Source organism: Crinia signifera, chromosome 1, assembly GCF_055691185.1.
Source record: "Crinia signifera chromosome 1, ASM5569118v1, whole genome shotgun sequence".
In the NCBI taxonomy this organism is placed as follows: Eukaryota; Metazoa; Chordata; class Amphibia; order Anura; family Myobatrachidae; genus Crinia; species Crinia signifera.
In genome coordinates, this window is record NC_139217.1 from 144,666,692 (window position 1) to 144,892,357 (window position 225,666).

At 44.1% G+C, this 225,666-nt stretch overlaps 2 protein-coding genes and 1 long non-coding RNA gene across 4 annotated transcripts; 2 read left to right on the forward strand and 1 right to left on the reverse strand.

Annotated features, from left to right (window-relative positions):
* Positions 1-11,734: 11,734 nt before the first annotated feature.
* Positions 11,735-120,257, forward strand: SEC24D (SEC24 homolog D, COPII component). 2 transcript variants are annotated; one of them, XM_083174461.1, is made up of 23 exons: positions 11,735-11,888; positions 31,492-31,678; positions 37,584-37,689; positions 37,768-37,910; positions 44,281-44,526; positions 45,636-45,787; positions 49,286-49,397; positions 50,271-50,398; positions 64,868-65,006; positions 81,582-81,697; positions 84,773-84,897; positions 93,814-94,005; positions 95,861-95,954; positions 102,390-102,506; positions 103,989-104,159; positions 107,119-107,215; positions 111,340-111,485; positions 112,029-112,167; positions 112,285-112,403; positions 113,633-113,812; positions 114,161-114,352; positions 115,130-115,219; positions 119,484-120,257. In XM_083174461.1, exons 2-23 carry the CDS (start codon positions 31,534-31,536, stop codon positions 119,622-119,624), a joined length of 3,090 nt encoding a protein of 1,029 aa, XP_083030587.1. In that variant the 5' UTR covers positions 11,735-11,888; positions 31,492-31,533; the 3' UTR covers positions 119,625-120,257. The 2 variants fall into 2 exon arrangements, with proteins under 2 accessions (XP_083030587.1, XP_083030588.1); XM_083174462.1 differs by having other exon boundaries at positions 37,768-37,901.
* A 2,645-nt stretch (positions 120,258-122,902) lies between these two features.
* Positions 122,903-149,774, reverse strand: METTL14 (methyltransferase 14, N6-adenosine-methyltransferase non-catalytic subunit). The gene is made up of 12 exons (XM_083174463.1): positions 149,572-149,774; positions 149,228-149,467; positions 146,508-146,596; positions 145,027-145,114; positions 138,588-138,668; positions 130,103-130,190; positions 129,659-129,749; positions 128,436-128,577; positions 126,476-126,568; positions 125,343-125,459; positions 124,763-124,973; positions 122,903-123,332 (listed from the first exon to the last, which is right to left on the reverse strand). Exons 2-12 carry the CDS (start codon positions 149,291-149,293, stop codon positions 123,028-123,030), a joined length of 1,371 nt encoding a protein of 456 aa, XP_083030589.1. The 5' UTR covers positions 149,294-149,467; positions 149,572-149,774; the 3' UTR covers positions 122,903-123,027.
* A 59,816-nt stretch (positions 149,775-209,590) lies between these two features.
* On the forward strand, positions 209,591-211,080 carry LOC146026613 (uncharacterized). The gene is made up of 3 exons (XR_014454499.1): positions 209,591-209,713; positions 210,749-210,861; positions 211,025-211,080. It is a non-coding gene; the product is annotated as an uncharacterized LOC146026613 (long non-coding RNA).
* Positions 211,081-225,666: the final 14,586 nt, after the last annotated feature.

Below are 225,666 nucleotides of genomic sequence, written 5' to 3' on the forward strand. Positions count from 1 at the left end.
ACAGTACACACCATTATGCCCAGTACACATTATAGAACACACCGATATGCCCAGTACACATTATAGAACACATCAATATGCCCAGTACACATTATAGCACACACTTTTATGACAAGTATATATTATAGCACATAAGTGCTGCTTACCTACATGCTTGTTGCTAGGGGTTATATGCTCCTTGCAGGGGTTACATGCTGGGGGGCATTTTATGCTGGTTGACACAGGGTAGAGGGTGTTTTATGCTGGTTGCCATGAGGTGGGAAGGGGGTTTGCATTTAAGGTTCGTTGCCACAGTGGAGGGGGGGGGGGGGGGCATTTTTTGCTTTTTGCCATGGAGGGGGGAGGGGGGGTCATTGCCCAAGGGCTGGAAAAGCGACCTGCTGCTCAGCAGAGTAGGTGAGCGGGCTATCAGCGCGGCGGGGGACTGGATGTGGCTGGAATAGCTGACACGCTGCTCTGAGTTGTTTTAGCCACATCCAGTCCCCTGTCATCCTGACACCTACTCTGCTGAGAGCGTCTGTTACAGCCGCATCCCATCCTGTCCCCCCCGCGCTTTCAGCAGCGTATTGGACTTACATGGCGGGGGGCGGCCCGGGGGACGCACAGTGACTCTCAAATTGCAGGGCGCGTGGCTTTAGGGTGCGCAGCGGCAGCAACCTGTAAAATGTACAGTGATTGGCTGCCAGGCGGCCACTGTACAATGATTGGGTCCCGGCGGCCGCTGCAGTGATTGGTTCGCAGCGGCTCACGCTGGCGTCTCAGTCACAGGTACAGAATCTGCACAGCGCGTCCTCGGGGAACCCCTTTAGTTTTGACAGCTGAGTCCTCGGGGACTGTTTTAGGGTAAAATACGCGCTATAGCGCGTTTTGGAGAACCCTGTATATATATATATATATATATATATATATATATATATATATATATATAAATAGACATTGTTGGGGCTCTGCACACACTAAATTAACTGATAATAAATAGTGGAGATTTGGTTCATGAATTGATCAATGCATTTAAGCCTGCAGCCCCCTTCAAGGGACCCTACTTTTCTGCAGGTCCTAACACTATCGCTGAAAATGGCTACAATACACATAGCTATCACATCAATGTTTGATTCCAGGCATGCTATCTGGTCTGAAGCTCACAGCACACTTTGCTTTTATAGGTGAGCAGCTACCAACACACCTGTCACTAATCATCAGGGAAATGGTTAAGATAAGCTATGGAATCTTAGTTAAAGCAGGGTGCATGAGAGAATGTGACCACAATAAGACTAATTAAAAAAATGAATCTAATAAACAATATATACACTTAACATCGTCACTCACCTTTCTTAGTTTTGGGGTGCCCTATGGCTTGTGACCACATTGTTTAAACAGACATTGTAGGTGTTGCACGCCGCCGCCCGGGAATCCCTGCACCCGGACGGACGGCGGGTGCAGCGTCATCTGACGCGGCGGATGCAGCATCATCTGACGCGGTGGGGGACGTTGCCGGGCAGCGTCCCAAGCCTCACTCTGAGGCTAAGCGTCGGGGTGTTGCTAGGCAACGTCCCCGAACTTCCGCCCGGCAGCCTGGAGCGCGCGCGCCTGACGTTAGTCAGGCGTCGCGAATTTTGAATAAATAGCCAGCGTCTGCTGGGCACAGACGCCGGTTATAGCTTATTGCTTCCCAAAGCATATTGCTGTTGTCCTCCGGTCCCCTAGGTCCTTGGTCCTAGATTCCCTGGCTGTGGTCCTCTGCTTCAGCCTTCCTGGTTTCCCAGCTTGCCTGTCCGTTTCTCCAGCGGTGATTATTTCCTGTCTCCCCCTGGACTCCTCAGCTGTATTCCATCTTCAGCCTGTGAGCCTGCATCGGACCCACAGTCTCCATCTTCCGTGGGTCACGTAAGTGCTCCAGTGGAGCCCTGGTCTTTTCCTTCCTTGGTTCACTGGCCCTCCGTGGCTTTGCCCCTCCGTGGGATTATTTTTGGTAATCCCTCTTTTTGTCTCTTTATCCCCTTTTTCAGTATATGTTCCCTTGCCCCTGTCTGTCGTTAGTATTCAGTTTATGCAGGAGTGGCGCTTCTTCCTCCAGATCCCTGCTTTGGGAGTCACGGTCCCTCTGGTGTGTTTATTGGGGACTCCCGTCCTTTAGCTGGTGTCTGCGACTCGGTCTCGCTCCCGTCTTGGCCTGGTGCCGGCAGTTAGTGGCCTTTTTCCCAGTTAGGTCCATTAGTTAGTTGGTCCTCTTGGGATTCCCCGTGGCGATCGCTTACCCCTTGTCATCACATAAGACCTGGCTGCATCGGGGTCGGAGCGGGCATAACTCGCTCCTTCGGACGCGGCGGCCCCAGGTGAAGCCTAGCTCCGCAGGGGTTTGCCATCTGCCTCGGGGACTCAACAGAGTGAGTGTAGTACCCGCTGTGGCCGTCCTAACCGGCGGTCCCGGCTACGGGCTCACGCCTGATCACCTCGTCTTCTGGAACCAGCTATTGTCTCCAGCGCCCAGGCCAGGACACCGTAACATTATAACCGGCCTGAATAAGACAGATTTCCTTTGTCAGATACTTTGTGGGGTGATCAATTTTGTTATCTTGTATCATGAGTACCACTCCCCAGACTTTTTCTGATCAGCTTCAAGGGCTTACTCAGAATTATCCTTGAAAGTAGCTTCCCAAGAGCAAAGGATGCGGCCTCCAGAGTCAGGGGGTTCAGACCCCAAAATGAACTTACCAGATCGGTTCTCTGGGGATCGCAAAACTTTTTTTAATTTTCGAGAGAGCTGCAAGTTGTATTTTCGGCTCAAACCACGCTCCTTCACGTCCGAGGCTCAGCGTATTGGACTTGTAATATCATTGCTCCAGGGTGACCCCCAGACCTGGGCCTTTGGACTGCCTTCGGACAGCCCAGCTCTGTCCTCGTTAGACAGTTTCTTTAGTTCGCTTGGATTATTGTATGATGATCCCGACCGTGAAGCCTCAGCAGAGACTCATCTTAGGGCCCTCAAGCAAGGGAAAGACCCAGCTGAGGCTTATTGTACTGAGTTCCGCCGATGGGCAAATGATTGCGGATGGAACGATCCTGCATTACGCAGTCAATTTCGTTGCGGTCTGGCTGACGAAATCAAAGTTTGCCTCATTCAATACCCGGCACCTAAAACTCTGGACAAATTAATGGAATTAGCCATTAAAATTGACCGTCGCCTCTGTGAGCGGATGTCGGAACGGGGCTCGCTCACTCGGGTGGTTCCCTATGTTCCGGTGACCCCTGAGGAAAGCGAGGAGCCTATGCAACTCGGGGCAGCTCGCATTTCCCCGGAAGAAAGGGCTCGCCGACTGAGCCCAGGTCTTTGTTTATACTGTGGCTGTAAGGGTCACATTTTGAGAAATTGTCCCAATAGGCCAGTAAAAGGTCAGGCCAAGTGAACGAAGAGAGGGTTCACTTTGGCCTCCAGCTGTTTTCCTCTCTAGATTCATTATTAATCCCAGGGCATATTTCTTTTCAGGGATGTAATTTTTCAGGGTCTGTGTTTATCGACAGTGGCGCGGCCGGTAATTTCCTGGATTCTGCCCTCGCCCAGAGTTTGGGGATTCCTCAACTCCAGCTTCCTATCCCCATTACCCTACGGGGCTTAGATGGTGGGGTACTATCTAATGGGGCCGTCACATGTCAGACTCCGCCCGTACGGTTGACCATTGGTCTTTTTCACCAGGAGGAGATCACCTTCCTGTTAACCTCATGTCCTTCGGTACCCATCGTGTTGGGTTTCCCCTGGTTGAAAAGACACAATCCTATTATTGATTGGCGCCTTGGGGAGATTACCCAGTGGAACCCCAATTGTCAACAGAAGTGCCTTCATATTTCACTCCCTGTAAAATCCACCTCTTTAGCAGGGGTTCCCGTTCCTTACCAGGATTTTTCAGATGTTTTTTCTAAGGGTAAGGCCGACAGTTTGCCTCCACACCGGCCATACGACTGTGCCATCCAGTTAGTCCCCAACGCGCCATTGCCCAAGTGCAGACTTTATGCATTGTCTCTCCCGGAGACAAAGGCTATGGATGAGTACATCCAAGAAAGTCTGTCCAAGGGGTTTATTCGGCCCTCTAAATCTCCGCTCAGTGCCGGCTTCTTTTTTGTGGAAAAAAAAGATGGTTCTTTGAGGCCTTGCATAGACTTCCGTGCCCTCAATAAAATTACAGTGAAAAACACCTATCCACTTCCTTTAATTATGGTTCTGTTCGATCAACTACGATCCGCTACCATTTTTTTCTAAAATAGATCTAAGGGGGGCTTATAACCTCATAAGAATCCAGGAAGGGGACGAATGGAAAACGGCGTTCAGTACTCAGACGGGGCACTATGAGTACCTGGTAATGCCGTTCGGTCTCTCCAATGCCCCAGACGTTTTTCAGGATTTCATTAACGATGTCCTTCGGGAATTCTTGGGCAAATTCGTAGTTGTCTATTTAGACGATATTTAAATTTTTTCCCAAGACTTGGACTCACATAGGGCACAAGTGCGCCAGGTGCTGCAGAAATTGCGGGAAAACCAGTTATTCATGAAACTTGACAAATGCAAATTTGAGGTGACCCAGGTATCTTTTTTGGGATATATAATCTCTTCTCAAGGGTTCCAAATGGACCCCAAGAAATTACAAGCCATTTTAGATTGGGTTCGACTCACCAATTTAAAAGCAGTCCAGCGATTCCTTGGGTTCGCCAATTATTATAGGCGTTTCATTCATGCCTTTTCTTCTATTGTGGCACCCTTGGTGGCTCTGACCAAAAAAGGGGCGGATCCATAGGCGTGGAGTCCTCAGGTAGAACAGGCTTTTAAGACCTTGAAGCAGGCCTTCATTTCGGCTCCAATTCTTAAACACCCCAACCCTGATCTGCCTTTTGTGGTAGAAGTCAACGTCTCCGAAGTAGGGGCCGGGGCGGTTCTCTCTCAGAGAGATCCGGAGTCTTTACAATTTCACCCCTGTGCCTACATGTCCAGAAAATTTTCTCAGGCAGAGTCCAATTATGATGTGGGCAACAGGGAATTACTCGCCATCAAGTGGGCCTTTGACGAATGGCGACAGTGGCTGGAGGGAGCTGTTAATCAGATTCTTGTCTTAACTGATCATAAGAACCTGCAATACATTGAGTCAGCCAAAAGACTGAACGCTCGCCAAGCCCGGTGGGCTCTCTTCTTTATGAGGTTTAATTTCATTATTTCTTATATTCCTGGATCAAAAAACATCAGGGCAGACGCTCTTTCCAGATGTTTCATTCCTCAACAGGAGAGTGGAATCAAGTCAGGGCCCAGCGTTCCTACTTCCTGTATTCATGCCGGAGTGAGTCAGACCTTGGAGGGTCTTCTCCGGCAAGCTCAGGGGCAAGCTCCAGCCCAAACTCCGGAGAATAGATTGTTCGTTCCCCCTTCATTAAGACGCAGAGTTTTGGCAGAATGCCATGATTCCAAGATTTCTGGTCACCCAGGAGTATATAAGACTCTTGCTCTGTTATCCCGTGTGGTCTGGTGGCCGGGGATGGCCAGCAACAACAAGGACTTTGTGTTGTCTTGTCCGGAGTGTGCCCGACATAAGGTTCCACGTGCTCGACCATTGGGAGAATTGTTGCCCCTGTCCGTTCCAGGCAGGCCTTGGTCCCATTTGGCCATGGATTTTATTGTGGGCCTCCAGTCTCATCTCACTGTCAAGTCATTTGGGTTGTCGTCGATAGATTTTCTAAGATGGCACACTTCGTGGCCTTAAGACAGTTACCCTCGGCTAAAGAACTGGCCACGCTATTCCTTCAGCACATTTTTCGTTTGCACGGATTTCTCAGTGATATCGTGTCCGACCGGGGTCCACAGTTTGTGGCACAGTTTTGGAGAATGTTCTGTGCAGCCCTAAAGGTAAAGATCAGCCTCACTTCTGCGTTTCATCCACAGGCCAATGGACAAACAGAGCGTCTTAATCAGTCTCTCAAACAGTATTTGAGGGTCTTTGTTTCCAAACTGCAAAATGATTGGGTCAGTTTCCTGCCGTTAGCCGAGTTTGCGTATAATAACGCACATCATTCGGCCTCTAAGACGTTGCCCTTTTGTGCAGTTTACGGATTCCATCCACGGGCTAATTCTTTGGGACCTGATGCCCCTGGGTCTTCTTCAGCAGCTGCCTCTCGACTCAGAGTCATATGGAAGAAAGTCCTCTTGGCCCTTAAAGAAGCCTCTTTCAGAGAGAAGGTATTTTCTGACAAGTCCAGACGGCCTTGCCCTTTCAAGGTTGGTGACTGGGTGTGGCTATCCACCCGTAATATAAAGCTTCACCAACCTTCGGCGAGGTTGGGGCCTCGTTTCATTGGTCCTTTTCGGATTGTCAGGAGGGTTAATCCGGTAGCATTCCGTCTTGCTCTACCTAAGTCCCTCAAAATTTCGAGTACCTTCCATGCTTCACTTCTTAAGCCTGTGGTTTTTTCACAAAAATTTCCTCGCACAATTAGGAGTGGCTCTGCCCCAGTGATGGTGCAGGGGCAACAGGAATTCCGTGTGGAAAAAAATCCTCGATTCCAGACTAGTGAGAGGTTCCTTGCAGTTTCTGGTACACTGAAGAGAGGTCCTGGGTTTCCGATGGAGACTTGCATTCGCCCAACCTAAGAAGGGTCTTTTTTCAACAATTCCCAGATAAACCTGGTGGGAAAGGGTTGTTAACCCTTCCTCAAGGGGGGGGTACTGTTGCACGCCACCGTCCGGGAATCCCTGCACCCGGACGGACGGCGGGTGCAGCGTCATCTGACCTGTCACTAATCATCAGGGAAATGGTTAAGATAAGCTATGGAATCTTAGTTAAAGCAGGGTGCATGAGAGAATGTGACCACAATAAGACTAATTAAAAAAATGAATCTAATAAACAATATATACACTTAACATCGTCACTCACCTTTCCTAGTTTTGGGGTGCCCTATGGCTTGTGACCACATTGTTTAAACAGACAATGTAGGTGTTGCACGCCGCCGCCCGGGAATCCCTGCACCCGGACGGACGGCGGGTGCAGCGTCATCTGACGCGGCGGATGCAGCGTTATCTGACGCGGTGGGGGACGTTGTTGGGCAGCGTCCCAAGCCTCACTCTGAGGCTAAGCGTCGGGGCGTTGCTAGGCAACGTCCCCGAACTTCCGCCCGGCGGCCTGGAGCGCGCGCGCCTGACGTTAGTCAGGCGTCGCGAATTTTGAATAAATAGCCGGCGTCTGCTGGGCACAGACGCCGGTTATAGCTTATTGCTTCCCAAAGCATATTGCTGTTGTCCTCCGGTCCCCTAGGTCCTTGGTCCTAGATTCCCTGGCTGTGGTCCTCTGCTTCAGCCTTCCTGGTTTCCCAGCTTGCCTGTCCGTTTCTCCAGCGGTGATTATTTCCTGTCTCCCCCTGGACTCCTCAGCTGTATTCCATCTTCAGCCTGTGAGCCTGCATCGGACCCACAGTCTCCATCTTCCGTGGGTCACGTAAGTGCTCCAGTGGAGCCCTGGTCTTTTCCTTCCTTGGTTCACTGGCCCTCCGTGGCTTTGCCCCTCCGTGGGATTATTTTTGGTAATCCCTCTTTTTGTCTCTTTATCCCCTTTTGTCGGTATATGTTCCCTTGCCCCTGTCTGTCGTTAGTATTCAGTTTAGGCAGGAGTGTCGCTTCTTCCTCCAGATCCCTGCTTTGGGAGTCACGGTCCCTCTGGTGTGTTTATTGGGGACTCCCGTCCTTCAGCTGGTGTCTGCGACTCGGTCTCGCTCCCGTCTTGGCCTGGTGCCGGCAGTTAGGGGCCTTTTTCCCAGTTAGGTCCATTAGTTAGTTGGTCCTCTTGGGATTCCCCGTGGCGATCGCTTACCCCTTGTCATCACATAAGACCTGGCTGCATCGGGGTCGGAGCGGGCATAACTCGCTCCTTCAGACGCGGCGGCCCCAGGTGAAGCCTAGCTCCGCAGGGGTTTGCCATCTGCCTCGGGGACTCAACAGAGTGAGTGTAGTACCCGCTGTGGCCGTCCTAACCGGCGGTCCCGGCTACGGGCTCACTCCTGATCACCTCGTCTTCTGGAACCAGCTATTGTCTCCAGCGCCCAGGCCAGGGCACCGTAACAGTAGGGGCTCTGCACACACTAAATTAACTGATAATAAATAGTGGAGATTTGGTTCATGAATTGATCAATGCATTTAAGCCTGCAGCCCCCTTCACGGGACCCCACTTTTCTGCAGGTCCTAACACTATCGCTGAAAATGGCTACAATACACATACTGTAGCTATCACATCAATGTTTGATTCCAGGCATGCTATCTGGTCTGAAGCTCACAGCACACTTTGCTTTTATAGGTGAGCAGCTACCAACACACCTGTCACTAATCATCTAGGGAAATGGTTAACATAAGGTATGGAATCTTAGTTAAAGCAGGGTGCATGAGAGAATGTGACCACAATAAGACTAATTTAAAAAATTTATCTAATAAACAATATATACACTTAACATCGGAACTCACCTTTCCTAGTTTTGGGGTGCCCTATGGCTTGTGACCACATTGTTTAAACAGACATTGTAGGGGCTCTGCACACACTAAATTAACTGATAATAAATAGTGGAGATTTGGTTCATGAATGCATTTAAGCCTGCAGCCCCCAGGGCTGTAGCCATTTTCAGCGATAGTGTTAGGACCTGCAGAAAAGTGGGGTCCCGTGAAGGGGGCTGCAGGCTTAAATGCATTGATCAATTCATAAACCAAATCTCCACTATTAATTATCAGTTAATTTAGTGTGTGTAGAGCGTATATATATATATATATATATATATAGTCCTCCAATGAAAGGCACTCCAATTGCAGATAAAAACTTTTTAGTAAATGGATGTCACCGAATACATTGTATTTTCGGGGTCAGCGCCCCTTCCTCAAGGTACAATCCAAAACTGGAAGCAGCAGAGTAACCAGTTTCCAGTTTTGGATTGTACCTTGAGGAAGGGGCGCTGACCCCGAAAATACAATGTATTCGGTGACATCCATTTACTAAAAAGTTTTTATCTGCAATTGGAGTGCCTTTCATTGGAGGACTGTTTGTATTATTTTAAGTGCACCCAAGCCAGTTGACCCCGAGACCCCTGAGTGCCGGCATACAGTAGGATATATATATATATATAAAAATGTCTCTTTCCAATGCACTCACAGTAAATCCTTGTAATTTTTGCTGGGGTGCTACGTGCAGATGCTAGAACGGCTTGTATGAGAGTCCAAGAACAAGGCACTCACCAGACTTTCCAAATGCAAAGGTACTTTTTATTCCTTAAAATGACTGCATAATTCCACGTATACAGCGGAGCAGAGCGGGTACCAGCAGCCGGGAGCAGCGCGTCTTGAAGTGAAGATGCCTGGGTGGACGCCAGAGGACAGGTGAGTAGGATTTCCTTCCCCAGGTACCCCTTTGGATTACTACGGATCCAGGACCCTGGACTCTTCAGCCCTGGAGCCCCGGACCAGACCCGGAACCAAGCCACCGGACCGGACCCTGGGACCTACCTACGGGATTAAGATAGGTAAGTATCAGTGTGTTTGTGTAATGTATGTATTAATTTTTTATTTTTCTAAAGTGTCAGTGTGTATTTATTTAACTATTTTTTTTACTGTAAAACTACAAGACCCAGCGGGCCCTTTAATGCCCCGCATGCTGGGACTTGTGGTTCTCCAAGTCCCAGCTTGCGGGGAAGGCTTGCTGGGACTCATAGACTTACCTGACCAGGCTGAAGCCTGGTGCTGTCCTCGATGCCCCTGGGCGGTGGGCATCGAGCTGATCTTTGTGTAAAAATAGTTTTTATTCTATTTTTTTTACACAATGATCAGCCCGGTGGCCACCGCACAGGGCCACCGGGGACAGCACCAGACTTCAGCCTGGTCAGGTAAGTCCTGGAGGGGGGGGACCCCTTTATTGGGGTGGGTCCCCACTCCCCCAGGCCAGGCTGACCGGTCAGAGGGCTGAATGCTTTGGCCGCGGGACCTTATATAATAAGTGTCCCCCGGCTGTGGCATTACCCTGCTGGCTGGTTTGGCCTGGGGCTGGTTCTTAAAATAAGGGGGACCCCTGGTACTTTTGTCCCCCGTATTTTGGGAACCAGCCCCGGACCTGGAGCCTGGGGCTTATTTTAAAAAATCAGCGAAGCCCTATTTGTCGGGTTTCCTGATTTTTTAATACCAGCCCCGGCTCTTTCTGCCTGGTGCTGGTTACGGCTGTGGGGGGGACCCCACGCCGTTTTTTTTTTTAGTTCACCCTGCCAGAGATGCTGCAGCTATGGAACGCCCACATGCTTGTTCCAGCTTTGGCAGTATAGTCGCAAGGACGTCAGCATATCAGTCGAACGTGCGTACACACTGCACTTTTGTACCGATATGAAGCCGTCCTGTCGGATGAAAATTAAACAGCAAAGAACCGTCGACCGACCGAGTATGGACGGTCAAGACAGTTTTTTGCCGTTTATCGCTCGTAAGGGACAGCGTACACACATATACAATTGAACGAAAGAACGGCCGGACAATTGTATATATGTGTACTCAGCTTTACCTCCCAGGACAGGACACTACAAGCTCTGGAATGCAGTTTGATGAATGGATCCTGTCCAACCGGCGTTCCGGTTTTTTACTTTACTACTGTATGGGTACGTTACCAGTGTGGCAATGTAACCCCTCAGCTGAACCAATTTAATTTTTTTATAAATATACATGGTACCAAATAACCACCATGATGGGTGGTTGGCTTATGGCCAAGTACTGTGCAAATGCCCCAGTCTATGCCAGGCATCCTCTCTGTCACTTCTCTATGACATAGTTTGGTACTTGTGAGTTATCCGGGCTGCCGATTTTTTGATTGTATGCCTTAAGATAAGGCATACAATCAGATGCGATGCGATATCGCATCGCATCGCATGCGACCATCGGATGCGATGACCCGATTTTTCCATAGGAATCAATGTTAAAATGATTCCTATGGAAAAAGGGGTCCTTTTCATACCCCTACTATCCAAGTGGGCATGGAGTTGGATATAAACCTGTGGCGAGCGTAGCGAGCCACCGAGCCCGAAGCGTGGCGAGCGAAGCGAGCCCCGCGAGGGGACGGTATTCCGTGTCCCCTCGCGGGGCTCGCTACGCTCGCCACGCTTCGGGCTCGGTGGCTCGCTACGCTCGCCACAGGTTTATATCCAACTCCATGCCCACTTGGATAGTAGGGGTATGAAAAGGACCCCTTTTTCCCATTGAATTCCATGTTAAAATGGACTCAGTCCATTTTAACATTGATTCCTATGGAAAAATCGGGTCATCGCATCGCATCGCATCCGATGGTCGCATGCGATGCGATGCGATGTCCCGATCCGACCCGATTTAAAAATCGGACGCCCGGATAACTCATAAGTACCCATAGTTTTATAATGGTGTAAAAAAAACTTTTCATCACAGAGAAGCCCCTTCCCACCTAAGCAAAGATGTCACCAAGCACAGAAGCTTCTACATAGAAATGCTGCAGCACAGAGGCCATGCATTCTCCTCATCACACAGCAACCCGGCCGGTAATTGACTGTGGCCAGTGACCGGCGTTCCGGGATTATTACTGTACGTCGTACGACACCTCCGATTCCTGCTGCTGCTGTATCCATTGGTGACGTGGTGCGCGCTCCCGTGCTGGTGGATGGGAAGCACCGAACGGGAGCGAGCTCGCTGCCAAGCAGCGACAGTCTAGCAGATGCGCGCACCCCGGCGGAGTAGCGAGAGTCATTCTATCGTCGGGTGCGCGCCCCAGCTGTGGCTGCTGCTGTCTGACGTGGCAGAGCTCGCTCCCCTGTGCCGCCGGCTCCGCTGCTGCAAGTTCCCTACAAGTAGGATCGTGGTACCGGCAGGGACGTCACTGCCAGCTCAGGTAACCCACTGACCGGCTCCCACTGTGTGAAGGGCAGGCTGCTGCAATCAGACTAGCGGGATGTTAAGTGTGAGATGTGTAGCTGGTGAGGCTGGGCAGGGTGCTGGGGGCAGAGGTGGCACAGGTGCTGTTACTGTGTGTATGCGGGACACGTGTCATATGTCAGCAGAAATAATAACAGAAATAGAAGGACAGAAGGATCATAGTTTAGTGATAAGAATTATTGTGTAAAGGGTCTAATAATAGTAGTTGTGTTTCAGCCCAATATGGATTTCTCATGTGTGTGTCTGTTATGCCATACCTGTTTTTCATTAAATATGTCACAATTTGAGTAGTTAAATATTTTGCTGTGTAGGTTAAAAAGGATGAACATATGGGGCAGAAAATTAGATTAGTGCCATCCATGTAGTCTAGTATAGGGAGTACTAGAGCACTTTTTTTTTAGTTTTGTTAAAGTTTAAGCAAAGTTTGGTTTACTTTGTGAAAATAAATAACATCAGTCTCTCTCCGTATACACATACACACTGTATACACAGTGAGATATTTACTGGCATTTAACTTGAAAGGAATGTACAAGATAGCAAATGGAGCCAGAGTATACTTATGTCCACAATGAGACAACGGTATCCTTCCCTGATGCCCTCATACCAATCAGTATCCAATGAAAAGGCCACACTCATGGGACCTTTAAACATAACCTGTGTCACTTGTCCAATGTTTCAGTCGGTAGGTACTGTACAGTGTACACGGCACTTAATTATAAGATATAGACAAGAGGGTAGTGAGAACCCTTGTGTATCTTTCAGCTTGCATTGTGATATATAATTATTAGTACGATTTCCAAAAAGCACCAAAATTAGCTCCTGAGGTGGTGCTACCTCGTCATTTTCCCAATTATGATAGTACGTACTTGATGAATTTGCATTTGATAGCACAATTAGTACACAAATAAAATGCACGTCAAAAGAAGATGAGCTACAGTATGCATGCTGTACATGGGATCTGATTCAGACCTGATCGCTGCTGTGTGAATTCGCACAGCGGATGATTATTGATAGACTGCGCATGCATCTGGGCCACAATGCCCGTGTGCAACACCATTCACCGATGTAATCCTACTACACTTTTGAGTGCTAGCTGTTCCCAAGGAGTGACAGGAAGCCGGCATTTGGGGCTGGTAACGGGCCGTTTCATTGAATGACAGAAAAAATGCAGACGTACCTAGGAAAAACGCAGGCGTGCCCAAGCATTTAAGGGAAGGTGTGTGACATCAGCACCGGCAACAATCAGCCTGTTCCCATTGCAGCCACCAAGGAAGTCCTGGGATACTCAAAGCATGCACACACAGGGAAAATCATTCGATGGTGAATGGATTCGGAAATATTTGCATGGCTGTGACTAGATTCACTCTGGCAGAGCGGTGTTAACTGATTGCTGGCTGTTGGCAGCCCTGCGATCAGGTCTGAATCAGGCCCATGGTTTAAAACCGTGCTGATAAAAATGTTAGTTGCATAATTTACTTTTTCTTTTTTGTATTTGATTCGGTATTTTTCAGTTAAAATACCAAATGTATGTTTGTATGCAAGTTCATTTTTGCAGTTGTTGACTTTTAGCAATGCACATGCTCTGTAGCTGTGCGTACATATGTACAAGCAAGTCGTAGCATCTCGGCCCGAACTCCGCTTGGGACCAAGTTGGCGCAATAGGGTGTTTGCATGGGGGCTACGTTTCGTGAGGGAATATAGATAGAATTGCAGGTATACTGAGTTGTGTGTACACAGAGATCTGTCAGATTTCAGACAGACCACTTGCACTGACTAATGCCAGCTATTTGTACAAGCAGATGTACAAGCAGTAGCTTACTGCTAATGGGTGAGACTAGTAGCATCAGTACCATATTGTTATATAAGTAACCCAGAGTGAAAGTGAAAGCTCTCTGTGGTATTCAGATTTGCATCATCTGCCAGAATCTATGTCTCATACTGACGATAGCCAATAAGGATGAAATATCAACACACAATCTGAAGTAATGGAGCTGCATCTGGCTAAATGCATTTAAGGCGCTGACTGCTTTTGGACAACCATAACCTCATAGTGACTTCTTTCACATGTAACAAGTAAAGGCCCATACACACTGGGTGCTTTTGAGCTGAAAGCCACTGAAACTTGGTGTTTTGAGTGGCTTTCAGCTCAAAGCCACCCAGTGTGTACGGCCCGGTGATGAGCAGTGATCGGCGATGCATGCTCTCGCATCACCTCGCTGACATCGTCGGGTAGGGGGAAAGTTGTTCAGTGTGTATGCACTGAGCGGCCTTCTCCCCAGGGTTGACAGCTGTTATCGCTGTCCATACATGTGTGTATGGACCTTAAGGGATCCCTCTCTCCATACTTCCTTATTAGCTAACACCAGTGGTCACCAGAAGCTCAATTGAAATGTGTGGTCAGCATAGCAGACTTGGTGAAAGATACAGTATAGCTTCCAGAGATTTTGTGTAAGTCGTTGGAAATGAAAATCTCCTAGTGTGTATCCTTCCAGTCCTCTTACAGCTGTGCTGAAATGTGCTTCTCTGTGTGTCCTAGTAACACACTTACTAGATTTGTGTTTCTGGGCATACAGAGGGGTGTGGATCATTAGGTCGACCACTGAAGGTGGACAGGTCTTTGGTCGACATCGTTATAAGGTCGACACAAGCATTAAGTCGAGATTGAGACGGTCGACAGTCAAAAAGTCAACATGGGTTTTTCACGTGTTTTTTTCCCTCGTATGTCGACACAGTCGACATTCGAGTCCTTCCTCTGTTTGTCACATGGCAAAGGGGTCAGATTTAAGGAAGGTTGTTCAAAAGTGTACAATCATTGTTTAATACAATACAAATTCATTAGAGAAGTCTTTTAAGAAGACACACAGGGGAATCCTGGGAAAGTACATATAGAGTTGTATTCAATGCCATGGCGAGGGGGGTTTGTACAGGGAGGATGACTTATTTTCGGTGAGGAAAAGCCATCCCCTTAAACGGCGAGGTTCGGCGAGTCCACTGAATTTTGTGGCGAGCCCCGCCGTTTTAATGGACACACTCGCCATTTTCTCCTCGCTGAAAAGAACCAGCGAGGTGGAAACCGCGAGTGAAGGGGAGGGAGTTGAATACTCTGACGGAGAGCTATCGGCACTGCTTGCTGTCATAGGTTGCCATCAGAGCATTGAATACCACCCATAGTAGAAAGAAGAAGTTGGACAAATGCAGTTGATTTCAGCCTTGATCCTCATTGCACGTTTTCTAGGTCACCCAGCATGTGCACAGGTGCACGCATTACTCATTGACACATTTTAAAAGATCCACAGATGGAGCTAATTATTTCAGCAGACCTGCAAAACGTGCATTGTTGGGGGTTCTGAGGACCGAGGTTGAGAACCACTGGGCTAGAGGAAGCAAGGATATAGTCAATAGTAGCCTATGCCATGTGTGTTGGATGCAGACTAGAGGAAATTGAAGAAGTATGCAGTAAGTTGCATTGTTTGTGTGTGGTGTAGTGCAGTGTGCTTTGCTATCTTACTTTAATATGCTCCTGTTTAGTTGTTAAGCTTGTCACTTTTTTAGTGTCACACAGAATTAACAGAAAGAAGAGAACTTACAGGCGTTCACCCTATGCCCTAAGCACTGCTAATCATAATACAGGTTGAGTATCCCTTATCCGAAATGCTCGGGACCACAAGTATTTTGGATAAGGGATTTTTACGGGGTACTTGTTTCCTAGCACGGCCACACCGATTTACATCGGGGTGGTCGTGTCGGAAAAATCGTGTCGATCGCATCGCATGCGATTTGGTCGCATGCGATGCGACCGACCGATTTTAGACCCGATTTTTTCATTGAATGAAATGTAAATCGGGTCCCTGGGACCCGATTTTACATTGGTTTCAATGTAAAATATTCCCAACCCCCTCAAATTTGACGGCGTACACCCCACCCCATGATAGACGCCAACCCGAAGCGTGGCGAGCGCAGCGAGCCCGCGAGGGGCGGCGGTGCGCGTCCTCCGACCTTTTCATTCCTCTACTATCCACGTCGGCGTGGAGTTGAGAATAGAATAGTGTGGCGAGCGCAGCGAGCCACCGAGCCCGAAGCGTGGCGAGCGCAGCGAGCCCTGCGAGGGGACGCGTATACCTGTGAAGTTATACGCGACCCCTCGCGGGGCTCGCTGCGCTCGCCACGCTTCGGGCTCGGTGGCTCGCTGCGCTCGCCACACTATTCTATTCTCAACTCCACGCCGACGTGGATAGTAGGGGAATGAAAAGGTCGGAGGACGCGCACCGCCGCCCCTCGCGGGCTCGCTGCGCTCGCCACGCTTCGGGTTGGCGTCTATCGTGGGGTGACGACGGGGACATCTATAATGTGAAATGGGTCATATTGGCCCATTTCACATTTTTCACATTTTTTCAAGATTTCAATGTTAAAAAATATTTTAACATTGAAGCCTATGGAAAAATCGGGGGCATCGCGTCGGGACCAATGTTAATGGTCCCGACCGACGCGATGCCCCCGATATTTTACCTTTCCCGACACGATTTCAATGTTAAAATATTTTTTAACATTGAAGCCTATGGAAATATCGGGGGCATCGCGTCGGTCGTGTCGGGACCATTGTTAATGGTCCCGACCGACGCGATGCCCCCGATATTGTGTCCTAGCCGGCAAAATGGACCTGATTTCAAAGGAAATCGGGTCCATCTTATGGATCGTGTACCTTAACTTAAAGGTACACGATCCATAAGATTGTGGCCGTGCTAGGAAACAAGTACCTTTTACGGTTATTGGATTTTTTTGTTACATACTTACCTGGTCCCCCCAATGGTCCCGTGATGTCCTCCGGTGTCCTTGGTGGCCCCTGGCATACATTGCAGCTTTCAGGATCTTCTTCAGCGGTCCCATTGGTGCATTGCACGAGTTTGCAGGCTCACCGGTGATGTCACCGGCGTGCCCACGCAATGCACTCCTGGGACCGCTGAAGATGCCAAAGAAGATCCTGTAGGCTGCCGTGGACATCGGGGGACTTGTTAAGTATGAATAAAGGGGCGGGGGAAAGGAAATCCGAAATATTCAAAAAAAAAACACTACAGTATATTTGGAATTAGAATGTGCAGCCTAGCCCACCCATCCAGTGTGTGAGTGATAGTGTCCTGTCATCCTGGCTGCTTCTTCATATGTCAGTGAATTCATTATCCTAATAATTCTAATTGTATCCATCCCCTCAGAACAGTGCTCTGTTTAGCTGATTGTTTTATTTCAGACCAGTGAAACGTCACACAGTAGATGATATTTTGAATGATGTATTCGAATCTGAAGGATCAGGACTTTTTACATCATCCAGTGTGGACGCACTATTGTGCACTCCCGTGACTCAGTTGTTCAGTCTTCAGGTTGGATGTGCAGGTAGCTCAATCTGATGATATCGCCGAATGCAGCATGGCCGCCTCTGTCATTCCATCACTCCCTGCATCAGCAAGTATATATGCACTTGTTGATGCCGGGTCTCCGTTGCATCCCTGTAACCTGCAATGTCATAACCTGCTGTCATTTATTCATTATTTTTCTACAGTTTTTATACAGTGGATATTGCAGAAATGGATTTGGAGTTGTACCTATTTTTACATACAAAATTGGGTTCTCATAACCAGAGCCACTCACAATTTTGAACACATTCACTCCTGCCTGTCAGCTGCCTTGGAGTACATTGAATGCATACAATTATGGCAGGTATTCAATGCCGGTGCGAGCGGCCGGCGAGGGGGTTAAACTTTTTTTGAGGAGGGTCTCTGACGTCAGCACTGACAACTTCATAATAATGTTAAGGTGAGTTAGTTTGTTGTAGTGAGTGCTGGGCCCCCTGTGTTTGTATATACTGTATATATATATATATATATATATATATATATATATATATATATATATATATATATATAAAATCACATGGAAAGCCTTTGTTTGTCCCTCTGCACCTTACTATGTAGGAGAACTCACAGTCCCAGTGCTGATTGAAAACCCTCCCATGGCTATGCTGCTGCTGTCCTCCATGGGCCTGAGAAGCATATGGTGTGCTCCACTAAGCAGAGCTCAGCACAAGCCTCTCTGCCTCTGACCTCTTGTGCAAAGTCTCATGGGACTTATTCAACTCCCAGTTATGCACTGCAAACTTGTACAGTCAGTGTGCCTTAGCTCCCGATGCTCAGTACCATTAATCATTGTCACATTGGCAGATAGGTGAAGCTGCAGCACTACCCCACTCCCATGCACAAAACCTTTAGCTAAGAAACAAAAAAAATGATTTTTTTTTTTAAAATACACGCCTACCACAGGAAGCCCCTAGATAGAGGGGGGCCCAGGGGCACTGACCCCCTGTGCCCCCCCCCCCCTTAATCCGGCCCTGATTTGCCAGGGTGGCGTCACAGGGACCCAGTAATCTGCGAGCTTCACAGTTTACCGAGTCAATTAGAATCACCTACTATGTGTGTGTTTTATCTTTGTTGGTTGTCATTTTTATTTTGGTTGTGGTGTTTTTGTACAAAATTCTTAGACAGCTTCATGGCAGTCTTTTTAGAAATGTGCAGGAAGTATAAAGCACACAAAAACTAATACCCTGGGGGTTAGGAAATAGCTGACACATCTTCTGTTGTGTCATATCAGTTGCAGAGTATGATTGTGGTGTATTGCAGAAAATGTTTGTAGCAGTTTCACAATGCTTTCACTTTTAAGAAGCACTGACAACTCCTCTGCCCTCCATTCTGTGACTGTGCCACCGCTGACATCTCCTCTGCCCTCCATGCTGTGACTGTGCCACCGCTGACATCTCCTTTGCCCTCCATGCTGTGACTGTGCCACTGCTGACAACTCCTCTGCCCTCCATTCTGTGACTGTGCCACTGCTGACATCTCCTCTGCCCTCCATGCTGTGACTGTGCCACCGCTGACATCTCCTCTGCCCTCCATGCTGTGACTGTGCCACTGTTGACATCTCCTCTGCCCTCCATGCTGTGACTGTGCCACCGCTGACATCTCCTCTGCCCTCCATGCTGTGACTGTGCCACTGTTGACATCTCCTCTGCCCTCCATGCTGTGACTGTGCCACCGCTGACATCTCCTCTGCCCTCCATGCTGTGACTGTGCCACTGTTGACATCTCCTCTGCCCTCCATGCTGTGACTGTGCCACTGCTGACAACTCCTCTGCCCTCCATTCTGTGACTGTGCCACTGCTGACATCTCCTCTGCCCTCCATGCTGTGACTGTGCCACCATTGACATCTCCTCTGCCCTCCATGCTGTGACTGTGCCACTGTTGACATCTCCTCTGCCCTCCATGCTGTGACTGTGCCACCGCTGACATCTCCTCTGCCCTCCATGCTGTGACTGTGTCACCACTGACATCTCCTCTGCCCAATATGCCGTCACTGTGCCACCACTGACATTTCCTCTGCCATCCATGTGTCACTGTGTCACAGCTGACATCTCCTCTGTCCTCTATGCCAGCGGTTCCTGCCTTTTTTTCTCTCTCGTACCCCCTGATTAGGCTTTTTATTTATGAGTATCCTTCCTCTCAATTTGAAATATACAGAGTACTTACGAGTGGAGTGGAAGTGAGCAGTATGCGTGTCCTTAAAAGTGTCCTTATATAAAGGAGTAGAGGAGTAGTGTGCGGACAGGAATCATTTCCCTCTGTGTCTGGTTGCTGGCTGTGCACGGTCTTCGTGGTTTCCGCTAACACCTGTAGGATTAATGCCGCTGCTTCTTCCACCATGTCAGCTGATGTCTGAGGGCAGCGTGGGTAACTCCCAGTGGATTGATGGTCACGAGGGACACTGATGATGCTGCAGACGGAACCGGAAGTGATGCAGAGTGGTTTGTCTCTATGGCAATGAGAGATGTTTTCCGCCATTTGGAGACTTCTTTTTCTTCTTATGCCATTACCAATATTATTTTCAGGTACAGATGGAGCCACTGTCATCTATCCATATAATAGGATTAAGTGAGTAAATGCATTACTCTGCTAATCCCCTACTGTATTGTTCTATGTATTGTATTGCAGCTGAGAACAATAGGATAGCCATCGCGAGAACAATAGGATAGCCATGGCTAGGAAGATAGATGAGATGGGCTCCTACTGTACCCCCAACTGGTCTGCAGAGTACCCCCAGTGGTACTAGTACTCCATGTTGGGAACCACTGTACTATGCTGTCACTGTGCCATGCTGACATCCCTTCTACCATTTACATGTTGCCTGTTTACATCCTGCTATCTAGCCACCACCCACTTGCTTGCACCTCTTGTAATCTGTCTGTCTCCCCTTCCTACTAGATTGTAAGCTCCTCCGAGCAGGGCCCTCTTCCCTCCTGTTGGGATTCAATTCAATTCTTGATTTTGCAAACCGTAATGCCCATTACATGTTATACCACACACCATGATGCCCATTACATGCTATACAGGGAAACCAGGGACAGTGCTCGCCAAAAATGTAAACCATAATGCCTGTTACATGTCACACACTGTGATGCCCATTATACATATACCACACACGGTGATACCCATTATACATATGCCACACACCGTGATACCCATTATACATTTGCCACACACCATTATACATATGCCATACACCGTGATGCCCATTAAACATATGCCACACACCGTGATTCTCATTATAGATATGCCACACAAATAGATGCCCATTATAGATATGCCATACACAGAGATGCCCATTATAAATATGCCGCACACTGTGACGTCCCTTATACATATGCCACACACCGTGTTGCTCATTACACATATGCCACACATTGTGATGCCCATTACAGATATGCCACACACCGTGATGCCCATTACAGATATGCCACACACCATGATGCCCATTACAGATATGCCACACACCGTGATGCCCAATATATATATATACTGCACACTGTGATGCCCATTATACATATGCCACACACAGTGATGCCCATTATACATATGCTACACAGAGATGCTCATTATACAAATGCCACACACAGATGCCCATTAGATATGCCACACACAGATGCCCATTATATATATGCCACAGAGATGACCATTACAGACATGCCACACACCAAGATGCCCATTATACATATGCCACAAACCATGATGCCCAGTATACATATGCCACACATTGTGATTTTATATTGCAAAAATAAAATGGAAAGTGTGCAGGATTATTAGCAGAGCCAGTACCTTGAACTTCAAGCAGCACCTCTTCCCCAGCTCAGCCTCTGTTTATCAAAGTTTTCAGACTTTCAACTTCCACTAACAGCACTGAATGTGCCTGTGGAGTGTGGAGGTCAGTGCCAGTGTAATTATTCTGGCAGGTCAGGCAGGTGGGGCGGGAGAGCATGCGTCTCAGGCGAATGAATGTGCAGTGCGCACTGCACAGTGACGTGTTGTGACGAGTCAGAGGTGGAGGGGCGGGACTGACATGGCAGATCAGAGCCGGGCCGGATTGTATAGTCCGGGGCAGCCACCCGTCTGGACTCCGGACGCCGGTCTCAATTACCGGACTGTCCGGAGAAATCCCGGACGGGTGGTAGCCCTATCAATGCCCCATGGCGAGCTGTGCAGGCTCGCTGAATTACAGCGAGGATTCCCCCAGAACATAGAAAACAAGTCACTCTCACTGCAGAAACCCAATCGCTGGTTGACCTAATCCAGTACTCTGTATGTGAACTACTGTACATCATAATGCATCTTAACTGAACTTAGACAAGAACATGCAGCAGTTGTTTCGCGTAATAAAAATTATTTAATTCCTTGGAAATTGTCTTGGGCACATTAGCCTTTAAATGTCAAAGAGCTGGAATAAAAAGTGGCATAACTTGTTTTTGCTTCTAGGAGGTATAACATAAACATCTATCTTGTTAACAAACAGAACAATGTTACCATACTGTATGACTCTAATAGTGTGTACACACAGGGCGATATGGCTTCCGATGTTGCCGATATAGTGAACATCGGAAGCCATATCACATGCAGATCGCATGCTTTTTTAGGGCTTGTGAGCCCGATGCGCTGCCGATGCGTGCTCTCGTGTGAGTGCAAGTCGGCGGTCAGATAGAGAGGGCGGGCAAGACTATATAGTGCAGATCTGCGCTATATAGTCTAAATTGTGCCACTGCATGCCGTGCGATGCGAGTCCTGATGCGATCTGATCGCATCGGGACTCGCATATCGTGGCAAAGCTACCGTGTGTACACACCATAAAATGAATTAAAAGCACTTTTCTTATCATAGAATGTGTAAAGCATAAATCCCCTGTCTTATAGAGGATACGCATGGTGAGATAGTCTATATTTTTCTATTCAATTCTTCTTATAGAAGCAAAATTGAATTGAAATCAAATAGAAATTGAATGCACATCGAATGCTTTTATTAGCATTTGATGCAGATTCGATCCCAATGCGCGCTCTTGTGTAATGGAAACCGAATAGAAAAAAGGGTACTTGTTTCCTAGCATGGCGCCCACAATAATGATCTTATGGCATCGGGTCTATCTGATCGGGTTGCATCGCATCGCGAGGGGAGGCAGTACGCATCCTCCGACCTTTTCATACCCCCACTTTCCACGTCAGCGTGGAGTTGATTCTATATAGTGTGGCGAGCGGACGTAGATGACTTCACATGTATTCTGTGTCCCCTCGCGGGGCGCGCTGCGCTCGCCACCCTTCAGGCTCGGTGGCTCGCTGCGCTCGCCACTCTATATTGAAAATCAACTCCACGCTGACGTGGATAGTGGGGGTATGAAAAGGTCGGAGGAGGCGTACCACCGCCCCTCACGGGCTCGCTGTGCTCGCCACGCTTCGGGTTGCCGTTCATAGTGTGGGTGTCGTAAACAATGGGGGTGCATTTCAAATATTAATCACCCATCAGGGTGGGTGTACAATTAAAAATCGGGTCTGGGGGTCCATTTAACATACTAATTAGCCATCAGGGTGCCTTTACAATGCAAAATCGGGTCTTGACGCATCGCATGCCATTGTAATGGCATGCGATGCGACGTGATGTTAAAATTGTACAGAATTGTACAGAAAACCCTGATATCGGCTCTGATCGGGTCCCATCGCATACCTTAACTTAATGGTATGCGATAGACCCGACGGGCGCCGTTCTAGGAAACAAGTACCGAAAAAAGTCTTGGCAGACAAGACTATCTAGTGGTAATCTAATAGTGCATAGTGCAAATCTAATGTAGATAGTGCAAATCTAATAGTGGATACACATGGTGCGATTTTGCTTTCGATTCGATCCGATTCCATTAGGATCGAATTGGGATGGAATGAAACTGTACGCAAAATGCATTCAATTTGACTATATAGTACAGATCTGTACTATAGTCTTCCCTGCCAAGCCTATTTTTTTATTAGATTTACACTACACGGGAGCGTGCATCGGGATCAAATATGCATCGAATGCTGCTGAAAGCATTCAATGTGCATTTAGTTTCGATTCCGAATAGAAAAATTGTGCATATCTCACCGTGTGTACACGCTAAAATGTGTTCACTACTGAATTCGATTCGATCCAGATTTGATTTCAATTTCCTGCCTGAAGGATCAGGAACACTGTGAGATTGAATCCAAATCTAATAGTGCAAAAAGAATGCAAAGCAAATGTACATTGCACAGTAAATCAAATCGAAAATAGTGAAAATCAAAAAGGAGTAGAAAAAACTTCAGAACAGGTCGAATAAGCCAAATCTAATCAAAATCGAATCGAAAACGGAATCGAAACCGTGTGTATGCACTATTACTTTCAACTGTTTGTGGTCACAACTGTGTTGTTGAGCATAAAGTCACAAGGGCAATTACTTTTCACTCCTCTGTTCCAATAAACTTTTCACAGATTCCTTGATGTGGGTATGTCTCAAATGACAGTGTAATGCAGTGGTTCCCAAACTGTGTGCCTAGGCTCCCTGGGGTGCCTCGGGACACTTGCAGGGGTGCCTCTGGTTGGTCATCCAGGACCAATTCAAATTATTTATGATCAATTATTTCTGCACAAAACCAGTGCTGGTGGCTGCCAATCATAAAATGTGTACAATCAGAAGCAAATCCTGTCCTTTACCACATAACTGAACCTAAGAAGCACATATAAACAGAATCTACTTAATTTGATATATTTTTTTGGGGGCCTACGGGTGCCTTGGAAAAATTCTGATACTCTAGGGTGCCGTGATTAGAAAAAGATTGGGAACCCCTGGTGTAATGGTTAGAATTACAGCCTCATAGCACTGAGGGTCATGGGTTTGCCCTAACTGCAGAGTTTTTTATTCTCCCCATGCTTGCATGTGTTTCCTCCGGGTACTCCAGTTTCCTCCCACAATCCAAAAATATAATGGTAGGCTAATTGGCTCCCAACAAAATTAACCATAGAATGTCTGTGCTCCACTGGGGCAGGGACTGATGTGACTGATGTGAATGTTCAAATATTCTCTGTAAAGCGCTGCGGAATATGTATGCGCTATAGAAGAAACTGTTAATAATAATAATAATAATAATAATAATAATAATACACGGGGTGGGTATCCCAAAACCAAAATATTCCAAAAACCGTAGGTTTTAATAATACTTTTTTTTTTTTAAGTTAACCCGCCCCACCTTTATTTATACTCAACTCATCCCCAAGTGTCCATGGGACTCTTCTTCAGCGGCATCCCCAGTCCCAAAGTGACGCAATGCATCCTTGGGACCGCGGATGCCGCTGAAGAGGAATCGGATGGCCGCAGTGGATGCCGAGTCCCTGAATGTTCAAATATTCTCTGTAAAGCGCTGTTGAATATGTGTGCGCTATATACTGTAAATGATACGTGACCCGGTAGATCAGGTGCGATAGAAAAATTGAACACCATCCTATGGGGAAATTGACTAAGGCGAATATGCCTATTTTAGGTGTATTTGTAGGCAGTCATATGCAAATACGACTGACTACACGTATTATCACCATTTAGTATGCCGAAAATAGGACATTTCGTATTCGTATTTACAAATACGAATGTATACGCCATTGACAGAATCCGAGTAGGAATCACCATTCATTGAAATGGTGATTCCGAATTTACTAAGCGGCCGTATGTAAAATACGGCTGCTAATTGCCGTTATACTGCCTCTAATTGCTGCCAAAATACGCCTGGAAAAATACAACTCATTTTCCAGGAGTATTTGGCTTTAGCCTGCGTGGATCAGTAAGTCCGTGCAGGCTGCAATTTAAAAAAAATAGAAGAGATAAGTTCAAAAAAGGGCGTGGGGTCCTGTAACTAGCTCCAGGCTCAAAGAGACGGTCCTGGTTTTAAAAATTCATGGAACAATTTAAGTAGGGGTTCCCCTGAATTTTTAAACCAGCACCAGGCTCAAAAATTTTGTTGGAAGCCAATCAGTATATTTTTGGATTGTGGAAGGAAACCAGAGTAAACCCACCTAAGCATGGGGAGAATATACAAGCTAATGCTAACCATTACACCATCCGTGCTGCAGCAAATGAAATTGTGACTAAACCATCAAAACATGTTTAAGAGTATAATGAATTTCTATATTGCCTTTTCTTGAGTGTTTAATCAGAAAATTATTCAAAAGAATCTTCATACACATGGCTATTATTCTGTTCCACCCACCCTTTCCATATGGGTTGGGATTGTTTGGTCTACAACAACTAGGTGGACAAGCATTAGGTCGACACCACTAGGTCGACAGGCAGCAAGTTCGACATGGGTTTAGGTCGACATGGGTGTAGGTCGACAGGGCATTAGGTCAACACAAGCATTAGGTCGACATGGGCAAGGTCAACAGCTAAAAGGTCGGGTTTTTCACAATTTTTTTTACCCGAATGTCGACATGGACACAGTTTGAAGTGCTTCGCTCGCGATGCTTCGGGCACGGTGACTCGCTGCGCTCTGCACACTATTTTATTCTCCCACCACGCCCTAGTGGATGGTAGGGCATGAAATACCGCCTGTCGGGACATGTCGGCTCAAAAAAGCCCATGTCGACCTAATGCTTGTGTCGACCCAATGACCTGTCGACCTTCACCCATGTCGACATAGACCCATGTTGACCTTGCTGCCTGTCAACCTAGTGGTGTCGACCCAATGCTTGTCGACCTAGTTGCTGTAGACCTAATGTCTGTATCCCGTCCATATATTCTAAATGCATAACAAATTGTTATTATGCAAAAATGAAATACTGTCTATTTGTACAATGTGCTTCTGTAAAATTGATCCCTTTAGTTTTGTTCAGTCCGGCTAGAAATCCGCATATTGGCAACAGTAAAAACTTCATAACATCAAAGACCAACCTATTGTACTACAGGTTGAGTATCCCCTAAGGTGCGTACACACGGAGCAATATGATCGCTGGCAATATATTGCTCAGTGTCCCATTTTCATCAGCGACCAGAGATGGACGCTGATGAAAATGACACACTGCCGGGAGAAAAGGCAGGGGAAGTCGCTGGTCGGAGGAGCATGCTCCTCCGACTAGTGACCATTAGGGGGCTGCAAACGGGAGCGCGCACCCAGCGAGTTATTGCCAGTGCAAACTCCAATGCCCGTGTGTACGCAGCTTCATCCAAATATCCGTTATCCAAATTATTCCTCCGAAAACCATACATTCCAGAAAGTGAAAAAAAAAGTTTCACTTTTTTTGCTAAAAACCTACTGGGGAGACCTGTAACAGCACTACTGAGGAAATTATATATAACTGGCACTAAATATCTGCAAGGAAATTGATTCAGAAAGTGAGAGATTTGGTGAGAAATCTCCAGTTTTTTTTAAAGAAGCAATCATTTACACTGCAAAATCAAACTGGTTTTGCAGTGTAAATGATTGCCGCTTTAAAAAAACCTGGAGATTTCTCACCAAATCTCTCACTTTCTGAATCTCTCATCCTATTAAATCTCACCCAGTATCTGAGATTGTACACAAACTTTGTTTCATGTTTTGAAACCTTGTTTTTATGCACAAATAAAATATATTTGTGTTATTCATGTGTTTGATGTGTTTATACAATATAAATGCAAGATACCTCAAACTACATCATTGAATTATAAAAATATTCTGAAATACGAAATAATCCGTTATCCAAAATTCTTCTGGACCTGAGCATTTTGGATAAGTGCTACTCAACCTGTATCACTCTAGTATCACCGGCTTCTTGAATTGACTTTTGTAGACCTATCTATCAGAATTACCTTTGAAAAATATTTTCTATTGCCTGCTCAACTACAAAAAAAATCTTTGCCAGAGCACTTGTGAGATGGACAACTTCCCAGCAGTGCTGTCTGGCAGTGGTAAGAAGATACCATTATTTTTGACCCTCGTGTGCCCCGTTCCGATGGAGCCCTCCACCACCCTCTGCAGCTCCACCAATGCCCCCTCAGCTGCCCACAGCTCCCCCCGATCCCTGCCCATCACCCTGAAGTGTCCCCTTCAGATGGAGCGCCTTTTCACTGGCGATCGACAGCTAAGGGAATCTGGCGATTTCCAGCACTGGCTGAGAGGCACTCCATCTGTATGTGAGCTTATAACTCCAGTTATCTACATTAGTGGCACCTGGATGGCAAATATAGTGGTCTCATTGAAGCACAGGATGATTCTCTGTCTACTGTGGGAGAATGCTTTCAAAACCTGACATCTACTAAGGTAGGAAGTGATGGTATTGGAAGCAAAATACTTGAGGAGCAGTGCCATTGTCACGCCTGTGGTCTAGCTCTGGCTAGAAGTAACCACAGCCATAGGGGCTAATTCGAGGGAAACCTGGATGCCTTGAAAAGGCGGCTGTGTATTACCTTGGACACCGTTTCCACAACGGAGGAATAAATAATAACTGGTATTTATTCTGCATGCTGATGAAGGAACAGCAGCGGCAGTTGGCAGAACTTGGTAAATGGTACCACAATCGGAAACAGAATATCACATGCAAAGTCATGGGCACACTGTTTGAGCAATGACGAAGTTGAGCAATGGAGACGCAGTGTGAGTACACTGATGAAGTCCTGAATTAGTGATTGAAGTTCCAATGCACCAGTTCCAATAGGCACTAGAGACAGTTGGTGCAGTGTAGGAACACTGATGAAGTCCCAGTAAATAATACAGTGGCTCAGATGGAGACAAATGAGGTGATACTGACCACTGTGAGCTTGGAAGATACAGATGCACTGAAGGTAATGGTGATAAAGGATTGATGCTGTAGTACAGGGGTGTCAAACTCAAATTCATCGGGGGTCGCATCAGCAGTTTGGTCACCCTCAAAGGGCCGGTCCCCCAAAAAGTACAAATGACAGAAAACTTGTACAAGGTGTACTTTAAAGCAGTATGAAACAGGACATGCATATAACAATAATGCGATAACAAAAATGGTGGGCCATCAAACACAGAGCTATGCTGCAGAAATTTAATTCCACATCCAGTACTAATTATATTGAGGTGCAGGGTTCAGTGGTAGACAGGGACAGAAGGTACAGAGCTCCCTTAGGGATGCTAGAGGAGGTGACACCATTTTGGTAAAGACATTTTAATGTGGGCTAGCAAGATAGACACGCAGTGACTAGAGGAGAGCATGGCCTGGTGTGTAAATGTCACCCTCAGTGACAGAGATCCCCACGTACAGCGACCAGCCCGAGCTATACACTACTAACCTATTTCAGTCAGCCGCCTCGCACACACGGTTATCGCTACTACCAGCAGTCCAGCACGGATCGCCAGCTGCGTGACGTCCCAGTCACCAACCCTGCAGCTCCGGCGAGCGAGTACGCTCGGGGTGGGGGGTGGGTGAGAGGAGGTGGCCTAGGCAGGAGCTGGGACACACTGCCCCTGCGTGCCATCTACTCGCGCGGGCCACATGACGAGGTCTGGCGGGCCGGATTTGGCCCGCAGGCCTTGTGTTTGACACCCGTGCTGTGGTATATCGATGGTGGAGCACCATTGGTGACCAATTGTCACCGTAGGATAGCTATGAGGCTAGTGGGAGACTCAGGAGACCAGCTGCAACTGATGGAGAGCTGAATTCGAATGATGATTATCCAATGTTGGACCGATGGTGACCAATTGTCACTGGAGATTACCCGTGAAGCTAATGGGGAGCTCAAGAGGTCGGCTGAAACAGATGGAGAGTTAAATTAAAATGATGACAAAGATCATATAACTCAAACGGCGCCATAAGAAAAATGACTGGTTAACTGTCTGTAATTACAATATACAGTGATGAGAACAAAAAATATACTTCCATTATATTGTGTGTTGTTGTATCCTGTTTTAGAATGATTTCTTCAACCGTGTCCAACTCAATCGGAGCACATATACAGGAGGAGAGAAAGGCTTATAATGGTGAAGCCAGTTTTAATACATAAAAACCATACAATATACACTTATAAATTCTAAAATGATTTTCCAAGGTAATCCAGGAGGTAGGAGCAAAACAAAACAATTACCAGCAATACAGAACTTGTTTTAAGAATTTCTAAAGTTTTGAATAGTCACCAGTCCTATGCCCGGTTGAAAGGACTGGAGCCTGTGATACCGCTGGAATGGAGCTCGTTCCTGGATCCTAACTGGTCTCGGTTGGGGGTGCCACAAGTCTGGCTCCAGTCCTTTCACCTGGGCTCTGTGTGTATGCACTTGCCGATGCTGGCTCCCTGCCAGGTCCTCCCTGCCGCTTCAATGTTGCTGGGTACACACACTGAGTTTTTTGGGGGGTTTTCTACATGCGATGTAGATTCGATCCCAATGCATGCTCCCATGCAGTGTAAATCGAATAGAAAAATAGTCTTGGCAGCCAAAACTATATAGTGGAAACCTAATAGTAGATAGTGCAAATCTAATGTGTTCACTGCAGCATTCGATTTGAGCAGCATCCCCTGCCTGAAGCCAGTGTTGATCTAATAACAATTCGAATGCACATCGAATGGAAGATCGACTAGAAAATAGTGGAAATGGAAAATGAGTAGAAAAACTTCAGAGCAGGTGAAATAGACCATATCTAATAGAAATCTAATACGGAACCGAACCGTGTGTACACACTAACTGTGAGCATGGCCCTCCTTCCCATCTAGCAGATGGAAGCAGAATAGTCTAATGATTAGAATCCAGTAGTTGTGTAATGTTAAAGTCATAGTATATGATCTCTGTGGTCTATTGTTCATGTTGCCTGATGCTGTGTGATGAGCAGCCTGACAAGTTCCTGCAGTGACTGGTACTTGTGATTCATCAGTAGGAGGCCACCTCCTCTCGCTGTCACACTCTGCATCATTATCCTATTTGTCAATGTTAGTAGTGATAGTGCTGACTGTGGGCTAGACCTGGAAAACAAGCAGAACTGTTGCACTGCCAGAAAGTGTCCAAAGCTCAGGCTTCTGCCACGTCTCCCTCTAGAGCACACACTGCCCTCCCTTTCCTTCATGTTGTAGGCATACTGTAACAAAGGCATAGCGATTGCTGCATTGCTCCAACCTCAGCATATTATGCATTGCTTTTACACAAGACAACACCACTGTATGTTTAGATTTGGTATTGTTCATTATGGGCATTTTCTGCCACTGTGTTAAGATGTAATTTATACAGAGGTTAATCTGAACTACAGAAATAACATTACTCAATCTCACTGATATACGGCCCTCATAAGGGAAACCATCACGTGTGCACAGGGTTGGAGCTGTATATGTGTTTCCTATCTTTTGTAGTCTGTTAGAAGACTGTGGCCTACTGAAATTCTCCTTATTACTATACATTATGGCCCTTATTCTGGTTCACCCGCATGTGGTTTTGTCCATTTGAGAAGGAATTTGCCTTTGCGAGTGAACCAGAATAAGGGCCTATATGTGGGTTTACACTCATGATACAGTTAATGTAAGACACTGAATACAGTGGAATGAAATCTCCTTACAGTGCATGCTTCTTCCATATGGTATGTGTCTTCTCTGATGCGCTTTGATTTCCATTCCTGGTTAAAGGTTACTTTTAAGATGACGACCTAGTATGTTGTGTCGTTATGGTTACAGTTGTGTCAGTATTTTTTGATAGCCAGTTTTTGTTTGTTTGTATAGATGTATGTATGATTGACAGACCATCGATCGCATGATAATAAAATTATACACAAATTGCTTGCTCAGTATGTGGTTACATTGGGAGTTGCTGGGTTGGCTAAGCGTGAGAGGCAAATTGCATTTTGGGCACTTTTAAATGACTTTACTCCTCCTTATTACTTATTTCTCCTCCTGTGCAGTAATGCCCATTCTGATTGTGTTTCCTGCAGCTTCTGAAAATACCTTATCCATCAACTAAAGTTCCTTCTCATTCCTAAACTACAATGTGTTTTACCTGCTGTGTTTAATTATACATGGTTCTGGGTGGCTGGAGTTGTAATCCATATGCACACTATTTACAACTATTTAAACATGCTTGGGATAGGCATATGAATATCCTTACAAAGAAATAAGGATTAAAAAGGGTTGAGTTTACCTGAAGGTAAAAAAAAGGGCAGACTAGATGGGCCAAATGGTTCTTATCTGCCGTCAAATTCTATGTTTCTATGTTTCTAACTCTGCATTCTCTCTGCTCTAGATCGTTTGAGATTCTGCCATTGCTAATGAAAGTGTCATCAGAATGAGTCAGCAAGGCTACGTGGCACCTTCTCAATACTCCCAACCTGGATTGGGAGGCTATCCTCCCGGCTATGGAACACCTGCCATGTCACCTAACTATGGACATTGTGCCGGGCCAAATGCTGGATCTCCTCCACCACAAATAGGTCTGTATTGTAACATTAGGTGGATAAATAGCATTTGTTGTTCAGTGTACCAGAAACATTACTGCTGACATTTACTTTTTTGGAGGCCCTTTTCTTGAGCTTAATAAATGCATATCTCACCTTGCTCCATATACGGTCTTGCTGGGTGCTGGTTTTCCCAAATACTACATTGTTTTCTTCAAGGCCTAACTTTTGGGCAACTTTTACTCAAATATCACCCCTTGTTTCAAGAAAAAAAAAGCTGTCCTTCACTATGGTTGTACCTGTTTCCTCTAGAACAGTGTAAGAGAGCTGTTTATTACTTCAAAGTCTTGCAGTAACGGTTGCCATGTTATAGTGGTTGCATAGTTAAGGCAGACTACGATAGAGACTACAGTCTGTACCAACTCATCAAACCCCAAAGAGTAAGCTTTTCCGAGGTTGGCTACTCAATAGCTAAAACTAAATTCTAGATCACATTAACCATTGCATTTAATTTTTGCATGTTAAATTACTCAAAACAGTGTCATGGTGCATTGTAGTCACATGGAAATGTGTGCCAATATTTCAGTGGACAATGTAGCCAAAATTGGCCACATTGAATAGGTGTGTGCCAGTATTCCCAACTGTTGGAAATATCAGCACACATTGAATACCCCCTTAAATGCATTTTCCTCTAAACAGATACAAAAAGATGCCCTGTGCAAGCAGACACTCACAAAATATTGTGCGCCGAGAGGCGCTGCTTGCCTTGACTGCAACAATAATGTACAGTATAAGGACATATTTGTACATCTGTTATGGCATTACTGGGGAATCCAATCATGGGATCCCAAACAGCTTCTGCTGCCCAAATTCCCTGTGATCTCCTGCACCAAATCTTGTCTATTAACAGGATTCCCACAATGGGGGAGATGTACTAAGCTTTGAAAAGTGATAAAATGGAGGATGATAAACCACCAGCCAATCAGTTCTCAACTGCCATGTCACAGGCTGTGTTTGAAAAATGACAGGTATGAGCTTATAGGCTGGTGGTTTATCACTCTCCATTTTATCACTTTTCAAGCTTAGTACATCTGGCCCACTGAGTGACTGTCTACCCAAGCTCTGTGGTAATATCCACGTGTGGCACAGTTCCATATGTCTATCAATGAAGTAGGAGGGGACAAACCAGCTGGTGGGAAAGGAGTGAGTGATGTGCTTAGTAGTATATAAAGCACAGCACTTCCTCCTGCTAGTAACAGAAATAAAAGGTTAATGGAATCGGAGGGGCGATTCAGTTAGATGCAGCCATTTACTGAATGTGTAAAAAAAAGGGGTAGCCTGGGGCTTTAAAAGCCAGACCTATTCCAAACCGGGTCAGCGGCGGTGTAAATGGGTCACCTTTACACAGGACTTCTATCCAGGTCCTGACTTGGGTAGTACACAGCTAGGACCTGGGTAGAGGGCAGTGTAAATGGGTATGCCGGGTCATCCGGGTCGGCCCCCATTTACTTCAATGAGGGGCGTTCGCAGGTTGGATGCCGCACAACCGGACAATGGCTGGGGGGACTACACAGAGGCTGGAGCTTACCTTGCTGCTGGGCTGTCCCCAGCACGGCGATCGGCGGTGCCGGCGGGGATGACCTCGGTCCCGGCGCTTGGAAATGATGTAATCTCCAAGCGCCGCCGCAGTGTAAATGGGGTAAATACCGGATCCAGGGATTTTTGTTGTAAAAGGGGTATTAGAGACCCTTAACCCATAGAATCCAGGCTCCAGACCTATGGGTTAACAAGGCCATGGCACCTGCGGACAGGCAATTTACCAGGGATTTTGTCAGTTAACTGCAGCCTGTGGGCTAATTGAATAACCACCTGCTTCAATTAGCCCTGCAAGAAATTACCGTCGCTAATTAACTTTTCCCCTAGACAGTAGTCGCTGTAGGGATAAAAACGGGATTGAGAGTAGACAGTACTATTTGGAAGAGAGTCTGATACCCCTTTCACACTGCAGCTCTAAAATGGTATATTGCCGATTTTTTAACCTTTTAAAATGGCTAGAGCTGCAGTGTGAAAGCACCAGTTTTAAATTACCAGTTCAAGAAAAATTCACTTGGCACTCAAAGGATTAAAGATATCAAGTGTCGCCACAGTCCGACATTAGGTGGAAAATGGGGCTGTGTTCAGGGATTTTGCTTTGCCTGTCTAAAGCAGGCGAAACAATATCCCAGATATTCCCACAATCTAAAGTCAGCAGAGATAATTTGTGGAAATGAAATGTTGGGAAGTACAAATGAGCCTATTCATTATGCTAATTATCAGAGTTGGGGCATCCCATCTTTGCAGGTGTTGAAACAGTGATTGCTTTGGTGCGAACACATCTAATCCGAAAATCAGAGGGATCTGAATGGATCCCTCTTTGCGACTGGGCCTGCTTCCAATAGGTAAGAAGTGGGGGTGTGGGAACATCTAAGGATGGTGAATGTTCCTGCAGTCAAGCTTAGAAATGATGTATTTTCAGAGCTTGTTGAATTTAGGTCCCCATACTAGTGTATGTGGACGGTGGGACAGATTGGTACTGATAGATGCTTCAGTGCTCAGTTTTACCTAGGGACTGCAGGGCTGCGTCCCACCTTCCAGTAAGAATATGCCACAACCAGTGATTCTGAAGTGATTGCAGTAGCTTCTCATTGGAAGCAGAATCTGCTAATCACAAGGCATGCTGGATTGGAATTGGCAGATACAGCTTCCAGTGGCAAGCCTTTCTGCCAGCTCTAATGTGCTTTTACACTGGAGCCATTGCAGACCCTGGAGTGCTCATGTGCAAGTTGGAATGCCAGACGTAATTTGCGTCTTGGGGCTGATGCAGACCCTAGAAGCTACAGGGGAGAAGGAGGGTTGGGGTGCTCATGTGCAAGTTTGCATTCCAGCCGTAATGTTCTTCTAGTGTCTGCAGCCGATGCTGTCCCTTAAAACCAGTACGCATACGTGAGTGTGTGGGGTTTTCTCCCCTTCTTTACCTACATTGACTGTGGTTTGTTCGCACTTGCAAGCCTGTTTTTTTTTTTTTCACCTTCTTTTGTAGAAATTAAAAGAATTTGATCTCACTGTATAAACTCCAATGTGTGTAAATTGATTCTTCTCTAGGATATTATTCCAGTAATAACTCTGACAGTACATCAGATAAATTTGACGTATATTTTTTATCTTATAAACATGTATTGTTTTATATTAGAATTCAGAAATGTTGAAATCTGGGGTGAGTTATAATGTATTCAGAATTCATAAATCAGGGTATATTGCGCTCTACCTGATATATGTGCGTGGTGCTGCTTGTCCTAGGGGTTTGTCCAGAACTGGACAAATGGTATAATTTTAAACAGGATGGTGGATAGCGCACTCTGTGATTGTTTGCAGTGTTGGTCAGTTGAGGGGTAGGGGAGAGGGGAAGGGGGGGGTTGACGTCACAAGCGGTGCGCTGAGAGACACCGGGTCCGACAGACCGGCATCTCGGAGCACACGCTGTCAGCGGGAAATCCATCCACAGCAGACGCCGCACTGATTCCGGCACAGACTCCAGGAGAGCTTTTGGACGGCACAGTACATCCACCAGGAAAGAGGTAAGAAGCAAGGTGCGGTACGCCGCGACTTGCTTATCTTTCTCCCTTCCAGGACTTCCGCACGCCTGTACCAACTGCACACCCATTTATTCAGGAGACTCCAGGAGACATAAGTCAAATTGGATTTATGGTTTAAAGGCACCTGTTGGTGTCCTGATCCCCACAGGGCTCCTGACCAGCATACACCATCAGCATTTGGTACTACCGCAGCACACAGAGACAGCTTATCACCCGCACCCAAACTGCACCCCTATGAGGAGACATAGGTCCTATTAGGAAGTATGGTAGAAGGGAACCTGTTGGTATCCCTATTACCCCTAGGGCTCCAAATAGGGACAGTTAGGTGATTCCCTAAACACCCATTGAACTGAACCATTGACTGTGTCACCAACAGCTCCATTGGAGCACAAGCCTAACGTATCGTATTACTGTATAGGACATTGGTACGACCTCATCTAGAGTATTGTGTTCAGTTCTGGAGGCCATATCTCCAGAAGGATATAAATACATTAGAGACTGTACAAAGAAGGGCAACTAAAATGGTGCATGGCCTACATCACAAAACGTACCAGGAAAGACTAAAAGATCTTAATATGTATACTTTAGAGCAGAGAAGGGAAAGGGGGGACATGATAGAAACTTTCAAATATATCAAGGGTTTTAACAAGTTACAGGTGGGAGACATTCTTCACAGGAAGAGGAGCAGCAGAACACGAGGACATGCACTGAAACTAGAGGGAGGAAGATTCAGGGGAAATTTGAGGAAGAATTACTTCACAGAAAGAGTAGTAGATAAGTGGAATAGCCTCCCATCAGAGGTGGTAGAGGCAAATACAGTAGTACATTTAAACATGCTTGGGATAGGCATATTGATATCCTTACAAAAAAATAAGGATCAAATATGGTTTGAGGTAACATGTTTAAAAAAGGGGCAGACTAGATGGGCCAAGTGGTTCTTATCTGCCGTCAAATTCTATATTTCTATGTTTCTATGTTACTATATTTAGTTAATAAATCATGAGTTTTATCATAAACTACTCTCTGACCATCATTTAAATACCCAGTAACCCTGCCAACTACCCTACCCCCTCCCTAACCCTATTCTCACCCACCCCAATCCCCTGTTCCCCCTCCTTCCCTACAACCCCTCCCCCCCTTCCCCTCTCCCCCCCCACCCCTCAACTGACCAACACTGCAAACAATCACAGAGTGCGCTATCCACCATCCTGTTTAAAATTATTCAGAATTCATAATTGTGCTGCTTTTCACTGATAACTGAATTATTACATGATATTTGTTTTATTTCCCTGGTACTCTGAGTTTATTTGAAAACAGTAAATATTTGTATTCTAAGATGAATATAATAAGATTATACTGTTGTATTAGGTTACAGATTAGTGATATTTCCAGTCTAATAAACTTAATATCATGATTTTTAGATTATATTACACAAGTGGGAATAAATTTGGAAACTTTGCTGGCCCTTCAATAAATGCTAGTTGAGATAAACAGCAAAGACTATGGGGCATATTTATTTTTTCCCCTCTTTTTGCAGAAATTAGATATACTATATTGGGGCAATTTACCAAGATGCTTTATGAATACTGTAAGAAGCTGTATGGGTGAAGAGTTTCCAGTTCAATTATAGTCTCGTGTAACCCCTATACTAGTGAGTGGTGTCCCGGCGTGCCAATACCCATTGGAAACCATTTTTCATTACTAAGTACATCATTATTTGAAAACTACAGATGGGGCAGGTCCCATCTTTGCAGGGGATGGCAGCCGCCATCCCCCGCCAGCGCCATCTCTATAGCGAGAAGGGGACGCGCGCGTACGAGAGGCGCGCGCGTCCCCTTCCGACGGCGCTTCCAGCGCTTCCCCCGGGTCACCGCCGGCTTGTCGACGGTCACCCGGGGTCCGCGCCGCCTGCCTGCACCCCCCCCCCCCCCTAGCCCTGTCTGTCTCCCTAAAGCGGAGACGGACAGGATTCCCGTCGCCCCGCCGACGGAGATTGAGACGCGCGTGCGCGTGAGACGCATGCGCGTCTCAGTCAGACGGTGAGGCAGGCTACTGGCGGATCGCCAGCAGTGACGTTCTGGCGATTCGCCAGCAAAGAAGAGGCCTGCCCCATCTGTAGTAAGCCCGCTTGAAGCAAATGCTTTGAAAGCTGATCTGCTACCTTGTGATTGCTTCTGTGTTTGTGCATGTGTGTGAGAGATAAATATGTAGTTTCACTCACTGCCAACAGATGGCAGTGTTTTGGAGCCACACAAATGGACACTAGACATATATAGATTATAATAAAAATATTGTATATCTTGCTGTAGCTGGAATGAAACACGCTGTACCATTTGGATCTCCTGCTCCTCTGAACTCGCCTAATCAAAATAACTCATATAATGGACCAAATTCCTCTGGAAATCACCAGCAGAGGTATTTCTCAGACTTACTCGCTTTGTTTTACTTATACTTTTTTTGCTCTGTATGTTTATCTGTGCTGTTTGCTTTCAGGCAGCAAGGACCTCTAACTACAAGTAACGTTTCACCTTCCTACCCTGCTTTTGGTCAGCCTCCACCTAATTTCAACAATGTTGCTTCTCCGCTGGTTCATCAGATGACCAACCAACTTAACAACATGCAAATAGGTGGCTATGGTAATTATTTTTCCATATTTTATATTTCTGAACTATAGGTTTGAGGCCCTAAACAGCAGTGAATACGTTCAAAGTATTCTTCTACCAAATGCACATATGCAATCTATAGATGAGGAACATTATGGTTTATATTCAATTGCCCCCAATACATTTTATCATGAAAAAACAGAATATTATCGCAATGTTTTCCTGATTTTTTTGCTTTCGGGTATTCATTTATACCCCTTTTTTCATGCAAAACATACCCTGAAAAGACACAGGATCAGGGATAAGTTCCAGGACCAATGTGATTCCATGTTAAAAACAGGGCTAATAGGGCTGGTTATTGGGGGTTTTATGGCTAATAGAATATTGGGCCAGAACTCAATGTTTCTGCGCCCTTAAAACATCTCTTCCTGCAATATCTGCTTTTTGTATTAATCAGTTTCTGGTAGTATTACACTTGTATGTATATGCAAACATTCATGAAGAATTCCTTGTAAATGAAGATACTTTACAGGTTAAATCTCCCATATTCAAAATGATTTGGATCCCAAGAATTTTGTATTTCGGATTAAGCCTTATTTTAGAATATTTGCATACCATAATGAGATTTTGGACTATTTGCATACTATTTTGAGGGTATGTGGTTAAGATGCCGATTGACGTAATACCGATTGACAGAATCCCTACAACCAAATGCTGATGGACAATATGCCGACATATACACACCACCGACAATCAAAATACAGACAGGTAAAACAAAGACAGGAGGAGAACACAGACACTACCACATTGCCGACAGACAGAATTATGACACTGATAATACAGAATAGAGTTTTTCATGATTTTTTTCTCAATACCGACCTGATCCTACTTTATCATCCCAGTGGGCATACAGGGAGAATATTACAGTGTACTGAGCGCAGAGAGTCTGTAGGATGGCGGGCCATGTGACAAGACATGCTACACTTGTACGGTGTCCATGTCATTATAACTGTGTTGGTATTTTAACATGTTCAGCATTATGATCATGTCAGTATTTGGACTGTAGGCATTTCAACAGACTGTATTATGTACGTGTTGGGATATTGACCATAGATATTTATACCATATCGGCCAAGTAATTGTCGGTAATTCAGTTGTAGGTAAATCATACTGATCTCATTTTGAGATATGTTGTGGATAGGATCCAAGTCTAATCACAGAATACATTTTTGTCTCATATACACCTTATACACACAGCCTGAAGGTCATTGTAGATAATGGGGCAGATGTATTATAGCGGCGCATAGCGAGGCGAAGCAGGAAGGGACATCGACAAGATGCCGAAGCGGATGAGAGCAAACTCCCCCCTCCGCAGGGGCGGATCCAGGATAAAATGACAGGGGGGGCACCATGATAAAAAAAGGTTTGGGTGGGGGAGGGGCGGTGTTAGTGGTGCCAGTGTACATGCTAAGAGAGCGGCAGGAGAGGGTGGGAATGGAATTAAAAATAGGCCCTGGCATTTAAAGTACGCAGGCCCACCATGGCGACAAAGTGAAGGATGTAGTTGTGCGCGCTCCAGAAAAGGGTGTGTGGCCACTCAACAGGGGGCGTGTCTACACCACATACAACTTCTACACATTATGCAACAAAATACTAGACCCCATTATACTTGCCCCTTACACATGATGCCAAATGGAATGAGCCAAAATTGACATAATGCCACATGGATTGAGTCAAAATTCAAATAATGCCACATGGATTGTGTCAAAATTCACATAATGCCACATGGATTGAGCCAAAATTGACATAATAACACACACGGATTGAGCCAAAATTCACATAATGCCAAATGGATTGTGTCAAAATTCACATAATGCCACACGGATTGAGACAAATTCACATAATGCCACACGGATTGAGCCAAAATTTACATAATGCTACACGGATTGGGCCAAAATTCACATAATGCCACACAGATTGGGCCAAAATTCACATAATGCTACATGGATTGAGCCAAAATTCACATAATGCCACACGGATTGAGACAAAATTCACATAATGCCACACGGATTGAGACAAAATTCACATAATGCCACATGGATTGAGACAAAATTCACATAATGCCACACGGATTGAGACAAAATTCACATAATGCCACATGGATTGGGCCAGAATTCACATAATGCCACACAGATTAAGCCAAAATTCACAATACACTTCATAAACAGGGACATTGTCCACCAAAGGTGCGCATTAAACATTTACACCATAATGTCCATTACACGTTAAGTTACATGCCATTATGTCCATTATGTGTTATGCCAAACACCATAATGCCTATTAAAAATTATGCTACATAAGAGCAGAGAAGTGCTGCTTCTCTACATGCTCATTGCCAAGGGTTCCATGCTCATTGCCAGAGGTTCCATGCTCGTTGCCATGTGGGATTACATGCTCATTGCCAAGGGGGAATACATGCTCGTGGTAAATGGGGGACAGCCGCCGCCAGGCAAGAGTGATCGCTACTGACAGTGGCAGAGTCTGGCTGTATTCAGAGCACTGCAGGTCCCGGCTATTTGAAATCATACCCCTTTCACACCAGAAAATGCATTCCCAGGTTGGCCCCTTTTACACCAGCCTAGTCTCTGCATTTTCTGGTGTGAGGGGGAGAGAAAACCACCCCTCCCCCCTTTAACCAGTTATCTCATTTAACCGGCTATATCTTCGGAACCAACTGACCCATTTACATGAGACAAGTATTATATTGAAGAACTTTTGAGTGGGCTTTGAATGATTTTGGTCCAGTGAAACTGGAACGTTTGGTTCCAGAGTAATCTGCCCTCAAAATCATGAACAGCCATGAAATTACATTTAAAAAAAAAAATCGGTTTACACGCAATATCTCTGGAACCGATTGACCGATTTGGACCAGCCTGGTATCATATTGAAGGCCCAGCGATTTGGAATTGAATGATATCGACCACAAGCTTCTGTGATGCCAGGGCGGGAACTGGCAGCCGTCGGAACCGGGTGGGGGTCGGAATTGACGGGTCCCATATTATCCTATGGGGAAAAAACGTTACAGGTTTGCCAGGCGATATCTCCGGTTCCCGGGGGGCTAGAGACACGGGGCTGGGCTCGTTGGAAAGCCCTGGTCCTCAGCTACAAAATAAATGACAGGGGGGGCACGTGCCCGGGTGCCCCCCCCCTGAATCCGCCACTGCCCCTCCGGCGATGTCCCCTCCTGGAGACAGTGCATCAGTTTGCACTGTGGCGCTATCTCCTTCCCCCCGGCCGGCTGGAATGGGCATGCGCGGGATTTGGCTACTCACGCAAGATCTCCAGTGCAGCCCAGAGCCAACAGCAGGGAGAGCAATGTCCCTGCTGTTAAGATAGGGCTTCGCCAGCCTGATGCTGGCGAAGCCGATAGCAGCAGCGGGCGGAATGGTCAGCGCTGCTGACCGTTCATACATTCGCCCTACACTGCATGACCAACTACAGGCCAGTATCAAATCTTCCTTTTCTAGGAAAGGTTATCGAGAAAGTGGTTGCAACTCAACTAGAGACCCACCTGTTAACCCATGACATTTATGATCCATTCCAGTCAGGATTCAGGAGAAGACATAGCACAGAAACAGCTCTGGTATGTGTGCTCAATGATCTTCTAAATGCAAGGGATAGAGGAGACTGTTCAATCCTAATCCTTCTGGACCTCTCTGCAGCATTTGACACCATTGACCATGGGATTCTAATTGAGCGCCTGAAGAATTTCTGTGGCCTGGGTGGCACAGTCCTTAGCTGGTTCAAATCATTTCTCGCTGGCAGGTCACAGAGAGTTGCATCGGGAGTATACTCTTCACCACCAGTGCCGTTGTCTTGTGGTGTCCCACAGGGCTCTATACTATTTCCCATGCTTTTTGCAGTATACATGCTTCCACTTGGTGACATAATCAGACGTCACGGCCTGGTCTACCACTACTATGCAGATGATACCCAACTGTACCTGTCCTTTGCTCCAGGCACCGATAACACAATAACAACCTTAAATGGCTGCCTAGCTGAGCTCCAGGAGTGGATGAGTGCCAGTTGGCTGAGACTGAACCCAGATAAAACAGAAGTCCTGATGATAAATCACAGGACAAGACGGCAGCATAGCCAACTGACAGGTCTTAAGCTGGGGGGCACAGCACTAAAAAACTCTGATCATGTGCGGAATCTTGGTGTTGTCCTGGATAATGGCCTGACACTTAAACATCAGGTGTCAGCCACAATCAAATCCTCATTCTTTCATCTGAGAAACATAGCCAGAATCAAGCATTTAATTCCCTCAGAAGACCTTCCTAAAGTCATACATGCATTTATATCATCACGACTAGACTACTGCAATGCTCTCTACCTGGGTCTTCCAGCAAAAGAATTGCACCGCTTGCAGCTGGTACAAAATGCAGCCGCCAGACTATTAACTAACCAGCCCCGCTCCTGCCACATAACTCCCATTCTCTATGCCCTTCACTGGCTACCTGTAAAATGGCGAATCGTTTTCAAGATTGGCTTACTCACTTTCAAGGCCCTACATGACCAGGGCCCAAGGTACCTGCAACAGCTGCTGATCCCTTACTGTCCTACTTGATTACTACGATCCACTGAAGAAGGACTACTAACAGTACCCAGAATCTCCCTGAATTCATCTGGGGGTCGAGCTTTCAACTTTGCTGCTCCAACTCTGTGGAACTCTCTTCCTCGCACAGTGCGAGAAGCGCCCACTATAGAATCCTTTAAAAATAGACTAAAGACATACTTATTTACTCAAGCATTTCACTGACATCTACTGTTAAGCTTGTTTTGTATTTCGAGCTGTAAAGACAATGTGTGAAGCACTTTGAGTCCTATTGGGAGAAAAGTGCTATATAAATATCATTATTATTATTATTATTATTATTATATCGGCCTGCTATAATTTAGCGCCCCTGTCATTTACCGCATACCGGCTCCTTCATACGGATCCGATATGATTTCCCGGCGGTCGGGATCCCGGCGGTCGGAATCCCGACACTGGAATCCCGACCGCCGAAATCCCGACAAGGGGGGGACATGGATCGCCCCCCCTTGCGGGCTCGCTGCGCTCGCCACGCAGCGGGCCCGGTGCCTCGCTACGCTCGGCACACTATTTTATTCTCCCTCTATGGGTGTCGTGGACACCCACGGAGGGAGAAAGTTTCGGGATTTCGGCGGTCGGGATTCCAGTGTCGGGATTCCGACCGCCGGGATCCCGACCGCCGGGAAATTAACCGCATCCCCCTTCATACATGGGGGAGAAGGGGTATCAGTGCACATAATGTGCACTGATACCCCTTCTCCCCCATATCTACCTTTCATACATCAGCCCCAATATTTGTAACTAGTTACCAGTGCGTCAAAATGGCGGAACAACATAAGAGTATTGTCAGCGCTGGCGGCTGTGCACGTACAAACAGAGTAACACATGAATTGCTCTGTTGTGCACCTCTATTGGCCGCCCGCCTGCAAACACTTAAACTCTCCCCATGGAGGTGAGGAGCAACATTAGCCTTTTGTTAAAAAAGGATCATTTTGTGCATGAAACAAAGTTTGTGTACATTGGACCATCAGAAAATAAAGGTGTCACTAACTCAGTCATTCATTTTTTAAATTCAGTAATTTTTATTGAATTTTTTTTATGAGAACACTCCAATAAAACAGAAACCACAGGCCTAAGATAGACATTGTACACAAACGATATGCATCATTCCACCATCTTGTGACAGCGCGTACAGTGAAAAGACATATATTACAAACAGGATATGAATAATGTCACTAGGACAGGGAAATAATATTCCAACTACCCGAAGGTGCCATTCGGTGTTGTTAAGTCAAAGATACGGAGGAGAATATTTGCACATTAGAGTGTACAGGATCATCTAAAGTAAATTGATTCAGAAGCGTAGCATATTAAATCAGAGTCTAATATCAAATTGACATATCAATATCTATCTATCTATCTATCTAGTAAAGCAAATAAAAAACAAAGCAAAACCAAAACAAACCTCCTCATAACCTCCCCAAAACAAACCTACTCATAACCCCCACCCTGTATAACCTAACCCCAACCTAGGAAATACTTGGATCTCAAAACTACCCTATAGCTAACTCAGTCATTCATATCTAGAACTGTATACTATGCCTTTTTCCAGATGTATCAACACACAACATTTATTTTTTTATTGTGTAGAGCTAAATACTGGTCTGCAGTGATTACTGTGTTGGGAACTGAGCTTCTAATTCCTGTTTTTTGGGGGGATTATTTTAGTATACTTTATTTTATTTATTTTTTTCTAATTAAACAAAGCATTGCATCGGTGGTTTTATTTACTCCATATTCCTGCAGGGCCTTCTGGTTCAATGACTTCTCAGGTGCCACTTAGCCAAAATATGCCTGCCAGTTTCCCACCACAGACACATCAAATGGGGCCAGGACTCCATTCACCTCCAGCACACACGAGCAATCTCAATGGCTTACCTTCTGAGCCTCTCTTACCTCATGGCAATATGCAGGATGGAATGACTGCACATCATCCTTACCAGCAACAAATGCAAGGCCAGCCTCCAAATCTTGGATATCCTCCACAAAATCGTAAGTGGACAAACATTTGAAGCTATTTTACTATAGACAACATTATCCATTAATGTTATTCAATATGGGAAAAGTAAAATAATAATGGCAAATGTAAATGAAATGATTTCTTAGGGGGACATTTACTATGATGGGAGTTCTATTTCTGATGGGATGTTGCTACACTGGGGAGATGAAGTGAAATTCACAGTAAACCTATGGCGAATTTTTGCCAAAGATTGAGTGGAGACTGTGATGGTTAGTGTACTTTTTTATTCTGATCATAACATGTGGTCATTAGCAGGAGGTGGTGGAGCGCCAACTATGTAGTGCAGGGGAGACTTCTTAGCTCATATACAGGTTATCATGTAAGCAATACTGTATATGTGCTGGATGGTTCCCCCAGAAATAAGCAGTGCTGTCTACATCGTTTTCATATTCCTTCTAAACCCGCCCCTGAACTTCCATTGGCTAGTTTCACAGAAGTCTGGTGGCAGGCACTCGTCAATAAAAAAAAAAAAATTCTGATATGTCTTGGCTAACCACATTGACCACCAAAATGTATTAATTCCTACATTCTTTTGCTGATTTACTATGAATGTCTGATAAATCTATTCATTGTAGACTGCTGCATAAGAGATGTAGGGATATTGGGCCTAAATCAATCCTGAAAACAGCAAGATTGCGCATGCATATGGCCCTTAGTACACATGTGCGAGTAGTACACATGTGCAAGGCCATCCTGCGGAAAAATCCTGCTTGTATGATCCAAGCATTCTAGTTGACCTCAGCTCTGGCCTCGATCATCCTGTTTCTATCGCAGCCACAGAGTAAATCCTGGCCTACACACAGACTGTACGCAGTGTGTTGTGCTAAGTGAAATAACCTAGGTTAATGACTGAGTCTGCAGCAAGGGCTTTTTCCATTTACTTTGCATTATATGAATGTTTCTGTTAGAGGGACTTCAGCAGGAACTTGTGTTTGTGTATTCATGCCCTCCACTGAGAAAAGACTGAACTGTGAATGCTATAAATAAATAAATAAATAAATAAATAAATAAAAGTTGCAATAGATTCTGAGTTTTTGGTGATCCTAGAACCTATTTTAACATTTGAATACTTACATTACAGAAAACAGTTATGGTTCTCAGTTACCAGGACCTCCCGGACCACCAGGACCTCCAGGACATCCAATGTCTTACCCTGGTGCATTTCCTGGAAGCCAACAGCAAATGTCTGGCCCACCGCAAAAAAAACTTGACCCAGATTCCATACCTAGTCCAGTAAGTTATTGTGTCTTGCCAAATACTGTATGTTTATTATTATTATTAAAGTTGTAATATTTATCTACAAATGAATATCAGCAGAGCCGGCCTTAGGCATAGGCAAACTAGGCAATTGCGTTGGGCAGTGGTTCCCAAACTGTGCGCCTAGGCTCCCTGGGGTGCCTCGGGACACTTGCAGGGGTGACTCTGGTTGGTCATCCAGGACCAATTCAAATTATTTATGATCAATTATTTCTGCACAAAACCAGTGCTGGTGGCTGCCAATCATAAAATGTGTACAATCAGAAGCAAATCCTGTCCTTTACCACATAACTGAACCAAAGAAGCACATATAAACAGAATCTACTTAATTTGATATATATTTTTTGGGGCCTACGGGTGCCTTGGAAAAATTCTGATACTCTAGGGCAGTGATTTTCAACCTTTTTACCTTGCGGCACACTAAATAAGATTTTAAAATTGCCAAGGCACACCATGAGATCCCCACAGGGCAAAACACATTGGCCCCTACAGGAAAAAAACAACCCTATTGGCCCCCATATAAAAAACAATCACACCGGTCCCCACAGGTAACAAAAATAAAATACATTGGCCCTTTACATGAAAAGAAGAGACCAGATTATAACAGTTGAACTGGTGGTGGCTGTAAACTGTTTTGGGCATCTCTAGATCTGGGTGCACACTTGAGAACGGCTCAAGGCACACTAGTGTGCCACGGCACGGTGGTTGAAAAACACTGCTCTAGGGTGCCGTGATTAGAAAAAAGATTGGGAACCCCTGGCCTAGGGCATTTGGAATGCCTAGGGGCATCAGCAGCTTCTGCTGATTACAATGATATGCAGCATGCCTATATTCTGTGTGTGAGTGAGGCTGTATCTGCATATGAAATAGTGTATTAATGGAAATCACTGTAACATAGCATTCCGTATGCAGGTACAGCCACAGTCGCACATAGAATATAGGCATGCCACATATCATTTTAATCATCGGAAGCTCCTTGTGTGTGCTGGGCATAACAATGCAAATAAGACGAATTTTCAGCATAAAAGGCCCCCAACGTTAGCAGAACTGGCCAGGAGCTATTGAGGCAAGATGTATGAGAAAACATCTGTATCCAAGCAGAGGCAGAGGTCACAGTGTTAGCGGCTGTGCGAGTGCTGTCTGTGGGTGGGTTGGTTGTGCAATAGTGTTCAGCATATGTGTAAGGGGCATTATGTGTGTCATGTATAAATGCATTAATAATGTGCGACATATGTGTAACAGGTATTATGTGTGTTATGTATAAATGCATTAATAATGTGCGACATGTGTAACAGGCATTGTGTGTCATGTGTATAAGGGCATTAATAATGTGCAACATATGTGTAAGGGGCATTATGTGTGTCATTATGTGTATGAAGGGCATTAATAAAGGTTGGCATAATGTGTAAGGGGCATTATGGTTATAAGGACATTAATAATGTGTGTCAGGGGCATTACTGTGTGGTATTATCAGGGGTGCCGAGAGAAAGGGGTAGGGGGTACAAATTACCCAGGCCAAAGTCTGATGGAAGGGCCCCCTCCCCTAAAGTGACAGCAGCAGCTGCAGCTCTTCTCCTCTGCCCAGCACACACTGCTTTGTGCTGGGTTGCAGTGTGGCCATGGAGGTGCTTAAAATACAACATATTCTCAGGAAAAAAAATTTATGGGTATAATGTGAATAATGTGAGGAGTAATGTACATAAGGTAAAGTGGTACTACTTTGTGATGTAACGTGAATAAGGGACACCATCGCATGATATAATGTGGTACTATTGTGTGGCCATGCCCCTTCCCAGCAAGAACACACCCCTGTTTGGGCTGCGCACCAAATGTGTGCACTGTTTCTATGTAAAATATTGCGGGTAGGAGCACCAAAATGATGACTGCTATGATGAGGGTTGATGGTGCTGGGAAAGGGGAGCAGGGTCAGAGGCGGAACTAGTGGCGGTGCTAGGGGGTACCAGCCAAAATCTTGCCTAGGGCGTCATTTAGGCTAGGGCTGGCTCTGAATATCAGACTTTAACATTAGATACATACATCTAAATGAAAAACAAATCTCCTGATCTCACTACTTCATTTTTTACTACTGTTACCTGGGCTAATTTCATTATTTGATCAAATTTATGTTTTTAAACATCAATGATAAGAGTATTCAGTACATCTAGTAATGCGTATACCATGTGGTGCAGTACACCCAGTGTTAGTGATGGAGTAGCATAATAAAGTTTTCTGTATTTGTTTTGCCTGTTATAGGCAGACTAGTTAAAAGCCTGTCAAAATAGACTTCAACTGTAATTCCACTTTCTGCTGGCAAACTATTCAAAGTATATTAATTATCCTGATATTCTGCCCTTCTTTAGCCACACTGCTGTCTTTTTGTAACACTGATGCTGATTTCTATTTGTTGCTTTTTCAAGTTCTTTGTATATGATTCTATTATCTACGGAACAAATGCCATGTTGTGTGCGTTACATTCAATAAACTATATTGTTTGACTATAACAGAGGGTCAGATGCACTAAGCTTCAAAATTGATAAAATTAAGAGTGATTTATAACCAACCAATCAGACCTGTCAAACCAAGCCTGCAACATGACATGTATGAGCTGATTAGCTGGCTGTTTATCACTCTCCATTTGTACAATCAGCTTGAGATTTTGCCTATATAGTCAAAATCGCATCGGAATCGCATGCAGATCGCACAGGTTTTTTACCTTGCGATCCCGATGCGCGATCCCGTGGCAGCACAAATCGAAACCCAGATAGACAGGGCTGCAATGACTATATAGTGCAGATCTGCACTATATCGTCCAAATCGCATGCATGTCAGGTGGCTTGCCGTGCAATTCAATCCCGATGCGATCTGATCGCATTGGGATCGAATAGCAAGCCTAACCATTACACCGTCCGGGCAGTACGGATGGAGTAATGGTTAGCATTACAGCCTCGGCAACCATCAAATAATGTGGGTGTCCCCCTGCAGGCTGCAAAAGGATGTTTTTGGCAAACATCCATTCGCAGCCAATGAGTGTGAACAGACACTGCAAATAGGTGGCGGCTAGGCCACCATTCGCAATGTGGGGTTTGGTGGATTTGCAAGGCTGCAGATTCCCAGCCTTGAGAATCAACCAGAATAACCCCCTAAATTTATAGACTACAGTCACAAAATATGGGAGATGGTATTAGTTAGGATGCATTGAAAGCTAATGCAAGCAGGACTGCATTTACCATAGCGTACTGTAGGTCTGTATCAGTGATGTACGGTCAGTGTAGGCAGGGGAGCGTTCTAATGATTTTTATGTGTGTAAATCTAGCTATGATACAAACCAGTGCCTCCCCAGCCAGTGACCTCACCACACTTCATTGGTCTGTATTGTTATGTGATATGCCGTGCAGCTTTCTCTTTACTGTGGCATTGTGATGTGTGTTGGTGTTATTTTTCCTACTAATAATTACAGATATTTTTCTTGACCAGATACAAGTGATTGAGAATGATAAGATCAGCAGAGGCGGTCAAGTCTATACTACTAATGCCAGAGGACAGGTCCCTCCACTCGTCACCACTGACTGCACAATACAAGATCAAGGTAATTATGTGCAAATGTTATCACAGCTCCCACACTGGTAAATAGATATTTGTCATTTACCTGCAATAGGAATGAGACACGTTACCGCATGCTGCACTGCAGATCCTGTCACAACTTAAGAGCAGCATTTCTCAACCATTACATTACAAACAGAGCTTGTTTTAAGGATTTTCCAGTAATGAGTAAGAGGTGCGTACACTGTAGAAGATTTTGTCAAATAACGACATATCGTGTATATCGTCTAGTGTATACGTGCTGTTAGCAATGTTCTCCGTCATTTATACAGGCAGGACGTATGCCTTTACTCGTCCTGTACGGCATCAGCAAGTGTATATGCACTTGCCAATGCAAGCTACCCCGCCAGGTCAGAACTATGACACATCGTCTAATGTGTACCCAGCTTGAGTAAAGAGGTTAGGGCAACACTTGTAGTTTTCCATGGGAAGGTATTGGTAACAGTAAACCTAAATAATGCACCTGATAGGTTGGATGACTCACCAGCAGAGATGCCTTATGGGAGCTGTCTTTATACGTGGCCTTGATTCTCCTGCGACATATTGGCAATTTAATGCAGTCTTATATGTCTCTTCAGCCATCTGAAAAGTCTAAGCAGGCCTTTATTGCCAGCCATTCATCCTTTTTTTTAAATCTGATGTTGCCTGTCCACTGCATTTGATATTACTGAATAATAGCTTTGAAGACTATCACTTGCCATACTACCTACACTTTAAAATGATCTGTCATGTTCTCATCCAGTGAAGTAGTGAAAGGCTGACTTGTTATGGGTATGTGCGGAAAGAACCGAGAAGCCCAGCTGTGGATTGTAGAGAAACTGGTCATCATGTTCATAATGAAATATTTTCAATGTTTCAGGGAATGCCAGTCCACGTTACATTAGATGCACAACATATTGCTTCCCTACCTCCGCCGATATGGCTAAACAGGCTCAGATTCCACTTGCTGCTGTCATCAAGCCTTTAGCTGTGGTTCCCCCGAATGAGGTAAGAAAATGATTTGCCAGATAAGTTTGAAATATTGATCAAAGCTGAAACTGCGTGACCTCATCATCCAGTAATGTGAAATCTTATCTCATTTGTAGGAGTACTAGAAAAACATTTAGATTCTTCATATAAAATACTGCTCTGCTTCAGTGCCCTAAAATACAACATACAGACATGTCCTCATACATCACTGCTGCAGCTGCGCCAAACTCTGCTAGTGTTGGACGTCTTTTTAGTGTATATTGTTTACAGAAAATGTGTTTTGCACTAAGCACTTAGGTCAACATGCATAAGTGAAAAACCCCGGGTGACATTTAATAGAATGCCATTTTTTCGCACTTTCAAATTCACCCATTATCGCACAATCCAATTTTTTGCCGCAGATTCGCATATTTAATGAGGTGCGTATTCTGGGGGAAAAAGTGCGATTAATTGTGATAATGTGCGAATTTTAGGCATGAAAATGTGCGATTTTTAGGCATGAAAATGTGCGAGTTGGAGGTAATGTGCAAATTTTTGTTTACAAAAAAAAAAAAACTGCGTGAGGTCCCCCTCCTGAGCATAACCAGCCCCGGGCTCATTGAGCCGGACCTGGTTCCAAAAATACGGGGGACAAAAAGCATACGGGTCCCCCGTATTTCTGAACCAGTCCCGGACTCTTGGACCGGTACTGGTTCCAAAAATACGGAGGACAAAAAATCTGGGAGTCCCCCGTATTTTGAAACCAGCACCGGGCTCCAACAGCCCTTGGTGTCATGCCACAGCCAGGGGACACTTTTTATATAAGGTCCCCCGGCCGAAACATGAGCACCGTGGCTGGTCAGCCTTGGACAGGGTACCTGGAGGAGTGGGGACCCCCCCAATAGAGGGGTCCCCCCCAGGCTTCACCCGTCCAGGGCTGAAGCCCGTGGCCAGTGGCCGCTGGCCTGATAGGGTTAAATCTCACATACCTAACATTGCTTAATGCAGGAGAACTACAAGTGCCAGCAGACCTCCCCCACATGCTGGGACTTGGAGAACCACAAGTCCCAGCATGCGGGGCATTAATGGGACTTGTAGTTCACCTGCAAAAATAATGTTAAAATAAAACACACACACACACACACACACACACAGAAAAGTATAACTTTATTTCACACACAAACACACACCTCACTTTTACACCAATATAATTACCAATCCAGGATCCAGTGCTGGTCTGTCTCCTGCATAGCCAGCTCACCCCGCACTGACAGCAGGGTAAGCCGGCTTTCTCCTGCTTTTTGTTCCACAATTTTTGGAACCAGGTCCGGCTCAATGAGCCCGGGGCTGGTTATGCTCAGGAGGGCCACGCCATTTAAAAAACAAACAAAAAACTTTAACACATTTTTTTTACACAGGACCATTCCCACAGATGGCGGCTTTCTGTCAGTCAAGTTATGAGGAGATTGCAAAAAAAGTCATCACTGATTTTTGTCCTTGTTTTGACTCGCACATGAGCACTACAATCCATACGCATGCGCAGTCCTTTGATAATCAAACGGCTTGCGAACTCGCACAGCAACAATCCGGTCTGAATAACCCCCTTTTAGCTGTATAAATGCTGCACTCTTCTGGTAGGATCTTGGCTATTTCAGGGTTATCATGCGAATCCTGTATTATCGCTTGCACCAAAGTGAAAGGCTGTACTGCAGAGGAGGGAGAGCTGGGGATGGCAGTGGGCTGTATCTATTTTAAAGTGATGAGTAGAAATGTAGATGGTGATACAGCTTTAGGGGGTCTTATAAATACGGCATTTGTATGTAGCCTAGAATCTTATCTTTTTAATGCCCGTGATGCCCAAGCTGGTCCTGGGAAGTCCCTTTAGTGCACTTGTATTTGCTATAAGAAGGTAGGTGGGACATGTTAAAATGTCTTAGGGCATTAGCTGTACATAGGGGTGTGTTTGATTTTTTCCTATTAAGAATACCAATGTCACTTGAGATGATTCATCTTATTGTGTCTCTGTTATAGCAACAGAACATAAACCTGAGCACTTACTGAATCACCAGACAGCTCGATGAAAGATTATTGGAATGATAGCTGTTTTTAACTTCCCCCGTAGCACCATGTAATTATTTTAATTTTTCTACATTACCAAATGAATGTTGCTGCACTATTAGCAAGTCATTTACACATCAGAAATTCAGGTGTACTATATCAGGTGTACTATATCAGGTGTACTATATCAGGTGTACTATATCAGGTGTACTATGGCCCTTATTCAGATCTCGGCGGTACGGCCCGCGTGCGGCCGTACCGCCGATGTTTTCACTCTGCACATGCGCAGAGGTCACTCTGCGCATGTGCAGGCGAAATCGCCGCACACAAATTTTATACGCCGCAAAGGGGGCGTATAGGGGCGTGAGGGGCTTAATACCCTCATTTCCCTATGCATACGCCCCGCGTTTCATGGGCGTTCCCATGCAAACGCGGGGCGTATGCATGGTAATGAGGCTATGACGCCAGTGATGGGGACGGAAAGCTGACATCGCCGGATGTCAGCTCTCCACCCCCATACAAGCTTTCACACGGACGATTGTCCGTGTGGTCTAAGCTTGCGTGAGCGGGGGGAGCGTGCGGCCCTGCCTTCGATGGTCGTCGACCATCGAATGCAGGGGGCAGCTCCCACCATGGTGGAGGCGTACGCCCCACCATTTTCATGCGGATCGCCAGCCGTCCGCGTACGGACGGCCGTGGCGATCCGTCTTGTAGGCGGGGATTGGTTTGTGCGGCCGGAGCAACGTATGCGGCTCCGGCCGCACAGATCAGAATAAGGGCCTATATCACTCGTGTGATATAGTGTAGATTTAGGCATATAATTAGTCTAGCAAAATAGCAGCATATGTGTACATGCGGATGCTTTGACAGAATAAGGATCTAGGGAGCCGATTCTGGTTCAAACAGAGTGAATCCAATTTGTCCCCTGTCGCCGGGCTGTTTGCAGAGGGGAGGGAGGGACGGGGGCGGTGGCTGTATGAGTACATACCAACCCACCGCCTGACACCCTCCTACCCACTGCTGCCCTCATGAGTACATACCAACCCACCGCCTGACACCCTCCTACCCACTGCTGCCCTCATGAGTACATACCAACCTACCGCCTGACACCCTCCTACCCACTGCTGCCCTCATGAGTACATACCAACCTACCGCCTGACACCCTCCTACCCACTGCTGCCCTCATAAGTACATACCAACCTACCGCCTGACACCCTCCTACCCACTGCTGCCCTAAACACACCAGTTATTACTTATCACCCACCCCCCTACCCACTGCTGCCCAGAGAGAGGTCTCATACATACTATCCCTCACCCCACAAATATGATATTAATGAGCACTAACAATGATCTATATATGAATGATACATGTTATGTATTCTTTGCCTCTCTACCTACACGCTCATCATTCTATGGGGGAAACGGTCATTAGGTTGACCCTATTTAGGTCGACATGCATTGAGTCGACCACTAAAGGGTGACATGGCTTAGGTCAACACATGAAATACTGTAGGTCGACATGGCTAAGGTCAATAAGGTTGGAAGGTCGACACAAGCATTAGGTTGACAATGGGAAGGTCGACATGAGTTTTTACATTTTATTTGTAGACAATAGGTGGTATTTCATGCCTTACCTTTTGACTTTCGACCTTCCCATTGTCGACCTTCCAACCCTGTCAACCTTAGCCATGTTGACTCAATGGCCCATACCCATTCTATTATAGGCCAATACTTCATATTGACTGTTGCATATGATATATGCATGGTGCAGACAAGAGACACACATGGGGAAACCTACACACATGGTAGAGACAGGGTGAAAAACATGCACACACATAGGCCCTGGTTCTGATTGCCTCAGTACCTGGCGTGTTCACACGGGTGACCGATGTTTAAGCTCTGCCCATGCGCTTATTCTCATATGCGCATGTGCAGTGCTTCTGTGCGGACACCTTCACCGACTTACATGGGTGGGGCATAATGGAGGAGGGCGTTTTCAGAGAGTACTCACGAAACAATGGATACACCCAGGAGAACGCAGGGCATCCCCATGCAAATGCAGACAGACACCTGCCTGCCGGGTGGGTGGCTGAAGTGACAGGATGTCAGCCACCCGGCCAGTTCTTGGACTTGGAAGCCGCAAGTCTAATACTGCCCAGACAGACTTAGATGTGAGAGCAGGGTAGAAATCATTGGAAGCGACATTGAATGATTTTGGCCCCGCATGCTACCCTGCAAATGGATATTTATGCAAAACTTCCATTCGCAACGCGGCGGGGATAGTCAATTTGGGGCGGGCATTGCAACCCCCGGAGGGTAGCAATAGCAGGCATGCCAAGCAGCGAAAGTTACACACAGACACATGGAGGGGACAGGGTGAAAGGGTGTGGTATGGGGATTCGACGGGGGGGATCCCGACGTCGGAATTCCGACTGCTGGTGCTCCGACGGGGGAGAGCGCAAAGAATCCCCTTGCGGGCTCGCTGCACTCGCCATGCTGCAGGCTCGTTGGCTCGCTACTCTCGCCTCAAGTTCTATTCTCCCTCTATGGGGGTCGTGGACACCCACAAAGGAGAATAGCCCCTGTGAGTCTAGATCCCCCCTGTTGGAGCACCAGGATACTGACAGAGCGTCATCCGGCCCCCGGGTGAAACACACACACATGGTGCAAATAGAGTGAGACACACACATCCTGTCCGAGTTTTTACTCTGCTGCTATTTGCTGGCTCCTTATGCTCCTTAAGGCATACAGTGGACGGCAGACTTGGCAATACCCATCTGGCGTAAGGACAGTCCAGGACTGAGTCCTACAAGTCTGATGCGACAACCAGGAACTTCCAGGAGCCCCACCCAGCCAGTCTGATCCTGCATATGTTCTGATCTTGCACAGGGAAGTATGGCACTAAAAAACTTTGACTATAGGCGCAAACAATAATGTCCTGCAAATCTGTGTGTAGGTAGCAAATACATTAAAATAGAGGGGATTTTGTCATATTTTGATCAAAATATTTTGCAGCCCACATCAAAGAATCCCAAGGTTTTCTGAACGTTTTCACTAGCATATATGATCAGCACACCATTATATTGCAGTTACATGTACTCACCTCCCAGATACAGAGGAGGACATCTATATAGGGCTGGCTTGTAAGCCACACCCACCTAGGCCTTTCATAGCCGTAACAATGCTGTCATGACATTTTTTGAAACAAAACAAAATTGAAATATGCGTGTGCTCGGTTTAATCCATATTATAGATAGTAATAGTTGCAGCCAATATTAATGCCATACTTGAATATAAAATAGACTTTTGATATTGGCTGTAAGAGTAATATAATGCAAATCTGTGTGTATTTATGTATGTATAAAATAGAGGGCATTTTGTCATATTTTGATCAAAACATTTAAGCTTGCAGCCCACGTCAAGGGACCCCAATTTTCTGCAAGTCCCTACCTCCCTACCCTAGCAAATATGCTCAGCACACCATTACTTTCCAGTTAGATGGGCTTACACTGGTAATGTGTGAGTATTGCGTCTGTGGAATACATTGTGCAGTGATGATCTAATCCGTCTTATTAGACTTTGCCATCCAAAGTAACTAGTCTGATCACGCAGACTGGCTCTCAGTTTTTTCTTCTGGCGCTGTAGATCATTCAGTTCCACCTTTCTCTTTTTTATTTCGGCTTTTAGTTCTTTCATGCGTTGTTCTGGTGCCTCTACAGTGTCTTTATTTGGGAGAGATTCAACCATTTCCACCAGGTGTTCATTAGTCTGGGCCCTCAGGCTGCCACTGTCTCCTTTTCTGTTGTCTTCCCTCAGGTCGCCATCAGGCTCACCAGTGGTGGTGGTGGTGGTGATGTATTTTTCTGCTGGCTCATCAAGTTTCCACATTGAAAGGTAGTACAGCTGCATTGCTTGCCAGCCTTTATAAGGCACATAACGATCATAATGACGTGTAGATGTAACGCCAAACATCGCAATATCTACCTTTCCATTCTCTGTGTTGACACTCAGATATTCCTCTTCAGTTGCTTGAGCAGTCAATGGTCTCATCATATACTGATGTGCCAGAGTTTCTGAGTCTCCCATATATTCTGTCATAGATCCCATTGTCACACCAGCAGCAGCAGGTGGATCTTCCTCAGGATCTTCATACTGTAATTCCACATTTTCAATACTTTCTCCATCTTCTTCCATCTTTCCTCCTTCTCCTTCATACCATACAAGAATAGATTCCACTAAGGTGTTATTAGAGGATTCCATTTCAATTTGAACTTGAAGTGAATCAAGAGCAAACGCTAAGAGCTGCTAACTGTCAAAAGAGTCCACAGCAAAGACAGGGATCTGTGCAGTGAGCAGAGCTATATAGTGTAACAAACACTATTATGACATCATAATGACTGTCCATATTCTGTGCATATTTTATTTTTTGTCAATAAAATTTTGATATTTAAAAAAAGAGTTGAAGAATTACATTTATCTGTCATATGTGTGATCTGACCATGTCTTGTATATGAACATACAATATTGTAATAAATTGAATAGACTTTAAATTTAGTTCTGTACCAGACCTTAAGTAAACAGTGTTGTGTGCTGAAAAGGATCAATTACTGGACTGTTTATTACTGATCTTATAGGGGGGTTATTAAGTCCTGATTGCACGGCTGCTAATCTGTAGAGCCATGTGATCAGGTAATCGCCACCCAGCTAGAGTGAAATCCCGCCCTGTGCAAGACTGGGAAATGTCTGCAAAACTATCCCTGCATTTAGCTGCAATTTCTATTCACAACTCACTCACCATGGAATGACTTTTCCACTGTGAGCAATCTATGTGTAGTCCAGGAACTACTTGGCTGGTGCCGTACAAACAGGCTGATCGCGGCCGGAGCTGGGCACGCCTGTGTTGTGCCTGACACTCCCAGAATATGGTCAGTTACCACCCCCAAACGCTGTCTTTGTATCAGTCAACTTGCATATGGTAGCAGGATTTATTGCAGGGTTCTCTTCGTACATGCGCACTACAATCCATATGCATACGCAGTCGATCGATTATCACCCAGCTTGCACATTCGTAAGCTGTGAAATCAGGTCTGATTAACCAACATGATCATCATTTTTTGCTTTCTGTATATAAGGCCTCATTCAGGTACGATCACATTAGCAAGTGTAGGACGGGCCCTGCAACGACATTGCTGTATTGCAAAACGCTTTTGCTTGAGTGATAGAGAGAGGCGTTCACAGGGGAAAATGGTGGCAGAGGTGGCCAATCGAATATGCTAAGAGGGAGCAGCTTAGAAAATTTGTTCCAACCTAAATGAGGGCCATAGTGAATTTTAGTTGAGTAACCAGAGCATTTTGGGCCCCATAGAAACATATTAAAGGGTCCCCAGTCTTGGGTGACTCTTCTCCACAGCAGTTATTAATGTTATTCCCCATAGTAATGCTGTAGTTCACTTTCTGAACCATAGTAGGGCCTTAGTTAGTTAGTAGTTTCCTAGTTTGTTGTAGTTACCTTGTTTATGTGATGTCACATTTCAAAGCTGCAGGTACACATGCTGCACAGTACCCCAATTCACTTTATGGCATAACAGTTTTTTTTGTTTTTTAAACTAAGATGGGAGTTCTATTTCAGATGGGATATTGCTGTAGGCAACCAATCAGAACATACTTCTTTTTAATTTAGCATCTTCTAGAAGATAATATAATCTGATTGGTTGCCCATAGTAACATCCCATCTAAAATATCTAGCAGGGTTGAATTCCCAGGAAATTTTCCTGGGAATTTGGCCCGAGAACCTTGCACACCAGCGCTAATCATGGGTTGTTCCTGGGGCCAACACGGGAATTCAGGCTGGTGTGAAAGGGGTATAAGCCCTCAGGCCTCAAAGCAATGGCAACCTTTTCACCCTCTATAATTACGGCCATGGCTGTTATGATGTACAGTATAATGACTGCAATTGCCTGGCAGCAACAGGGGAGTTGGGCAGCATGATGAACAATGGAGACAGGTGGAACAGAAGAGGCCAGCGGCAAGTTGAACAGTTGTCGGGTGTAACAGAGTAGGTGGGTGGAGCAGAGAAGGTAGGTGTCGGGTACAACAGAATAGAAGTATTGTCTAGAACAGAGCAGTCAGGTTGAACAGAATAGGTGGTTGGAACGGAACAGATGAGGTAGGCATCAGGTAGAACAGAAGAGGCGGACTGCCGTACTCACAATCATACGTAAATGTTGGGGGGAAATTGTATAACTGGATGTTGCCCATTCAGGATAATGTGCACTCAGGACTTCAGACATGCTCTGTGCACCCCCACAGAGCTAGGTAGCTCTAGGCAAGTACCTAGGTTGCCTGTGCCCAAGGCCGGTCCTGAGAGGAACGTTTGGGAGTAAGGAGATGTTGTGCCATAGAGGGCGACATATTTGCATATGTTTGCATAGTTAGACACTTTTACAAGTTCCTGAACATGCATATTGTAAAATGGCCATGTATTCGATTTCATGTATGGAATTACAGTATTGAAGGGAAATAGCAATGAGCTCATCTATTCTGAAAATGCCATGTAGACTCTTAGCATAGTTTGTATTTATCCCATGCATTTTTCCAAAATCTGGGATTAAGTTAACATTTCTATTTTATGCAGGCAACAGTGTATTCTAGATGTAATGTAATTCATGACAAGTCGGAAAACATATCTAAACTTCTAAGCAGGTATTGAGATTATGTTTCTATCACTGCTAACCCAGATAACAGAAGAAATAACAACATGATTTGCTTAGCAACTATCTGCGGTAGCAGGTCCAGAAAGAAGTGAGGCATTTTGTATTTTAATTATCCCTAGTGATGTGCGGTCTACTCTCTTTACGGAGAGGTCATCCACTTGTGTTATCTTGTGCAGCCACAGCCTGATGCGCTATAGCTGTTGACAAGAGCATTTGTTACAGAAAATAAAGATGTACACAATTGAAGGCTTATCCTTATGCATGTCACTGTGAGTGCTTTAGATTATACTAACACTAGACTTAAGTTTATGCTTATGCAATTCTTAAAAATTTAGTAAATTTGTTTTTCATTTAACCCCTTCTCTGGTACTCCTGAGAATTTTCCGGGCTATGCTCCAGTGCGCAAACTGGCAAACCTGGAAAATTCTCGGGAGTGACACTGTTTCGCTCCCTCCTGCCGGGCAGCGCTTCTCTCTGAGATCAACGCTGCACGCTACCTGGCTCCTGCTGCACCGGCCCGCTCTCCTTCCCCCGGCTGTGTGCGGCATAACCTTGCTAATGTCACGCCTCACACAGCCAGGCTATCAGGGGCAGTGGCTGATGGAGCACTGCCTGGCCTTGGGAAACACAATGTGGTGAGTATTTATGGGCAGGAAAAACCTGCCCTGGTAGTTTTGTCCTGCTCCAGGTAAACCCACCACTCAACGTGGTTAAGGGTCCACTTTAGGGAACCTGTTTATTGTGTTGTAGCTGTCAAGAGGAGGGGAGCGGGTACAGCAGCAGCACAGCTTCTCTCCCCTGCTCAGCACATGCTGGTCAGTGCCGTGTGCACAGCGGGGGAGAGTAAGGCAGCTGAAGCATCAGCCTGTGCGCCGGCACACAGCCCGCTGCCCTTGCTATATTTTTTTAAACAGGGATGTAGCCACGCCCACCCATTGACCATGCCCTTTTTTGCCGGGGCCCAGCGGCGCTTTCAAAAAAGCGCCTTGTTGTATTCGGAAAGTCATAAGCTTTCCAAGGACATTTCACAATGCATGAAAACAATGAAACCCATCTTCAACTTAGATTGTCTCTTAGAGGATAAGGTAGTGTGCAAAGATTGAAGACGATTAGTTAAAGCGTTCGAGAGTAATCGTGGAACATCCATACACACACACAAACATCATTCAATTATACTTGTAGATAGGAACAAGATAAGCTTACATAGTGAACTTGTATTTGTCTTCTATCGAAGTGAATTTATTCATATTTTGCTTGTGTTATACTCATATATTTATATTGTAAAGTATGATGATGATTGTGCGGAAATCATGATTTCACTGAACTGTTATGAGTGATGTAAGGAAACATTACTTGCTAGCTGTGTGTGAATACATGAACATTTTCTTGCTTCTGACGGCATTTTAAACCATAGGATACAATCCACCGATACACATTCACTGGGAAATCTCTGTGATTCTAGAGACTGCTTCATAGTCAGGCTCTAGGCATTTTATTGTATTGCAGCGTGTTGTATGATGATATTCTTGGTTTTAGAGTGACACCTAGAGACACATGTTGGTATAGTTGTGCATGTAGCTTTTGGAAATATTTATAAATCTAAAATTTATAGGCATTTTGTTATAAAGTGAATGGTGATAATTCATTTTTTTTTTTTTTAAATCGTAGTGTGATGTGTATACGTACTGTACATTCTTCTTCAAGTTACTGAGCTGCTGGGAACATCCCCAAAGTAGGAAGACATCCTCTAGTTGAGCTTTCGTTAGGAATGCTAGAAGTGAACCACTTGTGTCTGCTTAATTATCTTAAGGATCGGGCTGAGAAATCAATCCAAATCGGATGCCTTAGATGTCCCCTCAGGCCTGAGGTCCGTGCATGCAGGTCCGACCTCCAACTCAGACCCCCTCCTGGCAGCGGGGACCAGGAGTCGCATGCTATAGATCACATGTGAAAGGACCGCATGCAATGAACCGGGGAGGGGGGGGGGGTGTCGGATGGCCATACAATGCTGCGATAAATCATAGTAATGTATGGCCACCTTTTAGATAAAAGTCTAATGCTGGCCAAACACTAGTCAGATTTGGCCACTTTTCACTTGATTCCGACAGATCGGGCAGAGAAATCTGGTGAAAAGTGTATAGGAGATCGGACCTGCTTGCACATCTGACCTCCAACTTGGACATCCTCCCGGCAGCGGGGAATGGTATTGCATGCAAAAGGCCTGCATGCAGTCCTGCCGCTCGGCTCAAGGGGGATCTGCTGCAACGTCTCCCTGGTGTGTTTCTGCAGTTACAGTATACGTGTGTACGCTGGTGTCTGTATGTGTGGTGCTGTTAATGTCTGTGTGTCTGGTGCAGCTGGTGAGAATTGGTGTGCTAGTGTCTGTGGGGTGCTGCTGGTGTCTGTACATGTTGGGCCAAATGTAATAGGGTGCAATTTTTTCAGAATGTGCAATATTTTTGGTTAAACTGGTGAAATTGGCACTTTTTCCAAAAATAGCATATTTAGTAGTGTGCAGTTTGCGGTAAACATCACAAGTTTTGCCATGACCCAAAAAAATCGCAATTCAAAAATTGCTTCTAGTAGTAGTAGTAGTACGTTTATTTATAAGGTGCCACAAAGTGTCCGCAGCGCCGTACATAGTAAACAAAAAACAAATTACAAGGTACTCATTGAGAACATCAAAATCGCTAATGTAGTAGGGTGGATTTTTTCAAATAGCACCCTAAACATTACCAAAGCTCTCAAATCCCCGCCATAGACCTGCTTCTGGCTTTCACGTTCCCCACCCAGCGCTTACCTGTCCAGTGGCACCTGGCCCGGGAGTGAAAGTCATGGCGGAGTGCCTCTCCGGCCGCTCCTGTGGGTGTCCTCTCTCCGACGTGGTGTGGGGACTGCAGGACATCTCCCGGCCTCAATGCAGCTGAGGTCATCAGCATGGGGCGCTGGAGGAGGTTTTCTGAGTACTGGGTTCCTAGGCGGCCATATTGGTGGTGGGCGGCAACTCCTTGGATCCCATACAGCCTGTGTCCTGCCCAGAATGCACCTGCACCAATCAATTCAGAGGTGCAAGTATGCAAGCAAGGTGCAGGAAGATGCATGAACGACTCCTGCTATGTATTAGGCTACAGACTTTCAGCCAGACTGTTGCTGTGTTCTTGTGCTTCAGCCTCACTGGGTCCAACCCAGCACCTACTATACCTGGTTTCAGCCTCACTGGGTCCAGCCCGGCACCTACCCAGTTACAGCCTCACTGGGTCCATCACAGCATCTACACGGTTCCAGCCTTACTGGATCCAGCCCAGCACCTACCTGGTTTCAGCCTCACTGGGTTCAGCCAAGCTCCTACCCAGTTACAGCCTCACTGGGTCCAGCACAGCATCTACCCGTTTTAGCCTCACTGGATCCAGCCCAGCACCTACCCAGTTACAGCCTCACTGGGTCCAGCCCAGCACCTACCCGGTTCCAGTCTCACTGTGTCCAGGGATACTGGCAAGAGAGATTAACAGAACTATGCACAGATCAGTGAGATCTGTGCATGGTTCTGTCCTAAAAAGTACCACCCAAGCATAACAAGCCCCAGGCTCTTTGAGCTGGTCCTGGTTTCCCAAATAAGGGGGGAAATTGTTGGGGTTCCCTTGTATATAAGAAACCAACACTGGACTTGTGGACTGGTCCTGGTTCCAAAAATATGATGGACATAAAATATAGCAAGGTCCCCGGACCATCACATCTCCCTCTGGCTGACGGGCATCACATCTCTGGCTGGGTGGGTTACCTGAGAGAGTAGGGAGCCCTGAATAAAGGGGTCCCCACCCAAGCTTCACCCGTCCAGGGCTGAAAACCGGGGCTGTTCCTGGCACTTCTAGGTTGTGGGTGCTCGTCTGATTTTTTGGGGTAAAAATAAAAAATAGATTGCAAATAATTCCATTGGGTTGTGCAGCATAACAGCAAGCCCCAGCAAGCCTCATCCACATGCAGGGACTTTGAGAACCACAAGTCTCAGCATCCAGGGTATTAAAGGGCCCACTTGGATTTGTAGTCCCACTGCATGACCAATGTGAAAATAAAAACACAGACACCCAGTAAAGTACAACTTTATAATCATAAATACATACACACACACACACACAAAATCACACACACATACATACATACATACTCACCTTGGCACGCGCTTCCTTTCAGGTCCGTTTATTTCTGCAGTTGGCATCTCCGCTAGACAACGGTGGCAGGGTTGGAACGCAATTCTTTTTTAAAAAATACCCTCTTGGGGGATTTTGCCCACAAAACAATCTGCAACTACAGTATTTTTGTTTTGTATTAATCCCATGGGTTTCAGGAGCATTCAAACCTGCATGAATTCAAATTGGGTGCAAAATGTAGGGATATATTCAAACTTTGAATATATCTCTAAATTTAGAGATATATTCAAAGTTTGAATATATCCCTACATTTTGCACCCAATTTGAACTGAATTCACTACTTGTGCAGTTTGCCGTATGTTTTACTTATATGCAGTCAAACTATTAAAAAAATATATGCAGCTGTTCATAAATAACAACCAGTTTCACAATTAACATACACATTTCTGCAATCTGTTCATCATAAACTTGGCTAGTTTTCTAAATTGCAATGCTTAACGGTATAAATATAATGTCTGACAAGATTCATCCCCTTGTCTTCTCATAACAATGTATATTTGGCATTGACTGTGTTCTGAAATGTTATTGTTGGGAATAAGCTGGGAATGTTTCACGTTATCTCCTCAGAACTACTTGGCTAAGAAATATATTGTTTTTCAAACAAGGCACAAGGGTAGAGTGATAGTGTTTGCTTAATCAGTACAAGTGGTGGCCATTTTCCTGGGAAAATTACTACCGTGCCATTTTCCTAGAGACATGCGGAGTGTGTGTTAGACTCTGGGATAGTGTTAGGCTCCCCTAGTGACCCTAGTGCCCAGAGTCAAGAGCGCTGCTGGCTAGAGAGGTAGGGGCCAAGAAGAAGACTGAAGAAGAAGACTATACACGGGTCTTCTCCTCTCGTAAGATGTCTCTGATTATGTAAAGTGCTGAAGCCCCATACAAACTAGACAATAAGCAGCACCATAAACAATATCATCAGAGCTTCGAGCCAAATGATATAGGGCATACACAATGAATGATGTCATAAACAATATTTTTGTTAACATCAAACCACTGCTACCCCAACCCCAGTCCTAAAATGCATTGTTGTCAATTTACAGTAGTCAGCATTGAGTATGCAGTACAGTTGGGTAGGGGGTTTGTTAACAACCTGAGGTAGAGTGCATCGTTAACGATACTGAGTGTACACTCTAATTGATCACAGTAGCTTGAGCATCCCTGGTTACCACAACTAGGGGAGAACTTTGGAATGTCTCCAAAATCATGGTAACCAGCCTGTGCCATTAGGCAAACGTTTTTCAGAGATCTGTGTTCTTATGTAAACGCATAGGACAGATACATGTGTATATTGTGTATATTGTGTATGTGTATATTTTGTTACACTGTTTAAATGTGGATTTTGTTGCATGGAGCACATTAGTCTAATGTCAGGCTCAGCTGTGTGCTTGAGGTTGCAATGGTACATGACACATTTTAAGATCAAGTTCAAATAAAATGTTGTGAACATTTCAATTCAGTGTCACATGAATGATCCATTTTGTTTTTTGGAACAAATAATGGAGATTTCACACGATTTTGTTCATGTTTTTTAGACTCCTCTTTACCTGGTAAACCATGGAGAAACTGGACCAATTCGTTGTAACCGATGTAAAGCTTATATGTGTCCATTCATGCTGTTCACTGAGGGAGGAAGAAGATACCAGTGTGGATTTTGCAACTTTATCAATGATGGTAAATCTGTGTTCAGTGTTTATTCTGATACTATACTTCATTATTATTGCTGCTATTTGTCTTGTTGCATTGTGTCTCAGAGCATTAAATAGTGGTGAAAAACATATACAAAGTACAAACAGTTTTGAGGTAAACAGGCTAGCGGAGACTAGAATGATAAGAATCGGGAGGTACAGATGCATTCTGATACATCTTGCCTCAATACGCCATGTTGCGAGTAAGTTTGCCAAATCCAGCATAACTCTGATAACATCGGGCATACATTTTCATCGAAAAATTTGTTAATATGCAGACAGGTAAAATGTTGACAAGAACATAACATAGACATGGATATAATTAGTAGCATATTTATACATTTACTAAAGCTTCTACAAATTAGGCGATTCTGTCTATCATTTCCTAGGCTGCAATAGGCAAATGATAGACAGAGGGGGGGTGCTCTAACAGCCGCGCCCCCTTACCGCCGCTCATCGCCGGCTACCGCAAACATAATTATCACATATGATCTAACATATGCCATAATTATGACAAAAGACAGCTCTTGCGTTAAGAGCTGTCTTTTGCGATGGCGGTTGGGGGGGGGCGTGACCACGGCGGCGTGTGAGTAGGCTCATGAGAGCGGGAGCCTCCGGCACGCGAATGTCCTCTCCACGCTTTATCCGCGTGTAGATGGTACCCACAGCCTACACAGCTAAACCTTGTCGCTAAGTCCCAGAGGCCGTGAACTCTCCCAGACCACTGCCCATCGTCCCTGCTTACCGGATAGCTGGTGCATTCTGCTGCGCTTCGGGGGTCCCGGACCGTGATATATGCGGGAGGTGGAAGGAGGACCTGCGGCTGAGGTGGAAGGTGGTTCAGCGGCTCAAGCAGGCGGCTGACGTAGTGGTACGTCAGCAGACGAACTCCGGCGGCTCCGTTTACACAAAGCGGTGGTTGCCTGTCCAGTCGGTCAGCGCTATTGGCATCGTCCTGCGGTCACACTGCACACACAGCGTAGCAGCTACCGGAGTTCAGGCACCCGGACAGTGCCGATGGTCACAGACAGGCTACCTGACTGACGCCCCAGCCGAACAGTGCTGTCCCTCAGTAAGGGATTTTTGCTCCTGCAGCCAGTCACATTATTGCAGGGACGTAGGGGAAGAGGGGAAACGTGTTTGGATCCTCCTGTGTCCTGTCCTGGCTGGAAGTATAACACTGTGTCCTTATAGCCCTGCTGAACTGTGGCCTGCAGGCCAGCGCTATACACAATACTGCACAAGCAGCGCAGCAGCTACTTGAGTATAGCCCGCAAAGACTGGTACCTGACTGCGTATGAAAACCCCCTGACGCCCCAGCCTATAGCGCCGTCCCCTGGTAAGGGACTCCGACTCCTGCTCCAGCCCCCACTTGTATTACTATTATATCGGAGTGTTTTGATCCTCCTGTGCCCTGTCCCGGCCTGAAGTTCAATACAGAGTTGCGTACGCATAGCCCTGCTGAACTGTTGCCTGGGGGTCATATCTCTGCTAATTGGGAAATATAAAGGTTCACAAGCACACAGTCCCGGTTTTGGCATAAGGAAGCCCGGTCCATGCCGTGTGAGAGACGGATGGCATCGTACCCCTCCTGAGCAAGGAGAAAGCCAGGGCACTGGCCCAGAAACAAGACAGTATCACAGGGCAATCAGCGAGGTGCAAACTCTCCAGTAGAGGAGGAAGAGATCCAGGGCGACCGCCAGGAGACATCAAGTTGCCCAACAGGGCTCTAACGGATACAATATATTCCACCGGTCCAGCCACAAAGTCTTTAAGGAAACAGCAGGAACTTTGAACCAGACCTCACCAGCCGTAGTAGCAACTACCACACTACAACCTGTCTGGTCCGAGACAGTGAGGTACAGTGTTAAATGCTTAGACTGTTGTGATTAAGCTTGCACATTTTTGTGGTAATTTGGCCTCATTGGGACATTAAGGTGACTGCTCGAACAGAGTAGTATTATAGGACTGCCTTATAGACTTTAAGCTTATAGCGGCAATATCATTGACTGATAAAACAAGGCACATTAAAAGTATATAACACCAGCTCTATAAATTGCGTCACTCCTATTGATCTGAAGTTGATATCCGGAGTGTTGTCTGGGGAGTTATCAGTTCAAGAGTGGTATAATACGAAGGCTCACCAGTAAAATCAAAATGGTGAAGGGTAATCAAAACACGGCTGCGGCCCGACTGGAAAAATTCGCCCGTACCCAAACACAAGCGGCAAATAATTCTCAGTCTGTTACACCGCAAACAACACCCTCCAAAACACCCTCCAAACTAACCAGTCAAACCCTTGTTCCAGAAGTCACATTACAGCAGGTACTGGATGCAGTGAATAATTGTGAAGTACGACTATCAGAACAGATTAACAAACTGCAGTCAGATATCATGCTGATTAGAGACGATGCTCAGAAAACTAGGGACAGGGTTTTGGAGCTGGAGAAGAGGGTGTCAACAACGGAGGATACAATGGTCCCCCTACAGGCCCAAGTTAATGTAATATCCAGTCAACTATCGGACCTCCGTGTAAAAGTCACCGATATGGAAGGAAGGCTGCGGCGGAACAACGTTAGATTCGTGGGCATAGAGGAAAGGGCAGAAGGAAGAGAGCCGGAAAAATTCTTGGAAGAACTGCTTAAAAAAGAGTTTGGGCAGGAGAACTTCTCTGCACAATTCTCAATTGAGAGGGCTCATCGAGTTCCAGCACGTCCACCTATACCTGGAGCATTCCCCCGTACCATTATCGCTAAGTTTCTCCATTTCAGGGATCGGGACAGAGTCCTGAAACTAACTTGGGACAAACCAGACTTTGGGTTTAATAGCTCTAAGATAGAGACCTTCCCGGACCTCCCGCAAGAGGTTCAGAGGGATAGGGCCAAATTCCGCAACATTAAAACTAGGCTGAGAGAGCTGGACATTAAATACTCCATGTTGTACCCCACAAGGCTTAAAGTAATGGTTGATGGAGAATCAAGATTCTTCACTGAAGTATCTGAAGCAGCTCTATGGCTGGATAAAACATATCCTGCCAAAAAAGCAATTAGCAATTGAATAGATTGTATCCTGGGTAATCTGGCTTTACAAACACAGCATTAATAGCTAAATGTCAGCGGGAGTAGGGAAACAGGGTTAAGATCGAATACCAACATTAGGGTGAGCCATCTTAGGAAAGGACTTTAAAAGATCGTGGAGTTAAAATAATTTATATTCAATGACCTAGGCAGATGCTGGGGGTTCCCGCCACGCCAGAAGTGGTTAGTAAGTAAAGAGCCCCAAGTGGAGGGGAAAAGATGGGGGGGAAGGTTAGAGGTATGCCTCAATGGGTAGGTTATACAGGGTGGAGGGAGGAGGGGGGGGTATATGTTATATGTTGTATGTTATTACTTTTTGTTTGTCTGCATTGTTGAGACCCTGTCCCACAACCCTCACAAGAAGATAAGGACTGAGGTTATTTATAACTACAATATAAAACATATGAATGCCTATATGTCTGGTATTACAAAGTTTAAATGCTGGGAAAGCCTGCAAATTCTCAAAAACATAAAAAAGTAAATGGTTAAAATAATGACGTGGAATGTTCGTGGTCTGAACAATAAGATCAAGAGATCATTAGTTCTTAAGCAATGCAAGGCTCTAGTGGCCGATATTATCTGCCTACAAGAGACCCATCTATGGGGAGACAAATTATTGTCTCTAAAACGACCCTGGATTGCGCAAGCTTTCCACGCGCCCTACACTTCATCATCACGTGGGGTCTCGATCCTGATTAAAAAGACGGTGGTATACGAACATATTTCCGCACAGATAGATCATAACGGTCAATATGTGTTTTTAGAGGGTTTAATAAATACAATTAGGTTTAATCTTCTATCGATTTATGTTCCACCGCCCTTTCGTTTTGATGTACTCAGAAATGCACTTGAATTCATCGCTGCCAGGCCAGATAACTCATGTATTTGTTTGGGGGACTTCAATAATGTGATAGATTATGGGTTGGATATTTGGAGCCCTAGAAGGGGAAACCTGACTGGGAGAAGCAACTTTGCAAAATTTACGGAAGAAATGGGTCTGTATGATGTCTGGAGAGAAAGGTTTCCGGAGAAGCGTCAGTTTTCCTGCTACTCACCCACGTTTAACAATTTCTCGAGGATCGATATGATTTTTTCCTCCAGGAATGTGTTAAACAACATCACACATATTGAATATAGACCTCGAGGAATATCGGACCACTCCCCAGTGGTGGTACAACTGGACCCAGAGCCATTAAGAGGTTTTCAGTACTGGAGGTTTCAGCCAGCATGGCTGCCCCAGCTGGGAGACTTGGGTGATGTAAGGATGGAAATTGACGGATTCTTTGGAATAAACATTCACTCTACTAAACCCGAAATAGTGTGGGAGTCCTTTAAGGCTTTTTTGAGGGGAATAATGATTAAAAAAATTGCACAAGTTAGGGGTACACTCCGAAAAAAAGAGCTGATGCTGGAAGCAAAAATGATGACCCTTGAGCAAAACTATCAGTTAAATAAAGGTGAACCTAACAAACAAGAATGGCTCTTGGCACAGCGTTCTTGGGTCACACACCTGCAAGAAATGGCGAAGTGTAGGCTGTTAAAAGACTCACATAAAATTTACCTGAACGCTGACAGAGCGGGGAAACTCATGGCACATATTGCCAGAGGGGATAAACCCCCCAACTTGATCTCAAAAATAGCCACGGGTACCGGAGAGGTAGTTACCGAAACATCAAAAGTAGTAGATGTCTTTGTTAAACATCTGGCAGAGATATATAAATCAAAGAACATAATTAGGAACGATGAGTGTAAGACATATTTAAGTAAACTAAAACTCCCCAAGATATCAACTGAGGCCAGAGAAGTACTAGAACAGCCCATTAGGCCAGAAGAGATCACTGACGCAATAAAGGGCCTTTCCGCCGGGAAGGCCCCGGGGATAGACGGGCTCCCGGCAGAGATATATAAGATAATGGAAGACACTCTGGCATCAAGGCTGTTTTACTTTTACCAACAGATGGAAAAGGGAAAAACATTATCCCAGTCCATGACAGAGGCTGTAATAACGGTAATACTTAAAAAAGGGAAAGACCCACTAAAAGCTGAGTCGTATAGACCAATATCGTTGTTGACAGTGGACGCAAAGATCTACGCAACGATTCTGGCAAATAGGTTAAATAAAGTCATAGATGAAATTGTCCACCCCGATCAGACTGGATTCAGAAGGGGTATGTCCACGGCCATAAATTTGAGACGAGTATTTACTTACCTACAAACAGGGAAGGCTATGAGAATCCAGACAGCAGTGGCCTCATTCGACACCAATAAGGCCTTTGATTCATTGGAGTGGCCATACCTGAGAAACACGCTGGAAGCCTTTGGTATTGGTCCCCAGTTTATCAATAGGGTCTTCTCTATGTATCACAGCCCTACTGCCAGAGTGTCTATTAACGGGTTTGTCTCGGCGGCGTTCCCTTTGTTTCGGGGTACGAGACAGGGCTGCCCACTTTCCCCAACATTGTTTGCAGTGGCCATTGAGCCTCTGGCATGTAGCCTTAGGCAAGACCTGCCAGATGCACAAGCCGGGGACGGTGGATCTGTGGGTAGCCTTGTCTCGTTGTATGCCGACGACTTATTGGTGGGAATGTCTAATTACAAACAAGAACTCCCTCGGATTATGGCAACTTTGAATGAATTTGGTTCCTATTCCGGCCTTATGATAAATAGAGATAAATCCCATCTAATGGTATTGGGAGGACGGGAGGATACACTTAATGGGGAAGGGAGTATCCCTAGGGTGGATAAATTCAATTATCTGGGAGTAGTGATCTCCAAGAACCCTGATGATTATGTTGCCATGAACATTGCCCCACTGATAGACGAAATTAAAATAAAATGTAAAAGTTGGGTCAAATTACCCTTGACTCTTATGGGGAGGGTCAACCTCACAAAAATGATAATACTACCGAAACTCCTCTATGAGCTACAACATTCACCAGTATATATTAGTAATGCCGTATTTAGGAGAATGAACGGGGTGCTGATATCATTTATTTGGAGAAATAAGACCCCTAGGATTAAGCTTACCACACTTATGCGGCCTAGAGAACAGGGGGGGCTAGCCTTTCCAGACTTCAAATCCTATTACATTGCGGCCCAGCTTGCCCATTTGCAGGAATGGCTTAAGGATTCCGGTCAACTAACAGTAACAAAGAATATGGTAAATTTGACCGTCCCAGGTTATTCCCCACTACAAGCCATTCTTGCAAACAGATGCTCTAAAAAATACCCCCAAATCTTAAATCAGGCGATAAAAATATGGAGATGGGTGAACAAGGAACAAGGTTATAAAGGGTTGGACCCCGAAACAAATATTTTTTCTTTAGCCCCCTTTAAAAAATTAGAAGAACAACAGGGAAGTAGAGTCTGGATAGAGGCAGGAATTGCAACCATCGGTCAAATAACGGATCAAAATATAATGAAAACATTCCAGCAACTCCAGGAAGAATACGGTCTGCTAAAAAACATGTTTTTTCGATACCTTCAAATTAGGAGTGCTCTTGAGGAACATACAAGAAATTCTCCCATCGAAGTAAAGGATAACCCAACAAAAACCCTTGTCAGGAAAGTGGGCACAAGTAAAACCATATCTAAACTGTATAAACATATAACATCTATGATACAGACAGATCAGTTGGAAGGTCTTGTGAGTAAATGGGTTGAAGACCTCCCATATTTAACAAAAGGGGACTGGGAGAAGGCACTTTTTAATATTAAGTTATCAACCAACTCCCTCAAAATTCAACAGATTCAATATAATATAATCCACCGTATCTATTTATCCCCAACTAAAATAAGTAGGTTTACTGGCAACGAGGCAGAAAGATGCCCCAAATGCGGGGAAGGCGATTGTAATTTCTGGCATCTCATATGGCGGTGTAATTCAGTGCAAATATTCTGGAGGGACATCAGAGGTATTTTGATCAGCATGGGAATTCCCCAACAGGTAATCAACCCGGCAGCTCTGATATTGGGAGTCTGGCCAGAGAAGGGAATATCCAGTCAATCCAAACAGTTGGCCCTGAATCTAAGCTCAATAGCTAAGGTGTCCATTGCACGTGCATGGATGGCAAAAAACACTCCCGGGATACTAGAATGGTCTAACCTGGTTAACAATACATTTGAACACGAGAAGGAAGTTTATATCACAAGAAATAATATAAATACATTTTTTAATATATGGGGTGAATGGTATCACTCACGGTATTATAGAGGTACATAATTTAAAGTATTGGAAACTTAAAAATGGGGGAAGCTGGGATTTATACAATTCAGAATGGAAACATAATAAATAGATTGTAAAGTCACAGAATAAAAAAAGATTAAAAACACAAGAATAAAATTTAAAAATTTAAAAATAAAATAAAAACAGACAATTTATTAAAATATTATACTCCTTAGACAGATCACCAAGACAGTGTAAACACACTCACGAAGGGTGTAATTTAGATAGTAAACTCGCACGGAAGGGATAGTATAGAAGATTAACCAGATAGGTAGACAAAAAAAAAAGAAAAATAAGGAAAATAAACATACTCCCCATGTACATCACTACAATTCAATGCTCTGATGGAACTGAAGAAGCAGGGTAACTTTCAGGAGGGACGGTCTACGGGTGGGGGGAGGGGGGAAAAGGGTTCTTTCTCTACAATGCAGGATGTTTTTTTTTTTTCTTCTATGTGTTAGTGTAAATGTCTATGAATTGTGACTTATGTACTGTCAAATGTTATATGTTTATGTTACATGCTGTAAAAAAACCAAATAAAGACAATTAAAAAAAAAAAAAAAAGAGCTGTCTTTTGCGGTGACCCGGCGATGAGCGACGGGTCCTGGCGGCTCCCCCCTCCCTCTCTTACCCGGCCTGGATGCTGCAGGGGGGGCTGGCTCTCCTCCTCCCTGCATCTTGAAGAGGATGTACAGTGCAGGGAGGAGGAGGTCACAGGTCCGGGCAGCACAGCGCTGTGCTGCCCGGACACAGGTGAGGGGGGGGGGGGGTTTGGTGCGGGGTGGCAGGGGTCGGTGCGGGGCAGCGGGGGGTCGCGTTAGAAGCCCATAAGCTTCTTTTTCTGGCGATGCCCCCCATCGCGGTAACCCAGCGGGGGATGCTTAGAGCATCCCAAAGTGCGGTAAAAACCCTGATAACGGGGTTTATTACTGCATTTTTAGTTTAGAGAATCTCCCCCACTATCTGACCTAATTTTTAGAAGCTATAGTAGGTTTACCCCTAAGTCTCCACTAGTCCCTAAACCCAGTGGTGTAACAAATAATTAAACACACCCTCCTCTGTACTGCTCCGCCTGCCACCCCTGGGTCTGTACTGTAACCGGGACCTGCAGATCTTCCTGTCTGCAGTCCCAATGCTCCTCTTGCTACTGCTGCAATGAAAATGTCCCCTGCAAAATGGCTGCTGCCTCACAGCAGACAGTTGGATAACTGTCTGCTGTAAGGCGGCGTCCATTTTGTGTGGGGCATTTTTAATGGCAACTCAACAGGAGCAGCTTCGGGACCAAAGAAAGGAAGATCTGCAGGTCGCAGGAACAGAGAAAAAATAGCCCTCCCCAGACCCCCAGCGCACACACACTCACCAACTGCCTCCAAGCCCCTGCAGGATCTGCAGAGCTATTTTTACGTCACTGCTTAAACCCTAACGGCATCCATCCCTGCATACTTACTTTCAGGATGCCAGCAGTTGTGATCCCGTCTCCGGGTTCCTTGCCTATGTTGGCATTCCAGTGCAGGTCTCCTGGTAGTAGTTGGGATGACAGCTTTGGTATTGTGACTGCTGGGATCCCATCCGCTGGGATGCTGAGCGCCTCCTATTTAAACGACTGTATGTGCAGTTAACTTTACTTAGAATTCTGCCATTTTAACAATGTTGACATTCTGAAATGGTCAGAATGTTTATCTGAAATCTAGACATCTTAATACAATATTACCATGACGTGGAATTGACTTACTGTAGTAAAAAACAGCCCAGAGTCTGTGAGTACAGAACTGGTGCCTCCATTGTTTTTCCAAGAGAATATTAAATCTCCTTATTGTCTTCCTTGATCTGTTGAAAAGACAGAACCCTAAAAAAACCTATAAAAAAGATCAGAAGAAATGAGTGTCCTGGCTGAAGGGGGATTGGATGTGACGTCTCAGAGGGGAGAAGTCGCATAGTGTTTGGGCACCTAAAGATGTATATACAACCAAAAAAAAATACTTGTCGCACACTGAGTTGCATAGGACATGCATACTGTGAAGGGCCATTTGACGTGACTGCAGCAATAGTGTATGAGGACACATCTGTATGTTGTGCAGTTCTCAATTTATTTTAGACTAGATATAGAAGTTCCTCTTGGCACATTGTAACACTTTTGATAGGAGTACAAAATCCTATTAAAGGTGTTTCTTGATTTGTTTAAACTTTTAAAATGTGCTTTTAAAATTCTGGAAGGAAATTATGGCAACCAGTGAAATACATTAAAGACAGCTCTGTAAACTAAATTGTAGTAAAGTGAATCAGAACAAAGGACGTCATGGCAACACTGGCCACTTTATCACTTCACCAGGCCTAATACATCTGACCCCAGTTCTATCAGCACAGAGCAGTTTTTTGGATTATTTTGTTTGTGGACTTAGGTATAGGTGTATTAAGGATCGGTATTGAAAAGAAGTGATATCAGTGCGCATTATGGGGGTGATTCAGGTTTGTTTGCCGAATTCGGTCCGGGCAATGATGGTGTGGGTCTGCACATACATATAAGTGAATATACACATGTGCAGACTATGCACGAATGCCTTCAGCGATTATCACAGAAAGCAAAGTGTTTGCACACAGCGGGGGAAGGCTGTCACATGGGACATCCAGCACTTCCTAGGCGTGCCCCCCAAAATGGTGTGTGTCAAGAAAACCGCTGGGCGCCCCCATGCAAATGTAAGCGTGGCGGAGGCTATGATGTCAGTGCCAGTCCCCTTTTCAGCCATCTCCTACCCAGATAAAGTCAGATCAGACTGACTAGTATCTGCAAGCATGCAAGAAATCACTCGATGGATGGCGACCATCGAATGTTTTTACACCAGCATGTGAATGGTTGTGTCAGCGATGGTTGTGTTGAGCGAAAGGGGACGGGCATTCACTCCCTCGACAAACGCTGCTTAGCGAGCGGGTCTGAATTTATTTATTAACAGTTTCTTATATAGCGCACACATATTCCGCAGCGCTTTATAGAGTATAGTTGAACATTCACATCAGTCCCTGCCCCAGTGGGGCTTACAATCTATATTCCCTACCACATGTACACGCACACAGACATTCTAGGGTTAATTTTGTTAGGAGCCAAATAACCTACCTGTATATTTTTGGATTGTGTGAGGAAACCGGAGTACCCAGAGGAAACCCACGCAAGCACAGGGAGAATATTCAAACGCCTTACAGTTAGGGCCATGGTGGGAATTGAACCCATGACCTCAGCACTGTGAGGCAGTAATGCTAACCACTGCCCCGAATCAGGCCCTATGTGTTTTGATACTGCTTGTGTGGCAAGTGACAAGAATTCCATGCCCTCCTATAAGAGAGCACTCCAATGTGCAGATTAATGTCTAAGCGGTCAGTAGCACTGATTGTATCCAACTATTGCAGATATCCACATCTATAGCTGTAGGTGTCGTTGCCCTATTGACAATCACTGTTACCTGGCTGCTGCTGTGTATGGTAACTCTTGCGGGTACTTGTTTCCTAGCACGGCGCCCACGATATTCAGTCGTATGGCATCTTATGCATTGTATCGCATCGCATGCCATATACCCACATGCGATGCGATGCGATTTTAAATTGTATAAGCACCCTAATGGGTTTGTTCAATGTTAAATGGCCCCCCTATACGATTTTTCATTGTAAAAGCACCCTAATGGGTGCTTACAATGTTAAATGCACCCCCACGCCACCCCCACTATCAACGTCAACCCGAAGCGTGGCGAGGGGCGGTGGTACACGTCCTCCGACCTTTTCATACCCCCACTATCCACGTCGGCGTGGAGGTGATCCTATATAGTGTGGCAAGCGCAGCGAGCCACCGAGCTCGAAGCGTGTATTCCGCGTCCCCTCGTGGGGCTCGCTGTGCTCGCCACACTTCGGGCTCGCCACACTATCTCCACGCCGACGTGGATGGGGGACGTATGAAAAGGTCGGAGGACGTGTACCGCCGCCCCTCGCGGGCTCGCTGCGCTCGCCATGCTTCGGGTTAGCGTTGATAGTGGAGGTGGCGTGGGGGTGCTTTTAACATTGAAAAAACCCATTAGGGTGCTTATACAATTTTATTGTATGCCATATACAATGTATATCATTGTATATGGCATTCAATGCGATGGCATACAATTTAAAATTGTATAACATCGGCTGACATCGCGTAACATTGCATTGCATACCATTGTATGGCTTATGGTATACGATGCGATGGGCGCCGTGCTAGGAAACAAGTACCCTCTTGCGATGGTAGTGAGATCTTGAGCATGCTCACTGGAGCAGGCTGGGAGAAAAGCCACTAGGTTGATGGGGATCGCTGGAGGGGGTGCCGGACAGGGTCCTGACAGGCATTCACCCGACGTCGGGATCCCGACTGTCAAAACACCGACAGCCTGGTTCCCGACGGCCGTCGGCTATTTTCCCTTGTGGGGGTCCACGACCCCCATAGAGGGAGAATAGAATAGGTGACTCGCGTAGAGCAGCGAGCCACCGTTCCCACAGCGAGCCCTCACGGGGCTTTGTTGCACTCGACATGCTGTCTGGGTCTGGCCAGTCGGGAACCTGGAGTCGGGATAATGACTGTCGGGATACCACACTTACTGGAGGAGGGAGTGCTTTATTCCCCCTTTGTCATACATCTTGTCACTATTGCTTCCTGCTTTCACAAAGCAATAAGAAAATTACTTACATGATCAGCGCCTGGTAATGCATCTACCCCTGAATCCTTTACGTAGTTCAGAGACAGATGTATAAACGGCCAATATGGGGGACCGGTGGTATTACTGCACTAGCAGTACAGTGTGAGAGCTGTAAAATGCTCCCTACGATAATCCTGCTGAAACCATTGATAGATTTGTCGGGATCGTTTCTTCCTCTTCTTCAAGTTCTGCTTATTAAGCTCCATGTGGTTATAGTACTTTTGCTCAAGACAAACCCTGCATTATGTTTATATGTGTTCCCACATTTATTAATTTCCTCCTGAATGTGTGGTCCTGATCCCTACAAACAGGGTAAATTAAGACAACAGTGGCATTACTATAAGTGTAGCAGTCCCTTGGGCTTTGGTGCCTCATTCAGCCCATTTCCCCAGAAGAAAATGACATCTAGCGCTGAATATTGCAACACACTTGATATACACCATTGATTCTATTAGTGTGTAGTCTCCCGGGCATTTTGATCCTGCTTACATTCTCTTCTTGATTAATTTAAGGCTTATAAATAGTTTGTGTTTTATACTCCTGCGTGTTAATCATTGCCTTTAGCATTTTACTTTACTTAATATCTTTCTCAAATGCAGCCAGTGTAAAACATACCATTATATTACCTCAGGGCTATTGTATCCATTTTTGCAAAATTACAAGAACAGTGCTTTCTTTTATTTGCCCTGTAGATGTTGGCTCCTTATTAATCAGAAAATAAAGTGAAACTTAGGGGCATAAAGTGATTGTCAGTACTAACAGTCCTTAGGATAGTGCAGAAAATCATGAGAAAACAATGGAAATAGAACTATAAAGCTGTACCAAAATTACACAGTGGAAAATGTGTATACAAAGGTGTCTAAGAAAGTGTTTTTGTTTCTTGACTTATTGGAATTATTGTATTTCTTGTCTTAGTTTATAACTTGTGTTATATATGAAGAATACAATACATGGATGATTTTTAGACTGACGCAGAGATACTGACAATCATGCCCAAGTTGAATGCATGCATGGATATCTGCCTGTATCCTTAGCCTCATCTATTGCCACTTCACCCCGTTCTTTTCCTTGTTGTAGTATTACCGTCAACGACCAATTGCACCAATCATAGGCATTTGCAAGAAGTTCACGCTAAATCAGAAAGCTAATTTCCCGGGTTATTGCCAGTCCCCCAAGTCGAGCCTAAGTGTAAATGGCCCTCTTTAAAAAAAAAGGGGATTATATCTTTAAAAATCCTCTTTAAAAATAACCCAGGTCCAAAGATCTGGCTATCCAACCGGGAATTGTTGTAGGTTAAACACTGGTGCTCAGGGGCATTGTAAATGGGTAACCAGGGTCTTCCAACCCGGAACCAGTCTACATCAATAGGAGAGCATCCTGTAGTTGGGACAAGGTGCATACAGCCTCTGCTGCTGTCTGCCATGCTATGCAGACAGCAGTGGTGCTGGGGTAGAGGTGAATGGATGGCTAAGTGCAGTACATATTTATCGCACAGACAAAGACTGGGGCAGCCCAGCAGCAGCTTTCCCAAATGCTATGCTTGCCCCCAGCTTGGCGTAGGCGCTGTGGGGTCCCGGCTGGCCGATTTCCCGGTGCTTAAAGATGATTTCATCTTCAAGGGCTGGATTTCAAGACTACACACGTGAATTGCAGTGTGAACTGTGCTGACCTGGGAATTTCCTGGGTTGGCTCTGTAGTGTAAATGCGGTGAATCCCGTATCTGAGCCGGATTAAAACTGTGTCAGCAGTCCAGCTTTTCATAGCTTTGTTCTGGTGCAGGTGCTGAAGCGCTGTTAAAAAAAACTTTGTATGCTGATGATTACTAATAGCACAACTGTATAGCTGCTTCTGATGGGTTGTTTCTGCATACACCCTTGCAGCTAGCTAATAGTAATTCCTAAACAACATAACAATGATTTCAATGCTGGCGACTGTGCACTCCGGAATGGAGCAATGATTAAATTGCTCCCTCGGCCGCCATCTAGTGGCTGCTGGCATGTAAAACACTTGAATTCACTCCATAGAGATGAGGAACAGTCCTAGCCTTTTATTATATAGGATACATTAATTACATCTTCTTAAGTCCATACACTAAATAGATGACTGCATACTAACAAATACGTGTAGAGGTTATTAGCAGGACACGAGCGATCTCTGATTGGAGAACAACATCTATAAAAATATTTCTGAAATAATCAGTCGGTAGATTGGGATGGGTTCAAAAATACATCTCACCACATAATTCTAGATAACACTTCTGCAGTCACAAGGAGAGGGGGAACTGGGCATTTTCAAATAAAATAGCTGTTTTAATAAGTTCCATGTGCCTATGGATTTCATGTCTTCAACATCTATTAATCTTCCAGTGACAAGCTCATTTCACTGAAGATGCCATGCCATATTTGTCCAAGAATTACTGTATGTGACTCATGAGCAAGTGTTTCTGTGATTTTGGACGAGTCCCAAGTTTTCTTTTTGTCAGAACAAGTCCTGCTAGACATTAAAATGATTTTGGATACCCTCATTTGAATTGTTGTGGCACAGTCCTTTCCCTAAAACAGTAATCTTTTCAACTTTGAAACTTGAGCACAATCACTGATGTTGAGAGATTTCTTTATTTCCTTGGCAAGAAGTGGACTTTTCAAATGAACCTAAAGTAAATAGGCCATGTCTTCTTTCTTTTCTAGGCACACATATGGTATTTTATTATATTGTAGAATGAAGAATTAAACAAACATAATTAAAGATGGCTGCAAACTGAATATGCAGCACCAAATGCATGTTGATTACCATGTTTAACATACATTCTTTTTGTGAGCAAGTAGCTTATTGGCGTGGGTTTCTGGCATCTTTTCTGCTAGAATGAGTCAGCATAATGCTTATTGTGCGCCTGTGTTAGTGGAAACCAGGTCAGGCCTTCCACTGCTAGAGTTGGCTAAGGATTTTAGGAGCAGGTCAATGCTGGCGTGGAGGAGGTTATTAAAGCTGTGGCGAGCGAAGCATTGCGAGCGATGCGAGGGTCAGATTCTCATTGCCAACTGTGTTCATGTCGACTGTGTCGACATTCGGGTAAAAAAAACAGTGAAAAACCCATGTCGACCTTATGACCAGTCGACCTTCCTCATGTCGTCCTTTATGCAAATTCGACCTTAAGTCATGTCGACCTTGGCCCATGTCGACCTTAAGTCAGGTCGACCTTCCTGCCAGTCGACCTAGTGGGGTCGACCTAATGACTGTAGACCTAAGTTCATTCTAATAGATGACCGCTTCCCTTTAGGAGAGTGCTTTCTCATTCTTTTCAACAGTTGTTCCAGCATGTGAGCAGATCAATTGCTGTGGGGTGACATCTGCTGGTAGAAAAAGGGAACTACATTAAAAAAAAAAAACAATAGTAACTTAAATTTGTTTACCCCAGAATAGTAACTGAATGGTTTGGGACACAAGATAAAGGGATTGTTTTATTTTGCTTGGTTGATGTGTGTATAAGTGTAGTTTGATATCTGACAATACACTAGAAATACTTTTTGAGTGTAATACAGTGATTCCCAAACTGTGTGCGGTGGCACCCAGGGCTGCCCCAGGACACTTGCAAGGCTGCCAAGAGTTGGTGAAAATTATTTATGGTCATTGTAGTAGGCAAAACCACCAGTGCTGGTAGCTGCCAATCATAAACTATGTGACTGACAAAGGTGAATCCTTAATTAAACCTAAGGATGACCAACAGTATAAACATAATTTACCTAATTATATATTTTTTTCCTACATTTTTCAGTAAGAAGCTTTTATCATAGGGGTTCCTTGAACAAATTCTGATACTCCAGGGTGCTGTGATTCCAAAAAAGTTTGGTAACCACAGTGTGCTTTTGTTCTTGCTCCCTTTCAAGCACCTGAGTGATATCTCTAAACTAACTAAGCGTCTTGTCAGTATATTATATGTAATAGGAGATGTGTAAATCTGATAGCTGGGGTCTGTGGAGGCTATTGCTACAGCCCCGTTGGGACCTGCAGATACTTGTCTGCAGTCCCGGCTTTACCTTCCTCCAGTGAAATTGCCACCACCTCAGAGAAGACAGTTATTTCAGATGCTTAAGGAGCATTGGCCATTTTGGGAGCATCATTACTGAGTTCAGGAGTAATAGGCCCGGTGGAGCCAGCTGCTGCCGGATGAAGGGGCAAAATCTCAGATCCCCTGACGAGCAGGATGTGGCATGTCCCCTGACAACGAGCAGGTATGGGGGGGGGGTGTCAATAATTTTCAGATGGGGCCACCATAATTGTAGTTACACCACTGGTCTGGACAGAGATACAAACAAACAAAGGGGCTTATACAATCTATTACTTTGTGCCTGTTGGACTTACAGTATTTTACCACCTCAATAACTCTATTAGCTATTAGCTAAGTAGTTCATAGGTAAAGTATTGCTACTTCTAAGTTCGTTTTTAACATTTTGTTCCATTTGAAATTTACATGAAATGTTTTCACTTTGTACTGAAATAAAACATGGTCACTGCTTTTGTTTCTATTAGAATAATGTGTCTTCCTGTTTATGTTTTGTTAGTTCCTCCATTCTATTTCCAACATCTGGACCATGTTGGCAGGAGAATAGACCATTATGAAAGGCCAGAGCTATCTCTCGGATCTTATGAATACGTTGCTACATTAGATTACTGCAGGGTAAGTCCATTGTGGATTTCATTTCTTCTTCGTCTGCAGCTGCCTGTCCAGTCTCTCCCCTATCTCTGTCTACATGAACATTACTCATTCTTTTTGTAATTTAAAATAACATTTTGGCACAGTAAGTCATAATGGGATATTCTGATGTTTTCTTAGTAAAGTAAAAGATACCTCCTTTTCATACAGTAAGTGGCTTAACGTTTTAGTGCTAAGATGCTTGCACATTTTGTAGTAATATAATGAAAACCAGCAATAGTTATCTGCTCTGTTACTGATACATACAGTATATTCATTTACAAATGGTTTCTTAGTAGGTTTTATATGTTGATACCAATTATCTGTACTTTGTGCTGCTGTTTCCAGTATAACCTATCATTGCATCTCATTCTTCCTATGTATCTATGTAGTTTTAAATAGCAATGAATCCCACATGACTGTAGTAATAGTAAATTACTCCTAATTAGAAAAAAATAAAATATAGCTTATCGTTTCAATGAACTGATTTATATCTTACACTAGAAAACAAGACAATTTGTCAGAGCGCAAATCCGCAATATATATACAATAGTAAATTTGAGTCTGCTGCTGTCACTATCAAGGGAATACTCCTCCCCTTGTAGAAAGGACAAAGTGGAAAAGAAATTAGTGATAGCGCTGACTCAAGTTTTCTTTACAAATATAACAAAATTTATTTAAAAGAATTTTTATCTTTTGAAATATAACAATTAGTCACCGGCCGGTGGTACACAGTATACAATCATATAAATTTAAAACAATTACTAAAAAGGGGAAATGTGGGTGAATTAATTAAGGAGTAATTCCTTTAGGGGTGCTGAATATATTATTTAGCCCAACTTATAGTAGAATACTGGCAGTTTTAATGTTAGCCTGTGAGTGGCCAATCAGTCCAATTTGAACAATAGGTAGCTCTCTCACAGCTCCTGTTTGTTAAAGAGTACTTTGCATGCAGTAACCAGTTAGTAAGGTTAGTAATTATGATGTTAGCCTGTAGCTTGGCCGGTTAGTCCAATTCACACTGGGCAGCTCTCTCACAGCTCCTGTGAGTGAATGGATATTTGCATGTAATAGCCAGTTAGTAATGTTAATGCTTTGAAAAGCTTGGTAACTTGCCAGGTTCCGGATTTTTCAGCTGCAGATTCCCTGCAAATGCAGTGCAGCCAGGCGGACTCGTCCACGCTCCAGGGGTTTAAGGCAGTCAATCAGAGGCTTGATTGTGGCAGTGAGGGGTACCGGTACCGGTGAATAACTCCTTTACGCGTTTCCCCGCCTTTGGTTTCAGCGGCTTCCTCAGAAGGACATATTGTCTGGCAGCTGCTAACTACTTGCCGCCATCTGCAAATTTGCAGATGAGTGATCAGGTATAAATCAGACCCTAAGATTCATTTAATTAAAAGACTGAGATTACTGCTGGAACACATTTGTAGCAAACTAATGTCATTACATATATTAGTCCTTCTAGTTATTTAAACTTTTCCTCATGATTATGTCATATATTCAGTCCCTTGGAGAAAGATATGTAGTAATAAAGAGGTGTACCATAAGGTAGAATTTTTTTTTATTTCTGCCTGGGGTATCTTGTTTTAATTCTGGAACGAAAAATAAAGTTTAATCATATCCTCTCTTTCTAATGAGGATGCCTCTAGCTTATTGATCCTCGCCTATCATTCGACTTCATGATAATTGGTGTAGTGTACTAACTACTGACTGGGGACCTGTATGTATGGTTTTCCAGTAATACATAACCATCCCTCTCTACACTATTCAGACAGTGGAAGCTCTTTACATACCTTAGGAATATGTTGTAATACTTTGTGATAAAGGACACAAAGACCAGATTGCAGGCTGATAGACTGATTTGACTCAAAGTGCATTTGTTTAGGGTTGTAACTAGGGATGTGCAGTTGGTGTTGTTACCTAGGGCACAAGGCTGAGAGGGTGCCCCAATAGCCTTACACACACACTGCCCCTATAGCCTCACACGCACTACCCCCCATAGCCACACTCACTGCCCCCATAGCCCCACACACACACTGCCCCAATAGCCTCACAGGCACTGCCTTCCATAGCCACAATCACTGTCCCCCATAGCCAGACTCACTGCCCCCCATAGCCTCACATACAAACACACACACTGCCCCAATAGCCTCACACATACACACACACACACACACTGCCCCCAATAGCCTCACTCTCACTGCCCCCCAAAGCCTCACACATACACACACACACACTGCCCCAATAGCCTCACACTCACTGCCTTCCATAGCCACACTCACTGTCCCCCATAGCCAGACTCACTGCCCCCCATAGCCTCACATACACACACACACTGCCCCAATAGCCTCACTCTCACTGCCCCCATAGCCTCACACATACACACACACACTGCCCCCATAGCCTTACACACACACGCACACACACACACACTACCCCAATAGCCTCACACACACACTGCCCCCCATAGCCACATTCACTGTCCCCATAGCTTCACACATATAATGCTCCCATGGGCTTGTGCTGAGGTACCTAATGCTGTAGCTGCTCCGGTCTCTGAAGGTGCCCACACACATTTTGTCCTTCATGTGCTTTGTAGTAGATTGCATCGCATCTAGTTCAAATGGCATTTGATATGCAAAAACAGTGTGTGATTTGAAATAGATGCGATGCTATATAGTACAAAAAGTACTGCATGCACATACTTTTTTGACTTGTGATATGCGATGCACAGGAGCGCATATCGCCAGCAAGCCAAAAGAATAATGGTGCGATGTGAACTGCATGCAATGCGTTTTGTGTGTGTGCACCATGAGGCCTTGTACTTTTCTGTGTAGTGACCTGGAAGCCCACCCACAGCTGCAGCCTGCGGGGGGAAAAAAGGAGCAGGAGGGCTTCAGAGTATACTGAGAGTATTTAGCAGTTGCTTTAAAAAAATATGTTTTTTTGCGGGGGGGGGGGGGGGGGGGGGAGTGGGGTTGTACTCTAAAACTGTGCTGTGAACCAAAATTGGCAAATATTATTTTCAAAATGCTTACTGACTTGTACTGATTTTTCCAGAAAAACAAGCCTCCTAATCCACCTGCCTTCATTTTCATGATTGATGTGTCCTACAGCAACATAAAAAATGGTGTTGTCCGCCTAATATGTGAGGAACTGAAGACATTGTTGGATAATCTCCCAAGGTAAATCTATATACAGACCCAATTGGTCAGATACAAGTTGTAAATGTAAAGAAGTGTACACACATCAGGCAAGCAAAGCAAATTTGACTTGCCGAATTTTGACTATGACGATTTAGCCGTAGACCAAATACACTGTGTAAATTTTGCCGGATGATAGAGATGCCGCAGGACGAGGGCCTTTCTAACTCCCATAGTGTCCATATGGTGCAATTCTGGATAACCTATTGCCTAGCACATCACGCTGTGTGTACACGGTTAAATACCGTAACAAATTATCCACAAATCTACCCAACGCAGCCTATAATTGTTACCAATGTTTCTACATATGCAATCTTTGAATTAGTTTGGCAACCATGAATATCATTTTACCCATCTTGCTATAGTTAAAAAAAAAATTCCTGAGTGTGCATTATGGTTTAGGTGTACTAACCATGCAAGTTTGAAACCTCCAACATTAACAGTGCATTTGTGTCCATGTACATTTTAGCATTCTGTCACATTAAACAACCTTTGTAGTCTCGCCATGCCACGGCTTTTTTGCTACATTTTCCATCAAGATGCATTTTATTTGCAAAATGGAGCAACTAGGAAGCACAAGAAGCTCCTGCTGGTTAAAATGATATTCACTCCATTTTGCAAATAAGATGCACTTTAATGGGAAAAGTCTTAAAAAATGATGCCCGGCACTACAGAGATATACATACAGTAGCTTCACGTGTTATGTATACCGCGACTTGTATGGCATGGAGGATAGATGTATGTGGACACATCTGTAACTGCCATAAGGGATTGACCAACCTAAATTAATACTTTACCAACATGTTCTGAGAACAAAAATCTGAATGTACTGTGCCAAGAATAGCTATGCTCTTTCATTAGTTTCCAATTTACAGTCATGTACATGTTCATTTGCTCATTCATTTCATAGCGTCATCCTCTAATGCAGGTAATTAAATATATTTATACAAATTACACACTTAAGGAGACATTTATTGCTTTTCATGAAGTGTATGCATGTAACTAAGGAAATGTTTGATATAATAACAGAGACAAACGTATATAACTTCAGTTTTCGAAGTCTGCAAATTATCAACTTGTATGTACAGCTCAATCTGTATATTTTGCAGAGAACTGTAGCTCCCCCTCCTGATCAATGGTGGGTACTGCAAAAAAGCCCTATCTGCTGTAACAAATACTGCGGACAACAAATGACTTAAATACAATACATACCAAATGCTGCTCTGGCTTTCTTTCTGTAAAATTGTACAGTGGACAAAACTTTTAGTCTAGTTGTGTGGTGAAGCACAGGGACTGGAACATATTATCCATTACTCCTCCATGAATGTCAAGCTATCATTGCATTGTTACATTTAGGGCAGTGGTTCCAAAACTGTGTGCCGTGGCACCCTGGAGTGCCTCAGAGCACTTGCAGTGCCTTGGATTGGTGGTCCAAGACCTATTTAAATATTTATGGTTAATCTAACAGGCAAATCCATGCTGGTGGCTGCAAATCATAAAGTATGCTGACAAACAGAAATCAGTCCTGTCCATCACTACATCACTAAACCTATGGATGATATATAAACACAAATTACTTCAAGCGCCAATAAGTATCTGATTTTTGCCTTTTATGTGCTTTAATGTGATTATGGGTAATGGATCGCACATAAAAAGGCTATGGGCCTTATTTTAGTTCACTCTTTCTGACAAAATCCTTCTTAGATGGGCAAAACCATGTGCACTGCAGGTGGGGCAGATGTAACTTGTGCAGATATAATTAGATTTGGGTGGGGTTTTACTTCAAAGTGAGATCTATATTGCAGTGTAAAAATAAAGCAGCCAGTATTTTCCCTTCACAGAAACAAAATAACTCACCCAAATCTAATTCTCTCTGCACATTTTACATCTGCCCCCCTGCAGTGCACATGGTTTTGTCCATCTAAGAAGGATTTTGTCAGAAAGAGTGAACCAAAATAAGGCCCTATAATTGGATTGCCTGATAATGACCATTGGGAAAAAAAGGCAATAAAAGCCTTTTTTTTATGCAATCCATTATCACGGCTAATATGCACCACAGTAGTGCACGCAGGGGGGGGGTTCTGAGCAGAGCCGAATTTCCCATTAGGCACGTGAGGCACCGGCTTAGGGGCGGCACATGTTTGGGGGTGGCACTTGGATGCCTGTGATAGTACGGTCAGCCCAAAATGTACCAATAACTGCAAAATATCCACTGTACTGTACTATATTCCATCTTAAATAGAGTGTAAATGGATAGGACATGCAGATACTGCCCCTATAAACTGTCCTACTTAGTAAACATTATTGTTTTGCCTAGGGGCGCCCTCATCCCTAAATCCGCCCCTGGTTCTGAGTACCCAGAAACACCCCCCCCCCAGGAGTCTAAGGGCCCTAGGCTGAAAGCTGAGGGTTCCCTCTTTCCATGGGTACAAGAATTTTAAAAATCGGCCCTTGGGAACCGGAGATATCTGACTTCAAAGCAGTGGTCCCCATCCAAGCCTGTTAATTGCTTTTCCCAGTCAGATATTTCAGGTTCTGTTTGACTTAGAGTTTTTCTGGTGGTATATTCCAAAAGCTGGGACTCTCCCACTTTGAGGGACACTAGTAGCATGTCTTTACTGTTCCCAAAACCAGATATATCAGCCTTCCAGCAGCTGGTTACTGCTCCAGCTCCACACACCTGGTATGTAGTTTTATATACTCGTTGGCAGATTGCTCTGCCTACTGAACTCTGATCCCCTAGTCCCCAATACCATTTGGTAGGTGGGATTCTCTAGTTTTTATTTCCATTAAAATCTAAGAAATCTATTTCCGGGAACTGGAGATATCTGCAGTCAAGCAAGCTGTCCTCCCACCAGAAAATTATGAGTATAAGCCCACTCCATTATACACCCCTCCTCTGCGTATTAAACATCCTCTACCACCCTGGAAGTTATGTATCAGGGCCCCTTCAGTCAGCCCAATGCCCCCTTCTCCCACCCCATCTCCCACCATCTTGCAGTAAAGGGGTAATTAGTGGAAATTACTGATCCAGGCCCTACATGCTGAGTGGTTGATATAATACCCCCTACCACCCGGGGGACATCAAAGCTTCCCCCACCCCTACCGCTGGAGGATCGGTAAGGGCCCCAATACATTGCTATGCCCAGGGGTCTACACTGCTGTTGACGCCCATGTAGGTATGTATGTATGTATGTGTATATATATATATATATATATATATATATATGTATATTATTATTATTATTTATATACATTTGGTCTATCTATAATATTTTAACTGACCCGGCATATACTGGGTCACCTAAGTGTCCATCTCCGTGCTTTGCTCTGCCCCTCTGGAAACCCCCTTCTGAAAATTCTGCATTTGCCACTGCACCCTCCCCCTTGATGAACATATGAACAAAATATTGTCACAAAATAAAAGCTATTAGTGGGAATACTCACTAATAAAGACAAACATGTAACCCAGGACTGTACATAAGATTGTGTATGAGTGGTATGGCTGGCCAGGGTGCAGATATTGAGGGCTGTATTGTTGGGAATGCCAATTGCATTAATTAGATGCCACTTCTACATTACTATAATGCCACTGCTTTATGGTCCCACCTCTTTAATGTGACATCATGATGTTTAGGGTTTTGGGATGGGGGCGTAGCAAGTCTTTATCAACCTGATTGATTTCTGAGTTTTACATGAATTAGCTCAACCAGTATAATATTAATTGGGTGTGATGCCTTCCATTTTCAATGTGTGTGTTGTGCTTTATACTTTGTGTGTGTGTGCAGTGCTTTATACTTACCCTCCTCCACCGCTTCCATCACGATCCCCGCGATCCATCGATGTCCCCGGCGGCAGCATTCAGTCCCCCTCCTCCAGCAGTCACTCCCCGGCGCCTGCATTCAGTCCCCCTCCTCCGGCACTTGCAGCCATCAATGTACGCAATTAGCGTAGTGCCGCTGGGGGAGCAGGGAAACCATGTGAGGCTCCCCCAGTGGCACTAGGCTGAATTACGTACATTGTACATGCACCAGGGAGTGACTGCCGGAGGAGGGGGACTGAACGCTGCCACTGGGGACATCTGTGGACCGCGGGGATATTGTGATGGACGTGGTGGAGGAGGGTAAGTACAAAGCACTACACACACACACACAATCCAAAAGTGTATTATCACGGCGCCGGCTACGCTGACAACGTACCTTAGGGTACGTTGAAAACGTAGCGTAGCCGGGCACCGTGATAATACACAAGTACCGAAAAACAGTGGGTGGTAAAAAGGTGTGTTGGTTCCTGTTCCAAAAAACGATGCAGGACCTGCACTACACAATGCAGCTCCTGCATGTACACAGGTCATTAAACATCGGAGATTTCTCTTAATCAGGCCCACAGCTCACTATGAGCCAGATGCACTAAGCTAGAATAGTGATAAATTAGAGACTGATAAATTGACAGCCAACCATCTCCTAACTGTCATGTCACAGGCTGTGTTTGAAAATAACAGGTAGGTGCTGATTGGCTGATGGTTTTTCACTCTCCATTTTATCACGTTTCAAGGCTTAGTACATCTCGCCCTATAACTGCAGGAAAGCCAATACTAAGAAGTGGGGAGGATTTATAAGGTTTTAGCTATACTAATGTGGGATTTTAACAGCTATGTTTACAAGCAATAGAGAAATCTCATTTGACAAGGATGTTTGGAAGGAACTGTGGTGACTGCTGCAAGCCTACACACAATGCAGTCATTAGGTTTGTGCAAGAGAGCATCACAGTTCATATCTCCGTTCTGGAAGAATGCGGAGCAAGACATGATTTTACTACACAAAGACCCCTGACGTCTCCCAGAGGAACACTATCATTATGGTACTGCTTAGCTGGAATAAAACAACATCAGATAATAAGCCACTGTTATGAAAACTGATTCATGTTTTGGGCATGATTCACTCCTCTGGAAGACCACCAAAGCCTCATTACATGTGCCCTCAAACCAGTGCAAATCAACAAGTTATTTTGTTCATGTCTTCATGCGATAGCTGCAAAATAGGTTTGGATGTTTCTAGTGCCTACTGTATGTATTTATGCAGTGACACACCTGCGTTTTACTAGCAACTCCCAGTAATTTCTCAGTTGTGGGAATATCGGCATTGCATATGAGTGAAACTTCATGGGGTTAATTTACTAAGATGGAAGTTCTATTGAAGATTGGATGTTGCCCATAGCAACCTATCAGATTATACGTATTTATTTAGCACCTTCTAGAATATAATAGAACCTGATTAGTTGCCTATAGCAACATCCCATCTTCAATAGAACTCCTATCCAGGAGACTGTCCTTCAGCTTTTGCTCTCATTATACTGCTAGTTCTATGACACTGATGGGAGGTGTAGGCTACCCCCATTGGCTGTGTTTTACCCATAGGGGAATATTTTTGCATGTGTTAAGGAAATAATTATTTTGATAAGCAGGCCACCATAGTGGAAAGCTTAAATACTATACATATTCACCAATAGCATTTTTGAGCTCAAGTTCAGAATGGGATGCGGTCATAATCCCGACGGTCGAAATACCGGCACTTTCTGCCTCTATGGGTGTCACAACACCCATAGAGGGAGAATAAAATGGTGTGCTGAGCGTAGCACCGGGCTTGCTGCGTGGCGAGCGCAGCGAGCCCGCAAGGGGGCGCGATTCAAGGCCCCCTTCTCGGCATTTCGGCGGTCGGGATTCCGGCATTTCATACTGAATCCTTCAGAATATACAGTACTGTCTTTGAAGTGATCCTGGTTACTATAGTTAACATACTGTAGGTAACAGACGTACTGTATAATATGCAGTCCTCGACTTACATACTTTGCAGCTGTCAGTTCTGTGCAGGTGCAATACCAAGCAACGCTACAATGCATGGTGGTAGATGTAGTTTACCATAGCTGGGTGTTCTTCACAGTCTCCAGTGTGCTCCGCCCCCTGCTGTGTGTATTCCTAGTGCCAGTTACCATAGCTGTGTGTTCTCCACAGTCTCCAGTGTGGTATACCCCATGCTATGTACATTCCTAGTGCCAGTTACCATAGCTGGGTGTTCTCCACAGTCTCCAGTCTGGTATACCCCCTGCTGTGTACATTCCTAGTGCCGGTTACCATAGCTGGGTGTTCTCCACAGTCTCCAGTGTGGCATACCCCCTGTTGTGTACATTCCTAGTGCCGGTTACCATAGCTGGGTGTTCTCCACAGTCTCCAGTGTGGCATACCCCCTGTTGTGTACATTCCTAGTGCCAGTTACCATAGCTGGGTGTGCTCCACAGTCTCCAGTGTGGCATACCCCCTGCTGTGTACATTCCTAGTGCCAGTTACCATAGCTGGGTGTTCTCTACAGTCTCCAGTGTGCTCCGCCCCCTGCTGTGTGTATTCCTAGCACCATTTACCATAACTGCGGATGGACAACCTGTTGGTGAGGGAGAGGGCTGGTGACAGGAACAGGCAGTTGTGAATAATTTGGTTGCAGTCATATTGGGGGTTATTCTAGTCCATTCTTTCTGACAAAATCCTTCTAAGATGGACAAAACCATGTGCACTGCAGGGGGGCAGATGTAACATGTGCAGAGAGAATTAGATTTGGGTGAGTTTTTTTGTTTCTGTGCAGGGAAAATACTGACTGCATGATTTTACACTGCAATATAGATCTCACTTTGAAGAAAAACCCCACCCAAATCTAATTCTCTCTGCACAAGTTACATCTGCCCCACCCGCAGTGCACATGGTTTTGTCCATCTAAGAAGGATTTTGTCAGAAAGAGTGAACTAGAATAACCCCCATTGAGACATACTGTAGAAAATGGGAAAATAAAGACTTGAAAAAAAGTGGTTTAGGAAACTTGGGAAAAATGGGAGGACATTACAAAAGGGAAATGGAGAAGACATAAAAGTATTAAGTGAAAAGCATGAAGGTCCGGAAAAACCATTGACAGATTACTGAAAAAAAAAACGGAATGATGTGAAACCTGGGGTGAAGGGGGACTAGGACTAACTGGTAATATGAGGAATAATAGGTGAGAGGAAGTAAAGGGGTTTGGGTGTGTGAAACAAAGGAACAAGAAAGGAGAAGAGATAAGGAATAGGGAAGGACACAAGTGACCCAGCAAATTCTGGAAGCAGTAGTAGTATATTAGTACAATATAGTGAGGGTTGTCCCAAAGTGGGCATCCCTTTTATGTTATTATCTATGTCTACAGTACTGTATATCCCAATCTAATGCAGCCAGATAGACAGCTGCTAGACTACTAGAGTAAAATATCCATAGCAGCCATGTCACAGACTTGTTTAAATAACCAATTGCAGTTACAATCTGATGTTGGCAGCAGATCATACAGACAATTAGGCAGAACTGTCATTGTTATATTCCATCTGCTTCAAAAATCATCATTGTCATATAATCTGAAGAATAGATTTTCCTGCTGTTGTCACTGTTTGCATTCTGTCTCTATTATTTCCTTTCATCAAAACATTAGACTTTAGGGCTGGCAAAGGCAACATGTGGCTGTGCCACCGTTTCGTCTGTTTTGGAACTTCAATTCTAGCATTGCTGTGCCAGCCTCCACAGATTATGTATACTTACAAGACATAATAATATTAACAGTATTAACACTTTTGAGTGCCGAGCTGATTTGTCAAAATTGGTGTGAAAATTGCCAAACATTTTTATTCATCATAATGACCTGTAATGTTTACCTTATATAGAATATATAATCTTTTTTTTATACAACATTATTTATTTGAATTTATATAACAAATGTGAGCGACGGTGGCATTTTTAGCCAGTATTTTGCATAGCTCTCATGGAGATGTTGGCAATCAAAGGGTCAATTGAGCTATAAACAAGTTGGTTTACTATATACACACACCCACACACACACATATATATATATACATATATATATAAGTTGTTGTGGCTGGCCGGCACTCCTGGGCTTACACTGAGATAATGCTGGGTGCCCCCCGCAAGTTACCTGCAAGTTTAGCAGGATCTATGTAGGTTGGTGGGTGGCGGCGGCACTCTCAGACTTCATAACAAAGACAAATGCTGCCAAAGGATTGCTTTTCAACGTTTCAGTGCTCGTGCACTTTATCAAGAACTGTTCTTGATAAAAGTGCACGGGCACTGAAACGTTGAAAAGCATTCCTTTGGCAGCATTTGTCTTTGTTATGAAGTCTGAGAGTGCCGCCGCCACCCACCAACCTATATACATATATATATATATATATATATATATATATATATATATATATATATATATATATATATATATATATATATATATAACCAGGTAATGAATGGGCACTCAGGGACTCCAAGATGCAGGTGAAAACAGCGACCAAAATGTATTCCATCAGTGGTCTCACAAGCGTCAACGTTTCGGGGGACGGACCCCCGTCGTCAGGACAAGTTGCAGACAAGGTTTAACACTGCAACTTGTCCTGACGACGGGGGTCCGGCCCCCGAAACATTGACGCTTGTGAGACCACTGATGGAATAAATTTTGGTCCCTGTTTTCACCTGCATCTTGGAGTCCCTGAGTGCCCATTCATTACCTGGTTATATACTGTGGGCAGTGCCACGTTGCTGCCTTCTGTCAGCTGTCCCTTCTCTCTCTCTCTCTCTCTCTCTCTCTCTCTCTCTCTCTCTCTCTCTCTCTATATATATATATATAGTACATCTGTTTTCAATTATTTTATTTTATTTTTATTTTTTTATGCAATCCTTGCCCATGATATCTAAACATGTTATAAACTAGTAGAGTTCATTTGAATACTTTTTTCAGGAGATGGTAATCTTCAGAATGCATGTCCAATATCTTTGTCTAGCAATCTCCATAGCCATCTAATTTCATGGTTTTGCCTGTTTGCTTGCAGGGAGGAGAATGCAGAGACATCAGCTATTCGTGTGGGATTTGTCACTTATAATAAGGTTCTACACTTCTACAATGTGAACAGTAACTTGGCCCAGCCACAGATGATGGTGGTGACAGACATGGCCGAGGTCTTCTTGCCTTTACTGGATGGTTTTCTTGTCAACTTTAAGGAATCGAGATCCGTGATTAACAAGTAATACACAATTCATGTTTTGTAGGCTTTAACGTTTTTAAAATAGTTTATTACTGCTACTCCAGTTGGAAAGGAAACGATTGGACATGTTGGAAGATCTGGTTGGCCGGTGATGCATAGAGTAATAGCATCACCGGTCTACTGAAACAGGGATGTTCTAAGTGGCTACATTGGAGCTGGTTCGTCATGTTAAGAAAAGAGTAATGGGAATAATAAACATTTGGTATGAATGAAGGTCGATATTGCAATGTTTTACCTCCTGGTCTTCAGTGGCACACACTTCTAATTTACAGTAATCTAATCTAAAATAAACTCTTATTGTTATCTTTATACATAATGCGTAATGAATCCCATTGTGAAAATTATATTAAAAGTGTAGGAGTAGTTGCAATGTGTGTAAATACAAGATGACATTTTATATCCATAGTATCTGAAACATATGATCCTCTGTTTTCTAATATAAAATAATTTTCACAAGGTTATGAGCCTGAACTGTACTTACTCTGCAGGAGTCAGTTCTTATTAAATACATCTCATTAATATGTTTAGATTAAACACACCTCAGGTATACATATATGTGCAGCCTACTGGAATTGTAAGGCTAGTCTGACCTTACAAGGGAGAGTCTAAAGGCCCCCATACATTAGGCCGACTTGTCCTTAGGACAAGTCGGACCCAATTCTCCTGCGAGCCGCCCGGCAGCTCCCCGGGAGGCTCACATACAATTTGTCACTTGATGTGCCAAATTTACATGTGATAAATCGCTTGCGACTTACCACATGTAACAGGGAGCTGCGGGTGGTGAGGAGCAGGGGGCAGGCGGTGAGGGGCAGTGGGGGCCCCGGTGATCCTGGGGCGCAGGGAGCCGTGTAAGAAGCCACTGCCGTCAGCGGGAGCAGTGGGGGCAGCGCAGAGTACCAGGGAGCTGGGCGAAGACGCTGCCGGGCAGCGGCGGGACTCGGGAGCAGCAGAACACTTAACAAAAAAAAAAAGCCCATACAAACGCATAGGAAGCCAGTGATTGGCTGAGACCTTTCTCAGCCAATTAGCGATTGGCTGTGAGAGGTCTCAGCCAATCAATGGCTTCCTATGCGTTTGTATGGGCTTTTTTTTTTTTTTAAGTGTTCTGCTCCCGGCGCCACTCGCGCTGCCTGGCAGCGTCTTCTCCTGCCCGGCTCCCTGGTACTCTGCGCTGCCCCTACTGCTCCCGCTGACGGCAGCTTCTTCTCCTCCTCTGCCAGGCTCCCTGCTCCGCTCCCCTGATCCCTCCGCCTGGCTCTGGTAGGTCCCCCCGCCAGCTGCAGTCCCCGCACGGCTCCAGGCAGAACATAAGATTTAGAAAATCTAATGTGCAGCCCGTCCGACCTGCCGACTCTGATCCGATGCACAGGGCCGCGCATCGGGTCGGAGGGCATGTCTCCATATGCGATTTGGGCCGATTTTACGGCCTGATTCATCCAAAACGGGCAAAATCGTGCCCAAATCGCATAGTGTATGGGCCTTTACACTTGTGTGCTTCAAGTTGTACTGTATTTTTTAAATAAATTGATGGAATGTGTTATCTGGAACTTGGGGTTTTCCAGATAAGGGTCATTTTCTGTCATTTAGAACACCATACTTAAAAAATAACAAATTGCATTAAAAAAAAACAATATGTATTAAATCCATATCATTTTCGTATTTATTAAATTATTTAACAGTGTTCCTCACAGTGACCGTAGCAGGAGGCACTTAGGTATCACATATGGGTGGTTGCCTTCACCCCTGCTGGTATTCAAAGCCTTATGGATTGTAAGATTCCAATGCTCTATTGAAAGTTCCTTTGCAAACACCAGTCTGTCCCTCTGTCTTACAGCTTGCTTGGTCAGATTCCAGACATGTTTGCAGACACCAATGAAAGTGAGACTGTCTTTGTCCCAGTTATCCAGGCCGGCATGGAGGCGTTAAAGGTTAGATTGCTTTTTCCACAGTTCTGTTTATGGTGTTTTGTAAAGCTTTTACCAAGTTATATACTAAGGTTTCTAAAAGACGCATAAATCAGAGTCTGTTTTTGTTATATCATCTTGACTTTATTTAATTTACAAGCTGTAATGCCTAAAATATTGTCTTGTTTCCATAAACAGTTAAATGGATGTTTTCTTAGATAGTTGTCAACAAGAAAAAATAATATTTCAAAATGATTATACAATTCCTTAACATAAACATTATTTCAGGGGCTTTGTACTGTAATGTTGCCGCGCACAGGGCCAGATGCACTAAGCTTCAGAAGTGATAAAATAGAGAGTGATAAACAACCAACCAATCAGCTCCTGCCTGACATTTTTTAAACACAGTTTGTGATATCAAAGTTAGGAGCTGATTGGCTGGCCATTTAGCACCCACCATTTTATCCCTTTTGAAGCTTAGTGCATCTGGTCCACAGTTTGGCCAAGTTGAAAAAACAAGAATAGGACTAACCTAAAATATAAACTAAACGAATAAATAAAATAATATATAATGTATTAATAAAAGTACAGTACAATATACATACAATAAATAAAATTAAAAACTGGAAAATTAATAAAAGAGAACACAACTATTAGTGGTTAGTACCTGCCGGTTCTAATAGTTCTCTTAAGGGCCCCATACATCAGCAATTAATTGTGACAATTTTTAGATATGCAGATGATTGCCACAATTAATTTTAGATGTGTGGGCTCCCCCTTTTGGCAATCCCAATCAAAATCGCCAATCGATTGCTTAATCAGGTTTTTAAACATGTTTAATAATCTGGTATTATCTGCAGATCTTTTTTATATGTGTGGGCATTCCCAATTCGTCTTCTTCATCTATTTACATTATGAACAGCTGAAATATCAATCGATTGGGCAATTTCCAGATATGAAGATGCAATCTTTAGATGGAAAAATCTGCCGATCACTGAAATAAATCTGTAATGTGTGGGCAAGTCAGATAGATTGTAAAATCCATTTATCTGGCCAAAAAATCCCTGTATCTGGAAATCCATAAATTGTGATTGCTGATGTATGGGGCCCATTAGATCTAATATAGTCAGCAGGGTCAATGATGGTGTAGAATTTCAGCCACTCTGGTTAGTCACATGCAGGTGGAGTGAAAACTTCAAGTCCCATTAAAGACTATGGGGGAGATTCTCTAAAGCAGAAATGCGGTAAAACCCTTGTTATCGGGTTTTTTACCGCATTTCTGTATGCTCTGCACATGCGCATGGCTCTACACATGCGCAGATAGACTCCCGGGTCACAGACCCGGAAGTCCAGCACCGGCGCCGCATTGCAAGGGACAGCTCTTATCGCAAGAGCTGTCCCTTGCGTTAATGATCGCGTATGTTAGAGCATATGTGGTTATTAAGAATGGTCGTTGTTGCTGTAATTACCGCTGGGTTGTGCTAAAAAATTAAGGCAAAGAGAGGTGGCCACCAGGGTATAAATTCTCCAGATGACGGTTCCCGGCTGGTTAGCACTCCAGTGCCTGATCCGAAGTCCATCCTTAAAGTAGTTACCACGGATTGACAGTATGTAGATGCTAGTACTAGATAGCCCTTTTATACACTTTACACACATAGCCTGAAGGTAAGTGTATATGATATGTTTAATCATTTTGTGCATGAAACAAACTTAATGAAATCTTTCTATTTAACTTATTTATCAATGATAAATTTGGATAGAGAATGAGAGATATGGGATATTAAACAAAGCGTCCATTTTCACGGATGATACTACAGTAAATTGAGCAGAGTGATTAAAACACGTCAAGATGTATCCATGCTACAGAGGGATTTAACAAACTGGAGGAGTGGGCAGATCATTTGAAAATGTGTTTCAATTTTAACAAATGTGCTGTGTACAAATGGTGAGATTTGACATTAGATTTTGACTATATAGTCGCACAGGTTTTTTTTACCTTGTGATCCCGATGCGCGCTCCCCTGACAGCACAAATGGAAACCCAGTTAGACAGGGCGGCGATGACTATATAGTGCAAATCTAATGCTGATTGTATGAATTTTATGTAAAAAGTACAGAGATAGCAAAGATTGCATAGCACTCGAATATTAAGTCGAATAGCAAAGGAATCTCACCGTGTGTACACGCCAAACGATTAAGCATCTTGTGAGAAATAATCAGTGTGCTAGCTACAAATAGGTTGAACTCGATGGACTAACGTCTTTTTCAAACTTAATTACTACTTTTATGTTACTATGTATGTTACTAGTATGTTACTATGTTATATACTATTTTACAATCTTAATGGGAAAGAGTTAGGAGCATCAGAAATGGAAAAGGACCTAGGAGTGCAAATTGATTATAAACTTGGGAGCAGTACTCAATGCCAAGCTGCAACAAATAAGGCCAATAGGATACTAGTGTGTATAAAAAGGGGTATAGAATCAAGGGATGACACTTGTTAGGCCTCATCTTGAGTTTGGTACAGTACAGTTCTGGGCCCCACACTACAAAAAAAAGACATTATTGAACTGGAGAAGGTTTAGCGGAGGGGAAAAAAAGCTAATAAAAGGGATGGAGAACATGTGTTGCGAAGGCGGATTAGTCAAACTAGGAATGTTTACACTTGAAAATCATGCACAAAACTATTTCCTACATACATACACCACAGAAAGCTGTGGCTGGGAGATTTTCTTCTCTCCTAAACTGGTTTCCTTTCATTACTATGAAGAAGTATAGATAAAGGCAGTTTTAGTATGCTGGGTCAGGTTCTGGTGCCTGTGTTTTGTTGTGCTCTTATACACCTATGAGAGAGTTTTTTACATGTGAACACTTTTAGCAAACAAAACATATTAAATAGTAGTAAATTATACACTAGCATGGAGAGCAAAGCAGCAATTACCCACTGAGATGTGGAATGCAATGTGTTTTTACATGTTTGCTTTATTATGCATTCTGTTCCTCTATGAGCCCATATAAGCAGTTGTTGAAAATATAAAGCTGAGTCAGGAGACACACTTAAGAAAATGAAGCACGGACCAAGCACATAGTATCAGACGTGCAGGGACTTTCTTGAATATATTTTATCAGTAATTTGATTAGTATATAGAGAGAGAGAGAGAGGGGATTCAATCGCCGGCGACCATCTCCCCACAGGGGAGATGGTCGCTGGGACCTATTCAATGCTGTCTTCCCCGACAGCATTGAGCAGGGTTTCTCGGCAGAATGAGCCCGACTTCACTAGCTGTCGGGCTTGTTTTGCCGAGAACTGCCGGGAAGTGACGAGCTGCCGGCTGCAGCTCGCCTCTTCCCGGCTGCAACTCGCGGCCACGCCCCCTTCTTGCTCCCCGGCAGGCCGGACATTGAATCCCGCCTGCATGCTCTCGGTCGAGCTGACCGAGAACGGGACAGGGTCACGGCGGGCGAGCAAGCTCGACCGCCGTGACCTAAACATTGAATACCCCCCAGAGAGAGAGATAGCTGTAGCTGATTTCTAAATGCATTAATTTGAATCTGGATTTTATTGTTAGTGTTTTTTTATGCGGCAAAATGTAAATCTACAGGTTGAATACTTATTTTCCAGCAGTTAGGATTTGGGTGGGTGTTTATTTATTTATTTTGTCTCTGTGCCCATACACGGTGCCATTGTTGGGTGCGATGAGATGCGCGCTCCCATCACACATCTCATCGCACAGCTCAAAAAGTATGTGCTGCACATACTTTTGTACTAGATCTCATCTCATTGCATTGAAAAACCTATGCAATGAGATGTGATGCAATATTATATATAATAATTGTACCGTGTATGGGCACCTTCACAGTTTATTATGATGTTAGACTAAGAAGGGGCTGTTGGAGGGCTTAGAAGGACCACGGAATTGGTAAGAGCGGCATTGGGAGGGTGTTGGGCTGCTGGTGGGGGGCATTGCAGATGGGGTTCCGAGCCGCGTGGGGGGGGGGGGGGGTAACACTGCAGTGGGCTTCTGTGGATGCAGAAGATACCACCAATAATCCGGCAAAACGGGTAATCTGGCACAGTGTTGAAACCAACGGTGCTGGATTATTGGAGGTCTACCTGTATAATATCCAAGAAGATAATTTAATAAAACAATAACAGTTTTATGGATATTTTATATTAACAAAATAGTACGGTTTCATGTACAGCTATTGTTTACGGCATTCCCTTTGAAAAAGCAAGTGCAGTCTCGCTGAACAGTCCATCTCATCGCAATAGGTGCCATGAGACTGCTAACAACAGGCCGCGCAATGTCATTACACTGCAACTAGATGCACCAGGAGACTGTGCTGCATAATTTAATTTGCAACAATTGTGCGGCCAAGTCTTAATCTTTATTGAAAGTGCTATTATACAGCGGCCGTGTCTTTTTGCCATACCAAGTTCCATTGTGCTTTATTTACAGACTCACTCGCACACAGGTATACAAGTGTCGATTATCAGAATAATCAGCATAGCCTTCTGGTGTGTCATGTCGTAGATTTTTGGCAATAAAAGACGTCAATGTTAGCAGAGCTGCATAGGACGTGGCGGCTCCATCCTATCAGGCATCACGCGTATTTCGGCAAGATATATGAGGACGTGTCTCTAGTGCACCATATTAGTAACATTGCCATATACTGTAATGATATATTCTGATATATTATAAGGTACTGTGATGACTTGTTAACTTTGTAACATTTTGTTTTGCTGGGGAACATATATGCATACAGACTAAAGAGCCCCTGCCTTGAATTATAGTTGTCAACTGTCTTTTATAAATATGGACTTATCATAAATGTAAATTCTGGTCCCTTGAAATGCCACTATTTCTTAGTATTAATCAGTTATACAATACAAAATCTCAGAATCTCATTATTTTATGGGTCTCATAAATATTTATTAAAGTGGACCATTCCATATATATTATTAAAAACCAAGTTCAGTAACTATATCCTTGTAACGATTTAGATTTAAGTAGACTTTGGAAAGCTCACTAGCCAGACCTGGTAGTCTGTGTATGAACCGCACAAGTTCATTTAGTTTCACTGTAAAATCTGTTAACATTATTTGGATGGATGCAGCTTTCATACATAATAGAGATTTCATGCGGCCACATGGAGAACAGTGTAACAGATGTAAATTTATACATCTTAATCTCTATGGTAAATATAGTACACACTGCAACTATTAGAAACCAGACGAAAATGATGCAATAAAGCATCACTGTGCCGCTGTCCTGTCCTGTGCCGGAAAACCTGTCAGTGTGTATTGGCTTCATGTCCGATTAGATGATCAAACACTGTTATTTGTTCCTTGATGCCACCGTGGATGCAATATCTCCAGTGTCTATATATATAAATGGATTAATAAAATACCCTCAGTGTTTGCTTGGAGGGAATTACTTTAGTTACTTAGAAAGGAGGGTACTTGTGTACTGTACTGAGGGCACTGTAGGAAAATCACATCGCATTGCATGGGCCATTTTAAGGGAGTTGATTTTATATAGTGTGGCGAGCGCAACGAGCTACCGAGCCTGAAGCGTAGCGAGCCCTGCGAGGGTACGCGGATTACTTTACATGTACTCCGCATCCCCTCGCCACGCTTCGGGCTCGTTGGCTCGCTGCGCTCGCCACACTATATAGTATCAACTCCACACCGACGTGGATAGTGGGGGTATGAAAAGGTCAGAGGACGCGTTCCGCCTGCGCTCGCCACGCTTCGGGGTGGCGTGGATAGTTGGGGGGGGGGGGGGGGGGGGCTAAAACATCATTGTATGCCATACAATGATATTATTGTATAGCTAATGTAATGGCATCGCACACCCTATAAAATCGAATTTGGTAATATGTAGTACAGGGCCGAAACTAGGGTTTCCGGAGCCCGGGGCAAGGCAGTCATTTGGTGCCTTGCGGTGGGCGGGAAGCACATTTTGAAAAGACTTGCCTGATGCTGATTGGCTGAATTCAGCCAATCAGCATCCAGCAAGTCTTTTCAAAGTCATCAGCGCTTCCCGCCACCAGGCAAATAGCGCTAGTAGGAGACGGACAGAGTGAAAGTAAGCTGCCGCTACAGTCCCCGGAACCCCGCTGCCTGTCACCGGACCTCCGCTGGCTGTCCCCGGACCTCACAGCGCCCCCCCCCCCCCCCCTCCAGCGCCCGGTGCGCGTGACCCCCCAGTCCCCCCTAGTTATGGCCCTGTGTGTAAACATATTCTGATGTGTAGTAAAGATATCTGTAGCTGTATCACCTGCATGTCCACTATGAATCCTGGGAAATGCAAATGAAAGATGTCATTCTGCTATGTGGCAGCTGTATACTGTATGGCTACATGCAATTACCTTGCATGAATCAGTGTTCAAATGTCCAACTAGAACGTGTTTTAAGGCAAACTTATGAAGTAAAATGCATAATTTCCATTTACAGGCAGCAGAATGCGCTGGGAAGCTTTTTATCTTCCATTCATCCCTTCCAACTGCAGAAGCCCCAGGAAAGCTGAGGAACAGAGACGACAAGAGACTGATTAACACTGACAAGGAAAAGGTATATACAGTAACAAACAGTATTCTGAAGCTGAACATAAATATAAAGACAATGATTGTTACTTTATAGAATAACAGTGTATTCAGGACAGATTACTAACAGACTGACCCTAACCCTCCCCGCCCAACTCTCTAACCCCTGCCCACCTGCCTAACCCTAACTTCCCTTGCAAGTGCCTAAATCTAACCCCCATCCCCACAGCTTAACCCTAACTCCCCCTCCCCCTAGTGCATAAACCTAAACCCTCCCTTCCGCGCACACACATACACTTTGTTATGTTCTCTATTCAGCTGACTAGATCTCCCTTTTAATACATCATTTCTTTATGCATTAGTTTTTGTTGCTGTTCCCATACCCTTATGTTATATGGTATAAGATGAGCTACCGTACAAGGATTCATTCTCAAAAATAAAATGTTCTAACAGCAGGGATTATTTACTCTGCTGAGGCTCATGACACTATGTGAAGACAATAAAAACTATATGACAGCTGTTCTCGATTCACTACATGCACTAAAGACAAATACCGTACACTATATAGATGAGCAGAACAGTGATTTATGTGTGACCCTGCAGCATATCCCCATCATCTACAGGCTGTTGGTAGCTTTGTTGTTTGGTGGTCTGATCTCTGAGAAGTACTCACCCATTAGGATAGCCAAAGCACATAATATACTTAATAGTGATGGAAATATAAAATAGGGATAACTAATATAAAATGTTAACAGATTATTGCAAATTATACTTACATTACTCAGCCATGTTACTTTAAATATATGTTTTAAAATACTTAGTTATATACTTGGAGACATGGGAAGTATAAATGTATTGTAATAATTCCCAGCCATGAACTGCTGCTAACAACGGGCTTTTCTGTACGGTCCCAGTCCTTTGCAGTGGGAGCTGTAATTGCACCATACTGTATTGGGGTTGTGTGTAAATTAGTACATTTAATTCTATAATACAGCTAAAGAACTCAGACTATAAATAATGTTTTATATTATATGTAAGGTTATTACTGCAGATTGTTATGGCAACAAGAAAATGCAACATGTAATATAAGTATTGTCTCCAGCAGCGCCGACCATGAAGTACCAGGATCGCCAGTGCTGAGTGCATCAGGCGCCGCAAAGGATCAGCATAAGCCATTACACACTGTTAGGCCCGCTCTCGGGCGCCAAGAGAAACTAACCAATTGGACTATAGGGGCAGGCTTAAAAGTGTGTAACGGTTTACGCTGATTTCTGGCCGCCGCAAGGCGCCCGAATGCTTAAGCGCAGGTTTTCTATGGGGATTGATCCAGCACATATATTATAGATAATAACATGTAATGTGTGCTTAGAGGACCCCCTCCCTTCATGGTTGGCGCTGCATCGGCCACTGATTGTCTCTATAGTGTGTTATGTATATATAAGAATATGGTGATATCTATTTGTAGTGCATGTAAGTGGCTAATAAATAATGTTTATATATTTTTCTCTAGACCCTATTCCTGCCCCAGTCTAATGTATATGAAAGTCTAGCAAAGGATTGTGTGTCCAATGGATGTTCAGTTGACCTATTCCTTTTCCCCAACCAATATATTGATGTAGGATCAATGGGCCTGGTGACAATGCTCACAGGAGGGACACTCTACAAGTACAATAATTTCCAGGTAAATCACTGCTTGCTTTTAGTAATGACTATCTGAGGTACCCGGCGTTGCCAGGGTTTGGTTGTGCAATAAGCATTACTTGAACTTTATGCTTCTCACGTTTTAAGCTTGAGAGCTCTTCCACCACACCCAGGAGGTGGCTGCCTAGTGTCATTTTTATTGATGGGGAATCGCCTCCAGCCATAATCCCCAGAATTTCTCTGAGCAGCAATATTTTTTTCCAATGTTTTTTTAGGGGCATTGATTTCGCCTTTTCTGTATCTGTAGCAGTTTGTAAATGTTTTTAGTATTTTTTTGCAGCTTTGAAATTGATTGATTTTTATTATTTATTTTTTGTAATTTTTTTTTTTAGTCTTGGCTGCTCTTGCTGCTGCCTTTCTTTTAGCATCAGAGGACACTCTGCCGAGAGATGGATTTTGTTTTGGAGATATTGTAACTCACCTGAACTCTTAACCCTCCCAATTTTGATTTCCAAACCTCCTGCCACCCTTCTGTGTTTTCATCTCAAACTACCCTCTGAAAGTCCGAGAACAGGCTCCCAAGTTCAATTACATGCATGGCTAACACCGACAGGAAGTCACTCCAGGAACCCAAGCACTTAGTTAGGCATCCCAGATCATTTGTAAGCCGTCCCTGACATTTCCATCAAAATACATCTAGTGGAAGGCCCAGAACATGCTTCTTGGGTCAAAAGTCTGCCCAGCTTACACCAACTTCAAATTGGACAGAGGTCCAGGCTATTCCAATAGGCATCCCAGACCATTTGCCATCCCTCTCTGAAGTTCTCATCCAAATTCATCCAGCAGAAGGCCCTAAACATGCTCCCCATGCCCATGGTGTGCACGCCATACAGCCTCTCTGTAGTCTGCGCCCAGATCTGACCAATTTTTTCTTAAACCCCATGTCCTCTACCCCCTCTATTTTATGCAACTTTGCCATATCTTGCTTTCCTAACCCACTTTGTGTGGTGGCTGAACACCTTTATGTGCCCCCCATAACCCCCATGCGGTCGGGATTGGGGGTCTTAGTGGTCGAGAACCTAATCCGGACCCAATCAAGCCACCTCGCATTGGTTTCGTCCAAATCAGCAAATAACAGATAACATATATGTTAGAGATGTGTATTTTATATCTTTACAGCTTATGACGTCTATAGTATATTATGCGTCATGGAATAGTTTAGTTGAATATTGAGGTCTGCAATAGACTTTATCAGCTGTCACTTAAGAACCCCCAAAAATACTGATGATCATTCTAGTCTTAGAGCCTGATTCTGGTTTGGGAATAAAGTTAGAAAGAGCAAGTAGCTGTGCAATCATAAAACAATGCAGGTGGGACAGATGTAACATGTTCAGAGAAATTTAGATCTAAGAGAGGTGTGTCCTAACTCAAATCTAACTTGCAGTGTAAAAAAAAAAGCTGGCCAGTATTTGTGAAGTATATGCAAAAGAAGCCAATATTTACAGTGCACAGAAAAAAACGATGGATTTGCTCTCCTTGCAGTGCAAATCAGAATTTTCTTTGGGGTATATTTAATTGTGCCCTGTACATTTTTAGGTGAAAAAATAGGCCTTTTTTGTCTATGGTTTTATTGGGCAATTTAATAATAGTGGTGGCATCACAATCAGGGTGCAGGGATTTGCTCCCCTTGCAATGCAAATCAGAATTTTGTTTGGGCTATACAGTATTTAATTGTGCCCTGTAAACTTTTAGGTGAAGAAATTGGCATTTGTTTGTTTTTGACCCTGGTTCTGCCACTGAATTGTAGCCAATTTTTCCGCCTGAAGAAAATCTAATTTTTGGTATAAAACACACAGGATCTATTAGGGATTATGTTTTATCTGCCTCTAGGCAAGTGAAAAAATACCCAATGGGGACAATTTAATAATCCCTGTAAGATCAATTAGGCGCTTTTTAATGTTCCGCAGCTAATTGAATTCCCCCTTAGGGCGGTATTCAATGTCAGGGTCACGGCAGTCAAGCTTGCTTGACCGCCGTGACCCAGTCCCGTTCTCGGTCAGCTCGACCGAGAACACGCAGGCGGGATTCAATGTCCCGCCTGCAGGGGAGCGAAAAGGGGGCGTGGCGGCGAGTTGCGGCCGGGAAGAGGCGAGCTGCAGCCGGCAGCTCGTCACTTCCCGGCTGTTCTCGGCAGAACGAGCCCGACAGCTTGTGATGTCGGGCTCGTTCTGCCGAGATACCCTGCTCAATGCTGTCGGGGAAGACAGCATTGAATAGGGCCCGGCGGGTATCTCCCCGGTGGGAGGTGCTCGCCGGAGATTGAATATCCCCCTTAGTGTTCACGTTTTCGGATTTTCCTTTTGTGCCAATCCCTTAAAGTATCGGCATTTACTTAAAACATAAAATAATCATAGCTCATCCTTTGATGCTGTGCATAAAGATTGCTGCCTCAACATATTTATACACACATATACAATATAAAGTGCAAACTGTATTCTAAAAAGGGGTGAGAAATATAGTTTGACATTATAACTAGTTAAAAGAAAATGATTGAAGAGGGAAAATAAAAAGATCTGCAAAATCTTATTAATATTCACATTTTGTAATTCACTTTTCCTATGTAATCTTCCTGTAATGGGGTGATATTGTATCTACAGTTAGAAGGAATAGAGACCGGTGTAGACAGTGGGAAAGATCAGCCCTACTTTGCTGCTCAGTCTATACCAGGCATCCCCTACCACGGTCCTCAGGGAACACTAACGGCGCAGGATTTGGTGATATCCAGGCTTCAGCACAGAACGTTGAATTAAAATAACTGAGGTACTAATTAAGTCACCTGCGCTCAAGCCTGTATATCTCTAAAACCTAGACTGTTAATGTGCCTTGAGGACCAAGTTTAGGAATGCATGGTCTATACTTAGTAAAAGTAATTGGGGTTTTTCTGCCATCTACTGGTGATACTGTCAACTTGCCGTAACAAATGTCTTTCTTTTATTTAGGTGCATACCGATGGGCAACAGTTTATAAATGACCTCAGGACAGATATTGAAAAGCGAATAGGATTTGACGTTATAATGAGAGTCCGCACAAGTACAGGTAACCTTGTTTTGCAAAATGGAAAAACAATGGCAGTTTCATTGAAGGCCATTTATTTTACGCTTATTCTATCTCTTCCCCTCTTCTATATATTTTTTTTCAAGGCAACAGACATTACAAAAAACAAAACAAATACCAAATATATATGTGGCAGACTGAAGGCTTGCATGTTTAGCCAGTACAAATACACAAAAACAAACAGTACTTAGCAGAGTGGGCCACATCAGATTCAATGTCAACACAATAGCATACAGTAAACATTAAAACAAGAAAAGCAAATAAAAAATCACGATAGTAAAGGAAAAGACTCACATACATACACACACACACACACACAATAAACAAGGTGAGAGGGAGAGATAGGGGAGGAAAGGGAAAGGGAGGGGGGGTAAAGAGTGTACTATCCAGATGACCAAAACTCAAGCTGAGGTAGTTTTTATATTCAGTGGATGATTTCAATTCTAACCATGGAAAACGGCGGTGAAGTCCGTATGCTTCTCAAATCCCATACGCAATTCTTCCTTATCCATATAGAGGTCTATTATATTAAACCATTCCTTTAAGGAAGGAGGGGTCGATGATTTTCACCTAACTGGAATAACTGCTTTTGCTGCACTATTAAGGACTTATACAGTGATTTTTAAAAAAAAAACAATAGGGGTCCAGATTCAAGTTTAATAGCCAAAAAGAGGGGTCTGAGGGAACTACACTGCTCAAGACTACTGCTAAAAAGGGAAATAATTTTTTTTCCAAAAGGGACTTAAAGCCTGACAGTTCCACCAAATATGGGCTCTTATTCTGATCTGTGCGGAAATTCCCGCATTCTTACGGAGCGGTCAGCACGCAACGGTGTTTTGCCGCATGCGGCCATCGTCCGTAGAAACGCCCACGTGTCCTCCGCATTCGGACGGACTCACTCTTTAAGAACAGGGCGTGTTTACGGACGACATACAAACCATGCGTGTGCGGGAGAAACACTCCGATTCGGCACGGTATTACAGAGTATTACAGAGTATGCTCGGGAATACCGCATCCGAACGGGAGCCAAGCGGTGCTACCGCACGTAAGCGGAGTATTTACGCCAAACAACCCACTATGAAGTATCTTCTGCAATACATCACATGACCCACTTATTCAATTACCTATCCTCATAAAAAACTGCTTATTTGGAATTGGAATCAATTAGATTCCAATATATCCTTACAAGCATGCCTAACACATGCATTGCACACATTAACCCTTACAGCAATGTAAGTGCAATGGTTTTTATTACACCCTGTGTAAAAGATTATAAACAATCTACACATATACTGTTTCAAGTGCAAATAAAACCAACAACTGTGACAAGTACAGCATATGTGGGGGACTAGTAAGGTTTCCTTGAAGCAGCAATGGTTTCAATTAAAGCACTGACAAGCGGCCTTTTAGTGAGTAATGAGTAAAGGAGTAGATTCTATTGGGTTCAGGTGTTAATGGTTGTAGTCATTAGGCGTACGTTCGCCTAGCGCATGAACGAGTGGTGTCCGCAAAGCAATAGTACACTTGTGGACACCGCACATTTCTGCCCTTTTTGATCGCGTGCATTCGGAGTGGTTTCCGAATGTACGCCCCCCAACATAAGTGTACTCCCCCGTGTCCGCCCATGTTTCCGCCCCGTTTTGCCCACTTTGAAACTACGCCCATGTGTCATTCCGCATGACGCCCATAATACGCCCATATTTCCCGAATGATAGCGGTGAACAGTTCTGGACGGGATCTGGCCGAACTGGTACCGAGTCAATGCGTGGCACATGCGCGTTGCGTTCTCCACGCATGCGCAGACGCCGTAAAGACGCGATCCGAAAGTATGCGGTAAAGTCCGCGTCAATCAGAATAAGGGCCATGGAGAGGTGAACCGACAACAGAATTGCAATGCCACCAACTTCTTGACACAGTTGGAAACATTCTAGCCAATACTTGGGGGCATCTATACCAGTGGGAGATTACTCTGTAGTGAGTACCGAATAGCTAATGGAGCTAGCAAATGAATTGACAAAAATTTTAAGCCGGTGCTGCGGGGTAAAGGAGATCTGCAAATCACATTCCCAGTCGTCTGAAAATTTGGGAGGTTATGGGTAAGCATTCTCAATCAGCATTCTGTAACACACAGAGAGGAGGTGTGGAGGGCGCGTAGTAGCCCTCCACAGGTCCTCAAAAGTGGTTAGTGATCTACTGCAGGCCAAGTGCACAACAAACATCTAAACTGTATAGTGTGCTTAAAACGAGGTCTCCGTCCACAAACCAAATTATGTAGTTCAGTAAACCACTGCTTTGGTATGTGTATGGGGAGGGTCTGGAGCAGATACAAAATCCTAGGCAGAACATTCATTTTAATCACAATGACCCGCCCAAACCAGGAGAAAGTTTTATTGGTCTGAGTCTGTAGTTCTAGTCTCAGCATCTGGAACAAGGGTTATAAAAATATTAGCAAAAAGCATTGATACTTCCCTATCTAGGACAACACCAATGTACTATATTTAACGCTAGAGGTATTCCATGTGAATGAATGACCTAGTGTATCTACGGACTGATAGGATGCTGTCAAATTAACCATGGCCGATTTAGAATAGTTGATCTTAAAATTAGACAAAACTTCTACTAAGTTCAGTTTCACAAATTCAGCTACTAGGTTCGGAATTGAGGTAATCGGGTTGGATAGCACTGCTAAAAGGTCATCAGCAATAAAGCCCCTCTTCTATATTTAAAAAAAGTACATGGAACCTTATGTGTTACTTTCAAAAGCTCATTCCACATTTTACTTATGAATATCTCTACCCTGTCTATGGTTGTGTAATTGCCTGATGGAGTTGTGCCCCCACAAAGGAGGAAGCCTATTCACAGATTAAGTTACATTTGAATTCTGGGGTGAGCCGGCTTTAGCTGTGTCAGGCCAACACTTCAAACAACTGATTGGCAAAGTAATTACTTGACTAGTACTGACTGGGTCTTATGTTTAACTTGCAAAACTCACCTTAACGTACAATTAACCCTTTTACCAACATGTTTATTGGCAGAGTTAATCTGTTATGTCAGCATTACCTTAAGGCTAAGAGCAAAGTGTCTACTGCCATAGCCAGACTAATTGTTGGCTTGGGATGGAAAGATGCTGCTTTGGCCTAATTCATTACTGTTCCACACAAAGCTCAGCTATACATGATCAGTATGGATGACATATGCAGCAAGACATTACAGTCTTCCACTTGGACATTTATTGGCCACATTATTAGTTATGCCTTTCTAGTACAGCACATGGTAGGTCCCCACTCCTATGTCCCAGAGCAGGCTGAATTATTCTAGACATGGGTACAACAACATACTAGAAATATTCCTTAGAGATTCTAGAACTTGATGTTGGTATGATAGCAATGAAGTGGACAAATGCGAGCTAGATGTAGGCCATAAAAATGGAAGATAATGGGGATGTTCAATCTGTGCCGTATTTTTCGCCCATTTTTAGGGCAAATTAGAATTGCCTAATTCAATCTCTGTTAACATTTTTCGCCTGGGCAAATCATCCGGCACGGGAGAAACCACGTGGATTGGTGAATTTGCCACGGATTCACGTATTTTCGCTTATGCCGATTCCTCAACAAAAAAAACCCCAGTTGAAACAGATTGGGTGAAAACATACTCAAAAGCATGCAAAAACGCTCACCGAAACAAGGGCACTGATTTAATACCTCCTAATATGGATAAGAGTCTTGGGGCTATACTAAACAGCAGGTTTTTAAACGGCAAGGGTAATAAATACTAATTCAGGCTTGTTTTGCATTTATAGATATTGCCATTTTAAATTCAATGGTCAAAGATGATAGTTAGCAGCTTTGAAAACACGCTATTTACTAACTATATAACCTTTGATGGCATCAATGCTAGAAAAAGAGACTGCTTCTACAATAGCATATGCATTAATATTAAAACTTGATTTACAGAAAATGATTTGTTACTATGTATTAATTCTAATAATTAATGCTACTTATTCTGTATATCATGTGTGCGTAATTAGCTGACATTGTAAAAATATGTGCAACCCCTTTATTGGATATTCACTGTGATACTAAGTACCATTCTCTTCTCATGAATAGGCTTCAGGGCCACAGATTTCTTTGGCGCTCTCTACATGAACAACACTACAGATGTAGAAATGGCAGCTGTGGACTCAGACAAAGCCGTGACTGTGGAGTTTAAGCATGATGACAAGCTAAGCGAGGATACAGGAGCACTAATTCAGGTATACTAAGTCTGCAAGTCATGCTGAAGGTATAGCTATGTTACTGCTGATATAAGTGGTTTGGATTAAAATGAATGAGATGGATGAGGCTCATTTTACTGAACGGTACAGTAAGGTACATAGGCCCTTATTCAGATCTGATCACAGTACAAATTTGTTCTCAAAATTGGCAAAACCATGTGCACTGCAGGTGGGGCAGATGTAACATGTATAGAGAAAGAGAGAGAGAGAGTTAGATTTGTGTGAGTTATTTTGTTTATGTGCAGGGTAAATACTGGCTGCATTATTTTTATACTGCAATTTTGATTTAAGTTTCAACACACCACACCCAAATTTAACTCTCTCTCTCGCAGGTTTAGTACTCACCACCTCTGAGTACTGTAGGTCATAAATATGTGACTTTTTTTTAGAAGCAATTTGCAATTCCATTTGCATCTTATTCTGAATAAGGCCCTTAATGCTTTCAGTTTGTATTACATTTTAAATGAAAATACAACCATGTTCTCAATGACATGACATTTATTTGTTCTTGTCTAACTTTAGTGCGCTCTGTTATACACAACGATCAGTGGCCAGAGACGCCTTCTCATACACAACATCAGTCTGTCCTGCAGTTCCCAACTGTCGGATCTGTACAAGAGCTGTGAGACAGATGCCCTCATAAACTTCTTCGCTAAATCAGGTACTTCCGTTACGTAGTGCACACTTCTTCCACTGCAAATGTTGTTCTATTGTTATGGGCCTATATGCATGTGTACGTGTGAGCCGTATACATTGTAAGATCATCGTTTCATTTCAGCTTACAAAGCAATCCTGAGTCATCCCCTGAAGACAGTGCGTGATGTTTTGATCAATCAGACTGCACACATACTTGCATGTTACAGAAAGAACTGCGCCAGCCCTTCAGCTGTCAGCCAGGTAGGTGGCAGGAATCTACAACACTAGCCTCCCTTCTTCTGGTAAAGATCGGTTCTGGCTCTATCATTTTAATAGGATCCGTGTGTTGGAGCGCAAGTATTGTAGGTGCACTCTGGGTGATGTAATACAGCGCACACAATTGCTGCATTCCATAAAACAGGACCATGTAGATTGCACTGTGTAATAATGCTGGCTCCAGGTCCATTAGTACCCTGTGCTCTATTTATGGAAGCAGAGCACAGATGTTCATAGTAATATGAGTCTCTGCACAGTGTTAATTTGCACAATGCTATCAGGAACCTGTAATACTGTATGCAATCAATGTGCTGTACACAGGCAGAGAAGGGCTGCTGTGGGCTGTCATTTGGGGTTAAGAAGGGCTGCTGTGGTTCACTGGCAGGGGCTGAATAAGGGCTGCTGTGGTTCACTGGCAGGGGCTGAAGAGGGGCTGCTGTGGTTCACTGGCAGGGGCTGAAGAGGGGCTGCTGTGGCCCACTGGCAGGGGCTGGAAAAGGGCTGCTGTGGCCTGCTGGCTGGGGCTGGAGAAGGGCTACTGTGGGTTTCCGGCTGGAGATGGAGAAGAGCTGCTGTTGACCACCGGCTGTAGCTGGAAAAAGCTTCTTATCTGACAGTATTTGCCCAGCATTAGTCTAAGAATACTGGATTGGTAAAGTTGCCATTCTATTGGCAGACATCTCATTAATTGATCATAATATATACTTTTGTGGCGTGGGAATGGACTTACCCATGAAAATGTGCCCACTTCCCCAGTTTAGCTCATTACAATAATCTCACTCTGCAAAAGGAAATCTAGTTTGTAAACTGTTTCACAACATCATTTTCCCACGCTGTATTTTGCTGGAAACGCCTTCAATCTATACAACTCCTTTCTCTTAATATGAAAATGTCCTCTCCCATGTGAGTGCGTTATTAAAAGTTGATTTTCAGAATGTTAGTATTGCCAGAATGTGGACAGTTGGCATGTGGTTTTGCATAGATGGCATACTGTAACCGTCCCCAAGCCTAACCCTAATTGCATCCACACTAATTGCAGACGATAATTTCCCCCTACAAATGCCCCCCTTTGTTTTTGGTCTGGTGTGCTACTAAGGTCCAGTGATGTGTAACAGAACATGGTCGCGGATAGCCAAAGCTTTGTAAAATGTGCAAGTCTCAGCAGAGTCAATAAACAGTGTATCTGAATGTATTCTGACATGTCTCTTCCCCAGCTGATCCTTCCAGACTCCATGAAAGTCCTGCCAGTATATATGAACTGCTTGTTAAAGAATGAAGTTCTAATTGGCAGCCCAGAAGTTGCCACCGACGAGAGGACATTCCAAAGGCAGCTGATAATGTCCATGGATGTGGCCAGCTCCCAGCTCTTTTTCTACCCACTTCTCTTCCCAATAGTAAGTTGTCAGTGCAAGAAAACACATATCTCAGCCTACAGAATACAATATAAGGCACACAGAAGTATACCACCTCTGTATCCCCTATAGAGACTTGTGGTAAAAGTTAGCATTACACCAAATTCTCACCATTCCCAGAAATCCCTTCTTCTCTATGACGCCATTGTTGTCTGTAATAATTAATAATATGTAGCACAATAGGTAATGCAGTACAACTGCTGCAATGCTTCAAGATGTGTAAATGAACATACATCTGTGTACTGTTCTCTTCCAGTATATCTATTGTACCGTTACTGTAATGTCAGCATGTCAGTAAATACTCTTCTGTACCTTTGTGATTCACTTCAGCACACAATGGACACCAAGACTGACACCATTCCCCCAGCTGTGCGCTGCTCCGAGGAGCGTTTGTCGGATGGAGGAATATTCCTATTGGCCAATGGAATAAGCATGTACCTGTGGTTGGGTGTCAGCTCTCCACCTGAATTTATCCAAGGCATTTTTAATGTTCCCTCCTTTGCACACATCAGCTCGGAAGTGGTAAGTTATTCATATGGTGGTATACAAACAATGTGGTAATTATGATGTTCATATAAGTGTGGCAGAGAAATATCAGATTAAACAGCTTAGTACAAAGCTAATATGGCCCTACTATATTGTGAGTGCAGAACTGAAGCTTCAGCTGTGAATTGGGCAGGGGAAAAGGCATGATGTGATGTGATTCGCTACAATCATAGCACCCCAGAAATGTAATGCCACAAACTATGACATTGCATTGCTTGGGGACGAGATAAGGCAAATGGCAGCATTCTGCCCCCTCATACTTCAGTGCATCTACAGGAGTGTATACACAATTTACACATAAGCCACCTTACAGTGAGGACAGGAGGTGCCTTGGATAAGGCGTAAGCTAGCAAATCTATCAAGATGTAACTGTGTGGCCTGCTGTTGTGATATTTTACTATGGACAAACATCATTGTTATATGATCTGCTATTTGTTGAAAAGGAAATTGGTATTAGAGAAAAGTTATAGCACTTTAATTGGTCAACAATTAGCAATAAATACATTCTATTATAAAGTGTCATGCAACCAATGGAGGTATACTGACATACAATAGCATAGGGGGCATACCAATAATGCAACAAATTGTCTTTGTGTTATGTTATTGAAGCTGTTCTGATAAGGGTTTCATTTTGGCTATTAGAACACCACCTATAAATACATAAATATATATGCAGACTGATGATTAAGTGAAACTATATTTAGCATTTTGTGTTTGTATGATGCGTACTTCAGTATCCAATTTAAATTACAGACATCACTGCCGGAAGTGGACAGCCCTCATTTCAAGACACTAAGCACAATTATGAAAATCATCCAGAGCAAAAGTTCACACTCGATGAAGGTAGGTGCTCCTTTTTTTTTGGGGGGGGGGGGGGTTGGGTTGGGTTGGATGGAGTGGAGAGATTGTAGGCTAGGGTATTGGAGTAGAGTAGTAGTGTTGTGTAAGGTGTGGATGGAGATTAGTAATTAGCAAAAAATATGTTTTATAATATTGTGGGTGAAAAAGTTGTGTTAGGGGGAACCACCAGGATGGTACTAGGTGGCGCTGTTGCTCTTGCCCAGCAGTCCTTATAGCCTCCTGCAAGCTAAGGCTTCACCTATAACAGCCACTTTTCCCCCAGTGAATTAGGTCCGCCAGGTACTGGGGTGCTGCCAAGTCTTAAATTGGACAAGGCTGCTACAGGAGGCCAGGCAAGGCAAATACAAGACTGGAGTTAGACTGTGACACAGGAGGAAGGACCAGACACACAAGACAAACAATAACTGTAGCACACTACTGCGCGACTTACACGGGACCACTGCGCCAGATGGTACACACTAGCTCCACAGTACTGGAGATGGAAAACCAAGCGCTGGATACTGAACCACAATGGGCCAAGGTGATATCGGTGTAGTCCTTGGTAGCATTTAAATCAGGCATGTCCAAACTAGGGCCCTCCAGATGTTGTGAAACTACAAGTACCATCATGCCTTGCCACAGTTTTGCTATCAGGGAATGCCAAAACTATGGCAAGGCATGCTGGGATGTGTAGTTTCACAACAGCTAGAGGGCCACAGTTTGGACATGCCTGATATAAATATAATACAGGCAGACAGAAATATAGGACCGGACAGCGGAGTGGCACCAGCTACAGATGTACAGACAGACAGGGCTGATGTAAAAAAGTGACTGCTAATAGCGACACAGCACTGGAAAACAAACAAATAGGTACAGGGACCAGACTGGGGAGCAGTGCCGGTAGCAGACATTCTGACACGTAAGTACAGGTATATCAACACAGAAGCTCAATAAGAGCAAGTACATAAAAGGACACAATAAGAGAGCAGTATATCCACAAGACATAAACAGAAGCTCCACATGTAATTAGGTATATATATATATATTGATGCATAGCAAAACATTGCCCGACATGAACTGGAAGCACATGCTACTGGTACCAACCTGTACGCATCAGTGTATTAGTACATTTTACATCTAGACCTTTTTGAGAGGAAATTAAACCCAATATGCGGCCAACCTGCATTGGGTCATTCCCGGACACTTCCAGATTGTGAAGCCAATGGTTTCCATCTCATAGCTCAGTTGTTCCCAAACTGTGTGACATTATTACATTTTGACATTTCACATTTTTGTACTGGGATAATTATAGCATACGGTTATGCAGTTTTCTAAATGAAACAACATTTTCTGATTCTGATCAGGACATTTTTGGTCTAGGATGCTGAGACTTGGAGAAAGTTTTGGAAACTTATGGCATACAGATCTATTTATACATTTATACATCCACGACCAAATTTAATAGGGTGTGAGAATCACAAGTGAGAGATTTGGGGAGATGTTTCCTATTTTATTAAACAGGTGATCAATCACCCTGGTTTTTCAGTATAAAGGATTGCCGCTTTAAAAAAAAAAAATGGGAAACCTCTCCCAAAATCTCTGACTTTCTGATTCTCACAGCCTATTACATTTGGTCCCTATCCTCAGTACGCCATGGAGCACAAGATGAGCGAGCAGCCAGGTCCCATGCAACTCTGCTAATGTTGGGCTCAATAATGCGATATAACTCTTGTATATTGTGACTGTATATGGAGTAGAACAGAACTTGTACTGGGAAAAACTGCTATACAGATTCAGAGAGTCAGTCACACACACACATACAAGTGTCATATATCACATTAATCAGAATAGTCTCCTCGTGTGGCTGTTAGTGGGACTCACAGGACCTGGCATGCCAAGTGGGGCTGTTTGGTGCAACCGCAGCTATAATGTACAGTATGAGGACACATCTGCGATGGCTGTGGGGAGATCGGGGCCCGCGGATGTCATCCGCGGCCCTTCCTCACAGAAAACACTGGGGTCCCGCCCACTAATGTCAGCCGGCTGTCAGCCACCATATGGCCTACAATCACAGGCCATAGCTGGATGTGGTCGCACAGATAGCTTGCACGTGTGCACTGCAGACCTCCAATAATCACTGTCACTTATTTCTTGTCTGGGGCTGTGCCAATAATAATGGTGACTGTTGCATCTGTGGATTGAAGACACAAGGCCTGACTCAGGTCCTGGCAGTAGTGTGGCTAATGCTGATGTTTGGTACTTTGTGCATATTGGTCTGCAATGTGGCAACAGTCCGATTGGGGGCAGGAACAAGATCTTCTGGCCTCTTGGCCGGTATCTGATTAGCTGCAGTAAGCGATACAAACAGCCTGTAACTTAATAATGTGCTGTCAGGCCGCGTTTATGGGCCTAATAGGATAATGGCATTTATTGTATCTGTGGTGGCTGTCTCAGGGTCATGCAGCTGGATGATGGTGTCACAGGTGATCCAATGTTGCATCCTCAGATGCAGCATGGATCTCTAATGTAAGCATACGGTGTCTACTTAAATCATGTCTCCTGTGAGCGATAGCACCTCCAACCACCTCAAACCACATCTGAATCAGGCCCAATGGGCGAAGCTACTGCAGCTGCATCCGACATAGAATCAGCCCCTCTATCGTGCTAAAAACCTTGTCCCAAAGATTATGTTGAACGTGATGACATTTTGCCCTTGTGAGGTGCACATTACACTCGTTCCCATGCTTTTTAATTTGTATATTAACCTAAAGACCGGATGTTCCATTACTTCTATAGTATCTTTAATTATTCGCATGGTCTTAACCACAAGTCACAAATAAATGTTGGGCCTACTTTAATTTCACTGAAAATGATTTCCTGCTGATGACGCCCAAATATTATTTAATACATGTTCTGTGTGTGCGGTCACCATTATGTTTATGTTAATTCTTCTTAATTCGTGTCATAAAAATCCTACACATTAATCGATTGGAAATGTATAAATCTATGGGTGGCCTCATTATTATGTCCTACCATAGGTTTCGCTTTAGAATATTAAATGTTCTTTATACAATATAGAATGGGAACACGCTGTTTTACATTTTGTACATCATGCTGATGCTTTCTGTTCAACTAGCCTGAACTAAGAGAGGGATCAGATATAGGCCTGATGAAGATCTGCGCACGTGCATAAGCGAATATGCGTATGTGCTGGGTGGGGGTGGAGGAGTAATTCGCATGTGCTGGGTGCCCCCACGAAAACACTCAGCATCCCCATGGGAACTGGGGCAGCCAACGTCACCGGATGTCAGCTGCCCACCCTGTTCTCGGAGCAGGGCGCCGCTGAACTAGGTCACCAGAGAGTGACGTAGATTAGTGAGTGCTACAGAAATCTTTTGATGGTTGTCGACCATCAAATTATTTCGGGCCTCCACGCAAGCCTGCAAATGGATGTATATGCAAAACATCCATTCGCAGTGCTGCGGGGAAATTCAGGAAGTAGCGGGCAGCATTACATGGCTTGCAAAGCAGCAAACTAGCACTGCTTTCTGAGCAACCAGAATTAGGCCCATGTTGTGGTATCCAACTAAACAGCTGTATTCAGAAAATGTTCCCACGGCTGCCCTGCCACATTTCTATGGTGTCCGTCTCACCAGGTCTAGTTAATGTATATACTGTAGTCAACAAATAAACTGCACTTTTTAGCACCAGTTGACATTTTATTTTTTATAAATCTGACCTTTTCAGGCGTGCTGAACTGGCTGAATGGACCCATACCCCCAATACATCATATTATGGCTTATTATACACAGAACAGGTTTTCCCATACAGTGTTTGCAGTAAAACAGGAAAGAACATGGTTGCATTCAGATGAGGGGAACGCAGCACGGTTGCCATGTTACAGCTGTCCTCACCCACTGCCACAAAGCCGTTCTGTGTGAAATAAGCCTATCTGGTCTAATGAGAATTGAAATTCCCATGTTCTGAGAGGATGTCTTTTAATGCTCAGCAGGACAATGAGCTGGCAGTGTGCCTGACAGCACGCCCCACAGCAGCCTGATCCACACACTTGTCCATGGAAGCCCATACTTCTACAAGGTCCTCCCCACTTTGCAATGCACAGAAGTGCAATTATTATAGTACTGAAGGGGATTTCTTTAATGGACATTTCTGAATATATACATGTACATACACACACACAGTTTACAGTTTTCTTTTTGTTTAGCTCCACTTTTAATTATGTATATATAATGTGTTTATATTGCAGCTGGTCTTAGTGAAGCAGAAGGACAAGGCAGAGATGGCTTTCCGACAACTGCTGGTGGAAGATAAAGGTCTGCTCGGTGGTGCTTCATACATGGATTTCCTCTGCTGCGTCCATAAAGAGATCCGCCAGCTTCTTACCTAAGTCACCCAAGAAGCCTCCTACAGAACGTCCTCATACATACCAGCAAACACTGTGCCGACATAGGCTGTGGGGTAGCGGACTTCACAGGAAATGACGGGACATTTCACAACCTTTATTTTCAGTGCTCACTTTTTGAAGTGGATTTCGTGTAGCATCAGGTACAGAGACAAATCCGATCTCTCTTATGGAAGTAGACTTTTGTTTGACTGGGGACTTCAAAATAAAATATATATATTTGTGTGTTAAAGGAAGGAAGCAATTTATACGTATTTATATCTGAAATTTGCCTACAAATTCTGTTTTTCTCTGATCACACCGTGATGGCTTTGTTACAAATAGGTTTTTCTTAACTCGATCTTCAAATAAACTGTCAATGAATGAATGTGTTACAGGTATGCATAGATGTTATAGTATCAGGTGAGAGTGAGGATTGCACAGCCCTGTGACTTATTGCGCCTTTGTATTGGTAAAGATGAATCTTCAGATCTAATATGTGCCTTTCGTGCTGGCCTAGAAAGTGTCCTTATAAGAGCTGCAGGGCACATCAGTTAATAATAATAATAAATGTCTTCATTAGTTTAAAATACTTCACATTAATAACCTCAATAATAAATCATTGAATGAGTATCAGAATATTTGTGTGGACAGCCATATTTTGGGTTTAATTTATGGTCAATGTAATTTGGAAGAGAAAACTGGGACGGTGTATACACACAAGCGCTTTATCAGCCTCTGTGTGCCATCACACACTGTACGGTTCCAAAAGCAATTAAACCCTTATCAAGATGCAATCACATTCCTTGGAGGATTTTTACATTTTAGAATTCCAAGATTGATAACGCCAGTGGCAAATCCTAGACCTGCTTCTATCATACATAGAATAGATGGATGACAAAGTGGAAATAGCAGCTTCATTAATATTTGTGACCTGTACATGTGAACATGATCTATCTGGGGATCAGTAGAGCTGATTACTCGTAGGGTTTAGTCTCAGGAAGTGTGATTTAGCGGTTATTGAGGATTGTGCTTATTGCCGTGTTTCAGTCCCAGCATAAACACACAGAGGCACAACTGATGTGGCGCACAGCCAGCCTTTAGATTGAAGCTGGGAAACATTTTGTTTTGCAATTACAGAAATTGTAAAGAGAATGTACGGTACAAATCATTTATTCTAAGCAGAATTTCAGCATATAAATAGGCACATAAATCAGTGTTTATTTAATCAGATTTTAGATATTTATACTTTGGTTTTTCTTAGTGATTTTTTTTTTTTTAACATTTCAAAGTGGCTTTGTAGAAAGCTAAATGGCCTTCAGTAAAATCAAAATGAGCATTTTAACAATTGTTCTTCAGCACAATCATTCTTTGTCACTCATAGTTATGATATTCAGCTTAAGCAGTTCTGACCTCAGATCAAGGCAGAGATCGATAGAATCTCCAGGAGTACAGAATCAACAAATATTACAGTAATAGGATAACTGGATTTACGGGATCACTGGGTTATGCACAAAAAATAAAATGCATATCTGAAAGATGTTAAGTGACACTTCTAGCTAGATAACAATATTGTCTTTGAGCACTGTTCTAATCTAATGCTAATGATGAGAAATATCCATTCTCCCACCGCATTGGAGTTCTTTGAAGACGGGTCTGCTGACTGGATAATACTACAATAAGACAGGAGATCATGAACTGGTGGTGTGACACACAGGGTACCTGAAGCTGTAGTGGAACTGGTACAAGACAATTAGCTTACAGTTTATATGGCGTTACAATAATATATCTTTCCATGCCTAGGAAAATCAGTAGGGTTACAGTGTAATGCTTGTTATAGATTGTTTAAGGTAAGCGAACTGTTCAGAACTGAACCCCAGATGCAGCTATGTGAATCAGTACGCTATACTGTAATATATACAATCTTCAATCCTATAGGATTAACATATTTATCATTATTATCTGCTATAGGAATTATGTGCCAAAAGTTTGAAGAATATAGGAACACCCTGCTGGCCTTACAAGTATTAATATAGTGTTATGGTATGTTCTTTAGTGTACGAAAATCAGTGACAGCTTCATCCAGCAAAATACAGTAGCAATTAACTGTATTCTCATTTTCCTAATTGCAAAAAAAAAAATACATTATACAAGTATTCATGTTTTTTACACCTACATAACCAAGCAGGAGGCCACCTTTATCCATGTAGCCTTGGGTTTGGTAGTGATTGCGAAGGTAGGAAACTTTAATCTGCCTCCATCTTGGTCAGCATGGAGATACTCTTCCCAATTGTCCTTTGCACAAGGAAACACATTTGGCAGATGTATAGGGATTAGAAGACAGACATATTGGAAGGTGCAACGAAGAAAAATACCAATGACGGCACTCGTAGACTGGTGTAAACTTGATTTTTATAAAAGCATCAAACTGTGCATCAAATAAACCGACGTTACGGGGATACAACCCCGTTTTCAAGGTGCACCTTGAAAACGGGGTTATATCCCCGAAACGTCGGTTTATTTGATGCACAGTTTGATGCTTTTATAAAAATCAAGTTTACACCAGTCTACGAGTGCCGTCATTCTTTACCTGTCTACTACCAATACATATTGGAAGGCACCGGAGCAGACATACCCTCAAGGCATGAGTGCTGGCCATCGGATATCGAAAATATATATATATACATACATACACATACACACACACACACACACACACACACACACACACACCCACCCACTAGTACCATTTATGGATCACTTGTTATTTCTAATAATGTAATGCATTCTGCCACTTGAGCTCACCCTACACGGAGGTGTTGTTGCATTCAGGCTTGCCATAACACCCATTGTGGACATCAGGAAAAGCAGCTACTGCATTCAGATCCTAAATGAATGTTGGCTCTAGATCTGTACCAGGAGGTGAAAAAGGTTTAACTGGTATGTTCTTGTAATAGGTTTAACAAGCTAATTGAATCTACTCCAAATGGCCTAATTGGTCTTCTATACAAGACCCTGGTATAGAAGCAGAATCATTTGATAGTAATTTGCTTGCTAGGCATAGCTAGGGTTACCACCTAGTCCCTTTAATTCCGGACACATATTAATTACACAGGTTCTGTGGCTGGCTGACTTCAAGACTCCACTTCACCTGATTTTAAACTGCCACAGAACCTGTGTAATTAACATGTGTCTGGAATTAAAGGGACTAGGTGGTAACCCTAGGCATAGCACACCGCTCTCTAGTTTTTGATATCCAAAATAAGGACTACGAAATGACCACATTTAAGTAAAAACATTTATTGACAAGGATGACCCATCTTAACAGTATATCCATAGATTTTGAAATGTTACATCTAACAATTAGGTTTTGAACATAAAAAAGTTAAAAGCCTTGAAAAGGAATGAATCAGCGAGGGGCAAATCCTCCTCTATGTGGACCTCCACGTCCTCTGAAGCCTCCTCTATCCCCTCGGAAACTTCCTCTGTTCCTTTCTCTACCTCTTTCTCCTCTACCGGCAGAAAGGCCGCCCCGGCCACCGCCTCTAGATGCACCAAACCCACGATCTGATTTAGGCGGGGGTGTTTTCGGTCGAAGCCTTTCAATTTCATCAGTACAGCCTGTTAGAGTTGAATTGGGAGTACTGAAATATGAAGTATACGCCTCAGTGTTGAAGTTACTATTTGTAAGTGTAGGTCCCACGGTAAGCCAGCCTGGCAAAAGAACAGGAAAAAAGTAACTAATTTGTACAAATAACAGTAGTGTGATATTACATAACAAATACCAGACCTTAAGTGTCTATGTACTAAGCCTTGAAAAGAGAGACAGAGGAGGAGAGAGAGATAAAGTACCAAACAAATCACCAGTCATGTTACATCTGCCCCCCCCCCCGCAGTGCATATAGTTTTGTCCATTTAAGAAGGAATTTGCATTTGCGAGTGAACCAGAATAAGGGCCTTAATGTATCATGCTGTTTTTGTTGTCTATGATTGTGAGTGCACTTCATTAAATATATTGTCATTATTTTAAATGATCTGCACTATCATTTGGTTTCTTGGGTCTCCCGTATATTTAAATAAAATTTAAAAAAAGGAGGGGGGGGGGGGGGGGGGGCGACTACTTTTTTACAGATCCTCGCTGCAGGATGTATCGGAATTTCCATTGTTGGATTTTTTTTTTTACTAATAATAATAATTTATCTTTTATTGAATTTGTGTGAAACACTATTTGATTTCATTACATGGTCACTTTGTGAACGCTAAGGTGTATCTGCTTTCTGTTTCTATACTCTTGTTCAAAAGATCTGATGTCATCTGTCTGCAAAATGACCTTTAGATGCACATAAGGTTTATGCGTACTTGATTGTTCTAACTTTCTAAAAGCTTTACTGCAAATAGCCAGATATTTACTGTAGCATGAACTTGCAGATATTGCCAATACAGTTGCTGCATTCATGCTAAAAAGCACTTCTAATTGGTTATGGTATCAATGGTTGACCACTAATGGTTAACAGTGAGTAGGTCAACACCTAAGAACGAGTGACAAGGTAGACACAAGCAAAATGTCAACATGGACACTCAGCAACAAGTGCTCAGTGTTCCCTTGCATGACACCCTCTTCGCTCACCATGCTTTAGGCACACTATTATATTCTCCCTCTATGTCCAAAAAATCCATTGTCCATGTCAACTTTTTGCTTATGTCGACCTGTAAATGTCAACCTAGTGTATGTTGACTATTCTTAGGTGACAGACTACTCACTGTCGACCTGCTGACCAGGTTACTGTTTTAGTTGCGCCTAGCCATGAGTCTTATTCTCTGTGTCACATGACTATATTATGCAGTTAGTGTGGCTGGTTTCATCTAGGTCTGTTCCATCTCTGTCATTTGTCACCCCACTTCTCTCATCTCTGTCCGCCACCCATCCCCAATGTTACGCTCTTTGAAATCTGCACCGCCTCTTTTAGCTGTACAGGGGGTTGCATTTGGTTTTGATGGGTGCAAGCTCCAAGCACTAGGTGTCTTTCTTTCTATCACTGTTACACTCACACATACACCCACAATTGTCTCTCCCGTTTCTGAGGGGAGGATGAGCATTTAGATATTTAAAGTTTAACAAAACAAAAACCCCACCACCATCTCACCAGGTCTTATGGTGCTATCTCTTCCAAAGAGGTGGAGACGTCTCCGCCCAAGACAGAAATGTTCAATAATGTGAAAGATCTCCACAGGCTTTTCAATGTTTCCTATTTCTGGCTCCTCTGTGATAATGAGGTCAATGTCCACATTGGCATGGATGAAATCTCCATCAGTGCTGCGGTGTACGGTTCCCCTAATACCCATAAGGCAGTGCTCCTGTGGAAACAATTGGTAGAATGTGGAGTGACATTGATTGACATGACACGGCGGTAACAGCTCTACGCACAATGACCACTATAAAAGTGTGGTGTTGGAAGCATTTACAATGAGACTGAACGTTGACAAAATAAGTCATTGTCATTTCAGCCAACCTGCACCTTACTGGGAAAGCCGAGAAAACACACTCGTCCTGACAACGCTGCAGCATGTCTGTGGCTTTCTCACAAGCAAAGGAAATATTTGTGCTGTAAAAAATGTTGACGTTTGAACTATGAAAAATATGTAATTCATTTATTTCTCAAGTTTAGACAGAACCTACTGTATTCCTGCAATGTCTTATTCTAGTGACATGCAGGAATGCCGTACCTTTGTCCTCTGAAAAATTGCTTTTGGGTCTAGGGTCTTGGTCTTTCCAGGATTGTCTTTATTTGTTTTTATCCAACAAATGTCTTCTGATCGCCTGAAACCCCACTTCCGCAAACACTGAAGATCACAACAAACAAGCATTATGTACAAAATCATCAATGCACTCGCTAACAAAAATTGTACCTGGTCACAAACTAGCCTTGAATAAGCCCTGCATAATGAGGAATTATAGGTCAGAAGGGAGTCCTAAAATCAGTACTCGTTTTCTAATAACTGTACCCGTTCTCTAATAACATGGTTCCCCACCTGCTCTTGGGAGTCTCAGGAAATACCTACACATGCAGCTGTTCCAGCAGTGACTAGTGTTCATTCTAGCACCCGTCATCTTTGAAAACCCATGCAGTTCCTCTTCCCTGCCAGGAGTGTCGCTGTCTGCTGTGGTGTTTGTAGCACAGGTCCGGTTTGCATATCAGTGCCACACTGTGCTAGAAGCACTACAGCAGACAGCGACACCCCAGGCAGGGAAGAGGAACTGCATGGGTTTTCAAAGATGGCGGGTGCTAGAATGAACACTAAGTGACTATCATAAGGGAACGGAGAAGGAAACTGGATGGGCACACACTTTCAAAAAACATTTCTACAGGGGTAAGGGGAGCTTACTCTGGAGTCATTTAATTTGAATTATTCTATGTATTCACAGAATAAATATTTTGTTCATATCTATTCACAGCAAGAATTAAGAACAAAGGATTTAATAATTTACTGCTCATTTACCTCACCCCGAAAGAACAATAAATCCTGGCAGCATGGAAAATCTGTTACTTGGAAAGATGTAAATGCGATGCAGTACACGCCAACAGTATTATGAACCACCTGCCTCAATGCACACTATATACAGACGGCCTGCAGAACACCGCCACGCATCACTGCTTCCATTGTCATGCTAGTAACATGGACTCAAGCTCCTTCTGATACATTATCTCACCCACCTGCTTCCAGAAACCTCTAAACAGACATAATTTGCCAAGTGTGTGTGTGTGTGTGTGTGTGTGTGTGTGTGTGTGTGTGTGTGTGTGTGTGTGAAGTGATTCAGCAAGCAGCCCCATAACAGAGAGGATCACATTAATGCTTACCATTCTGCCGAAATCCAGACCTTCTCCAGAGCCACACCAAAGGAAAACAAAGGCCCTTTGGCCGGCAATGCCTTCTATATCCAACTTCATTATCTAGAACAAAAATACATTTGGTTTGCATGGACTAGTGGTTAATAAAAACAAACTGACATATCTGAGAGTGAAGACATCTGACAATCCTTTGCAGTCCCAGATCTTATAGAACAACACTGCTTATATGCAACAGATGTTTCACATTAATAACAAAACTGTAAGTGTATTAGAAAGGCATCATGGGTATTGTCTCTCTGGGTTACTGCTTCTACAGATGAGACCTAAAAGACAGCTCACAGTACTGGGATAAATGATGCTGCATATATGAAGGATATTGACTTTGCATAGCATTAAGTTCTAAACGGTTATTGTTCTTTATTTAGAAGTAGTATACACGCATTAAGTGAAAGGTAAAATATGAAGTGTGCAGCATGGCAGAAGTGTCAGTGGGCTGTAAATACACCTTTAAATGCTGCAATAGATAAAAGAACAAAAACAAAGAGAGACCTGATTAAAACATTGTTCATTGAAGCAGAATCCAATTATTTTCATGAAATGGATTCCTTTAATACTGCATAGAAATAGTAGGGGTTAGGATCAAACTCTTTACTCTAACAGGTTGGTGACCGGATTAACGTGTGCTCAAAGTAAAATCCCAGGGGATGATACATCATTTGCTAACAGATTGTGGTTGTCCTGCTTCTGGCATCCAGAACAAACAGAGACAGGTGAACCCAGAGTGCCCCGGCGATTTTCACCCGGCCCATGGATTCCCCCATGGGAAGGGGGGGGGAGGGGGGGTGGAGTTTAACTACTTTCCACAGAGTGGTTCACAGAGATTGTGGTTCCCTCAGCCAGTAGAAAACCCGTTGGGTGGCGGTGGCCAGCGTTGATGCGGGAACGGGCATCTCCACTCACCGCTCGACCATACATACTCAGCGATTTTGAGCTCAAAGTAGTTTAAAATGGTAAAAGTGCGCTACTTTGTGATCAAAAACACATTGTGTGTTTGGGCCTAAGTAACACTGTGGCCTAGCTGCTGTGGCGTATCCTATACACAAACTGCATGTACTATTGTATATTCACATTCCAAACAGGAAGGCAAACCATTCCGCAAGCGCATAACCTAGACAAACTGCATCTGTACCACATACAGCAGGTTATATGAAGCCAAATATTTAGTAGAGTGTATGGCGTAAATTTACTAAGATGGGAGTTCTATTGAAGATGTGATATTGCCTATAGCAGCCAATCAGATTCTATCTATCTATTTAGCATTATTAAACAGATAGTAGAATTTGATTGGTTGCTTTGGGCCATCTTCAATAGAACTCCCATCTTAGTAAAGGTATCCCTCTAGTTAAAGCTCCGTCATCTACTACACTAGCACAGCCATATATGGAATGGGTGTACACTGTCTACATGTCTGGAGGTTTGGCCAAATCTATATTTTAGTAGAACACCCAAGACAACTGAAACGGTTGTGGCTCACTAGGTTGGCAACTTCTAGGTCGGCATGAAAAAGGTCAAACATGAGTTTTTCACTTTTTGGCATTCATGTCGACACCGGAGCATGTGGCTCCCAATTAGTGTACCGCTTCCCCAGTCAGAGTCCACATGGATGGTGAAATAGAGTAAAGTGTAAAAAATCCTTCTCACGTGTCGATAATAGCCATGTCATCCTTTTGACCATGTCGACCATATGTATGTTAGCCATATGGTGTTGACAATCTGTCAGCTACCAGCAGAACCACATACTATCTGGGGGGAGTGCATGGGGAAGTGACAGGACAGGAAGATAGCACACTGCTTGGCAATCCCACAAAATAGTTTATTGTGCACTGCACGTTCCACAAGTAGGGGAGGCTGGTTGTACAACACTGAATCATCTCCCAGCAGATCCAGTTATTATTTCCTTATGACTTACATCTTCCCAAGCCCACCACTTCTCATTAGCGGCAATGCCAGTTTCCCTGTAATACTCCTCTAGCGGTGGTTCAAGGAGAATGACATCAAATTCACTCTTCAGCTCTCTCAGATCAAACGTCTCCAGGTCTGCTTGTAAGTACCTATGTTCGCACCAAAAACAAAAAAAAAAAGAAAATGAGTGTGCATGATGAGACTGTCCTAAAGCACAGTACTAATGAGCAGTTACAGCTGGGAGACTCAGAGGACATAAGCTCCTAACTGCCCAGAATACGATGAGAAAGTGTGCAGTGACCAATATACATTACTACTAGGCTAGTACAGAGTGCACAATTTGTCTGGTTACTGTCGACCAGAGATGGAATCCATGAACACTACACACTGTACTACAGAACTAGACACACTTGGCATGTGGCGACACATTCGATGGCTTAGTCAGTGGGACCAACATTTGTGTTTATACACCATCCTATATCTACGCTATGTTTTGGCTAGGCAAACTTAATATATGTATAACGCATTATGTTTCAGCCTGGTTTCTTTTGCCATACAGAGACTTTATTACTAAAACGCAACATTAATACAGGTTGAGTATCCCTTATCCAAAATGGCCGGGACCAGAAGCATTTTGGATAATGGATTATTCTGTATTTTGGAATATTATTATTTGGATTGCGGTATCTTGCATTTATTTGTATAAATAGATCAAACACATGAAATACACACAAATATATTTTATTTGTGCATGAAACAAAGTCTGTGTGCTATCTCAGGCACTGAATTTGAATGCCAAGCAATCATTTTCTTGCACATATTTAGTGGCAGTTACCAATGTCCCAGTAGTGCCAGTTACAGATGTATCCAGTAGGTTTTTAGTAGGAAAAAAAAAACATTCTGGAAACTAGGGTTTTCGGAATAATTTGGATAAGGGCTATTGGATAAGGGAAACAACCTGTACTTGAGAAATGTAGTAGCACTTCACTTGCTGCAATGAGATCATCTACCACTAGGGGGCAACAAAGGACTGTTTCATTCCAGAGTAAAGGTTCATTAAAAAAAAAAAAAAAGTGTCACTGCAACACAATATGGTGATGGAACACAGGCATTCTGAGAGATGTTGGGACAGGTAAGGAATACATCTATCACGAAGCAGTGACCACAGCAATTTCACAAAGAATGCAACAGATAGTAGAGCAGGCGTCACTGCTGGAAGCGCACACTTACATAGGAGGGGTATTGGATTTACATATGAAGTCATCTTTCAGCCTGATCAGCTCCCGCAGTTTGGGATATTCCTCAAATCGGTCTGCTAATCCTAAACAGAGAATCACAAAGGCGTTAACAAGTTATGCCACACATGTGCAGACAATTAGACTACAGTACACCAGAGACAGCACCGTATGATACAGCAATCCCATGTGTGGTTGGCTGTCTCCAAACACCATCCTATTATACAGCTCATACATTATGTACTTATCAGGTTCTAGAGCTCTGAAGAATACAATGTACAAATTTACATTATTTACCATTACAGCGCTGAAATATGCTGTTTGTATACCCCTGGGAGGTAGCGGGCACGTGTCTACAACAAAGTTCACATAAACGTATACTGAAACATGCCCCTAGGCAGTATACAGTGTTACTACAGCAATACAAGAGGCAACATACCAACATCTCTGATAAAGTTCTGAGGCCTGTGTCCTGTGTCAACAAAATGCTGGCAGTAATCATTGTGAGGGTTCAAGCTTTGGGTCCCCTGCAAGAAAACCAAAATGAAAAGAAAAAGTTTAAACAGAAGCTTCAGGCTGACGCATCTCATGGACCACAGCATTGCAAAATCTATAAGCAAACACATGCAGCTTGTGTTCTACAGGCAGATTCTCACTAGCAGGGACCTTTCCATGACTTGTATCAGTCAGCACCAGGATACCGGTCTCTTACATATTACAGGACAGCACAAACTGAGGCAGACTGACACCGGATCCGATATGATTTCCCGGCGGTCGGGATCCCGGCGGTCGGAATCCCGACACTGGAATCCCGACCGCCGAAATCCCGACAAGGGGGGGGACATGGATCGCCCCCCCTTGCGGGCTCGCTGCGCTCGCCACGCAGCGGGCCCGGTGCCTCGCTACGCTCGGCACGCTATTTTATTCTCCCTCTATGGGTGTCGTGGACACCCACGGAGGGAGAAAGTTTCGGGATTTCGGCGGTCGGGATTCCAGTGTCGGGATTCCGACCGCCGGGAAATTAACCGCATCCCCTGACACCAGTCTAACTGGAACATGTTATCTATTGGGTCAAATGGTGCCTCTTTTTTTTAAAATACTATTTATTGAAGGATTTTCAATACAAGTAGAAATGTAAAGAACATTATGTATGCTGTTTAAGTAGCATAACAAATAAAGTAATTAGTATCAAATTGGTTTGCAGTTTTTGTAAACAGAAGTATTTGATACCGCTTTCACACTGCCAAAACGTTTAAAGAACCTGTATTTTTAAACGGTATTTAAAATGGGTTGAGGGAGATCACTCCTTTCAGCCAACTGCTTCCACTCCCTGGACACTTGGTACTCAAATGGAAAGATAGGAGACCATCATGGTGCAGTAAAATTTAATAAAATCCAGATAAAAAGCATAGACAGGGGTATACAACATAGGACTCTCACCATATATTTATGTCCACATAAATTGCAGACAATAAGCGCAAGATGTAATAGCCACAGGCGTCCCTGGAACTGCTGCGATAGGTTTGAGTCCTCTGGAGATCCCTCTGTCTTGAAATCCGACCGGTTTCGATACCATGTGGTATCTTTGGTACTTCTGTAGTATCTGGGCGCCCGATTTTGAAATCGGGTCGGGACGATCGCATCGCATCCGACCAAATCGCATGCGATGGACCCTATTTTCCATAGGATTCAATGTAAAAATGGTCCTGTTCATTTCCCTACTATCCAAGTGGGCATGGAGTTGGATATAAACCTGTGGCGAGCGAAGCGAGCCACCGAGCCCGAGGCGTGGCGAGTGCAGCGAGCCCCGCGAGGGGACGCGGATTATTTTGGTGACATGGAATACATTTTAAATCATCTGCGTGCGCTCGCCACGCTTAGGGCTCGGTGGCTCGCTTCGCTCACCACAGGTTTATATCCAACTCCATGCCCACTTGGATAGTAGGGAAATGAACAGGACCATTTTTACAATGAATCCTATGGAAAATGGGGTCGATCGCATCGCACGCGATTTGGTTGCATGCGAAGCAATGCGATTATCGCATTGCATCTGATTGTATGCCTTAAGTTAAGGCATACAATCAAAAAATCGGGCGCCCAGATACTACATAAGTACCAATTTTACTGCACCATGATGGTCTCCTATCTTTCCATTTGAGTACCAAGTGTCCAGTGGAGTGGAAGCAGTTGGCTGAAAGGAGTGATCTCCCCCAATTTGCGCAGTTGTCTACCCCATTAGTAGACATATTGTTCCGGTACGAATTAAAATAATTCCATCCAGCAAAATTTATATTTTAAAGGATTTTTACAGTATTACACTATCTGTATTCTCTTTCCTTTTGGGTAGTCTCCATCTTGATTGAGGAGCACATACCTCAACATCAAAAGCGCCCAGGGGACATCCCAAAATCTTGTTCGGTATTGTAGGTTTGTTTGTGGAGTGGTACTTCACATTGGGATTTGAACCTTAGGCTGCTAATATATAGCGCCTGATATATTGATTTAAGATCTATTATCTTGTTGCATGGTATTTAAAACGGGTCTGAGCCTTCACATTGCCGTTGATTACCATTTTAAATACCATTTAAGTACCAATCACATCAGTCAACCTGTTTAATTCCCTGAACACGTTTCAAGGCAGAATGCAGGGGACAGCCTATCACAGGTCTGTAATCTGTTGTTTTACTAAATACCGTTTCAAAGCCATTCTCACTGCATAAAAAACGGCTCTGAAACGTGTAGGACTCTGCTTTTCAAACGTGTTGAAATACCGGTTATCTTTAACCGGTAAATCAACTCTTGCGCTTTCCCACTGTAGCCTTAAACGTTTTGAAATGTGAAAAAATGGCAATATATCGTTTAACAAGTGCAGTGTGAAAGGGGTATTAGATATGCACACATGACAATATTATGTTTAATACAATTATAAGAAGAAGTTTACAACATAACATACGTATAAGGAAACAAAGGATAGGAAAGAGATGGGGGGGGGGGTGTTGCGTGGGCATGTGATTACGATACACAATTTAAAAGGGGTCTATAAGTGAATTAGTAAAATGAGCTAGCCGCAGCTCGCTGATTCCCGGCCACGCCCCTTTCTCGTCCCGTGGCAAGCGGGACATTGAATCCCGGCTGCAATTTCTCAGTCGAACTGACAGTGAACGGGACAGGGTCACGGCTGTCGAGCCAGATCAACAGCCGTGACCCCACATTAAATACCCCTATTAGTCACAATGCACAAGGAGACTGTGCAGATTCATTTAATACAGTATATAGAAATATAAAACACTTGTATATTATTTGGTCACTCTGACCGGAAGCACTAAATGGAATATAAAAACATGACTCCGCTTGCTGCATGAATGAATACAGAACTTTATTTAATCTTCTGCTCATTACTAATAGAGCAACTAATATATGACCGATAGATTTGGGTTGTTAGCAAGTGTGATGTTTGCACAAATGTCATCACTGGACAACTAACTAATATATATCACGGGAAATGGCATCTGAAATGCTCATTTGTCTTTGGAGATTTGCTTTGCAACTCTGCTCTGTAGTGAATTATTTAAAGAAGGCAACGTACCCTTGTCAATGACCATCTACAGACTCCAGGGCCAATTCAGACCTGTTGGCACTGGTTCGAAAATCACCCCCTTCCCGATAGTGGGGGTCTGCACATGTGCATAGTAGCTCATGGGCAAACACAGGGCGTTGGCATAATGATGGGCAGACAGGGGGGGTGTCGCGAGGATTCTTATCTCACGTATACGATATAGGAATTTTAAATGATCATATATCGCAACGGTATATGTGGTGCTATAGAAGTAACTGTAAAATATATATATTTCAGTTATGTTTTTTACATATACAGCATGTGGAAAACAAAATCTCCGGGAACCTAAAAAATTACACATCTCTGGACGTTCTGGATAACTGTGGGACATTTACATAAGTTATGTGAGACACTTGTTTCCACAGTGTTCCTGTATTTTCTTTTACACATTGTATTTCTAAGTTGCTGCCTAGGGCTTGTTTGTACAGGAATTTGCTGCCTTCATTACTGGAGCGCTGTTTGATCGATCATATTGGGGTTGTTTTGGTCACAGGGGACCGCCCAGCATTTTATGGGCTAGCCCACAAAAAAATAATGTGGGCACGCCCATAGACAAGCTGGGCGTACCCCTGCAAATGTGCGGGTGGCTGATGTCACATTACACCAACGCCCTCCCCCAATTCAGCGGAAAGCAGTCATATGAAAAGTCTAGGCTAGCTTTTCATACCGAGGAGAGCAGCCATCAATACATTTTTCCTCTGTGCATCCACGTGCGAGCGGATAAGCATACAGATCCACTCGCATTGTGTTCGCGGGATTCGCTCGGCGTTTGAGCAGTATTTTCCGGTTCGCTAGGCAGCAAACATATGTTGCCTAGCAAGCAGGTTTGAATCAGGCCCTTTGTTAATTAAGAGACTTGTAATGGCACTTAACTTATCAGTATTTGAAGGTACATTATTAGTTGTGTCATTGTGATGTTATAATAAATATTATCCTATGTATTTAATGTTAATTCAGTGGTGATGACATCATTTCCGAGTGCTGAAAACTACAGGTCTCCCCTGACCGCTAAGCTGGAGCAGACTGGCAACCTGCAGCAGTGTGGGTGTCCTTCTAGGAAGGTGACTGATGTCACTAAGGAGATTACAGCCTCCCTGTATGGAAAACTGGGATGGGTAAAAAAAACCGTAATGGTCTGGACCATACAGGGAGGCTGTAATCTCTCCCTTCCCAATGACAGCAGTCACACTTTCCGATTTTGCCCATTCATCATGCTGTAAACAAGTCCTGGGTCATAAGACCCGGGTTACCCTTTTACACTGTCCCTTAACCGGGGTCCTACCAGTGTCAATCCCTGCAACCTTCTCATGTTAGATCCCCAGGTAACTTGTTTTTTTTTTTGGACCCTTTTCCACTGAGAAAACACCCAGGTTCATACACATTCCTGTGCAAACTCCCCCTGTGTATGTCAAGGCAGTGAACAGGGGTATTACTAACTTCCAGCTGTGTGCTGTTACGGTAACTAAGAGCCAAAATCTGAAGACTCCTGCTGGGCACAATGCTGCCCCTGCAGCTGACTAACATGCTCGCATCACAGGTGTACAGCCATCACTGCCCTGTACATTCTGATAATCTGACTGGCTGTACAATGTTCTGTCCCCACGCACATGAACTCATGGATGGGCATAAAGAATAACAGATTAATAAAGAATAAAAGAGCCCTCTTTGAAATGAATGTTCTGCAAAAAAAAGTAACAAATACTACAGTAACTAAGCAACCTTAAAGTACCAAAACTAGTCTAATATGTCTGCAGTCACATTTCATTACACAATGTGTTTAAAGGTCTATGAAATGGACCAAAGCTTTAGCAATGTTTACAGCATGGCACTCTGGGGACCGCTAGCACGGCACTCTGGGGACCGCTAGCATGGTTCCCTGCACAGATTTTCCAAGCTTGCTTTAAAATAAACTAAGAAAAGCAAACAGTTACTTTAAAACAAAATGAACATTGCACTGTCTGAGAGAAGCTTATATCAATCTTAGTACAATCGTGGCAAAGAAACATTAACTCCGTGTGGAAATGAACCAAGGGTAAGAGCCGCAACCTTCTAATGTGAAAGGTCACCGTATAAATGCAGTGAGTGGATGCTACCAACAGTCTTCTCTCTCGGTTGGCTCTCTGGCAAATCTGGCTGTCACAAGATGAATTACTGGCTAGACTCACTCTGAAGAAATATCTTACTTGGTCCTGTTCCTGATTACATGTTTAAAATAAAGTAATGGCTTGAGACAAGTCAGTAGGCTAATTGACTTTTCCATTTGTGAAATGTGAAACCATTCAATGGAATATATTAGTAACCTTTCCACATTAGCTGAACCTTTGATTTTATGTTGTTAGTTTGACTGCCCCTTTGTCATGCTGTGTGACAGCTATTTCCCCAGGCTCTCTCAGCAATCTCTGGCCAGCAAATCCGAGGTTGCACATTTTCTTTCTCTGAACTAGAAATACTCCTCTTAATCTTAGATTATGCCTAGCCAAAGAGGATGGCGTATTGGTAATTCAGCATTATGGCACATTTTGAAAGCGGTTACACATTTCATATTCTAAATGTACGCCTCCAGTCTTTATTAATCAAAGTAAGCTTTCATTACTGAGTCAATCATACACAAAGAGCTAGGCTTGGGCACATTCGTCATGATGGGTATGTGCCTGATCCGTCTTGCAGCAACCAGCAGTTAGCATGAGGTCCTGAATGTATGAGTCATACACCGTACGTGGACCGGAGGACAGCAAGTACTGGGAGCAAAAGCAGCGGTTCTAGATGTACGCCAAGGTCTCCAGCAAACCTGACTCTAGTCTCAGGCATGAGATGGGTATAGAGGAGCCTCAGGCTTTTGCAGGGACTAAGGAATTATCTGCATATAGTCTTCCTATACTAGCTGTGTACAGATAAATGAGCTCAGAGAACCTACGTACACAGACTGTGATACTAGCATATGTTTGGAGACAATGTTAACACTCATTCATAACACTGGCCAATCAGCTCCTGACTGTTAAGCTACAGACTGGGTTTAAAAAGGGACAATTAGGAGCTGATTGGCCAGTGATAAAGTACCAGGCACTTTATCACTTCCCCTCCATAACCACTCCATTACCACTGCTTCATACATCTAACCCTCAGACCTCAAGGGATATTTCATTCTTTACCATAATTGGTGTCAAAGACACTCACCTGCTGAATGCTGTTTGGAGTAAGGGACTCTATTTAAGCTTGCTAGTTGAACCCTATGAGTGCCAGGTGTATTTGTCAAAATATGTGTAAAAAATTGCAAAGCAAACATTTATATTCATCATAATGACCTGTAATGTTTACCTTAAAATAAATTTGAACACAATTTTTGGTACTTGTGGACAATCACGGCTCCCACGATGTGCATCGCATAGCAAAAAATCGCATGCGTTTTTTTTAACAGAAAAGCATCCAAATGCATTGAAATTAGTATCAAACATGTTCAATGGCCCCCAAATGTCCTTTTTGAGGCTGTACCACCCCCACTATCAACGCAAACCCGAAGCGTGGCGAGTGCAGCGAGCCCGTGAGTGGCGGCGGTACGCGTCCTACGACCTTTTCATACCCCCATTATCCACGTCGGCGTGGAGTTGAGAATAGAAAGTGTGGCGAGCGCAGAGAGCCCCGCGAGGGGACACGGATACCTTCACAGGTATCCGTGTCCCCTCGCGGGCTTCACATGTGTCCGCGTCCGCTCGCCACGCTTCGGGCTCGCCACACTTTCTATTCTCAAATCCACGCCGACGTGGATAGTGGGGGTATGAAAAGGTCGTAGGACGTGTACCGCTGCGCTCGCCACGCTTCGGGTTCGCATTGATAGTGGGGGTGGTACAGCCTCAAAAATGACATTTGGGGGCCATTTAACATGTTTGATACTAATTTCAATGCATTTGGATGCTTTTCTGTTTAAAAAAACGCATGCGATCTTGTAAAAAATTGGTTAAAAACGGCAAAAATCACATCCAATCGCATGCCATCGCATGCCACTATATATGGCATGCGATGGGAGCCGTGATACTCCACAAGTACCCAATTTTTTTTATTTGAATTTATATAACAAATGTGAGTGACGCTGGCATTTTTTGCAGATTTTTGAACATCTCTCACAGATGTTGGCTCTCAAAGGGTTAAGCACTCGGCCAACTCTTATAACAAAGGCTGATAACTAAAGGAGATGGGTTGGTTGTCTTGCATTCAACATTTCAAAGTGGAGATAGGAGTTTTTATATCCTACTAGCTCGAGTACCTGGCGTTACCGGGATTTTAAAAATGTTTGTTTACAAAAATCTATTTAAATACTAAACACATAGTATAAAAAAGCATGCAAAATATTATACACATCAATTAAATGAAAACCCAATTTACAAAGATCTAAATGTATAATAAATCCCTCAGAATCCAGATAGGAATTAAGTTACAATTCAGCCGAAATGAATACTTAAATGCATGCACGTATGTAAAATTTCACGATTTTCACTTCATTTTCAAAACAATAGAACATTGCGAAAATAATTTCTGAAGATATATTGGCTACAAACTAAGTTCATTTACATATAACCTGCGATTGTGAAGCATAATTTGGTATAGTCAGAGAGCTGAGAAAGCTGGCAAAGCCTGCTATAGCGCTCTTCCATAATAAACATTAAGATCATGGCAACACAAAACGCTCGCTCCGAGGCCCCACCCATATGCCGTGAGGCCCCACAATGAACGTAAAGCAAAAACTGTGGTTTTTAACTAATTAACAATTAACAGTAATAAATTTGATTTCACATTTTTTTTGTTGCCTTGGCCGTGTTTTAATATGCTCATTTCACGATCTTTGCTTGCAAACTGTGGATTAGTATTTATGGTTTTCCAAGAGAGAGGAGGAGAGAGAGAAAGAACTCTGGGTGGGGGCACCCTTAAATCAAGGACCTTGTATATTAGTATAGAAAGACAGAAGGACATATTTTTGCTTTTATATATTAGTTATTAGGTGTTCCTCTGACTATTCTATAGTGTTTTACCCTATGGAAGCATTCCCTTTTCTCTACAGCTTGTAAAAACGCCTGTAGGAGTGTGAACAGGACCTCAGAGGCGAATGTCAGCAAACACCTAACAATGGTTATTTCCCCTTGCACTAGGAATGCTGAAAACTAAGCGCCCACCACATTTATTTATATACACATGTTTTTCATATCAGTGTACAATGAGATCAGACCACGGACAGCTAACCAAGCAGTAGCTGCAGAAAGAGAACCTTTAATAAAGGGCAGTGTAAACCTTGGGAAGGGAAAGGTGCACGTGGGAATACCTTTAAGAAAGTGCTGGAGTCCTTGTAAATTTCCTCTCTATATGGTAGATTTTCTTCCTCTTTCTGTGGTTCTATTGTATCCTGAAAAACATTAAAAAAAAAAAAAACAGTCAGCATAAATGTATCCATAGATTATATATGGTAGAGTTTAATTATATTAGCATGATCTCATGACAAGTAATAATTAAAATAATATTTATCTGAGAGCTAATACACTGCCATATGCAATAATGAGTCCAAAGTCATCCTTATATTCTTTTATACATCTATGTACAGTAAACACATCATTTATCCTCATCTCAGTGGTGTAGAAATGTGCAAGGGGAAGCACAGCTCTCCAGCAGTCAGCTTCAAGGGTCAGTAAGATGTAACCCATGATGCAACATGTTCATGCAGGATTTAGCCATAGGGATGCAGCTAATAGAGGTTACCAGGAAGAGAAGGGTGGCTAATCTGAGTATCGCTCATAGTGCATTCACTAACAGCATATTCTGACAGAAGAACACAGACACCATAAGGGTCACTGAGTCTTACAGCGCTTGTCCACTAACATTATGACTTATGAATTGTTCAGTTCATGTAAAATTTAAAGCAAATTCAGATGTCAGCAACCAGGAATGCTCGTCCTTAAAGCAAATCAAAGATTCCTATGACATCAGGGGTTTTGTGCAGTTTTTAAAGGGTTAACACGTAAATGGATACGGAAGTAAGACTGACACATGCACAAACCATCAGTCCAAGATAGTATTAAGGGTTACTGTGAACTTTAAAAATAATAATAAAAAAAAAAAAAAAGAGTCAAACATTTAAGTACTAATCCCTTACTCGATCTGTTTTTGAAGTGTACAGGCAATGTTGCCAAGCACCAATATCACCCACACAGTCATAAGCCTACACTAATGAAAAGTGAATTACGTCAAGCATACAGAGGAAGAAAAAATAAATAAAAGTAATAATGGTTAATAATGAAACCTGATTTTCTAATCAGCACAAGGATGCATCACCTATTCTACCTTGTTTCATCACGGTCACATTTTCATGCAACAATTTGAACTCAAACAATGTAAGTGGCCAACCAAACTGTTTTAACCCTGCATCAGTGCCTCACTTCCACACTGGAAGTGCACACAACGGAACCAGTTACAACACTCAAAGAAACTCATACATGTATATTCCATCTATGTCAATATACTGTTATCATCTATAATGACTGCATACTATAGAAAACCACCACGCATACTCTTGTGCAATCAAAACCAGCTAGAGATACTATACTTCCGATAACAATATAGTGAAAATTTGAACGGGGGGGTTTAATTCATTGTGCAAAATAAATAAATAAATTACAGTCTAGGGCAATTTAGGTCAAGTACATGGGGTAAATAAAGAGTGTTGCATCATGGGACAGGACACTAAAGCAATTTTTGGGGTGGCAGATATTATATACACCCCGCAAGATCAGGAGGGAGAGGACCGTCAAGTCGACAAATTAAGCCGTCGTAAGTCTGGAAAAAAAAACAGCCCTTGCTGAAGATGATCTAAGTGGAAGAGGCCAAGGTTCATACACCGACCTGGCCAGATGATCGGCGTACAACACCTTTAGAGGTCAGTCCGGGGCAATCAGAATTGCTTGCACTCTCTCCCTCCTGAACTTGCAGAGTACTCGGGACAGCAATGGAATTGGAGGAAATAAGTATACAGGTTGAGTATCCCGTATCCGAGTATCCGTTATCCGAATTATTCCGAAAACCATACATTCCAGAAAGTGAAAAAAAAATATTTTTTTTGCTAAAAATTCACTGGGAACATTTGTAACAGCATCACTGCGGACATGATATGTAACTGGCACTATATATGTGCAAGAAAATGATTGCTTGGCATTCAAAATCAATATCTGAGATAGTACACAAATTTTGTTTCATGTTTTGAAACCTTGCTTTTTGAACAAATAAAATATATTTGTGTATTTTATGTGATAATAAAATATATTTGTGTGTATTTTATGTGGTAATAAAATATATTTGTGTGTATTTTATGTGTTTATACAGCATACATGCAAGATACTTCAAAATACATAATTGAAATATTAAAATATTCCGAAATACGGAATAATCCGTTATCCAAAATTCTCCTGGTCCCGAGCATTTTGGATACGGGATACTCAACCTGTACTAGCTGGTATGAAACTAAGGCAGTGCTTGCCCTCTCTCCACCTCCACAAATCAGAATCGCAGTCCGGACCAGCCCATTAGGATCCAGCTTTGCATTGTGACCCCACAATCCATCTTTGGGGCACCACACATTCTTCAAACTACCATCTACCAGGTACCACTCCAATTGGCCAATTGGGACCTATCCACCATCGGTCCCTTTATTCTATACCCAGTGGACTTCGGTAATTTTTGCCAAAAAACTTGTACCGACAACCTGGACCTATGGACTATACCTGGGGAAGCCAACTCCAGTCCTCGAGAGCTACCAACAGTTAATGTTTTCCAGATCTCCTCAAAGAATCACAAATGAAGTAATTAGCTCCACCTGTGGATCTTTTAAAATGTGTCAGTGAGTAATGAGTGCAAATTTGCAGCAGCTAGGTTGTCCGGAAAATGTGAACTGTTGGTAGCTCTAGAGGACTGGAGTTGGCTACCACTGGACTATACCATCAGCCTATTCGTATAATCAGCCATGAGTGGTAAATATTGTTCCCTCTACAACTACTGTTGGGCATACTAGGAACGGACTCTCCATTCATTACAGCTAGTGTGGAAGTGGGATTTATTTGTCATTATACTCAGTTTTTAATATGTTTTATATTGTGTTATTACAATTATTAAATTTATTGTAAAGATCAACCAAGTCTTAATTTTTTCACTTTAAAGTTTAGCGCTACTTTTTCCCTCTCCAGGCCTGTGATTATTGCCCTCAATGACTCCATTCTAAACTTGAACACTTGGTAGATATGGGTTCAGTGATTTGAGGTTCAAAATTAGGTGCACCGAGCCATCCGGCTTTGGTATGACGAATAGGTTTGAGTTATAACCCAGAACTCTTTGAGGAGAAGGGAATGAGACAATGACCCTGGTCCGATCAACCTTTGTAATCCCACTAGTAGCGTATCCAGAGTAAAAATCGGCTAGACGGGCAAGTTCTGAACTCCAGTTTGTACCCCTGGAAAACAACATTCTGTACCAGGATTCTGGCAGAAAAGACACCAGACGTGACTGAAGAACAGCAACCGTGCCCCCACCTCTAGTTCCCCCAGGGACTGAGGTATGGTGTCAGTCTGAATATTTGGAGGAGGCAGAGCCAGTACTCCTGGGAGCTGGCTACGCACAACTGCGGATACAGGTAGTGCTGCTCTAAGCCAACAATCAGGTCATAGTTTTCTTTGTTTGGTGTGTGGCCTCCACAGTGTTTACTGTGCTATCACCATGTCATGGCGAAGTAGCATTCAGAAGTAGAGAAGATCAGGCAGGCAGTGGCCAGCCACAGGACAAAGTAGTAAAAAGAGGCTAAGAATCTGTTTTTCTATTGAGAAAACAAATTTTAAAAAATGACGTTAAATAAATAAATAAGTGCCAACATCATGCAGAAAACTCAGCAACTACTGGGTCCAATGTCAATGTTAAAATGTTCCTTTTAGCTATATTACTTATAATGCCTATCTGATATAGTAACATGAGCAAAACAGTTGCATACTTTACATTTCATTAACAGTCTTATTCATTCTAGAGCAACAACTGTATAACTGGGTATATGCTTCATCAAGTGAAGGCTCATTAGAGCTAGTAGAACCTTACTCATCCAATACTAACCACATCCAAAGTGCTTCTGCTTTATCTCAAAACCTGTGAGTGCAGCCAAATATTAAATTCAGCGTCTCTTAATTCTCTTTCCATTCTCTCTCTGTTATTTTATATTTTGTACCCTTTTATGGAATAATCAGCTTTTGCATTAGATTTCCAGCAACTGTACTAAGTTCCAGTTCAGACGTTCCAGTTCTCAATAAATGCATAAAGTGATATTTTTTTGGAAGCAATGACAAACGGCGGAATAAAGTGTATCCTTATCCAGATAATCAGGTTACATTGGAAAAACACAAAATATACACTTTTTTTCCCCCTTGTGATCAAATAGTGTTTTTAGATATTAAAAAAAAAAAAAGTAGTGACTTGGACTGCACAGCCTAATTTTAAACATAATTAGGAGGTGGGTATCCGGATGGCTTATAGACAATGTGTAGGTCAACACCATAGGGTCGTCATACATATGGTCGACATGGTCAGAAGATTGATACAAGCTAAATTTCAACAGCTGCTATTATGCTGAGACACGTAGGGGTATATTTATAAAGATGGGAGTTCTATTGAGGACTAGATGTCTCCCATAGCAACCAATCAGAATCTTCATATTTATTTAGCACCTTCTAGAAGATAATGATTAGAATCCGATTGGTTGCTATGGACAACATCCCTCCCTTAATAGAACTTCCATCCTAGTAAATTTAGAGAAAGAAAAATTCAGATTTCGGGACAGATGCACTAAACTTCAAAAGTGATAAAATGGAGAGTGATAAACAGCCAGCCAATCAGCTCCTGTCTGACATTTTTTAAACAGTCTGTGACTTGGCAGGTAGGAGCTGATTGGCTGGCTGTTTATCACTCTCCATTTTATCACTTTTGAAGTTTAGTGCATCTGACTGGCCGGCACACTTTAAGCACTAAATAGTTTTTAAACAGCACAGGTTCCTGAATTGCAGTCTATATATTAGAATTTGCACTATTTAAAAAGGTACAACCTGGATTAAATTAAATAATATGTTAGTATTAGGGATCATAGGGACCCATCTAAGTGGTCCATGTGTCCACATTTTTGGCTAAACATACTAAGAATATCCCTTATAGTCCATTTACATTGGAAGAGTGATCAAACTTATTTTGAATTCATCAGTATTCTTAGTGCTTAGGGGGTATGTTTTTACAAAAGTGCAGATTTCTAGAAGCAGAGATGTTGCCAATAGTAACCAATAAGATTCCAGATATCTTCTAGAAGGAGATAGATAAGCGAGAAGTAGAATCTGAGTGGTTGCTATGGGAAACATCTCCACTTCTGCCAATCTGCACTTCTGTAAATATAACCCTCAGAGTGTGCACCTTTTTCCTGTATGGCTGTACAGATATACAAACACTTGTTCCTACTTCATGTAATCTAAGGAGGCCATGAGAATCCTAACATGCAGCTAATACCCCTTTCAGACATATGCAAAAATCCCGTGATTTTTCACATGCACGCGCATCATCCTGGGACTAGCGTATGTCTATTCCCAGGATTTTACTTTACTAAAATCCCAGGTCCTGCACACCTGCAATTGACCCGAGATTTTTAAAAACCCGGGAATGTACAGGGTTTAAAATCCTGTGTGGTAGGTTTGAAAGGGGCATCACTCAGAGCTTATATAGAAAACATCCATTACATTAAAATAGTATGCTACAATAAAGACTTTTTTTTTTTTTTAAACCATCATTAAAACAGAACAATGCCTCAAAATGAAACCACATGTCAACATATTTCGGGGGATATTCAATCTTCCGCCACCATTCCTGACAGAGGAACTGGTGGCAGGGCCTTCCTCTACAGCATTGAACAGGGATCTCGGTAGAACGTGCCCGACTTCACAAGCAGTTGGGCACGTTCTGCCGAGAACGGCTGGGAATTGACAAGCTCACTGACACAGCTCGCTGATTTCCAGCCGCTTCTCATGGCCACGCACCCTTCTCGCTGCTTGGCAGGCGGGACATTGAATCCCACCTACAAAATCTTAGTCAAGCAGACCAACAACGGGACAGGTTCACAGCTGTCAGTCCAGCCCGACAGTCGTGACCCTACACTGAATTTTCAATCCTGGATTCCGACGGTCAGAATCCTGCCAATTTTCGACGGCTCCGACACAAACTCGACAGTCGGAGTTCAATGTACCGAGTGTCAGAAACTGATGTGGATTGTCAGACAATCTGCATCCGTTTCTGACAAAACAGATCTGACTGAAAAAAAGTTGGCTCGGACTGCCTTCATCGCTCTTTCGTTAACATCAGCATTGAATAGGTGAGTGGCGATATTTCCCCTGTTGGGAAATACCGGCACAGATTGAATACCCCCATAGTATAAATACAGCGAATGTTTGCAATACGGGAGGGGTGATCACTTTTTACAGAAATTACACATCTTCAGATCAAGCTGAAATCAGCTTATTGACATTCAAAATGTCAACATTGAGAAAGGAGACATCTCATTACAACCATGTCAGCATGCCAATGTTGACATATCACTGTCCCTCGTCTCGGTGTTTACATATGAATAATAAACATGCATACTTATCACTCCTGGTCTGTAGGTCACATGACTGTATTTGAGCACAACATGGAATCACTTCTGGCCCTACCTTGCACTCCTCGACAACTTCTTCATCCGCCTCTCCTTCTTCTGGTGGTTTCCGCTTCAAATTAGGTGCTGATGTATCATATGAAGAACTTAAATAACAAAAAATACTGTAAAAAAATTGTCCACTATGCAAAACAGGAACAAATATAAACATCACAGCTAAAACAATCAACAAAGACCAGAATACACATGGTTACCAGAGCACGTGGATACTAGTAAAACTGCAAGAACCAACATGCCCCAGTATCCAGGGCACAGTTGCACCCTATAGGCCATCTGTATGCAGCTTCAGCTGGGTACACATTAAACGACACCGCAAACTATGCTATGCCGTCAATGATTTCTTTTAAACTGGCTGTTCTACCTCACAAATAATATAGTGCATTCATATTTTACAAATGATATCATTCAGTGGCCATATCCAGGAGTACAGCCGTCATTGACTAAATAGTCAGGATTCTACTGCCTGTACAGACAACAGAGGGGATGCTAACGGTATCCGGTCAATAGGTCGACAGTGTCTAGGTCAGGCATGCCCAACCACGGTCCTCAAGGCACACCAACAGTGCAGGTTTTAGTGATATCCAGGCTTCAGCACAGATGGTTTAATCAGAATCCCTCAGATAATAATTAAGTCAGCTGTGCTCAAGCCTGGATATCTACAAAACCTGCACTGTTGGTTTGCCTTGAGGACCGTTGTTGGGAATGCCTGGTCTAGGTAGATTGGAAGGCACATTTTAAACAGACTTGTTCAGGATCCAAGTGGGCAGAGAGGGAGAATATAACAGTATGCATGGTGAGCGCAGCAGCACACTAATACGATGGACATATACACCAAAATTGTTAAAAATGTGTCAACCTTTTGTCAAGGTCAACATAGACAACCTATTGCTTGGTCACCTACACTCGGTTGACCTAATAATCCACACCCGTTGATAATGACCCACGGGATAGCGCATAGTTAACGATATAGTGCGTACACACTAGAGACAATATGCAGGAAAAGATTGTTAACAATATCTTTATCGTTTATATTGTTGAAAAACCTAGTCTACTGTACCCAGTTTTACACAGGTTAAACCAATCAGAACAAGAGGTCACACAATTTGACCAGTCAGTGTGAAGCCAGGGGCAAATGCAGGATTTCTTTTTTTAGATTTGCTATTATATTTTCCCTTAGTATATTACCAATATGCAAAATCAATGAAAAAAACAACAACAACCTAGAAATGATATATTCCTAGTGAATTTAACCCTGTGAGTGAGTGGCAGCTAGTCTGCCAAAGATTAAACGAGTCCATACAGCGATACAATCAAATGCCTGTTGCATCAATGATTGCAATAGATGATACTGTATATTAGAACAGCAATAAAACAAGAGACGCTTACAAACAGATTGCTTATAATAGTATTACTACCAATAGTAGGTGTAATGTCAATAGATGTGTGAGTACAATCATATAGCAGATCATGTTTACTTACCGGCACATTTCCCTGGTCTCTGCTATTTCTCTTTGCTCATCCTTGCTGTTCAGTACAGCTCCTATATTGTCTGCACTTTCTGCTCCTAGCTGTAAAAAAAAAAAAAAAACCACAAATATAAAAAGGACTTTACACAGCCGCCTAATACATGCAAAACAGGCTACACTATAAATACCAACAAAACACTGCTAATGTGCAGAAACTACAAATATATAATAAAACGCACACCTGAGAGCATAGCTACAAGAAGCGCAGATAAACAGGGTAGTGTCCTAGGTGCAGGTGCTAATCACTGAGGAGGGCATATTCTCATTATTACATATTGCTACAGTAGCTGTAGAAACACATGAAGACTACAATTTTGCCTTTCAGAACTAAAATATCCTCTTCTCATGAATCAGCAGCCTGCGCCTAGCGTGGACACCATACAGTGGATCCAGCCATCTACATACAATATTATGGTTTATGTATGAGGAAATGCAGTCTGACTTTACAATGCACTGTACACCGACCAAATCATAAAGTAAATACTATAGGACACTTTCTCACCTTGAGATGGCCGACATAACCAAGGTCGACATTGACAAAAGATTGACACAAGCTTATGGTCAACATAGGTATCATGAGTTTTTCGAGCATATTGGCCATTTTTAACTATTGGTATATTAGAGGTGAAACACACACACTATATATATATCCGCTTCATAATGTAGATGACTATTCAGCACCAAAAGGATTTTCTAGAACTTGACTATTTAGTATAGAACCCCAGCTCAATACCTGAAATAAGGTCACATTTGAGTAACATAATTCTAATGAGAATTTAAACGTAGATCTTTGGACTAACATTTGATTAATTCCTCTTATTTCTTCTTAAATAAATACCATGAATATATCCTGTAATTAACCCTATTATAACCTGGTGATGGTTTTTATACATGTATGTCAACTATACATTTAATACCCTCCCATGAATTTATATTGCCCACAATATTTTCATCCACATGATAAACTAATACCGCTTTCACATTCGGGACTGGCACTTACACAAAACCGGATCGTCCATTATGGGCGACTCAGGTTTAATCCGCCTTATAACCTGGGTTGAATTGCCGGGGTGGGTTGGTTTGCCTGGGTTATTAGGCTTTCACACCACAATTCCACTCATGGTGGCCCGGCAGCAACTACGCAGGTTATTTTTGCTATCTGAAAGGGGTATTAAAGTCCTCACATTGGCATTGGAAATCCAGACGTAGCTGTACCACCATGCATCTAAGACAGGCATGTCCAACGTTGGCCCTCCAGATGTTTTGAAACTACACATCCCAGCATGCTTTGCAATAGTTTTAGCATTCTCTAATAGCAACACTGTGGCAAAGCATGCTGGGATGTGTAGTTTCAAAACATCTGGAGGGCCAACGTTGGACATGCCTGATCTAAGAGGATGATCTCCTAGTTCCTATTTACACAGCTTGCCCTCTGTGCCATACTACAGTACTCAATACACCACGTGATGAACCCTAATCTATGGTAACCAGTACCTCTTATACTAAAGCTGGGTACACACTAGACCAGTGGTTTCCAAACTTTTGGGAATTTTCTCAGCACCCCAAAACTAAAGGAAATTCAGAAAAAAATATATAGTATTAAGCAGATTGTGTTTATATGGCATCCTTAAATTCATTTATGTGGTGTAGGACTGAATTCACTTCTGTGTGTTCTCATAATTTATGATTAGCAGCCACCAGCACTGGTTTTGCATATGACAATGACCATAAATAAATTGATTTGGCCCTGGACCACCAACCAACACCCAGAGCGTCTCTAGAGCACTAGACCACATTGAAACGATTAAGCATACACACTGAGCGATTTTACAAATATCATCAGTGGCCACATCCAGGAGTGTAGCTGTTGTGGAGAATGGGCCCCATTCAGACCATTTGCTGGGCTTTGATTTCATATCTTAAATCAAAATGTATAATCATTAAACAGTAGCAAATACAACTTTAATCAGTGCTACTGTGACAACTCTTTTGAGAAAACTCTATTTACCTGACACTATTGAAGACCTGCAGCATCTATCAGAAGAAGGGAAGAACAGCGGAGACGAAGTGGTAATCCAGTGGTCAGGGAACTCGGTCCTCATTACCCCACGCAGTGCATGTTTTGCAGGTCTCCTCACAGAATCACAAGTGAAATAATTAACTCCACCTGCGGACCTTATAATTTATAATATGTAACTGTGTAAATTAGTACACCTGTGCACCTCCTAGGTTACCAGCAAAACATGCACTGTGTGGGGTAATGAGGACTGAGTTCCCTGACCACTGGGGTAATCGATGTAACCTGCGCCATAATAACACTGCACTGTTGCAGACGTGGCGCTGAGACATCCCATGTAAGAGGCATGTTTGCATTCAACGCTACACCACATATACTTTCTGTCTGCATTATACAGTATCAGACTGGTAATGCCCCACACTGGCACTGTATGCCTGCTATACAGGTTAGGGGCGGGCATGCCATCATCTAGACAGGCTGAGGTTATGTCACATATAAACTAAAGACCCATATACCTACTGCAAACGGATATTCACTGCGTACAGTTACCAGCAACTATCGAAGTGAAACACTCAGGGAGCCCTGCCGCCAGAGCTTGCACTCTAATCACGTGTATGCTACACGGTATAACACACAGAAGTATGTGCGGCCGTTACCTGCTGAGCCAGCAGCTTCCTGCGGAGCTTCTGCCGGGCTCGGATCTCCTGCAGGCGGCTATTCATGGCTTCCCGGTCTCTGGCTTATTCCACCCGCAGGAGAATAGTACGGCAGTAGCTAACGAGCGGCTGCAGCATCCGTGTCGCGGGGTGATTACGTCACATGAAAACATACACACAGTGAAGCCATGCTTAATCAGGGCAGAAGGTAAAACCCCACTCTGCTGCGATCAATAAAGCCTACGTAAAATAAATAGCATTATATAACATGTGTATTAGGATATATAGATATTATATAGATATCTATTTTTGTGTTTATTTAAGTGTGTATATTATTAGCATACCTCATACCTCCCAAGTCCCACCATGACCCTCTCCAGTAGGGACACAATGATCTGTTCCTGGACTTTCCTCTTAATATTTGATTTCCATCACCTGTTTTAAACAGATTAATGGGATAAGAAAGGTGCTTCAACACAGGTGATATTAATCAAAATATTAAGCAGGGTTGCCGACTTTAAGATTCTCCTCTCCGGGAGAAGCCCGGAGAGGAGAGTTTCAGCCGCCGCTCAGGGGGCGGGGCTTACGAGTGACATCACTAAGCCCCGCCCCCATGTTGTCAAAGCAGCGAATTCATCGATCTCCGTGGAGGGGGCGGGGCTAAAATGACGCGATTGTGCCGTTTTAGCTCCGCCCCCTCCTCTGAATGCCGCAATCCGGGGGTCAGCGGGGGTCCCCCCTGAATCCGGGAGGGTTGCCCACCCTTCCGGGGGCCGGGAGGGGGTACCCGATTTTCGGGAGACTCCCGGAAATTCCGGGAGGGTCGGCAACCCTGATATTAAGGCGAAGTCCAGGAATACTAGAGCATTCTGTTCCTGCTGTCCCTCCATGTTGGGAGGTATGTATTAAGCCCCGTCCACACGGGGGGAGATATATTGCTCAGCAATATATTGCTAGCAATATATTGCAGGGTTGCCGACCCTCCCGGAATTTGCGGGAGTCTCCCGAAAATCGGGTCCCCCCTTAGGGTTACCACCTAGTCCCTTTAATTCCGGACACATATTAATTACACAGGTTCTGTGGCTGGCTGACTTCAAGACTCCACTTCACCTGATTTTAAACTGCCACAGAACCTGTGTAATTAACATGTGTCCGGAATTAAAGGTCCTAGGTGGTAACCCTATCCCCCCTCCCGGCCCACGGAAGGGTGGGCAACCATCCCGGAATCAGGGGGACCCCCACTGAGCCCCCCCGATCGCGGCATTTAAATGCCGCAATCCGCGGGTCTCAGAGGAGGGGGCGGAGCTAAAATGGCACAATTGTGTCATTTTAGCCCCGCCCCCTCCATTGAGATCAGTTATTTCGGCTATTTGTCGTAATGGGGGTGGGACTTAATGACATCACCAGTAAGCCCCCCCCCCCCCCCCCCGAACTCGTTATGAAAGATTCCTCTCCGGGCTTCTCCCGGGGAGGATTATATTCAAGTCGGCAACCCTGATATATTGCTAAACAATATATTGCTGAGCAATATATTGCTCTGTGTCTCCTGTTCATCAGCGACCAGAGATGGTCGCTGATGAAAAAGAAACTGCCGGGGGGGAGCCCGGCAGTGGAAATCAGCTGGTCGCAGGAGCATGCTCCTGTGACCAGCGATCACTACAGGGGTAAAAACGTGAGCGCGCACCCGGCGATATATCGCCGGTGCACACTCCCATCGCGGGCAATATGGTCGCTCAGCGACCATATTTCCCGCGATATTACACAATATCGCCCCCGTGTGTACACACCTTTAGGTAGATTCAGTGGTCGAAGTGGAAGTTTTAAAGTGGGGGCATGGAAAAGTGAAGGACATTGCTATGAACGTGCCTTCGGAAAAGGAGCGTGGTCACTTTAAAGGGGCGTGATTACTTTAAAGGAGGCGTGGTCCTGTGCATACTTGCCTACTTTTGAAAACTAGTTTCAGGGAGATTATAGTTGGCAGTAGAATTTTGCAAAGCGCCCCATTGAGGGGGCGTGTCATACTCCAACCAAAGGGCATGTCTAGTTCCATATATGGAGAGATTGTGAAAACAGAGATTGTGAACGTGGCAACTAGAAGCGTGGGTGTGTAATTGAAAATGACTTCGCTCCAAATGTGGATGAGCCCCAAAGCAGTTAGTAAGAGCTACTATACTTGGTATAGTGCTGGGAAATGGTGCTGATGCTTCAATGTAAATGTATCTATCATTCCTTTTTTCCCCAAAAAAATTTAACAGTGCAATGTGGGCTAGTTGACATGAGGGAGATTGCTGGACTAATGAGGGAAAGAGGGAGATTGCTGCTATTTCAGGGAGTCTCCTGCAGAATGCAGGAGGGTAGGCAACTTTGGTCCTGTGTAGTGTGCCACGCCATATACCTCTTTTATACATTATGCAACACAATAGTAGACCCCATAATACTTGCCCCTTAAACATTATGTGACACACAATGAGCCAAAATTCAAATGGAGTGAGCCAAAAATCACATTATACCACACGGATGGAGCAAAAATCACATTATACCACACGGATAGAGCAAAAATCGGTACTTGTTTCCTAGCACACAAACGCGATGCCCCCGATTTTCCCATTGGAATGCATTTTAAAAAGTCAAAATCGCGTCGGTTGCGTCGTATGCGGCTAAAAAAGGCTTAAATGGTCCAGACGCGATGCCCCCGATTTCCCATAGGAAACAATGTTAGATGCCTCAATTTACCCGCGATGCCCCCGATTTCCCATAGGAAACAATGTTAAATGCCTAAATTTCACCAAATCATCATAGGGAACAATGGTAAATGGCCCAGAAACCCCCAAAAACACCCCTGAACAGTGAAATGTCCCCCCAAAAGTAGTTTACGCCACCCCACGATCAACGCGAACCCGAAGCGTGGCGAGCGCAGCGAGCCCGCGAGGGGCGGCGGTACATGTCCTCCGACCTTTTCATACCCCCACTATCCACGTCGGCGTGGAGTTGAGAATAGAATAGTGTGGCGAGCGCAGCGAGCCACCGAGCCCGAAGCGTGGCGAGGGGACGCGGATACCTTCACAGGTAAACGCGTCCCTTCGGGGGCTTCACAGGTATCCGCGTCCCCTCGCGGGGCTCGCTGCGCTTGCCACGCTTCGGGCTCGGTGGCTCGCTGCGCTCGCCACACTATTCTATTCTCGGCTCCACGCCGACGTGGATAGTGGGGGTATGAAAAGGTCGGAGGACGCGTACCGCCGGCCCTCGCGGGCTCGCTTCGTTCGCCACGCTTCGGGTTCACGTTGATCGTGGGGTGGCGTAAACTACTTTTGGGGGGACATTTCACTGTTCAGGGGTGTTTTTGGGGGTTTCTGGCCCATTTACCATTGTTCCCTATGATGATTTGGGTCAATTGAGCCTTTTAACATTGATTCCTATGGGAAATCGGGGGCATCGCGGGTAAATTGAGGCATTTAACATTGTTCCCTATGGGAAATCGCGGGCATCGGTACCATCGCACCCGATTTTTTAGTGCATGCGATGGCCGCGATGCCCCCGATTTTTCCTTACGATGCCCACGATCATGATCGTTGTGGCCGTGCTAGGAAACAAGTACCCAAAAATCACATTATACCACACGGATGGAGCAAAAATCACATTATACCACACGGATGGATTAAAAAAAAATTGACGTTTTTGCCACACAGATTGAGCCAACTTTACATATAATTTGGGGACACAGTGACCGTGGGGAGTCAGGGACCAGGACAGGAGGGACCGTGGGTAGGCAAGGACCAGGACAGGGGGGACACAGGGACAGAGACCGGGGGGGGGGGCGCAGGGACAGAGACCGGGGGGTGCAGGGACAGGGACCGGGGACGACGCAGGGACCGGGGGAGGGGAATGCAGGGACTAAGGGGGAGGGAGACGCAGGGGCAGGGCCCTAGGGGAGGGGGACACAGGGTCAGGGACACAGACCGGGGAGGGGGGGAGGGACAGGGACAAGGGGGTTGTGAAGGGTCAGGACAGAGACCTACCTGGGGTCCAAAAGTGATGCCTGGCAGATCTCCAGCGGCGATGCCTGGCACGTCTCCAGCGGCGGGGAGGATGAAAGACGGGTGCACCCTTCCTGCACGCCCGGGACAGGGGCTCCAGCGGTGGCATTACTGGGACCCAGGCATTCTCCATGTGTGCACCATGTGGGGGAAGTAGTATGAGCGGGCGCACCTTAACGTGCCGCCCGGCAGGAGGACTTCGGCGGCACCCCAGAGCAGCATCGAAGAGGCTGGCCCTCTCCCTGCTTGCTGCTGCTGCTGCTGCACAGCGCTGCACTCCACTCACTGCTAATATTTTAATTTAAAAAAAAAACAACTTCTGGATTGAAAGAAGTGCCGGTATGCTATACCGCTGCATACTGGCCCACTTCGACCACTGGGTAGATTGATAAATCTATATCAGGGTTGTCTACCTGACCCTCTCCTTCAGGGACAAGAAATGCTCTGCTCCTGGACTTCCCTGGTAATGTATGATTGCCGTCACCTGTGGTGAAACACCTTTCTTATCAATTACCTAGCTCCCCACAGGTGATGGCAATCATACATTACCAGGGAACTCCAGGAACAGAGCATTTTCTCCCTGAAGGAGAGGGTCAGGTAGGCAACCATGCCTTAGGTTCCGCAGCCATAGTTAAGCCCCATATACACTACATAATTTTTTAAAGGCTATCACTTAGAAGCTTTCCTCATATTATTCTGATTTTTGCAGGGCAGTCAAGATTTTTTGTGACTGTCCCACGGTTGGCACGGCAGTGTTCCGCGGTGGTCCTGGCAGTTGGGAAACCACCTGCCCAGGGGTTGGGATTGTTTGGTCTACAGCAAGTTGGTGTGCACTGCAGGTGGGGCAGATGTAACATATGCAGAGAGAGACAAACACAGTCTCATACCTCCCAACTTCTTGAACCTAGAAAGCAGGACCCTTTCACAGCGCAGCCGTGGACCGCAATGAAAATGGGTGTGGTCTATGTAAATGAGGGTGTGTTGTATGCAAATGATGCTGCCAAACCACACCCCCTTTTCACCCTCTGTATCGCTAAATAGATGCTGTGTGCATGCGCACAGCATCTATTTCCTCAGGCTTAGGGGACTCCCACCTGCCCCCGACCCAAAAAACCTGGACGGTCCCGCGAAAAACAGGACTGTGGGATGTATGCAGTCTGCTTAAATAAATACCACAAAAACTAACATTCACTGTTTATAAAGGATAGAGAATACAGGGCCTGATTCGCCTTCATTTGTAGTTTAGCAAAAATCAGTATTCAACTATTTTTGCTAATCTGCACATGCACACACACTTTCAAATTACAGAAAATGTGACTGCAGTCTAAGAGGCATGGGGGTAGTAACAGGGTCGCAATGCCGCATTACGGGGGCGTTGGCGGATTGTGTGTCCGGACCATTTGCAGGGTGAAGACCAGGGCCCTTATTCTGATCGGTGCGGCCGGATCCGATTATGCGGCCAGGACCGTGCGTGCGAAACCCCGCCTTCCATACGGATCGCCAACTCCGTCCGTATGCGGTAATAAGCTGGCCGAACGGACCGCACGTGTATTTATTTTCACGGAATATGCCTCCTCCATCTCAGGGAACCTCCCCCATCATTCGATGGTCGCAGACCATCGAATGCAGGACCGAGTGCTCCACCAGCTCCCGCAACCTCAGACCACACGGACATTTTTCTGTGCAAAAGCAGGGATCTGGGCGGGCAGCTGACATCCGGCGATGTCATATGTCCGCCCCCTACACGTGCGTCACAGCCGCATTACCATATGTACGCCCAGCGTTTGCATGGGAACGCCCATGAAACGCGGGGCGTACGCATATGGTAATGAGCCCAAATAGCCCTTCACGCCCCTCTCCACCCCCTGTTCGGAGTGTTCACATTTCATGCGGGATTTGGCCGTACGCCCCGCTCGCACATGCGCAGAGACGCCTCTGCACATGCGCAGACACAAAACATCGGCGGCACGAATACACGCGGATATTACCGCACTGACCAGAATAAGGGCCCAGGAGTTGTACAAAACTGCAACTCAAGCTGAATTAGGCCCACAGTTTGCAGTGTCTATAATATATAGGGATAGTGCAGAGCTTCTGTGACATATATATATATATACTAAAGAAAATAAAACCGTGGCACTCCGTAAGTTAATATTCACCCCAAGCTGTGTACACACCAATAAATAACAATTACAGTCCTTAAGTACAGTTATTATAATTGTCCTTCCATTGTCCTGCACCTCATTAATAATTACACTATGATTATTAGAAATGTCTGTAAAATAATAATAACAAAGGGTACTTGTGTATTATCACGGCACTCGGCTGCGCTACGTTTTCAGCGTAGGCTAAGCTACTTTGTCAGCCCAACGGTTGCCTAGCGTAGTCAGCGTAGTGACTCCGCGGCAGCCCTGGGTAGTCAGCGTAGTGTCGCCATCAGGCAGCTAGTCACCATACTGTCCCCGGGAGCTGCAGCTCTGTCCCCGGCCTCCCTGGCAAGCCTAGTGAGCGCCTCTCACACATCACCGGTAACCGCCAGATCCCCTCTGCTGGCGGAAGCCGGCAGAGAGGGGATCATGCGGGTGCCGGTGGAGAGGCGCTCCATCTCTCTGAGATAGTGGCAGAGGCGTAGGGAGGGCGGAGCCACCGGAGCTCATGCTCCGGGCGGCTATTGGTCGAATGGCGCCGCCGGCCCGCCCCCCCTCCGCAAATGATCCCTGCGTAAGGATCATACTAATGGTAACGGCGGGCAGCGGGCAGCGTGCGCGGCAGCTGCCCTGCCCGGCGCCTGCCTCCTGCCCTGCTCGCCCGGCGTTCTCTGCCGCCAAGCGCACCGTCCGGGCGGCTGACTCCAGTCCACTCCCCTCTCCTGTCTAAATTGCTGCTGCTGCTGCTGCTCGGTCCGGCTTCCGGGCAGCGCAGCGCAGCGCAGCAGCACTCGACTCCTCCCAGAACCTGCCACCTGAGTCCCTTCTCCCTGGCTACAGCAGAGTGAACACTTAACAGCCTTCCCAAACGCTGGCTGTGGACTAGAGGAGGAGAAGATTTTCAAGGTGATTTCTTTTATTTTTATTTAAAGCTAATTAATGATTTAAAAAAACTTAGTAATAAACTTGTGGTTTGGGGGATTCGTCGGGCAGGGAGGGGAGGGGGGGGGGGGGGTGTGTGAATCTCTCTGGCTGCTGCTGTCACCCCAGGTATATTTATTTACAGCTATCAGCATCTTATATAGCGCAGCAGATTCCGTTACAGCGTCTTATATAGCGCAGCAGATTCCGTTACAGCGTCTTATATAGCGCAGCAGATTCCGTTACAGTGTCTTATATAGCGCAGCAGATTCCGTTACAGCGTCTTATATAGCGCAGCAGATTCAGTTACAGTGTCTTACATAGCGCAGCAGATTCCGTTACAGTGTCTTATATAGCGCAGCAGATTCCGTTGCAGTGTCTTATATAGCGCAGCAGATTCCGTTACACTGTCTTATATAGCGCAGAAGATTCTGTTACAGTGTCTTATATAGCGCAGCAGATTCCGTTAGTGTCTTATATAGTGTCTTATTTTTTAAGTTTTTTCTTTTCAAATGTAACATGCCAACACATGTTAGCCACGCCCCCAATTCATTACGGGGGGGGGGGGGGGGGCGCGAAATATGCCCCTGCTCCGGGCACCATGGCACCTAGCTACACCGCTGGATAGTGGGGGTATGAAAAAGGTCCCACGTCCCCTCGCGGGGCTCACCATGCTCGCTAAATAATGAGATCATAGTGTAATGCACATGGATTGTATAATCTTTTTTAAAAACACATGTACATTTGGAAATTGATATAAAACATATTTAACAAAGATTGTCCAAAAGAAAGTTATCAGCCGACAGTAGAATAATGTGGTGACGCGTTTCGTCCTGACCTGTCCACAGTATATTAAAATACCACTACCCTGTCAATGAGAATGCGCCTAATGCTATACACCATTATGTCATTTTGTTCCCCTAACTGCTACTAAATAGGTAAAAGTAGTGACATAACATTAGTGGAGCTTAAAATTACCCTTACATTGAATATTATATCACTCCACCTATTACATAATAAACATTACATATATATGTACAAGAAGTGTGCCACCACCTGCGGCTATAGGTTTCCAAATCTGTTTAATTAAAATTGCTCAGTCTCTGTACCACAACTATATAAGTCAGTTGTAATACTTTTTATTGCGCTAATTCACAATATTTAAACATAAAACCATCAATGAATCCTTCAAAAATATATAAAATCACATAAATCTAATGAAAGCATAAAGCTAGGTGAGAGTGATTACACACAGAATAGAAACATAGAAACATAGAATTTGACGGCATATGAGAACCACTTGGCCCATCTAGTCTGCCCCTTTTTTAAACATGTTACCTCAAACCATATTTTATCCTTATTTTTTTGTAAGGATATCAATATGCCTATCCCAAGCATGTTTAAATTGCTTTACTATATTTGCCTCTACCACCTCTGATGAGAGGCTATTCCACTTATCCACTACTCTTTCTGTGAAGTAATTTTTCCTCAAATTTCCCCTGAATCTTCCTCCCTCTAGTTTCAGTGCATGTTCCTGTGAAGAATGTCTCAGAATCAGCTTTATTGGCCAGGTATACCTACGTATACTAGGAATTTGATTTGGATTGCTGTGGGTAACCACAGCAGTTGGGTAACAGTTAAACAGTGACAGTACAAATATACATAACATACTGGCTACATGTACCGTGGGGATTAAAGACGCAGTGAACACATACCCACTGAGCTGCACAGTGCCTAGGCAGCCATCAGCGGCGCCACTGGTCACCGCAGCAGCCAGGTAGGTAACAATATAAACAGAGACAGTACAGTTATCACACAGTGAACATATATTTGCTGAGCTAGGCAGCCATCAGAGGCGCCACTGGTTGCTGCAGCAGCCAGGCAGGTAACGGACAAGCAGAGACAGTACAGTTACCACACAGAGAACACATACCCGCCGAGCTGAACAGCACCTAGGCAGCCATCAGCTCCATTGGTTGCCGAAACAGCCAGGCAACAATACAGCAGAGACAGTACAGTTATCACTCCGGGATCATAAACCTGCCGAGCTGCACAACACCTAGGCAGCCATCACCGGTGCCACTGGTTGTTGTTGCAGCAGCCAGGTACTGTAGGTAACAATATAAACAGAGACAGTACAGTTATCACACAGGGAACATAAATTTGCTGAGCTGCACAGTGCCTAGGCAGCCATCAGCTGCACCACTGTTCGTTGCAACAGCCAGGTAGGTAACAGTTCAGCAGGGACAGTACAGTTTAATGTTGTTCTGCAGTATACAAGACAGGGCAGACATGGGGTACATATGGCTGAATGGCACAGTTCCTAGGCATCCATATTGCGGTGCCAACCTGATTATGCTGCTTATGGTCAGAGCCACGGCTGGAGGGAGAGGAGAGCCAGCGTGTGTGGGGGGGGGGGGGGGGAGAGTCAGTGAGGCTGAGTGTGTGTGTGTGTGTGTGTGTGTGTGGGGGGGGGGGGGGGGTGTTGGAGAGTCAGTGAGGCCGGAGTTGGTCCCTCACTTGGTCAGGGTCCACTGCCCTATTCTTCTGTCTCCCTACTGTACCTTGTTAAAACCATTGATATATTTGAAAGTTTCTATCATGTCCCCCCTTTCCCTTCTCTGCTCTAAACTATACATATTAAGATATTTTAGTCTTTCCTGGTACTTTTTGTGATGTAGGCCATGCACCATTTTTAATTTTAGTTGCCGTTCTTTGTACAGTCTCTAATGTATTTATATCCTTCTGGAGATATGGCCTCCAGAACTGAACACAGTACTCTAGATGAGGTCGTACCAATGATCTATACAGTGGCATTATTACTTCTTTCTACTTCTGATTCCTCTCCCTATGCAACCAAGCATCTGACTTGCCTTCTTCATTGCTTTGTTACATTTCCCACCTGCCTTTAATTCACCTGAAATAGTGACACCTAGATCCCTCTCTTCCTCAGTAATTTCCATTATAGCGCCTATACATTATAGTGCCTATACACCTAGATCCCTCTCTTCCTCAGTAGTTTCCATTTTAGTGCCTATACATTATAGTGCCTATACACCTAGATCCCTCTCTTTCTCAGTAATTTCCATTATAGCGCCTATACATTATAGTGCCTATACACCTAGATCCCTCTCTTCCTCAGTAGTTTCCATTATAGTGCCTATACATTATAGTGCCTATACATTATAGTGCCTATACACCTAGATCCCTCTCTTCCTCAGTAGTTTCCATTATAGTGCCTATACATTATAGTGCCTATACACCTAGATCCCTCTCTTCCTCAGTAGTTTCCATTATAGTGCTATTTATACTATAATTAGTCTTTGGATTTTTGAGACCATTTACCATTCAGTATGCTGACAGCTATTCACTTCTGGCTGCAGACTGGGAGGTAGGTAAAGACTGCTGCCTAACCACTCTGATAGTGTGACCACCTCCCTTCCCTTCTCTGAGACCCCTAGAATTGTGGTGCCCATTTCACACAAACAGAGATCCAGCCAAGATCCGTCCACCTCAGAATTGCGGATACGTGAACATGTGTGAATTCACTTCTGTGCTATTTGCCTCAGCGAAAAACATCAGACCCTGTGTGTATTAGCGTAAAGGAAGTCTTCCACTAAATCCAATTTCTTTCGCTTTGTTGTACTGCAATAAAACAATGTTATTTTAAAAACAAGCCAGTAATATGTTTTTACATAACTTTTAACATATAGGTCTTCTTCCACACATTGCATTTGGCTAGCCTCCACATGTGCTTGTGTTATTAAACATTTTCACTTCCCAAGGATTATGTGGTAACATAAATATCTGCAGTATAAGAATACTGTTTAATTATTACAAACGATCCTGCAGACTGATGCTTCCACCTGAGTAAACACAGAATTTAAGATCCATGTTATTATCTTACATACTGTAGAATTCCAAGGTTATTTTTTTTTTTTAAACAAAGAAGCCTTACAGAGTAGCTATGGAATATTTATTTTCATCCACCAAAGGTACAGTACCACTATACTGTGAGCATTACATTCACATCTAACATAAAGTAATCCGAACACCTAGTAGAGAGGAACATGAATGGCAAATCTAGTAGAAGGAGAAGAAGAAAGATGCTTATGATATTTGATTGATGTCTTTCAAGGTGGAAACAATTTACTTTTTTCCTCCTAGTTAATCTCACCCTGTGTGGATGACAGAACAAAGATCCAGTTGTAGGAACACAGATCAGCTATTGAGATAAATCACCCTTCCGAGTGGATGGATTCACATTATTTCTGCAGTGAGTGTCTAGCATGGTAAGCCCTGTGTATGATTTATCTATGTAGATGAATACAGTCATTCCTATGTATGTAAAACAACAAATTCTAGTTTAATCCAGTGCAGTAAAAACGAATATCTAAAAGCAGAAACGGACAGATATACTTTGTGTTTCACTATCTGTGTAGTACAACAATGCGTAAAACAGTAAGTTATATTAGTGTTTGGAAAAGTGGTAATTAACACTTCCTTTTCTGATGCTCTCAGGTAAATGTAAATACATTGGCTTTATGGGCCTGTAAAATACATGGTTGAGAAAGATATGCATAAAACGTCTGCTGGTGAGAGGCGATAGTCATCTTTAACAACTTGATGATAAGGATTTTTGTGTGAATATATTTTTAAAAAAACAATCTATAATGAAAAGAGTACAAATAGTCCCTAAACCCCACTAAAAGTAATACAAACATTAGCACTTATAGCTTAAGGTTTTAGTGTCATACTTAGAGGACAAAAAAGCAAGGTTACGCCACATTATTGCCAATACCACCACAAGACAATGCTGGTGCTATTACTGTATAGAAGGGAACCCCACAATATGTCTTCCTGCTTCCATAATCATAACCTGCTTTCACAAAGCGGAAGCATCCAGACCTTCTTAGCAGAGTGCTGTCTCACCTGTCCTGCAGGTTCTGGGTAACCAGATTGTCCAGAGTTCAGCCTATGTTCTTCCATTCAAGCCTGTAGCGGTGGTGGACCTATCACTGCAAAGTCCACAGCTCCCTTTGCGACTCCTCAGTACCCAGAATGCTAGAGTAACATCTAAAATTGGCCATTAGTGCAGCCATGACAAATCATCCGACCAATTAGTATTCAATTGGGAGTCAGTTAACAGTCACCTGATAATCCCTGATAACTAATAAAGGAAGCTCATGGAGCACCCTCAAATCACCATCACTTTGTAGTCTCCAGAACTGCAAAAGCTGCTTAACTTCCCTTCAAGTCGCATGCATTCTGAGACTTTCAGCGTGTTATTAATCTGGTCTATTCCCAGCATCTCTCCTGTGTAGCTGGTACCGCTGCACAACCTAGCATCCAGTTCTGTGTAGCTGGTACTGCCCTGCAACCTAGCATCTACTTCTGTGTAGCTGGCACTGCTCCACAACCCAGCATATAAACCTGTGTAGCTGGCGCTGCTCCGTAATCCAGCATTTAATCATGGGTAGTTGGCATTGCTCCACAACCCAGCAACTAGTCATGTGTACATGGCACTGCTCCACAATCCAGCATATGATCCTGTGTGCCTGGTACTGCTCCACAAACCAGCATCTAGTGATGAGTAGCTGGCACTTCTCCACAACCCAGCATCTAGTCTTGTGTTGCTGGTACTGCTCCACAATGCAGCATCTAGTCATGTGTTGCTGGTACTGCTCCACCACACAGCATCTAATCCTGAGTAGCTGTTACTGCTCTGCATACTAGCATGTAATCCTGAATAGCAGGTACTGCTCCACATCCCCAGCATCTGGTCCTAAGTAGCGGGAACTGCTCCACAGCCCAGTACTTCTCATTATTGTCACCCTTGCATCTAATCACTACAATTCAGTACCTGTACTGTCCCATATGTCTCTCTAGCCAGACCATAAAGTGCATGGTCTAGAGCAGTGGCAGGGCTTCAACCCCCCCCCCCCCCAGGTAAAATTCGCCACTGTAATGAAGCCAGACGCAGCCTGTGAGACATCACTTGCTTCACTGTGACTGGCAGTGACTTCCTATTGGAAGTCCGACCTGCCAGTCACCAAGGCAGTCCCATTGGGAGGTGATCCCTCTCTCTGGAATGCCTCTCTTTGAGCTGCTGTGTGGCAGCCTATGAAATACGGAGTCTGCGCATGCGCAGTACTCACGTCTGTACCGTGCATGTGGTGGTCTGGTGCCTGTACAGGTGCCGGGACCACGATTTCTCTTCTATGGGCTGTTGCCGAAACATATTGCAGGCACCGGGAGCGTGAAGAGGCCAAGAGGAGTGGTGGCAGCAGTGGGGGTGCCACCATCGTAACCAGCAGCAGTCCCCCTTCTGCAAAAAGGTACCAGCCGCCACTGGTCTAGACTAAAAACAATAATAATTTAGATCTCTACAAGCTACACATAACTAAATCTGTGGACAGTATGGCTACAATGATTTACTTTATAATTCAGTATATGTATTTTTTATTTATGTAATTTTAGGTGACAAAAAAAAACACAACATTTTATGGCCATCCAAAGAACTTTACTTACACAGTAAAGCTCTTTTCAGACATAAAGGGTGAAATTTAATAGGTTGAGAGATTCAGAAAGTGAGAGATTAGTAAGAAATCTCCAGATTTTTTTTAAGTGGCAATCATTTACACGGCAAAATCAAACTGGTATTGCAGTGTAAATGATTGCCGCTTTAAAAAAAAAATTGGAGATTTCTTACTAATCTCTTACTTTCTGAATCTCTCAACCTATTAATTTTCACCCAAAATCTCAGTTTCAACAGGTCTTGCACTTGGACACAAAGCTTAAGTTTAAGCCGGGGCTACCACTTTCACACATCAGTGGGTTATTCATGGATGGCAGTGGTGTCACTAGGGCGTGCAGGCTGTACCCAGGTGTCACCCACAGGAAAATGTCACCAAAATGCAGGCTTCTACTCAGTGGCAGGAGCTGGGTGCTGCACTGTAATATTACATGCGGCACCCAGCTCCTGTCACAGTGTATTAGCAGGCAACCTTAGCAGTGTCCAGGGACAGCCCGCATCTCACATGAGACCACAACCCTCTCCGTAATGCCCGTTGCTTGCCAGTTCATGCCAAAGGTGCACGCACAGGATCTTCATGCACACTGGATGTTAGAGGATATAGGGCGGGATGTTGTAACATCCGCGCCCATTATCGCCGGACATCGCATTTTTAATAACGGCATATGCTATAACATATGCCGTTATTCATGCAAGGGACAGCTCTTGCGGTAAGAGCTGTCCCTTGCGATGCGGTGCCGGCGCTGGACTTCCGGGTCTGTGACCCGGGAGTCCATCTGCGCATGCGCAGACCCCGGCGCCGGCCGCAGGGCACGCTGGGAGGGATCCGTGACGGATCCCTCAAACAGCGCTGCGGTAAGAAGCCCATAGGCTTCTGCAGGGATTCGCCAGCTTTAGCTGGCGATTCCCTCCGCAGCGCTGACACTGCGGAGGCGCCATATAGCATATAGAAATGCGGTAGAAACCCCGAAAACGGGGTTTTTACCGCATTTCTGCTATATAGCATCCCGCCCATAGGGACATCCCTGATTGTCACCTTCACACCGGAATCAAATTTTCCAGTGACCTGGGTGTTTTGAAATTTAGTGGATGCTTGGAGTAATCTCCAAGTGCTACAGTCCCTGGACAATCAATTTCTTTTAGGCGTGATACGAGCCATTAAGACCTAAGTGAGAAGGTTTGTGGACCCATTATTGGCAACCAGGGTTGAACCTATCAGATATAAGATAGACCCAGGTCAATGCATGTTCGGGGGCAAAAACCTGAGTGGAGTCCGGAAGTGCGGCTGACGTGGTGACGCATAGTGCGCACAGCCGCAAACCCGGAAGTCGGCCGGAATCTGCTGTGTGCGGCGCTCACGGCCGGGCTCCACCTCTATATCTTTCTACATCATACACCACCCGGAAGCACTATACTTGCGGGGACACAATAACCCCCTGCACCCAACTAGTCCTCTATCATTGAAACACTAACCCGGAAACTGTTCAAGTCTCGTCCAATGAGCTGTGTCTCAACCTGGGTTACTATGACCACCACACAAGACACAGGAAGTGTCAGATAAATATACAGTTTGCACGTTGCTGTCTAATCACCTAGTCCTTCTCACTACTCGCTTCTAATAAACAGCCATGGTATAACTTCAAATGTATATGCCTTCAACATCATTTGCCTCCTACTCTAACGTAGTTTTATATGCTTTTTATAGATTGGTTGATCTAACTTGTTTGGTCACATGACCCATGTGATAGGGTATTTAAGCCAGAATGAACCATGTGTCAGTTATCCTTTGATAAAGCTGCCTGGAGCAGCGAAACCGGTCAGGATTTCTGCCTCACCCACCCCACCACTTTCCTAGGTGAACCACTCTGAGGATATTATTCCATTTACAGCCTGGAATGTCCACCATCAGATTTACTGGCTCCCCACTCTGAGGAAATTATTCCACTATTTTTCTCTGGAAGTCCAACTCCAGCTTCACTGGCCCCCCGCTTATTCCATTGGATTACAAACATCTCTGCACAAATAGTAGAGGTTGAGGACACCCGCCTACAACATCTGGCGACAGGAGTTGGTGATTCGTGCCATCTTGGGCCACTCCTGATACTAACATCTCTGTGCCCTCCCTCCATACTGCAGTTTGGGGACAGCATCAACACCATCTCTTGGACATTCCGGTTCATCTCCACCATCGAGTGGGCGCCACCTGTGCACATCCTCTGAACATCTGGGACTTCCAGGGCCTTCCCCATATGTGGTTCGGTGTGGTGAGATGTCATTGACATTTTTATTGTCTACATATATTATTGTTCACTGTTTTTAGCCTTCTGGCTTCATTTATTTTAGAAATTGTATTAAATTGTTATAGATCTAACCAATCTTTCATTTTTTCATTTTTAATTGCTCATATTGCCTATTAACAGCACCTCAATTAGCGCTGCCCACCCTCTTCTTTTTGCCTTTTGTCTCGCATCTCACATGAGACCACAACTCTCTCCATAATGCCCGTTGCTTGCCAGTTCATGCCAAAGGTGCACGCACAGGATCTTCATGCACACTGGATGTTAGAGGATATAGGGACATCCCTGATTGTCACCTTCACACCGGAATCAAATTTTCCAGTGACCTGGGTGTTTTGAAATTTAGTGGATGCTTGGAGTAATCTCCAAGTGCTACAGTCCCTGGACAATCAATTTCTTTTAGGCGTGATACGAGCCATTAAGACCTAAGTGAGAAGGTTTGTGGACCCATTATTGGCAACCAGGGTTGAACCTATCAGATATAAGATAGACCCAGGTCAATGCATGTTCGGGGGCAAAAACCTGAGTTTCAGGCCTATATATGAAAGGGGTATAAAAGAAAGTGCACTGAACATTTCGTAAATAGTGAAAAGTCATATAATGTATTTAAAGCATGGGCATGTGGCTGGAAGTAAGGGAATGTTGGCAAGTCACCAGTTCATATGGTATTAATAAAAACATATCACACTGCATACACACATAATAAAAAATGAACTACGTATTATGATTTATTTACTGTACATTTCAGTGTTAATGTACTAAACGTTTTATAGCTTTGATATTTGTAATGCTAGATGTTAAATACAATAGCAATGTTGTAAAGTATATTTATGGGAACTGAATACATTCCTAGCTTTAATCCTAGACATTTCATTCCCACCTTCACTCCTCCTAAACACTTGTGTATGAGATATACTGTGTCAGCTGAAAGCATTTGCAAACAGAGGGAGATCATTTGCATTGTCCTCTAGGACACATAAAACATTTGGCATTGTTATTTTAATATATACATTTTTACATTTTGGCCTGTCTACTGTCTCAGTTTGCTTAGTAGCATTGACTTTAGATCAACCTCTGACTTTATCTGACTTTAGGTCAACCACCCCATTACTGTATATTTATTTATGAACAGTTTCTTATATAGGGCATACATACTGTATTCCGCAGCGCTTTACAGAGAATATTTGAACATTTACACCAGTCCCTGCCCCAGTGGAGCTTACAATCTATATTCCCTGCCACATGTACATGTAAAACCCCACTGGCACTAGGTATGAATACCAGCAGTCACTGTGCATAGTGCAGTGGTGGCCAACCTGTGGCTCTTGAGCCTCATGCGGCTCTCCCCCTTGTAAAGTGCGGCTCCTGCTCCCACTGCTGCCCGCCACCCACCGTCTGTCCCAGCCCCCCTGCTGCCGGTTCCCTGAATCCCTTCTCCTTCTGAGGGGAGGAGAGCGTGCATCTCTCCTACCCCTTACTATGCATCCTTGTGACTGGGCCGTCCGCCAATCAGAGCTCGTGGGCCAGCAGCCAATCAGGAGCCGGCCAGCGAGCTTTGATTGCTGGGCGGCCCAGTCACAGGGAAGTGAGGGGGAAGGAGACACGCAGTGTGCTGTGCTCTCCTCCCATCAGTGACATGACAGGAGGACTGCAGGGGGACACCAGACTGTCCTCTCCTTGCCTGGCAGCAGCAGCAGCAACAACGGTGAGTGCTGCTGCTGGGAAATTTGCACTGTGGGGGCATAGCAGTTTGTGGCACTGTGGGGGCATATCAGTTTGTGGCACTGTGGGGGCATACCAGCTTTTTGGCACTGTGGGGGCATACCCGGCACCGTGTGGTGCATACCTGGCACCGTGGGGGGCATATGTGTATCTGGCATTATTGGGGGAATATGTGTATATGGCACTGCACTATTGGAGGCATATTTGTATCACACCCACCCAAGGGGTCAAAATAGACTACGCCCCTTTTTTTGGCGCATGCGCCTTCGGCACGCGCATGATGTCGGCTCTTTAGCTTGACTACCGATATTTTTCGGCTCTTTACCTCTGACCGGTTGGCCACCCCTGGTATAGTGCATCACACTTACTTTCCTCCGGCTGGTCATGGGTAAGGCACAGGTACCAGGGGGTCCCCTGAATAATCAGGAGTTTAATTACAGTTGCATTGTGGGAGTGGACTACAGGTGTCAGTGCAGCGCAGAAAGAATTGGGCGCCAGGCCATCTCATAAAACAGCAATGAACAGTTTATTGAACATATAGCAGGGATGAAGCAGGGAAAACTTCTGAACACTCTCCTCCAGCACAAAGCATAATGGTTACATCAGGTCACTTATCATGACAACTCCTCCAGCACATTATTCGTATCGGTTACATCAGTTACATCAAGGCACCTCCTCCAGCACATCACTTAATTGCAGCGGCATAAATATGGCGAATAGCAGTTCATACCAGGGCATCCTGGGACCAGTAGTGCTACACATCACAGGTTACTGTCTGTCTCATACATAACAAGGACTCTTGTCAATGGGGGGCTACTCAGCATGCCGCATGGCTTCGACCACTCACCCAGATACAGTACGTCCTCTCCTGAGACTCACACCTGGCACTCTTCTAGGGCACCTCTACAGGTGGGCATCACCCTCTCACTGGACTCTGTGTACTGCTGCTCTCACACTGCGATCTCTCTCTCTCTCTCTCTCTCTGTTAGGTGCCTTGCTGGGACTGGCAGCACTCCCCACATGTGCTGTGAGGGGCTGCATTCTCCTCATGTTACTCTGCAGAAAAGCACCCACCTGTGCTGCTGCTCTCTCCATAGAAGGGGTCAACTCATGACTGCTGTTTCCAAAGCTGGGGACCATGGAAATGACAGTTAGCCATTCCATGGCCCCAGCAACTCTCCATGCACCTTCTCCCCTTCACTGTTCACTCCAAACTTGTGCTGAATCTGCTACCTTCTAATTTACACTTCCTGTCTTCCCCCTCTGCAGGAGGCTTGCATGTGATCACTGCCTGATCCCCAAACTTCTCCCAATCAGTGCACAGGAAATAGCCTTAGCTCTGCATGATAAAACTAAATGGTATTAACTCTTGCAGTACCAGAGTATTACATACACGCACACACAGACATGCTAGGGTTAATTTTGTTGGAAGCCAATTAGCCTACCAGCAGGGCCGTCGACAGGGGGGTGCCCTGGGTACAGCTGTCCCGGGCCCCGGGCAGCTACCCACAGCCCCGGTGAAGGGGGGGGGGGTGCATGAAACATCATTGTATGTCATACAATGATATTATTGTATAGCTAATGTAATGGCATCGCACACCCTATAAAATAGCATGCAATCGCATGCCATTTTGCGGGAGGTGCGATGCGATCCCCTGGGGCACACATAGCAGTGAATAAATTACATGAAAAAATCGCATCGCACTAAAATGGCCCATGCGATGCAATGCGATTTCCCTACGTTTGCGTACGTAGAAAATCTGGGCGCCGTTCTAGGAAACAAATACCAAAAGCACTTTATTGTTCCATAGGCAATCACAGCTGGGCTTTTCCTCCAACTCTAGCCTTGGAGGAAAAGCCCAGCTGTGATTGCCTATGGAATAATAAAGTGCTTTTTATACATCGTTTGTATGTGAGTGCATCTCGTTGAATAAATTATTTCCAACTTGTGAAGAAGTATTGCACCAATTGTTGTTCCCTTTGTATCTTCAAAACACTACAATTGTGGAGTTTTTGGGGATTATTTGTCAGATTTGTGAAAGTGATTCCCCTGTATTGGGACATATGGAACAACTGACATCTGTCTATAAGTTATGTATTGTATTACATCTTTAAATACACGGTGTGATATGTGTATAATTGGAAGTAGCGCTTATGGGTGTTAAGTGATAATTTTTTCGCATGACTATTCTTTTCGGTGATTGACAAACACTGATTACATTTATTACCCAAGCTGCACATCCTCTTAGCGCTGGTATTCTAGAAAAACTTTTTTAAACAGCTTACGAATGTGCAAGCTGGGTGATAATCGACCGACCATATGCCATATGCAAGTTGACTGATACAAAGACAGCGTTTGGGGGTGGTAACTGACCATATTCTGGGAGTGTCAGGCACAACACAGGCGTGCCCAGCTCCGGCCGCGATCAGCCTGTTTGTATGGCACCAGCCAAGTAGTTCCTGGACTACACATAGATTGCTCACAGTGGAAAAGTCATTCCATGGTGAGTGAGTTGTGAATAGAAATTGCAGCTAAATGCAGGGATAGTTTTGCAGACATTTCCCAGTCTTGCACAGGGCGGGATTTCACTCTAGCTGGGTGGCGATTACCTGATCACATGGCTCTACAGATTAGCAGCCGTGCAATCAGGACTGAATAACCCCCCTATAAGATCAGTAATAAACAGTCCAGTAATTGATCCTTTTCAGCACACAACACTGTTTACTTAAGGTCTGGTACAGAACTAAATTTAATATAAGTCTATTCAATTTATTACAATATTGTATGTTCATATACAGGACATGGTCAGATCACACATATGACAGATAAATGTAATTCTTCAACTGTGTCTTTTTTTTAAATATCAAAACTTTATTGACAAAAATAAAATATGCACAGAATATGGACAGTCATTATGATCTCATAATAGCATTTGTTACACTCTATAGTTCTGCTCACTGCTCAGGCCCCTGTCTTTGCTGTGGACTCTTTTGACAGTTAGCAGCTCTTAGCGTTTGCTCTTGATTTACTTCAAGTTCAAATTGAAATGGAATCCTCTAATAACACCTTAGTGGAATCTATTCTTGTATGGTATGAAGGAGAAGGAGGAAAGATGGAAGAAGATGGAGAAAGTATTGAAAATGTGGAATTACAGTATGAAGATCCTGAGGAAGATCCACCTGCTGCTGCTGGTGTGAAAATGGGATCTATGACAGAATATATGGGAGACTCAGAAACTCTGGCACATCAGTATATGATGAGACCATTGACTGCTCAAGCAACTGAAGAGGAATATCTGAGGGTCAACACAGAGAATGGAAAGGTAGATATTGCGATGTTTGGCGTTACATCTACACGTCATTATGATCGTTATGAGCCTTATAATGGCTGGCAAGCAATGCAGTTGTACTACCTTTCAATGTGGAAACTTGATGAGCCAGCAGAAAAATGCATCACCACCATCACTGGTGAGCCTGATGGCGACCTGAGGGAAGACAACAGAAAAGGAGACAGTGGCAGCCTGAGGGCCCAGACTAACACCTGGTGGAAATGGTTGAATCTCTCCCAAATGAAGACACTGTAGAGGCACCAGAACAACGCATGAAAGAACTAAAAGCCGAAATAAAAAAGAGAAAGGTGGAACTGAATGATCTACAGCGCCAGAAGAAAAAACTGAGAGCCAGTCTGCGTGATCAGACTAGTTGCTTTGGATGGCAAAGTCTAATAAGACGGATTAGATCATCACTGCACAATGTATTCCATAGACGCAATACTCACACATTACCAGTTTAAGCCCATCTAACTGGAAAGTAATGGTGTGCTGAGCATATTTGCTAGGGTAGGGAGGTAGGGACTTGCAGAAAATTGGGGTCCCTTGACGTGGGCTGCAAGCTTAAATGTTTTGATCAAAATATGACAAAATGCCCTCTATTTTATACATGCATACATACACACAGATTTGCATTATATTACTCTTACAGCCAATATCAAAAGTCTATTTTATATTCATGTATGGCATTAGTATTGGCTGCAACTATTACTATCTATAATATGGATAAAACCGAGCACACGCATATTTCAATTTTGTTTTGTTTCAAACAAATGTCATGACAGCATTGTTACGGCTATGAAAGGCCTAGGTGGGTGTGGCTTATAAGCCAGCCCTATATAAATGTCCTCCTCTGTATCTGGGAGGTGAGTACATGTAACTGCAATATAATGGTGTGCTGATCATATATGCTAGTGAAACCGTTCAGAAAAACTTGGTATTCTTTGATGTGGGCTGCAAAATATTTTGATCAAAATATGACAAAATCCCCTCTATTTTAATGTATTTGCTACCTACACACAGATTTGCAGGACATTATTGTTTGCGCCTATAGTCAAAGTTTTTTAGTGTCGTACTTCCCTGTGCAAGATCAGAAAATATGCAGGATCAGACTGGCTGGGTGGGGCTCCTGGAAATTTCTGGTTGTCACATCAGACTTGTAGGACTCAGTCCTGGACTGTCCTTACGCCAGATGTGTATTGCCACTGTATGCCTTAAGGAGCATAAGGAGCCAGCAAATAGCAGCAGAGTAAAAACTCGCACAGGATGTGTGTGTGTCTCACTCTATTTGCACCATATGTGTGTGTTTCACCCGGGTGCCGGATGACGCTCTGACAGGGGGGATCCCGACAGTCAGTATCCTGGCTTCAGAATCCCGTCTCCTGGTGCTCCAACAGGGGAGATCCAGACTCATAGGGGCTATTCTCCTTTGTGGGTGTCCACGACCCCCATAGAGGGAGAATAGAACTTGAGGCGAGAGTAGCGAGCCAACGAGCCCGCAGCGTGGCGAGTGCAGCGAGCCCTCAAGGGGATTCTTTGCGCTCTCCCCCGTCGAAAGAACCAGCAGTCGGGATTCCAACGTCGGGATCCCCCCTGTCGAAGCCCCATACCACACCCTTTCACCATGTCCCCTCCATGTGTCTGTGTGTAACTTTCGCTACTTGGCATGCCTGCTATTGCCACCCTCCGGGGGTTGCAATGCCCGCCCCAAATCGACTATCCCCGCCGCGTTGCGAGTGGAAGTTTTGCATAAATATCCATTTGCAGGGTAGCATGCGGGGCCAAAATCATTCAATGTCCCTTCAAATGATTTCTACCCTGCTCTCACATCTAAGTCTGTCTGGGCTGAATTAGACTTGCGGCTTCCAAGTCCAAGAACTGGCCGGGTGGCTGACATCCTGTCACTTCAGCCACCCACCCCGGCAGGCAGGTGTCTGTCTGCATTTGCATGGGGATGCCCAGCGTTCTCCTGGGTGTACCCATTGTTTCGTGGGTACTCTCTGGAAACGCCCTCCTCCATTATGCCCCACCCCATGTAACTCAGCGAAGGTGACCGCACAGAAGCACTGCACATGCACATATGAGAATAAGCGCATGGGCATAGCTTAAACATCGGTCACCCGTGTGAACACGCCAGGTACTGAGGCAATCAGAACCAGGGCCTATGTGTGTGCATGTTTTTCACCCTGTCTCTACCATGTGTGTAGGTTTCCCCATGTGTGTATCTTGTCTGCACCATGCATATATCATATGCAACAGTCAATATGAAGTATTGGCCTATAATAGAATGGGTATGGGCCATTGAGTCAACATGGCTAAGGTTAACAGGGTGGGAAAGTCGATAATGGGAAGGTCGAAAGTCAAAAAGGTCGACATAAAATGTTCACATTTTTGTCCCGAATGTCGATATGGACACAGTCAAAGTATACTGCATTCGCCATGCTTCAGGCACGGTGCCTCGCTGCGCTCTGTACTATATTATTCTCCCACAAACTAGGAAACTACTATGGGGCATAATATTAACTAGGGCCCTACTATGGTTCAGAAAGTGAACTACAGCATTACTATGGGGAATAACATTAATAACTGCTGTGGAGAAGAGTCACCCAAGAAGCATTGCGAGTGGGGACCCTTCAATATGTTTCTACAAAGCTCTGGTTACTCCACTAAAACTCACTATGGCCCTCATTCAGGTTGGAACACATTTTCTAAGCTGCTCCCTCTTAGCATATTCGCCCCCATCTTCCCTAACATTGGTGACGTGGAGTACATGTAAAGTAATCCGCGTCCCCTCGCAGGGCGCGCTGCGCTCGCCACGCTTCGGGCTTGGTTTACTATATAAATTCAACTCCACACAGACTTGGAAAGTGGGGGTATGAAAACGTTGGAGGATGCGTTCTGCCGCCGCCGCTCGCCACGCTTCGGGGTGGCGTGCATAGTGGGGGGCAGGGCCGTCGACAGGGGGGTGCCCTGGGTACAGCTGTCCCGGGCCCCGGCCTCTGAAGGGGCCTGGGCAGCTGCCCACAGCCCCCCCGGCACCCGCACACAGCCTCCCCCCGCACCCACACACAGTCTCACTCCGCGCTGGCACCGGCGCCAGGCACACACAATACACAGTGCAGCCTGCAGAGCGCCGAGCCTAGAACACAGAGGGGCTTGGCACTCTGCAGGCTGCACTGTGCAGTGTGCGCTCCGGACCGTGGAGGCTGAAGGATCCGGAGGACGTTGCCGCGGGTGATGGTAAGTAATCGTAATGGGGATGGGGTATGGGGAGGCAGGGTGCGAGCAGGTGGGACCAGGCTGGGGGGGAGGGGGCGGAGGAGATATGGCGCTGTGCTGCTGGGGGCCCGGACTGTAGGTCAGTCCCGGGCCCCAACATTTCTAGTGGCGGCCCTGCCTACCAGTATATTTTTGAATTGTGGGAGGAAACCCGAGTGTCTGGAGGAAACCCACGCAAGTACAGGGAGAATATACAAACTCCGCACAGTTAGAGCCATGGTGGGAATTAAACCCATGACCTCAGTGCTGTGAGGCAATAATGCTAACCATTACACAATCCATACTGTATACATTTATTTATTTTCCTGACAAACCCGTGTTGTGTTTGAACAAGATTGGATAATGCCCATTTTCCCGATACTTTGCACTCACAAGGTATCCGCGGGTCTAAAAGGGGTCAAAAGCCAGGTTGCACCCAGGTTGGAGCTGGGTCCAATAACCCAGCTGTGACCCAGCTTTTAGGTGTAAAAGGGGTATTATTGAGCTAAAAAGAAAAGCCCTGAGAAGGTTTGTGATCAGTTTACAAAATTGTGTGAAGATTATTTGACAGAAATAGTAAGAAATACAAAATCACGTGCACACATCAAAGTATAGCAATATTTTTTGTATGATTGTAACTACACTATAAAGGGTATATTGTAAGCCCAACACAACCGTGAAGCTTGGATCCATAACCACTAGCCGTATGAGCTGACTTTTGTGTGATAGAAAATTACTGTTTTTTTAATTACCACACACATATATACAGTGCTCAAAGTGAAGGTATGGAAAAGTTAAGAAATTAATTATGCGCACGCTCCGGGAAAGGGGTGTGGCCTAGTGGAAAGTGGGCATGGTGTCACAAAGGGGCGTTGCATTATACACCCTAATGCCCATTGCACATTTTAGGGAACTTCATAATACGGATTACACATAAAGCCACATGCCGTAATGCCAATTACACATAAGGCCACACGTGATGCCCATTACATACTATAAAATAAACCGTAATCCCCATTACATAAAACCTTAATGCCCATTACATAGTATATAACAAACCGTAATGCCGATTACATAGTATATAACAAACTGTAATGCCCATTACAGATAATGTCCTCAATAGCATCCATTACACATAATGCCCCCAGTAGTGTCCATTACACATAATGCCCCCAGTAGTGCCCCTTACAGTAATGCTCACTTTTTTGCAGCCTGGCATCAGGCATCCATGGAAGGAGAGGAGTGCAGAGCTGCCACTGGGTCATTGTATATTGTGATGCCGCTGCTCTGCTGACTTCAGTCTGCGCAGAGGGAGGATAGGAAAAGCAGATTTTCTGCTCACCGGAGCTGCTGTCAGCTAGGGTGCCGCAAGGTTAATGGCTGGAGAATTGGGGGAGAGGAGTGTCAGGAGTGTCTTCTTGGCTGACTTAGTGGGCGGAGAGGAGCAGCCTGATGCCTCCATTCCACACACCCCCCAGAGACTTGGCTGGCTCTGCGGGGAGGAAGAAAAGCGGCAGCTTCCAGGCGGAGGTTGCACTGGATGGAGCTTCCATGCCAGACAGGGTGGGTGGAGCTGCTGGGCAGGGGGGGATGGAACTTCCGCTACTGGAAGCCAGCTGAGCGTCCTGTAAGTGCAGCAGGCTGGCCACTTCCACTGCCTCCTGCTGCACGCTTTTTTTATTAAATAAAATGACACTTCCAGGTCAGTGGGAAGAAGTGCCGGTATGCCATACCGCTGTATACCGGCCCACTTCGACCACTGTATTTAAAAAAGATAGATTTTATCCATCATGCAATACCATGAGGGAGGCGTCTGATTGGCTCCATTCTGTAGACCTCAAGCATACAGTGAATTTCATTAAGAACTGTCATCAGCATAAAGAAGAACAAGGAGTCCTGGCAGTGCCGATATGGCCTCCAAAGAGCCCTGATCCAACATCATCGAGTCTGTTCATTCACTTTCAATTTTGTGAATTGATAAAAAATAAAATAGTAATACTTCTATTTTAAAATATTCTTACTTTGCAGCATATTTCCACACCTAATAAACAATAAAGAATTGGGCGCAAGAAACCTTGCGTAAGGATATATAAAAAACACACCCTGAGATTTGGGGATACGGTCATTTGGTCTACAGCATGATGGTCAACAGTCATTAGGTCGACACCATTAGGTCAACATGGGAAAAGGACGACATGTGTCTAGGTCGACATAGGAAAAGGTCGACATGGTTCTAGATCGAAAGGTCATTAGTTCGACAGGATATTAGTTTGACAATGTCTAGGTCGAAAGTCAAAAGGTCGACATGGGGTTTTTCACTGGTTTTTGAGCCGATGTGCTGACAGGCGGTATTTCATGCCCTACCATCCACTAGGGCGTGGAGAATAATATAGTGTGCCTGACGCATCGCTCGCTGCGCTCGCGATGCGAGGGGATGTGGTGCACTTGAAACTGTGTTCATGTCGACTGTGTTGACATTCAGGTAAAAAAACCTGTGAAAAACCCCATGTCGACCTTTTGACTGTCGACATAGACATTGTTGAACTAATGACCTGTCAAACTAACGACCTGTCAAACTAATGACCTTTCGACCTAGAACCATGTTGACCTTTTCCTATGTTGACCTAGACCCATGTCCACCTAATGATTGTCGACCATCATGCTGTAGACCAAATGATCCCAACCCGAGATTTGGATGTTATTCTGCTCTCAATAGTAATCTGGATAATTACTTATTAGAACCATTAAAAATGTATTTAAGAGACCACAGATTATTATATATACAATCTGTGAACTTGCATATATAAACAGTAAAATGAATATAAATGCATGAAGTCCATCATCCCCACAATACATATATAAATGTCCAATTTGTTTTGAGCGCTATTCTCGACCTCTTAAAAGACAATGGGCGGTATTCAATGAGAATACCTGCGAGGTGCAGCGAATCCTTTTTAGGATTCGCTGCACATTCGCCACGTTCCGGAGCCAGCTGGCTCCGGTATTCAACGTGTCAGGGGCTCGCTGCCCCTGACAGGCGAATATGAGCTTCTGCGGCGAATGCCGCAGGGAGCCTGAGGAGGGTGCCAGGCAGAGAGATGGAAGTCTCTCTGCCTGTCCCTGAACGTTTGTGGGGGGCAGGTGGGCTCCCCGGGTGCCAGGCAGCACAGGCTGCCCCCCGGGGGTGCCAGCAGGGGGCCGCGTATATTCACTATACCCGATCGTAACATCGGGTGCAGTGAATATATGAATATGTAATGAGCGGCTCGGCTCCGGCGCCCCCTGCTGGCTGCTGTGTAAAAAAAAATATATATATATTTTTTAAAATTAAATATATATTCATGTGCTTACAGCACATGAATAAAAATAGCATGCCCCTCCTCAGAATAAAATTCCTGATTTTTTTACACCAAATGTAAAAAACAAAACACTTTATTTTAAAAGTTCACATTCCACTTCACCATAAAAAGATAGCGATTGCTACTCGGTGAATCATGGCGAAAAAAACCTTCAAATGTATTCGCCATGTGGTCATTGAATAGGGTGATTCACCGTTTTTGTAAAAAATTCGCCAAACAGCACAAATTCGCCATAAAAACATGGCGAATCAGGCTCATTGAATACCGCCCAATGACCATTCAGTGTATTTAAAGCAGTTCATATGGCTCACTTCCTGCTCCCATAAATGTGAGTGGAGCTAAACCTTGTATATGAGTAAGTTAGCCTGTCATTAGCATCTATATACAGTAGATATTACCGTAATAATGATGATGCTGGTGGAAAGACCGGCTCCCAGTTAAACCTCCTGAGTGAAAGGAGCGTCTTAGGATCTAGTTGTTTCAGCCGGGGATCGCTTCCTCTGCCTGTTGATGGACCGTATGCATATGTCAGCAGTGATGGTGAGTAATAAATAATCGCTGGTGCAGGTCTTCAGCTATCCACGTCGTGGTTCACTGAAGCCCAGTTGGAAGGTGCAAAGTTGATTTTGGCTTTTTCCTGGTCCTTTCAGAGTAATCCATCCACCTACTCACATTTGCAGAGACTGGAAAAACCATTTGATGGTTTGTAAATTGTACATGGATGTGTGTCTGGATAGAGAATAGTGATATTTTCGCAATTCATTCACAGATTTGTATGAGGTGGGTTTTCATTCTCTCTGGGCGTCGTCTATCTACTCACAGTCATCTGCAACTTTTCAGATCAGCGAGGTGTGAATCAGGCCCACAGTTTGGATATAATTTGCATTTAATCACCTGTTACTTAAATTTCCATTGATCATATAATGTTTACTCTCTATTAGTGCTCAAAACACTGTTCTACTGGCCTAATTTAGTTTCATTAGAAAGCGTTGAATATGACCAAAAATCCTCAAACAATGTAGAAAAAAAAATTGAAGTCTATCGCCGTTCTGTTCCAAATAACATATTCTACCTCATCAACCTCAAATGGCAAATCAATGTAAAAGCACAATCACCAATACATTAAACTGTAACGAAGCGTAGCAATAAACCAAATTGCTTCCAAGTGCTGGATAGTTTTCGCAGAGAAATGGATCCATTGAACCCAGTAAGACCTTTCAGGTTTAACAACTATAATCTTCACTATAATCTTACCAGTTGTTCGTTACTCAGTAATGGTAAATTTATGACCTCATTCTAGATTGTTTCCTATCAATCCTGACCCCCTGCAATAGTATTGCTTTTGGTCAGCTGACACTTATCTTACATGTAAATTGCTTCTAAATCAGACTTAATATATCTTAGCTGTCAGTCTACAGAACAGATGTATTGCAGAGCAGATGTATTTAGATTTCCTCACAAAGAAGCGACTGCAGTGGAAGAAGTGCACCAGATTGTTTAGCGTAATTTGTGTGTAATCTAATGTGCATTGGATACTCAGTATCAAGTGGATTGTGTTTCTGGCTTATGCGACTCCATAAAACTAGAGAGTTGGAGATATAGGGCAGTATTCAATGAAAAAAATTCTCTGTGCATGGCGAGAGATTTTTTCTCTCGCCATGCACTCTCCCTGTTCCGGAGCCTCCTGCTCCCACTATTCAATGTATTTAAGACTCGCCGCCACTCGCGGCGAGTCTTAACCCCTGCAGCGGACGAGCGTCCGCGGCAGGGAGCTTTCAGGGAGCCGGGGGACGGAAGCAGCCAGAGAGATTAAAGTCTCCCTGGCTGCTCCAGAGGAATGTGGAGGGGAGGAGGGCTTCCCGGGACCCAGGCAGCACAGGCTGCCCCCCCCCCCTATAGCCAGCGGGGGACCCAGTATTCCCTGTACCCGATCGTGCATATTAATGATCGGGTGCAGTGAATATATGAATATCTAATGAGCGGCTCGAGCGCTATAAGCACATGAATAAAAATAACATGCCCCTTCACAGAAAAAAAAACCTGATTTTTTTACACCAAAATTAAAAAAAAAAAACCTTTTAGTTTAAAAGTTCACATTCCAGCTCTCCATCAAAAGATGGAGAATTTCTACACGGAGAGAGACGGCGAAAATCACTTAGAAAGACGGCGAATATTTCACATTGAATAGGGTGGTTCACTTTTGGAGAGCAAAATGCTTCGTCCAAGGCGAAAAAAGCAAAAATTCTCCATAAAACACAGAGAATTTTTCTCATTGAATACTGCCCATTGACTGAGAACAATAAGGGTGTGTTCCTGTAAATGTGGATCACGTATACCTGGGATAGTGTATAGGCATAACCACCTATGAGGAGATGTATTATTTATATATATAATGATGATGACTTGTGTTACCCAGGTGTATATGCAGCCGATGCATATACACCTGAGGGGCATATACACCTGAGGGATACATCTTGAGATCTATTGTGAAAGTAATAAAGCTTAAACTTAGGGCCAGATGTATCAAGTTTCAAAAAGTAATAAAATGGAGAGTGATAAACAACCAAACAATCAGCTATAACCCAGTCAAACCCAGTCTGTAACATGGCAGCTAGAAGCTGATTGGCTCGCTGTTTATTACTCTCCATTTTATCACTTTTTAAAGCTTGATACATCTGGTCTAGAACCTCTAATACTGGGGGAACCCTGAAGCAACTTTTTTTTTGTAGTTAGTGAATTTTTCAACAAAACTGTTAAGAGTTTTTTTTAAGTGTGTGCTTATTTTAAAGGTAGAATTATCTTACTTGTGCATTTTAACACCAAAAGGAGGATGGGAACAATTAAATGTTAGAAGGAGCCTGGAATGCTTAATGGTGTGTGCTGTCAAATGGTAAGAGGGGGGAGGAGATATGGGGGGTTATTCTAGTTCACTCTTTGGGCAGTATTCAATGAGAAAAGTTCTCCATGTTTTGTGGAGAACTTGTGCTTTGTTCGCCTTGGACGGAGCATTTTGCTCTCCAAAAGCGAGCAACCCTATTCAATGTGAAATGTTCTCCGTCTTTCTAAGTGACTTTCTCCGTGTCTCTCCGTGTAGCAATTCTCCATCTTTTGATGGAGAGCTGGAATGTGAACTTTTAAACTAAAAGGTTTTTTTAAGAAATTTTGGTGTAAAAAAATCAGTTTTTTTTTCTGTGAAGGGGCATGTTATTTTTATTCATGTGCTTATAGCACATGAATATATATTTAATTTGAAAAAAAAAAAAAAATTTAATTTTTTTTTTTTTTTTTTTTTACACAGTGCAGCGAGCAGGGGGCCGGAGCGCTCGAGCCGCTCATTAGATATTCATATATTCACTGCACCCGAATGTAACTATGCACAAACGGGTGCAGTGAATACTGGGTCCCCTGCTGGCTATAGGGGGGTGCAGCCTGGGTCCTGGAGAGCCCCCCTCCCCTCCACAGTCCTCTGGAGCAGCCAGGGAGACTTTAATCTCTCTGGCTGCTTCCGGCTCCCTGAAAGCTCCCTGCTCCCTGCAGGGGTTAAGACTCTCCGCGAGTGGCGGAGAGCATCAGCCACATTGAATAGAGGGAGCAGGAGTGGCAGAGAGCCCTCCGGAACACGGAGAGTGCATGGAGAGCGAAATAAAACGCTCTCCATGCACGGAGAACTTTTTCATTGAATACTGCCCTTTCTGACAAAATCCTTCTTAGATGGACAAAACCATGTACACTGCAGGTGGGGCAGATGTTACTTGTGCAGAGAGAATTAGATTTGGGTGGGGTTTTACTGCAAAGTGAGATCTATATTGCAGTGTTAAAATAAAGCAGTCATTATTTACCCTGCACAGAAAAAAAAAAAACTCACCCAAATCTAATTCTCTCTGCACATATTATATCTGCCCCCTGCAGTGCTCATGGTTTTGTCCATCTAAGAAGGATTTTGTCAGAAAGAGTGAACTTGAATAAGGCCCATAGAGTGTTGTGTGGTGATTAATGAAGTGGGGGTTATGTGAGATGATTATATCAGGGGTGCCTTTGAAGAGATTACTGAAGTGAAGTGCTGTTTGGTGATTATCGAGAGGTGAAGGCACAGACTCCTTCAGTTTGGGCTAGCACATCTCCTATCTTCCATTGGGTGTTTTAAATTAGTATTAGGGTTCTAACATTTGCAGACTGCATACTAGAATAGGTCCAGTCTATGTAAGTCCTTGATAAAGCTATATAATATGTCATATTAGAAAATGGTTTGGGGTCTAGCTGGGCTACTTTAGGGCATCATTATTGTAACACTTATGTAACACTTTTAAGTATTTAGGGGCAGATGTATTAAGCTGTAACAAGAGATAAATCCAATGGTGATAAAGAGAGATAAATGTCCAGCCAATCACCTGCCAACTGCCATGTTGCAGGCTGTGTTTGGAAAAAGTCAGTAAGGAGCTGATTGGCTGGATGTTTATCTCTCTTTATCACCCTTGCAGTTATCTCTTGTTAAGGCTTAATACATCTGCCCCTTAATCTTTATTAAAGTAACTTTAAAAAAAAATGTTATTGGTTTATTTCTATTCACCATGGATTGGCTTGAGACAACCTTACACAAAGAAAAACTTACGTCTTCCCTCTTCCGTTGCTGGGAAAAATTTATACAAACTCGACCTCCCCAAACTAAAATAGCAATACGTAACTGTTTCCAACACACTACATGGTATTCTTACCAACTACTAGCTAATAATGACCCTATTCTCCTTTAAATAATCACTATACCATTCCCTATATCTTGTCTGACCTGTACTGGATGGATTTTCTATGGATGGATCGATGGCTCCCGGATGTAGATTGAAGGTGACATGTTATTTCTTTCCCTTTTTATTTTGTTTAGTTCTGTTAACTATTCGAGTTATAGTTAAAAATAAATATAAAAAATGTTTGTTTCATGCTATAATATTAGAAAATTCTGGCACTTTTGGGCATGCACTGTACTCTTCTACAGAATTCTGTTGTGTAGAATATATATCAAGAATTATTAGGCTGATACGACACTCTGCCCCTGTATTATTTCTCTGTCATAGTGTTAACTAAGAAAACTCACAGAGACAGTACAACTTCAATATCTTTTAATATCATTTCACATGTACTATACATTGTCGGGCTGTTACAGCCATCATTGTACAGATATTTGATGTCTCAAAGTATTCTGCTCTTTATGTACCATGTTTAATGTGCCGACTCCTAATAAAAACATAAAAAAAAATATATATATTTTTATTGGTACATCTGACCTATGTAACACTTTGGCAGCTATTAATGCAACACTTATTAACACTCAGTGGTTGGGCTCAGTTGGTTTGGGCAGAGGCGGAACTACCATTGATGATGCTTGGTTGCATAGGGAGAGGAATCAGTAGCAGAAAAAAAGACGTAATAATGACACTTTATAGGTCATTGGTACGACCTCATCTGGAATACTGTGTCCAGTTCTGGAGACCATATCTTCAGAAGGATATAAATACATTGGAGAGTGTACAAAGAAGGGCAACTAAAATGGTTCATGGCCTACATCACAAAACTTACCTGGATACACTAAAAGATCTTAACATGTATAGTTTGGAGCAGAGAAGGGAAAGGGGGGACATGATAGAAATCTTCAAATATATCAAGGGTTTTAACATAGTACAGGTGGGAAATTTTCTTCAAAGGAAAACACGTAATAAAACACGAGGACATGCACTGAAACTGGAGGGAGGTAGGTTCAGGGGAAATGTTAGAAAGAATTACTTCACAGAAAGGGTAGTGGATAAGTGGAATAGCCTCCCATCAGAGGTGGTAGAGGCTAAGACAGTAGAACAATTTAAACATGCTTGGGATAGGCATATGAATATCCTTACAAAGAAATAAGGATTAAAAAGGGTTGAGTTTACCTGAAGGGTAAAAAAGGGGCAGACTAGATGGGCCAAATGGTTCTTATCTGCCGTCAAATTCTATGTTTCTATGTTTCTATGATGATCATAGCCACATGCTGGGGCTAATTAACACACAGCTGTACATTGTTTGTGATTCACTTCTGTCTGTGAAGGCAGCTCACAACCGGTTTCATTGGCACTGTCAGAGAATGTCTGACCGAGTGCCAAACTGAGGGGTGGGGATCCTGTCAAAGACAGAGCAGGGGCCAATGTGTTCCTGCCTTCACCAAGGTACATGCCCCCTATTATCCACACCGCGCAGGACATAGTGCTTGTACCCTGTCACCCACTCTTTCTCCCTGACACACACTGCCTGCCTTACACTATCACCCTCTTCCTCTCCCTGTCAGCCGTATTGCATATTGTGAACATGGATTGGGATGGAAGAGGGGGTCCTGAAATATATTTTTGCACCTGAGCCCACAATCCACAAGCTGCACCACTGGGTATGGGGTTCCTGAACCTGAACTCTAGAAATATTAGGAACCCACCTGATGAGATCACCTGGCTGTGGTAGGTCACTTGGCAGTGGTAGGAGGGCACGTATTTTTTTGTCCAAAAATTATGCTAAGAATCTCAATTTTTCTATATGCTAAATTACAGATTTATAATTAGAATTGTTCTCATTGTCAGTTCTTAGTTTTTATAGTGTGTGTCTGCATTCTATTTCTTTTTGTATGTGTCTACCCTATTGCTTACCTTTTTGACATCTGTAAAAACATCCACTTTCCCTTTGATAACATTTGCCAAGACCAACGGTATAAAAAAAAAAAAAAAACACTGTTCCAAGTACAGATGGTATAGAGGGTGCAGGGGGTGCAACTGCTATGGGGCCTGGTGGTTTGGGGGGGCCCAAAGTAATCCCCTGCACTCTTTATTTCTTTCCACCATTTATTTTGTTTTATTAAATACTGCCACGCGGGCATGCGCCACATGCCCAACACCACTAACCCCCCACCCCAAGGGCTCCTCCTCTTCAGCGCTGTTAAACGCAGGGGCACATAGGCACATGAGACCTGCCAGGGCTGAGGAATCCTGCCACCACTGGAGCCAGTGCCAGGTCCCAGTAGACGCACCAGCGCTGGTGAGAAGGTGCAGGCTGAAAGCTTAAGACCCAGCGCCATCGAGGCAGAGGAGCCCTGCCACCGCTGGAGTCCCATGAGACGCTCCATTGCTGATGAGAAGGCGCAGGCTGCGCACATGAGACCCAGCAGCACAGGGACAGAGGAGTCACTCCAACGCTGCAACGCGTGCCGGGTCAAAGGGGATGCCCCAAGGTGCCGTGCAGGGGTAGGAGAAAACTGTAGGTAAGAATGAGAACTGCCACAGTGAGAAGGGTTTGGGGTTTAAAGCTAGAATAAAGTAATCTGTTGTATTGTGTTTTCTGCTTCGCGTGGTCACTGTCAATGCATAGTAATGTGTCAGTAAATATTCAAGCTGCCATTAAGACATTTTGTAAATCCTGCAATGCATTTAGTACTTTGTAGTATCAGTGTATAGTTCTAATAAATATTGGTACTCAGCAATATTGTCACTAAATAATCTCTGATCTACAGTGTATCTGCTATATGTAGGGGGAGGTGGGGGGTGGAGGTTGGTGCGTGGTCTAGTTTGTGTCATTGTGGAATGTGCATGTATTCCATCTAATTTTCATCTCTTATAATAGCACACATGCAACCTCACAACAAAACACATACCCATGCTCTCCATCCCCTCATCCCACTTGCCTCGTTTTTCTTACCCCCCTCCCTCATAGGATTCTATAGGGTAACACCAGAAAAATCTACAGCTGGCATTACCCTCCACAGCGAAGCATTAGAAATTGGGATTTTCTTCTTTAGTATATGCCGGCCTTTGTCTCACAGGGGGGCAAATTTATTAAGCTCTGGGAAGTGATAATGTGGCTGGCACTTTATCACCGGCCAATCAGCTCCAAACTGTGAAATTACAGGCTTGGTTTGAAAAATGACAGGTAGGCGCTGATTGGCCGGTGATAAAGACCAGACACTTTATCACTTCACCGAGCTTAATAAATCTACCCCTCAATCCCCACACTCTTTCTTCTGCCCCCTAATGGGCATTGTAGTAAGAATGGTGCCATTTTCAAAATGATATGTAATGCTATGGGGCCAACAAAGTTCTAGTTACGACCCTGCCCTAATCTACACCACTTCTAACTTTTCTCTGTTGAGACTGCACTCCATTTACTACAAAAATATCTGTTCCCTATCCCGGAAGAAGGTTCTTATTCATTAAACCGCTTAGAATCCATTCAACACACTTTTGAGTTTATTTAGCAGTTTGCGATATATGGGACCATGTCAAAAGCCTTTCTAAAGTGTAAATATGCTACATTAAACAGGATGTGTACTGTGCGGGATATGGTGTCAGTCTGATACAGTGCAGGTCAGATACAGTGCGCATCAGACACAGTCGGGGTATAGTGTTTGGATACAGTGCAGGTTGGATACAAGAGGTCATTCTGGTTGACTCGCAAAGCTGTGAATTTCTATGTAAGTTGCCGCGCCCATTTGCAAACAGCCTGCACATGCGCAAAACATTGCTTCCCTGTGTGAATGCGCGGGGGAGCGAGCAGATCAGAATGACCTCCACAGTGTGTGTTAGATACAGTGCACATCAGACACAGTGCAGAATATACAGATGGAACTGCTCTCGTTGGAGTGTCTCACAGTGATGTGATTGCCCCCCTTCCCCAGAGAAATCCATTTTTTTCCAGTACCATGGAATTACTCCTATAGCTAGCAATTGGTTTAATATTTATGTTAATGGTGTTACTGGCACACCTCTTTTCATATTTATGGATGTACCCCCTTTGTATTTTACTGCACCAATCCTGCCCACCCTCTTGTGGAAGACCAAGAAAAATATCAGACAGAACAGCTCGCAGGATTGTGAGAAAAGCAAGTCAAAATCCATGTTTGACTGCACGATCCCTCCCAGAAGATCTGGCAGACACTGGAGTTGTGGTACACTATTCCACTATAAAGAGAAACTTGTACAAATATGGTCTTCATGGAAGAGTCATCAGAAGAAAACCTCTTCTATGTCCTACAAAAATCAGCATTTGAAGTTTGCAAATGATCATATAGACAAGCCTGATTTGGAATCAAGTTCTTTGGACCGATGAGGTTAAAATATAACTTTTTGGCCGGAATGAGCAAAGGTACAGAAGGGCACAGAATTTTATGAAAAGAACCTCTGTCCTACTGTTAGGCATGGGGGTGGATCAATCATGTTTTGGTGTTGTATTGCAGCCAATCGTACAGGGAACATTTCACGAGTAGAAGGAAAAATGGATTCAATAAAAATCCAGCAAATTTTGGATGCCATCTGTGAAAAAGCTGAAGTTAAAGAGGGTCTGGCTTCTACAAATGGATAATAATCCGAAACACACCTCAAAATCCACAGTGGATTACATCAAGAGGTGTTAACTGAAGGTTTTGCCATGGCCTTCATAATCTCCTGACCTGAACATATTTGAAAATCTATGGATAGACCTTAAAAGACAGCCCAGGAATCTCAAAGAAATGGAAGACTTTTGTAAGTAAGAATGGGCAATGATACCTTAAACAAGAATTGAAAGACTCTTGGCTGGCTACAAAAAGCGTTTACAAGCTGTGATACTTGCCAAAGGGGGCAGTACAAGGTATTAACTCAGCAGGGTGCCCAAACTTTTGCAGACGCCATTTTTGTTTTCTGTTATTTTGAAAGTGTAAATGATGGAAATAAAATCAAACTTTTTTTGACATTTTTTAAGAATGTTTAATCTGTAATTTGATGCCGTTTGGAGGTGTTTCTATCTTTCCTTGGCTTCTTTTTGCACATTAAAATGAATTTTTGCCTGGGGTGCCCAAACTTTCAATCCCCACTGTAACCATTATACAGTATGACCAAAGTATGGTATGTATGTTTTAGGCTGATGCGGCTGTAATACTGTAGACTTGCTTGGAACCTCTTGCATATAGTGTTCTGCAGACTATTATTTATCTTGTATGAATACAAATACATTGTAGATAAACAATTGGAACAGAAAAGCTTTGGAAGAATGCTGATTTTTAAATGCGCCAATAGTTTATACATATTCAAATTTGACACTCCACAATTTCTTGATTAGTTTGAGGTCTGGGCTTTCACTGGACCGTTACAGGACATTGATTTTTTTTTAAATTGTATTTAAATTGGCCACTGCTGTCCTTTGTGCTTTGTTTCATTGTTCTTTTCCCGAGATCTCTTGCAGACAGCAGCAGGTATTCCTAAAACATTTGTGTATTTGGTTCCATTCATTTTGATCTCTGACTTAACAATGGGCCTTATTCTGGTTCACTCCTTGAACCAGAATAAGGCAAATTCCTTCTTAGATAGACAAAACCATGGGGGTTATTCTAGTTCACTCACAAAGGCACAATCACTCTCTTATGGACAAAGTCATGTTTACTGCAGGTGGGGCTGATGTAACATGTGCAGAGAGAGTTAACCCCTTCCTGACAGAGCCTGTTTTTGCCTTCCTGACAGAGCCCTTTTTTTCAATTCTGACATGTCTCACTTAAGTGGGGATAACTTTTTTTTGCTTTTACTTATCCCAGTGATTTTGAGATTGTTTTTTCGTGACACATTGTACTTCAAGTTAGTGGTAAATTTTCGTCGATACAGTCTGTGTTTTTTTGTGAAAAATACCAAAATATCGTGAAAAAATGGAAAATTTAGCGATTTGCAAAATGTTAAATTTTCTGCTTGTGAGACAAATAATCTTACCACTCAAAATAGTGAATAACTAACATAGACCATATGTCTACTTTATGTTGACATCATTATTTCAACTTCCTTTTAATTTTTTGGGACACTAGGAGGCTTACAATATGAATAGCAAATTCTCAAATTTTCAAGAAAATTTCAAACACTGATTTTTTTAGGGACCAGTTCAGTTCTGATGTGACTTTGAGGGACTTGTATGTGAGACACCCCCATAAATGATGCCATTTCAAAAACTGCACCCCTCACAGTATTCAAAACAGCATTTTGGAAGTTTGTTAACCCTTTAGGTGTTTCACAGGAATTAAAACAAAGTGTAGGTGAAATTTCAAAATTTCTTTTTTTTTGCAGATTTGCAATTTTAATACATTTTTCTAAGGAACACAGTACATTTTACTAGAGAAATGTGACTAAAAATTGATTCCCCCAATTCTTTTGTTTTCATAAATATCCTATATGTGGCCCTAGTGTGCACGGTGACCAAACCACAGGCTTCATAATAGAAGGAGCACCTACTTGATTTTGGAGCCTCCTTTTTATGAGATTATTTTTTAGGCACCATGTAGGTTTCTAGGCACCATAACATGCTAAAAGTTAGGAACCCCCCCACAAGTGACCCCATTTTGCAAACTACACCCCTCAGGGAATTCAGCTAGGGGTATAGTGTACATTTCAAACCCGCAGGGGTTTCACCAATTGTGGTACAACTGGGCAGTGAAAATGAAAAATTATTTTTTTTACACAAAAATGCAGTTCTGGCTCCAAATTTGTCATTTTCAGAAGGTATGAAGGAGACAAAGCACCCCAAAATCTGTGCCCCAATTTCTCCCGAGTACAGCAATGCCTCACATGTGACCAAAAAATACCAGTTGGGTGCATGGCAGGACTCAAAAGGGAAGGAGTGATTTTTGGATTTTGCAGCTCAGATTCTGGTGGAATTTTGGTGGGTGCTATGTCGCATTAGCAAGACCCCCCAAGCACCAATACAGTGGAACCCCCCCACAAGTCACCCCATTTTGCAAACTACACCCCTCAGGGAATTCATCTAGGGGTATAGTGTACATTTCAAACCCCCAGGGGTTTCACCAATTTTGATACAAGTGGGCAGTGAAAATGAAAAATTACATTTTTTTACACAAAAATGCAGTTCTGGCTCAAAATTTTTCATTTTCAGAAGGTATGAAGGAGAAAAAGCACCCCAAAATCTGTGCCCCAATTTCTCCCGAGTACGGCAATGCCTCACATGTGACCAAAAAATACCAGTTGGGTGCATGGCAGGACTCAGAAGGGAAGGAGTGATTTTTGGATTTTGCAGCACAGATTCTGGTGGAATGAATGGTGGGTGCTATGTTGCACCAATACAGTGGAACCCCCCCACAAGTCACCCCATTTTGCAAAGTACACCCCTCAGGGAATTCATCTAGGGGTATAGTGTACATTTCAAACCCCCAGGGGTTTCACCAATTTTGATACAAGTGGGCAGTGAAAATGAAAAATTACATTTTTTTACACAAAAATGCAGTTCTGGCTCACAATTTTTCATTTTCAGAAGGTATGAAGGAGAAAAAGCACCCCAAAATATGTGCCCCAATTTCTTCCGAGTACGGCAATGCCTCACATGTGACCAAAAAATACCAGTTGGGTGCATGGCAGGACTCAGAACGGAAGGAGTGATTTTTGGATTTTGCGGCTCAGATTCTGGTGGAATTTTGGTGGGTGCTATGTCGCATTAGCAAGACCCCCCAAGCACCAATACAGTGGAACCCCCCCACAAGTCACCCCATTTTGAAAACTACACCCCTCAGGGAATTCATCTAGGGGTATAGTGTACATTTAAAACCCCCAGGGGTTTCACCAATTTTGATACAAGTGGGCAGTGAAAAAGAAAAATTACATTTTTTACACAAAAATGCAGTTCTGGCTCAAAATTTTTCATTTTCAGAAGGTATGAAGGAGAAAAAGCACCCCAAAATCTGTGCCCCAATTTCTCCCGAGTACGGCAATGCCTCACATGTGACCAAAAAATACCAGTTGGGTGCATGGCAGGACTCAGAAGGGAAGGAGTGATTTTTGGATTTTGCAGCTCAGATTCTGGTGGAATTTTGGTGGGTGCTATGTCGCATTAGCAAGACCCCCCAAGCACCAATACAGTGGAACCCCCCCACAAGTCACCCCATTTTGCAAAGTACACCCCTCAGGGAATTCATCTAGGGGTATAGTGTACATTTCAAACCCCCAGGGGTTTCACCAATTTTGATACAAGTGGGCAGTGAAAATGAAAAATTACATTTTTTTACACAAAAATGCAGTTCTGGCTCACAATTTTTCATTTTCAGAAGGTATGAAGGAGAAAAAGCACCCCAAAATATGTGCCCCAATTTCTTCCGAGTACGGCAATGCCTCACATGTGACCAAAAAATACCAGTTGGGTGCATGGCAGGACTCAGAACGGAAGGAGTGATTTTTGGATTTTGCGGCTCAGATTCTGGTGGAATTTTGGTGGGTGCTATGTCGCATTAGCAAGACCCCCCAAGCACCAATACAGTGGAACCCCCCCACAAGTCACCCCATTTTGAAAACTACACCCCTCAGGGAATTCATCTAGGGGTATAGTGTACATTTAAAACCCCCAGGGGTTTCACCAATTTTGATACAAGTGGGCAGTGAAAAAGAAAAATTACATTTTTTACACAAAAATGCAGTTCTGGCTCAAAATTTTTCATTTTCAGAAGGTATGAAGGAGAAAAAGCACCCCAAAATCTGTGCCCCAATTTCTCCCGAGTACGGCAATGCCTCACATGTGACCAAAAAATACCAGTTGGGTGCATGGCAGGACTCAAAAGGGAAGGAGTGATTTTTGGATTTTGCAGCTCAGATTCTGGTGGAATTTTGGTGGGTGCTATGTCGCATTAGCAAGACCCCCCAAGCACCAATACAGTAGAACCCCCCCACAAGTGACCCCATTTTGCAAACTACACCCCTCAGGGAATTCATCTAGGGGTATAGTGTACATTTAAAACCCCCAGGGGTTTCACCAATTTTGATACAAGTGGGCAGTGAAAAAGAAAAATTACATTTTTTACACAAAAATGCAGTTCTGGCTCAAAATTTTTCATTTTCAGAAGGTATGAAGGAGAAAAAGCACCCCAAAATCTGTGCCCCAATTTCTCCCGAGTACGGCAATGCCTCACATGTGACCAAAAAATACCAGTTGGGTGCATGGCAGGACTCAGAAGGGAAGGAGTGATTTTTGGATTTTGCAGCACAGATTCTGGTGGAATGAATGGTGGGTGCTATGTTGCACCAATACAGTGGAACCCCCCCACAAGTCACCCCATTTTGCAAACTACACCCCTCAGGGAATTCATCTAGGGGTATAGTGTACATTTCAAACCCCCAGGGGTTTCACCAATTTTGATACAAGTGGGCAGTGAAAATGAAAAATTACATTTTTTTACACAAAAATGCAGTTCTGGCTCAAAATATTTCATTTTCACAAGGAATGAAGGAGACAAAGCACCCCAAAATCTGTGCCCCAATTTCTCCCGAGTACGGCAATGCCTCATGTGTGACCAAAAAGTGGCAGGACTCAGAAGGGAAGGAGTGATATTTGGAGTTTGCAGCACAAATTCTGGTGGAATTTTGGTGGGTGCTATGTCGCATTAGCAAGACCCCCCAAGCACCAATACAGTGGAACCCCCCCACAAGTCACCCCATTTTGAAAACTACACCCCTCAGGGAATTCATCTAGGGGTATAGTGTACATTTAAAACCCCCAGGGGTTTCACCAATTTTGATACAAGTGGGCAGTGAAAAAGAAAAATTACATTTTTTACACAAAAATGCAGTTCTGGCTCAAAATTTTTCATTTTCAGAAGGTATGAAGGAGAAAAAGCACCCCAAAATCTGTGCCCCAATATCTCCCGAGTACGGCAATGCCTCACATGTGACCAAAAAATACCAGTTGGGTGCATGGCAGGACTCAGAAGGGAAGGAGTGATTTTTGGATTTTGCGGCTCAGATTCTGGTGGAATGAATGGTGGGTGCTATGTGGCATTAGCAAGACCCCCGAAGCACGGTGAAATTATGAACCTAATATTCCATAGATGTGTGGTATAATTTAAAACACTCCTTTATACATAGGCCGGGTTTGTCGGGGCAAGTGTCACACTGGAAAATAGTTTGCTTTCTTATTCCCTTTTTATAGCAAACTTTGCACCTTTTTTGTGTCCTGCCCTTTTTTCCAGTGGAGGGGATTTCATCAGGAAAATGCTGCCCTGGTACAATACGGGGGCCAGTACTAGAAGTACTGGGGCCCTCTGCCTGCTGGTTCCCAAATATTAGGCCCTTTATGACTTCCTCTTGAAAGTGCATAAATGTCCCCCTCTGGCCGGTAGAACGGCATAGCACGTAAGCGTTATACAGTGCCATCTGGATGATATACACGGCCACCTTCTTGTACCAGATTTTTGTTTTCCGCAGGGCACTGTACGGCTTCAGTACCTGATCTGAAAGATCCACTCCGCCCATGTACCTATTGTAATCCAGGATACAATTAGGTTTTGAGGTGTGGGTACTGGTACCTCGTACAGGGACGGAGGTGGTACTGTCTCCGTGAATTGTTGTCAGTATAAGGACATCCCTCTTGTCCTTATATTTGACCAACAACATATTTTCGGTGCATATTCCCCTGCTTTCACCCCTTCTCATTACTTGGGCAATGTGCGTTTTTGGGAGGCCTCTTTGGTTCTTGCGCACAGTACCGCAAGCTGCTGTACCTCTTGAACCAAGGGCCTTAAACAGGGGGATGCTAGTGTAAAAGTTATCCACATAGAGGTGATAACCTTTATCCAGGAAGGGGTGCACTAAATCCCAGACAATTTTCCCACTAACACCTACGAGGGAGGGGGGGCATTCTGGCGGTTGAATTCTTGAATCCTTCCCTTCATAAACCCTAAACCTGTGGGTGTACCCTGAGGTGCTTTCACACAGTTTATACATTTTTATGCCATACCTTGCCCTCTTACTGGGAAGGTACTGGCGGAATTTAACCCTTCCTTTAAAATGTATAAGGGACTCGTCGATACAAATAAATTTTTCAGGGATGTACACCTCTTCAAATTTGGCACTGAAATGATCAATGACCGGCCTGACTTTGAATAGCCGGTCAAAGGTGGGATCATCTCTGGGTGGGCACTGTGCATTATCGGTGTAATGTATGAATTTAAGAATTGTCTCAAATCGAGTCCGGGGCATGGCCATACGGTAAAATGGAGTACTGTACAGAACATCTGTACTCCAATATTGCCTAATTTCTGGCTTTTTTACTATGCCCATATGAAACACCAGACCCCAAAACGTCATCATCTCTACTGCATCTACAGGGGTCCACCTAGCAAATGATGACGTGGGGTTTTGAGCAATAAACTGCTGGGCATATAAATTAGTTTGGTCCACCATTAAATTTATAAAATCATCAGAGAAAAATAATTTGAAAAAGTCAATTTCTCTGAGACCTGTGGAATCAAATTGGATTCCTGGCATGGCCAAAAACTCAGGAACCTGGGGCTCAAAATTGTCTGGTGGTGGGGTCCATACTAGATCAATTATTGGGGGGGGAATCTCAGCTGATCTACGGGGGCGTCTTTGAGGGGGTCCCTCATCAGCAGAGGAGGAAGAGGAGCTTAAGGCAAATCCTTCAAATTCCCCGCTTGCATCACTGGCTGTGTCAGAGTCAGAAGCAAGCATGGCATATGCCTCCTCCACTGAATACATTCTCCTGGATGATTGGGAGGACATTTGGGAGGACATTTGGGAGGACATTTGGGATGCCATTTTTATTTTTGTGTTACCGGTAGTGAAATGTTTCAACACGTGTATAGTGTAGGGGGGGGCACAAACTTTATTTCAATCCGGGGGGTATGTAGTGTGTAGTGTGTATGTGGTGCAGAAAAAAAAAAAAATACTTTATACCAATAAAAAAAAAAAAAAATGAAGGTGTTAAAAAAAAAAAAAATGAAGGGGTAAAAAAAAAAAAAAGGAAGGGGTTAAAAAAAAAAAGGTCCTGCGCCAAAAATTGAGCACAGATGTTGGTCAGTAACGTCTGTCACTGAACAGCGCTCAAAGGCAACAGGAATTTGATCAAAAAAAAAAAAAAAAATAGATCAACCCTGTGCCGAAAGAGATGATCAGTGATGTACGTCACTGATCAGCGCACAGCGGCCACAGGACACCCACAAAATCACAGTGTGTGTAAAAAAAAAAATTAAAAAAATACCCCACAGCACACACACAAAAAAAAAAGGTGATCAGTGATGCGACACTGATTACCAGTGAGGTGCAGCAGGTGCACAACCTTTGGTGCAACTGACAGGTATATATAAAAAAAAAAAAACCTCTGTACCCCCAAAAAAGTTGCTGATCACCTCAGATATAGTGATCAGCACAAAAGGCGGGGACAGCAGACACAAAATTTAGCACTCTCTATCACTATCTCTCTCTATCTCTCTATCTCTCACTATCTAACACTATCTAACACTCTATGACACTGCAGCAGCAGCACTCACAGGTATATCTATATATAAAAAAAAACCTGCGCCCCCAAAAAGTTACTGATCAGTTAATTTATACTGATCAGCACAAAAGGAGGGGGCAGCAGTCAGTTATATAAAAAATATATAGCACAATCTGTCACTATCTCTCTCTATCTCTCTCTATCTCTCTCTCTCTATCTCTCTCTATCTCTCTATAACTATCACACTGCAGCAGCACAAAATATAGCACTCTGTCAGTAGGCCTCTCTCTCTATCTCTCTCTCTCTATCTCTCTCTCTCTATCTATAACTATATCACACTGCAGCAGCACAAAATATAGCACTCTCTGACACTATCTCTCTCTCTATCTCTCTCTATCTCTCTCTATCTCTCTCTATCTCTCTCTCTCTATCTCTCTCTATCTCTCTCTATCTATCTCTATCTATCTCTCTATCTATCTAGCTAATACTAATACAGTGCAGCAGCACAATATCACAGTATGGCACAATTATTGCACAGGATCCAGGAAGCAATCAGCAGCGATCAGGTAAGTATTGCAGCAAGTATTTCTGGTCAGTATGGCGGCAGGGGGGTACGGTGACCGCACTGCACGCTTTCCAGACCGGAATGGCGTCTGCAGTGCAGTCACCGTTAGTTTAAATCTCCCTCCTTGGCTGTGATTGGTCCGTCGGTCCGACGGACCAATCACGGCCTTTGGGGGCGGGCGGGGTGAGGTGGGGTGACACCAGTGTCACCCTTACACCCCGCGGTGATTGGTGCTGTACTTTACAGCACCAATCACCTCTGATCCCGTGTCACCGGCGAACGTTATTCGCCGGTGACACAGGAAAACGCTGTGAATGGCTGTTCACACTGAACAGCCAATCACAGCGATCGCCGACGGGGGGGCGGCATCGCAGCCCCCCCGGGGCATGCACGGACATGTCTGCTGTCAGGGACAGCAGACATGTTGAAACTGTCACCGCGTCTATAGACGCGGTGACAGTTTAAATCCATGACGTACATTTACGCCATGTGTCGGGAAGTGCTTCCCGACCATGACGTAAATGTACGTCAAATGTCGGGAAGGGGTTAAGGCCCCCATACACCGAGGCGATTTGGTCCGATTTCCGCTGATTGCGACCAATCGGCCCATTAAATCGGACCAAATCGTCCCTCCCTGACATGCCGACGGGTCTCATGCGCGGTCCCGTGCGCATCGGACTCGACCAGGTGGTCAGAGTGGAATTTTCCGAATTTCTTTGAGAATGCCGTTTGTTTAGACACACATAGTTGTATCGGTTACTATATTGCCCATCATAAAGTCATAACCATGATGAAACGTGCTGGGCCCGTTCTGCTGACCGAATCTATCAACTCACCAGAGTTGTATATGCATTTGTGATCTATCAAAATTTGTGTACCTGTAATACCCTAGTAGGGGTTTTTTAATGTGATTTTTATTTGTTTTTTTTATGTGATTTTTATGTGTTTTTTACCCTTTTTATATATTAAATATTAATTGGTAATTCAAATTGATTCATTATATGAGCGCCCTCCGAAACCCCATTTTTCTCTCTCTCTCTCTCTCTCTCTCTTTCTCTCTCTCTCTCTGTATATATATATTTATTTATCATAAGTCAAGAGAGAGAGAGAAAGTATACTTTTTTAGTTTGTGGGGGTGTTCATGTTTGTAATATAGTGTGTATTAGATGGACTTGATGGGATGCATAGAATGTTATGGACATTTTCCAGGAAGTATACATTTGTTCCTCTGTACTCTGATTGCTCAAAGCTATTTGATTTTGTATTCCATAATGTATATGGAAATCTGTTCTTTATTTAAAATATGGGCTTATCTTCTCTTCCTCTCTCTTTGCAGATAACAGTAGTTGCCACATCTTAAACCAGAATGATTGACTGTGTGGTGATTAGCTGCATTGCTGTATATAGACATTATAAAAAAAATACACCAGTGAGTGGTTTAAATGTATGCAGTGAACCCTAGACAGATGCTAACTGATTCTGAAAGAATAATTAAGCATAAGCTAATTTATCTCACTTTACTTAGCCTGCGTTCTTTCCTTCCTAAATGCTCACAGATGAATGATAACTTATCTTGAGATAGAGAGCGAGCAAGAGAGACAGAGAGGGCACGAAAAAGAAAGCGAGAGAGAAACAAGTTGGTTTTTGATATCTTAGAGAACAGATCATATTCCTGATATTTGGGAGGGGTTACTGGTTTTATTTTAGGTATAATCATGGCACATTTTTATTCTTCTAAGCTGCAATGTATTTCTACTAACTTTTTCTTTCAGATGAATGAAAGACCATATGTTACTACTATATTATTTGTCTTTTTCTCCTATGACATTGCATACCTGTAATACTGGAAATATTAATAGTTTTCTCCTGGGGTGCTAAACATTATCTGTTTTTCTTTTTCAGACCTGTTACTTCCATTTTCCTTTGCAATCGAGGAAAATATATATAATTTTTTTAAAACCAATCTCCTTAATAAGTGATAAAGCAAATACTGTATTAATGGAACAAGATAAGCTGATCAGACAATGCCTGAGGTGGTATCTCTAGTGAAAGGTAGGGATGTCCATCGAACATTGATGATTCCAAATCATCAATGGTTTATGGTTAATGTAGAATAGTTTTTTCATCGATGGGAGAGAACCAGATGGTTTCCCTCCACCGTGTTATGATTATCTGGGGTGAATTCGGAGTTAACCCTCGCTCTGACTGACAGGTCTTCAAAATGTTGATAACAGACTCAATTGTGCTACTGTGACCGAGATGGTGAAGCCACAGCAGCACCTGAGCCTGACGATAACTATTACTATACCCTGATTCGGCTGGTACCTGCGGAGGTCTTAGATTTCACCACTAATTGCGACCTTTCCATGGCAGACTAGATCCACCCTGTACTCGGATGCCACCTGTTCTTTTGTAGTGACACAAAGTTCCAACTGAGTCAGGGTACTAGTAAGAGAATAAACTTACTAGTCAACACAAAGATAAACTAGGCTCTGCACATGAACATAAACTAAAATATGCACCTTGTAGACAAGGAAACCAAATAAAAACTATAACCAAGGTATTGTGAATAGGTTTGTAACCTAACCGCCTATGCAACACCGTCGCAAGGCTAGACCAATGTCTCTGGCAACTGCTATGAGACAAACAAACAAGATACACAAACAAGACAAGTAGCACACAATACGGCCTACACCCTAACCGCCTCCATGACTCTGTCATGGGACAAGACCTATGGCTCCAGCTGGCGCCATGGGAATACCAATGGCAGATATTAATGAAAGGTGCAACCTCTTCTACAATGTGTGGAGAAGCCGCTGGTACTCACAGAAGCTGGACACAGACAAGATCTCACAGACTGGATGCAATGGTTCTCTGACACAGGCAGGATCTCACAGGATGCATGGCAGGTATGCTTACTGGAATACTCAGACACAAGCTAGAGCAATCTAGGACACAGCTTCAGCACTGAGGCCGAAGATACACAGGCTGGAATTCACTGAAATCTGGAATAATCTCAGACAGTAGTTTGCTAGGAACTCTGAGAATCTCTGGGAACATGGAATTCACCAGGAACAAGGAATATAATAATTGTATAACAGGGGTATCATAGGAGTAAAAGAGGAATATAACCGGCAGGGTTTATTGCTTAGAGCAGTGGTTCCCAAACTGTGTGCCGTGGCACCCTGGGGTGCCTCGGAACACTTGCAGGGGTGCCCTGGGTTGGTGGACCAGGACCAATTAAAAAAAATTCTGGGCAATGTTATAAACAAAACTAGTACTTGTGGCTGCCAATCATAAAATGTGTACAAACAGAAGCACAGCCCTGTCCACCACCACATAACTAACCCTATGGATGACATTTAAACACAATCTACTTAATTTTATATTTATTTTCTACAGGTTTTTTTTACTTAGGGGTGCCGTGAAATAATTCTGATACTCTATGGTGCCGTGATTCAAAAAAGTTTGGGAACCACTGGCTTAGAGCATACCTACAGTAAATACAAAGTGGCTTAGGAGGCAGCCACATCCAAAGACTAAGGTATGCATGGAAAACAGGCAAAGTGGATCAGCCAAAACCTGGAGCGCTGATCTGGGAAGTAAAAAATCGACACAGAATAAATAACATGAATAACAGTGACTGCTGCATTTACACCAACCCGCTGGAGGCTGATTGTAACACATCGTTGTGAAGCATAAACTAATATCCCCCCCAAGGGGCCCTTGACAACCTAGAAGCCCCGCCCCATATTTTTATTGGTCCACAGGCCAATCAGTCAAAGATAATGGATAACCATCGATAGTTAAATACATCGATGGCCATCCATTGCATAGTATGCCACTATCGATGGCCAGTTGCACTATTGCCATTGATGGCAACCATCTTTGTCAATGGCAACGATGGCCATCCCTAGTGAAAGGCAGTACTGTGCTAATGTTTGTTTGGAGCGACAGGGAGTCGTTCCGACATCACCATCAGCCTAGATCACCTGTACACACTGAAGTGATGAAGGGACGGCAAGATCACTGTTCTGTCCTTGATTACCATGCATGGTGTGCAGCACATCAAACCTAGCGTAATCACAAGCAACTGTGGGAGCGCGCATATCAGGCAAACATACTGAGCAATATGTGCAATATCTCTGATCCTTATGACCAGAAGGCTTATTGCCCAGTGTGTACCCAGCTTTAATTTAATGTGATTCATCTTTTTTGTGTGTTACTTCTGCTATATAAACAGCTTGGTCTAACAGGATTTGTTATTTTTTTATACTGATAAATCTCTAATCTTGTAAAACCCCACTTACAAGTGAACTACAAAGCCAAAGTTAAGATTTTAAAGTAATATTAGTTTAGAGCCATGCAGAGAACAGCACCTCTCTAAGATGATTAATTAGGATTACCACATTTTTATGCTGAATAAAGTGCCGACTGTGTGTGCAGATCAATAATAAAGATTACGCTCAAGCATTGGCCATAAGAACAGAAATAACAATCCTCATTTGGATGTTGGCTTAACATGGAACTAAATATAGAAAAATATGTTTTATGAGAATGTGAATTTCATTGCTTTTCTTTGTAGATATGCACTAAAATAATTTAATTGTGTGCTGTATACTGCCATAACTTCCCACTTCCCTTGGAAATTATACTCCATTATACTGTACATTGCTATGACAACCACTGTGATTCAAAAGGTAAGTGCTTACTGGTTTTCAGTTTTCTTTTAGGATATGCTTTTGTGGGATACACCTGATTTTTAGTGTAGTCAGTGTCACCCGCAGCTCCTGAAGAGTAGGTAACTCTCCTGCATTTTGCTTGCGTCCTAGTGAAGCGGGCTGGATGGTGTGACTTTCAATAGAAATCATATGGGTCATGGGAAAGGGGTGGGCTATGACGAATTTCATCATTTTGTTCCACCCCGTGTGATGGACCCATTGTGACTTAATTAGTACCTCAATAAATTTGATTTAATCATCTGTACTCACCCATGGATAGACTTAAAACCTGGATCGTTAGGGTTTATTGACAGGGGAGTTTGGGGACCTCTGCTCTAGAGGAACATGATAGAATGCACCTCTAGTGATAGTAGAGCAGGTTCAGATGCCTTGATAAATCTCTCTGTTATGTGTAAGTTTTTCGATTTTTCAGTCTACCACACCCACCCAAGAGTGTCCGAATTTCCCACATCCCGCATGCTTCCTAGTGAAGTGGTCAAGTTGAGGAGGTTATGGTTGGGATTCTCAGCTCAGTAAAGGTAGGGTAAATTATTCATATTTGCATCATTTAGGCCTACCTTCTCTCTGCGCACATACATATTGGGGAATGTGATGAGGCTTAATGATGAGACCGCACAGCCCACACACTGAAGTGTCCGGCAGTGTGTCCAGTCTTCTTCTGCAGTGGAGACCATAGAAGTACTGTAAGTATGCCTTTATTCTCCCAAAAATGTTTGATACATTTTTTTAACAGGCCATCTAGAGTAGCTATAATATTTTAACATCTAGAGCAACATGTTTTCTTCTGTACACAATGGATTTTGGAATAATAAGAAATACAGACATTTTTTAAACACTTAATTTTCTCAAAACAAAAAGTCATACGTTATTTTGTAAGTGTTCCTCACACCTCCACACCTCACACCTCACAATATTGTTTTTAGGCCAAAAGGTTGCACCAAGGTAACTTGTTGGCTATGATAAGCGACATGTGGGCGGCACAAACACTGGGCTTATATGGCACACTTTGCATCACCCCTGGACTAATACAGCAAACTTTGCAGCACCCCATGAATTATACGGCAGACTTGGCTCACCCCAGGAATTATTTGGCAGACTTGGCTTACCCCTGGACTGATACGGCATACTTAGCATCACCCCTGGACTGATACAGAACACTAAACATGACCCCTGGACTAATACAGCACACTTGGCAGCACCCCATGAATAATATAGCAGACTTGGCTCACCCCAGGAATTATTTGGCAGACTTGGCTCACCCCTGGACTAATATGGCACACTTAGCATCATCCCTGGACTGATACACCACACTTAGCATCACTCCTGGACTAATACAGCACACTTGGCAGCACCCCATGAATTATATGGCAGATGTGGCGGCACCCCTGGACTCTTACACCCTATTAGACCCACTTCAGTCAGGCTTTTATTCCCAGCACTCCACAGAGACAGCACTGACTAAAGTGGTAAATGATCTGGTAACTGCCAAGTCTAAAGGCCATTACTCACTACTTATACGTCTAGAACTTTCTGCTGCGTTTGACATGGTTGATCACACTCTTCTCATACAAACACTGCACTTCCTATGTCTTAATGATACAGCCCTTTCCTGGTTCTCATCTTACCTTTCTGATCGCTCTTTCAGTGTTCACTTCTCTGACTCTACCTCCTCTTCACTGCCTCTGTCAGTTGGAGTTCCGCGAGGCTCAGTTTTAGGTACTCTGCTTTTCTCAATCTATACCTCATCTCTTGGCAAACTAATCCGTTCTTTCGGATTTCAGTATCACTTGTATGCAGACGATACTCAAATATATCTATCAACCCCAGAGTTGTCGCCAGTGATCTTGGGTGAAGTCTCTGAATGCCTCTCTGCCATCTCATCCTGGATCTCTTCTCGCCACCTAAAACTCAATATTTCCAAAACAGAATTACTTATATTCCCACTAGCCAAGAACATTTACCATCCTGATATCTCCATAACTGTTGACAACTCAACAATCTACCCTACCCCACAAGCTTGTTGCCCAGGGGTCATCCTGGACGCTGAACTGTCCTTTGTTCCCCACATTCAATCAGTCTCCAAATCATGTTACATGCATCTAAAAAACATATCCAAGATACGACCCTATCTCACACAAGACACTACTAAATCTCTTATACATGCACTCATTATATCCCGCATTGATTATTGCAATAGTCTTCTAACTGGTCTTCCCAAGAACAGACTCTCGCCACTGCAATTCATTTTAAATGCTGCTGCTAGTCTGATCTTCCTAGCAAGACGCTCATCGTCTGCTGATCCGCTCTGCCATTCCCTCCCTCGGTTTTCTGTATTTTACCGTATTCAATATAAAATACTTCTACTCGCTTATAAAGCTATTAACCATACTGCACCAGGTTATATCTCTTTACTTATTACAAAATATCTCCCATCTTGGCTTCTCTGCTCTGTTCAAGATCTATGTCTCTCTTCTGCATGGATCCCCAGCTCCCATTCACTATTACAGGACTTTCATTGGGCTGCTCCCACCCTATGGAATGCCCTTCCACACACAATAAGACTCTCTACTAGCCTCCAAACTTTCAAGCGTTCCCTGAAAACTCACCTCTTCAGGCAAGCCTATCATATTTAAGTTCCACACGCATAACTCTTTGAGGCACTTATGTATTACATAGCTTCCCATCTGGACCTGCACCCTGGTGGGACTGCTATACTATAACTGGTGCATGCACTTGTGTTTCCCTCCTATGTCCCTATAGATTGTAAGCTTGCAGAAGGGCCCTCCTACCTCCAAGTCTGTCTGTTGTTACCCAGTTTGTTTTATCACTGTCTACAATTGTAAAGCACAACGGAATAAGAAACTGTAAATAAATAAATATGGGACACATGGGGGCACCCATGGAATTATACGGCACACATGCAGGCACCCCTGGACTGATACAACACACTTAGCATCACCCCTGGACCGATATGGAACACTTAGAAGTACTCCATGAATCATATAGCAGACTTGGCAGCAACCCATGAATTATATGACACACTTGGCTCACCCCAGGAATTATGCGTCACACATGCGGGCACCCCTGACCTGATACAGCACACATGGAATTATACGGCACAGATGGCAGTACCCCTGGACTGATACGGCACACATGGCGGAAGACATGGAATTATACAGCATACATGGCGACAATCCTCCAATAAAAAAAAAGAAAAAATGGATTATTTTAATTAAATAATTGGAATTATACGGCAACATCCCAGCAACATCCCATAAATTATATGGTACACTTGGCTCACCCCTGGACTGATACAGCACACTTAACAGCCCTTATAGTAAAAGTAATTTAAAAAAACTATTTTCATTAAAAAAAAGGGCAGCTCCCCATGTCTTATACAGGACACATGGGGGCACCCCTGAAATTATACGGCACACATGCAGGCACCCCATGACTGATATGGGACACATGCGGGAACCCCTGGACTGATACGGGACACATGCGGGCATCCTTGGACTGATACTGGACAAATGCAGGCACCCCTGGTCTGATACGGGACACATAGGGGCACCCCTGGAATTATACAGCATACATGCAGGCACTTTTGGATTTATATAGGACACATGGGGCACAGGGGTGCTTCCATCTGTGCCGTATAATTCAATGTGTGCTGTGGCACCCCTGGACTGATACGGCCCACATGGGGGCACCCATGGAATTATACGGCACACATGCGGGCACCCATGGAATTATATGGCACACATGCGGGCACCCCTGGACTGATACGGGACACATGTGGGCACCCCTGGACTACATTAGGATACATGTGGGCACCCCTGGACTGATACGGGACATATGCGAGCACTCCTGGTCTGATAGGGGACACATGGGGGCACCCCTAGAATTATACGGCATACATGCGGGCACCCCTGAATGGGGCACTGCGCAGGACAGCTGGACTGATACTGGGCAGCCCTGCAGTAAATACCCCCTTAATATAGTTTCCACCACAGTAGTTCCCCCTTAGTAGTTGTACCCTGGCCTTTAGTAGTTTCCCCCTCTGTAGTTCCCCCTTAGTAGATGTACCCTTTAGTTTCCAGGTCATTATGTCCCCCTAAGCAGCCCCCATTCATACCCCATTCACACCAGCATAATTTCCTGGGTTGGGCCCGGGAACAACCTCGACTAGCGCAGGTGTGAAAGGTTCCCGGGACAAAACCCTGCTATGGATTAGGGTTGTTCCCGGGTTTAACCCGGGGACCTGGCTGGTGTGAATGGGGTAGGGGATACTTACCCGGGTTGCCGGTCCTCAGTGTGCTGTCCGGCCCGGGATCCACACAGGCGGCGGGCGCAAATGACGGGAAAGGCAGTGGAGGAAGATGATGCAGCTCTCTGCTGGCATTGAGGGCACCGGACAGCCATCCACCGGCTGTCCCATCATTTGCGCCCGCCGCCTGTGTGGATCCCTGGCCTGCACGGAGGACCAGCAACCGGGGTGAGTATTCTACACATCTCCTGCCCGCCTCCTCCGCCATCCTGCTGACTGCCCGCCTCCTCCCCACCTCCTGCCGGCCTCCTCCCCGTCTCCTTCCCGCCCTCTTCACACACCAGAAAATGCAGGGACTTTTCTAGTGTGAAAGGGGACAACCCGGGAATGGGATGGAATTATTCCTGGGCCATATTCCTGGGTGGGTCCCTGCATTTTCTGGTGTGAAAGGGGTATCAGTTAGGCAACCTGCCCATTAGTTTGTCTCCCCTTAGTTTGTCCCCCAATCACCCTCTCTGCAGACAACACGGCGAAACATCCGTCTAACCTTAACATGCCAAATAAGGAAAATGGTGCCGGAGCCGGTACTTATATCAAGATCCAGATCTCGCGAGAATCCAACACCGGGTGATGACTTTTGCCAGCGTGCCGTGAAGTTCTGAATGCCGCTCGGATACGGGGCTCGAATCGGCAGGTTTTGGGCGGGCTCGGATCTGGGCAATCCGAGCCCGCACGGGATGCAGTTAGACGCTGGAGTCCACGACACCCATAGGGGGAGAATAAATTAGTGTGCCAAGCATAGCGAGGCACCGGGCCCGCTGCGCGGCGAGCCCACAAGGGGGGGCGATCCACGTCCCCCCCGTCGGGATTTCGTAGGTCGGGATTTCAGCGTCGGGATTTTGACCGCCGTGATTTCGTACCAATCCCGCCCGCACATCTCTAGTTAAAGTTTAAATAAAAATAACATAGGTCTCATAATAAATGTCAAAGGTGAATTAATTAGTGAGGATAAGGCAATGGAACTGAACACTTTTTATTTGTCAGTTTTTACTAGAGAGGAACAAAAGGGGGAACCAACAGAAAATAATAGAGTCGGTAATGCCGCTTACTTTTTATAAAATATACTGCTGAAGATGTCTTTATGCGTGTCTTCAAAATCAAAATAAATAAATTACCAGGTCCAGATGGAATTCACCCAAGGGTTCTAATGGTATTGAGCATGGAATTAGCTAGGTCATTTCAGTTATTTTTTTGTAAATTCAATTTCATCTGGTTTAGTACCAAGGGACTGGAGATTAGCAGAAATACAGGTCGGGTATCCCGTATCCGGGCATCCCGTATCCGAATTATTCCAAAAACCGTGGTTTTTTGGAATAATTCAAATTTTTTTTTTTTTTTCCCCCTAACCCTCTTTTAATACTTACCAAGTCCTCCGGCGTCCACAGCAGGCCTTCAGCATCCTCTCCGGCGTCTCCAGCGGTCCCAGGAGTGCTTTGCGCGAGTGCGCGCGCGCGCCGGTGACGTCACCGGCGCGCATGGGAACTTGCGCAAAGCACTCCTGGGACCGCTGGAGATGCCGGAGACGGTGCTGCTGGCCTGCTGTGGACGCCGGAGGACTCCATGGACGCCGTGGGACCATCGGGGACCCACCAGGGGCAGGTAAGTATGACAAAAAAAAAATATTCCAAAAAACGGAGTATTCCCTTATCCGGAATGCTCGTGGTCCCGAGCATTTCGGATAAGGGATACTCAACCTGTAGTACATTTATTTAAAAAGCAAAAGAGAATGGATCCTGGTAACAATAGACTGGTGAGTGTAACATCGGTGGTAGGAAAATTATTTACTAAGGGATTACTGTATATTCAGGAATATTTACTGCAATATAAGATAAATAGTGGGAACCAACACAGATTCATTATTTATTTTATTTATTACCATGGGATAGTTCATGCCAAACTAACTTTATAAGTTTCTACGTGGTTTACTAAAGGCCCCCATACACTATGCGATTTGGTCCTGATTTCACCCGATTCAGATGGATCGGGCAGTGAAATCGGGCCAAATCGCAGGTATAGACACCCGGTCCGACCCAATGCGCGGTCCCGTGCGCATCGGGTCAGAGACGGGAGGTCGGACCGGCTGCACATAAGATTTGCTAAATCTTATGTGCAGCCGGGCAGGGGACACAGGCGGTGGATGCTGGCGAGGGAGATGGGCAGGGGGAGCCGGAGCAGGGAGCTGTCAATGCTCCGTCCGGTGGAGGGAGCAGGGGGGGGGGGGGGACGCTTCTAGTAGCGCAGAGGCAGCGGACCCTGCGGGGGACACAGGCGGCAGTAACGTAGAGGCAGGCAGGGGGAGCCGGGAGCTGTCAGCGCTGGAGAAAAAAAAAGCCCATACAATGAATGGGCAGACTGTGATTGTACTGCCGCCTGTGTCCCCCGCAGCATCCGCTGCCTCTGGGCTACTAGCAGCCCCCCCCCCCAGCCACCTCGCAGCGTCCTCCACCCGCCACCTGGATGTCCCTTGCCCCCCTGCTCCCTCCACCTTGTAGCTCCCCGGGAGTTGCAAATGATACATAGCATGCGATGTATCATTTGCAAAACTTGGCACATCAGTGCCTAATCGAGTGTCCCCCTCTCGGGGAGCTGCAGGGGGAAATCAGGTCCGACTTGTCCTTAGGACAAGTCGGACTAATGTATGGGGGCCTTTAGACTTTGCTAAGGCCCCACCGTGGGGTAAATTTACTAAGATGGTAGTTGTATTGAAGATAGGATGTTGCCCATAGCAACCTAGCAGATTCTACTTCTTATTTATTTAGCACCTTTTAGAGGATAATACATAGGATCTAATTGGTTGCTACGGGTAACATCCCATCTTCAACAGAACTCCAATTTTAGTAAATTTACCCCAGTGCCTCATAGGAGGGTTGATCCATAAAATGGGTGAGTTGGGTCTTGGAATTAACATTTGTACCAGGGTCAGGAGCTGTCTGTGGTATAGGGAACAGAGAGTAGTGGTGAACAGTACCTATTCAAGTTGGGTTTTAGTATATAGCAGTGTTCCCCAGGGTTCAGTGCTTATTGAGGATGGTCTACTAAGCAAAGTAGCCATTTTCACGAATGTCACTAAATTGTGCAGGGTTATTAAAACAGATCAGGATGTCTCCCTTTTACAGAGCGACGTAAACGAACTTGAAGATTGGGCAGATAAGGATATGGTAGAACTGGAAAAGGTTCAGGGAAGGGCAACTAAACTGATGACAGGTTTAGTCATTGATCTATGAAGAAATATTAGCCAGGCTAGGTAAGTTTACGCTGGAGAAAAGGCGTTTAAGAGGGAACATTATTAACATCTACAAAATATACCAGGGGTCTATACAGGGAATTGTCAGGTGCTCTGTTTACTTTGAGGACTATGCACAGGTGGAGAGGAGATTTTGTACCAACCATAAGAAGAGATTATTTACGGTTACGGCAGTTTGGAATTCTCTACCAGAAACTGTTCTGGCAGACTCAATAAAATACATTTAGGAAAGGGCTAAACACATTTCTAGCAGACAAAAACATCCAGGGTGACATTTATTAGAGATCGATGTTGGGTTTTTGGCGATTTTTATCGCAAAAACGGCCGTTTTTTCTTTTTTTTTCCCAAATCGACTATTTAATGTGTGGCGATTTGCGGCATAAATCGCACTTTTTGCCGCTAATTCGCACTTTCTGAAGTGGCGATTTACAACATCGCATCCAGATGTTTTCCCATTGAAAAAGATACAAATCGCTAATTTAATGTCTGCCGCATTTGGAAATCAGCAGCAAAATGCGATTCCCCCCCCCCACAAAAAAAATAGACCAAGTACAGGGTGGCGATTTGCTTAAAATCGCCAGCGTTTGAGCGTAGAAACGGTTAAATCTCTCACAGGTGACCCACATAGCACTTACTAACTCCCCTACATATACCCCCACATGATTATGGACACCTGTGAGGCTGTTTCAGATGGACATTTTGCAGAGTGGACTGGAGGTGCTAGTGTGTGAGCTGGGGCGTTTGGAGGAGCTACGCAGGAGGGATGATGCTGCCCACCAGATCCAGGTACCTTGACCACTCCGTGCTTCTCGTCGGTACCGTTCTAGGTGTACCTGGACTCCCTCTCTGATCAGCAGGTGGTGGACATGTTTAGGTTGAACCGACAGAACCTGTTGAACTTATATGAGCAGGTGAGAGATGATTTGGACCCTTGTGGGGGGGCCAACTATGCAGTGTCTGGGCTGCAGAAATTAATGTGTGCCCTCCACTTGTTTGCCACAGGCTCCACTCAGTCTGTGAGCTCATGGGGGTGTCACAAGCCACTTTCTCTAAACATTTTTCTCAAGTGTTAAATGCATTAAAGAAGCTGTGGCGCACATATATCACATTCCCACGTTGTGAGTCCGAGTGGCAGGACCTGAAGGTGGCATTCTATCGGCTTTCAGCATTTCCAAATGTGCTGGGAGCCATAGACTGCACCCACATTGGGATTCGGGCCCCGCACGTGAGGGAGCATGTCTATGTGAATCGCAGGGGCAGACATTCCCTCAATGTGCAGGTGGTCTGCAATGCCAACCTCAGAATTCTTAGTGTGGTTGCAGGCTATCCCGGGAACTGCCATGATGCCTATATCCTGCGGCACTCAGCTCTCTGGGACCGTTTCCACAACCACACCATGCCAGAGGGCTGGCTACTTGGTAAGTCACTTACCACTGTTTACATGATGTTTGCTTACCTATGTCTTTCCCTTTAACATCCATGTGTGTAACCTTCTATTCAAGAGTCATTTCTGTTGTAATTGTTTATACCAGCCCAAACAATATAGTATAGGCTGCTACTATTATGTGCAAATTACCCACATGATATGTGACCACACAAATCCCTTTACACGTTAGGTGACTCAGGATATGGGTGTCATTCGTGGCTCATGACACCTCTGCGGAACCCACAAAGCCCTGCACAGCACCGCTACAATGCTGCACATATTGCTACCCGCAATGTAGTGGAACGCACCTTTGGGGTGCTGAAAAGCCAATTTCGATGTTTGGACAGGTCAGCAGGTACACTGCTATACCACCCTGCCAAAGTGGTTTTGGTTATCCAGGCTTGCTGCATGCTGCATAACATAGCTTTGGGTCAACCAAATTATGTAGATGTGGCCACTGCAGCAGTCGTGCAGGAAGCTCAAACTACTGATGTTGTAGTGTGAAGTACACGGAGGAGGGATGTGGTTCGTACACAGATGATCCTGCAGCATTTCACAGGTAATTTTTGTGTGTACAATGAATAGTAAAGGGGAACCTGTAACACACAATGGCCCTTATTCTGGTTGGTGCGGTAATATCCGCGTGCGTTCGTACCGCCGATGTTTTGTGTCTGCGCATGTGCAGAGGCGTCTCTGCGCATGTGCGAGCGGGGCGTACGGCCAAATCCTGCATGAAATGTGAACACTCCGAACAGGGGGTGGAGAGGGGCGTGAAAGGCTATTTGGGCTCATTACCATATGCATACACCTCGCGTTTCATGGGCGTTCCCATGCAAACGCTGGGCGTACGCATGGTAATGCGGCCGTGACGCACGTGTAGGGGGCGGACATATGACATCGCCGGATGTCAGCTGCCCGCCCAGATCCCTGCTTTTGCACGCAAAAATGTCCGTGTGGTCTGAGGTTGCGGGAGCTGGTGGACCATTCGGTCCTGCATTCGATGGTCTGCGACCATCGAATGATGGGGGAGGTTCCCTGAGATGGAGGAGGCGTATTCCATGAAAAATACACGTGCGGTACGTTCGGCCAGCTTCTTACCGCGTACGGACGGAGTTGGCGATCCATACGGAAGGCGGGGTTTCGCACGCACAGTCCTGGCCGCATATTCGGATCCAGCCGCACCGATCAGAATAAGGGCCATAGATTGGTAACATTACATTTTTCCCTGTCCATGTTAATTGCCCAGAAGCAGACCAACAATAATGGCCAACACCTGCAAGCTACCCCACCACAGCATACTTTATGCCTGGCAACATGATAACACCTATAACAATGTCAAGTAAGTACTGTAGTTTTCTGTGTGTAAAAATGTTGGCAAATACAAATTAACATAGGCTTAATGGATGGAGGTGACATGGATCATTGATCTGAGGTGGTTGAAATGTAGCAAAACAAGTGGCACCTACATACAGTATGCAATTCCCAATGCTTATCCCCTTCAAATGTGACTATTTCCTTAAAATTCCATTACAAATAAGCACACACAACCCAAAGTCCCGTGGCTGCTAAAATGTCACTAGTTGACAATACATAATAGAACAGTGTGGGTAATCATTTGTAAAGAATGACAACAAGTGTGCTGGATGCAAATAATTTTTACTTGCTGAAACATTTAGGCATAGGCCATACCATATAAAAAAATTTCATGAACATTCACTGCATGAGTGAAGGAAAAAAAGAAAGAACATGATACACATGTAAATGCAAAGAACATTATTCATTTTTGAATACAGGCCGGGTATTAGCACCCTTACCACTAGTGGCACCACCACCCCTAGTACGGACACTACGCCGTGGGGGAGTAGTGGGGGACCCACTCATGGGTATGTAGGACACACTACTACTTTGGGTAGATGTGGTTTGGTGCTGACCTAACAAAGTAGTTGCACTGAGGCTGAGTTGCGTTTGTAGGGACATCAACGCAGTTGTTTGGCCATTAATAGCTTGGGTCTGTTCAACCATATTGGCATTTAGTGCTCTAAAATTAGTAGTTTGGCCCTGAATGGCTTGGCCAATTTCTGCTAAGCGTGTGTCTAATGTGGAGACAAGACGAATTTGTGTCCCTACATTAGCCCGCACACTTTGAGAAATTCGTCTCATTTGCAGAGCTATGTTACGCACATACCCCTTAACGGTTTCTAGTTGGGTGGTCTGCACCTCCATAAAAGCTAGTTGTTTCCCCTTGAAAAGATGGATGGATTGCGCCAACTCCTCCGCACTAGTGGGGGTGTTGGTGGATGCAATGATTGGGGCTGCTGCCTATATGACTGCGTATAGGGGGCCTCATTGACTGGGTGTGCTTGGTTTTGTGCAGGTTCCAACGATGGCACCGTCTCAAGGATGATTTCACTCATGTCGTCCATATTTTGCATGGGATCCGTAGGTTCAGGCATCGGTTGTGAAGGACCTACAAATGAGAAAAGAGTGGTAAGTATGCTATGCAGATTGGTGTATGGTGGGTCATGTTACCTTAGTTGGAATGGTTAGGTGTTGCTCATGCATTATGCATTGGCACAGGCTACTGTGGTGGGGACAGCCATGTGTGAAATGTGCAATGTGTTTGTGTAACAGTATGATATCTCACCTGCAGACTGGACAGTGTGAACAATCGGATGTGGCTGATGTTGCTCAACAGCAGGCTGGGACTGCAGAGATGGAGGTGTTTGAAAGAACAAGACATTTTCCATAATGATCATTTGCACCTAACTGTCACTTTTTCAAATATGCTGATAAAAACTTTACCAAAATCAAACTTTTTTACTCTGATATGATTACATAAGGAATGTGAAGACTTTGAACTGAAGTGGTTATTTCAGTATTATGACTGTGAACGATATTTTTAATCCACTTGCAAATAACAGGAAAGACCAGCAGATTACACATGTAAAAGTGACTGTAAAGTGCTTTTCCAACTACCCAGAGGATTGATATGGATTAACAATCAAGTACACGGCAGCCCTACAGTGATTAGGACAGCACACATTAATTGGATCTGTGGAACTACATAACCCAGCAAAATGCACAGTCCATTATTTAGCAATGCAAGCTAGCAAAATGTGATTTTGCTGTGATATGTAGTTCCACACACAGCAATCTTTTGGACACATAAAGCATTCCACCATAATTGCATGCGCACATGACATAGCAAAATGTGTAGTTGACATTACAAGTTGGCGGTGGAGTGGGGGGCCTGTCTGTGTCGGCAATGTGGATGCCGGGAAGCACCTCCGGTGGGATGATTCGGCGTAGCAGCCTCTCATAGGCCTTAAAGCGGACTTCCTGCCTAGGGCCTCCTCCTGTGCGACAGGCCTCTTTCTTCTCCAGGGCAAGCTTGGCTTTGAGGAGGCGCTTGATGTCATTGTATCGCTTTTTGAGGTTGCGCACACTCTGTGTGTGCTAACTGCATTTACCGCGGAGGTGATATTGTCCCACATCCCCTTCTTTCTTGCCACACTTGTGTGGTGATGGTGAGGACCAAGTAGGCGGTCATACAGGGGCAAGAGTGCACGCACCAGGGCCATATTCTCCTCATAAGAGAACCTGACTTTCCTCCCACTAGCTGTACGAGCTGCATCATCCTCCTCCTCCTCCACATTTTCAGCCTCACCCTCTTCCTCCTCCTCCTCCTGTCCTGCTTCTTCCCCCAGCACCTCCAAGTCTGCTTCATCTGCCTCCTGCACAGGCCAGTCCACCTCTGAGAAATCACCCTCTTGCAGCTCCTCCTCTGTGTGCCTAGCACTTTGTTCCTCCTGTGAGGACACATGGCTTGTGCCTGCTTCCTCCTCATCCTCCATAGCCACCTGCTCAGCTTCCACCATGTGGCCTCTCCCTGGCGCAGCTCTTGCTGGGAGCATGCTGGCTCTCCCTGTCCTGCCTCTGGCAGTGCTGCCTCTTACTCCCCTACCTCTCCCAGTGGTTGGGGTATTTGGGCCCAAGCTGGCTGTCCCTCTGCCTCCTCTGCACCTTATCACTGCTCCTCTCCTCACCATCTCAAACGCCTTACTCCCTTTCAAAGGGTAAAATGGCGTCTGCGCCCCTTTATATAGGGGGTGTGATGCGTATTGCAAGGGACTAAGGTGGGCCAATAGGTTAGCATGTTGTATGGGCTGATCAGGTGTATTGGTGTAAATCGCATTCCGGTTGGCCGCAAATACGCACATGACCTAACCCGGAAATCGCACTTTTATGGTGTATTACATCGACTAAATTTGCACCTTATCGCCATCTATCGCCATCTATCGCACTTTTCATACGGCATTGCGCCAGCCATTCAATACGCGATTTCTGGAAAAAAATGCGATTTAAAAAAATGGCGATACACTGCGATTTGAGTTAAAATCGCATTTTCTGAAAAATGGTCAACACATTAAATCTCGCCCCCAGTGTTACAACCCGCATTTTATTGCATTTTATTGTATATTAGGGGTCCAGTTAGAAATCCATTGACCACTTATCACTGGGACATCTAGCTTAAAATTACTTACTCAGTTTAAATGTGGGGTTCCTCAGCTAGACCTGGCTAGGTGATAGTCTAAATGTATAGTAATTTAGTACTAGTTGCAAGCCCATCCAAATGATAATTTCTGAAATGTATTTTAACTTTGAGCTGTGACAGTTTTTACTTTTACTTTGAGCTGTGAAAGCTTTTAGCCCACAAACTCTCCACCCCACCCCCAGTCCCTATTGGCTCCTACCTCCAATCTCTTCTCAGCTCCCTCTCTCCATATCCAGCAAGTTTGAAAACGATCAGTGCCCCTACAAAAATTGCTTTAATTTTCTGTTTTGACATCTTTTAGCACACAAAGGAGTAATTTGGTCAGTTGAGTCGCCTCTTGTCATTGGTTGTACTTAAACTCATAGAGATGAGGAGTAGTTAGCCTTTTATAAATATAGATACAGTACAGTAAGTAGATCTTTAATTCCTCCACTAGTCAGTGCGCTCGACCATATGTTTAGCTTGTAGTACAGTATATCAATGGTCTATGACTAAAGCCAAAGACTTTCAACAAAAGCACAGTCACTGTGAGTTTATATAACAAGACCAGCCAATGACCAGTGGGTGACCATTCTGAAATGGAAACTGGTTTCTAAATCTTTTCTCATTGAGAGTGTTGTTATTCACACAGCACCACAAGTCCTGGACAGTAGTTATTGAAGTCTATTGCATACAATAGATTACAAAACCACTAATAAAAAATCAAATTCAGGCAATAAATTCTTTAGCATTGCCATGAAACCCCCTTGTTTTTCTCCTGGACTCCTATGGATGTCATTGGCTGAGATATGTTTTACATCTTGTCAATATACTCATTTATGTCTCCATGTGCACTCTGTTTAGTACTGTACTGTGGAGTTTCAGGGGCAAACGCAGGATTTTTATGGGGAGTTTCCATTACACACACACACATACCTCCCAACTTCTAGGTTCATTGAGGAGGGACAGTTAGGGGGCATGGCTTGCCGCAGGAGGGGGTGTGGCCTATAATCACGATGTGTTGCGAGGCCACGCCACCGTTTTACGCTGTGGGGGCATGGCCCTGATGTGGGGGATAGATGCTGTGCGCATCCCAACCCCCCCCCCCCCACCGCGGGACACTGCCGGAGGCAGGAGTGACGCGGGAAAGTCCCCAAAAACCGGGACGTTCCCACGATTGTAGCATAGAAAGAACAGAAAAGGACTCTCTCTTTTTTGGGGGCAAAACTTGTCTATGATATGATTTTTTGTATAAAAATTCACTTTTATTATTTTCGGTTAAAATATTTGAGCCAACTATTAACACACAAACAATTTCACAAACAAAACATACAACATGCAAGGTCTTGCCTGGGTAAGTACGTCTCCCTAGGCAGATCAAGATAAGATTTAATGTTTTTTTATATATATAAAAAAAGGAGCAAAAGAATGTTTGACACCCTTCTACCTCCACAATTTGTCTTGGGCAGATGGGCTTGCTCCTTGTGATGAAGGTACAGCAAAATATCACCTTATATGTCTTATGGTGCTCCTCTGGAAATTGGTTTCTAGGGAGTCTCACAGTAGAGAGCCAATGATTGGGTTTTACAATAAAAGATAACTCAATCTACAGTATCTATTTGTGACCACTCATAAGTATAAGTTCCGATGTTAGTGGGTTGGTTTTTTTTATTTATTTTTCAAGGACCCTGAGATATTATATGGTTTAGAGATTTACCAACTGGATGACTTTTTATCCAAGATTTAAATCAACACAGATACACCCTGATGGCTATAAGCCTATGGCCTATATTAATTGTCAGTGAACCACTGTAAAAAAATATATATAGAGTAGTGTGAGTTTAGTACATGGTATATGTATTTTTTTGATTTAGTGAACAGCACTTTTGACGTAAAAGGTGAAATTTTTTTTTATAGGAATAGGTAGATTTTATATCTAACTATCACTGAGGCCACATCTAGGTCCTAACATTTCTGGGTCTTCACCCCCTGCCTGGGATCGCTCATTTTCCCATAAATGCCATCGGCAAATGGGCAAACAGCAGCATCTAGGGCTAGGAAGAGGGATCACCCACATATCTTGCATCTAGAGAAATCTTTCTGGGCTCTCTCATTGGAGTCCATGTGTGCGTAGCTCACTTGCAAGGACCTAGGTTAACCAAGTGGCTCCACAGATTGGGCCCCAACAGCAGAAGCCCACTAACTCCTTAAGTAGGCGAAATAAGTCCATAAGCACTCGCTCACTTGCTACATTGGTATCGGTAAATTTCTCAGCAAGCAGCAGCAGTAGCTACGGACTGAAAGGAGATTTCTCTTTTCCTCTACCTATTCCTATAAAAAAAAAATATGGTTTTCTGGCCCATTTACCATTGTTCCCTATGATGATTTGGGTAAATTGAGGCATTTAACATTGATTCCTATGGGAAATCGGGGGCATCGCGGCTAAATTGAGGCATTTAACATTGTTCCCTATGGGGAAATCAGGGGCATCGCGTCTGGACCATTTAAGCTTTTTTTAGCCGCATACGACGCGACCGACGCGATATTGACTTTTTTCAATGCATTTCAATGGGAAAATCGGGGGCATCGCGTCGGTCGCGTCGCAGACCACTAAAAATGACACCCGATGCCCGCGATTGTGGCCGTGCTAGGAAACAAGTACCATATATTTTTTTACAGTGGTTCACTGACAATTAATATAGGCCATAGGCTTATAGCCATCAGGGTGTATCTGTGTTGATTTAAATCTTGGATAAAAAGTCATCCAGTTGGTAAATCTCTAAACCATAGACCCAGTAATATCTCAGGGTCCACTAACATCGGAACTTATACTTATGAGTGGTCACAAATAGATACTGTAGATTGAGTTATCTTTTATTGTAAAACCCAATCATTGGCTCTCTACTGTGAGACTCCCTAGAAACCAATTTCCAGAGGAGCACCATAAGACATATAAGGTGATATTTTGCTGTACCTTCATCACAAAGAGCAAGCCCATCTGCCCAAGACAAATTGTGGAGGTAGAAGGGTGTCAAACATTCTTTTGCTCCTTTTTTTATATATATAAAAAAACATTAAATCTTATCTTGATCTGCCAAGACCTTGCATGTTGTATGTTTTGTTTGTGAAATTGTTTGTGTGTTAATAGTTGGCTCAAATATTTTAACCGAAAATAATAAAAGTGAATTTTTATACAAAAAATCATATCATAGACAAGTTGTGCCCCAAAAAAAGAGAGAGTCCTTTTCTGTTCTTTCTATGCTACAATACTTTACTCTCTAGGGAGCACCTCCACATATAAGATTAATCTGTACGATTGTACCCACTATACTCTTTTTCATTGTGGAATGCTACATTAATCCTTAACTTTTCTTTGAGTAATTACAGTGAATACCTGTGCGTGGACAAAAAAACCCCTTCCCCTTTCCCCATACTAAGACGTTCCCACGATTATCAGGATGGTTGGGAGGTATGCACACATATACACATTGGCCCTTATTCAGATCTGATCGCAGTACAAATTTGTTCTCAAAATTGGCAAAACCATATTCACTGCAGGTGGGGCAGATGTAACATGTATAGAGAGAGTTATGTTTGTGTAAGTTATTTTGTTTCTGTGCAGGGTAAATACTAGCTGCATTATTTTTACACTGCAATTTAGATTTCAGTTTCAACACACCCCACCCAAATGTAACTCTCTCTGCACATGTTACATCTGCACCACCTGCAGTGCACATGGTTTTTCCCATTTTAAGAACAAATTTGTACTGTGATCAGATCTGAATAAGGGCCATTCTTCTGTACATACACTCACATATAGCATGCATACACACTGCAGACACAAACACACATAGCATACATTCACACACATAGCACACACACAGCATGCACCCACAGACACAAAGAGCATACATAAACATAGACAAACACATACAGTAGCATACATACACACACATACACAGACACACACATACATAGAGTAGCATACTGTACATACACACAGCATACACACAAACACACAGCATACATACATGCATACACCATTGACCTTATTCTGGTTCACTCGCAAAGGCAAATTCCTTCTCAAATGTAAAAAAAAACATGTGCACTGCAGGTGGAGCAGATGTAATGTGTAGAGAGAATTAGATTTGGGTGGGGTTTTACTTCAAAGTGAGCTCTATATTGCAGTGTGAAAATAAAGCAGTCAGTATTTTCCCTGCACAGAAAAAAAATAACTCACCCAAATCTAAATCTTTCTGCACATGTTACATCTGCCCCCTCCCCCCTGCAGAGCAAATGGTTTTGTCCATTTGAGAAGGAATTTGCCTTTGCGAGTGAACCAGAATAAGGGCCCATATCCACAAAAATGCAAACATACAACCCCCTCCCCCACTCACTCCCTCAAACATCAGAGGAGTGTACCTGTTTAGCTGCTGGGGACAGGGGCGTAGCTAGGGTCGAGCCGGCGGAGCACACGCTTCGGGTGCTGGATTGTCACCGGGTGCCGGAGCCGTGCACTTTGCTGCCGCCTGCCCTGCTCGCCCGCTCCCCCAGCACGCTCACTTCCCCTGCTAGCCCGATCTCAATGTGCCCGCTCCCCCAGCACACCCGCTCCCCCTGCACGCCTGCTCCCGATGCGTCCACTAACCCAGCACACCCGCTCCCCCTGCGCCAGCTTCCCCAGCACGCCCGCTCCCGATGCGCCCACTCCCGATGCGCCCACTCCCCCGATCACTACTGCACCAGTGCTTCCCGCTCCTCACTTGACACACAGCACAGCAGCTGCTCTGGGACCCGGCCTCATCACACTCACACGCAGCAGCTGGGTGCAGTTGATTCCACCAGGGCTGGGACCATGGTACTGCCCTCTAGAGACCCAGGCCGGCTGCCACCATGTCCGGAACCAGGCCCAGGGAGATGATCAGGTCAGAGATGCTCTCTCTTACTCCACACTCAGGCTAAGAAAATGTGACACATGCCCTTTGTTATATATGTTTAGTGTTCTGTATTCTAACTTCAAATGCCCACATCTTTGTTGTCCTTGCTATTTATAAATAACCTTGTGTTGTCAGACTAGCATTATATATTACCCACAACAGTATGCCTCACCCTCCTCCCACCCAGTCATTATTTTCCTTTTCCTTATAGAATTTCAATAAAGTTCGCCCCATTTTTGCCACGCAAGAGCCCCTCCTACTACAAATCGGGGGGGGGGGGGGGGGGGATGGGATTGGAGGAGTTGTGTGCTGCCGCTGCAGCTAGCTCCCCCTGCTTTCTCTAATGGTCAAAACCATGTGCTCTGCAGGTGGGGGCAAATGTAACATGTACAGAGAGCCCTGCCGGCAGTGCACATGGTTTTGCCCATTAGAGAAAGATTTGGATTTTGCCATTAAATTACCTACAGTGTGCGTGGCAGGCTTATTCTTATTATCAGTGGTACGTGAGAAGAACAAACTGTACCTGTACACTAGGGCAGCATCAAAGTATAAGGTTTTCATGTCAGAATATTTTCATGGACTAGCAGGGACGTGTAATTCACCAAAACAAAATGAAAATCAAAAACGCAGTTTAAGAACAAACTTTATATAAAAAATGAAAACTAAAATGTGTGTGTGTATGTATATATATATATATATATATATATATATATATATATATAAATATATATATATATGACATATTTATTATTCGTTACAAGGTAGTGCCATTCCTGTATGCTCTAAGTTTCCTGACCATAAACAGGATGCTTCCTGATCTTATTTATATACACAAGAGATACCACGAGATCTTAGGTTACAGCAGATGCTTGTGACACACGTCCTACCGGATGTCTGCATGACCTCATGTCACCGATTGCAGGAACAGTAGCTTCATCTACTGTGTAAATTGGGGAGACCCCTTCTGACCATTGGACAGTGCAGAGATTCTAATAATTGGGGGTTATTCAGACCTGATCGCACGGCTGCAAAATTTACATGCTGGGTAATTATCGATAGACTGCATATGCGTATAGATCATAGCACGCATGAGTGAGATCATCTTGCGATAAAATCCTGCTACTTTTTTTTTATCACTGGCCGTACCCAAGTGTATTGATAGGAAGGCCGCATTTGAGGGTGGTAACTGCCCATTTTCTGTGAATGTCAGGAAAAACTCAGACGTGCCCAGGGGTAAGTTGTGTGACATCAGCTCCGGCCCTTACTATTGCAGCCGCCAAGTAAATTCTGGGCTACGCACAGGCTGCACACACTGGAAATATCATTAGATGGCGAGCGGTTTGCGAATTAATTTGCAACTAGTCGCTGATCCAGCTAACTTTTTGCAAGCCCAGGTAAGCAAATCACAGGCTTGCACGGGGCCGGATTTCACTCTGGCTGGGCAGTGTGTACCTGATCCCAGGGCTCTGCAATTTATCAGCATTCAGGTCTAAATGACCTCCGTAATCTTTGTGTCACTGTATTTAGGGAAAGTTTACAAGAGTCATTTTATGGACTGTTTATCTCCTTTTTATGCAGCACTAGGGATTGACATTGCATCGCAATTTTTCAATACCATTAATGTTTTTTTTTTATGGTCTCGCCCCCAGCCAGCCACGCTGCAGTACTTCTGCGCATGCGTGGCCACACTGCAGATGTTTGCGCATGCGCAACAAATGCAAAACCTCATGCACCAATCATGAGTTTTTGTATCAAATTGTTGTGATGCGAAGGTCAGTAACCATCACATCGAAAGATGAGACGGCAGAAGCCCAGCCATCATATGTAGGTTGGCTTCCGATGTTCATCCCTATGCAGCACCCAAATTCTTACTTGTTTTCTGGCAAATAAACTTGTACTGTATAAAATCCTGTATTCCATAAAAACTGGAGTAGTTACAGTATTTGTATAAATGCAAATAGTGACCGTTTGTTCAGAATTTAGCATACTGTATAATGATTTTAGTAGCATATATGATCGTTTTTGTCATTGAATGTATCAATTTATTTTACTGAAATTTGGCACAATGCAGGGCCTGTGCAGGACAGTACGGCACCTAGGGCCGGTGCAAGCCCTGTTAGCGCCCGTCCGCCCCCTCTCCCCAACGGGCACTGATCGCCTGGGGGGGCCAGCGGATTACTGCTAGACTAGCTCCAGGGGGGGGGGGGGGCGTGGTGTGCAGCCACTACAGGGGAGGGGGGACTGCGGGTGCTGTCCAGCTGGGGGGGGAGGACTGCGGGCGCTGTCCAGCCGGGGGGGGGGGAGGGGGACTCCCAAACACTGCCGCTGGCTGCTGACGACCAGGCAGAGGCAGCAAGTTTTACACGGAGGTTACGGCGGGTGGGAGGAGGGATATCACTCACCTACTTGGCAGATCGATGCTGCAGCTTCTCCTTCCTCCGGCTCTCCTCTGCGGTAGCTGGCCTGCAGCTCACTACCGCCTTCCAGTGCACCCTGTGTCGGCCTCCACACCAACACATAATAATGATGAAGCACTGAGGGGTCGGGCCACAAACTCATGCCTGGGGCATCCAAAGCAACATTACTTTATTGGCAGAAGGATGCGCTGCAAGCCAAATCCAGACAGTGACAGTGCCACCCTCAGATAATGCCTTAGAAGGCATCATTGTTTGCACACCCCCAGGTACCACTGGAGCATTATAACATGTTCAAATACAGACAAATAAGATAAGCAGGGCTGTAACTAGGTATGCGCCAGTGGTTCCTTGCCCACAGTGTATCTGCATCGTGGGCGCATTCGCTTGCATACACCTATGGCCACTCAGCAAGGTCTTTAAAGCAGCGAGATGCTTTCACTGCTCTGCTGCTGGACCTTAGTAACATAGTAATTTAGGTTGAAAAAAGACGTTAGTCCATCGAGTTCAACCTATCTAATTATCTATCAGACTAGCAAATAACTATATCATTCCCTTTGTGTCCATAAATGCACCTAGTTTTTTTTTTTAAACTCCTTTACTGTGTTTGCTGTTACCACATTTTCTGGCAAAGCGTTCCAGAACTTAACCGCTCTCACGGTGAAGAATCCTCTTCTTAATTCCGTATGAAATTTTGTCTCTTTAATTCTTAGTGCATGCCCACGCATCCTAAGTACCACCCTGTTACTGAATAAGTCATCTTCAAGCTCCCTATGATTTTCCATCCTGTATTTGAACATACTAATCATATCACCTCTCAGTCTTTGTTTTTCAAGTGAATGCATATTTAGCCTGGATAGCCTGTCTTTATACTCTATTGACTCTAGACCCCTTATTAATTTAGTTGCCCTTCTCTGAACTAATTCAAGTTAATTTATATCTTTTTTAAGGTAAGGTGCTCAGAACTGGATACAGTACTCTAAATGAGGCCTTACCAACAATTGATAAAGTGGTACAGGTTGAGTATCCCGTATCCGAATATCCCTTATCTGAATTATTCCGAAAACCATACATTCCAGAAAGTGAAAAAAAAAAAATTTTTTTTGTTAAAAACTCACTGGGGACATTTGTAACAGCATTACTGAGGACATGATATGTAACTGGCACTATATATGTACAAGAACATGATTGCTTGGCATTCAAATTCAATATTTTTTTACTTTTTTCATGTTCTTGAAACCTTGTTTTTTGAACAAATAAAATATATTTGTGTTTATTTCATGTGTTTGATGTGTTTATACAACATAAATGCAAGATACTTCAAAATACATCATTGAAATATTAAAATATTCTGAAATACGGAATAATCCGTTATCCAAAATTCTCCTGGTCCCGAGCATTTTGGATACGGGATACTCAACCTGTACTATCACACGGGCATCTCTTGATTCCATTCCCCTTTTAATGCAAGCCTAGGTCCTGTTTGCCTTCACTGTGGCAGTTGAGCAGTGTGCACTATTACCCATTCTATCATTTCTGAAAATGCCTAAATCCCCTTCCACTGCAGAGCTCCCAATACTAACCTCATTTAATTTATAACTAGCGTGAGAATTTTTGATCCCAAAATAAATTACTTTGCATTTATCTACAATAAATTGCATCTTCCACCTTGCTGCCCACATTGCAAGTTTAACCAAGTCATTTTGCAGTACTTCCACATCCCCTTCTGAGTTAATTACCTTGCTCAGTTTTGTGTCATCTATAAATATTGCAATATTACTTTGCAGGCCATCACCTATATCATTAATGAATATATTAAACAAGGTGGGACCCAATACCAAACCCTGTGGGACACCACTTTCCACCTTTCTCCAGTTTGAAAATTTCCCATTAACCACTACTCTCTGTTCCCGATTGTCTAACCAATTATTTATCCAAGTACATTTTTTTTCCCCATCCCTATTTCACCTACTTTCCATAACAGTCTCCTATGTGGTACTGTGTCAAATACCTTTGCAAAATCAAGAAGGATTACATCCATTGGTTTCCCTAAATCCACATTCCTGCTGACCTCTTCATAGAAACTATGCTAACGTCAGTGCTTGTCACACTGTATGACAGGCAGCAGCAGCGCAGACAACATGTTCCTCCCCCCACCTGCTCTTCTGCACTGCCCCTGTCCTGCTTGATGACAGAAAGGTAGCCCCAACCCTCCTATCCCCTCCCCAGGGAGCAACAATGCTCCCCCTCCTCATTGCAGCCTACTTCCTGATCTACACAGCAAGTCACTGGTGCTGGGAGGCCGAAAGAATGGCGTGTTAGGGTGCGCTGGGCAGGGGAAGGAATGGCATGTTAATGTGGGCTGGGAGGGGAAGAACAAGGTGTTAATGTGTGCTGGAAGGGGGGAGTTGCGTAATAATGTGTGCTGTGACCTGGGAATAGCATATTAATGTGTTCTGGGAGGGGGGAAATGGTTTATTAATGTGTGCTGGGAAGGAGGGGGGGGGGGCATATTAACAGTGTGTGCATGTGTGGAAGCATATTACTAATGTGTGCTGCACACTATATTTTCTGCGTGGATAACCCAGCATTGCAAGGAAATAAAAAGGAAATACTCACCTGCTTTGGTGCTTTGCTTGGATCTGATCCCGGCTGCTGCATCCTCTGACCACTGGACCAGCTCTTACATGAAGAAAGAATCTGGCCAGAGAAGGATAGTGTAGTGTGTGCGGGAAGGGATGTGCAGGGCAGTAGCATTAGTGTGTTTGTCAGGGAGTCCAGTCAGTGTGCACCTTTACAGAGTCCCTTAGACCAGCTAGAACCTCTATTACTTCTTGTACCTGGGGAGTTTTTTTGCTTATCTTTAGGAGCTCTACCTGGTGCAGTGTGCCTAAGGGTTTCTACCTGGCGTTAGTGTGTACAAGTGGCACTACTGTGTGGTAGAATGTGAATTGGTACTATTCACCCTGAAGCCACGGCCTTACATTTTTGTCACTTTCCTTTGTCGCAAACTGTTCCTATTTTGACTATTCACTTTCTGGCATACGTCACCAAAATGTCTAATTATAAGGAAATATTTACTTCTGGCTTATACTTATGCAATATATACTCATGGCAGGTGAACGGATGAATACTGTAATGAGTGAGGTGAAAGTCAAAACGTGCTACAGTATCTCTGCCACAGCTAACATATACTTCCAATTCACTTCCATGAGTTTATGAACTCATATTTGTCTCTTTGACTCTCCCAGTAACCAATGGCATCATCAGACCCATGTATGCATCTACAAATGAAAAGAGCTGATGTTGCACATAGTAACCAATCAGATTCTGTCTATAATTTTTCTCTATTGTATCCTAGAAAAAGATACACAGAATCTGATTGGTTACTATGAGCTACATCAGCTCTTTTCATTTTTATAAGTGTAGTAAATTTACCCCACACTGTTTTATTATTTTTGTTGTAATTTATTATTTCATTGTGTCACTCTGGGGACCATGGTAGCTTTTATTTGGTGAGGCACAGAAGGGTCTGTTCTGAGGAGAAACAGCCAAGTAAATTCTTGATCACCAACCTGTTTGTGCATGTGTATAATATCAGTGGTATGCTAGGTACAAATGCTTTATAATAATAAAAACAATAATGTTAGCAGCACAGTATGTTCAGAAGAACCCACAGAGAACACCTTCCTGGTGGCAAAGTATTTCACCCACTATGAAAGGTTTTTCAAGCACTCTGCCTATTGGCTCCTTATAACCTCACCTCACACCTACCCTCTTGCCTCATGTGTGATCCTTCTTGTCTTCCCGTGATGTTTCCACTCTTGCTTCATGTCTGCCAACTTATTCCATCTGAGGGGGAAATTTACTAAGATGGGAGTTCTACCTCACATGGAATGTTGCTACGGGCAACCAATTAGAATCTACTTCTAATTTATTTAGCACCTTCTAGAAGATAATAGATAGTATCTGATTTGTTTTTACAAAGCAACATCCCATGTGAAATAGAACTCCCATCTTATAACCCATTCACACCAGCCAAATGTCCTGGGTTGGCCCCAGGAACAACCCGGGTGTAGTACTGGTGTGAAAGGGTTTCGGGCCAAAATCCCAGGACCCATGCCCCGGGCTATCAACCCTGCTAGCTACCTTGGTTGCTCCTGGAACATCCCCGGGGTATTGGCCAGTATGGCAGGTGAAGGGACATGTCTCTTCTTCCTGGGTTGCCTCTGCTGATGCTAATTTTGTTATGCAGGGCAACTTTCTGTTGTTCTCATTTTTAAGAGGCGCGCAGAGGCATCGCACAGCTGCAGGAAGACACTGTGCAAGCTCATGTGCTTTTTAACCCCTGCAAGCCTGCAATGTCTTGGACAAATGATGAGGTGACGGAGCTTCTAAACATTAGAGGGGAAGAGGAGATCCGGCGCCAGATTACAGTCACTGTTAAGGATGCCCGGATATATCATAACATTGCGAAGATCCTGGCATCGTGGAGCATCGTCCGTAGCAAGTTGTGAAGAACCTTGTGAGCCCAAAAAAGGCCATTTCTAATGACATTCTCATAAAATGCAGGGCTATCCCAGGTTCAGTATGAAAGATGCTGACCTGGGATGTGTAAACGGGGCCTAACCCAGGAATGTCCCCGAATTGAATTCCCGGGTTGGACTCTGCATCTCTGGTATGAATGGGGTATAAGTAAATTCCCCCCTTAGTGTTACTTCATGTTTGACACACCTTATTGTGAGCAGCAACCTTTCATAAAACTATATTTCATTTTAGCTCTAAGTCTACACAATTCCTAGTTAATATTTTATGGCTATATTACAGAATGTATTATCTGTAGCAATATTGATTTGAGGAAGAAAAAGACCATTAGATAACCTGCAAGTCTGTTCAATGAAGTCATTTAATGGGCCACTTTATAATTCTTGAAAGCTTATTTATGAGAACAACTTATAAGGGCTGTACTGTTGGTCCATTAAAATGAGCAGTCTCCTTAGCAGAATATTATACTGTGGGAATACATTAAAAGCTTTTATTATAGGTCTACAGTTTCTTGTACTAGCTTCATGTAAAATCTCAGTGTCTTTAATCATAGCAATAGAATGTTTAATAATATTTTTATTATTGGTTTAGAAGGTCTGCTAGACATAAAATAAGTGTTTATTTAGAAATGTAATAACATTTACATGCAGTGTACTCTAACCCAACCCAAGTTCACAATAATTCATTACTGGTTTGGGCAGCAGTGTGTCCCTAGTTGTCAGGGGCCCCAGTGAAATGCACCTGCTGCACCAATGGTAGTTCTGACCCTACAAGCAGGCACACACACAAAGACGGCCAAATGTAATAGGGGGTGAGAATCAGAAAGTGACTTTTTTTAAGCACCAATCAATTACATGGCAAA

What these genes read in the sequence shown, in the direction of transcription:
- SEC24D (XM_083174461.1), top strand. Translation starts at nt 31,534, where the DNA reads ATGAGTCAGCAAGGCTACGTGGCACCTTCTCAATACTCCCAACCTGGA. An exon ending in AAACTTCTTCGCTAAATCAG is followed by an intron (nt 112,168 to 112,284) that starts GTACTTCCGTTA and finishes GTTTCATTTCAG; the next exon opens with CTTACAAAGCAATCCTGAGT. An exon ending in ACCCACTTCTCTTCCCAATA is followed by an intron (nt 113,813 to 114,160) that starts GTAAGTTGTCAG and finishes GATTCACTTCAG; the next exon opens with CACACAATGGACACCAAGAC.
- METTL14 (XM_083174463.1), bottom strand. Translation starts at nt 149,293, where the DNA reads ATGAATAGCCGCCTGCAGGAGATCCGAGCCCGGCAGAAGCTCCGCAGG. An exon ending in GAGACCAGGGAAATGTGCCG is followed by an intron (nt 145,115 to 146,507) that starts GTAAGTAAACAT and finishes TTGTTATTTAAG; the next exon opens with TTCTTCATATGATACATCAG. An exon ending in ACTCCAGCACTTTCTTAAAG is followed by an intron (nt 130,191 to 138,587) that starts GTATTCCCACGT and finishes GTTTTCTTGCAG; the next exon opens with GGGACCCAAAGCTTGAACCC.